The sequence below is a fragment of the Lycorma delicatula genome, chromosome 10, assembly GCF_047948215.1.
Source record: "Lycorma delicatula isolate Av1 chromosome 10, ASM4794821v1, whole genome shotgun sequence".
Lineage (NCBI taxonomy): Eukaryota > Metazoa > Arthropoda > Insecta > Hemiptera > Fulgoridae > Lycorma > Lycorma delicatula.
Genome location: NC_134464.1, coordinates 56,345,972 through 56,634,329, shown reverse-complemented (window position 1 = coordinate 56,634,329; position 288,358 = coordinate 56,345,972). Strand labels below are relative to the sequence as shown.

The following is a 288,358-nucleotide window of genomic DNA, read 5'->3' as shown; positions in this document are numbered from 1 at the left end:
ATACCACAGATCATTGTGGCATGAAATCCCACAGTGATCCCAGAAATGTTGCTAATGCTTTATGTAAGCATTACGCCAATATTAGTCATATAAAAGGAGACAAATTTGTGGCAAAAACACTTTTGAAGCATCAAAAGAGTTTACGTCACGATAGGATAACCATAGAGCATTTCCAAGCTGAGTTTACCATCTAGGAATTGGACAATGCTTTGTCCCTAACCAAGTCAAACAAAGCAGCGGGATCTGACGAAATATTCCCAGAACTTTAGTGGCTCAGGTTTCAGTCCAATACTCTACCGCCTTAAACGGCCTTACGTTGACTTGCCAAGTCACTGTGAACCGAGTTATTGTCGGTTTTCATTTCAGAAAACTCGCGTCTAATTATTTTCTGCGGCGTTTTAGAAATACATTCTGTCGCTTTTCGTTTGCAGTTTACTTGTATGAGGACGCATTTAATCTGTCTGTCCGACTTATTTTCGCGATCATACGCATCACTGTTATTAACTATTTCCGTTACATTTACATTTGTTTTCAATATTGCACAACAACTCCTGACTGTGCACCTTCAGCAGATACTTCCGTTAATCAAAATCCTCTGCTTATTATACTTATTAATTTTATTATTAATCATGACCCGTTGGTATTGATATATATATATATATATATATATATATATATATATATTACTATATTCTATATTACTACTACTAACGAAACCATTAATATAATTAATAATACTTTAATTAAATTAAAAGTAGTTAATAACATTGTATACGAATTAATAAACTTATTAAAATTATGTATTAAATATATCTGTTTCAAATTTAATAATAAGTATTACCAGCAAGAGACAGGTCTAACTATGGGATCTCCACTTTCAGCTATTTTAGATAACATTTTCATGAATGAACTAGAGAACAATAATCAACAACATATATTTAATAAACATAAAATTTTAGTATATAAAAGATATGTGATGATATATTGATCAAATATGATCAAAAATTTACAGATGATGAAGAAGATACATTAATTGAAGAAATGAACTCCTTAAATAATGACATTAATTTCACTTTGTCGATAAACTAATAATGGTATAACATTTTTAGGCATAAAAATTAATACAAACCATAACACTGATAAAATGGATATCGATATATATATATATATATATAGGAAACTCACTAGATAGGACATTGTTATTTTAGTATAATATTTTTCATCCTTGGAATCAAAAAATATCTATGTTTAATTCGTTAATATAACAATTAAGAAATATCTAAGACATAACAATTTTTTTTTTGTCTTCAGTGATTTGATTGGTTTGATGTACTCTCCAAGATTTCCTATCTGGTGCCAGTCGTTTTATTTCAGTGCACCTCCTACATCCTACATCTCAAACAATTTGTTTTACATATTCCATACGTTGCTTGCCTGCACAATTTTTTCCTTCTACCTGTCCCTCCAGTATTAAAGCGACTATTCCAGAATGCCTTAATGTGGTCTATAAGTCTGTCTCTTCTTTTAATATATTTTTTCAAATGGTTCTTTCTTCATCAATTTGCCGCATCACCACTTCGTTTATCCACCCACCTGATTTTTAACATTCTCCTATAGTACGGCATTTCAAAAACTTCTACTCTTTTCTTCTCAGGTACTCCGATCGTCCAGTTTCACTTCCAAATAAAGCTACGCTCTAACATATACTTTCAAAAAATCTTTCCTGTCGTTTAAATTAATTTTTGATGTAAACGAATTATATTGCTGACTGAAGTCTGGTTTCGCCTGTGCTATTTGGCATTTTATATCGCTCCTGCTTCATCCATCTTTAGTAATTCTACTTCCCAAATAACAAAATTCTTCTACTTCTATAATCTGTTCTCTTCCTATTTTTACATTCAGTGGTCCATTTTTGTTATTTCTACTACATTTCATTACTTTCGTTTTGTACTTGTTTATTTTATGCGGTAGTTCTTGCGAAGGACTTCATCCATGCTGTTCATTGTTTCTTCTAAATCTTTTTTACTCTCAGCTAGAATTATTATATCATAAATAGAATTATTATTATATCATCAGCAAATCGTATTATCTTTATCTTTTCAGCTTGTACTGTTACTCCGGATCTAATTGTTCTTTAACATCATTAACTGCTAGTTCTATAAAAATTAAAAAGTAATAGTGATAGGGAACATTCTTGTCGGACTTACATTATAATATAAAATTAAGTAATGAATTAAATAATATCAAACATTTAGCTATAACTAATGGTTACAATGAAAACCTAATAAAAAAATTATATATTAAAATAAAAAAAAAAAAACATTTTTTCAAAGATAATATAAAACTAACAAATAATAACGAACACAAATATGCTAAAACTGAATACAATATAAATTACAAAAAATTCAATAATATATTTAAATCTTTTGAATTAAAAACTGCATGTACAACGAATAATAAAATAATTAACTATATAAATAATAGAGATCCTATTGGAATAACAAACTATGGCAATAAATTTAATTTAGATAAACAGGAAGTACATAGTTTAAAATACGCAAATTGCGATTTGGAATATATCAGGATGATATATTCCAATTTCGATATATTCCTTTGATTGATATATATATTCCTTTTTCGATCAGAATTAATGAACACATTAATTGTATAAATAATGGAAATAATGAACGATGCAATTTTGCTAGATATATCTTAGAAAATAATCATAATTACAACGCAGATAATTTTATTAATATTTTTGAATATTTCAATAACCTATATAAAACAAATATTATTGAAAAATCGTGTACGAACTCTCACCTTATGATTGGTTAAAAAACAACGAATACGATTGGTTGGAATTTTGTGGCCGATAATGATAAGAATTACGCTCACTTTATGATTGGTTAAAAAACAAAGAATACGATTGGTTGGAATTTTGTGGCCGATAATGATAAGAATTACCCGCACATACTTAAATAATAAAAGTTTAATAAATGAACAAACTAAATTTGATAAGGATATATTATTTAAACGAATATTAAACAATAATTTTAATTTTTAGGTTAGTTATACCGATTCGTACTAATAAATATAATAATTGAGGCTTCATACTGACGTGACGGTTAACGTCGACATTATTTTTACCTTTTGACGATCAATTGTTGTATTTATAATTTTTTTTTTTTAATTCAAAATGCATTCAATATATTAATTTGTGATGGAAATAATTATAATGCATAACACATAAATGATTCTGATGATGGATTAATATCCGAAAGCGCTCGGACATAATAATAAAAATAGTTGATAAGTGAAAATTATTATACTTATCTTTTTCAAAAATAATTTATCGGGTTCCTTTGTTCGTAACACTTGTAATAAATTCCATATTAAAACAATATTATTAAATAACGTTCAATTTTTTCTACTCTTTTACATTAAATCGATAAATTAATTCAACCGGTGACAATTTACAGAAAAATTTATAGGGTTTCCAAATTTTTATCACTTTTAATCTTTCTCCTTCATCCCGATTTAAATATGCCCAAAAGCACAAATCATCTGTGCATTTACCCTTTTACGTTCCTGACAGAATTTATGCTTCTGTTTGTCACAAGGTATTGAAACGATAACGTAACACTTTCGAGTACTTGTAAATAATTATCTTCAAATAAAGATTCAGTTTCGTCATCTGCAAAGAAGATAACAGTGAATGAAATGTATATAGGATGATATACCTTCTTTCTTTTCTTTTTCCTGTTTAGCCTCCGGTATTACCGTTCAGATAATACTTCAAAGGTAGAATGAGGATGATATGTATAAATTTAAATGAACTGTAGTCTTGTACAGTCTCAGTTCGACCATTCCTGAGATGTGTGGTTAATTGAAACCCAAGCGCCAAAGAACACCGGTATCCACGATCTAGTATTCAAATCCGTGTAAAAATAACTAGCTTTACTAGAACTTGAACGATGGAACTTCCACTTCCAAATCAGCTGATTTGGGAAGACGCGTTCACCACTAGACCAAGCCGGTGGGTTAACGGTATACCTAATTCCCGTTTATACACACATATTTCAAAAGAAATTTTACAGAAACAAAAATTTTAAGCTGTGTTTACTTCTTTTGATCGATTAAAATAATTGAACTTTTTTTTGAGAAAGGGGAAAAATCAGTCGCGCGAAGTTTTCTTTTATACGAATCTAAAAAAAAAAACAGCTGTAAAATCGATACTGTAAGTCGATAGCGAGATTATACCTGGATAAGGAAACAAAATCGGTATAACACAAAAACTAGATCAATGGACTTAGAAATTCTACCTTTAAGATTTGGAAAAGTTAAAAAATTTATGATAAATCAAAACCTGGAAATATACTAAATAATGTACTTTATCTTACAACAATTTTGTTACAAATAACAAAACAAAGGAAAGTAAGAAAAAACGAATTTTATTTTAATTATATAATATAAAATAGCTTGTATACGAAAAGAAATATTTTTTTATTTTTATTGTATTCTTTTTTTTAATTTATAAAATGCAATTAGTAGTCTAATGTAAAAATAAAACAAACTTCCTTTCCTCATTTTTAATTTACTTCACAATAGATGTCAAAAAGAAGAATTAAGCTCTTCATTTACCTTATAAAACTGGAAGACGAGACAATTTAAAAAATTAAGATGAATTTACTTTTTTTTTTCATTAACATTACTAACGAACTTGAATAATTAACAAATTCCTTACAAGTAAAAATAAAAATAAATAATTAATTAAACGAATTTTTATTACGATTTTTTAAATCTATTTGTTTGTTTATTTATTTCTGTATGTGGATATATATATATATGTATAAAGTCAAAGAATCCGGTCTATGTTCATGGAACTTTGTAATTAGACGAAGTCAGTGTAACAGCCTAAATGACTTTTGTTGTTTAACATGAGAATGCAGCTAAGCAAAGACGTCTTTAATATCGTATCATGTAATATATATATATATATATATATTTATATATATTATTTGCTCTTTGTCTAAAAGCACCAGACACGCACGCTTATAACTTATAAGTATGCTCAAAAAAAGAAAGAAAAAAACAATGGTATTTTCGGCGCTAAACCGGTTTCCTCTGACGGGTTGTACTAATTGAAATATCCCCCACTCCGTCTCTTAAAAGAAAAAGAAAAATGAATAAAAAAACAACCACAAAAGAGATATACCATAGTAAAGAATCAGGCATGTTGAAGTTACACTAACTGAATATAAACCAGTGTATAGGTTTTACAGCCAAATATAATAATCGTTCACACATCGCTTCTCATAAATGGTTATATCACAATTTTATAAAAATATTTTTTTTTTGTATTTTTTTAATAAATTTATCGTAAAGAATTTTTTTTTTAATTTTAATTCGTCAATTAGTTGTTTAATTAATATGCTCTATATTTTATAAAAAATTAAAATTGTTTAATGTTATTAAAAATGAAAGAAAATGACCATGTCTAATATCATTAAAAAGAAGACTACGTCAGCGGTTCCAAAACTTTTCTTAGTCGCGGCACCCTTTTTCAATTAAACTTTCCATGGCACCCTAACCTAAGTAAAAGTATGACTACTTTATAAGTAAGAGATAAAAATAGATAAAATTCTTGTATCTTTATCATTTTTTTACTTTAATAACATTAAATTAATAATTATAAATATCTTGGTTCAATTAATTATGAAGCTTTTACAATATATCGTGGGGGTCCTGTGAAGAGACCGCGGATCCCCGGGGGTCACAGTTTGGGAATCGCTGGACTACATACTTTCTTTACAATAAAACGAGTAGTTTATGTTTAAATAAAAAAAGATAAATCACTCTTAATATTTCGGAATTACTTAAGAAATATTTTTAGTTTTAGAAGATATCATAGTTTTATTTCTTGTGGTAAGTCCATACTACAAATAATTTATTTGTGCAAAGGAAAATTTGAGTAATTAATAATTTATTTTATCCCTTTTCGTCCTTACAATATATATAAGTATACTCTTGATAAAAGTTAGGAGGTAATTAAACTTGGAACCCGTACAGTAACCTGAAAGACCCGATCAAATATGAATTCCATTTAATTTTTACGTTAGCATTTAATTGTAAATATTGAATTAACGTTGAACTATAATATACATTATTAGATGTACATTATGCGTAAAAAAAATGTTGCTAACGATATATGCTCAAATAATCCAAATTTGAGAAAAAGGGTCGAGGAAAAGGGATAGAAACGAATGATGATGTGACAGAAGAAATTGCAGGATGACACAAAGAACAATCCTCTTATAAGGTAGAAGAGCTCAAGACTCCTCTGCGTAACGGAAGCTTGTTCCTTACAATCCCTTTGAGATAGGAATATTTTTTACCTAAAGCAAGAGTACAACGAATACTGATCAACGGTTTTGGGTTTACCAAAATTTAAATAATACTTTAATATTAAATTCCTGTAGGCATAAGATAACAACTATACATTGGCTTACTGTCTCTTTAAATGACAGTCTATTTTAATAAAAATACTTCTATTATTTTTTCGTTATTAATTAAAACTATACAACTACGTAAGTATCATATTTGAAATGAAAAAAAAAAGTGTTTAATGAGAGATAATTTGCTGATTACATACAAATCATTTTATAAACACACACACACACACACGCGCGCGCACGCACACAAATAAACAGTGAATGAAACTGTAGTGATGAAAAAGGTGCAAAAAATGTTGTATAATCTTTACAATAGTAACTAACAGACCCGGCAATGCTTTGCTATTGCTAGATTTGAGTATATATATATATAGATTAAATGAACACAATTGAAAGTTTGATAAAACATTAACAAACTGAACATTTTTGGAACTTCACTAAATTTAACCTCCTTTTACCCTTTCACACATTTTCCCTTTCTCTTTCCTTCCCCCATTTCTCTTTCCTTTATTTCCTTTTCCAATTTCCACTTTCCTCCTCATTTTCTCCTTTCTCCTTTCCATTTCATTTTCCCCGTTTTATTTTTTACATTTTCCCTTCTTCCCTTTCACATTTTTCGATTTTTCCCTTTCTCCTTTTTTCACCACGCGTAAATCGGTCCAGTAGTTTTTTAGTCCATAGTGGACATACTTATCAGAAACATTGAAATGGAATCGTAAAATATTTAGTATAGCGAGTATTACATTTATGTCCAGCAGATAGCGCTGTTTTTAAAAAAAAAAACATGTTTTTACCTGTCATAGTTGTGACATCTTAGGAATATAAATAATAGGTATATAAAACACGCGCGTGTTCGATTGCAATGTTGTGTCAAAATTGCAAAGCAATCGGTGAAGAACTTTCGGAGATTTAAGATTTTGAACAAACAAACATATTTTTATAGATTTTTATATAATTAATAAATTTTTACTTTCCCGGCTATCGCTCTAGCATTGCTGCAGCTGCAGCAGCCTTATAAAGGGAAAACATAGCGATCGGTCAAAATATCCTTAAAAGTAAATATTCACTAGTCAAACAACAAAAAAACGTGATCTCCGATGTACTTATTGTACGTAGAGTGACTTGCATTTTAATTAATATCTGCAGACTGGTTGTAGAGAATTTCTTCGAAAACGGCTCAAAAAATGTTTACATTGATGGCATACAATTTTGGATCAGATAAAAAAAGGGAGGTAAGTAGTTTTTTGCCATTTTTATGTTTTATTATTTTTGTAGAAAATTAAGCTGTTTGTGATGGAGGTATTTATTAAATCATTTAATATTCCAAGTTCGATCGGATTTAGAGGAGAGTGACGTTCAACGTTATTTCTAAACAACTTTCGCCTTGTATCTGCTGTTAGCCAAAGAAGTTAAAATTTGTCAGAAATATTTTTTTACTTATATGCAAAAATTATCTTTTATTCCATCCGGTAAGGTGCCATCTCGATACCACAGTTTTTTTTAAACTATATATTTTTTCTTTTGCTTTGTTGAATCGCATTATTTTGGGCCGATTTACTGAAGTAAATAATTACTTCAATAAATAAACTGTATCTAAAATATTAATTTTTTTTTAAACTTTGATTTTCAAGATTGAAAACCACCCGATTGTATATTGTACATCAATCGGAAGTTTTTTATAAAATAAATCAAGACCCGATGTAAAAATTCCATTTTTTAAAATATTTTATTATTTCTGATACTTTTTCTGCTTTTCAAGCCACGGCTTTCATTAAAAATGTTTTATAGGGTAGTTATCGAACAAAAGAGTCAAATGGGACCAAAAATATTATTTATTTAATTACACCGGTATATAAAATTTATTTTTTATTTTAAGAGATTTTATTTTGAGATTTATTTTTTGCCCCAGAAATGAAAATGGATGAATTTAATGCCTTTTTTCTGCTGAATTTAAATATGGTTTCAAAATTAATCTATTATGTAAGGAAGAGACAACTATTTTAATTTTAGAAAATCTCAATTTAGAATATATTCTTAGTATAATATAATCTTTACCTAAAAAGTTGTAATGTTTTATTTTCTACGATATTTATTGTCATGAATTTTTAGGGTCCAACAATAGTCAGCTAGCATGCTCGGATCCCGCTTGCCCTGGTTCTAAATATCCTGGTGGAACCGTTCACCATTTTCATCGCTGACTGCTCCTTGATTTGGTGGGAGGAAATCGAAGTGTGAGTTCAAAAAGTGAATCTTCAGTGACGTGTTGCATCACATGATTTTATAAGACCTTAAAAGATCATTCCCTATTTCTGTGTAATTTTCAGATTTACAGTTTTCTAAGTAGTTCTAATAAATGCTCTTAAAAGACTTTCTTGCAGCTTTATTCACCTTATTCAATGTACTACCGAAGTTGTCATCATTAAATAAATCTCTAATTTGAGGTCCCACAAAGATTCCTTGTTTGAATTTTGCTTCACTGATCTTTGAAAGCTTATTTTTTAAGTAATCAAATTCAAGCCCGCTTCGATCCATTGTTTTTACGAAGTTTTTCATAAGCCTCAGCTTTGTATGGAGTGTAGATAAATAAACTTTTTTTGAATCAACAATTGGTGAATTAACTATATTATTCTTTACTGGAGTTCATGCTATTCGGACTGGTTACTCTTTCTATACGTAACAATTTTCTCTGTCTTTACTATCCCACTCGCAAAGAAAACAAAGTATTTGGTGAAACAAAGTTGAAGACCTAGCAAGAGAGCAATTACTTTCAAATCACCAAAGATATTACACTGAAGTTTATCAGGCAGAAGTTTCATGTTCACGTAAGTTTCTTTCAGATTCGTAGCGTAAGCTTGTGGCATTTATGGAAACTCGTTCCCAATGTGCAGAAGCACGACTTATTGACTAGCTTTAGTCAAATAAATAAACAAACGCTATTCCTCTGTTTTGTACTCTTGTACTCATGACCAAATTATGTCATTACAGATAAAAATTTATTACGAAAATTAAGTCCATGTTCAAATACAAAGAAATTGTTGAAGCCATTATGCCTATTTCTAAAAACACATACTTCTGTTTCGTGGTGAAGCAGTTTCCAACCTTTTAATCATGAGCCTAAAATTCTGCCTCCTTTTTTGATAAATTGATGTCTCGTACAAAGTTACTGAGGTTCCCACATGCTAGTACATGTGGTTTACCTGACAAACCCGAAGCTTTATAGTTTGGAATGACTCTTACATCATCATTATCCTCTGCCAAATTTTTGTGTTGTTGCTCATCGCTAAGTATGAAATTTTCTGGCGGTTTAGGCACAGGCAGTTCTTCACTGTGAGCTACAGGACTCATAGCAGATGGTAAATTAAGGTAATTAGGAAAGGTAGTGTGCTTTAATTTTAAACTAATGCCCGAAATATTAGTCAGACAAAATTAACTACAGGTGGTATGGTCTTTTGGTTTTTTCTAGATCATTTGAACAGCAAAGTTCATGTGCTGAGAACCCTTTGACCAGCTTGTAAGGAGTTTGACACAACTAGAACAAAAAACGGGAGGAGATCCATATTTGTCTTGGTCACCAACTTTGCAGGAAAAATAAAGCTAATAACCTTTGTTGATGAAAGAAGTGAAACTACGTTTCTGAAATTTAAATGTTATCTCACTACAAATGTTAAAAAAGTTGTCCGGGGGTCTACACAATTTCTACCATTTTTAAAAATCACACAATATACAAACACTACAAAAAATATTCACTACACGTCTTGAATTCAAAAGACGAAATGTAAATTTGGAATACGTCGTAACTGAGAGACGTTTACACTGGACTACATTATATTAGCACATACACACGATAGATGTAACAGATGTCAAAGAGCGAACAATGAACATAGGCTGGGTACAACTTGAACCAGTAAATCAGACATTATAATCAAAACAGATGTTGCTTGTGACATCACTTTGACAAACAGTGATGACTTAGTCTGTAAGAAAGTTATCTTTTTACTTATTTTAGAATTGTATCATCCAGCAGCTACGACTAATTGTGTTGTTATATGCGACAGCAGACCTTCTTTTATAACAAACTAATAATTTTTAAATACTTAATCAATATATATCTTTTTATTCATTTATGCATTATAAATGAGTAATACCATAACGTAATAGGATAATTTCTATATTGTGTATAACACTGAACAGGGAGTAACTTGAAAACTAAGGGTGATGGAAACATTTTAACAGTTTTGAATTCAAGGGAAAATGCATATAGAAACCATTTCTACTTACTCTGGGACAAGGTTTTACATAGCCTACCAGTGCTGTTTTATGTTAAAGTTATGTTCGAATTATTAATTTTGATGATAAATACATTAAACGTCATTTATCAATCGGGATCCATCATTCTATAATAAGAATTTCAATTTTTTTAAATTATACTTTTACTACTGCTTAATTTTTAGGATAAAAACGTCATTCGGTTAGGATGGTTAACTCGAACCCAAATTTTTTTTACTTAACCTTTTTTTACTGAATCTTTTGATATGTTTCGTAATTTTAATCTAAATATTGAATAATTTGGACATTAGAATATAATAATCTTATGGCGAATTTCAAATACAAATCTATCAACGGTAAATTTAAAAAAAAACGTAAAAGGTTGCATGACTTTCCCGGTTTTTACAGCTTAAAAAATATTGCTTACAAAAAAGTTTTCATTAATATGACATAAAATTAAAATATTTTTCATCGGTTGGTTTGTAAGATTTTCAAAGATAAGTTTTTCTTTTGTTCTATATAAATGACATAATCATTCGGTCCATCTACAGTACAAATCATTAATCTCTGATCAATCTATTATTATTGATGATTCTTTTAACTTAGATACGTTACGGCCATTGAAACGGAGCTGTTAAGGCAATAAAATTAATTTATCTTATTCTGTTGATAAAATAATCACACAATATACTGTATCGACACAGTCGGCGCGAGGTACACGCTTTCCGTTTCACATTTTTGTATGGGCAACCGAGTAAAAATGCAGAACGAAAATGTCTCAAGAAGTAAAAGCCAAGAAAAATCACTTAAATGGTGGTATCTTGACCGAGATCTACCCGATAACTGCGATAAGTAATCGATGTTCGAAAATCAGTAACAAGGTAAATCCGTTCACGGATAGGAATCGAGCGAGCGACGCGGCGACCAGAGTCGTCATAAGCCGGTGCCTTACTCTTAAGGCGAGTAAGGCATATCTTGACCTACATCTTAACCTACGAACCTACAACGAACTATATCTTCTATTTGGTAAAGGAATTCATCAGTGTATGTATGAAGAAATATTCTAAAACAATCCAAAATTTCGTATGGAAATAGGCGAACGAATATATATATAATATATATATACTAAAATACGTAACACTGGTTTATACCAACCAAACTACCACCTAAATAATGATGATTTACTTTTTTATAAAAAACACTAGCAGACCCGGCAAAGCTTCGCTATTTGTAGGTTTGAGTATATATATATATATATATATATATATTATTAACACAATTGAAAGTTGGAAACGATAAAAAACCATTAACAAAATGAACATTACGGAACTTAACAAAATTTAACCTTTTATCTTTTTCCTTTTCTCCTTTAGCTTTTCCCCATTTACTTTTTCTCATTTTCCTTTTCCCATTTTCATTTTACCACATTTTCTTCCCCCAATTTCCCTTTCCCATTTCCCCTTTTAATTCCCCTTTCCTTTCCCTATTATATTTTCCTTATTGATCTTTCCCCTTCCTCTTCCCACTTTCCCTTTTTATTTTTTCTCCTTTCCATTTCCTTTTCCCCTTTTATTTTCTTCATTTTTCCCTTTCTCCCTTTATCCCCGCGCGTAAATCGGTCCAGAAGTTTTTTAGTTCACAGCGGACACACGTATCGGAAACATTGAAATGGAATCGTAAAATATTTAATACCGTGTGTGTTGCTCTTACGTCCAACAGATAGCGCTTTTTAAAAAAAAAACAAAACATATTTTTACCTGTCAAAGGTGTGACATCTTAGGTATATAAATAGTAGGTGTATAAAAACAAGCTCGTATTTGAATGCAACGTTCAAAATTTGAAAGCAATCGGTGATGAACTTTTGGAGATTTCAGAATTTTGAATAAACGAACATTTACATTTTTATTTATATAGATTTAATATTTGTTGCCGAAAACGTTATTAATTAATATCGAGACATACGTTTAGGTTACGTGCATTTAATTTACATTTCAATTTGCTATTTTATTTTGATATTACCTTTGACGCAAACAGAATATATATTATATACATCAAAGTAAACAAAACAACATAATTAGGCGCATCGTTTAATCGTAGTTTTATTAACAATAATAAAAATATCCCTATATATAAATGTTTAATTTAATATAAATAAAAAATTAATTAAAATTTTAAAATAGTAGTACAGTATAAATATTGTTATTTATTCGTATAAATGCACGCTTACTTTTTCTACGAAAATCAAGAATGAGACAGTAAGGGGGGAGAATATATATTTGCATCTGTAAGAGATGAAATATGTATGTATGAAAGGGCAAGGAAAGAGCTGGTAGTAATTTACACGTAATAAGCAGTTTACTATTTTAAGTAAGCAAACTTTCTATGGAATACTGCGCAGTGCTTTGCTATGTTGTATATATATATATATATATATATATATACATATATAGGTGAAATACAAACAACAAACAAAATGAATAACCAAACAGAGTCCAACAACAAAATAAACAAACAAATGAAATTCTAATTATTGCATGGTAATATAGACAGAAGGGTTTCCCTATTTCTCCCACTCCTCACACTCTAATATACTCTGTTTCGCTTTATTACATCTCTCTCTCTCTCTGTCTCACATGTACATAAGCTGCAGTCTTTTCATCCATCCATCCATCCATTACTGTACAAATAAACAGCAATATAAAACCCCTAATCAAGTACTAATGAATTAATTTCTCGTTCAGCGTTAATTAAAGAGAGAGACAGAGAGAGAGTGAGAGAGTTAGAACGACAGGGTAAAAGAGTAGTATACGTTATACGCTGATGTTGATCAGCAGCACACGAATTTACGGCTGATTGTGCTTAACCGGGTACACAGTTATTGAACTCAACACCTGCTTTCATCCAAAGCTAACTTCTATCTTTTACCTACTATTTTTATTATTTACCTTTTACATAAAATCTACTTTTTTTTAATCCATTCTTTTATTTAATTATTGAGAATATATAATAATTAAACGTCGGTAATTAAATTCAAAATTAAGCCCTAAAACAATTCGAATCGCAAAGATTTTAAGTAAGTAAAGTTAAATATTTAAAAAAATTGTATTGCATTTCATTTATTTTAAATATTGTTATGCATTTTAATATTCTGGTATATAAAAATCAAAAATGTGCTTTTTTAAGAAAATTAAATTTTTTGATCTAATATGGAATCGTATTTTTGAAAATTCAAATATTTGATCCTTACAGCGGGAAGAAGAAATTTAATTTTAACTAGACGACAATTACCTGGACGTAAAATCACACATCGCTAATCAACACAAAGTTTGTATCAAACATGTTACACAACTTATCTCACTGTAATTTGGGTGCTAATTTCAAATATTCTATTGAAATTGGGTTGCCACGTAAAGGTTTTTTCGTAAATAGTAAATTTGTAACATTTTTTTTTTTTTTAATAAATTAATTTTGATCAACTACTAATTACAGTTGAGAATAGTTTTTTTCATTTTTACTTATAAACAATATGCAGAAGCAAACTTAGGCGGAATAAAGAGAACTGGTAGAAAACCTTGGGTTTCAGACGATATATTGCAGCTGATGGATGAACGTAGAAAATATAAGAATGCTAGTGATGAAGAAAGTAAAAGGAACTATCGGCAATTAAGAAATGCTATAAACAGGAAGTGCAAACTGGCGAAAGAAGAGTGGATTAAAGAAAAGTGTTCAGAAGTGGAAAGAGAAATGAACATTGGTAAAATAGACGGAGCATACAGGAAAGTTAAGGAAAATTTTGGGGTACATAAACTAAAATCTAATAATGTGTTAAACAAAGATGGTACACCTATATATAATACGAAAGGTAAAGTCGATAGATGGGTGGAATATATTGAAGAGTTATACGGAGGAAATGAATTAGAAAATGGTTTTATAGAGGAAGAAGAGGAAGTTGAGGAGGATGAAATGGGAGAAACAATACTGAGATCTGAATTTAAGAGAGCATTAAAAGATTTAAATGGCAGAAAGGCTCCTGGAATAGACGGAATACCTGTAGAATTACTGCGCAGTGCAGGGGAGGAGGCGATTGATAGATTATACAAACTGGTGTGTAATATTTATGAAAAAGGGGAATTTCCGTCAGACTTCAAAAAAAGTGTTATAGTAATGACACCAAAGAAATCAGGGGCAGATAAATGTGAAGAATACAGAACAATTAGTTTAACTAGTCATGCATCAAAAATCTTAACTAGAATTCTATACAGAAGAATTGAGAGGAGAGTGGAGGAAGTGTTAGGAGAAGACCAATTTGGTTTCAGGAAAAGTATAGGGACAAGGGAAGCAATTTTAGGCCTCAGATTAATAGTAGAAGGAAGATTAAAGAAAAACAAACCAACATACTTGGCGTTTATAGACCTAGAAAAGGCTTTCGATAACGTAGATTGGAATAAAATGTTCAGCATTTTAAAAAAATTAGGGTTCAAATACAGAGATAGAAGAACAATTGCTAACATGTACAGGAACCAAACAGCAACAGTAGCAATTGAAGAACATAAGAAAGAAGCCATAATAAGAAAGGGAATCAGACAAGGATGTTCCCTATCACCGTTACTTTTTAATCTTTACATGGAACTAGCAGTTAATGATGTTAAAGAACAATTTAGATTCGGAGTAACAGTACAAGGTGAAAAGATAAAGATGCTACGATTTGCTGATGATATAGTAATTCTAGCCGAGAGTAAAAAGGATTTAGAAGAAACAATGAACGGCATAGATGAAGTCCTACGCAAGAACTATCGCATGAAAATAAACAAGAACAAAACAAAAGTAATGAAATGTAGTAGAAATAACAAAGATGGACCACTGAATGTGAAAATAGGAGGAGAAAAGATTATGGAGGTAGAAGAATTTTGTTATTTGGGAAGTAGAATTACTAAAGATGGACGAAGCAGGAGCGATATAAAATGCCGAATAGCACAAGCTAAACGAGCCTTCAGTAAGAAATATAAGTTGTTTACATCAAAAATTAATTTAAATGTCAGGAAAAGATTTTTGAAAGTGTATGTTTGGAGTGTCGCTTTATATGGAAGTGAAACTTGGACAATCGGAGTATCTGAGAAGAAAAGGTTAGAAGCTTTTGAAATGTGGTGCTATAGGAGAATGTTAAAAATCAGATGGGTGGATAAAGTGACAAATGAGGAGGTATTGCGGCAAATAGATGAAGAAAGAAGCATTTGGAAAAATATACTTAAAAGAAGAGACATACTTATAGGCCACATACTAAGGCATCCTGGAATAGTCGCTTTAATTTTGGAAGGACAGGTAGAAGGGAAAAATTGTGTAGGCAGGCCACGTTTGGAATATGTAAAACTAATTGTTAGGGATGTAGGATGTAGAGGGTATACTGAAATGAAACGACTAGCACTAGATAGGGAATCTTGGAGAGCTGCATCAAACCAGTCAAATGACTGAAGACAAAAAAAAAAAAACAATATGCGTACATGCTTAATAAAGAAAAAATTATATAAGTAGGTATACTGTATCATGAGAAGTAGACACGTACAAACAAAATCCGTATGATGACTTCAAACAGTTGCCTACAACAGAGCTTAAAATCTTATTGTCTTCTCTTTCTTTTTTTTTTCCTGTTCAGCCTCCGGTAACTACCGTTTAGATAATACTTCAGAGGATGAATGAGGATGTATGAGTGTGAATGAAGTGTAGTCTTGTTCTCAGTTCGACCATTCCTGAAATGTGTGGTTAATTGAAACCCAACCACCAAAGAACACCGGTATCCACGATCTAGTATTCAAATCCGTGTAAAAATAGCTGGCTTTACTAGGACTTGAACGCTGGAACTCTCGACTTCCAAATCACCTGATTTGGGAAGACGCGTTCACCACTAGACCAACCCGGTGGCTTAAAATCTTATTGTCTAGCTTCACTTGTCTTCATACTTCATACTGTGTGTTGTGTATCTCAGAATGATTAGTGTTTTGCTACATTTTCATCAATTCTTTATAACAAAAGTGGTTTTTCTCGTTTTTATTTGCTATAACCTGGCTTCTGCAAGACTTGGTGGATGTTTTTTCATCCAGAAAACTTTGTTATGCCTGCGATAAGTTTACCCCTAAATCTCAAAGAAAGACTATTTCTGAATCGATAACAACAGATTATGAATTTGATCTTGATTGCGCACTCCGGGATGAAAATAAAATCTGGCCGCCTCATTTTATTTGCATACCGTGCTCGGTAACTCTAACTGAATGGCTAAAGAGGAAATGTCGAGCCGTGCCGTTTACTTTACCGATGGTTTGACATGAATATAAGGACCCTTCAGCGACTGCTACTTTTGTATAAAAATATATTTGGATTTTAATTCAAAAATAGATAGTTCATAAAATATGCAGATATATCCTCAGCTTTAAAGCCAGAACCGAACGGAGAGGCGTTACCTGCGTTACCCGCTTCTTTTCAGAAAAAAAAATCTGAAAACGAAACGGATGATGTAGAGGATATTGAAGAATTTCTTCTTGTATCTGATGAGAAATCTCCTTATTTAATTCAACAACGTGAACTTAATGGTTTAGTTGGTGATTTAAGTTATCAAAACAGCGAGCGGATCTTCTGAGGTCTAGACTGCAACAGTGGAATCTTTTAACGGAAAGAACAAATGTTACTACGTTTAGAATACGAAATAAAACGCTTTCAACTTATTTCATTACAAAAAAATTCATTGTGCGTTTGTACTGATGACTTGATGAAAGATCTTGGAATTCAGCATATTTCCGAAGAATATCGTCTTTTAATTGATCCTTCTAAATTTAGCATGAAAGCAATAAACAGTTACCGTAACGGTAAGAAACAGCCATCCATTCCGTTACCTCATGCAGTCGACATGAAATTACAATGATTTTCATAGTCGTATGAAACTATGACATCAATATTAGAAGCAATCAAATATAAGGGCTATGTGGCAAGTTTGCAGTGATCTGAAAGTTGTTGCGTTACTTCTTGATTTAAAAGTTGGGTTTAAGAAATAATGTTTTCTTTTTCTTTGGCATGGTCGTGATAAAAAACGTCATTACCAAGTAAAGAACTGGACATCGTAGCAAAACTTTGTGGCCTGTGAAAAAAAAAAGTAAAGCATTTATCATTAATTGATAGTATGAACATACTCCCGTCTCTTCACATAAAACTCAGACCCATGACAAATTTTGTAAAGTCACTATACAAAAATGAAAAAAGGATTTAATCATTTAAAAATAACATATCCTAAACTTAGTGATGATAAACTCAAGGAGAGTATATTTATCGGTTCGCAAATAAAGAAACTGCTTAAGAAATTAACTTTTGATGATAAACTTTGCAAATGTGAACTACTGACAAGGACGTTTTTCAAAGATGTTGGTGGTTTTTAGGCAACAGAAAAGATGAAAACTATGTTTTTTTGGTAAATAAGCTGTTAAAAAACTTCGTACATTTAGTATGAAGAATCTCATTAAAAAATAATTTCCTACACTCCTACTTAGACCTATTTTCCGAAAAACTTGTGATCTGTCAGCGATAAGCAAGGACAGCGTTTCCATCAGATAATTCTGGCCATGGAGCATCGGTATTAAGTAAGATGGGATCCTGTAATGATGCGTGACTGTTGGTATTTGTTTAGAGAAACTGATCAAATATTATACAAGCGAAAAAGTTTGCCAACATATTTTAAAAATTAAAGATAAATTCCAATAATTTAAACGTTTAAAAATTGTTATTTTAAAGACATTTCCAATGATTTAGACTTTTAGAAACTGGTTTTTTTTAAATTGTATTAATGTATTTCAATTTATCTGTTTTAATAAATAAGAATTTGGTTGATTTAATCTAAATGAAGTTTTTTTTGTTGACAAATGTAATTAATTTATGAATTCAACTGCAGCATCAACTATTTCCGCTTGATATTACCAATAAAATTTAATAATGAGTCATTTTTCTTTAATTCTTTGTTTTTACTTGTACAATATATAATCTTTAATATCAGTAGCCATCCCCCATCTTATGAAAAAGATACAAAAATATTTGTATGGAACTGTGAGATTTACAGTTTTAGCGGCGTGGTGTTTGGCTGTTGTGCACATGGGAAGCTGCACGCTAGGATGCGAGGGGGAGAGAACTGCCGCTCCCGCAGTGCCGACCCTGGCGTGCTGGTGGAAGGGTAGTTTTTTAACTCTGCGTGTGTATGGAACGGTTCCTTGTTCGTTCCCTTTACTTGTTTAGTCGGTGAAAGGAATATGAAAGCGGTTTAGTTTTTTTTTCAGTAGTGATCAGAAGGTGGCGGAAAGCAAGGATTTGATGCCAAATCAGTCCAAAACACGTTGGAAGGGCAAAAGAGAAGGTAATTAGTAAAAACTAATTATGTGTTTGTTTCTGTGTACATAGAAATTTAAATTAAGTACAGTTGGACTATAGTGTTTTAAGCGGATATTTTATTAATTTTTTACCTAATAATACAAAAAAATATTATCGCTGTTGATATATTTAATTATTTATTCGGTTAAACCGAATACGGGTTTTAAGCACAATGTACTTAAAAACTGTGTACCATATATTTGAATGTGATAAAGTGTAGAATTAGATTATTATCCTGCTTCCACCTATTCTATCTGATTCAATTTTTTTTGGGGTTCTTTTATTTTATAAAAAAGTTTTAACTATGGCCTTGAGAAGGCCCAGAAAAATATTTTCTGGATCAGCAACCCCATTAATTGTAGCTAGGAGCCGCTCTGTTCAATATTATAAATTATATCTATCGATTAAATACAAAATTATTATCCATACTTCGTATAAATCTTAATGTTTTTCAGAACCGTTATAGTTAACAGTGCATTTTGTTTTATTCTAAGGGCTTATACCATGGTACGAAAATTTTCATTGAGAGAATAAAAAAAAAACATAACCCATCATATAAAAAATGAAAAATAATTGCGGGTTACCAGTTTTTTTTCATAGGTTATAAGTTTTATGAAGGTCAATTTTTTACATAGATTGGTTGTAGATATGTAAAATTTTCAAGATACTAATGCAAAATCTCTCAATTATCATTAAAATGTGGAATAAAAATTTATGGTTTAATATCTAATATATATATATATATATATATATAAAACGTAAAATTATGCATTTATAAGTATTACTGTTTAATATATAATTCGTAAAATACATATACATAAATAATAATATTACTAATGTTGGAAGCAGTATTTAGGGATTGAAATTATCAATATAACTTTGAAACTAATGGAGAAAATACTCATAGGTTTTAATCAGCCAAATATCTTACGCTCATTTTGTGTGCTGAGATCAAATTTCTATGAAATTAAAAAAGGAACGAAATGCGTGAAAAAATTTGTTAATTTAATAATTTTTTTATGAATACAAAAGAAGTCCGAATAAAGAGCAACAATTTTTTTTTCTAATATAATTGCATTTTTTATTTTATATTATGTGTATTGTGTATAAATATTGCTACATTTTCCTTCATTTTTATAATTAGGGATAAAAAATTACCTGAAAAATTTCTCATTAAAAAAAAACAAAATTAAACATCTGGCAAAATAATTTAGTAGATGGATAGTAATTTAATTTTTTTTATAATTAATTATTAATTTTTGTTTTTAGAAATTTTGAAATATTACTGCAATATTTTTAATTAATTGTTAATTTTTTTCTTTTTTCTTTTTAAACAATGGTAAATTAGCGTTTAAAATTAACTCACCAAAATTCTGTTCTAATTAAAATAGCTGAACATGTGATCTAAAATATACGCTATTTTTGTGTCAGTATTTTTATCCACTCTCCATTACACAATCTCTCTCTCTCTCTCTCTCTCTCTCTCTCTCTCTATATATATATATATATATATATATATATATATATAAAATATATGGACAGATTTAGAAATGAGTTTGTTTTATGAATTGTTATAAGTTGTGAGAGGGTAAGCAAGCGTATTTGACCATACGAAAAATTATCAGAGAATATCAATCATAAAGAAGGTTATGTGTATGACAGCTTACAGGTAGACCCTGGCGTAATAATAGTAGTAGTAGCAAAAGCAGAACTAAAACGCGTTCTTAGCAGTGAGAGAGAGCACCTGTTATGTTATGCCTTAATAACTACTTTAGGGTGGAACGGTTGTTTTATTTTATTTTACCATTTTTTTTATACCCCTTTTTTCTTAATACCTAAAGCAATACATTCCACAAAGAGAAAACGCTTAATGACTATTCCATTAGCCACCTGGACTAGACTTCTTGAGTTTGAAACCGTAACCGATTATCATTTAGATTCTCCATTTATAACATCCTATATTTTTAAGTTGCCGGTATTCTATAGAACAATACATAAATGTAACTCAACATTTGTAAAGGATTAAACAATTCTACTCGTAAATTCAGTTCTTTTGTACTGGAACCATGTTTTTTAACACAATACTTTTCTTAACAGATATTTTTTTTTTTTTTTGTTTTTTTGTAGGAATATCATGCAAAATTATATATCTTACGTTAGTGTAGACTTATTCAATAACAAAACGCAACTTCCGATAAATCAGAATATTAGAAGTTCATTTGTTTTTTTATCAACAAAAAAATTTGATTAAAATTAATAATTTGGTTTAATTTTATACTCCTGTTGATTATACAAAAACACGCGCATATACTCCTCCATCTAAAATATATTATGACATAAAAAAAAACATTTCGATTTCATATAAAATCTTAAATAGTAAAATTTTGTCAAAATATGACCATTATTAGTTAAATTTTCGAATAAAATTTCTGAATAAAATAATTTGGTGTCATGTCATCACTAAATTCATAGGAACTTTGTTCTATTTTAGAATTCTGCAGTAGTCTTAATAGTAAACATAAGTGATCTATGGAAAAAGATTTATTAAGAACAGATAAACTCGTAAATGAAAATATATATTATAAATAAAACTAAGCGATAAAAAAATACCATTACACTGTATATATTCAGCGCATCAAAACGAAGAAAAATTAAAAATATCACAGTTTATATCTACGTAGTACTCACTCAGATTCCACTTTCTCAAAAACCCGTCTTCTTTATCGATATGAATCACATATGCCTTTCCCCGACATTTATATTTCGATCCAGTAGTTAGGCACTTCTTAAATGCATCGAATATTTTCATTTATCACAATTTAAGTTTAACATGCTCCATATTAACCCACATTTTTTTTAAAATGTAATAAATTATTCCGTATTTTCAAAACGAAATAACTTTACATCATTTAAATAATCGATTTTATTTGATTAATAATAAATTTATCTTATTATATATCGAAAATAAGCGATTTACTACGAATTGTTTTTTTTTTTTTAAATAAGGAATGTCATCGTCATTACTGTTTTTTATTTATTTCTTTTTCCAATCCATTACCCGTTGGTAGCAGTCTATAAGATGATCTTAATTTTATCTATTGGCTTCCGAATCAGTATTGTAGTCGTTACATTGCATCAGGATCTTCAATTTTGAAACCACAATATCCGTCTTTTTCTAAGTTTTTCAGACTTTGACCTCACTTTGAAGAACGGAATTTTTATTTTCGCTAGGTTTCTGCGTGAATGGTGAAAACAGTCAATTCTTTTCTTAAAGGTAGAAAGATTCTTTGGCTATGATCATTTCTATATCAGGTCGCATAATCCAAGAGATTTTGAAAATAATACCTTATAATCGCATCTCATGAACTTCAAATCTCGTTTTGGTGTGAGTGCATGATTACACACCGTAGAATAAAACACAAGAACATAAGAGTGGATATCCCTTAATTTTGTAGCCGTATTCAAGTCGTGGTTTTTTTTTTAGCCGTGAACCTATTTCGATTAATATACACTCTGGCTTTTTTGTTGTAGTTCCTGATTTCAATCGACCGGTTCAATTTTGCATTTATAGTTAAGCCAAGACAAATATTGAAGAGGTTCGGAAAAAAATTTTTTTAGCGACAAAGTAGGATTTGAGTAAAAGTTTCTTCCGATTACCCTGAATTTTGTCTTCGAACGTTTAATTTTTTTGTAAAATAGTTTCATCTAAAATTATTTGCGAGCCTGCCAAAGAATCTGCAAATAGATCGTGATGTCTAACCGGTCAACAATCGCCAAAATTCCACGTTCAAAATCGGTCAGTTTCCCTAAAAATAGCCACAGAGTAAACAGTAAGCGTCACTACAAAAATCCTATTGACCATCACGTTGAAATTCAACTCTTCTAATTTTTCCCCTCAACTCATAGATTAGATTTCTGGTTCCTTTATAGGTCTGTAATAATTCTTATATTTTTGTCATTTATCTCTGATTTGCAAAAGCTGTATTCTAAGATATGATATTCTATATCGTATAATGTCAAAGTTTACCGCATGCAGGTTTTATTAGCTCATTATTAACAGAACAAATATATTATCTTCTTCCAAAAGAAAATTAGCAAATTCGTTTTTATGGTCAACTTTTAGATAATCATTCGCTTTATTTATTTTTTTTTTAATTTTAGTATTTATTAATTTGGCTAAATTTTTTACCTTTGTAAAAAATGTACAACGACTTCTCTATTGTTACACTTGGTTAGGTTGGGTTATTGTTACACATGGTTGCACGCCTACGTGCAGACCCTGGGTGTGTCTACTGTGGGGAAGTAGATACCCCAGAGCAATAGGGTAAAATGGGTGCCGCTACGGGGAGATTTCGGGGTCCTATAAACTGACAGCAGACAATATGCTGAGGTATATGCTTAGGAGAGATAGAGAGTGGCTTGGAGTAGCAGAACTAGCCACAAAGATTCTTTGTGAGAGAAGGGGCAAGGTGGATACCTGAACAGATAGTGAGAAGAAACGGGATGCAACTATGTCTAGGGTGCTATAGCCGACTCAACTCAAACGAGGAGGCGAGGCTCCCCGATAATAACATGCGGACCGTCCAGCAGAACACAGAAGACCAGCGAAAACCTCAGGAAGAGAGGTGTAAGATACCGGACTGAGAGAGAACGGAGGACAACCAGCCCTCTGCATAGCTGCCGTTCGTTCGTACTCGCATGGATGGGCGACAGTGATGATGCACGAGAACTCTGAACACACTGAACTCGAAGGCACCTCCTGGGGCTGACTAATGCTTAAATGCGGTTTCCGGCCTCGGAAGGGGGGTGGGGTGGTTAGGTGAGATTTAGTCGGTACGGCGCAAGCTACATACGCTGTAACATCTGCGGAACCTGTTAGCGAGTCCGACACTTTGTCCGTAAATGGAATTACTCCCCTAACCAGAGGAAAAAAAATTACATTTAAAAGATATAGAATACCGGTATACAATATTTTATTTTTATTTTTTTTAATTTTATTTACAATATTTTATTTTTTATTCAAACGCTCCGGTTCTGGCTCCAAAAATAAAAACAAAAATATCAAATTAGTGGATTTTTTCCAATACATTTTTAATGTTTTTTCGAAGTTAAAAAATAATCTCATATACTATCATTAACAAAATTTAAAGCAAAACAACATAGAACCCTACAATAATTATATATACTCTTTTAAGAATACGCGACTAATTGCGAACGTTACAGACCGGTGCGCGTAGATTGCAGTAAATAATAAAATTTTATTCAAAAGTTTTTGTAATAAAAACTTTTAAATCGTTCATCAATAATAACGTATTTATCCTTGATCTTTAGCGCTATACGTAAACATGCTTACACACAAAAAAAATCCATGGGCTTCGACGAGGTAAATTATATAAATATTTAATGTGTTTGCCTACAATGCATTATTATTTTTAACAAATTAGGTAACGTGTAAATCAATTAGTACTTAATATAGTCATTCTAATTTATAAATCTAAAAATTCGTTTGTTAGTTTCAATCATGTAAAACGTACTGCACCGATTTCGATGAATCTTTTTTTTAAATAAAAAACTTATTTTTTAAAGGCTGCATTGTTACAAGTACGTTTGTGAAGCCTTGAGTAACCGCTAATTCAATAATGTTGAAGAGGAGTTAGGAAAGAATCAAGGGTTCATTCAATTTCTACAAACTAAAAAGTATCTTCCAAAGAATGATTACGTGTAGTTAATTTTTAAAATCTGCTGCCATTGAATAATAAAATTTATTTGATTGTATCAATGTACGGGAATTTTTTTTTTGTTTTTTTTTTCTTTTTTTATGATATCGCCACATAAGCTTGAAACTTATGCGTCGAACATAGAGATAGAATTTTTTAGCGTATGAAAACTGTCATGCCTGACCGGGATTCAAACCCGATACCTCCGGATAAAAGACCGAAACTCAACCACTACGTACGGAAATCGGCGTAGTAGTAATTTAAACGATTTATCGTTTTTTTATGACCATGTTTTAATTTTTAAATTTGTGATAAGCTATTAAAAAAATCTGTTGTAAATGTTGAAGTGATAAATTAATTTGATAAATTTTATATGAAAAGGATTAACTTTTTTTTTAAATGCGCAAGAATAACAAGGAAGTATAGAAATACTATCAGAGAAGTTTAATTTAACTCTGGAATTAAATTTTACTAACAATTTCCTGTGTGCGTTCTGTTGTGTTTTTTTGCGATCTATTAAACTGGTTTAATGGTTTTTTTATTTTTTATTTTTAGGAATTACTCCTTAACAGACTAGTTTTCGTTTATGTATCAATCTGAAAGAAAAAAAATATTTGTAATGTTATTTGAGCTCAAAATATTTCCGACACTCATAAGCAAAATACTATAAAAAAAAAAAAAAAAAAAATATAAGTAAATCTTTTTCGATAAAGATTATTAGTCTTTTATTAGACACAGACAAAAAGCTTTTTAGATTGACTTCCATTAAGAGGAATTAAGTTCAATAATTATCTAGAATAAAATGGGTTTTAAAACCGGTGAAAATTTGACTAAGTTTTTATTAGCTATATTTTACAAAGAACTTAAAAGTAAAATTAAATCTTACAACCTAATCTCGGTTTTTGTTTACAAATATAAATAAAATTTTACTACTTGATTTTTCTTAGACATAATCATCATTTATATTATTTTACACCGTTAAAAACCTAAATATAAATTACGAGTTATGGTTAATGGTTATTTAAATAATTTGAAAAACAAAAAATTGTTAAGAAAAGCCGTTTAAAAAGTTTTCATTAAATCTAACGCTAGATGACTATTTCAATTATTAAATAATTATCTACGGACACTGAGAAAATATATAATAATCATTTTCATGTGCCACCACTATTAACTCGAAGTCAAAAAAAATCTCAAAAAACGGAAAAATTTAAAAGGGAATTTTTGCTAAATTATTGAGTACTTTAAAAATTCAATATTGACATATTGAAATCGTTTCGCTTTTCAAGCGGTTTAATGGAAATTTCATCTCCATAACATTTTAGGATACTGGCATTTAATTAAAAATAACTTTTATTCTTGGAAATTTTCCCCAAAACGCTACTGCTCGGAGTTATACTTCATCACCGGCTGTACTTATTGACAATGAGTAAGCTATAAGTTGAACCTAAGTCCAAAGTGTTGCAATTTTATTATTTTTTTATTGTTTCAATGGAGAATTACTTTTGTAATACTTACTGTTTTGGTTTACTTTTAAAACTATATACTCTTAACAGTTTTATAACACTTTACATCAGTAGGCGAAATTCTGTACCGATCTCATTACTCTAGTAAATAAATTTAAAAAAAAAAACACAAAATTGAGAAACTTGTTTTATTTCTATTTAAAATTATAAATTAATAATTTAATGAAATTAAAAAATCATTTTTCATTACAACTTACGAAATAAAAATTATTATTACTTTAGATAACACAAAATAACGGTCAAACAATATATTATCACTTTTTAGAAAACTTAATAGTACTACGTTTAAAGAAATTACAAAACTAAAAATAGATTCAATTTAATATCTATATATAAATTATTTGGCAATAATAAATAATAAAATTATATATATATATATAAAATAAAGTTAGGTAATTAATTTTTATTTATTTAACCCGGGACCCAGTCTTTTAACCCGGGGGGCCGTTCCTTCTGGGGTGTTCCCGGTAGAGGTGAAACACAAAAGACCAAGTCCCGGTTGCTGGATGATGGTGGCTGGGAACGACATAGCTGGACCCTGGCATTTCCCTCATCTGGCGGCTAGAGGCGAAGGCACCTCCCAGAACCATGTTCGTGCTTAATTGGGGTTCTGGTTCCGGGAGGCAGGGTTAAATAAAAAAAAATTTCTTAAGTTTAATATATATATATATATATATAATTGTATTATTTATTACTGCCAAATAATTTATTTTCATAATTAAAGTTTATGGAAAATATATCCACAAATCAAGTCTCAAGTCTCGCTTACTATAAGTGATCTGTACACTGTTAACATGTTGTCAGTTGGTACAACTACATAAAAATTTCTCAGAATTATGGATCGTATTTGAAAATATTATAAAATATAACAATATTAAACAATATGTCCTGATCAACTTATAATCGATGCCCGGCAAACCTATTAAAGATAAATCGATAAAAATGTTTATACACGTTCTTCTTATGGTGAAAATGTACATTATGAAAGAAGTTTTTAAAATTATGAGTTTAAATAGAGGGACATTAAATTTTACTATTTTTTGAATTTCTCGGTATCAAGTGAAGACATCAACTTGATTTTTGGCGAGTATAATATTCATATGAATATCTAAAAACTGGTTTCTAGATTTCTCTAAATTCAATCTTTAAAGGGGTCAGAAAGGTAAAAGATTTTGATGAATGTTTCCACATTTCCCCCGTTTCCGATTATATTAAACGAGATATTCACTCGATTTTGACTTGCAAATAATCTTCAGTTAAATATTTAAAAACAGTTTTTCGGTTCTTTTGAATCTCGATTTTGTAAGTGGTGCAACGATATAGGCAGTGGCTCAACAAACTCAGCCACTGCCACTATTATTGTACGTGCAACGGGACTTGCTACACCTGGATTCGGTTACTCGACTAAAAAGACATAATATAATAACATTTTTAAATGAGAAACAAAATACGGTTACCTCCTAGTGGTGTTTGTCGAGTAACAGTAAGAAACGGGTAAAATACATTTTTGCCCGTATGAATGACGGATAACTAGCTATAACTACTATTTTATAAATGGAGGCTGACTATTTTGGAATCCGCATTCTTCAGATCTCTCAAACTTTCGGGTCCTCTACTGATCTTGGTTTACTCTTCTACCAACATTGCTCGGAAGAAATTACAATACAATGATAGTTTTATAAGTTGATCAGGCTTTAATTTTTATTTATCATTATTATTCTCACAAGCACACGAGCTTGGTGAACGAAGACGTGCCCAGGGGACAGAGTCCCTTGGCCGACAACAACTTTCAACTTTTAATTATTAATAAAATAACTTTCACAACCGTCTAATTTCTGTTTATTACATAATATTTTTTTTAAATTCTTTTTTCTCAATAAACTCATTTTGTCACCGATTTGCAGAAATTTCTAAGTATAGCCGCTTTCTAAATTCTTTTGAATATACTATGAACCAAACGATTCTTTATTTTAAATTAAATTTCTTCTTAGTTTTTCCTAATTATCCAAAATTAGAATTATTGTGGTTTATATAATTTTGAACAAAATCTACGTCCATTTGGATTTTTATAAAATGAAAAATGTCCTTGTATGTTTTACTCTAATTTACGAGTAAAAAAATATATGTATTAGAAATATTTGTTTTATGATATTTCGTAAATATAGTTTCTGTCCTACAAAATGCATAAAGCATCTTTCAAAATGAAGTACGTATAATTTTTAAAAACCAAATCATTACATAGCTCATTTTTATTTTTATTTATTTTTATTTTTTTCAGTGTAATAGTGTACGGGAGTTTAAAAAAATATAATATATTTTGTACGATAAATTACAAATTTTAAAGGTTTAAAACTGCGGTAAATTTTGAAAAAAAAAATCGATTTGATTTTTATTTTCGTAAATTAATAAGTATAAAGCGTAAAAAGTAGATCCTTAGCCATTTATTGTATAAAATCCTTACAATGCTTTATAAGAACAATTTGTTTAAATGTACATTATTATAAATGAACGCAATTTTTAATATCTTATTTCTATTTTAAAAGTAAATTTTATTGACAAGGTTTTTCTTCAATTAAAATTTAATAATATTAATAACAATAATAATTAATTTATTATTATTGTTTAATAATATAATGATACATTTATATTTCCTTTATTCATTTATAGATTTGTTTTTTATATATTCTTATTTATGTTATTTTCTGTGTCATCTAATGGTGATTGTTTAATAATTAAAATGATCCCTTAATTTAAGTAGAGGTTTTGTGGTTGCTTTTAGAGGGTTTTATTGTTGTCCATTTCATTAAGACCCTGCATATATTTTACGTGCAGATTTTAAGATATTTTTAAAAACTTTCATTCACCATCGATCCGTAAGCAAATAAAAAATAAATATTTTTCAGTTATCTTTTAAAATATTGCAAATTAAAAACAAAATTATTTATTATCTTTTGTAAGTATAAAATGTTTTATAAAATTGATTGCATAAAAGAAACAATAATACAAAGTATTTGTGTGTGTGTATGTATGCGAGAGAAGGGTGCGTGTGCGTGTGCGTGTAGCTGCGCTTATATACTTAAAATACCGGTTTAAAATTCTTTTTTAGTTTACTTTAGTACTTAAGTGTTGATTACAAAGAAGAAACATTGGTTGGAATCTTGAATAGAACCAATGTTTATTTATAAATATATGTATTACGTATATAAAGAACATCCAACCGTATAAAAAAGACTAAAATAAAAAAAGTAAAAAAAAAAAGAACGCCAAGACAAGGAAGGTAACTTAGCAGGGTGCATGTGCTCTTGTCACCGAGAAGAGGCGTCGCGTCGGATCTCGTGGCGTCACACCTGTAGTGGAATCCCGCAGGGTTTAAGATTTACAACTCGCTCGCTAGTACGACCGTCCTTCTATTCCCTGTATTAAAGCTACGATATTGTGGACGTTACAAACACACACAAACAACAACAGGGACCGACTGACCGTTCAGCATTGTTTATAGTGAACAAACACGACCCCATTACAACAAACAAACATATACACGTAAACATACATTAATACACATAAAGTTATATACATATTTATATAAACGTTGTTAGTAACGCACGCATACCTCGCATTTTTAAAAATTATTTATTAATTCAAAAATTTACTCTTCCACTACACTTCCAGTTTTAGATTCGTGTAATAAAATTGTAATCTTATTTTTTTAAAAAAAAGGAAAAACTATTTAGTATTTATTAGTTCATTTAGTAACTTATAATATCTACATTAGAAATTTATAGCGTTAAATTTAAAAAAAAAAATTATCTTTAGTAACTTTGAAAACAATAAACTTCACTGAATTGAGTATTGAAGAAAAAATCTACCCCGTAGGAAATAAATGAGCCAATAAAAAATTGTTAAATTAATGAAAAATATTAAAATCATAAGACAAAATTGACAACCGAATTCCCTCCCCTCCAGCATAAGTTTCCAGTAACTTATTGTTCAGAAAATTATACCAACGGAATACTTAAACAAAATTACATGCACTATCTATTTAAAAATAAATTGTAGAAGAAAACCGAATGATATTTAACAGCAGGGTTTTCTAAATCATAAAAGGTTTTAGATAATTTTCATATAAAAAATAATCTTAAGTTTCAATATCGTTTAGTTTTTTAAATCGATATTTTCAAAAACATAGGTCAGATTCACGATTCAGATGATTATTATACTATAGTATTCATGAAAATCAAACCGTTTTGAAATTACAGTAGAGGGTCGTTCAATAAAAAAGTCGGCAAAAGTAATAAGATTCTTTTAAAATAGTAACTCGGTAACCCTGTCGTATTTTTGATCAGCCGTTTGAGTAAAATTATTTTGTTTATAACCTCAAGATCTTATTTAATGATGACGAATTTTCTTGAAGATTTCCAATCGGTTGAACACCGTGTACGATCGGTTTTTTGCTTTCCAAAGGTGAAAACAAGTTAACATTTACTCTCGTATGACAAAACAATATGGAGAAAGTTGTACCAATCGAAAAAAGTTTAAGAAGCTGGTAGAAAAATTTAAAGATTGTGTGACGCGCACCGTTTCGGAACGTCCTATTAAAACTTCAACTCCAGCCCTTCAAACTCACAAAGACTTTGTCATCCAAGAAGACCGTGGAGTACAGTTGAGATTATAGCTGAAAATTAAGAGTAAATGTACGTACGGTTCGTAATATTGTCACCGATGATCTCTAATTCCATAAAACAAGCCCGAGATAGGCTCTAAAAGAGTCGACAGATCATCATAAAAAGACAAGAATTCCAATGCGCATGGAGCTGAAACAACCGTATAAACAGGAAGGTGATGCGTTTTGCACAGTATTTTAACCTGTAATGAGACATGAGTTCACGATTATGAACTGGAACCAAAAAGACACATGGAGTGGAAGCCACGAATTCACTTGTCAAGAAAAGATTTCGAACCGGATCATCAGCTTGTAATCGCACAAAACCACGATTACAAGCTTCTGGGTTGCAAAAAATCCGGTTTTTTCCGATTTTCTAGAATATCAGTGGAAAATAAACAGCGCATACAATTGTGATATTCTTATCGAAAAAGTGAAGACAGCAGTGATACAAAAAGTCCAAGATCTCAACGCAAAAGCATAATTTTACTTCACGAAAATTTATGGCCTCACACGGCTCAGGTAATTCGAAAAACTATTGATAAATTTTATCGAAAAGTATAAACTCACCCCATAGAATTCTGACTTGACCACAACCGAATTCCACTTGTTTGGCCACTCAAGGAGACGCTAAGTAGTAAGAAGTTACTATGATGCAGCAAGAACTGCAAAAACGATGTAAAAGAAAGAGTGCTAAAATGGATTCGACATTAAGACAAAGGTTACTTTACAGCAGGCAAAAATAAGCTTAATTAGATACGGGATTATATATTAATGTTGCTGAAGATAATATTGAGAAATCTGATGTGGACCACATGACTTCCTTGCGCGCCTATTAAATTATATATACACATTTTTTGCTGCATTTCATTTAAACGTTTTCATTTGAAAGTGAGATACGATCCTCCAGTTCTTAAAGAATTTTTTTTTCATATTTTTTTATTATTGGATTACCATTATTGTATTTTTTTTTTCAATCACAGGTTAATAATTATTAATAAATAATATTTTTATATTTAAAAAAAAAAGGAAATGAAGTCGAATTCGAACCGATGTGCCTTCCCCTTGGAAGATCCAAATATTTTATTAATTAAATTGTAATTTGGCTATAACTATGACACCAATGAATATAAGTACCACTTATGATATATCGTAGAAAAGATCTCAATGAGGGCTTACTACAGCAGTTAAGAAAAATTCCAAAATCCAAAATATCAACATTCTACGTCTAACCGTTTTTGAGTTATGCGAGATACATACGTACAGAATCACGCCAAACCTAGTCCAAATGGATTCAGGGATGGTCTAAATGAATATTTCTGATGAAATCTGAAATTCGAAATTTTTTGCGATCACAATACATCCTTTACTTTTTAGAAGGAAGTAAAAATGACAAAAAGAATTGTCATATTGATTAAATAAACCGTTTTAGCTCCACAACAATTTGTGTCTATTTATTGAATGACCTAAAATATTATACGTACGCATTCATTTAACAATAAATCCTTGCTTTCTTTTTGTGACGTCTTTAGCAAACAAATGTGTTTTAAGAAATCAATATCAAAGTATATAAGCGAGTTGTTTCGGGAAGTTTCTACTATTAATTTATAGGAATAATTCTCTGATAAAAGTAATGAATAAAGTTCACCTAAACGTAGATTTGGAAACTGCTTGTTTTTAAGTTACGGTTCGCGAATGATTCCTGCTCTAATGGTCAAATAATAGGATAGTAAAACTAACAAATTATTGTACAAGATTAGTAATTTTATACGCTACCTCGTATGAGAAATAGAACACTACGGGTCACTGAATTGTACCTGCAATAGTTTCCGAAAAAATTGCTGTAAAGCTCGAAAAATTTTAGTCGAAAAGTATGCTTATTTAAGAATATAGGAGAAACAGGTTTATAAAATTTGGAAAAAATTAAAAAAAAACCAACTCGATAACCGATGCCGATCGTGTTTGTTGATTAACAATAACACATCGAAAATTACAAAACACTATATTTTACTTGATCATACCATCATTATATTTATATGTCTATCGAAACTGAAAACATTCAGAAAAAAATGCTAGGATATTTTCATACTAAGCCTTATTTTTTTGTTAAAATTTAAACGTAACGTATGTTCTTTAGGTAGCTTTTATAATTAGGCAAGCTCTTATAAACATCAATTCTGCATACCGCACCATCTCTTACGATGCGGCTTGTGTATTATCATCGGTTGCCCCTATCGACCTCTTAGTTAAAGAGCGATCACTTAGGTATCGTGGCATGCCAAAACAAGAAGCCCAAGCCAACATCAGGCGCATATGGCAGAACAGATGGAATCTTTCCACTAAAGCTACCTGGACCAGGAGATTGATACCCGACTTGGGCATGTGGCTTGATAGAGGACACGGGGAGATTGGTTATTATCTTACTCAAATACTTTCTGGGCATGGTAGCTTCCAATATTATTTACATCGATTCGGTAGAAGAACAGCACCTATTTGCATGTTCTGCCAGGATTCAGATACTGCCGAACATACTCTGTTCCACTGTAATAGATGGACTATACATAGACGACGTGCAGGGCTGCAAGTATTAAATCCGGAGAATCTGCTTCTTTTTCTCCTGCGATCCACTGACAATTGGAATAAAATGGAGGAGTTTGCCAAGATAGTGCTAAAGGCTAAAGATGATGTAGCCCTTTTAAGAGGCCATTGAGGCCCCGTGGTAACTTAGTAGTTTAATATGTTCGTTAAGGCAAGCAACTATGAGGAGAAGATCATTCCTTCGTTTGGGGATCATAACAACTGGGTAATGAAAAGACCGAGACCCGGTTCCCTCGGCGGGGGCTAGGAACGGTTTGTTGGACCTGGTTCTCTGTCGGGGGGGCTTGAGGCAGGCACATTAAAACAAAAGATCCAACCGGGGAGGCTGACCTGCTGTGCCGGACGTACAGCCGGCGGGTGGGGAGGCCTCCTTTGAGTTTAAAGGACACTTTCCCGGGCTGCGCATACTTGAATGGATACCCGGCCCGGGGAAGTAGGGAGAAAAAAAAAAGGTAGATTTTATAAACCCACCGGGTTGGACTAGTGGTGAACGCGTCTTCCTAAATCAGATGATTTTGAAGTTGAGAGTTCCAGCGTTCAAGTCCTAGTAAAGCCAGATATTTTTACACGGACTTGAATACTAGATCGTGGGTATCCGTGTTCTTTGGTGGTTGGGTTTCAATTAACCACACATCTCAGGAATGGTCGAACTGAGAATGTACAAGACTACACTTCATTTACACTCATACATATCATCCTCTGAAGAATTATCTTAACGGTAGTTACCGGAGGGTAAACAGGAAAAAGAGGTAGCTTTTATAAGAAAACCACCTATTGTAATGGACACCATGATTCGACTTCCGGAAAATTTCGCCATATCTTCGAGTTTCACATCCCCCAGACTTCAAAACCATCGTCAGTCCAAAAATTTATACACACATACACACACACACACACACACACATATATATATATATATATATATATATATATATTTCACTTTTTTGTGGACACGATAACCGCCATAATTTTGCGCCAATCATTTTCAAATTGATACATAAAATAAATCAATCCAAAATCTCGGTAGATGATGGGCAAAATCATATCATGCGGGTGGGAATGGGGGAGTATTTTTGAAAAAAAATATATCGCTATAACTTTCTTAAGTAAAATATCGAATTCGTTTAAAGTTCCTATTATTCTTTCGAAAAAGGCCTAGGGGTGGAAAAAGTGGGGTTTCAAGGACAAAATAAAATCATATCTCCCTTAGCCACAGGATCAAACCCTTTTAAAGTGGTGGTTAGTTCTATAAATATTACCTAAAAATTTTGTCTGAAACGAATTTTGATAAGACCAACCCTTACGGAAGGGATGACCAAAATATTGTTGGAATTGTAAGAAGAAGAGGCTTCCCACACGCTTAACATATGAAACTTGTTTAAATACGAAACAATTGTCGTGTTGAGTGAATTTGAAATGAACGTATTTAAATTCTCTTGACTTACTACAGTGTATATTTTTATTTTTTCAAGTGACAATATTTTATTGCCAAGAAGTGTGATTTTTCTGTGCGTTATCCTTGCTTAATGAGAAAGTGTGTAAATATGCCTAGACTTAAGAAGAGAAGTTTGTTTTGGTATATTCAAACAAGGTAGGGTATCTAACATAAGTTGTAATACTTAATGCGGGTAATGTATGCTTATTGTACTTTCAAATCATCTTCTCAATATCACTGTTGTTACATTTATACAAGTTTTTTAAATAAAATTTTCTGAAAACATTGTCTTTTTTCATCAATACAAAGAGACAAACCTAGAATCTCCCACTAATCCACTAATCTCACATATGGAAAATAATGTTTGATACGAGCTCGTACAGCCTGAGTTCGCCTACCCCGATTTTGCCCCTGTGAAATCTACCTCCGTCTTCCGACGTGTAGAAAAGAATTTTTTGGATATAAATCGAATCTCTGACACTTTCATTGGTTTTCTTATTGATATTGCGTCAATTATGTTAGAATTAAAATTTCCACACACACACAATATATATATATATTTTTTTTTTAATTTTTACTAGTTTAATAACAGTTTTTAAGAAGGTTAAGAAAGTTGCCAAGCAGTTCAGGAAAAATCGTAAGGAAGTCTTGGTAAATTTAGCAATAGCTTGTAGTCTAATGAGAAAAACGTAGTGTCCGTAAAACATGGAAAGTAATGTTTGATACAAGCTTGTACAATCCGAGTTCGCCTACCCCTACTTTGCCTCGGTGAAATCTACCTTCGCCTTCCGGCGTTCCGAATGAAATATTTTTTTTTTAAATGTATCTGTTTTTTTTTTTTTTAAAGGCGTAATTTTTTTCTTACTTAATGTAGTTGTTGTATCAGGTATATGATATTATTAATGGTGTTCTAAATCCAATAAGATCTTGTTAATACGTACTCAAAAGGATACGATTAATTTACTAGCTACAATTAAAATGTTTCTAAATTCTTTAATGAGATAACCCATAAGAATACAATTTGTATTATTTCGTCATAAAACGCGTTTTTCTACAAATATTTTAAAGTTATTCTACACAAATTACTGTATAACTGGTTTGCTTTTTAACAAGTAAAAGAAAAAAAAATACTCGTTAAGATATTCAATATCAACTTGTACAGGCCGAGGGTTTATATATTGTCAATGAGGATTTTCACGCAAAATTTTTAACTTTAAATATTGGATATTTATGATGTAAAAGTTGTCCCAAATGTAATTGTGGAGCTAACCAAAATCATCACAATCTTGATCAATAAATTACGATTTAATTTGAATTTTAATATTTTCAACATTGAAATTAATAACTGACTGTTAAGTGCTCATTTTCATGTTTCATTGTTGATAACATAATTTTTTTTTATAATTATTGAATTTTTTTTACTTTTTCCAGTAAGAGACAAACGGTTTTAATACATGAAACTCGGATTTTTTTTCTTTTTGTCCAAAATTTGTTTCGTTGTGGTGGTAAGTACACAAAATACATGAAATAAATTTTTCGATTTTCAATAGAACAATTGTGTGGGAAACTTGATCGATAAGTTACGAGAAAATAAATTTGCCAAACACGTTTCAGAATTTGGAAGACCAACGATCCTGACAGATGAAAAATTGAATGAAATTTTTAATCGCAGTCAAATTTAAAAAATATGTCCGAAGATTCGAACAAATAGAAGAAATCTGAAGGATTACTATTAGGAAAACACTGATGACACGTTTAGAACTCATATTACATATCCTTAGAGCTTCGATTACATGATACGGATTTTTCTAAATTATATTAAATATTGGCAATGGTTTTTAGATTTTATAAACGAGAATGAACAAGATATTTTTGATATAATATTTTATTGATTTGTATTTGTTTTTTTCACTTATTTTTACAAGAAAATCGAGTATTAAATAAAATATTAATAACAGCAGTCTATGATAACTTACCTGGGGCAGGTTATTTTGTTTTGTTTTATTTAGCAAGCGATGTCATGGAAATAATCGTCTAATGAATTTCTTTTGGTAAAAACCCATTTAAATTATCTTCCACCATGAATGGATAACAACTAAACATTTTATAAGCTTTTAAAAATGTGATATTTAAAGAAAATATTTCGTTTTCATTGTAAAACATCTTAAAAGGCTATCAAGTGTAGTCCAATAAATAAAATTATTATATATTTATGCGGATTGAATCACGACGATCGAAAAAAAATATAACATTTTGAAAAAAAATATAAATACTTTTAAAAGATTATATATATATTTTACACTGATGTATTATTATTATTACTACTACTATTACTATTATTATTATTCAAAGAAAAGTAACCGTCTGGTGTTTGCAAAAACTTTGATAACTTTTTTTACATAGTAGCTATGATTTATTTTAAATGTTTTTACGTTAAATAAAACTCAATATTACATAAAATATTCTAAAACAATGTTTATTTGAATATTTTCATGTTGTAAAAACATATTACTGAAACGACTTCTCAGATTATTTTTATGTTTTAATCAAAATCAATTCGTACTGAAGTTCCTGTAAAAGATGAAAATCGAAGTGACAAAAATAATAATCCTAATAAGAAAAATTGATGACAATAATGTTACTGAAATTTCTCAACATTTGGATCTAACTTTAAATTTACCTTACTACAACAGTATTACGATTTTCAAAATGTTTTTTTATTTATTTTATAGATTAACTTAATAAAAGGAATGAAAAATTAAAAATTTCACAAACTTAACCCTTTGTAAACATAGAAACATAATATTTTGAGGTATATAGAAATATATATTTAAATTCATCCTCCCACTACACCTGGTGTTTGAAAACCATTTTCTTTATATATATATATATATATATATATATATATATATATATATATGATCTATTTAGAAATTTTTTCAGATCCTTATCTGGGACCGATTTTTTTTAAAATTAAAAACTTTTATAATTTATATTTACAAATATGAAACATCGGCTAAACAGTCATTTATTTCTAAAAGATAATAATATTCACGTGGATCAAACGAGGCAACAAAAATATTTTCACGTTACCCAATAAAATATTTTGCCATGCAATAAAAACCTATTACATTTTAGTATTTATTTATAATAAATTACTTATCGACATAAAAAGATCTTTCTATAATATTATTTCATAATTAATTTAACGATTTCATTTTACAGAAACAACATTATTCTGGTAATGAGTTTTTAAGCGATAATTAATAATCAGTAAACCAAGATATATTGTATACTTCATCTAAAATGCGTCTTAACGAGTAAAAAGATATTTTATAACTAATGCCTTTATAATTATTTTATCATGTAATAATTAACAAATATATATATTTTCTTATTATTCTTGCAGTTACATTTTTTATTTCACAAATAATTATTTTCCAGTAATAGTACGACTTATTTATCCAAACACCTTCCGTTTTACTTTCCTGGTTAAGTAGTTTAGCTTTTTAACTACACATTATAAAACACAGAGTGTTTAAAAAGTGACGCAACCTTGTAGAAGAATGTTTCATTCTTTTGTTGTATGTTTAATTGAGGAAAACTGGGTTAGATAATACACCAAAGAATATTCATTGCCTCCCAATACATTAGATATACCAGTTTTGCCCAGATTCAAAATGCCTTCGCAAAATAGTACGGTAGGGATGCACCAAACAAGTACTGCATCAAGCGGCTGTACAAGTTCTCAGAGGCAGAGAATGCGATAGTCGACCGAAAGTGCTAATACTAGAAAAGTTGATCGACGTGCAAGCTGCATATTTTGTTAGTAGAAGTACCAAACATATTCTATTCCAAGAAATTTGTGTGATTCCTATATAGAAAGTCTGGTCTCTCCGTCTTTAGTACCCGTAAGGAATTAGTGTAGTTCACGAGTTGTTACCTGCAGACATTGGAAAACGTGTAGCTTTCTGTCAGCGGTTCAAGTCATGTGTAACGCCAAATGGGGAAGGACTCGATGACTGGTTTTTGTCTGACGAGGCAAGATGCCACCTTGATGGATGGATATGTGAATGCACAGAATTCACGCATTTGGTGTACAAAAATCCACATCCGCTGCACCGACAAAAAGGGGATGTTTAATGTACAATATCACTTTGGCGAATCTTCATGACATTCTTTTACAACATAGTGAACAGCGAGTGCTGTATACAGATGGTGTAACCGTTTGTAAATAGTATATCTGCACACGCCTAGAGTTCACTCGGTTTCACAGGATCATACTACGGCTCATACAATCAACAACACTGTGACTTTCTTGGATCAGTATTTTCATGGACAAATGATTTCGAAGGGATCGTGGCTCTCCCGGTCTTCTGATTTATCTCCTCCTGACCTTTTGCTTGTGGAAATATATTAAGGATCCCGCTTGCAAAACTCATCCTCACTACGTTCCCGAATCGCAGAGCAAATTTGAAAGATGTGTCGCTGCAATTCCTAAATAAATGTTACAACATGTGTTTAAGAGCACGCAATGTCGTATTCAATTATGCAAATTCCATACAGGAGGCCACTTTCAAGTACTATTGTAAATTATTTTCAATAAGGTTGCGTTCCTTTTTGAACACTCTGTGTAACAGAAGGTACGCTAATCAGGTCAAATTTTCATTCTGTTTTTTATATCTTAACGTTTCATAACCCTGATAACAAAAAAACAATTTTAGCATTGAGAAAATTTGAAAATATACTTCAGTACATTTCCGGCTGAATATATGAAATCAAAACGATAACTGATGAAAAAAAGCAAAACAATTCAAAGTAACATACTAATGTAATGCAGCCATCTAATTAGTACAAGAATGCGTTTGAGTAAAGAATTTAAAAAAAAATTTGTCCCTCCTTGATTCAAGTTTCAATAACACCAATCGTACTGATAAACTGATTGGTATGAAATTTGGCACGATTAATTCTATATATGGGATGTCATTTAATTTTGGTCACAATCTACAATCGTGGCGGGTAGATAAGAAAACCTTATAGATCCTGTATCTCAACATTTTAATCAAAGAATAAATAATTTTTTTAAAATAACCTAAGTCCCTTATGTAACTACGACACATTCTACGGTTATTTCGTCCTATCCAATTTCCCACAAATGTAGGGAGGGGTAAACACCCCCATTTTTGTAGTTTCTGAACTTCAAACTCACATTCATGAAATAATTTGTTGATTCCATCATTTTGTTTAGTCACTTTGATCATGTATTTGGGTAATTTCGGTCAAGATTGGGAAATTTATTTGTTTTTTTGCTTTTTCAACGGGTAGCGTTTTTCTTGATATCGTCAAGGCTGGATTAACAGATTTTTATGAAAATTTTACGTTAGCTTCCGAACAGGGGTTATCAATTACCTCTGACTGCAGTTTATCAAAAGTGGAAATATACGGTCACTGTGGGTTTCGCGTCTCTAAAATTTTATTCAAAGTAATAAAAGAATAGAATAATTTTTTTAAATAGTTCTTTAGTCGCATATTTACATATTTTTATGTTCAGCTTAAATTTCATCTTAAGAAGTAGTCTATCGAGTGTAAAGCAATTGGTAGTTGAATAAATTTCGGAGTGAACCAGGGAAACTGAGTTTTCCTCAATTGCCTGAGGTGATCTCTATAATGAACAATTTTATATTACGGACTAATTAAACTGTTTATTTACTGAACGTTTATATATTGAAACACTTAAACTCTTATAAAACTTCAATTAATTGGGTGCTTGTTTCGAAATTCATATTTTAATTACGGATGTCTTTTTTTGTATAAAATAAAAAAATTGCAATCGTAAAGTTTCTGTTAAGCTCATACTCTCTTTTGATAAAATATCTAATATTTCCTCAAGTATTTATTAAATGTTTAATGAAATTTAAAGGATTCATTTTCTATCAATACTCAAGCTTCTACACTAGATTCATGATTTAATGTTAATCTGTTCTTAACATAATATAATAAATATACATAAATTAATTTGCATAGAATCATAGCTGTTATTGGCAATTCCTTAAAAAGGGTTATTTAAACAATAGTGATCTACTAAAATTTGTTCATTCAAACATTTCTAATTAAGAGAAGAAAACACTTTACTTTCCTTTCGTTTAGACATTAATGAAACGTTTCAGAGAATATTATAAACTAATTAATCTGTTTGAAAACAATGATTCGTGCGATCAGTCTACAATCTACATTTCAAATATATGCACTGTTAATAAAGTATGGGAATGTGTAAATGAATTTTCGGCAATTAAACATGTAAGAAAGAAACATAGCAAATGCTCTTCCTCAAAATGTCCTATTTTCTGTATTAGAACACAACTCAAGCAACCAGGTGTCCTTCATAAGGTATCAACTCAAAATTTTTAATGGAAAAGGGTAGGATTGTCATAAATCATTTAAGAAGTCATTAAAAAACAAAAATTTGGATGTACAAATTATCCGACTATTACAAGTTTAATTAAAATGGCACCAATTTAATATTTTTAACATTAGTTAAAAAACTATATTGCAAGTATTGGATTCTTTTATACGGATTTGAATACTACATCGTGGATACCGGTGTTCTTTGGTAGTTGGGTTTCAGTTAACCACACATTTCAGGAATGGTCGAACTGAGACTGTATATGACTACACTCATACATATCATCCTCATTCCTCCTCTGAAGTAATACCTGAACCGTAATTCCCGGAGGCTAAACAGGAAAAAAAAATGAAAGAAGTATTGGACTCTGGCACCTCGAAGCAGTAATGGCCGAACCCCGGCGGGGGCGGCTTTTTGGGTCGACTCTGATAGAGGCTGGCACTGGAAATACTGAGTCCCGGCGGAGGCGACTTTCGGGGTTGCCTTCGTTTGAGATAGGCTCTAAACAACCGAGACCCGGCTCCTAGGGTGGGGTTGCTGGGCACGACATTGTCGGGCTTCGTGGTCTTACTCTGAAAAATGATGAGATGTGATCAACAAACAACGTTTTTAAAAAACATTTCCCTGGGCTGTGTTAATGCTTAATTACGTCCGGTCCCTGGAGGGGAGTTGGTGAGATAGGAGGTTTAGTCGATAGAGCGCAGGCACACACACGTACCTTCAATAACATCTTACGGAACCTGTTAGCGAGCCCGACACTTTTCCCGTAAATGAGATTCCTCCAACTCACCCAAAAAAAAGAAAAAAATATTGGTCTCATACCAAAAGAAAGTTGCTGGCATTCAGCGACCTAGGCATGGCAGCGAATTGCTGCCTTGACGGAATAAGTTTTATTACGGATGTCGTGTATAGTTTTAGTAGTTATTAGGGTGCGCCTACCCATTTTAGCAAATATATGACAAATATATGAGCCGGTGGTGCATGGCATCGCGCTTAGTCCACTCCCGCTGTTAGGTAAGCTCTAGGAGTTATATTAAGATACTGGTCGCTAAACTGTTCGAGGCTCAGTTGCCGTACGTGGCATAGACATTCGGACTTATGCTTTACGGCGACCGATTGGGGTGGTGGCGGGAGAAATGCCAAGAAAACCAATAATATCATACCAAAAAAAAAGGCGTTTTGAAATCGGAGCTATTGCTACAGATAACTGTTCAACAATGTATCACTCTTGAGGAAACACAACTGTTTCAGTGAAAATAGTACAACTGTTTATAATAATAACAAGTCTCCCGTGCTATATTTATAAAGTTAAAAAAGGAATTAATTTTTTGTTGCCTTATGCAAAGGGCTGTAAATGATTTTGCATGTAAGAGTACCGAAAAAAAAATATACATATGATAAACACTACTGTATCCCGTCAAAATAGCCCTGAAAACAAAAGCACCGACAAAATAGTCTGTTCTAAAATAATCCAAAACTACGTAGTCCCGATAAAATAGCGCCAAAGAAATAGCTTAGCCCATTAAAATTCTAAATATTAATAAAAAAATACACAGCCCCGACAAAACAGCCCTTACCAAATGATAAATTACATTTAGAATAAAATATTAGCTTAATTTTTAAATTTTAATAATTTTAAGTAAAAATTCAACTTGCGCATATGAAAACGCGCGTAATATATTTTCTTATACTTTGGTAAAATAAGATAACTTAGTGGAAAATGATGCAAATACGGAACATATGGACTTTCTTCGAGGCATTTCACATAACCTTGAAATGTAATTTTTGTAAAGACTGCGGGAAGGAACACAAATCTTAAAGACTTGCAAAGAATTACCAGTTCATATTTAAAATTTCTATTTATATATCTATCTGTATACAATTTATAAAATGGGTTTTTCTATAAATATTTTCAGTTTTTAAAATTTATTATTTTATTAATATTTATAATTTAAATAGGCAAGCTAATTAATCTAAAGCTATTAATAATTTAATATTAATAATAATAATTTAATAAGGTTAATAATTTAATCTTAAGCTATTTTTACGGGTCACGAATGTAATACATTTGAAACCTTTACTGTGTTTACTATATAAGTATCAGGGTACGGAACACATTGTAGTAAAGAAAGAGTTATCTGACGTTAACATTATGTACAATTCTGTATAGGACAATTTGAGGAAGTATCTATCAGCCGATTTACATCTTGTATCGGTGATATCTTAATAAAACGTGGACATCCCACAAAATTTATTCTTGATTATTTATTCATTTAAATTACAATTTGTTAAAGTTATACTGCCGCTGGCTGAGTAAAATTTTGTTTCTGATGCCTTCTATTGCATTGATATCAAGCATGTAGAGGTGATAATTTGGAAAATAATGAAGAGGAAAGTGAAAACTGTACATACGGCAATGTCAAGAAGAGATTGTGTAAATACCAACTATATAAAACTCTCAGCGGAACCATATCGCATCAGCACATCATTATCTCTCACCCGGTCAAATTATCACCCTACCGGATCGGCAGTTGTGTCAGGATAACCTTTCAAAGAATACATAATGCTGTTTATGTTGAAAAAAAAATGCATCGCCATTTACTTAATTTAACCAGATTTTGAAAAGGACTGATCCTTCTGGAACTAGTTTCTTTTATTGTACTTTAATATATGCTTTTAGAGAATAACAATACACCAGTCAATTTGCCATAAGGCTGTTTTCATATAGTTAGATAAAAGAATATTCAAAGGTCACCCGACATTACTCACCCCTTTTTTATACACCGGTTTGATGAACAAAACGCACTTCCCAATAATTTTTTTAAAAGTTTTTCGTTTTAACTAAATTTCTCATTATATTTTTCATCCACAGAAATTGGTAAATACAGTTTTTTAATTAATAACAAAATTATACTTCCTTATCTCATCGTATCGATTAACTCGATAGGAATCCTTGAGAATTATTTCTAAGAAGTTTATATATTTTCCCTTTTTAGTTCCTTGTACGAAGTAAAGGTAGTATTGTGATCCCAAAAAATTTCGTGTACCATTTTTACCATCCCTGAATCAAATTTCACTAGTTTCGGCAGGACGTCTGTACGTATATATATCGCAAAACTCAAAAACGTTAAGCCGTAAAATGTAGAAATTTCGGATTTAGGACTATTGTAACATCTATTTATGCGCCTCCCATTTTGATTGCAATCGAATGAACCAAAAGTGTCCAAAAAAACCCAAAATTTGGATTTCGGATTTTCTTAACTGCAATAATAAGCCCTTATTATAACGATATATCATAACTGGTACTTATTTTCATTGGTTCCAGATTTATAACTAAATGATATTTTCATTAATGTAATATTTGGATCTTACAAGGGAAAGGCACATCTGGCCGAATCAGTCTTCATCTCCTTTTTTTTAACTTTTTTATTTTATTTAAATATATAATTATTAACAACTGATTGTAAAAAAAATTACAATAACAAAAAAAAGAAACAATTACAGAAGTTATTAATGAAATAAAATTATATGTACTTTTCATTTTAAAAATATGTGTTTATGTAAATTAATAGGCGTACAAGAAAGTCCACATCAAATTTTTTTTAAATTTGTACTAACAGAATTTTTTCTAAAAAAAAATATTTCGAGAGAATAAAAAATATTTAATTTCGGATGAGAAACATTTTAAATTTCTAAAAAATAAGACGTTATATTTTCTTTAATTTTATCTTATTTTTTGAAACTTTTGTTTAATTCTATCCTTTCCAAGTAAATCATAAATTATTAAAAAAAAATTTTCTTTTACAAAAAATAAATTGAACATGCATACAAAATAAAAGAAAAATCCTAAAAATACGAGGTAAATCTTATTTTCTTTTTATCCTTTGAATATTTTCGCTAAAATACATTTTTAATTTTAAGTAAAAAGTATTTAACACAGCGAATGTATTATTACAAATTAAAAAAAAATATATATTTCTTAAAAAAAAAATACTTTTATTTTTATCATCTAAATCTTTATTTTTGCATATTCTTTCGAATTTATTTTTTATTCTTGAATAGTTTGTTTAGAATACCTTCTTAAAGCGTAAATAAAGAAAGAACTACCAAGAGTTAGAAACCTAATTCTAAAGAAACATATAATTAATGGCAAATACGAAAATGCTTCCTTTAAAAATTTGTAACTATTTATATTCATAATAAATAAAAAAAATATGAAATGTGTATTAAATAAATATTCGTTAAAATTTAATGTATATTAAATAAATAACTTTATTTGAGAAAGTTTTCATTCAATCGATCCGCTGTTCCTATATGATAACCAGGTAAGCAACGCAAGGAAGAAAATCGATGTGTTAATTTCATTCAAATCTCAAATGAAAAACAGTCAAATCTGTTGTAAAAAGCAAAACGTTAATATATAATAAAATAAAATAAAATTACTTATGAGAACCATTCTTCTAGAAATAAAACCTGAATTTTTTAAAAAGTTTATCACGCAGGCACTTGATTTAAACCGTTGGTCATATTTAAAATGGCAATATTTTTTTCTCGGCTCCAGTGTATTTTAAATAATATTTACAAATGTTATCCGTATAACAATTTTTCCCTTCCTCTACTAGTTATTTTAAATAAATTAATCAATAACTTAAAATAAACTTTTTTTAACAAATATACCTGTAATAAGCTAAGCAAGTGGCGTTATTTCTTTGCCGATGAATCTGAAACTTACTAATTGGCTTTAAAGTTCCGGTAAAAATTTAAAGAACTACTTATGTTATTCCTTATTAATTTTTATTAAAACATTTTTTAAAAAATCACTATATTTTCGGCATAAAATTGATAAAAATCTAAGGTTCGAGTCCTTGTAAAGAGAGTTAGTTGCTTTTACATGGATTTGAATGCTAGAATGTGGATACGGTTGTTCTTTGGCGGTCGGGTTTCAAATAACCATACTCAGAAGTGATAATTTCACTCAGAAGTGGTCGATCTGAGTCTATTCCAGACTAAATGTTTACCGGTACATTTTACACTTACATTACACAACATCTGCAGCTACGTCAGGCCTGATAAACCGGTAGCGGTAATTACATTCGCCTATATGCACACCCCCAGGCAGTACCTGAAAAACTGGCTGGAGAAAACAATATATAAGTACAGTCTCATAGCAATTCAACGTATAAGGGTGCAATTTTTTATTATTAATATGTTTACAAATTTTTCACGATATTATTCTAATGTTCAGTTCAATCTGTGTGAATTTGGACGTGTAACTACCGTTTTAAAAATAATATAATTACCTTTTAAATAATAAAATAGTTTCAAATCAAGTCAATAAGCCATCATTTTACTTCGATTTAAAAATGTTATAATCAAATTCGGGTTTCACTAACATTTCCAAATTTATCGTAAAACATCTGTCAGATCTCGGAATGTAATTTTTTTACTAAATAAAAGTCATGGGAATTTGACTCTGTACTCGACCAAATTTGTACACTGCAGAGTGGTATATAGGGTCAGATAAACAACTTTTTAGAGCATAAAATTTTTATCGCTGTCGATTATTTTTTTTGTACGTACGTAAATTACTACTTCCTTTTTCAAGAATTTCCTGAAAAGCCGTGTTTTCCCCCTATATTTTTGCCAATAAAAAGAAAATGGAAAACATTACTCAAGTGTAATTTTACATATTCTTTTCAAAATACATTTTTAATACGACAATATCACCCGCCAAATTAGGTGTGAAAGTATAAATGAAAAGATAAATTAAATTTACACCAATAAATTCTAAACGTTCAAGAAACACTCAAAAAATATATTTTATTGAAACACATTTTCTCATTTTTCTCTCCCAATCTGGAAATTTGTCAACGATTTTCAAGTAATGTGTATTTTAGTGAGGATTTGAATTTAAAAAAAAAATAAATAAAATATGTTTGCTTTGAAAGAAAATGTTTATCACATTTAATAAAAATGAGTGCCGTGATATTTTCAAATGAACTTCTGTTAAAATAACTGTTACTTAAATAAATAGGAAAAAGCTATCATCACGTTTAATGTAGACCATAAATGGCCAAAAGGTAGCTCGCGAAGCGATTTTTGGTCGATCACAGTCGTCAGGGAACTATTTCAACACGCAAAGCAGTCAAATCACGGAAACACCGTCGTGACTCATGGAAACACGGTCGCCTTCCGCGCCAGCCGTGGGAGACTGGGACAACGGTGACCCACGGCATCTCTTGTTTTTTCTTTTTTTTTAACCTCCGGGACTACTGTTAGGCATTGTTTCAGTGGATGAAATTTTTTTAGCGTGTGAAAATGCTATGTCTGATCGGGATTCAAACCCGGGACCTCTGGATGAAAGGCCGAGATTCTACCACTCTCGCCATGGAGGCCGGTGACCTACGTCAATTGTCATCCACTCGATTTCCAACACACCATTTAGCGGGCTCCTCTGTGCGCCCTTATTTAATCATCGGTGGAACAAAACATAGGTTAGCATTCCTGTGTTCCTTGTTCAGTATTTATTATTCACTATAGTAGTAACATTGTATTATCGTTTCTACAAAAAGTGTCAAGTTTTCCTAATACTACTGCTGTGCAAAAATTTGTAAGTAACTTCTTTCTATGTTTTAAATTAAAATTATCAACTTGTATAATTCTTTTGCATTTTAGTACCCATTAAAATGAGTAGTATACAAAAATAGCTGAAGATTTCATTTTCATAAAAAATAAGAACTTGGATCACTTTTTTGTATTGATGAATGATAAATATTATTACTTAATGTGTAGTAGCTAAAAAGATTTTAATATAGAGAGGCAGTTTTTAAACCTTACCTAGCAATTTTCAAACAGATTATCCACAAATATTGACTTGAATAAATAAATAAATAAAATTAGGGATCTTAAGCCTCAATTAACAGCTTAACAAAATGTTTTTAAGAATCTCATGTTGAAATCACGTGCAGTTACCTGTATCGTTCAAAGAAAGCCATATTTTAACAAATCATGTAAATAATTTTCTGACGGGGAAATTATAACAGACATTTTTTAAAATGGCACATTCACTTTTTAATTATTTTATGAATAAGATTGAAATTATTTCTGCAGTTAAAAATCCACATCTGTCTCGAAATTTTGTAATGCGACGGATTGAGAAAATGAGTAAAAATACGAGTATAAGAATTATATAACGACATTAATATATGTTTTTGTTTTACTCTACAATCTGATGAATCGACAGGTCTACGTTACACAGTGCAATTGCACAAAATTCCTATGATTTTTAATGATTATACATCTAAAGAAGAATTGTTGGGTATTATTTTTTTGAAAAAAAAAAGGTGTAGAGGTGTAGATATCTTCAACTCTTTTAAAAACTTTCTCGTTAATTTGAAACGACCATTTTTTAAATTAGCTTCAATAACAACAAATAGAGCAGGAAAATGGATAAATAACTGTATCCCGAAGTGCTGAACAATTCCCAAGTTTTTTTAAGCCACCACTGCATAATTCACCAACAAGCGTTAGCCAGCAAAAGCCTAAATTCAAAAGGCTTTTTTTACACAGCTTTCAAAATTGTGAATTCAAGGAAGATCCCCCCGATCGCAACTTGAAGAAGGACAGCCAAAATTATTATTACATACTGATATAAATAAATTTCTTCAACGATTTCATGATTTATTAACTTAGATGAAAATTTTTCTCGAAGAACCATTTCAAGAAATATATACGTTTAAACGAATACACTTAGCTCAATGATTTAGTACTTCTGTTCTATTTTGCATCAAAATTAAGCAATTTAAATTTAGAATTGCAAGGGAAAGACAAGATAATAATTAAAATGGTCGGTAGAATTAATGTATACAAAACAAAATTTATTATTCTAATCGAAGATATTCAACAAAACAATTTGAATCTCTTTCCAAATATATTAGATCACCAACAAAAACATCAAAATCGATATAACATTGAAAAATATGTTGCAGAAATTAAAAAAGTTATGGAAGACTTTGAGATCAGATTTAATGATTTACCAAAAAAAATTATAGTATTGTGCATGCAGTATCTGTCTTTTCCTATTAAAAGGATTTAAACATAAAACAAATCGTTGCAAAAATTTCTGACACATTTAATATCGAAAAGAAGGCGTTAGAAAATGAAATTATAACTCTAAAAACTGATTTAAGCGTACAAGCCGGTGAATTTGAGAAAGATTTTTGGAAATATGTCAATCGAGAAAAAGTATGCCGATATCACCAAATGTAGCGAATATATGCACTCTTGTTTTTGATCTACAACTTATGTAAATCGGCTTTTTTATATTTAAAGTTCACGAAGACTAAACATGGTTTCCTACTTGCCGATTCCCTTACTGAAGATTTGTTATTACTATCTTTATCTGGATACATACCAAATATAAACCCTTAGATGGAGACGTAAGAAAATAATCTTCCCATTATATTCAATAAAATCGGTTTAAAACCCTCTTCTCCATTTTTAGTTATTCGTACACGAGACATAATTGTGAATGTGTTAAATGTCAAGATTTTAGTAGGTATATTCACAATTTTAAGAAGAAAAAAAATTCGATCATGTAAATACAGAAGTTGGCCATCACTGATATAGACCAAATAGAAGATAATATGAACGCTAATTACAATTGATTAGCATAATCATGATCAAGCTAACCGTAACCGATTAATAAATTTCTTGTGAGTTTCTGTAAATCACCCATCTTGCAACAAATTATGTTATTACATTTTTATTCACAATATCAATTCATCTACGGAGTAACATTTAGACATATTTTATTAATCAGGTTTTCCTTTTGTCCAAAAACTTAGGCGAGGATAATAAGAGAATCATTATTGAACAACTACTAAGATATTTTATTACATTTTTTTTTTGTTTCCTACAGCTATAAACTCAGTAAAATTAAAAAGTAATAAAAAAAGGCATTTTTTTTAAATATCAAATTTAATAACCGTTAGATAAATGAATAGGTAATAAAATACCGTTCCAGATTTTTTTTTTACTGAAATTATAAAGCGAGTTATTTGCGTCAACTACACTGAAAAAAAATAAAACTTGACTGTTGCAGAAAAACAAGATAAAAGTTTTAATTTGACCTTGTCTATAACGGTCGACATTATATGAATTTAAAACGTGAAATTTAAACTTTTTTTTAATGACACAACGAACGAAACCGGGTTTTGTGTTTTACAAAACTTAATCGCTGCCCGGGGACTCTTAGTTTCCACCTACGAGTCCTGCATAATCAATCACCTTCCTAGGGTAACTCCTTCCTTCACGTCCTTCATGGGTTTCCTCAGGCGTAAAGCGCCACGCAGCTTCCCGCAAGGTCGAAGCCAAACTTCGTGTCGCAACGACTATATCATCTGCACATTTTAAAGGTACTTCTAAAGCCAACACCTTGTCTACTCGTTCTCGATAGGATTCCCAGTCTCTTTTATTATTACGTACGATTGACGAACTTTTCTTCCTTGTAATCATAGTACTAAACGTTAAGATAACCGGTGATGGTTGGAGGTGGAATCGTAATTATTCCTCACATCAGTATAAATGAAGAAAACTAATAAGCTAACATAAAAATTTAACAGATTAGGAACATTGGTAGGATTGTAGGTGCCTGACGGAACCGAACTCATGAAAGACGGAAAGGAAGGGATTACCCAAGGAAGGTGATAAATTAGGGCTAACTCGTAAATGGAGACCAAGAACCCTCCGGGCAGCGGTAAGGTTGCAAAGTTGAAGGCCAATAGGTTTTTGTTGTCCAGAGACAATATTGAGTTTCGATAACCTCTTCAAGGAAGGCCCTTCTACGAGTAGTAATGAGACGTGATCCTTAGAGTACATGTATTGAGTTCCTGTCCACTCCTACGATGAACCGGCAACCCTGTGTCTCAAAGTACTCACAAAACATGATATCCGAAATGATATGACGAGAGAGACCCTGATATTCGTAGAGGTCCAAGCCAGTCCAAGTAACTGCGGTTGCTTGGATGTGGGCCGTGCGAATCGTTTTACCAGAATCGCAGTACTCTCACGAGCCATGCCATCTAAATGTTGGTCGTGCAAAACAGCCCGGAATAGGTAAAAAGTTCCAGTCAGTAAAATGAGTTTCTGAGAAGAGGAGATCATCTAAAACTTCGGAAAGGATCAGCGTCTCTAATTCTTCTCTCCTGTTCATAATGTCGTTAATGTTCCACGTCGCGATTTTGATATAGTTCCTTATTAAAAGTTATTAGATATCACTTTTTTTTAAGAAATCTATTAGGTTTCTGATCTTCTGCATCAAGAATTCGATAATACTCGTAAGATTCTCAAACTAATCTGTAGAAACTGATTTACCGTGGTTCCAGTGCATCACAGCTTCAGCAAACGACCGGGTGAACATTGAAAGAACTATCTATATGGTCACTCAAATCATTACGTTTTATTTGGTCCAGAGATTGGAAATCAGTATGGCCCAAATCAAGGGGTTTGTCCTGCGTACTGCAGTCTCTCCGGGACTAGTCTTTAGTCCATGGTTCAGTTTCTGTTTCCCCTTTCTTATGAGAAATTTCTTGATATAACTTACATCCCACATAGTTGGCAGGGTGGTCAAGATGGCATGATGCACATGTAACTGGAGTGTTCCTGTCTGTGTTTAGGCAGTCAGCAGTTGTGTATTCTCCCGCGCATTTTACGCACCGATACGACCGCATACAATTGTTCTTAGTCTGGCCTTATTGCAGACAGTACAAGCATTGCACTATACCAGGAGATTTTTTCGGCATCTCAAACCTGATACAGCAGTTGGCTATATATTCTAATTTATACACCTCGTCTAACGGTCTAACGGTTCTAAATTCTCAAAAAAGGTTTGTTCGATATCCGATAGAGGGCATTAACAATGCTTCTAATCTTATGTCTGTGGTATGCAACTTTATACTGTATCATACTTAACGGGATTGCGATGAAGATCACAACTTGACGTAGATCAGACTTGACGGGATTGCGGGAGAGATGTAGATCTCTCAACACCACTGCTCTTTTCTCACGCCTCGTAAACGTGTTCCTCATAAGGCTATATTCTTTAATCACCTGGATGATATTTTCAATATCCTTCTGGAGCACATGAAGGTGTTTATAACTGATTACGCGCACAATTTAGTCGACTTTGAACACCACAAATTCTAGTAACTCGTAGGGTTTTGTTATAATAGAGATATTGTACAAAACTCTCAGTGGGGGTTTAATTTCCATCTTTTGCTAGACATCGCCGCTGATCTCTTCCATGGGCCGGAAGCCATCCCTGCGACTAGATTGAAACATCTTTGCCGTGGGCAATACTGATAATGCCTGCCAAAGGGAGCGGGGGGGAGATTTGTCGCACTAAAATCCGAAATGTCACTTTCACTTTCTGCACCCGAGAAGTTACTCCTGTTATCGATAATAACGACAAATTACCTTACGTCGCGCCGATTCCGAGGCTCCCTGTCAAAACACTTTAAGAACCCATTTTTTTATTACTTTAGAGGTTATTGTTTATATATAACAGTAGGTTGTGGTTTACATGTAATGTGATTCGTCTTTGCTAGAAGGAACAACTTGTAGCAGGTCCATAGCAACGCGCTAAGGAAAGTTATGCCGCTTATTCAAGAATGACACCGATTAAAAGTATTTCTTCTTGAAATAATACTGGAATAATGATACACAAATAATACAGTCTAAAATATAATACCTGGGTATAACTCGGAAAAAGATATTATTTCACAAATGTAAACTTCCATTAGAATTCACTAAACACGTATTTATCACTATTAGTTAAAAAAGATGTCGTTACAAAACGACATATATGTCGTTACAAAACGTTTAAATTTCAATATAAAATGTTAATAAAAAAAATTACAATAAATACTAGTAAAAAACAGTTCAGTTGCTGCATCATGATGAGGAGTATTATTTACGTTATAAAACGTAAAAAAAAAGTAAAATAATTTTTAATATATTTATTTAAGATAATTTTCATCATTATATTTTTATAGAGTATGTTTTAAAAGGATATATAATTCTAGCATTGATGCTGAAGATAATGTCAAAAAAAGCTAGAACTATTTTATTAATTTTATTTGTTTGTTATAATTTATTTTAAGACTAATTTTATTATTAATATTTTCATAATAAACGTTTTAATATAAAATAACATACTTTCTATAAATTTTATCAAAATTTCTCGTTAAATTTACTTTTATAATAAATTTAATATTCTACTCCGATGATTTTTCAACAGTAGTATTATTATTTTTACACAAAAATAATTTATAAAATTAAGGGTATCGATTCGCCTAGCAAAGTGTAACTTGGAATACAACCTGTGAAGAAATAGTTAGAAAGAATTTCATTTAACTATGTTATTTTATTATAGTAATTTATTATTATTATTATGCATTTAATTAAAACTTTTTATACGATGTATATATAAAAACTTGCTTTGAAACAAGCACACTTTTTGTCTACATTATGTCTCTTTTCTTTAAAGCGCAAAATGAAATTCGTCTGTTAACGGTTAACAGAGTAGAGTAAAAAAAGGGGGGGATGAAAAGAGCTCGGCCCTTAGGGACAAAAAGGGGGTAAAATGTAGGAGGGTAAAAAGGAGGAGAAATCTTTATTGAATTCCTGTTTGATGACTGTGAATTTATGCAAGGTTCAGTAAAGAGGGAAGAATAGTCTTTGAAAATTGTTTCTAGATGAACAGAAGGTCGATTGAACTCTTTAGACAATTCAGATTTCGTTTTAGGAACGTATCTTACTAGTTTTTTCTTTTTTGGAGCATCGAATCTTTTTCCAAGAATTTCTAAATGAAAAAAATGTTAAATATTTTAAAATTATTTTTTATTATTTTTTTTAAATATATAAATTTTAGATTATTTATACAAATAATTCATAAATTTACTGGTTTTTTAATGGCAAATAATACATGATATAAAGTAGGTATATTGTACAGGTAATGAATATTAAAAAAAAATTAAAATTATAACATCCTACTTTTTGTCTAAGTTAAAAAAAAAACCAACAAACACTTTTGATAAAATATATACATATTCCTAATAACAAAGTACAGTTGAAGTAGAGTGTAATTTAATTCAAGTAACAATTTTTCCCACTTAAATCATCAAAAGTAGATAACAAGCTCAACTTAGAAATGTATTAAAAACTCATCAAAACGGATACATCTCTTTACCATGTAGTAAAGTTTCCTCGTCTCTGTCTTAAAGGTACTGTGCTTGAATCCTATTCAGGCCTCATTTGCCCATGCTACATAAAAAAATTTCATCTCTTATACAATAATCGGACGAAAAATTACTTTTAGTCGATTTATTTATTATAATAATTCACCTAAAACAGAGTAGCAGAAACACACAACTTTTACACGCACGTATCATTGTTGTTTACGTTCATCTAAATTAACTGAATATTCTAAAATACTTAATAAAATAAAACAATCACCATTTTTCTGTTAGATACAAATAAATAACTTTAGATATTTTACATAAAATAATCAGGCTGTTCAAATATTTGGGGATATTTAAACAACGCTTTTCAAGCGTTAAATAGAGAAAAATAAAATTTAGCAAACGGTTTTATCTAAAAACTATCTGTTTTTTGGGTATGAAACTAACACACTCTCCACCTAGAAGCGCTTTAGCTTCAAATAGTTTTAAAGCTACCACCGTCACGCATCTCTGTAATTTTGTTTTGATTTCAAATGGTTAAGTCGAATACATGTTGTATTGACGACTGCTAATTGAATTTTCTTCACGATGTAGAAATACGGTAAAATAATCCGCTAAGTTATATCGGGCTTAGTGTAATAAAGATTTCTGTGTAATATCTTCAAACACCGTCATCAGTTCGTTATAATTACTTTACATTTAATGATGGGCAAAGTCTTCATAACCGAAATAATCACCAAAAAAGTCATGAAGGGTACGGTCGGCCAGGAGAGAAATAAAACTTGAGAGTTCTGGCGCAGTGGAGAGACAACTTAACTTTCGATGCAATACTTGTTTCGAGTAAAACAGAGCTTGGGAAGACATTAAGTAATTACTGAAGTTGTACCTTTGATCATCTTCTTTCTTGTACCAAGGAAATAAATGTTTTGGGGTGGTGCAGAAGCCTTATCGTCTCTGAAAGGAAAACGATTATTTAAGGCCCAGCCGAACCTTTTCTCATTCCAGCCGAATCTTTTATCATTAAAATCGGATTCTAATTTATTGAATTTTTTGTTGTAGGTGGTGGAGTTTGATTCTCATCTGCGGCTGAGGTTGCCCAGCGGGTGTCGCATTGTGACTTACGCTGATGATGGGCACCTGCTTGTCAAAGGGTGTTCGCGGAAGGAAGTTTAGTTCCAAGTCACTCAGGCTTACAGGATATTTGAACTCTGGGGTCATCAACATAAGATAACTTTAAATCAATAGAAGACCACTATGATGCTCCTCAAAGGCCGTCTGGCAGTGACGCGGCAGGTTGGTGTTTTGATGGCAGGCCAGCACATAAAACACGTTCAGGCTATAAAGTACCTCGGAGTGATGAGAAATTTTTCTCATCGAGAATCATTTCTTGAAGCACCTTAAATACGTCGTGGAGAAGTCCTGTAGTGCCTTCTTTGGTATTCGGCGTGTGGTCAATTCTGATCTGATTAAGACCATGATTATCCTGTATAAGACCGTTTGCGAGGCAATTATGCTACATGCGGCGCCTGTTTGGGATAAGCTAAAGTTTAAAAGCTATAGGGACATATTTTTGAGGGCTCAACGCTTTGAGGGATCAACGGTAGCGCGTAGTTACCGAATTATTTCAGGTGAGATGATCTTGGTTACTGCGGGCGTGAAACTGATAGACTTGATATCGATAGAGCGGTAACAGCGTTGTCATCAAAATGTTAGGTGGATTAATTTTTGACAAGGGTCGGTACCACATGTGACATTCATATCGATGGCATCCTGACTGAGGGAAAAACAAGGCTGAGAAGTGCTTTTTTCCGAATTTTTGACCTCTGGTAAAGCCCATGCGGAGGGGGTAGCGTGGTGACTGTAACTGTCACATGGTGGATATCTTCCCCTATGGGGCCAGGATGTTTGGATTTAGGTTCTAATTAATTAATGACACTCTGAGATAATGCTTTACATAGCAATGGTTCAACTCAGCAGAGAAAAATAGATATCTTTTTAAACATGAAAATCTATTTTATTTTCTTGTAAAAAAATTAAGTTTGTTTTCTTTTGCATTATTAAAAATGCAAACATAATATCATAACAACGTAACTTATAGTATGATGGAATATAGAAATTTATTACTTAGCTTTCGCATTTTTTTTTTCTTATAAAAATATAATTTGTTTTTAATTTCTTGTATCGGATTAATTTATTAGCTATGTAATCAAGAGTATTCTGTTGAAGCAATTTTTTAAACAAAAAAATGTTTTATTAAAATTAGTTTAAAAAATTAACGACGTAGTTTGTAAATGTATGGAAAAATGTTTCCAGAAAATTCTATTAAGGGCTATGATTTATTAGTTCCTTCCTCAATCGTGTTGTTTAATAATCCTCGTTTTGAAGCGGTTAGGAAACCTATTTATTATTTAGGTCAAACAGTATAATTTATTTGTGATATTTTATTCATTTAGTATGCTGTTTTTGATAAATTTCCCGTGTTAATAAATTTCATTTTGTTAGTCTTCATTTCAAGAATATTTTGAAAATTTTTTTTATTTGATTATCATCGTATTATCAGAATTTCTGATTGATTCTAGGTTAGAATTATCGATGGACTGATCGCTTGATTCTTATGATGATCTAGAAGTCTAAATTGTATCTAGTTCAGCTTTTATGTTTCCGGATCAGGAGGCGATCCCCTTTCTTGTTCCTGCAATTAGTATATCTTCTTTTTCCTGTTTAGCCTCCGGTAATTACCGTTCAGATAATACTTCAGAGGATGAATGAGGATGATATGTATGAGTGTAAATGAAGTGTAGTCTTGTACAATCTCAGTTCGACCATTCCTTAGATTTATGGTTAATTGAAATCCAACCACCAAAGAACACAGGATCCACAATTTAGTATTCAAATTCGTGTAAAAACAACTGACTTTTCTAGGACTTGAACGCTTGAACTCTCGACTTTCAAATCAGCTGATTTGGGAAGACGCGTTCATTCTATGAACATTACATTCATAATATACACGCTGCGGTGTGTGCAGGGTATTTATAGAATTTGGTAAGCTTTAAATAGATTTTAAATGTTAAATTCGAAAAATTAAATTTTTCAAAATGCTCTTCGCTCGAAACTATTTATTTATTTATTTTTTGTATGAGATCACCTACAATACATCCAAGCATCAATGGGGAAGGGAATCGATCAGAAATTTTAAATAAACAAAAGGATTTTAATACATCGGTTTTTAAAGGGCATTGTAAAAAAAAAATTTTACATAAAAAAACTTTTGATTATTTGATATGGAGGCTGTTTAATATTTTTCACATTCAGTTTCAAAATTAGCCTACGGAGCAGCCCAAGTAGTGATCTCATAGCGAAACATAGCTCGTTTTGAGGTGGTACATGCTAAATTTAATTATTTTAATGTATCACTGTTTAGCAGTTATTTAGGAAGCAATATAGGCTATTTGTAAAATAAATTACGAATTTTGCTATTAAAATGCTAAATTAAGATTTCGTATCACAAAATAATTTTCGTTTTTCAATACCCTTTAAGATGATATCACACAACATTACTTTGCCCATCAAATAATTATTCAGTTGCTCTCCCCCCCAAAGGGTATCCCTGAGTGCTTGGAATATGGGAATCTCAAACAAAAAATTAAACTTAGGAGCATTTGTTAAAATTCATATTTCTATATTTAACTTTTGAATAGTTTAATTGTGGTAAAGGAAAAATTACTACACATTTTTTCAACATTTCAATAAATCTGTTAGATTTGTCTGACATTTTACAGATTGATTCTTATAGACCAACAATCGGGAGCGAAATCTTGTGTACAACTTCATATACAATTTTCTATGAAAATAGAAAATTGGAATATAATATATGCATCAGAATATAATCTGAGATTAAAGACGTAAAGATCATACAAAAATAAATTTTAACCGGAAGTTTAATGAATTTTAAATTAATTTTTTCACGTATCCGAAAATCTGGCCCCATTGGGGAGCCCGTTAGAAGCCGGACATCAAAGGACCGAGTACCGGCTACTGGGTTGGGCGGCTGGGAATGGCATAGCCGGGCCTGGCACTTCCCTGTAGTTAGAGGCGATGGCACCTCCCAGGGTCGTGTTTATGTCTAAATGCGGATCCGGCCCTGGGAAGAAGGGGGAAAAAATATCCACCTCAATAATAAAAAAATTCCTTTCAGCACGCCGAAAGGCGGATGAAGATTTTACCGGTGCTAAGAAGGGGATAAAAAGATTTCCACCTTGAACTTAAGAAAAACTTCAAATCTACTCTATATGACATCGTTGCATGTGAAAAAGATTTCACATGCAACGTTACGACAAGCCCCATCTTCTTATAATTCCAGCAATATTTTGGTCATTCCTTGCCGTAAGTGTTGATCATAACAAAAAAATGTTACAGATAAAATTTTTAGGTAATGTTTACAGGACTAACCACCACTTTAAAACGATTCGATAACTGTGCCTATTAAGAGGAGGTATGATTTTTTTGTCTTCGAAACCCCTGGGCACCTGGGATTTTTTTCCACGCCCTGGCCAATGATTGGTGATATCAAAAGCCTTTACTTAGATACGTTTTATGCTCTTATCCAAAGAATAGTAGGAACTTCAAACGAGTTTGATATTTTACTTAATAACACATTTATAGAGATATTTTTTTCGACCCCCCTCCCATTACCATCCACATGGTCCGATTTTACCCATTAACAAAACTCGATTAAGACTTTCAGTCGTTATATTTTATGTATCAATCTGAAAGTTATTGGAGCAAAATTACGGTAGTTATCAAGTTCACAAGAAACTGAAATCCGTATATATATATACACTAGCAGACCCAGCAATGCTTCGCTATTACCAGAACTGAGTGTGTGTGTATATATATATATATATATATATAGAATAAATGATTGATAAAACAATGACAAAATGAACATTACGGAATTTCTCAAAATTTAACCTTTCCCTTTTCCCTTTCCCCTTTTCCTTTTTCCCTTTTTACTTTTACCATTTCCCCTTTTCTCGGTTTCACCTTTCCTATTCCCTCATTTTCACCTTTTCCTTCCCATTTCCTTCCCCCATTTCTCTGTCCATTGTTTACGTTTTCCTCTTTATCTTTCCCTATTTTCCCTTTCCATTTATTTTCCCCCGTTTTCCTTCTTTTATTTTTTTAATTTCCCCCTTCTTCCCTTTTCCGTTTTTTCCCTATTTCCTTTTACCGATTTTCCCATTCCATTCTCCCCTTTTCCCCTCGCGTAAATCGGTCCAGTAGTTTTTTAGTCTATAGCGAACACACATATCGGAAACATTGAAATGGAATCGTAAAATATTTAGTTTAGCGTGTGTTGATTTTACTTTCAGAATATAGCGCTGTTTATAAAAAAAACATCTTTTTAGCTGTCACAGGTGTGATATCTTAGGCATATAAATAGTAGGAATATAAAAACACACGTGTTTCGAATGCAACATTGCGTCATAATTTCAAAACAATCGGTGAAGAACTTTCGGAGATTTTAGATTTTGAACAAATGAACTCTTATATATATATATATTATATATATATATATAAATGTAAGTATAAACTTTTGAATTGACGATGGTTTTGGGGTTTGGGGGATGTGAAACGCGAAGATTTGTCGAAATTTTCCGGAAGTCGAATCATGGTACCCATTAAAATAGGCAGCTTTCTCATGAACTCTGCCTAACTGATAACAGATTTACTTTCGTATATCCAAACACAATACTTCGTCCTTATTATGAGAAAGGGCCTTAATATGCTTACGCTGCCATTTTTAATAGGTTACCGAAGCGTTAAAAAACACCTTCCCGGTATTTATCTAAAATAAAATTAAAAGATTTTCTTTAACAATGCAATAATGTCGTTGAATTTTTATACAATACTAATTTAAAAATATGTTAAAAAACGTTGATTTTTTGCACCCCGTTGGACATGTACATATAATTGTTAAAGTAATTTTTTTTAACATCTTTTAAATTGTGATTTATTTTATAGCTATTTGTTTTATATTTAGTATCTTAACGAATTTACCTTAAATCTTATCTTATGTATTTATATTTTAAATATTTAATATAGACTTTAATCGGATTTTTTAAAATTTATAATATAATTAAATGTTGATTGTGTAAGGCTTCCGTGATCTAGGTTTTTAACATGGTTTGCTATCATCTATCGTATTGAATGCTACGGGCAGTTACTTTTTTTATCCGTGGTGTAACATATCTACCTGATCTATATAATGTATTATTATGTACCTATCAGAAGAAAAGATTTATTTATTTATTTTAACTAAGTTAAACAAACTATAGTCTACAGCCCCGTAAAGATTATCTAATCGGTTGAAATTTTCAGCCTAAAAGCGAAATTTTCATTCTGTTCAATCGATTTTATAATGAAAACAGCTGTATTATCTTGGACGCTTAACTAACGTAAGAAATATTGGAACAGACATGATAAAATAAAAAAAAAAATCACTCGACTTCTGAAAGAAACGTAAAATATTTTCGTATACAGTCTGCAAAATAGAAGAATTTTTTATTCGTTTTAGCCACTGAAGATTACGTTATTTCAACTAATTTACGTTTCATTTTCTTTTCTTTCATATCTCCTTTTATTATTTCCGGGTATATTTCTTTTCTTTTATCTGTCCAGGAATACTTGTTCCGCTGTTTTTATTTTTCCTAGAAAGCTACGATGTTTCACAATTAATTTTTTCAGTGGTTGACCTTTTTTTACGTTATTTTACAGTTCTTTCATGCCTCTTTCACTTTCGCTAATCTATTTGTTATTGGGTTTTACATTTTAACGTGATAAATAATCTGTTACGGTTCAATCTTTTGCCGGTAAAGGTAGAAATGAATTCTTCTTTTTATTACATTAATGTACAGTTCATTATTAGTCTTCTATCTTCTTCTCCGATTTTCATTGACTTTAGGTTCTTTGGAGTATTCTTCGTTCTTTTCTTTGCGGTTTTTCATTTAAGTTTCTTATTAAATAGCAGATAACCAGTTGCATAAACAGTTTCCGAACGAACGACTGTGGATTAGCGTCTTAGTTTTTGCATTTTTTTTTTATAGATTTTTTATTATAAGTGTTCTTAGTTATTCAATATGCTAGTTCGATTAGATTGATTTTTGATCTGATGTCTTCCATTTCTGAGACAGACATTTATCTTTCCATTATATTTTAACCTCTCGGCTTTGTTACTCAAATGCCATTATTAGTTTTTTGGGAGCTAATTTAATATTCATTATAAACTCTGTTTTTTTCTGAGGAGATGCAGATCTCCTTAGGAAAGGTCAAGCAGACCTGCCTTTTCTGTTGGTTGTTTCGTTTCTGTTTGTACTGAATATAATGACAGCCAGATCCAATCATAGCAAAACAGTCTATTTATTGTTAGGTTTTTTTTTGTATCCCAGTCTGATTGTGTTGTTGATTTTGTATTCTTCAAGTTTTTTCTCTATTTTCTAATAAAATTTCTCGGTTTAAAACGGAAAGAGCCCATCACCTTATCTTACTTATGCTTTATCTTTCTTCGTTTGGAGATTTCCTTTCAGAACTTTATTTTTGAGCAAGTATTTGTGAAGTTTGTATGATGAGTTCTTTCGTTGTATTATCTAGAACGAATTTCTCCTAAATTTTAAATAGGGTTTCTCTATCGCTAATTTAAAGTCAACACAGGTGACTACCCAGTTTTTGGCTCTCGATTTGAGCGATGCGATTTTGAAGTTTATACAAATATCTGTTCACGGCAGGAGCGAGCTTTTCTAAAGCCTCATTGGTGGAAATAAGGGGAATTTTTATATATATTTCAAAATACAATTTTTGAGTTTTTATAGTAAAAAATTTATTTTTAATTGTATTTAAATTCGGTACACAGGTCTATTCTATTTATTGGCCGCAACATTAATACGAAAAACAGATCAGGAGTTTCCATAAGTAGCCAAAGGTGTGATGTAAAATTAACATTTTATTCCTTACTCATGAGATTTTGAATACAGATATCATATTTAATAGTAAAATATTGAAATTTTTGTGCTCATTTCAGATTAAAATAAATGATAAAAAAAATATTATTCCAAGTATATATTTTTGAATCTAAAACTTTAATTTTAGATATTTTAAAAAACATCTGATCTTGAAAAATTTAGATGAAAGTTCCGCTCTATATTAAAAAAAAATCTTGATTTATAATACACTTAACTAAAATTTAAATAAATTAATATTATTATTTTACTTTAAATTAACCTATAATTTAATAAAACGGTAAATAATAACAATAATAAAAACTGTGAAAAAATGTACCGTTCTATGAAATTCATAGAACCCCACTAACCAAAAACAAAAAAAAAAAACTATTTCATATAATATCAACAGACTAAAAACCAAAGTAGAATAATTAGTTTTAAAAAGGAAATAATAATAATGCGTGAAAACATAATGTAAAAGGAAAGAAAAAAAAATGTTATCTGAGGTAAGTTATAATAATATTGTATTAAAAATAAAAACAAAATTGAATAGAAGCTGAACAAAATATAAAAAGGAAGCAAGAATACATAAGTACTGTCATTTAAAAATTACAATACGAAGCTAAAAAATATTAAAAATAAAATTAAAATACTGGTTAAAGGTAACTATTAAACGATTATGAAAAATATAGTATTTTTATTTGAGACGGTCAAGTTTTTGGAAGGGATCTAATAATAGGGTGAATTAAATACGTAGACGAACGGGTAAAAGACAGACAGAAAGAGAGAGATTGAGTACGAGTAAGTGAGAGAATACAAAAACAGAGAAAACTGAAAGGCGAAGAAGGGTATGTTAAAAAAATCCTTTCTTTTATATTATTCCTTAACTACTAGTGTAATACCCTAAGGCTATTACTGGATCCTAGATACATATTTCCTTATATTTTACCTTCCACTGCTAACGATGGTTATTTATCGCATATGTTAAAAGAATATAAATACCGATATAGACTGTATTTGTCATAATGTATCGTAACCTACATTTATTTTTAAAACAAATGTAATAAAACAAACGATAATTATATTATTATTTTAATAGTTCTAAAGAAATATTTAAATTTTATTACCGAACCGTATAAAAATATATACTCCACTTTTTTTTGTTTTAAATTTTACCCTGAAATTATTTCTTAAACACCTAATATTTTTGTTTTCTTAATAAATCAAAATTTTTTCAATACGATCCTCAGGATGTAATCTGAATTTTAAAATCAATATGTTATAAAATGTAATTATATAATATTATAATACATATAATAATTTATTATCTTTTCACTTCCTTGTACGACGTAAAGAAAGTATTGTGATCGCGAAAAACTTTGGTTTTCAGATTTCAACGGAAATGTCCATTTTCATCATTCCTGAAACCATTTTGACTAGTTTCGGCTTTATGTCTCTACGGGAATACGTACGTATTCCCGTTAAAGCCCATCAAGCCCATCAAGATCGTGAGGGCAGGGGTGTGGTGACCGGAAGCGTCATAAGGCGGTTGTCCCTACTGGGTTGGAATGTACGTACGTGTTCGTATTTCCATATGTATCTGGCGTAACTCAAAAATGATTAGTCGTAGAACGTTGAAATTTTGGATTTAGAACTGTGGTAAATCTAATTATGCACCTCCTCTTATGATTGCAATCAACTGAACCAAAAGTGCCCATAAAAGTCCAAAATCCAAAAGATTTTGGATTTTGGACTTTTTCTTAACTGCAGTAATAAGCCCTCATTGAAACCTTTTCAACAATGTGTCATAAGTGGTACTTATTTTAGTTGGTTCCAGAGTTATAGCAAACTGAAATTTAAATTAATGAATAATTGGTTCTTCCAAGGAGAAGGCACATCGGTTTGAATCAGACTTCACCTTTTTTTAACCAATTTTTTTTTTTTTTTAATTTAAATATATTGATTTATTAATAATTATTACCTCCGATGTAAAAAAAAAAAAACGTTTTCCAATAAATAATAATTCAATAATAACAATAAAAATAAAATTAAAAAATATCAGAAGTAATCAGTGAAATAAAATTTTTACCGGAAAGAAGTATTTTTACAAATGTGTATATGTAATAATTTAATAGGCGTATAAGGAAGCTATGTGGTATCCACATCAATTTTTTTAATTTTTAAAAAATCTAATGGAATTATATTTTTCTTTTATTTCACCAGTAAACATAATTTTATAAGGTGGTAACATAAAATTACTGTTTTTTTTTTTAAATATCTAGTATTATAGTTTTACGAATTTTTTACACGTTACGAAAAAAAAATGTTGTTACAAAACAAATTATTTAATTTAAAAATTATTAATCTAAGCGAGATGATATACGGATTGATTGATAATTCGATATCGTATAAAGATTTTATCTGTTCAAAAAAATTCAGTTTTAAATATTTTAATTAATAAACTTACTAAGAATAAGTCGTTTGATGAACCAAGAAATCACGGAAAATTCATTATAATTAATTAAATTTCGTTACCCTAATAATAATTGTAAGGATAATATAATGAAATATTAAATTATATAAAAAAACAATTAACAAAAACCTAATTCTTATTTTCATTTCTTTTGTTTGTTATTTAATTTCAATTATTTATACAAGTAACATATAAAAAAAAGTTTAACAACCACTTGCAAAAGGTATTTGTATTATATCAATCGTAATATATTGTGATCTTCTTTATTGTGTAAACAGTTTACTTATTCTGCTTAAAGCCAATTTTTTGGGAACATACTGTTATTCCAAGCTTTGTTAAAAATGTTAAACGGATAACGTTGAAATTAATACAGTTTTAATTTTTTTTTCTATTTAGCCTCCGGAACCACCGTGAACTACTACTTGAGAAGATGAATGAGATGATATGTATGAATATAACTGAATTGTAGTCTTGTACAGTCTCAGGTCGACCGATCCTGAAATGTGTGGTAAATGTGTGGTTGGGTTTTACAACCACCAAATAACACCGGTATCCACGATCTAGTATTCAAATCTGAATAAAAGTGACTGCCTTTACTAGGATTTCATCCTTAGAACACTAGACTTTGAAAATCAGTTGATTTACGATGTCATGTTTACCACCAGACGAACCCGGAAGTTTGAAATTAATACCTTACTGTGTAAAACTTTTAATCATTGTAAATTATTTTTAAATAAGCATAAATTTATTAGAATGTAAATTTTGATGTGATCTTCAGCAACATATATAAATGTCAGATATGAAACACGTAATACACAAACAACAATTTTACATTAAACGGTTTTTTACTATTCATTTATGTAACCGGAACCTTATAGTACAATGTATTAACGGACCAACCCGAATGTAGAACAAGAATTAAAATGCATAAAAATCGATAATAAACTAAACATTTTATAATTGAAGTGATTATTATATTTTCAAGCTTTCCATGTCCAGGATTACGAAGGAAAATGATGAGTGAAGTGGTGTAAAGCCAACGACGGGAATTTGGTTTGTCACAGAAATAAATTTTTATATATTAGCTCTACAAATTATACCTTCATTCTGTTCTTCGTGGGGATTTACTCTATAATTAACATCGCTACTCAGAAAACTGTAACTAATTCTGGTTTCATACCTTCTTTATATGCTTCACAACTATAATAAAAACTTGGGCAGATAATGTAAATTGACAAATTAATCTACTCACTATTATTATGAAAACAACGCTTACATAACACTGATTTAATTCAACAGGGGGAAAATAGATGTGCTTTGAAATATTGAAATATATGAAATCTTTTGCAATAATTTTAGTTTTATTGCGTTTTTGTTTATAATGAAAAACAAAAATCCCTTTCGGCACGCCGGAAGGCGGAGGTAGATTTCACCAGTGCTACGTAGGGGATAAAAAATATTTCCACCTTAAAGTTAAGAAAAGCTTCAAATTTACTCTATACGACAATGGTTACATGTGAAAAAAGTTTCACACATTTAGCATACGACAATCCTCATTTCTTACAACTCCACAAATATTTTAATCATCCCTTGCCGTAAGGGTTGGTAATATCAAAAATTGTTTCACAAATAAGTTTTAGATAATGTTTAGAGGACTAACGACCACTTTAAACTGATTCGATTCTGTGCCCGTTAAGGGAGGTATGATTTTTGTTGTCTTTGAAAGTTCATTTTTTCCACCCCGATGGACCAGTGGTTGGTTATATAAAAAAAAAATTACTTAGAAAGGTTTTAGGATCTTATCCAACGAGTAGTAGAAACATTAAAGGAGTTTGATACTTTACTTAATAAGAAAGTTATAGCGATATTTTGTTTTTCGATAAAGCCTCCCCATTTCCAGTCCCATAGTCTGATTTTTCCCATTAAGGAACTCGATTGAGATTTTATGTCGTTATATTTTATGTATCAATTTGAAAGTGATTAGCGCAAAATTACAGTAGTTATCGTGTCCACAAGAAAGTGAAATATATATATATGTATTTTAGTCTAGAAACGAGTAGCACTAGATAGGGAATCTTGGAGAGCTGCATCAAACCAGTCAAATGACTAATGACTAAAGACAAAAAAAAAAATATATATATATATATAAATGCATATATAAACTTTTGAATTGGTTGTTTTGGGATCTGGGGGATGTGAAACGGGAAGATATGTCGAATTTTTCCGGAAGTAGAATCATGGTACCCATTACAATATATAGCTTTCTTATGAAATATATCTAAAATCTTAAACAAATGCTTATAATATTTACAGAGTCCGCGAAATGCAGGTAAATGCCCAAATTTTTAAATAACAACTTCTTCGTAATCAGAGTATACTGAACATCATTATATTTAGAAAATTTATTTCTTACCGGTGCATCTTGGACCTGAGGTTCTTTATATGTTTTATTACCATATAAAAGTCGATGATAGTGTAAGAAATTAATGTACTTCTTTCTGTTGTAAAATAGTTTATTATGTACATCTGTTTCAATTAAAGAGTGAAAATGTTATTAAAAATAACATTTTTAAAAAATTTAAACAATTTTTCAGCAACTACTTTTTTTTTCTTTTGTGTTTGCAGCGAGTACAAAAGCAGAAGTATCTATTTCTTTCGGATGTATTTTTTTATTTTAATAAATTAATTAATAATATAATCTAATTTAAATATTTTAGGTATGGAAGCTGAGATCTTCGCAAAAAAAATACTCAATAGGCGATAACATTTTTAATTTACTGTTAAACAAATTAATATATTATATAATCGTTTAAAAAATTGATTCTCTTTTCAATCAAAAAAAATAATAAAACTCAAAATCATCTATTACAAAGAAATAGGAATAAGCCCTAAAATTATATTATTTTTTTACGTTTGCGATCAGTTGATTTTATTTTTTGCTTAATTGTTTATTTTTTCTTAAACAATCAATAAACTAAATCAATAAATTAACTATCAATATATGAAATCTAAGTGTAAAATTTAGACTGCACTCAAACTGAAACGAAGAAATACGAAGGCGCTATTGCCACATAAGTGGCAAAAACCCCTTCGAGGTATTTTGATATAAAAGAGTACGCCTACTGTAAAACCAAATGCAGATATTTAAATTTAATAATATAACAGAAGGTGAGCAACTTAAAACCGAACCGCTGCAGACCTAATAATAAAAAAAAATAAAACGTATCTTAAAATGAACCCTGTAGTTACATTAGCAAAAGTTTAAATATACCACATTTTTTAAAAAAATGTTCGAAGTGAACGTCCTGTGCACCGATGCACTTTTCTGCTCGAGTGATTATACCGAAAGTTATCTGATGCTAAACTTTGTACATGCCATCGGTTAATAGTTGAATGTTCGCCTTCAGTTCATCGATAGTGTCGAGGATTCGATTCGAAACTATTCTTCAAACAGTCGGAATAAAAAAATTACTACAAGACAAATCTGGGGAATTCGGAGGCCACCGCCCTCTTCAGACAGTTCGTTCTTCTCTAAAAGCCGCATGAACGCGTGCGTGTTATCGAATAGTCTGTTGTGTAACACGTTGCTCCACCTTGTTGGAAGAAACCGTACTTTTTTAAACGATCTGTTAACCAAGCGTAGATCGAAAATTGTACGGTTCACTTCTGTATTCACAGTCCAGTCAAAAAATATTGGCTACTATGTGCGATTACCAGTAACAGCGCACCATACAACGATTCTCTCATAGCGAAGTGTATGCGAAAACATCCGGTTTCAGTCGTCCGAAACCTGGTGCAGTATGAATTAATGTGCGCGGTTAAATAAAACTGTGCCTCATTATATGAAATACATTGGATCTATTCGACCATTGACAATTTTTTTAAATTGCCCTCGCAATAATAAAGACGTTTCGGTTTGTCTGTTTTCTCAAATTGTTGAACAGTTATTACAGTATACGGTTTCAATTTGAAATGATGAAGAATCTTATATACAGCATGACGTGTATTTTACATCCTTGTTGCGGTAACTTACAAATAGATATTTTCGGACCGGCAGAAATTTTAGCAATCCTTTGATCGATCGAAGAGAAACTATTTTGTACTAAAGCACAACCAGTTTACAACTGACAACAATAGACGACAGCATAACCGATAGTGGCGCTAACAGTAGCAGCATTAAAAGTGACCTTAAATAAGCGTAACTTCAGTTCGAACCGGTACCATTTAATTTTGTTTTGCTCATCCGGTAATAAGGAAAATATAATATATTTTTGAAAAACGTAGATTGATATAATAGTTGATAGATATAATAAATATGATATAATAGATTAATATAAAAAATAATTGTTTGAATAATAGATTGATATAATTCTACTGAATAACTGACTTAAATTTAAAAAATTCTGATAATCTATTTCAGTTATTTAATGACGAGCGTAATTTCTCAGTTTCAAGTAGACGCGTCACTAATAACGGCAAAAGAATACTGTAACGGCACAATCATTGCCACCGTCATAATATTTCCCAAATTTGGTTCTGACATGGAATCTAGAGATTTTAATTTTTTTTAAATTATTTTCTTGTTTTTATTATTCACCGGGATTTTCAAACCTCTTTTATTTTCAATGATCGATAAAAATTTTTAATAGTTCTTTACATACACTTAAACGCCTTTTAATTTAAAAAGATTATTTTTTTCAGTTACAGTTTTTTTAAGATTTTCGATACCTTATCTGCAAGATTAAACTTACATTTACCAGTAAATGTACCTCGTAAATATTTTCCCTGCTTTTATACGGTTTAATATGATATTCTTTTCTTCTTCTTTCTTTTTCGTGTTTAGCCTTCAGGAATTACCGTTCAGGTATTACCTCAGAGGATGATATGTATTAATGTAAATGAAATGTAGTCTTGTACAGTCTCAGTTCGATCATTCCTGAGATATGTGGTTAATTGAGACCCAACCACCAAAGAATACCGGTATCCACGATCTAGTATTCAAATCCGTATAAAGGTAACTGACTTAACTAGGACTTGAACGCTGGAACTCTCGATTTCCAAAACAGTTGATTTGGGAAGACGCGTTCATAACTAGAAACCTAGTAACTAGAAACCCGGTAGGTTTCAATAAGATATCAGTTTTTCTTTTGGTTATTATAGATAAAACGCCGTATTATTCCAACTACGTAACTATTACCGACTTTTCATTTGTTAACCGCAACGAAATGATAAAGTATTATTTTTCTACATAATTAAATTTTAATAATAAAACAAAAACCACTAGTTAAATGTGACAATTCATTTCCCTTTGGTAATCTGTCTACATTTGAATCCGATATTTGAAAAACACACTCTCATTTTGAAATAGTAATAACAAAACTAATTTAATTCCTTCAACAAAAAATATAAAAATAGAGAGTAAATAAGAGTACTGTATAAATGTAATCGATGTGGTTTATTATTTATTCAACTATTTAACTAAATTTTTTTTTCTAAATATTTAATAAATTAATAATTATTTATTTGTTAATTTGATATTTTCATACATTATTTTCACTCTGATTAATTAAAGATTTTATAGTAAAAAAAAAAAAAATTATTAGTGAAAATAAAAAGATGTTCACCCGTTCTATAAATTAAATTACTTTATTATTTAATAATAATCAGTTAATACGGTTGAGCAGTATATTTTATAAAATTCAAATAAAATTTATTGCTAATAAATAAATATTAATTTCATAACATTAAAATAATTTAAGCGTCTATAAAAATATTTAACTGTATATTAGAGACTACAGGTCTTTAATAATAAACTTTTAAATGCGTGTACGTATAGGTGTGCGTTTGTGTGCTTGTATACATCGTGATATTCGATACGAATTTAATTTAATCTGATTAGAATAAATTTTGGAATGCAGTAACGGCTAACTACTATTATTATATTACTATAGGTATCTACGTTGCGCGGTGGTATAAACTTGTCCATGATATGAAATGTGGCAACAAATTAACAATATCCTGTTACAGCTGATTGCATGCGATAAATAATGATTACGGCAAACAATTTTATTAATTTTAAACAGGTTTAATATTAGTAGTCACTCGATCCAGTTATACTCGCTACATTTTAGGCTACTAGGGTAAAATATAATAATATTAATAATAATAATAATAGTTGTAAAATAGTACTAAAAATTGTTGCACTTATAACCTATATGAGGAAGAAACCAGTCACTTAAATTATTATCATTAAATAGATTGGATATTCCATTTCCTTTAATCGTATCGAATGAAATTAATCGTAAAATCAAATAGTCAGTGCGTCTGAATTTAATATTATTTTTTTTTTTTATTTTGGCATAGTAATCAAGTAAAATACGAGTTCACTTATGAGGGACGGCTGAAATTTAATACACTGGAACGTAACGGAAAAACAAAATGTAGCATATAGCGACGGTGCTGCCATCTAGCAGTCTCTTTTACCTATTACTAACATTCCAAAACTCGCCTACCCACGCCTCTCATTTTCTATCAAAATGTGACATTCACAGTCGTCTAAAATCCGTTTACGGTGATCAAATTGTTGATCAATGTACTACGAGTAGTGGGGCGATAAACTTCGCGCGCAGAAGCCGATAAAAATATCGAGGGTGAATCGCAATACTCACAGTTGTCGATTGGTTTCTGCGATTGATGAGAAGCACCGACCATAAGGAAGTGAATACATTCAAGATAAACATCGCATCATACAAGAACGCATCGCCACCCGGTCAGGCGTATCGAAAGAACAAACAGGACACATAATCGCACAATTGGGTTCTCATAAAATCTGTTCGAGGTGTGTGTCACACAAAGTTAGAGAAAATAACAAACATGAACGAAAGAAATGTTATGAACAGCTTCTGAAACGTTATCGTAAAGAGAGAGTTACTTCCTTTTCAATATTGTGACGGAATAAAACCCAGAAAAATAATCAATAGAGCATGCAATACTGATCAATAAAAAAAAATTAATATTGAACTCTTTAAAAAAATTCTTTTAAGAGTGTTCTAAGATTCCAAACTCGTATACGTGACTACCTGTAAGCCGAGTTACTGTAAATTCTGTTCGATAAATAGAGACGTTGAAATAGCTTAGGAAACGAGTATGGTATTTGACAGTCCATAAAGATAATTTTGCAACACGATAATATGTTTGTCTACACATATCTAGTACCGAGGATCTTGTAAAATTTAAAATTGAATCGATTCCACTTCCTTATTATGAAATGAAGGATGTAGTTGATTAAGGGTATTTATATGAACAACGATGATGAACTGAAGAATGCTGTGGAACGTAGATCAAGGAAAGACCACCGGCATTCTTCACTCACCGAATGAAAAAAACTGAATCATCATTAGAAGAAATGAGCAGCAGTAAATAATGATAATGAAGAAAGAAAAATGCAAGTTTTGTAGAAAATGAAATTTAATCTATTCGGTATTCATTTCATTCAATTATCTCCTTTTATTTGTGAGCTGTGACCGACTGTGCATTACATTTTAGCCACTTCTATTAGTTCACTTATAAAAATAGGTAGAATCTTAAAAAATGTTATCTTTCATTTATTTTATAATAAAATATTCCCAAACATTTTTTTCAATTTTAAAATTTTGTAATAAATTTAATAATGAAAATATTTATTCTTGTTGGCATAAATTACAAAAAAAATCTCTTAAAATCGTTTGATAAATAATAATGCCCCGGATAAATCCAACCCCACATCTGTGTAGTAACATCTATGCACACGTTCGAGGTGGGCAATAGCATGATACTGCGGTACCTTCACTTATTTCGGCCAACGGGGAAAAACTTTTGCTGAGGGGCTCCTTGTGGAGTGCGGAATTGGTGGTGCCGATCTGGTTGCGGTTGTTCTTCTTGGTTTCGCTGTTAGCAGCGGGGGCGAAAGGCATGACGACCGTTATCTGTTTTGCTGACGCTGGGCGGAATGTTGACGGGGAATGCTCATCCCTCTTCTCGGTTGTGGAGCCTGGTTTAGGGTGAGCTGCTTTGAGCTTGCTCTGCCAAAGTCTTGTGCCGCCCGGTGTTTGTCAGTCACTTCGGCCCATGGCCAGTATTGTACCATGGATAAGGGTATCGGAGCCCTTACTGCTACGTGCTAGCCCTGCAACGTCGGTATCGTGGGTCAGGGGTGTCGTGGATCAGGTTGTTGGACGTCGCTGGGGGTCAGATACTGGCCTGACCTCCCAGAACGGGTTAAATTTGTGGGAGGCGGCTGACTGGAGAACCCAGGCAGGATCAATGATCCGGAGCACGCCCAACCGTCTCTCCGTCAGCACCTTGTGACATAATGACTAGCGTAAATATAAGTTTATGGACAACTTAACATCCACTTCCGTGACAGAGAGTCTACGCAAAAATTCTCCTCTTGGAGAGCCTTTGTCTTCGCAGGCGAAGAGAAGGAAGAGGGTAGAATTTAGTGGTGAAGAGATTATAGATCCGGACAGGAAGAAGGAATCTTTAGACCGAATAATAGTGGTTCAGTACCAAAATATTTGGTTAAAGAGAAGAATGATAGTGATTTCTCGAAAACTAGCTCTTTCGTGACAACTGTGGCATCACGGAAGCTCCTGGGAAGACAGGTTAAAGATATAACGAGAGCTGCAGTAGGACATTTTGTGGAAACTGTCAATGTTTTGATTACTAAAAGCCCAGAAGATCGGAGTCATGGACATTGAGGTAGCTCTCCATAATACTTTGAATACCTCAACGGACATTATCGTGTGTAGGGATTTGTAAACCTAGGAGATTGTAGATAAACCTCAAGAACAAGGTGTTGTTGCGTTCCGTCAATTAAACACGCGACGCAAGGTAGAAGTTCTGCCCTTTGCATCACTTTCATTAAACCGAAGTGTCCGGAAAAGATAAAAGACGGGATTCACTGGTTAAATGTGCGACCGTTTATCCCAACATCTTTGCGTTGCTTTTGGTGTCAGAGATTTGGACACATGGTGCCTCGTTGCACAAGGAAGCAAATATGTGTGTATGGTGAACCGTTTCGTCCTGATAAACCGTGCAGGGATCCTCCTGTTTGTGTCAACTCTCATGGATACCATTCTTCAATGTCTATAAACTGACCTATTTATAAACAGGATGTAGCTGTCTAAGAGATCAAGACAATACAGACAATCATCTACTTTGGCGCAACGAAAATTGTGCTTGGCAGAACGCAAAGATCGCGTCATACTCATAAGCGGCAGCCGCTCCTGCAGCTTCTTTAAAATCACAAGATATTTTCTCAGAATTGGCCCCAGCTTTGGCTAAGATCGATCATATCATCGACGATAAAATGAATAAAGAACCATCAAGGGAAAATAGTCTAAAGCTGACGCAGAAGAAAGCAGACTTTTCCGTGGAAAAGAGGTTTGTAAAGCCTAAATTTGAGTTTACAACTACTACACACGTAAGTCAAAAGAAGTAATAATTGAGAGAAATACTGAACCAACTACATCTAGTATAAAAGTGCAGGAAGAAAAAATCCTCAAAGAGGGATCCGCGAAACCAGAAGTGAAAATATTGGAAAAGGAAGATTTTTCAACAATGGAGCCTCCGAAAGCATGAAGGCCTTTAAACGAGAGGGCGAGAACTTCGGCCACCCCACATTCTAGCGATGAGTGCATCCATCTCGACTGTGAAGTACTTCTGACCGCACCAGCGGAGCCGGTGTCATCCGATGACGGCAGCAAGAGATCCTCCGAAACATACGGCGGAGTATCTGAAAACTCCATTTTTAAGGCTTCAGATACCTTGAAATTCAACATAGAGCCTTTAGGTACATTGAAGAAAGAAGCCAAAAAGGATAGCCTAGAGGAAACCAAGGCGATAGAATTTAAGAAGATATTGATAATTTTATGCTTCTATGAAAAATTTATTTTAATAAAGGTTGTGTTTTTATTTTTGAATAACATGATAGTTTTAAAATGTGTTTTTTGAACATGTTTTATTATAAGTAATCTTCATGATGTTATGTGACAAGGACCCTTTAAATGCCCTTGTCATTATGTGTTTCTTTTGGGGTTTGAATCCCGTGACAAGTCTGTTTGTTAGATGATCTCTATTAACTACAGACTATTTTGCTCGATATTTTATCAGAGAGGGAAAAGTACGTTTTTCTTTTTTTGAGTTGAAAGGGGCTAATGACTATAGCAGTCAATGCCCCTTAAAAAAAAAAAAAAAGAAATAATAATGTAATAGATTTCCGATATAATATCTAATATTAACCATATTAACAGTAACAATGTATTATTAATGACGTTCAATTAGTCGTAATTAATTATTTAACCGATCAATTAATTAACATTAATCGATCAATTTTAATGCTTAAAAAGATAACGATTACGAAGAGAATGTTGTACAAACCCGTGTACAATTTTTTTGTTTTCCAGTGTCCCTAAAAATGGTGCACCACGATCCTATACTTTCCATATTAAATTTTGGTTTGAATTTTGGGTTGTTTTCCAACAATTGAGGCTCCACGGGTTTTTGAGTACGGTGATTTCATACTGAAAGAAACAGATCGTTTTGATGAGTAGATATATCTGTTAAATTTTATTTTTCCTATTTTAACGGTCGAAATATTATTTAAGTGTTTCCATATTTTATGAACAATTTGTACACTATGTATGTGTTTTTAGAGTATGTGCTTCACTGGAAAATAATAAGAAACTAAATCGTTCAGGGAAATTCAATTAAAGTCATTCAATGGTGATGGGATGCGTAATGATTTTCATACCGAATACCTGTACACATTTATTTTTCCAGGAATTAATTTCACGGGGCAGCAGAAGAGAGGGGCAAGCAGACTGGAAATCTGTAGTTGACCTGAGACGGAGTGACCGAAGCCGCATAGCTGTGGGCGACGACAATCCTTAGTGGGCGGACGGCAGGGGCTCCTCGGAGTCGTCGTTTGCCGATTATCCCCTGAGACGACGCTCTGGCTAGAGGGGGAGGTTTTTTAGCGGGCGAGAGCCCTGCACTTGCCGTCAGAGCTTTTTCCCCTCCCCTACGGAAAAAAAAGGAAAAACGAGGAATTTATTTCATGGAAATTGTATGTAAAACATAAGGAAGAGTATGTACTTTTACATCCTGTGTGTGTGTGTGTGTGTGTGTGGTGTGTGTGTTAACGCGCGCGGAAGTGCTTGTATTTGAAAAGCACGAGTAATTTTTACGTATTTACTAACTCGTTTTACAGCAAAGAATTGACTACAAAAATTAGTTTTGAAGTTATACAATTTTCAATTTCTGTTTTCTGTTCTTTGATTTTGTTTTTTGTTATTTTAATGTTACTTTAAAGTGTCGACAGACAGCTTCAGTAGAGCTTTATATCTTCAACAATTTATTTATTTACTGAAACAATATATATATATAATCAAAGCGACGCGGCAGATCTTACTCTTTGATCTCTTTTAAGTTAATTAGGAGAAAACAACAGCTCGTAAATTAGACACGTGTATTATAAAGTCGATACCTATAAAACAATTTCAAAATGAAAAACGTTTTTTTTTAAAAAAAACTTTCTTCTTACAAAAAACATTACGTATGAAATCGTTTATTACAAAGTAATATTTATTTTTATTTGAAATACGATACTTTTACTATTTTATGTTTACATTTATTAATAGTTTTTTACAAAATACTTCGTATTGAAATTAAAATACTATGACATTATAATAATGTGGATTGACTTTAATATAATTGTCTGCTTTTTTGACTTTATTTTCATATCTGTCAGATATTACGGTTAATTTAATAGTTTTGTGGCAGTTAAAATGTTAAAACAGAACTTTTAACTATATTTTTTAGAAACAACTAAAATTATATTAAAAAATAAAAATAATTCTTTCATATATACGTCGCAATAAATTTACCTTTGTATCTCACGACCTACGGTACAAGTTATAATGCAGAACAAACATCGCATGGGTTTTATTATGTATTACACGAGGCTTGGAAATTATTAAGGGATATCTAAAAAAAAAAAAATATTCAATTTATTTTAGATTATTTAATCTAAAATTAACCGATTAAGTTTAATCGTTATCACACACACACACACACACACACACACACACACACACACACACACACACACACACACACACACACACACACACACACACACACACACACACACACACACACACACACACACACACACATATATATATATATATATATATATATATATATATATATATATATATATATATATGTCGGAGAGGCGAGGAGATTTGTCAGGGATTCAACGTTTTGTGTTTCACTCATTTTTATTATTACAAGTGGAGAATATATAAGATTATAATAGAGTTCAATTAATAAAAATGAGTAGATAACTCGTACAATGAAATAATTACAAATGATAATTATCACTTATCAATAACTCAGTAGTACACGAATTATAATATAAGATTAATTTAATTTAGAATTCAAATAATATTAAAACAACTTGCGATAGACCGAGGCTCAGGGAAATAACGAATTCGCGATCACCAGGACGTTTGTTCGATCTGGGTTCCAAAGCAAGACTACCTTTTCTCAATATTCTCAAATAATATGCCTACTGCATATTTCCTTTTCCTTATTAATTTTATGATACCCCTATCGTCCTGGGATCCCGACTACGTTGACAACCATGTGCCTACCTAGGCCTAAGCCTACCGCAATAAAACAATTTAAACCTTATTTTACAAAATATTACAAGTAATAGTACATTTCTTAAAACTACTAAAAATACAGATATTCTAAAGAATATTCTCATCGTTTTGTCGGAAGATACTCCACTGTACTTTATTCTCCGACATATATATATATATATATATATATATATATATATATATATATATATAATATTCTTTATTCCACAAAATAAACTTATTACAAATGAAAATAAAATATTTCAGATATAAATTCTTAATACATAAGGTTAGTAGACATACAACCAAAAAATAATAATAATAATAATAAAAGTAAACAATTACATAATCTTGTGGAACGAGGCACTCCCTATAGTAATGACTCTATTGGAGGTTACCAACCATCATTTTTCAATGTGAAAAATAATAAACTAATCATTTATTGAATAATGGTCAAAAGTGTGGATTTCCAAGTGGTTATAAAAAATAATTACACGATACAAGTCTTGCAGTACTAAAATTTCAGCTAGTGACAAGATTGTATATTCATACATACAGATTAAATAAATCATAACCATAAGTACAATACAGAATACAGTGATAAAATTGAAAATGAAATTATAAAAATATTTGTCATCAGTTCTACCCAGAATCACAGGCCAAATAAGTAAAAAAAATATATATAAAATAATATCCTTCTGACATCTATTTTATTTATCATCTTTAAAAGATCAATTATCGATATAAATAAATACAGTACACTAATACTACCAAGAAGTCTCATCTGAATTAGGAATACTTTCAATGTCCAAATTTTAACGGATGTTTGTCTTTTTTTTAGAAATACGGGTTTACAGAAGAAACGGATAGATTAATCTTTTGTTTTACACTATCTGTTCCTATCATATCGCTGTGACGTTTGGAAATTATTTGATGTACAAGATGCATAAGTCAAAATTTGTTTTTTGTAAGGTCATAATAATGTCGCTTAATCTACCGCAATTATTCATTTTTAATTTTTTTTCAGTCAAAGTATTGAATTTGTAAAATTAAAAAAAAGAGAGCGTATCAAATTAAAAAACGATTCGTGTCGATCATTTTCTAATCAGACCTTACACCAGAGCGAGAGTATTTTACCTCGTATCTAATTTTGAAACGATTTTATACGGATGCTCTAAAATTTCAGGTGAGTTTATCGATCGATTATTTTACATTTTGTTGATGATTATAAGATTTTTTCCGGTTAGTAATCAGAGATGCAAATAAAAATTTTAAACATAAACAGTTATTATGACGTAACTCATTTTAAAGCTGTAATTAAGGGAGAAAAATTACGTAAAAATAACTTTCTACATCTCGATCCAAATCGGTAAATGAAGAAATTCTGATATTCTTCGTTTCCAAAGTAATCAAAATCCAGTTGAATGTGCATTTTTCTAAGTTTAACACTGATAAATTTGCGGATATTTCGTATAATTTAGGGGTACTACTTATTGTCCTTTGATTGAGGGAGCAGTTTGCCATATTGAATGCAACAAATTTAGTCAATATGAAGTAGGAGATCATGTTATATTGGTTGGTGAGGTGATAAATACTATAGTGAACAGTAACTTAAACCCACTAGTACATTGTTTAAGACAATATAGAGGATTAAAATGACTGTTTGTATAGGTGTATGTGGTGTAACTGGTAAAATGGGGCAGATGATAATTCAAAGAATGAATGGATTTAATGCTTGTACACTTTCTACAACATTTACTAGAAAAAATAGCATAGATGATCTTGCTCTATCCATTTAGAGAGATACGGTGGCTTGGGATACCTGCTTTTTAAATTACCTTAATTATGTTAGGGGAAAAAATATAGAATAACACTATTTTTCATCTTATTTTGATTTAGTGGGTTTTACTAAATTATTAATTTAAAACGGTTGGGAAGGTGAAAGCGCTCGCTTTGTCAGGTCACTTTGAAAAATGTAACTTAATATTAAAAAAAAAATAATTAAAGTTCATTTAATAAACGACTGGTTAACAGTTAATTAATCAGCTGAATAATAATTGATTTAATGTAAATTAAATCTTCAATTCGGTATAATGATATGAGAGTATTATTCAAGTTCATTTGTTTACTTCATCATATAATTCAAGGTGAAACAGGAAGGAGGAGTATAGAGAATGATAGAAGTCTGGAGAAAGATTATTTACAAATCCAAGGCTCATTAACGGCTGTTGGAAAAGTTACTCGATTTAAGAAACGGGAAATTTAATTTATTTTAAAGTTATTTACGATTTTAATTATTCGGTAATTATATGGGATGAATACCTGGTAAATTACTAGGTAATGTCGGTTAGTCGGAATCATTTAATAATAAAATAATTTATTAATTTGTATTTAACCCTTCAATATATTTTGGTAATCGTGAAATGTTTTATCATATATATTTATAAAAATCATCACATCTTTAGTTGAAAATTTTCTAAAATGTTACTACTCACTACTACTAATTTACTGTAAGAGGTAATATTAGACAGAATTCTGTACTTAATTTTAAAGTTAGTTATACAGAGTCATTCACGGGAACCGGATGTTTTTGAAGTGGGTTGTACTCGGGCGTTCGTGGTGGGAGGGGCACGTGGCTGGTGTCTGACGTTTCCTTTGTACATAGCATTTACATTTTAGTCGTTGAGATGGAGCCGTGGACGCTAAGACCAACGCCTGTACGCGTATGACAGTTTTGTGCGAAATAACGAATCCATAACTGCTGTACAGCGAGATTTCCGCCGTCAATTTAATATCCATCGTAATGCAAATGTCCCTTCTCGTAACACAATATTGCGATGGGTAAACAACCTTTGAACAAGCTGTTCAATATTGAAGAAAAAACCACCGGGTCCCGACGAATTGCTAGCACTCCGGAGAACATCAAACGAGTAAGGGAAGCCATTGTCAGAAGCCCACGCCGCTCTATTCAGAGGCATTCAGCAGCGCTTCAAATGAGCACAAGTACGGTAAGACGAATTCTGCATACAGACCTGCATTTCCATTCTTACAAGAAAGCCGTCGTGCAGCAGTTAAATGAGCAAGATTTCACGCAACGATTACAATTTTGTCATAAATGCTTACCATTTTTGAAGAAAATTAACATTTGTTATTGTTAATGAGTGACGAAGCCCATTTTCATCTGATTGGCTTCGTCAACAAGCAGAATTGCCGGTATCGGGCAGAAAGAAACCCACATCAGCTTCACGAGAGACCACTTCATAGCCCAAAGGTGACTGTGTGGTGTGCAATAGGAAAGGTCGATGTTATTGGACCATATTTTTTTGAAGAAAATGACGCTGCCGTAACTATAACAGCTGATCGTTACATTGCGATGTTGAATACGTTTTTCATCCCTGAGATACGAAACCGGGGAATCGATTTTCAAAATGTGTTATTCCAGCAGGATTGGAGCTACAGCGCACACAGCGAGGGCAACGATGGCTGTTCTCCGTAACTTGTTTCCGGGACGGATCGTTTTCAGATTCGGCGACATTCCTTGGCCCCCTCGGTCCCCCGACTTGAGTAGTTGTGATTTTTTTTCTGTGGGGGTTTCTGAAATCGCGTGTGTACGGCAATAAACCGCGTACATTGGAGGACCTAAAGATCGCAATTCGTCATCACGTCACCTAGATTCATGTAGACATGCTGCAAAGAATTGAAGCCATTTACCGTGAAAGGCTACAACAATGTATTGCCCAAAATGGACATCACTTGCCGGACATAATTTTTCGTTCATGAGTAAGTAACAAATGCTTTGATTTAACAAGTGTTTCAGTACCAGTAAAATTTTTTTAAAGTAAATATTCAATTTTTTATGATTATTTTAAAAACATCCGGTTCCCGTGAATGACCCTTTACTTATATAAGCGTGTAATATATTTGTATTTCAGAATCTTTCGAATATTGTCAAAGCGTTAAGTTTGTTATATTTTCAGCTATAATTCTATAAGTTATTTTAATGTCACAAAAGATATTAATATAAATTTGTAAAGTTGAAGTATAAAATGTTTTTTTTCTTTGTGTTATTGTCCGGAGAAAATGAATGAACCAGAGCCGTAATTGTATCTTGCATTTTTTTTATGAAAATATCTTGGATGATTCCTAAAACAGAATGTAAACTTTATGGATGGGCATATACGAATCTTTAATTTTTTTTTTTTAGTAAAATGTCCATTATAAGTAGATTCCTAACCCTCTGATAATAAGGTATTAAATAAATACATTAAGGCGTTAAATTATGCATATATTTTTTAATTTACACTTATAAGTAAAATAATTTCAATTTAATATAATTTATTTATTTAAAGGGTTAATTTCCTCTTAAGATTCTCTTAATGTAACTCTATTTATTACAATAAATAAATATTTAATATAATCACAAAAAAGTATTCATATTGTATTATTTCCTAATATATTTCAGTTAAATATTGTCAGTTGTGGTTTCACAGGTATAAATAAAGAAGAAAAGGAAATAGAAGAGTACATTAACAATAATGTTGAGGTCAATTCTTTCCTTGTTTATTTGGGTAAGAGAGAAAATTAGGGGACCTGTGAAGAATAACCATTTATCTTCGTGTAAGAAGGAAGTGGAAAAGACTATGTAAAAAAAGAAACAAAACAAAAGAGAAAAAAGAAGAAAAATGTTGATGATGATGATGATAATAATAAAAAAGAAGGTAACGACAGAACGGTGAAGAATGAAGTTTGTCTAATGTAATAAAAAAAGAAAAAAAAATGAAGGTAGAAGAGGGGGTGATACAACGGAGTAAGGTAAAAGAGAAAGAAGGATAAATTTGGTGATGAGATGACGCCACCTTTAGATACGTTCACTATGATTAAGGCTTATACCTTTTGTGGTCTTACCGAAAAACCTGACAAACCGACGTAATAATGTATCAAGACGGAAAGAAGAAGCAATACTAATTTTACATCTTGTCTTTATATGAAAAAGGCTTTGTTTTGTCATTGCGAATAAAGTAAGTTTACCTTTAAGGTTTTATATTTGTTCTTTGCCACATCATAATAAGCCTGTGATTACCTCTTTTGACCTTTCTTTCCGCTACCTAATTCTGAAATTCTTTATTAAAAAAATAAGATACAATATATATAAACGAATGTTAGAAATTTTTACTTAATTTAATGTTACAGGCCGTAGACCACAACATAATAAATCACACACATTTCCAGGAAAAACGTGAAATACTACAGAAAAATAATTTTGTTCAGATAAAAAATTATTCTAATTTTTTTTCTACTCAATTTACATAGATTAGCTCAAATAACAATATTTTATATTTATTTTTTTCATCATATAACTCCTTATTATAATTTTTGAACATAGTTCAACATAGAAAACAGTTGAAAATAGTTTGATCCTCATAACAGGAATGGCTGATTACTGTTCCTTTAAATCACTTTCCCAACTTTTGTATGTTTTTCCTTTACGTGAATTCTTATTCAAAGATTAAAATTACAGACAAAATTTGTTAATTTAAAAAAAAAAATTAAATACGATGAAATCTTACGCTAGCTTTGAAGAACGTTCAATTTTATTATTTTTTCATTTTTCTTTCCAATGTTTTATGTTAAAAAATCCTGATAACGACAAAGAAAACTTCTTTATAACAATCAGACAAATAACACAACCATAGAAAGAAAAAAAATACAAAACATCTAATTGAGGAAAGTAAGATGTAAGCTATAATTGTCGTCTAACGTGTCTTTTTTCGTTACTTTCAACTTATAAACCTATATAAAATGAGTAAAAAAACTTTCAGAGGAAATATAACTATCGAATCAGAGAAAAGAAAAATTAAAATTCACTAATAATAATATTGTTCTGATATAAACCAGTGGCTCAGAAATTGTGCGGCTCAACGCCCTGCGGAGCTGCGACTTTCTCCAGGGACTTTCACAATTGTCAGTCCAATGTAAAATTTGTCCAATTACAATTTTTTGTGTTCTAAAATGAGTTTTATTTATTTTTACCTAACCCCTAAAAAGAATATTTGCTATTTTGTAAAGCGTACTTGTTAGAATTTGATATAGGGTGCCTTGGAAAACTATGTATGATACAAAGGAGCCGAAATTAAAAACGTTTGGGATTCACTAATGTAAACCGAGTATTATTTCTTAAAAGAAAAAAGAACTAAATTTTAGAAATTGATTTCTTGGAAACTAGATTTGAGAATAAATAGGAAAAAAATTATTATTGAATATTAAAGGAAGTAGTCAAAAGAGGAATTAAATAAAAATTCCGTTTCTATGAACCGAAAGAGTCAGTCGTATCCAATAGCGACTACTATATAAAAATTGGCAGTACTAAATAGTTATGTGTGATGTCAAAAAGCATAAACATTTACAAAAAAGAAAAAAAAAATTATAATCGAGGTTATAAGGACGATATTGAAGAAAATGTATAAGTATAATTAATGTTCACCACAGCGTGACGAAAGAACGGTTATCAACGTTCTTTGTCAATGTGGAACCGAATGAAAATAAACAGATATTTAATCTAAAATATATTGCCAACTGTGGTGTTAGATTCAAAATACAAAGGAAACTTCCCGGTTTGGTCCAGTGCACGAGATGTCAGCAGTACGGAAACATGAAAAATAATTTCATGCAGCCCTTATCGCTGTGTTAAGTGTGCAGAAGGCACTGGCACACTGTGTTAAGTGTGCAGAAGGCACTGGCACACTGTGTTAAGTGTGCAGAAGGCACTGTGAAATACTGCTAATCCACTACAAAATCGGGAGAAAAGAGCTACGTTAGATTTGGCTACATTAACTTTCCTAGATTAGCTAAAGAAACAACTAGAAATCTGAACAAGAATTCTAACACTCCTCCGAGGAAATATGCTGCGGCTGTTGTGTGCAGTGACTGCTAAGGATAAATTGGAGAAGCTAACATTTTATACAGAGTGCCTTTTACAGCAGAAAGGTAACCTGATAAGCCTACTTAACACAGTAATTGCCAAAATCCGTTGATGACTTGATTCCTCAGGATTGCTGCCAGGGACACGTTTGGTCTACGTCAGGAACTTGAAGCATTGTTGTTTACCCAGTCATTGGATGCTATATTAATCTCCGAAACGCAGTAAAACTAACTGTAATTGTTTCATTCTCCAGTCTGCAGTAACCTCATGAGCCCATGGTAGGGCTCATGAGAGTCATCATCTACTACTGGAGTACAGAACCAACCACATACAGTTGAGATCCTTGACTGCATTGGGCCTTTAAGATTATCCGCAGTCTACTGTCCTCCCAGCCATGAGATCAGGGATTTCTGCTTATTTGAGTTCCTTTCGACGCTGGGTACACGTTATATAGCAGGAGGAATGGAATACGAAGCGTCCTGTCTGGGATTCCTGGTTCAACACTATGGGAGAGTTTTAAGGAATTGCCCTACCAACATGCGCCTGAATGTCATATCTAAGATGAAATCCACATACTGGCCGTCGGATCCGACGAAGGTCCCAGACATATTAGACTTTTTTTTACCTAGGTATTTCGCCGATGTACACTGAAGTTAGAAATAGCTTTGATTCGATGTCTGAACGTTAAGCCGTTCTTCTTACCATTAGGACGGTAATGGTAAAATCGGTCAAACCACCTATCGTACACAATAACAGGACCGACTGGGGATCCTATCAGAGTTGAATTGAGGACAAGCCAAGTGTCCTGTTCAGTGGAACAGTAATGCTTATACAGATAATGTGACGCATTACTTGTTCGCAATCCTGTATGAGGCAGCTTGGCGGTCGACACCAGAAGATACATAGGGAAGACAGGGAGGCACGACCTACCCGAGGGAAGTTATTAATGGATCTTATTTCTATCAAGAGGAGACTTAGAAAGAGGTGGCAATATTACAGAAGGCCTAAGGAAAGAATTCGTAGATTAAACTGCTGCTGAGGTCTGTTAAAGATGAGATGTTTAGAAACTCCCTTGAGAATCTCTCCTCTTTTGAAAAAGGATGATTATTAAGTATGGAAGGCCACGAAGTACTTCAATAGACCACCACCAACTTTCTCACCTTTGAAAACATTAGATGGATGGGTCTCGGGATCGAAGTGTCAGTAAGAAAGCTGACCTATGCCCAAGGCACCTTGAAAAGGTCTTTCAGCCTTCTGATATACGAGAGGCTGGTGAGGAAGCAATAGTCGAATTCCCTGTATTGCTCAATTCTTATGAGTCTTCCTGTAAAATCTTTTTCTTCAGCAGAGGTTCTGTGGGTAATCAGGAGAGAAGTGAATTCAAGGAAAGTTCCCTGGTGCAACTTGATAACTGATAAATGCTTTTTATGCTTTCATTCAAAATCATCCATTAAACGTAATGCATCTCTTTAATGGCATTCTTAGAACTAAGCTTCTCGATGATGGAAGGTATCGCAGATGTAATGATCCCGAAACCGAGTAACTCGATCCATGATGTAGCTTTTAATAGGCCGATATCCCTGTTACCTATTCTATAGAAGGTATTTGAAAGATTACTACTTCAGAAGCTATTTCCGATTTTGGAGGAAGGGCACGTTATACCTGACAACCAGTTCGGCTTCAGACGTGGTTACTCCACAATCGAAAAAACACAGGATTGTCAAAGATGTCAGCAAGTGGCTAGAAGAGAAGATTTATTGCTCGGCTGTTTTTTTTAATATCCAGCAGGCCTTTTATACGGTTCCTGGCATACTTTTTACATTTAAAAGGAGCCTGCCTCAACCGTATTACTTGATACTACACAGCTATCTTGAAGGAACTTTTTCTTAGTGAAGTACAATCACGACTTGTCAGAATTGTTTGATTCTGGGTCCGGTGTTCCTCAGAGATCAGGTCTGGGACCTGTTCTACTCTCAGTCTTCTCTGCGGACCTCCCGACTCTAGAGGCATCATAATTGCATCGTTTGCGGATGACACGGCGATCCTGGGTGGGAATGCTAACCCATCGTAGCTTCTGCTAAACTGCAAACTGAATTAAATCTAATTAATAAATGGTAATTTGCTGTCTAAATGGTAGATGAAGTCTAATTCGCCCAAATCTAAACATGTTAAGTTTGTGGTGAGGCGGGTTGAATGCCTTTGAGTTCAAATTAATGGAGCTTTCATCCGGCAACCAGCGTGCGATACTTAGGACTGCATCTGGATCGACGTTTAACGTAGAGGATTCATGTTAGGGAGAAAAGAACGCAGCTTCACATTTAAGTTCAAGGAAATTTACTGGTTGTTAAGCAGGATGCCGCATCTATCATTAATTTTTTTTTTTTTTTTTTTTTTTTTCACTACTCCCCTGGGCCGGTCCGACTGGTTGGTATTGCGCCACCCAGGGGAGTGTCTGGTAAACTCTAACGAGCCTCTCCGCCTACCGGCTGAACGTCCGGCATGGCAGGTCGGCTTGCCGGTGTCAGCTCTTTTGAGTGATTTTCTGTTTGCCCATTTGGAAACCACAACATACCTCGAATAGCCGTAACATGGCACCGGGTCTTTTCTTACTCTTCTTCTTCATCAGAACCTATCTAAACCCTTGGAGACCTCAGTGGATCATTGAGAACGACACACCTCAGCGTGCGGTCTCTCACACTGAGGCTGTACATCCTACCCTATTCTACAATAGTAACCTAGTCGCCTTTCATCTATATCCTTCTCTGTTAATACTGCTACTATAAATTCCGTAACCTTCTTCCAGTTTATTTTTTATCTATCATTACCTAACAAGCAACTACTGTACTCAGCGGTCCTTCAACCTAGATGGACCTACGGAATTCAACCCTGGAGCACGACAAGTGAGAGTACATCGAAGTCATACAGCGATTTTACTCGATTTTACGAGAACAAACTACTGAAAAATATAACAGAAGCGCCGTAATTTGTGAAAAACACTGAAATACACGATAATATGGTATTATCAACCATTTTAGAAGAGGTGAAATCAACCATCAGCCACCCACAACAAAATGAGGCTAACTCGCGGTTAACTCCGGGTTGAAATTAAGGACGGTAAAAGTAAGGGCGCCTAAAGCGAAAGTATATAATACTTTCGCTTTAGGCACCCTTACAATAAGAGAAATAAATTAATTAAACAGATAAACCGATGAAATATACAGAGTGTATCACAAAGTTCTCCCGGGTTTTTCATAACCTATTCTACTCGTAAAAATAATGAAAAAAGTTCACATAAACATATGTCCTGACATGCTTTTTTTTAGAGTTACGGCTGGTGAAAGATTTCGTTCGGATTTCAGCTACTCCAGTGAAATGAGGTCGTACTGAAATTACGAAAAAGGTTAGATCCGTTATTCTATATGTTCACCGTAATTTGAGGTGAATCAGCTACCCTGGAGTGTTGAGGATCGTCAAAATTCATAATTTCGTCTCGCCACTTACTTTCGTCAGTTCTTTGATTTGTTTCGTTGTTTTTTTTGTTTGAACAGTTTCTCTTTGTATGATTTATACGACTATTTTTTGGTATTTTCTTTGCTTTTTATGTTTTGAACTTTATCATTGTTCCTTGGACTAATCTTTGTATATACTTATTTATGAATAGTTTATATTTATGTTAAAGTTTTTTTTTTTTTAATTTTGTTTGATCTTTTTTTATTTTTTGTTTTCTATTACATATTTATACACTGTATAAGATATGTATGCATATATATGTATACATGTATAGTTCTTTGAGGGAGTTAAATGAAAACCCCTTTCTGCATGACGTTTTTCATTCAATTTTACTTTTCCGGTAAACCGATTGTAAATTAAACACTATAGCAAAAAGAAGAAAAACAGGAATCGGGATAAAAGGAATTAGAGAAAGGTTAAGATAGCTGGTTGATGTCTGCTGATCAACTGGTATCTCATACGTATGACGTAAATGATTTCATTTATACAATGCACAATCATTGTACAGAGATCTGTGATACAATCGATATTATTTGTTTTGAAAATATTGAAAACGCAAAAACAAAGAGAATGTACTTTCATTTACCGACAGCAGCACTTTCATGCGATTGAAATTTTGTGTACCTTATTTTGTCCCTTTTAAATAGAATGGTAATCTTTATATTTTTTTTTTCACTGAAGTAAAACTATATAATATCGTTTATCTGATAAAAATAGATATATTTTAGAGAATTTTTTTAACCTTGTTGGTAGAAGTTTATTATCATCCTTATAATTTTATATTTAAATAATTTTTTACGTATTTTTAAATTAAAAAATCACAAAAAACGCTTTTAATATTATGATTAAAAGTTTAGTTTTAAATAAAATTTTCTTTGTCAATTACAATAAATGATAATAAATCACTGTCATTGTTATTTTAATAGAAAAATAAACACATAGTAATCATATCTACATCAATTTTAAACAAAACCCTAACCTGCAAAAGATATTTTCTCAAGATTTTTTAGTATTTTAGGAACATTCGATTTTATAAAAAAAAAAAACTGTCTTGTGTGTGGAGGAAAAAAGATTTCCTTTTTATATGTGTATGTGTGTGTAGTATGAGTGTGAGTGAGTGTGTGCGCGTGTGTGTGTTTGTGTAAGTATATATATATAAAAACCTACTAGCAGAGTTAGTATTATTAGGTATGCTTAAAGTTTGAAAGAGGGACACTGTAATATAATGGGAGAGGAGAGGGAACTGATGTCAGTATTTCGTGTTTTTTTACACTACAGTTTTCAGATAGTTAGGAAGATTAGGTACCCTTCTCTCGACGTTAGTGACTGACATATATTGTAATACAGAGAACAGCAACTGCACTTAACTTTTTAACTTTAACAATTTTAAACAAAGTTTTTGTCTTTTTCCTTTTTACCTCATTAGTGAACGGAAGCTCTATTTAAATTTAGAAACGAAACAATTTCACCTGTACACATATATTTCTATTACAGCTCATTAGCATATTATATTATTACAGCTTTATGATTAATGTAAAAATTAAAAAAAATAGAATAGGAAATAAGAGAAAAAATGCAAAATTTCGTTTATGTATTCACATTTTATAATAACAAACAATACCTAGAATTCATATACTAAAAATGGAAGTGTGTTCTAACATAGTCAACTAAAAGGTACGCAAAAATAACACTTTTTATGAACTGTAATCTTTTTCCAATTTATAAAGTAATAATTATATAAATCCTTTTTTTAAATAAAATCCAATTTCGATTTAAAAAAAAAGAAGATATTAAATTGTAATTCTTGGAAAACCTACTACAATCACAATCATTAGTTTATTGTTAATATTAAGATCTAAGCCTTTGCCAAATTAATATTTCCCCATTTTATCGTCTATATCTTTCTAATAAATATTTTTGGTGATTAAAATTTTTATATATTTATATATATAAATTAAAAGCGTTATCGTACAAGTTGAAAATAGTACAGAATTTTTTAAATTTAAAACGTCTTCAATTCGTTTTCTAGTGAAATAAGTAGATGTAAAAAAAAAACTAAACCATACCAAACCGCATATCTTATAAAGATTCACGTGTGTCTGTGTGTATGCGCTAGGGCTCTGGAAAATATTAAGTGAATAAAACTAAATATAAAAAAAATCAACGATCGTTAATTATTGACATATAACACTTTTTTTTTTTTGGTCTGTATTACTTTTTATATTATAACAAACATTCTGGAAAAATGAAAACGGGAAAAAATAGATGTTACATGGTGAAAAATTAAATATATTTGCAACTATTACTTTAACAGATTTTTAATAATGTATTATTGAGAGTGTATCACGATGAGAGCCAACAGGATATACGTGAGATTAGCACTAAAGGTGGCTCAGGTGTACGGCATTTTCTCGCTAGAGGCAGTGCTAATCTCTGCCTCTAGCGAGAAAGTGCGGTACCACCAGTGGCATCCCAGGAAATCCTGGGATGCCACTGGTGGATCTCCTGGTAGAGGAGAGATTTGAAAGGTTCCAGGGCACGGACAGATGCCTGGCTCATTAGGGCCTCCCTAATGAGTTGTTGGCAGGAGAGATTAGTATTGTCCTAACGGGCCGATAAACTTTCAGGCTAATACTCTATTGAGAAATGGATCTCTAGAAAGTATAGCAAGATAGATTTTTGTACGGTCCAGTGGGTATCTGGCCACGGATCGTTCAACGCATTCTTGTATACAAGAAGGAGACGGGTGTCGCCGGGGTACCTATATTGTGGTCTTGAAGGCGATGCAGAGCACACCTGTCTACAGTGCCTAAGATGGGCTCCGAATAGACCGTTTGGGGGAGATACCTCCCCGGAGGAAATTATGAGCATTATGCTTAGCTCCAGTTACGGTTGGATTCGTTGTTTTCGCTGGTTCCAGGAACTACTGTTCAAGAAAATGGAAGAAGAGAAACAAAGGTAGGGTGGTGTTTAGTCCGAGAGTAGTGGTTGAGGGTAGCCTTCGGTGAGGGGGGTGTTACAGGATCGTCGCTGCTGGGTGCCCTCGGGGGATGCTTGAAGCCGCAGCTTGAGGGCGACACAGGTAGAACCCGAGACACTTGTGGGGATGATGTGTGCCTGCTTAGGCGATCCCATCCTCATGTTGTGTGAGGGGAGGGTTTTTAGTGGGTCGCTGCTTCGGCAGGAAACCCCAAACACCTAGTAGTACGGGCTGCTGGGCGTCTGGTTGCATATTCTCCCTCCTCCGACGTAAAACAAAAAAAGTCTTTCATAACCTATTCCACTCGTAAAAATAATGGAAAAAGTTCACATATACATATGTCCTGAAATGCTTCGTTTGCGATACGGCTAGTGAAATGTTTTCCTCGGATTTCAGCTGACCCGGTGAAATGAGGTCGTACTGAAATTTTTAGGACGTTAATTAAGGAGCAAATTAGTGATTTCTTATGATTTTTTTACCGTCAAAAATCGAATAAATTAGGGTCTAGAACCATATCTGCAGTAGGTTTTGAGAAATATGGGGTGATAACCAATAAGTTGGGGTAAAACCCTTGTTTTTTATGTTTAACATAAATAACTTTGTTCAATGACACATGAAAATTTTAAACAAAACTTGTGAAGAATTACGTGGTTTTTATTTGCATAAAATAAATACTTTTCTAATAAATGAAATGTATTGTTTCTAAGTAAAATTCGATATTTGTTTTTCTTTTTACTTTTCTTTGTCTTATTCAACTTATCTTAAACCAGTTTGTTCAAAATTAAATTCTTTACTAGTATTGTTTAAAATTGTTAAGTGTTTATTATTCATTTAACAAAGTTATTGTACGTCAAACAAAAAAAAAATAAAATCAGGGATTTTCTTCGCATATTTCTCAGAAACTACTCCATACACGGTTCTGGAACTTACTTTATTTGATTTTTCATATAAAATCATTAACTTTGTCCCTCAATTAACGTCATAAAAATTTCAGTACCACCTCATTCCACCGAGAGCTAAAATCCTAACGAAATCTTCCAGTTAGATAACTCGTAAACGAATCATTTTAGGACACATGTTTATAGAAATTTTTTCATTACTTTCACGAATAGAATAGGTTATAAAAGTCCCGGGAGAACTTTCTGATACATTCTGTATGAATAAAGAAAGATAATTCTAGTCAAAAGAGTGGACGAAATAAAATAATTAAAAGAAATGATCCAGAACAGTTTTAGTGGTTTTTACTCCAATTTATAGGTTTTCTACCTAGATTTCTAAAACCTGCTGCAGATACGGTTATGCGATCTATTTTATTCAATTTTTCAGGTAAAAAACCATAAGAAATCATTCATTTTCCTCCTTAATTAAAGTCCTAAAAATTTCAGTACGACCTCACTTCACCGGAGTAGCTGAAATCCGAGCGAAATCTTTCATCAGCCGTAACTGTAAAAAAAAAAAACAGGACATATGTTTATGTGAACTTTTTTCATTATTTTCACGAGTAGAATAGGTTATGAAAGATCCGGGAGAATATTTTGATACACTTTGTATATTTCATCGGTTTATCTGTTTAATATAGTTAAATGTTGTTGAAACTAAGATTAAATTTCGAATTGAATTTTGAGACAATATATGCAAGTCTCATTTTATTGTTATACTTTTAGATTCATTGGACTATTTCACCCACCTATAATCATCTACCCAAAAATAACCGCACCGTTTATTTGGAGACTTTCTAAATCATAAAAATCAATTAATCCAACAATCTTTAAAAAAAAGAGATAATTAACTTGTATTTTGGAGAAATTTTGGCGTTACCAGATAGTAATTTCATCTACTATTTTTTCGGGGCAGAATCGTAGTGTCTCTGCCTTTCATAGGGATATTTCTTATAGAGATGGCATTTTACACACGATATAAAATCCATTATCTTCCATCTTAATAACTATTATTTGGAGTCAGTCTGCTGTTACTGTTGGAATAAATAAATTATTACGTAGCCAAAGAAGAGGAAGGTCTAAAACGGTCGGTCACTATTTGATTAAATGAAAAAATAATCTTTAGAGATTATTAGCTTCTACGAAGGATCTACCTGCAGTCAAACAGATTAAAGGAGAAAACGTGGATCAAAGATAAGAAATATTACAGGACGGTGAACGGATGATTTACTTACTGACATACTGGGACGTGCGTGAACATTCCTATTCAGAAGATTATTTTGATCCTCTTAAGAATTATACTTTCCGAATTCGCAGATCGGGTATTTTTAACTGTGATAGAATTACAACTTCATATTCAACAATTTACCTTGACCGGGTTAAATGTAACCGCTAAAAAAAAGTTTTTTTTTTCAAAAATTAAAAAGTTACCGGTGGAGAGGACATTCTGGCCAATTCCTGGAATCACATGAAATGTGGAAACAGCTCGATCGATTATAAACCTCTCAGTACTATTAACAGTAGAGAGTAAATGATAAAATTAAGTCAAAATTATCAAAAAACTATCAAACAGAATTTATGAACATATTCTATCTAACCTTATTTATATAAAGTTTCCCACTTACCAACAATTTTTAATATTAATGTTCAAGCGCTTTCGGATTATTAATCCATCCTCAGGAACAATGATGTGTTATACATGGTAATTATTTACTTCACAATCATTAATTATTCTAAACTGAATTATATAAAAATATAAATAAAAGGTCAAAAGTTAAAATAAAGTTAACGTTATCCGTCATGTCAGTATGAAGGTCTCACTCATTGTTATGTTTATTAATATGAGACAGTATTTACCAATCATAGTCATACTTCAACCTTCATTAATTTTTTTTTTAAAAGTAGATCACTAACGATTCAAATTATGTGTCTGGTTTCAATATCCAGTAGTTCCTGACATGTTAAGTAATTTAAATAAAACTGTTTATTTTATTTAATCGTGAAAACCCTTAACAGGTATCAAAAGTTAAACTATAAGAGGATTATAAAGGTCATTTTTATTTTTATTAGATGTTACTCATCACCTGCTGAGAAGGGTCTAAAGATCTTTTTATTGCAATATTTCCCTACCACAAACGGAACATTGGACCTCTTTTATTTCCTCCACAAGAAAACCTACACGTAGCTAAAAATAAAAACATAGTATAGATATGTATACATATGAAATAACTACAAAAAAAAATCACGATTCGGAAAGGGTTAGTGAAATTTTTTTAAATACATACATATGGTCGTTGAGCGACGATGCAGAAAAATGAAAGATTTTTACACTTTTTTTATTAGTAATCATTTAAAAAATTATTAAGAACGTTTCTTTTTCTTCATAAGAAAATATATTAATTGAATTTTGAATAAACTGGTAGAAAAATTTGTTTAAATTATTGATAATGGATTATAAATAGCGATGCAAGCGTATGAAACCCCTTTCTCCCATTGTATTGAGTTACACGAAAACACTTCTTGTTTTGATAGAGGGAGATACTATTTTTTTTAAGAATAAGTGACTATTATCGATAGCAAAGTCGTTCATGCTTTAATATAAATACTTGGATAAATTACATCTTTTAAGTATCAATCAACAAGATTCATATTTATGGTTGCTTAATAATTATTTGTCAGCCAATATTTATACCAAGAAAACTCGTTCTGCCTTTTTCAAGGAGTCCTAAGAGACGAAATTATTGTATTTGAGACGGGAATAAATAGGTACGTATAATAAATAATTGCGATTACAAGATTAGCGTTTTATTAAGGAACTTTAAAGCAAAGCAGTACGGTTTAATTTTCATGCAAACGAAATAAATTTGATCGTGCAAACAAAATTTATATTTAATACATTGGTCAACATGATTTTTGTCTCCAAAAAGTACACCGATAGGGTTTACTTAATGCAAATCTTGTTTTCAAATATGTATTCGAAATTCTTCTATCACCCATAGTTTTTTGTTATTTTAATTTCTTCAAATATTTTAAAAGTTTTTTCGTCCATTTGTCCATTGTCAAGTAAAAGCTCTTACAGCATTGTTAAATATGATGGAACCAAATAGGTTAACTCCAAGGGTAGCGTTGCGATTCAGATGTGTACATGTAAAAACGTGATCTAGTGTAGCGCATATTCATCAGAACGATGCCAGTTGCGAGATAGTAGTGAACCAGTAAACACGTAATTGTGCTTTGTGTGTCTGAATTATTGTATATGACACACATTTATAACTTTACTTATTTTAACTTGTCGTTAGTTACAAATTGCTTGTTTGAATCATTCTAAAAATATTTGTTATGTATGTGGTAAAGTGACGCTCAAGTCCCAAAAGCGAAACCTTACTCCATTAGCAAAAAAGTGTTATGAACTTTATTTTGGGTCTAAAGGTGGGAACCAAACAAAGGCCTGTGCCCCATATATCTGTTGTTTATCGTGTTCTAGGCTTCTCACTGCATGGAAAAATGGCACACACTACATGCCATTTGCTGCCCCTATAATTTGAAGGGATCTCAAATACCACTCTTCTGACTGTTATTTCTGTTTAACAAACATTAAAGGGATTACTTCAAAATCAAAACATATAGTGGTGTACCCTAACTTGCAATCTGCAAAAGACCAGTACCACACTACGAAGAATTGCCCATACCAAAGCCTCCAGAACATGTGACATTAGATAAAGAGAGCTCAGTGTCTGATGGAAGTAAGGAAAAAAGATAAATAGATTCTGATGATACAAAAAAATTTTAACGATCTCATACGAGATTTAAAGTAATCCAAAAAACAGTTTGAAATGCTTGCTTCCCAACTAAAAGGATGGAATCCTCTTCAAAAGAATACAAAAATATGTACTTATCGCAATTATCACTCTGAATTTAAAGACTACTTTTCTGAAGAAAATGGCTTAGTTTTTTGTAATGACATTTTTTTCTCTTATGGAAACACTTTGTAATGAACATAACCGAACAGAACGGCGCTAGTTCATTGATTCCTCTAAAGTTAGTTTAAAAGCTGTGCTTCTGCAAAATGGCAATAAATTCCCATCGGTACCTGTGGCTCACTCTGCTAGTAAGAAAGAAATATCCGAAACTTTTAAATTTATATTGGAAAAGCTCCAATATACAGTGTACGAATGGAATATTTGTGGTGATTTGAAGGTTCAAACCACCAAATACATAGTACTGTTGTTTTTGTAAGACTGGGATAGTAGGAATAGAAATAAAACACTTCATTAAAAAAGAATGGCCTAAACGCGAATCACTTATTCCTAGACAGAAAAATGCGAAACATAACCCATTGTGTAATCCTAAAAATGTGTATCTACCTCCGTTACATATCAAACTAGGATTAATGAAGAATTTCGTGAAGACCATGGACAATACTCCTGGTTTCACGCACTTAAAAAAAAGTTTCCAAAAATTAGTGATGGGAAAATTAAAGAAGGAATATTTTTGGGTTCAGAAATACGATCACTAATGCATGATGAAAATTTTGAGGAACTATTAGATCCATTGGAGAAAGCAGCATGATAAGAATTCAAAAATGTTACTAAGAGTTTTTTGGGAAATCGAAAGGCGGAAAATGACCGTGATGTCAACGATCTTATAATATCTTATAAAAATTTGTGTTGTAATATGTCCTTAAAAGTACACTTCCTGCATTCGCACCAATATTTCTTCCCGGAAAATCTTGGCTCAGTGAGCGATTAGCACTGGGAACGTTTTCATCAGAAGATTTCAGCTATGGAAAAGAGGTATAAAGGCAAATGGATTTAGGAATCCATTTAGCATATTAGGTATGCTAGCCGATTATTGTTGGACGATTAAGAGGGATGCGAAATATAGAAGAAAATCGTCATTTTTTACTTTGTAGGTTAGTCAAATGTATGAATATTGAATAGTTAAAATGCAGAAAGTATTAGAATGTTTGTAATTATAAGTGCCTGTCACTCAGAAATCTTGCGTGATGGAGAAAAACCGATATCATATTTGAATTCAGGAGAAAACATAATATCAGAATCACATATTTTTCTTTCTGAGACAAAATAAATTTCTTTTTTGTTCCCTAGTGTAATAGACTCAGAAATCTTGCTTTATGGACACCAACAATGTTATTATTTTTATTCCATGGAATAAAATTTCGATGCATACAATCAGAAACATATATCTCGACCATGAAGCGAATACCTATTACGACAAATCAAACGTCATCACCGATCAAGAAAAATAGATAACGAAGGAAAACTATAATAGTGTTCTAGATTTAAATTACCTCGCTTAAAAAAGTTTAAATATATAAAAATGAATCATTTTAAAACCTATATTTTGATATTGTTTTGCTCCTTCAAAAACAATATTCAACTGTTTGGGAAAATTTTTTTTTTTTTTTTTTTTTTTTTTTTTTTGTCTTCAGTCATTTGACTGGTTTGATGCAGCTCTCCAAGATTCCCTATCTAGTGCTAGTCGTTTCATTTCAGTATACCCTCTACATCCTACATCCCCAACAATTTGTTTTACATACTCCAAACGTGGCCTGCCTACACAATTTTTCCCTTCTACCTGTCCTTCCAATATTAAAGCGACTATTCCAGGATGCCTTAGTATGTGGCCTATAAGTCTGTCTCTTCTTTTAACTATATTCTTCCAAATGCTTCTTTCTTCATCTATTTGCCGCAATACCTCTTCATTTGTCACTTTATCCACCCATCTGATTTTTAACATTCTCCTATAGCACCACATTTCAAAAGCTTCTAATCTTTTCTTCTCAGATACTCCGATTGTCCAAGTTTCACTTCCATATAAAGCGACACTCCAAACATACACTTTCAAAAATCTTTTCCTGAGATTTAAATTAATTTTTGATGTAAACAAATTATATTTCTTACTGAAGGCTCGTTTAGCTTGTGCTATTCGGCATTTTATATCGCTCCTGCTTCGTCCATCTTTAGTAATTTTACTTCCCAAATAACAAAATTCTTCTACCTCCATAATCTTTTCTCCTCCTATTTTCACATTCAGTGGTCCATCTTTGTTATTTCTACTACATTTCATTACTTTTGTTTTGTTCTTGTTTATTTTCATGCGATAGTTCTTGCGTAGGACTTCATCTATGCCGTTCATTGTTTCTTCTAAATCCTTTTTACTCTCGGCTAGAATTACTATATCATCAGCAAATCGTAGCATCTTTATCTTTTCACCTTGTACTGTTACTCCGAATCTAAATTGTTCTTTAACATCATTAACTGCTAGTTCCATGTAAAGATTAAAAAGTAACGGAGATAGGGAACATCCTTGTCGGACTCCCTTTCTTATTAGGGCTTCTTTCTTATGTTCTTCAATTGTTATTGTTGCTGTTTGGTTCCTGTACATGTTAGCAATTGTTCTTCTATCTCTGTATTTGAACCCTAATTTTTTTAAAATGCTGAACATTTTATTCCAATCTACGTTATCGAAAGCCTTTTCTAGGTCTATAAACGCCAAGTATGTTGGTTTGTTTTTCTTTAATCTTCCTTCTACTATTAATCTGAGGCCTAAAATTGCTTCCCTTGTCCCTATACTTTTCCTGAAACCAAATTGGTCTTCTCCTAACACTTCTTCCACTCTCCTCTCAATTCTTCTGTATAAAATTCTAGTTAAGATTTTTGATGCATGACTAGTTAAACTAATTGTTCTGTATTCTTCACATTTATCTGCCCCTGCTTTCTTTGGTATCATAACTATAACACTTTTTTTGAAGTCTGACGGAAATTCCCCTTTTTCATAAATATTACACACCAGTTTGTATAATCTATCAATCGCTTCCTCACCTGCACTGCGCAGTAATTCTACAGGTATTCCGTCTATTCCAGGAGCCTTTCTGCCATTTAAATCTTTTAATGCTCTCTTAAATTCAGATCTCAGTATTGTTTCTCCCATTTCATCCTCCTCAACTTCCTCTTCTTCCTCTATAACACCATTTTCTAATTCATTTCCTCCGTATAACTCTTCAATATATTCCACCCATCTATCGACTTTACCTTTCGTATTATATATTGGTGTACCATCTTTGTTTAACACATTATTAGATTTTAATTTATGTACCCCAAAATTTTCCTTAACTTTCCTGTATGCTCCGTCAATTTTACCAATGTTCATTTCTCTTTCCACTTCTGAACACTTTTCTTTAATCCACTCTTCTTTCGCCAGTTTGCATTTCCTATTTATAGCATTTCTTAATTGCCGATAGTTCCTTTTACTTTCTTCATCATTAGCATTCTTATATTTTCTACGTTCATCCATCAGCTGCAATATATCGTCTGAAACCCAAGGTTTTCTACCAGTTCTCTTTATTCCGCCTAAGTTTGCTTCTGCTGATTTAAGAATTTCCTTTTTAACATTCTCCCATTCTTCTTCTACATTTTCTACCATATCTTTTTTACTCAGACCTCTTGCGATGTCCTCCTCAAAAATCTTCTTTACCTCCTCTTCCTCAAGCTTCTCTAAATTCCACCGATTCATCTGACAACTTTTCTTCAGGTTTTTAAACCCCAATCTACATTTCATTATCACCAAATTATGGTCGCTATCAATGTCTGCTCCAGGGTAAGTTTTGCAGTCAACGAGTTGATTTCTAAATCTTTGCTTAACCATGATATAATCTATCTGATACCTTCCAGTATCGCCTGGCTTTTTCCAAGTGTATATTCTTCTATTATGATTTTTAAATTGGGTGTTGGCAATTACTAAATTATACTTCGTGCAAAACTCTATAAGTCGGTCCCCTCTTTCATTCCTTTTGCCCAGCCCGTATTCACCCACTATATTTCCTTCCTTGCCTTTTCCAATGCTTGCATTCCAATCTCCAACTATTATTAAATTTTCATCTCCCTTTACGTGTTTAATTGCTTCATCAATCTCTTCGTATACACACTCTACCTCATCATCATCATGGGCGCTTGTAGGCATATAAACGTTAACAATCGTTGTCGGTTTAGGTTTTGATTTTATCCTTATTACAATGATTCTATCGCTATGCGTTTTGAAATACTCCACTCTCCTCCCTATCTTCTTGTTCATCACGAAACCTACTCCTGCCTGCCCATTATTTGACGCTGAGTTAATTACTCTAAAATCACCTGACCAAAAGTCGCCTTCCTCTTCCCACCGAACCTCACTAATTCCTACTATATCCACATTCACCCTATCCATTTCCCTTTTTAAATTTTCTAGCCTACCAACCTTTTTTAAGCTTCTAACATTCCACGCTCCGACTCGTAGAATGTTATTTTTTAATTTTCTGTTGGGAAAATTACGTTTTTTAAAATATATTGGAATAAAATGGAGAAAAACAAGAATTCTGAAAAATTGTTTTCATAAATACAAACTAAACACAAGCTAATTTGAAAATATTATTATTATCATCTACATTAAAGAGAAATAAAAAATGTACGCGTAACATACGAGAAGTTACATCGTTTAGTTCTTTAGTTAGTAAAATTACAAAGAATGGAGAAAGTAATACCAAGAATAAGAGATAACATTAAGAAAATATAAAAAAACGTCGTATCAAAAGCAGGTCGGCTCAAGGAAGAAAACCTTTCATGTAAAAAATGAACCCTGCTAACACCAAATGAGAGTAAAAGAATTAGAAAAAATTTTTTGAAGAAGCGTAAAAGATTATTTGCGGGAAGCGTAATTTTTTATGTGACAGAAACACGAAGAGGAACCATAAAAACGAGAAGTATAAAAGCGTATGAAATGCGGTGTTGATAGAAGGATTTTGAAAATTACGTACATTGAAATGAAGAGATTTTAAGAAAAACAGGGTAGGAGAAAAATTAGTGGAAAATTTTGTAAAACAACGTCTAAGTAGGTCTTCCTGGTTTAATTAATTTGTCGATAGATGGATGTGTAGAAGATAAAAACTATAAAGGAAGACAAAAATTGAATATGCGGAACAAATAATTAACGATAAAAAGCGTGGTAAATACGTAACGATTAAAGGTTTAGAAAAGTACAGTAAGCAATAGAAAATTAGAACGAATCGGCCAGATGACAGCTAAAAAAAAAGAAAGAAAAACTACCGTTACTGATATTTATTTATTAAATATATTTTATTTATTTAAGTTTAATGATATTATAAAAACAGAAAAAGAAAAAGGAGAGAAGACAAAAGGGAAAAGGAAAAAAGAAAAAGAAGTTGATGATAAAGAAAAAGTAGGAAAAGTTTTTAATATATACTGTATAAGAAAAATTTTGGCTCGATGTATTTTCCCCATCGTATATTTTTCAATAGATCAAGGACAATTTATTTTCTAACGAAAGTATCAAACTATAAAACATTTGTATCGTACACTTTATAATAAATTATAATTATAATTTTTTATTATATTATAATAAATTTCCATACGTGATATTACAAAAACAAAATTCTTCTTTAGAGCAAGAGAAATTGAAATGCAATTAAATTAGATATAATAAAATTGTTACATAGATATTTACATTAAAATACCTTAAAAACAATCCCTCCGTATTCTATATTTAAATAAAAAACTAATAATAAAACTATTACAGAGATTTATGTATTCAAGTTATTATATATTTTTCTAACCCGATTAATCTTGCGGGAGAATAATCCTTTTCAGAGATTAATTTATTAGTCGTCTCTATAACTCCAGATCGCCTGAACCGATTTTAACGATATAGACATTAAACGATTCTTTATACTTGTAAAGTACATATGATGGTGATTTACGAGTACGTTTATAAAAGTTATACCAGTCGCATTATATCTTTGCCGATGAGTTTGACGATTAATTTCTCTCTTTACAAAATGATAAAAAATAGGGTGGTCTTATTTTAATCCATATTCTTTTCTCTCAGAATATGAAGTTTCAGTTTCATTACAAAAAGTTTTAAAAAACTTAAGAAAGTATCTTTTACCGATTATTTTTTAATAAAATTCAATTTATTTACGTATAATATATGCTAAAAATGTACCATATCAATTATTCATTAACTTTTGATATTTTGGGGCAAACGTTTTCGAATTATAGGAAAGATTTGTAAAGTTGTAACTATTCTGGTTAAAAAGGACGATGGTACTTACGTATTAACGACACCGCAGCTACAGCTTTATTTAAAATCACAGTAGTCAATCGGATTTCGGTGGAAAATGAACAGTCTCTTTATTAATTTTAATAAATAGTTATTTATATTTATTTATTTTATAAATATAATTTAACCAAACTTAACCTTGACTAATTAACACCGTAATTTTTTGAGTATTTATTTAATAAATTCAGTAATTATTGCAATTATTTATTATTTAAATAATCAAAAAATTACGGTGTTAATTAATTAAGGTTAACGAGCGAAGCGAGCGTAGGTTAAGTTTGGTTAATTTATATTTGTAGAATAAATAAATATAAAATAACCATTTATTAAAATGAATAAAGAGACTGTTTTGAATCTGTGTTAAACTCTATATCAGCCCATTTTCCACCAAAATCCGGTTGACTACTTTGTTTTTAAAGTAGCTGTAGCTGCGGTGGCGTTAATACGTAAGTACCAGGACGATTTTCATTTTATATAGATATATTTTCTTGGAAATAAGTGGAACTTTTTTCTGATTAAAGAGATTAAACGATTTATTGTAGAATAAATATTAATATTCATCGCACGTTCCCGAGTTTGATTTCGGGTAAAATGTTTCATATCTTATCATTTATCGTTTAATCCGCGTCATTATTTTTTATTAAAATAGCTCGTGTTATGTTGAAATAAATTAAAATAGTAAATATTTAACTTAATTTTACGACACAAAACGGTTTTAAAACAGAAATATGTATACATTTAAATCGGTCCGGTTTAATTTGAATGAACTACTTTCAAGGTGAAAGAAAGGGCTTTATTCATGGATTTACCTTAAATTGTAATATAATTGAACGAAAACTGTACCAAAATAATAACATAAAAAACAAACTTTTTTTTTATTATCGGTAATGAGTATAAACGAAATCCAATGCAATAGTTGACGCTCTTTAAAATGTATGTATGGCAACAAAATAAAGCAGAGAAAAAAAAACATTGTGTCGGCCAAATTGCATGTCATTCAATAGGGAGACATTTTATTGGTCTGCAGATAATTGTTCAAGTAGTGGGAGATAGAACCCGGTAGGTATTGCCCCCTGGTGGTAGAAATCGAAATGAACGCTCGGCCCAGGAAGGTCGGGGCTCAGTTCTCTGCCGGTGACAGAGCTCTGAGGTCGGTTGCGGTATAAGCGTCCAGTTCTTTAATTGTACGGTTAAATCATCAGTATCGTTTTGAAGTTTTACAATGTATTTAAATAATTATTTTTTTAATTAATGTTTATACATACGCACATTTATATATTTTAAAAATGACTATGACTTAAATTTAAAATTATTATACTGTTTTTTTTGTTAAAGTCGAAGAAAAAATTATTTGTATTAATGTAATACTTTATTTTCAACAAAAAAACTTATTATTTTTTATAAAGGTTATACAATTTATAAAAATGATTAAAAATCATTTAAAAATTAATAATTATTATATCAACGTTAATTTTAAAACAAAAATTGATTGTTTTTTAATTTTAATTGTGTAGTGATATCAGTCGGACCTGCTTTTAATTACTGTAATTGTAAAAAATTAATAATATAAGACAGCAACTACAAACATTAAAGTGTATTTAATACTACGTAATTAAAAAAAAATAGTACAAATTAGTTTATTATTAAAAAAAAACTGTTAGTAATAAATTAGCAAGTAAAACATAATTTGAAATTTAAAAATAAAAAAAAGAAAATGAATAAAATGATTATTTACACGGTTAAAACATTAATTATGATATTATTGTATTTAAATTATGTACTAGGGGAAGAAATTGGATCTCCTTTGAAAGTGGCACAATGCAGAGCATCGTGCGTATATACTGTAAGTAAAATTTAAGTTTGTATTTGTATATATATAAATATAGTGAATGTAAAATTTATGTTTAATTTATAAATATATATAGTAAGAGAGAGAGAGTGAATATTTAAAAAGATACCACCAGAGCCCTTTTTTAAAGTGTCATGCTTTTTATTTCAAGTCATTAAATTCTGCGGAGTACCCTTATACGTATATATATATATATATACACCAGAATAAATAACAAAATATCTACTGCTATGACACTATATATCATAATAATGCTTTATAACGCACAAAATTCATTTAAATGTAAAAACCATTATAAATTCGTGTTTTTATTTATTACAACATTAACGAATTTTTTTTACAATTTTCTGAAAAAATAAATTATATATACGAACTGTAAAATAAATAAATAAAGGAAACTTTGATTTAGTATCTAAAACGTGAATCGTGTTCCTTTCTAATTATAATTAGCTTTTAATTTTCATTATATTTATTTTAAAATATTAATTTCAGGAAATTATACTTAATGGTGTAATATATAGAAACGTTTATAATTTTAATTTTTTTAATAAAATTAATTTCAGTTTTAAACAGTAATTTAAATTTATTATAAAATTAGTTAAAAATTACTATTATTAATAAAGCGTAAGTAATTTTTTAAATCTTTATGCATATTAATACGGTTATTTAATTATTTGTAAATATAAATATACAATCCATTTCATTCTCTTATTTATTTATTAATTGTTAAAAATAATAAAAATGCTAAACAAATCTAGTTGTGATTTTCACCTAAGTAAAAATATAACGGATAGAATTTTATAATGAAATTTAAATAAAAAGTTACAATAAAAAATATTATTTCATTAAGTTTTAAACTTAATTTTTTTTTTCTAAAAATATATTTTTATTTATTTGTATGTTACTAGTACATTCAATATAAAATATCATATATTTACTTTTAACGTGGAATGCAATGGATTTTTAAATTAAAACTTTGAAATTTTATTTTGCTTAAACTGTTAAATGGTGACTTTTTCTCTTAACACACGATTTAACTTATAATAAATATTTAATTAATATATGAATTGTTAAGCTACTTTACAATAATACGTCATTCATATGTATTTTATTAAAAATTAATAAACTCATCGTTGTACATTTACCTACAAACTACTATGAAATTCAGTAGATTCTGCTGTCAACATTTACTTATGTTGTACAATGTAATTTTAACTGTGGTTTTATTTTAATAAAATTTTAAAAGAAACTTTTTTAAATTTAAAATTTTTAAAATGTATTTATATTAACTTTATTTTACGGATGAAAAAAGGCGTAAATAATTTTAAAAATCCAATATCATCATATATAAATACTTAAATTGTCAGATGTTTTTTATGTCGTAATGAAACTTAAGTTTTAAGCGCTACATATTAAAACTTGAAGTAGCCTAAATGCAGCATTTATAAAACATGCAGTACCATATAAAACTATATAATAAGTTTATTTTCTCAATTTAATCACTTAAAATTGCATTAATTTTATAAAATAGAAAACACACTCAAAAATATATATATATATATATATACACGTGTATAATAAAACCTCTTTCTATAACAGAATAAATCAATACAAAAATGAGTTCAGGGTTTCTTATATTGCATGGGTGCTACTATATACCCTTTATTTTCCTTTCATTTATTTAATTGATTTGATATCATTAAAAAAAAATCTGTCGTAATTATCAGAAAATGGAAAAGTGAAATGTATTCATTAATGAAATTGGTTACGGATCATAGGTTATTCGAGTGACTTTTTTACGACATAAATAAGAAATTAGAATACCATTTTATTTATTAACAAGAAAATTCATCGAAGAATTAATATTAGGTCTAATTATTTTTTTTTTTTTAAATAAAAAACAAAATACTTATTGACTGAAAAAAGAGATCATTAATTAGTAAATAATTAAGGGGAAATATCAAACTATTAATTACATGAGAGATTACCTAACATGTATTTTTACAGATTGTATTTATTATATTTTAATTTATACTGATTAGAATAGATTTTAAACGTTAGATTGTAATTTGTGAAAAAATAAGTGCGTTTTTTACCATTCTTTAGAAATCCGTAAAATTTATTTTCTTCTTTAGATTTTATTATTCATTCATACAAAAAAACCCATTACTGTGTGTACTTATGCGGATAAACGTGTCATTGACATTTACATTATACTGCAATTACACTGTATTTTTCGATATATCGAACGGTAATGATTACTGACAAAATATTTTCCAACTACCATGCGAAATTCTAAATCTAAATTTAATTTTTAATATAATTAAGGAGTTACAAAATCACTATAGGTGTATGTGTGTGCGCACGCGCGCGTTCGTGTGTAATTTTTGCCGAAGTTGAAAGGTGAAATACCGTAATTATTTATAACAAGATTTCTCTTCATATCTTTTCAAGGTTTTTTTTTTAATTAATAAATAAACCACAACAAAAATAGATTAAATTCAGTATTACTAAAATAAATCAATCGTTATTATTACATTAAAATAATTTAATGTAATACATTACGTATACCGCATTAAGAAGAGATAATTATTATTCTATTTGCTTGGAAATATCAAGGGAAACCGTGTTAAAACCTTTTAAAAACAGCATTACAAAATTCAGAATTGATTAAAACATAAAAAAACAACAATTACGATTAAAGTCCATATTAATTATTTAAATATTAAACACTTGCAATAATTTTAGGGTAAGTAAATATAAAAAAATAAATACAAAATAATTCGAACTTCAGAAAGTATTAATGAACATTATTTTTGCAGATATTTATGTAGGCCTCGAATAGAACGTAGATAAGCGTATTTCATTGTTATTCATTACTATTATTAGAATTAGATGTACTAATGCTTATTTGATTATAAAAGAAAAATTTTCTTATATTTGTGAAAAATTCTTAAACAACCATCTAATCGCAATTTCCATTACTGGAAATCCGAGCATATATTTTGTAAAAGATAATAAGAATATAAAACCCTACAGATATTTCTTATTATTGATAAAATTTACATTCACATCTATTTTATTCTCTGTAATAATAAATCCCTCAATCTAAATCAGAATAAAATGTATTTTATTCTGATTTTTTTTTAGTATTTCATACTAAAAAATTATGTATTTATTAAAACAAAAATATTACATGTTATTTGTATCTGTAATTAACAATTGAATTTATTGATTTGTAATTTTCTACGATAACAGTATATAATATATTCCAGAAGTGAAAGAAAGTTCTTATTTAGGTAAAATTAATAATTAAAATGGAAGATTTGATGTAAGAAATATGTCAAAAGCAGATTTACATAAAACAAATAGAAGAGCTTTCTTAGGGGAAGAAATAATAATAATTCCAACGGGTGGTATATTGTGTTAATAGTAATTATTTTTAATTAACGTACATGTTTTTTGTATTGAGATTATATAACAGAATACATTGTTTTTTATAATTTCAAAAAGTAATCGTTCATAACTAAAACAACATTTATTTGTTTATTTACAATAACCAGAATGACCGAAGACAATGATAAGAAAAACATTTTTTTTAAGCAATTTGTAGGATATTGACATCCGTTTCATCTAGGAATAAAGTTAGGTTAAAAAGCAACAGTTTATTTTTGAAACCAAATTTTGATATGAAATATAAATATTTTAATTTAAAAAACAATTAGAAGAATTGTTTTTTAATTATTTAATTTAATAAAGCTTAATAAGCATCAGATCTTCTGTACTGGGACATAAAGATCTACTACGATCTTAAAAATAAAATTAAAAAAAGAAAAAAATTTGATCGCAAGGATTTACAACTGGTTTTTTTTGTCTTCACTCATTTGACTGATTTGATGCAGCTCCAAGATTCCCTATTTAGTGCCAGTCGTATTATTTTGGTATAGCCCTAACATGCTACATCCCTAAAAATTTGTTTTACATATTCCAAATGTTGCCTACCGGCAAAATTTTTCCCATCTACATGTCCCTCCAATAAAGTTATTATTCCAGGATGTCTTAATATATGGTTTATACGTCTGTCTCTCTTTTTTTAACTATATTTCTCCAAATGCGTCTCTTTTTATAAATTTGCCGCAGCACCTCTTCATTTGTCACTTTATCCACCCGTCTGATTTTTAACATTCTATTATACCGCATTTCAAAAGCTTCTAACCTTTTCTTCTCAGGTACTCCGATCGTCCAAGTTTCACTTCCGTATAAAGCTATACTCCAAATATATATTTTCAAAAATGTTTTCCTGACGTCTAAATTAATTATTGATGTAAGTAAATTATATTTTTGACTGAAAACTCGTTTTACCTGTGCTATTCGGCATTTTATACCGCTCCTGCTTCGTCCATCTTTAGTAATTCTATTTGCCAAATAACAAAATTCTTTTACCTCCATAGTCTTTTCTCTTCCTGTTTTAATATTCAGTGGTCCATCTACATTATTTCTACTACATTTCATTACTTTGGTTCTGTTCTTGTTTATTTTCATTTGTAAGATTTCATCCATGCGATTCACTGTTTCTTCTAAATCTTTTTTTTACTCTCAGCCAGAATTACTATATGATCGGCATATATCAGCATCTTTATCATTTCACCTTGCACTTTTATTCCGGTTCTAAATTGTTCTTTAACATCATTAACTGCTAGTACTATGTAAAGATTAAAAAGTAACGCGGATAGGGAACATCCTTGTCGGAATTTTTTTTTCTATTACGGCTTCTTTGCCTTTGTAAATACAGTAGTAAAATGTTTTTTTAAACAAAAATATTTATGTTTGTAGAAATGAATGTAAAATTTTACCAGGTTGATAAAGAGTTCAAACGATTTATGAAGAAAAGAAACAAAATATCGATTTTTTGTTTAAAAAAATATAAATATATACAAAAAATATAAATAATAATTTATTTTTATATTTTATAATTCAGAGATAATTGTACGTAGCAACATCAGTCGCAAACCTAAATAAAATGATGATATAAGAAAACTGATTCAGGCTGATATTTTTCACCCACCGGGTTTGTCTAGTGGTGAACTCGTCATCGCAAATCAGCTGATTTCGAAGTCGAGAGTTCTATGGATCAAATCCTTGTAAAGGAAATTACATTTATGGATATTATTACTAGATGGTTGATAACGGTGTTCTTTGGTGGTTGGGCATCAATTAACCACATATCCCAGGAGCGGTCGGTCGACCGTTCAAGATTTTGTTTCAAGAAATTGTACAAGACTACACTTCATTTACATTCATACACATCATCCTCTGAAGTAAAAAAATACCTTACGGTGGTTCCGGAAGCTAAACAGAAAAAAGAAAAGGCTGATATTATTAGGTAGATCAGTAAACATTTCCACGCATGCGCATTACGTCGGCACACGCCTACTTACCTATATGGTCGAAGTAACTAATCCTTTTGAACTGGCAGTACTACTTAATAATATTTTTATCTCATTTTCGATTGCAGATCGATATTAATGGATAACTAAAAGCCTTTTAGTCAAAATATACCAGTAATATAGGAATTTAAACAGAATTAATAACAATTTTTTTGTTATAAGTAAAATAATTTACAATTAAAAGAATCATTTCATGTACATAGTATCTATATTATTAAAAATATTAAGATTTATTTTTTAACAGAAAAAGAAGAATGATTTTTTTGTTCAAAGTATTCACTTACGAAAAACGTACAAATAGATTTTTAAATGAAAAGAAGAAAACAATTCAATGAATTAAGCATACTGGATTACTGATTAAATAACTTCTCTCTCTTTTTCCTGTTTAGCCTTCGGTAACGACTGTTTAGATAATTCTTCAGAGGATGAATGAGGATGATATGTATGAGAGTAAATGAAGTGTAGTCTTGTACAGTCTCAGTTCGACCGTTCCTGAGATGTGTGGTTAATTGAAACCCAACCACCAAAGAACACCGGTATCCACGATCTAGTATTCAAATCCGTGTAAAATAACTGGCTTTACTAGGACTTGAACGCTGTAACTCTCGATTTTCCAAATCAGCTGATTTGGGAAGACGCGTTAACCACTAGACCAACCCGATGGGTTTTGATTAAATAACTTAAGTTTCCCTAATCAAACGCTACTGTGTAATTTTATTACTTAAATTATAAGATACCTTATACGTGATTAAAAGCGTTCATTTTAATTTACAACGCAATTCGTAAAAGAAATCAATATTTTAGCATATTTGATGAGATATTACAACGAATTATAATTCTGTATAGCTATTTAATTAAATTACATCGGTTTGATACACTGTTTATTCTCTGTCTAACCTTTATTATTTCACAAAATATGTATACTATTTCTTCTTTTGTAAACTTTTTTTTAAATTTTTCTATCAATAGAAGAATTTCTCATTTCAGTGTTGTAGAAAAAAATGATCACTCGCTGAAAATAAAAGAAACATGCTGTCATAGGTTATAAGATGTATTTCTCTCATAAAAAAATGTTCATGGAAATAGTTTATTTTCGACTTACGACAGCGAAAGATATCGTTCGGTGTAGTGGAATTATCTTGTCGTATGTGTTTAACTATTGATAATGTTTTTAAAAAATTATTCTGTTTTTATTTATTAAGTGATATCAATTTTCTATGAGTTCTATTCTCTTTAATTTTTGTCTTAAACGTTTTTTATTTAGCTATCGGTATTTTAACAAAGTAAATTTATGCCAAAACGAAAATTGGAGTTCTTATATTAGATTTTTTTGGGGGTTTACTACAATTATCTCAGAAACTACTGGAAATAACTTTACCGAGATTAATCTTTTACGGAAGACTACATAAAACATTTATTTTGCCTGATAAATTGGATCTGTTGAATTTTAGTTTAATTTTTTATACTTAAGTCAACTTTAGTAAATTTAATTTTAGCTGACCTTTAAAGCAGAAACTGCTTTCAGTTAGCTGTAACTCTTATATAATTCATTTCCACATGTTTTATATATAAATTTTTTTTTTCATTATTTGGATGAGAGGAATTCGCTTATAAAGCAAGCCAGAAACCTTGAATGACTCAGTGTGTATATATATATATATATATATATATATTAACACACACGCGGGCACGAAAGTGAACTGTAGGCAACTTTATATGAGGAATGGGCATATTATATATATAGCTTTATGCATTAAGCATTGTAATAATATTGGGAACAGTAACATTTTTTCTTACAGTAGGTAAAGTTTTCTCATTATTGTAAATACTATTGTACAAAATAACAAAAAAGAAATCTACCGTTTTCATATTAACTTCTTTCTTAATCATTCTAATAATGCAGTATTTTGATCGCAAAACAAACCCTAATATAAAATCTAGTTGTAAAAAAAATTAAATAAATGATTTAAGATTTTATTTTAAAAAATATACTAACTGTTAATAATTGTTTTTCCGAGAATAAATAATTATTTCTTTTGAATTACTTTATAAACAAGCCACCTTGAAATCGATTTTTTTAATGAATAAGTAATCATCAAATATTAGTTAATAACTTAAGCAATAAAATAAATAATCGAAGAAGAGTGAACCGATGAAGAAAACTGAAAAGTTATACTTGAAGGAAAACAAACATAAAATCTGATGTGGACACTACATAACTTTCTTGTATGCCTATTAAACTACATTTTCAGATTTTTTTTTCTTTTTAAATCAAAAGTACATAAAATTTTATTTCATTAATAACTTCTGATATTTTTTTCATATATATATATATATATTTTTTTTTTAATTGCCATTATTGAATTTTTATTTATTGTAAAGACTTTTACAATCAGAGGTTAATAATTATTAATAAATCAGTATATTTAAATTAAAAAAAAAGTTAAAAAAAGGAGATGAAGTTGGATTTGAATCAATGTGCCTTTCCCTTGTAAGATACAATAAATTCATTAATTAAATTCTTATTTGGCTTTAACACTGGAACAAATGAAAATAAGTACCAGTTATCATATATCGTTGATAAACTCTCAATGAGGGTTTATTACTGCAGTTAAGAAAAAATCCAAAATCGAAATATTTTGGGATTTTTTGGACACTTTGGGTTCAGCTGATTGCAATGAAATGGGGAGGTGTACAACCAGATGTTACAACAGTCCTAAATCCAAAATTTCAACATCCTACGGCTAATCGTTTTTCGGTTACGTACGTACGTACAGACATCACGCCGAAACTAGTCAAAATGGATTCAGAGATGGTCAAAATGGATATTTCCATTCAAATCTGAAAACTGAAATTTTTCGCCATCACAATGTTTCCTTTATTTCTAAAAGAAAGTAAAAAGAAAATCCAGTCCCCACAGTAAAAAAAAAAAAAAAAAAAATATTGTATACACTGGGAATTTAAACTCGCATTTCTAGGTTTAAATTGAAAGATTTTCAATTCTAATTTTTTTTTTTCATTTGATTTCCTAAAATTTCTTAAATTTCATCATTTTAAAAATAAATAATTTATTTTAAATCATCTTTGAGATTCACTCTCTCAGTAATAATAATTTTTTTTCCTACTTTAAATCGTCTTAATATTTACAAATACAGTTTGAAAAAAAATGTGTTACTCGTTATTACATCTAATCGTGTTGTGCAAAATTTTCAATACCCCCTCGAAAAAATAATTCAAGTACGATTTATTTAAATAGGTCAAAAAAATACCAGGTAAATGTATTTTTGTAGTGTATACCAAATTACTGAAGATTTTTTATAAACTTTTATGTAATTCTTGTCTACTTGTTTTTTAATTACGATTTTTTATAAAAATTTCAATTTTTATTTGCTCTCACGATTATAAATCGCATTTCTTTTACACCGGTATAAATAGTCGACCTGAAAACTTGTTCTTTTCTACCTAACTCTTAAAACATTCAAAGTAAGGTTTTCAGGCATAATATCTTTTGAGATAATCTAAAGTATGTATCAATTTATTTTTGACATATCAGTTTCTTTTTTAACAGCGGGGTGATAAAGTTATGAAAATTACTCTACACAAGATCAGTTTTGATTCGGTATTCTGAAAAGTTACATATCAACATATATTACTAAAAAAAAAATAATAATAATAATTAGTTTTTAAGTGTTTAATGGCTGAAATTATGATAAAAGGTTTTTTTAACTTTTAGTTTTATAAACCATTTTAATGGAAAATTCAGCAGATTTTAGTGCGTAGGAAAATTGACATTAAAAGGAAACTCAATCGAGCTACTTCGATTTGATCAATTTAATGTACTTAAATTTAGTCCATTATTTTCATCAATAAAATTAAGCCTTGAAAAGTTACAAAAGTCGGTTGGATGTTTACGTTTCAGTCTTCAAACGGTCTCTCAGTTATCTAATAGATTGACTGTTAAATGTTTTTTATGAGATTCAAAATATTTTTTCGTATTTATTGATGAATTTTGAACAGAAGAAATATTTAGATCTGTTTCTGCGAATGATTTTATTTAAAATAATGTAACATGATGATTTAGTAACGGTCACAGAAATTTTGACCGGAAACGATGAATTATTTCTGACCTTACGTTTGAGTCTGATAAAGTACATCGTAATCGGTGCTATACGCCATATCGGCTTTAAAAATTATTTATTTATTAAGATTTTATTGTCTGATAATAAATTACGACAATTTTTTTTTTTGTTTTTGTTTATTATCTAATGATATCGCTGAAATAACCTGACCGGGATTCGAACCAGGAGATTCCAGGTCATGTATGCCATTTTTCACATGCTATAGAATTAATTATCATCCGTTATTGTAATTATTATTGGACGTTAACGATATAATAAATAATACTACATTTTTTTTTAATATTAATTTAAGAAAAAATCTGTAATAAATAATTAGGCTAACGCAAGATTGTTCATGATACAGGTTATTTTTTTAAAATCAAACTAAACTTCTATAATTATGTAAGTAGATAAATGAAGAACCTAACATTTTTAATAAAATCAGAAGAAATTAACTGGAAAGCTGATCTAGTTATAAATGTAAAAAAAGGAGTCCTTGACATGCCTTGATATTTTGATTGCCGTTAAAATATCTTGAAAATATAATATTTCATAAAAACAAAGAAAAATATGTTTTTTTTTATCTAGCGACTAACAAATTATGTCGTTACAGTTATCTGCAACAGTAGGCTATAAACATTTGAATTTTATACTTTAATTATATAATATAAAAAATAAAACTAGCTGTCACTATATTTTATCACGTCTTGTTAAAAATTGTCATTTACGGTGTACTATTATAAATAATTATTTTATTGTAATTTTTTTCTTCCACAAGAGTATATATACAATCGGCTCCATATGATGGAACCATAAGTAAATATTTTGATAATAAGCACATGACATAGGGGGTTCTTAAGGAACTCTCCCGTAATAAGTTAATCCATGACAATAGTTATCAGTAATCTTGAAGTTCATTACAAAAAAAAAATTTGCCAACACTTCACTGCATAAAAACACACAATTAACCAATAAAAATCCAATAAACAAATAAATAATTAATAAAAGAAACAAATATTAAGAGAGAGCTAGTCGAACAAAGAACAAAACAACATGCTTATATAAACAAAAGAATAAATAAAAAAATAAAGCAAACAAAAATAATATTGCTAGGTTTAGCGATAGTAACTGCAAACTGTCATTCACTAGTCCCTTACTCAAGTACATAGAGACGTTTTAACCTTCGGACGTCACACTGTTATCAAGCTCATCGATCGCTAAATGATTGTCGTGATTTTCTAAACGCTGTTGCTGTTTAACACTGCGCTGCCTCACAACTTCACGAAACGTCGGAAGCTCTAGATATTCATGCACCTCATCATTCCGTGTGAACCTTGACGCCACTGCAATTGTTCTCGTTACCTTGTTTTGGAAGCGTTGTATATCTACATTACTATTACTTTCTGTCCTCCACAACTCCATGCCATAAGTCCAGATTGTTCGTAGGATAACTTTGCAAATCAGAACTTTTTGGATAACTTAAGGCGTGACTTTCTGGATAGCAGCCGATATAGTTTCTTATACTTCGCGTTCAGTTGTTTTATAGTCATTCTCACGTGACACTTCCAGGTCAAACGCCGATATGAGAGAAGTCCTAGGTACCGCACATCCTCTGTTTGTTTGGATCAAGACGCCATCCATGTTCACAATGGGATAGTCATGCCTTCTAATGGCGAATGTGATATCTTTATCCTGATTTACCTTAACCTTCCATGTTTTTCTGCATGCGCAGACAAGGTCTGATGCCATTTGCAGTTCTCGCGAGGCTAGTTCAGGGTCTTCGTTAACGGCAATCCATCGGTAAATGTGGTGATGATGCAACCTTCCATGGTTTGAAGGTCCACAGTGAATACTGAATATAACACAGGACCTAGTACAGAGCCCTGAGAGACACCGAAACTAATGTCGATGAATATGAGAGAAACGTCCCTCAACATAATTTCCTAACACAAGTTAATAGGGTTAAGAAAGTTTTAATTACTGGCTACTGAAAAAAGCCGGGCAACCACACCTTGTCAATAATACTGACTCTTGGACCAATGACGAGTTTTCAAGTCGAGTATTCTAAAGTTCGAGTCTTTTTAAAGACAGGTCTTTCATATGGATTTGAATACTAGACTACAGATACCGGTGTTTTTGGTGGTTGGGTTTTAATTAACCACACATTTCAGAGGTGGTCGATCTGTGTCTGTTCCAGACGACATGTTTTTTACCGGTACATTTGCACTTACATTGCACTGCAACTGCAGCTCCGTTAGGCCTGGTAGCCGGTACCAGTCATTTCATTTGCCTATACACATACACACACACACCCAGACCCGGCAGTAGCTGGAAAACTCTTTGGATATATATATCCCGGTTGTCTCAAGAAGTTTTGCCGTACTTTATTCCTCTCATCTAATAATAAAAAAGTTTAGTCTGTAATAAACATAGATCTGGAAATGCTTCTTTTTTTAGTTACGAGTAGCAATAGATTTCTATCAGATTTCTGCTCTAAAGGTCATACTTACCCCTACTATACCAAAATTCTACGGCCATAAATTATTTAGTAAAATTAACAGTTTTTATATGCTATCGTACATGAAAAAATTGAAACATTGGATCAAAGAAGAGTTCTCCCGTAATTACCGAGAAAATCTTTGTAAAACCAAAAATTCTAAGAAACTGATTTTTTTAGGGTTGGCATAAATTTATTTTTTAAATTATAGCCAATAAGCAAATAAAAAATTTCAAGACAAAATTGATAGAAAAATTATTTTTCAAAAAATTAATTAATTAATTAAAAGTAAATGAAAACGAAATAAAAATAAAAATAGAAATGAAAGTGAAAATAGATAAAAATCTATTTTTATTGTAAACGAAGTACAATAACTAAATTCTGAAATCTTGCAAAAACGAGAAAAAATTATTTGCTTCTTATTTCATCAATTTTGTTGGGGTTTGTTAAAAAACATATATTTACTTATCGTTTATTTAGGGGTACGGATAATACCTCCATCCTCATACATAAGAAAAAACTATTTTTGTAACTCATCACTCTTTTAACCAAGTGAATTGAAATTTTTACATTATATATTTTTAAATGCATCTCGATCTGGATAGTAGTTAACATTTATCACAAAAATATAAAGTAAATTTTTAGGTTTTTGAGGAGGTTCATTTAAGATATTTTGAGGAAAAGCCTTAAATGACATCGAATTTCTTATAAAAAGTAAAACTGTAATTTATAAAATTAAATAACTGACTGTCTAGACATACAACACACAAGTACTTCGCCCAGAAATAATTAAAATCTTTTGATCAAAGTAATGATGACACTTTTCAAGTGTCCCTTGATATTTCAGTAACGAAATAATACACAATGACAGTGAAATCCAAATGACAAAGAAAAAAAGAAAAAAACACAGTAAAAAAAAGTGAAATATAGCCCAAAAATACGAAAGAATCAAAACTCGTTAGCGATCAAATTCTTAGAAGACTAAAAAATTCAGAAATTAAGATCTACAAAAATTATCGATTTATAATTTTTTTCTGAAAATAATTCATCATCAGTCAAATCATAAATAAATATGATCGGGTTTAAACGATTAATCATAAATAATACCTGTAATTATGAAGCACTATAACTGAACATCTTCTAAAAGAATTAAACTTTTATAATATTTGATAAACGAGCTTTTTATTTGAAACAAATTTTTCTCTTAATAATAATATTAATTAATAATCAAAAAAGATTGTAAGATATATTGAAGAAAATAATTTTCAATTTTATTTCTGAAATTACTAAAATCTTACCTAGAATACAGAAGCTTTCAAGTTAAACATGGAGAGGTTTTGACAGATTTATTCCATATCCAATAAGGATACCTCAAGGAAGCGTTCTCGGACCCATCTTGTATGTTCTGTTTACGGCTGACTTGCCAATTACAGAAGATACCACAATTACAATGTTTGCTGACGAAACTGCAATTATTGCTGTTCAAGAAAATCCGACTACTTCGTCTCGTTTTATTTAAGATTATACCACTCTCATTGAATTGTGGCTTACATGTTGGAAAATAAAAATGAACGAAATAAAATCAAAGTACGTCACGTTCACCCTTCGTAAGGTTCACTGTCCTCTTCTGTTTCTATCTTCAATGTTCCGATTTCGAGATCACAAGACTGTAAATATTTGGGTTTTCACCTTGATGGATGACTTATTTGGGCGAAACATATCACTTCTAAGCAGAAACAGTTGGATATCAAGTTTAAACACATGTATTGGCTGGTAGGACATAAATCTTTGCTTTCACCAGAAAGTAAATTGTTGATTTACAATTCCGTTTTGAAGCCTGTTTGGACTTACGGGATTGAATTGTGGGGTACAGCGTGCAACTCAAGTATTGACATACTTGAACATTTCCAAACAAAATAACTGCGGAAAATGCTCAATATACCCTGGTACATAAGTAATAGCCTTATATATAATGATCTTAAGTTGTGAACCGTTCGGCAGAAAATCTCCTGGTCAGCCTATGATATCAAAATCGTTTGGATTGGCACCTGAATTATTTGGCGGTCAATTTGTTAGATAATACGATCAGTGATTTTTCAAGATTGCTGTGGAACAATTTTCTTGGGTTGCCTTATCGCTTCAATTGGGTGACTTTATGGTCTGGGCGTACGGAGTACTCATCTATCTATTCCATTATTGTCACAAGCCGCTGGGCTGTGGCAACTCAATATTAATTCAAATACATCTTATTTATATATTGTTCTATGAAGAGATTGTAAAGTCGCTGTGTCGTTATAATAAAAAAAAAAGAATTCTGAAAGAAGAGTTTTAAATTTTATAGCATTCAAATATATTGAAAGTTTGAAAAAATATATATTAAAATAAATTTTTCAAGGTAATTTATATTAAGCAAGACAATTTTTTGTTTTAATATAAAAGTAAATTTATGGTTCATTCCATTATTAATTTTTTTTATTTTTCATATATTCAAACTATTTCACCGAACAGATGCTTCCAAATAATATTTTTATTCATATTAAAGAAGTATTTGATATACTTCTTATCCTTTAAATATTATGGGAAAAAGTTTTGAATAATGATAATACCCTTGTGAAGTCATTCTCATCAGTGTCAAAAGCACTCGTAGAGTTTTTCTTTTTCTTTTTTTATATGATTAATTCACTACCACAAGCTTGTGTGCGTGAATATAGTATGGAAATTTTGTAGCGTATGAAAAGTGCCAAACATTTTTTTTTTAGTGGAGTTAAGTCTTTCAATATGAGCGTTCAAGTAAGTGAAACTTAGCAGTGAACTGAATAATATACGGAATCTAGGTTATAATAATAATTTTAAATTTTATAGTAGATTACTGTATTACATTAAACTGTTGCGAATTGTTGTCAAGCGGGTACAGTAGTGCAAAGGTCTAGTGAAATTATTTATTCCTTAACTGAATACGTCGATAGCTTCTATGTTACGGTACAGTTTTATTAATAGGGATTCGAACTACAGCCGACATTTAATGTAAAGCGTATAAATGGGAGTCGACGTATTTAGAGTTCTATCGACAGCAATATGACATAAAAATATTGCCCTATCACTGATATGCATTTTTATTTTGCGTTAATTTCCTATTAATTAATAAATAATAATATTAATTAAACAAAAAGCAAAATATTCATGTATTTTTCTATTAAATATTTCATGTCTTCTATTAAAACCCTCAATATTAAAAAAAATCTGAAAACTCAGCTGTAGGATTTTCCGTCGCTATAGTGCAATATTTAGACGGGATATTTATAGCGCTATTTAGACGGGAAAGTAATAACAGTTTTTACTTTCCCGTCTAGCGCTATAGGTCTAGAAGGGAAAGTATTGTAATCAGTTCAATTTGAGCATAAGCGGTTTTCACCGGATCTTGACGTTTTGACATCTAAGGAACCCAAAAAACCGGACTGAAATTTTCCTGATGTTCGTATATACGTGTGTCGCCCAGTAAATCACTTTATATCGCCAGAATTACTCGACCGGTTTTGACCAAACATGGTCAGAATACGTTTATATATGGGGCATTGATACCATTAAATTTTCAGCTTAAAAGATTAAGAACAGTCACCCTCAGTTTCTCAAGATTTCGCCTAATTAAGGTCTTATAATACTTAGGCACATTCGTTAATGATTAAAAAATAATATTTCCCTCTAAAAAATTGTAAAATTGCACCCCCTACCCCAAAAATGCTCTAAATAAACAAGCGGTTAAGTGGGTATACTATGTCATTAGTACTCCCTCTTACCACAAGGAGCGCTAGTGTAGCACTGACATGCAGCTAGTGTAGTCGACTGCTATGTTGTGATGTCAAAAGTGAGCAGTAGAATTAAATAAATTATTAGTATTTAAAGTGGCTGCTAGTACCGCCATATCTGCGCGAATGAAATACGGTATGCGACTGCGATTTAGCTAGAAGAATTGAATTAAATATACAAAAAAATATTATATTTAAATAAAATTATACACCTTTAAATTAAGTTGTGTATGTATGCCATGCATCAGAAAAAAACGCGTGATGGAAAAGTCCTACAACGATGTTATCAGCTTTTTTTGTATTATAAAGGGATTCATTAAGTTGCTTCATTATTTTATTTATCTCAGAATTTCTTTCTTTTCATATGTAATGCATTTGATGTGTAAATTGTTTTCTCTGAGTTTTTTTTTTTAGGAAGAAAAACGCTTTCACTTTATCACTGCCCAAAATCCTGAGAGTAATGATGTACATGATGTAGCAAATTCTACGTTCGATAATATAATGAAACTGTCGCATTTACGGTTGGACGCTGTACTAGAAAGGCAGTAGAAAACCACTTCACTCCTTTTTATTTTCCATTATCGATTTGGTTGCGCTATTTTTGTGAGCGACTGTTGCCTCTTCTTCAACCTACTGGGATAAGCATATATAAAGAAAATAATATTTTGATCGTTTTTAGTAACTTACATATCGAAACAGAAACGGGTCAAGAAAGTATACAAATTAGGGCTTTATAACTACTATTTCGATTCGGTAACCAATCGGATCGTTTAAATTTTTATCGGATTTATTCTTAGTAAAACTGATAATAAAAGATATCCGTTTTATTATTATCGTTGTCGAACGAAGTTAAAAACAGTCTCAGGGTGGCCACAATGTCTTCTTATGTATCGTCGGTTACGAGATAAAGTGACTATTCTTTTTACAACGAGCAATCAAATTTGATTCAAGGGACAATTTTATCGTATTATTAACTTATTATTAATTAATCTGAATTAAAAAATTAAATAAACTAAAAGATGTCATTTATTTAATATTTTATCAAATCTTGATTGTGTACAGTCAGCGCTGAATAAAACAGTATTCAACAACAATAGTAATTGATTATAAATAAAAAATAAGAATATAATTGTTTTTTATCAGTATTAGCACGGACTTTTTTTTAAAGTGTGTTTATAAAAAAATAGGCCAACTAATAGCGGTACTGGTATGAAGAAGTAATAAGAAATGAAATGTAGAAAAACGGTAAAAAGGTTACTATTGAACGTGAGCTAAGGTCCACTGGAATACGGGATATGTGTTTAGGGTTTAATTCTAGGTTTTTTTTTTTTTTTTTAAGCAAAAAATTATCTGATGGACTGATTGTATATTATTCGTTTTTGTTTTGTGATAATTTTTTTATTTTTTCATCCTTCGTTCTCATTAACTTGTTTTGTACTATTCCAAAGTATTTATTTCTCTATAATTTTTATCCTGTATCTATACAACCGTGTATGCTTCTTCCAAACACTAGGGCCCCAACGGAATTCCTGTTAGACCGAAAGGCTTTAACACCGAAAGGACTTCAGAGGATGGACTGAAGGGGAATGTTGCCGGAAGTACAAAGCACATACACGCTTAATCTCCCCGTATCAGCCCCAGTCAATTATTTCTGATTGGTATAAACAACCGGAACGCAAATACAAAATTCGTCCATAAATAAAATAATACAAGTAAAATCTATAACCGCCACTAAACAAATAGTAACCCGCCAGATAAAATAGAAAGACATAGCAGCAAGGGACATTTGATCAGGTTCTGCAATTAGTAGGGAAAAAACAAATTTCCCCAATACTTCCGTTCCGTTTCATTCCATACGTGAATGGCTGAATTAATTAAACGTGAAATCTTAATATATGTACAACCGTATACTTTCAAAACAAATTTTGCACTAAAATTTCTAACTCATTTGATCTTCTTAAAACCTCTTCATTCGGACTTTATAAACCTGATTTTTCAAAATCCTCCTAGAAACACCGTTTTGAAGGTGCTACCTTTTACATTTCGCTAACGTAATCTGTCTATTAGAAAAATTAATAAAATTACTATTGATTTGACAGAGTAATTTCCTGTAAAAAAAAATCACAAACTCGGCCCTTATGATGAAGAGAAAGCATTAAATATACGAAGGAAATAAATCGAAACGAATTAACCTCCTTTTTTTATTAAAGCCACACTGATATCAATAATAGATATTTTATAATAACCTGTTATCATTTACTATAATAATAATTGAGATCGTTTCGTAAACTGTAATTTTATTAATGGAATTATTTATATAGATTTTATTGATTGAAATACTGATCGATTTAAGTACAAAATAATTATTTTAATAAGTAAAGAAATTTTCCAGAAGCGATATTCATTTAACCTTAGTCTAATTCATCATTAAAAATAATATATGCATATTGTAGTAAAGAATTACAATTCTTAGAAATATACATTATAGGTTATTGTTTGATTTCATTCGATTACTAGAACGAAGAACAAACTTTAAATAGTTTTTTTATGTAGAATAATGAATGTTTTGCAGAAATTGAAATGCAAATTTAAAATTATTTACTGTATAATTGGGCAAGATTATTTCAGGAATGTTAGCGGCCGAAGAGAATATCCGACCGCGATCGGTTGTACAACAGCTATAGAATAGCAGCATATCATTAGCTAGAGATCCTCTAAGGCTTCTATTTTCGCCGGGTAATCGACCGGTTGCCCTTCCAAACAAAACAGAAACGCTTGCTTTTCAAGTCATTCTATACTGTAGACAAAAACATCGCTTTGGTTTTATTTTTTAAATACAGCCCTATTAAAACTCACAATTTACTAATTTTACGCTGTCGGTATATAAAACCGCTTCTTGTTTTAAGTTCTTTTGTAAAGCGGTTTAATCTGAAATAATACATTTTTAGTGGTGCGGTTAAATTTAGTATTTATTTATTTTCATTGAATTATACACAACTGGGTTTTTTGAATCCAATATTCAAGTAAAAATATGTATTTATTTATACATATTATATATTCTAATCGGTACGTGAAAATAAATTATATAGATCACGACTAGAACGGGTAAGTATGCTACTCCTAAAATAAAATAAGGAACTACCAGGACATTTTCCTTAATGGGTGAAGGGAAACTATTATAAACTTTGATCAGAACGGCAGCATTAAATGCAGATTAAATTATGATCTAAAAGATAGATACGGTTAAAGTCCATATTAATTTTTACTTCCGTATATGAAGAAAGTATTGTGATCGCGAAAAATCTCCGTTTTCAGATTTCAATGGAAATATCCATTTTGACATCCCTGAATTCATTTTGACTAGTTTCGGCGTTAGGTCTGTACGTACGTATGTATCTCGCATAACTCAAAAAACGATTAGCCATAGGATGTTGATATTTTGGATTTAGGACTGTTGTAATATCTAGTTGTGTAACTTCCCTTTTGATTGCAATCAACTGGACTAGAAGTGTCCAAAGTATGCTTAATATAAAAAAAAATTTGATTTTGAACTTTTTCGTAACTGCAGTAATAAGCCCCACGAAGAGCTTTTCACCGATACTTAATACTTATTTCCACTGATTCATTCCAGAGTTATAGCTAAATAAAATTTTAATTAATGAAATATTTGGATCTACAAGGGGAAAATCCGAATTTTGCTGAATCCGACTTCATCTCAATTTTTTAAAGTTAACATATTGATTTATTAGTAATTATTAATCTCTGTTTATAAAAAACAATACAATAAATTATAATTCGATAATAAAAAACATATGAAAAAATATCAGAAGTTATGAATGAAATAAAATTTTATGTACTTTTCATTTAAAAAAAATAGTGTATAAGTAATTCAATATGTGCACAAAGAAGTGTGTTGTGCAAATCAGATTTTTTAAAACTACAAAAAAGGCGGGCTCATGGCCTCCTTCCTTTTTTTCTGTTATCCTCCGGGTATTACCGTCAGGTATTACTTCAGAGGATGAATGAAAATGATATGTATGAGTGTAAATGAAGTGTAATCTTGTACATTCTCATTCGCATTTTACATGGTTTATATTTCGTTACACATGATTTTGAAATGGTTTTGCCAACTGTGAATAAATAAATTTTGTGAATTTACCGTACTAACAACAACAAAAATTTTTAAACAAAAAGCCTCAAAATCCTAAATATTTTTGGCTGCAGCTCTAAACCCGATGTTTTCCTTTTTTACCCCCCAAACACAAATATAATTTTAGATAAACATTTATAAACAAAAGTTAAATAATAAAAACACTACGATACCAAAAAAATTAAAATGAAGAAAAATAAGATGCTCGCATAATCTAGTCTCACACTCAGTCGTAACAGAAGCCCGTTGTTATTAAACAGGAATTTTTTTAATTTATTTTATTTTATATAACGTAAATTTAATTCTCTAATTTCTGTTATATTATCCATTCGATTGATTTGAATTATTCAGTTTAAACCCTAATAAGATAGTGGTAGAGGCTGAAAGTTCACAGTTCATTAATTCAATTCATTAAAGTTTGCACTTCATTAAAAAAAAAATGAAAGCGCGGACAGCAAACAAACCGACACACCAAGCTCCTTGATACGAACGATATAAATGTATTAAACAATGTTAAGTACTTAAAGAATGTAAATATAAAAGATTTCTACAAAATAAATCATAATAAAGAACACGGTAATGAAATTTTTGTTTCCTAATGTGTACGTTGCAATTTAATTTATAATTGAATGATCTCACCTTTAATGGGCATTCTGTATGTTTGTTTAAATAGGTATAAAATATTTGAAAAAAAAATACAAAATTGTCACTCGCCGTTTCTTCAATTATCCTATATTAAAGAGAAAATTTGTACGCAATCTTCTTTTTCGTGTTTTTTAATTTTTAATATTTTTATCTTGCTAAAATTTGTACATGATGTAAGAAAAAATAAATAAAAATTTTGTTAACGTACAGAAAAATCTTAATTTTTCTTAAGTCCAAAAACATTACGGGAAAAATATTTTTCTTTTTTTTTTCGATATTACTAAAATCAACTTTTTTTCTATTTCATGCATGTGATAAAGAAGTTCGTTAGAACTTCGCCGGTAAGAGTCCGCAGAACTGAACGGCACGACGAAGTCAACAAATTATGTTTACAGTTCTAAACATGATTTAACCTAAAAGAAAAATGAAAATGGGATAAAAAATAAAAAAATAAGCATGAAAACATTATATTTCAGTTCAATTAGATTTGTAATAAAGAATACTTTCAAAAAGTACCTCGAATTTTGTTAGATAACGTTTTTTTCTTCCATTTGATGAACCGCGGACTCGAAATATCACTTTTTCCTCATCAAGGTGGGTGTATGAATCACGCCGCTAGGTAGCAGTACTTGACAGTACTAGGTAGCGCACAAAAACTTGATAATGGTCTTGAAATAATAAAATTTTAAATAAAATATACTACAGATTGTTTTAACAGTAAATGCACTTATATAAATGAAAGTACTGAAGATTAATTAATTTATAAGAGATTATAGTTGCACTCAAAAAAGCACGAAGAAAATGCAAATGTGGTACGAATCGCGTAGCTAGGTTGCAGTACTTGATTTCATTTATTAAACAATGAAAACGGGCTGGTCAGAGTTTTGTAACAGATTATTATATGGAACGCTTAAACATTGTTTATTATCTATTGTCTTTTACATAGATTTAACATGTATATTTTGTTAAATTCTCAATTAATAACAAATTTTAATAATAAAAAATATAGTGTCTTACTTTTTTTGATATCAGTATCATTTTGTTAAAAACAGTTTTGTTTATATTACAGAAATTTTTGTTTTTTGAGCGGAAGAAGAAATGATATTTGACTCTTACCATATGGTTTACAATTTCATTGTTTTTTTTTTTGGGGGGGGGATAAACACTAACGATTATATATTTATTGATAAAGTTATCTTCGAGGTTCAGAATACTGCTTTTTTACCGTAGAAAAATTAACGATCTGCTAAGTAGATCTGATGTCACTAGACAAAAGAATCATAAAATTATTCGGCTAATCTAAAGCTTATTTACTTTGGGCTTTATTATTTAAAGTAACCGTTGAACAACTGTAAAATATTTGGTCACACATTAAATTCTCCTCGTAAAGTTGGAATATTGACCTAACCTGAAACTAATTTAAATTACAAAAATACCTTAAAAATTACAAAAATTATCCTGTGATATTCGAATAAAAATGAAATTTTGTTACATATACATACCGTACAAACGTCTGAATCCGTTTCAATGTAAGCCTATAAGAAAAATTGCTATTTAAAATTTCAGACGAAAGTTCTGACCTAAATTTAAATGGAATATTTAACATTTAACATCGATTATTATATTTCCATGAAATAAATGGTTTACGGAGCAATCATTCTTTCCTAATACTATAAAATTAATAAAAGAAAATAATTCAGGAAGAATTAGATTATTTCCTATCATTCATTATTTGTATGATATAAATCAAAAAATTTATTTTTAATTAACAAATTTATATATATTTTTAAATCGTTATCCGAGACAAAATTTTATCACATTATTTGTCAAATTTGATACTTGAGTTGCAATGACGCGACCTACAGTATACAAACTTTTATTTATTTCAAACATATTACCTTACTTTTACAGTCCAGTAAAAAAAAAATAATAATAAAAGAATCCAACATGTATAATAAAACAGAAGTTTAACATTACAACTAAAATAAATAATGTTGTCGAAATGGGATGCAGACCGACATGTGTTGGGTGAAAAGATTTTATCATGGATCACAAAGACGATGACGGCGTTGAGAAAGAAGAAAAATTAAGATGTTTGAACGAAAATAATGACGTCAAAAAGACGTTATTCAGATTAAAACGAGTGTTTTTATGTGATCTTAAGAAACGTGTATGTTTTAACATACAGTATTTTGTACATAAAAATAATAAAAATGGTGCGGCTATGAACGTAGAATGAAATGATACATAAAATTCATATTTTATGCATAAACACTTTTGTATTTTCATTAAAATAAAGACATAGACACTCGCGTTCGCGCACGCGCGTGCATGCACACGAAAGGAGGGAATAAAAATATTCACATATTTAGCTATACAAAGTGTAAGTTGATGTTCTATTTTTATACATGTTCCGATTACACCTGCTGCAATTATCTTTTTTAAGATTTTCATCAATAAAAATTAATTTAAGATCATAAAAATACCTACACATATCTGTAATAAAAAAAGAAACATAAATAATAATAATAAAATTAGCATTACGATTTCATATATATATATATATATATATATATATATATATATATATATATATATATATATTACAAACAAAAAAACAAAAATTACCACGGAAAATTCTGGAAGGATGAATGTTAAATGAATTTATGTATGTTGTATATTTTGGCTTGCGTTTAATAAGTATATCCGAGCTTTTAAAACATTAAAACCTAACTTTTTTTCTCAATAGTTTCTATACATGGGCATTGATGCCATCCAATTTTTAATACAAGGAAAGCATTATTCAAACTTTATGTGGGGGGGGGGACTTATATTGTAGGAATTTTGAAAATTTGTACATTGGTTATACTAATTAATTGTTGGCAGTACTGAAATTTTAAGTCGATCAGACTTACGGATGGACATATAAATTATTTATTTTTTTTTACATTTTTTGTTTTATAATTCTAAAACGGATTAAGAAAGTTGGACAAAAGATCCATCTACACAGATTCTATCTTTTTTTTGTTTTTTGCTTGATGGTATTACCACATAACCTTGAAGCTTGTGCGTGGGCTATGGAAATGGAATTTTGTAGCGTATCAAAAATTCCGTACCTGACTGGTATTCTAAACCCGGATCCTTCAGACGAAACGCCGAGACGCTACCACTTCGCCGCGGAGCTCGGCGGAGTGGGGAGTTCTTAACCATTAAGCACCAAATTAGGCCAAAATATTTCTTTGCGCAAGTTTTGAATCTAATTACATTTTAAGTTCCTACAGACAAAAAAGTAGTTAAGGCTTATCCGATTTCATATTTTATTAGTTTTCTATTAATATCGTTATCATTAAATAGATTTTGTATTAAAGTTAAATGTTTAAAATTTCTCTTCATAAGATAATTGTATAAGGAGATATTAATTTAAGGATTTTGGTGCCCTATCAGGCAAAGGGGAACAAGAGAACCCAGATTTAGAAATACGCTGTCAAAATCGGTTCTAAAGTTCTTTTTAAAATCGTTTAATAAATTCCTTATCTAAAATCAATTTCCGTTTTGTATTTTATAATGTATTTTATTGATATTTAAATAATAATACTGAAGTCGTAATATTTGAAATCTGCACGGTGTATTTGAAAATAAAAATCCGTCAAGGTCAAAACCAGGAAAGTAATACAGTCCTTTGCCTGTTTTTTTTTTATGATTTACATGTTCAGAATTAATTTTATTTAAAAAATTTAAACGACAAAAAATGAAATAAAATATAATTCGAAACAATATCGCATTAAGAATTAAGACAAAAATGTTGAAAACGACTTCGCCAAATCTAACAAAATGAAAAAACAAGAAAAAAAATTTTAACAGAATTTTAATAAGCAGATCATTTTCATAATTAAAAAACTGGGCTCCTTTTCCGGCTCAAAATGAAAAAAAAATATTTTTCTGAAATTGTAATGATGAAGGTTTCCTTCCAAGTAAATAATTAACATTGGTAATTGAAGGAATACGGCTGATGTATCGATCGTAAACAATTTATGAGTTTATCTTGCAAATCTATACTTCTCCTGTGATTTTTTTTAAAGATTTTTTTATTCCATTTGTGATTATATAGAATTACTAACGTGTTAGTTGAACTGTTTCTTGATCAAATTCTGTGTTTCTTTTTTTTTTTAATATAAATAATCGATTAAAAAACATAAATATTATTTTAAAAAGGAATGTTTTATTAATATTACAATTTATATATTTATTTTACATTGAAATTAACTAAATTACATATAAAATGTATTTATTTTTTATATAAAATATATAGCGATAAAATATTTTTAGAAAAAACTAAGCCCATTTTAGTAATAAAATGCAGTATTTTATTTTGACAAAAAGTCATTGCGAAATCTCTTTAATAATATTGTAACAGAATTGTATTAATGTTGCAGACTTCGAATCGCTACGTTGAAATTATTTTGACAAACGATATAAAGAAAATCATTATTCAGATATATTTATTTATTTTATTATCGGATTTACTCTATGGAAGTTCTAGCACATTTATTTTTAGATATGATTATATTTTGATACAAACACATGAAAAAACAAGCTTTCTCTTTATATTCACTAAGAGGTCGTACACCATAATCTCTCCGCTCTACAGAATACACACAGCTGCAATGGGACCACAAATTTAAAGCTTTATGCACAAAAGTAACAAACTGTGTTGCTTATAAGCTTTAGTTTGGTTTTCTTAATTTTTTGTTTAAACTTCTCTCCCGTTAACTTATCTAAGTTGTATGAATTATTTAATGAAAAATACAGATTATTTTATTAATATAATAACAGTTGGAAATTTTAATTTAAAGAATAAATTGTGTATATATTTTTTTTAATGGAAACAGTTAGATAACATTTAATATAATAAAATAACTAATAAAATAAGATAACTATAATACTGAGATTCTAAGGTCATATAGAAAATTAGCTATTGTTATTTTTCTACTAGCAGGCCAGACAATGCTTCGCTGTTGTTAAACTTGAATATATATATATATTAAACGAACACAATTGAAAGTTTGATAAAACATTAACAAAATTAATATTACGGAAATTCTGAAAATTTAACCTTTCCTCATTTCCTTCTGCACTTTCCTCTTCCCTTTCCTCCATTTCCTCTCTCCTATTTGATGTTTTCTATCCATTTACCTTTCCTTTTCCCGTTTATCTTTTCCTTATTTCCCTTTCCCCTTCCTCTTTTCACTTTTCCCCTTTCCATTTTATTTCCCCGTTTATCCTTTTCCCCGTTTTCCCATTTTTTACATTTTCCCCTTCACCCCTTTTACCTTTTTCGATTTTTCCCTTTCTCCCTTTATCCTCGCGCGTAAATCGGTTCAGTCGTTTTTTAGTCCATATCGAAAACATTGAAATGGAATCGTAAAATATTTATTGTAGCGTGTGTTGCTTTGACAACAGATAGCGCTGTTTTTAAAAAAAAACATGTTTTTACTTGTCACAGGTGTGTGTGACATTTTATTTATATAAAAAACGCGCGTATTCGAACGTTGCATTCGAGCAACGTTGTGTCAAAATTTCAGAGCAATCGGTGAAGAAATTTTAGAGATTTAAGATTTTGAACAAACAAATATTTACATTTTTATTTAGATAGATTTGAAACAGCTACCGATATATCGAGCTATTGTAAAAAATTGTAAGGAGTTACCAAAATATCGTATGAACGAGTTTTCGTAAATAGTTATAGATAAATCGTAAGTACATCGACTTATTAAAAGAAAAATCTATTTTATTCGTTATGAAAAATACAGTTGTTTTGGTAACCGTGTATTATTTTCCGACAATTTCTTTGCTTTAAGATCCGCAATACCTTTAAAATCAAAATCGAGTATTTACTGTTATACACACAAAAAACAAATTGGGAGATTATTTAAAGGTCAAACTGTAACCGATTTATCATAACTTTTAGTACAAGGTTCGTTTTGAAAATATAGGATAATATTACAGGAAAACGAAAAAACAGGTTATGTAGATGTCAACAAACAAAAATATTTAAACAGTAGATAGAAGGGGTTTTGTCTTTTGTCTGATTTTTTTTTCTTTTTTTATCATTATTAAATGTTAACAGCAACCATTATTATTCAGATTTTTCATGATAAACTCTGTATTATTGAGAAACAAAAACATCTAACGAACTCCTACATTTAGGCTGATAAGCCGTCTCATTTTTTTACAATTAATCAAGATTACTTGTAAAAGCGATGTTGTCATATTTCCGTACGATTAAGATATAACGCTTTTATTAATTTTATGTAAGTAATAATAAACAGTAACGACGTACGGTTAAAGAATTTTGGAATGGAGCGATGAATATTTCTAATCTGAGAAAAGAGATCTTTTACTTACAGTTTAACGTTTACAATATGGATCTTACTCACGTTTTTACAACCCGATCGTTAATTAAAATCGTATAAAAATTAATTCTCTTAGCGATAACTTGAAAATATATTCCTGAAATATTTCCATTAATCGTTTATGAAATTAAAATACACTGAGTGAAACAAATGTAATATCTTACAAGTTATATAATTGATAATTATAAACTGTTGTAACGGTTGTCTATCGTAAATCAGTTCAGAACCGTCGTAAAGTTTTGCTGTACAAACAAGCTTAAACCGATGCGATGCGTTTCGAGTTCATGCCCGACAATATTAAACAAACATATCTTTCCGTACTTTAAAGTAAAGGGGGATGAACGGAAGGAGTCGCTAGTAAAACACACTTCTATCTACATAAATATTTTATCTCCAACAAATATTTTAACTTGTAATTTTATGCAATTTTATTTTGATTAATAAATTGCTCTTCTCTTTTAATTTCGAATCCTAATCACGTTAAAATGAGCATTGTGTTTCTTCCTCTTTTGTAAAATCTTTCGTAATAATTAATTTAATAATTTTTTTAATTAATTTAATATACTGTCTACAAATTTATTTTTTAACTTTAAAAGATTATATAACGGTTAATTTTTTATTTTCATAATGCAGTTTTTTAAATTTATTTTCTACCTTTTCGACTCTGTTGCTGCTGCAACGGGGTAGTACTAAAGGGAAGGTACAAAAATTTTATATATCGGGCCTACTGAAATATTGACATTTCAAGACCTCTTTTGCCCACCCCCCGAAAAAAAAATTACAGAAATTTCCAGATGATGCGCTGGCCAATATTTTCGATTAATATCTTCGGAATGAATCGACATAAATTCTTCGAAAACGAATCAAATATTTGTATATATGGCCATTGACGGCATAATATGCAGCCCAAAAAGGGGAAGGGTTTTAGCCATTTTTATATTTTCATTTTTTGTATAGTGGTCGTAGATAATTGAGCGATGACTCTAATTTAACATAATAAGTACGATTATTAGTTATTTTAAATTCCATAATTTTAAGAAAATTTAGGATTTAGGGGTAGGAGAATATTCAATATAATTTGTAAACAGTTTTCACCTTATATCTCGAAAGCTCGCTGACTAAAAAAAAAATTGAAATCTGGCTATATATATGCATACCAGTTTTGGCCTGATTTTCGACTTCACCAGGGAAGGAAACATAAAAGTACCCGAATTTAAAATATAAATTTATAGTTTTTTTTTTTTTAATTTTATTTTTCAGGACTGAAAATCAACTATATCTATAATTAATGTAGACGTCATGATACCTTTTTTAAAAAAAAAGTAATGCCCTTTTTTATAAACAAATTTTTTTTTTTTTTTTTAATAATTTATAATGTATCTGTTTTTGAAGTTATAGCTGTTTTTAAAAATGTTTTACGAGTTAGTTGTCGGGAAAAATTCAAAGGGGAACCTTACTTTTTCCTAATAATTTGTATTTTTTTTAAGCAATTATACTTTTTTACAGTAAAATTTTGACTGGAAAATTAATTTTTAAGGTAAAAGCGTAATATTATCAAGAGGGGGATATAAAACCCAAACCCTTTTAGTGAAAATTTTTATTTTTTTCGTAATGATACAAATCCACTACCTTTGCGATTTTATTTTTATTATACGACTGCCCAAAAAGGAATGCAATGTCTTTAGGGTGCAGCTCAACGGCCGAACCGATTTAGATGTATAACCCCGCGTTGGAATCCTTACGTTACGGGGAGTATCATAGGTTCTATAAATATGTATATTTGTATGATTAATTGTAAATTACTGGTTTGTGATTTATGACTGAACTTGAAATTTCATATCTGATTTTAAGTTTGCTTACAACTGGTTATTGTGTATTATTTATTTTGGGGGTTCCTTAAGGACCTTCGTATCACGTGCTTTTTTTAGGAAACTTACTTATGGCTCCGCAGGAGAGTCGATTGTAATTATAATTGTAATTGAGAAAAAAAAAATTGTAAATATAACGTCAAAAAAATCACATATACGATTCTAAACAGATTGCGTTTTCAGTATCGATTTATTTGTATTCAAAATAGTTATGTTTTAAGATCTTCTATGATATTGAATATATGAATTACGGTAGTAAAATTTATTAATTTATTTAAAAAATATTATTACTGTTGTTAATTATTGTTTATAAATATTCAAGAAAAAAATTTATGATTTTTTGACGGACAGTATGTTCGATTATGTAAGTAGCTTATTTATTCTTGCTCTTATTTGTTAGTGTTGCATCATCTTACTTACGTATTACTATCGATCAAAAAAATGCTAAATATATTTGAAAACTTTCCTATAAAATAAATTGTGCGAACCAATAACAGAAGATAATTAATTTATGACGTGATTAAAACGAACTATTACCGGTTGTATAAAATATGTGTGTGTTTGTACGGGTACGTTACAATAATTTGCATTTAAAGAATGCGGGTTTTGGTCGATAAAACATTTTTATAAAATATTTTATTCGTAAAAAAAAAAAATTAAACCGTTGCGGTCAGTGTTTTACTTTATGTGTTATTTATTTATTTAAATAAAGAGTGATTTTAAAATTTATACGGACCATATAGGCATTTTCCATTTATTTATAAAAGTTTGATCGCAAATACCGTGCATACGATACAATAATAATTCCTAAACAAACAGACCGGAATAAATAATAAAACGGTGTGATACAAGAAACTTTAAAAAATTTTTAAATACATATAAAAACAAAAACAAATAAATAAACCGTATTAAAGGAACAAATATTTATAACGATTAAACGCGTAACACCGTTATTTATTTATTTTGGAAATCAAAATAATTAATAAGGATTAGATTGGGTTTAATAGAATTAATTAAAAATATAGAATAACGACAATATAATAATATAAATTGGAAAACAATACGACGGTACATAAATACTGTAAGCCTCTGAAAATAATTGTATACGCTTATTGTTTCGTCAACATCAAAATAAAATATAAATTTTGTAGAAAATTAAGTTAAACAGGACTTGTTTTCTATTTAATCTTTCTGTTTTTCTATTTATACTTTTGTTTCCTTTCAACTGGTTAGTATTAAAATAAAAGTTGTTTTCGAAGTGACCGGTGAATAAATCTTAACAAATATTCTATCAAAATTTAACTGAAAATGGACGATAATAATATAGGATTTAATTAATTTAACGGTAAAATTTTATATATTATGCGATTAGTAATTTATTATCAAGTAGAACGGGGAACAGCATATTTGAAAAACATTTAATATTTTTCCATTTACCTAATATTTTGCTCCCCGGTCTTACGTTTGTCACGAATTGAAAAAATAAATTATTAAATAACGGGTACTCTTTCAGAATCCGAAAACCAATTTTTTTAAAATTATGTTTAACTTAATACTTGTAAAATACCTTGTTTTTGAGTGCTTAATTAAAAATATGTTGGAGTGGAGGTAAAATTATAAATTTAAAAATAATATTTCGGTTTGAAAACAACAAATTTGTTTCAATTCATTTCATGCTTCTTTTTATAATATCTTACGAGTGCAATATTTTTCTTTCTTGCAAATTTTCACTGTTTTTATCACAAATTAAAATCTCTAACGATTGAATCAAAATTGTATGGATCCATTCTATTCAGCGATATAATAACATTCAAATCACAAATAGTCAGAAGAAATTAATACGAAAAATGTGACACATTCAAACGTGAGTCTTCCAAATTTACCTGAGAGAGATCCACTATAAGCATTATTGCTTATAATTATAAATATAATGTAACCAAAATAAACCTTGACTAGCGAGCGTAGGTTACGTTTGGTTGGATTGTATTTATAATTTCCTCTGCAAATACCCACTGAGTTGGAAGAAAAAAAGCAAAAAAAAGCGGTGCCCTGTTATTGAAAAAAGTGGCTGTCAGATTCTGGAAAAGAACAAAATAATGTTGTAAAAATAACTCAAGTTGTTTTCATCCGATATTCGTTAAATTTTATTACAGAGAAGGTAATGTTCACGTAATTTATGTAATATAGAGCATGTCATTATTTATTATCTTCGCATAATTTAATTCGTTATTATTTCATAAAGTTATTATTTTTGAAAACATATAAATTATAATCGCGTACACTTTTTGTTTACAATTTTATATGTTGCAATTATTCGTTTAATAAATATTTATTCGTGATCTTCGGAGTGAATGCAAGAGTAATTCCTTTTTTACTTCCTTGTAAGAAATGAAGGAGTACTATGATCGCGAAAAATTTCGGTTTTTAGATTTCAACGGAAATATACATTTTGACCATCCCTAGAATCCATTTTAGCTAGTTTCGACGTGACGCCTGTATGTACGTATGTATCTTGCATAACTCAAAAACGTTTAGTCGTAGGATGTTGATGTTTTTTATTCAGGACTGCTGTAACATCTAATTGTCCATGTCCTCATTTGATTATAATCGACTAAACCAAAAGTGACCAAAAAACCCCAGAATCACAAAATATTTCAGGAATTGTGTAACTATCCAGTTTATTAAAGAATTGGAGGATCGTATCTCACTTTTAAATGAAATAATTTTAAATAAAGTTCAGCAAAATATGTGCATATGCAATTTAATAGGCGTATAAGGAAGTCCACATTAAATTTGTTAGATTCATAATATTTATTTAATACCATATTTTGTTTATCCAATACATTTTTTTATTTCTGTACAGTCACATCCGCGAATCCTCGTACGAAAGTAAGGTAATCCTTACCACTTAACCCACCGGCTTGACCTAGTGGTGAATGCATCTTCCCAAATCAGCTGATTTCGAAGTCAACAGTTCCAGCGTTCAAGTCCTAGTAAAGTCAGTTATTTTTATACTGATTTGAATACTATATCGTGGATACTGGTGTTCTTTGGTGGTTGGGTTTCAATTAACTACATATCTCAGGAATGGTCGAACTGAGACTGTACACTTCATTTTCACTCTCAGATAACCTCATTCATACTCTGAAGTATTATCTGAAAAGTAATTACTGGAGACTAAACAGGAAAAAGAAAGAATCCTTATCACTTACACGCGATAAGGATTACAAAGCGAAAAGGTAGCGATAATAGAAATCCGATCTTTTCAATTAGCAGACACCGGCCAGTTTTCAATCGAGGTAAGACAAATGTAAGCGTGACATTTAGTTAAAGAATTCTTTACAATCGACCGGCTCAAGCTAATAATTCTCTTTGTTGTTTTTAATTAATTTTTATTTTTTTTACTTTGTCAACATTAATTTTAAAATTAAATTATTTTAATTTCGTGTCTTTTATTTTTAGTTTAGTGTTCATTATTTATATAGTTTACTTATCGTAATAATTAGTTTACTTATTGTTAAATGTACAATACTATTCTATTAGATAAGCGTAAATTCAGCGAGGTTTTAATTAAATGATATTCTTTAATTATTTTACGGAAAAGGTCAGCGTTACTATATTATTGTCACCGCGTAGATTCGACCGGCTAGGAATTGATCTGTTGTCGGTCAGAAACCTGTTGAACTGCAGTATATTCCTGTCTGTCTAGTATATTGTCTTGTCAGTATATTCTTGTCTTGTTTTTTAATTGCGACAAGAGTGGAAGTGAAGATTAATTTACAACAACAGAGTGCAAGGAAAAAGATGGAAAATAACTTTGTACCGGTACTCAAACTGTAGAGTAGGCGTGGTAATGCTTGTTATGCAGCTTTAAAAATTATGCCCGTTTACAAAAACGGATTCCAGCCAGATACGGTTTAGATTGTCGATTTAAAACAGCACAGTAAAAGAAAATTTGAATGTATAGTCCCGTAAATAATTTTTTAGGAAGGAATTTCGATAATAATTATAAGTATTTATAATTTAGTCATAAAGAAAAAAAAAACTAACGCTGTTGTGTCGTTAAAGTTCTCTACCATCTGTAATAAAAACTTTAAACACCACAATAAATATTTTATAAGCTTTACAAATTCTACATTTCCAAATTTTTAAAAATTATTTGAAAAAGAATAATTTTTTATTTAAGGGCAACCAATTTTTAAGTAAACCGGTTTTACTACATTTTTCAGTTAAGCAAATCTCCAATGATTTTCAAGGGGTGAGATTTTTACCGTTTATAGTTAAAAATATTTTCAATTACTACTGAAAATTTTAATTTTACTTCATTTTTACTATCCAGAGTCATAGATAATAAGATTTTTCGATTCTTTTTAAAATCATTTATAATCCAGCGGGCTCTCCAATGCTAGTTATGAATTGCATTATGTTTGTTTTGTCTCTCCCTATAACTTCAACTAATCTGTAATATAAAAAAATAATAATTGAGGGCGCACGCGCTCACACACACACACACACACACACACACACACACACACACACACATACACATTAAATCATATTCATATATATAAATACAAAAACAAATTATAACAAACACCCACACATATACGGGGTAACGCTAATAAGAAATCGAGCAACACGAATATTACATTGTAATAAAAGACCAAAAATGACATTATGTCACCAATTGGTACTTTGAAGAAACTCGATAATTTTCGAAATAATCAAAGGTCAGATAAATTATTTAATAAATCATATATATAAATATGAAAGTCGGGTAATTTGCAACAGCATCACGTGTGAAACTAACCGACCGATCGCTTTTAAATTTTCAGGATACATTTGTGTTATACCAGGAAAGGTTTTAAGCCATAGATCGAGGTCCTAGCCACCTCAGTAGTAAGTTCTGAATTAAAGATATTCATTAAAGAAACAAAAAGTAATCCTTTTTACTTCATTTTATTCCTGTCACCATACCAACAGAAATATAATGAAGTAAAATGACTAATTCTTTCTTCTTTAATGAATATCATCTGTAAAATATTTAATAATCAGATGACTGTGGTTACTACTATACTGTCTTTTGTAATTTTTTTTTCAAATATTTGTAAAGTCTGTATACTTCCTTCTTCGTCGTTTCTTTTACTCTTTTATTTTTTTGTACATAACGTTCCTTTCATTATTCATTTTTCTTTTTCTTCTTTCCATGTGGTTACCAAACGCGTCGGTAGTTCTGGACAGGTTAGTAAAACTATTAAAATGCAATTTTTACGAACAATACTGATTTTCTTGTATATATTTTTTAACGTTAAAATTTACCTGTAAGTGGTTTGTAGCAGTCGTTTTTATTCTTAGCCGGGACCATTCGACTGATTATCTCTGGTTCTTCTACGTTCAATCTCTTTTCCTTCATCGCATACTTACTTTCTTTTTCGTGTTTAGCCTCCGGTAATTAGTTTTCAGATAATACTTCAGAGGATGATATGTATGAGTGTAAATGAAGTGTAGACTTGTACAGTTCTCAGTTCGACCGTTCATGAGATGTGTGGGTAATTGAAACCCAACCACCAAAGAACACCGGTATCCACGATCTATTATTCAAATCCGTGTAAAAATAATTGACTACTAGGATTTGAAAGCTGATACTCTGACTTCCAAATCAGCTGATTTGGGATGACGTGTTCACCACTAGACCAACCCGGTGGGTTCTTCGCATACTTACATTTGTAAAACGTTTTAAATTTTTTTTCTTATCGCTGACCATTCTTAACAGTATAATACAGTACGTTCGGAAATTTACTGGGCATGGAATTATGGAATTGTAATGACGAAACTTTCTTAATTATCTTTATTTCATTATTTTATACAGAAACGTATATTACAACAACCGGAATAGTTTATAAAAAGTACTGAAAATACAACACTGCCTACGTTTCACTTCGTTTTCAACACTTTAACTGGCTGATGTACTAGAATGTCTCGTACATATGCCGTTATAGTGGTTTTATTTCCTCCGCGATCTGTTGGGATACACTGCTTGTTTCGCTGCTCCCCGTAGAAAAAAATAAGGGGGAGTCAAATCGTGCTATCGTGCACGCCACAAACGTCTCGAAATGATTCCCACCAAGGACCTTTCGTAAAAAAAGTCATTGACTTGTTAGCTATGTGCACTGTGGCGCCATCATTTTAGAACCGACCGTGATTGATTTCCATTTCTGTTAACTGACTAATGAATTTGTTGAAACCACAAAATAACGATCACTATTAATTGCATTTTCAAAAAAAGATCGGACACACAATGCGCGTTCTACTCGCACCGACCCAGACTCCAATTTTCACTTCGTGTAATTTATGGGGAGTTAATTGTCAAACATAGTCGTGTATTTTGTAAATTTATATAACTTCCCGGATGAAACCACGCTTCATCAGTAAAAAATATAAGTCGAGGATATCTCGACTTATGGTCTATAAATCGTATAAACCACTGACAATAATTTAATATTTTGGTATGATCTAGAGGTTTCAGTTCGTGAACACACATTATTTTGCAGAGGAAAAGTTTCAGTTCTTTTCTTATATCTTTATGCGGTAGCAAGTCCGATATCTTGTTGTTGTGCTAACTTACTCATCTACCTCGATGGACTTTCACCCATAGCATCCGAAATATCAACTAGCTTCTGTTAGTTTAGTTTAGATGGTCTTCCACCAACCACCGTCTTCATCAGAACCTGTTGCTCAAAATTCTTCGATAAGAGCTAGAACTGCACTGCGGTGAGGAACAGGGGTAATTGGAAACGTTTCAGAAAAAACTCTGTTTCATTAAATCAATATTCTTGTCTACTTCACGAAAGACGTGTTCAACGAGAAAAAATACGTTTCTCTATCGAAAGAACCATTACGTATCTCCCAAATATTGATCCCGGTAAACAAAACAACACGAAACGAAGCGCGTTCAATCACAACTCAACAACTGAGTCTTGGTTTATTACTGAGCAACGCCCAACGAAACCACTGGTCAACCAAATTAACGCCAAAAGAAGAGAATGTGCCACATAATTCTAAAGCATACTGCACAGCAACTTTCCGAACGCTCTGCATAACAATAATTTTTTTTAATGAAATTACTTTTAACAGATTTCAAAAATAGAAGGTTTGAATCCGCACGTATTTAAAAGCCATAATCTTTCCTAAATGGAACGAATCGATCATTCCTTTTCGTTTTATTTTGGCGTATGTTTTTTACTATATAACTTAAGAGGAGGACTTTTTAAATAAAAATTTAATTACCTATACGGGCGATTTGTAGAAATAGTATTTAGTATTATTATTATTTTTTTTAATTTTAACACTCATAATTTAGTATTGAATTGTTAAAGACTCGTTGCCATTTTAATGGGCAGGTATTTACATAAAAATTCAAACAATTTAGTTGTAAAATTTATCAATACTCCAGCAATTAAGAGAATATTATCTAAAGCTCAGTTGTAGTTTTTCTACAACATTTTTCTAAACTAGTTTTTTTTATCAAAACACATTCTTTACAATTTTTGAGAACTTGTAAATGGAATTATTCATACGGGTAGCAATTATCGATAGCTTTCTTGATGTTTTAAATAGAAATAAAATATATAAATAGATTAAAAGATATATAAACCTAATAATAAACTGGACTTAAAAAACCCTTTTTTAATTGTTTTAATTTCGTTTTCCAGAAGCTGGCATCAAATTAAATACGACCACAAATGTATTAAGTCTTAATTTGGCGTCAATTTCAAAAAGTTGAACTTTAATTATAATGTTTTTCTTTCTTTCTTTATCTTTTCGTGCAGGTTTTTTTTAAAAATAGATTTTACATCAGTTTATTATTTAATATTTGTATCTATTTGGATTTCACAATTAATTTTTTTTCTTTTAATTATTTATATTTGTTGAGATAAAGAACTAAAATAAATAAAAAGAAACACCAGAATATGTGTTTCAGTGTACACTAATATAAATAACTATTGTAATTTCTTACTCTTAAAGTCAAGTTCACGGTCAATTAAAAATAAAGTAATATTTTATAATTACATTTTATTTTTTATACCGTGCAAATAAATCATTAATTGGTTTTCTCTTCATTCTTACTATTATTATTATTTCGATCGATTAACCGGTAATTTTAAACGGTTATAAGCGAGTTGAATTTAAACTTTTAGTTGATATCATTGTACAAGAAAAAGGTTGCAGAATAAGTGGTCGGAAGAATATCAATTGTCTACCACCGACCTTCGTTCAAACCGGCTGTCACATAAATTGCAATTTAGCTTTGGACCCCGCCATAAAAGAAAGATAACTGTCTTCACTCTTTCCACGCTTTATCGTACTATCTCTTTTTTATTTTATGTATCTATCTCTTTTCTACTCACGTTTTTACCATCAACCAATCTAGTAGTTACAGTTTATTCTTGTTTATATATATATATATTATTTAGAGCAAAGTTCAATATTTTATGTTTTATAAAATACTGTATTACATAGTACGGTTAGGTTAGGTTAACCACATACAAATTTTATGATTAAAACATACAGTCTGTACGTTTTTACCGGTACATAATTTTAAATTATAGAGAAAGGTTCTGAGAGTATAATTTAATTCGGTAAGAATCAATTTACGTTATTATGAGATATCCTTAAAATGTTATTCATGAAGTTATAAAATAGAGTACTAAAATTGTAGTTTTTATTAAATAACTGGATAAAAGAGGATGTTTTATGATAAAAGGCAGTATTTTCTATCGTTGAAAATATAAGCGCGCCTTTTAATTGAAAAAGTTTTAATTACTCTTCCTAGACTAACAAGTAAGTTCAACAGCGCAACAGTCACTAGAGTTAATATTTATTTACTTTTCTTATTTTGTTTTCCTTTTTTCATTTCTTTTTTTCCCTCTCTTCCACGAATCGGATTCCACAATGAAGCATAACACAATCCGGGGTAGTGTACTTTTATAAGCCGGTCTGGATCAACTATTAATGCCTACCTCTGACTTCCAGAGTAGGGTTACCAGGCCCGATTTTGTCGTTCCTGTTCCCCCACCCTAGGAGCCGGGACTCGGTCTTTATGCCTTGTTTGCCTCAAACGAGAAAACCCAAAGGAACATTCGCCGGGACTACGGTCTTTTCTACAAGAGGGAGTAGTCCCCGTGCCTCATCACTGCTACCCATCTGTGCATTCACAAACGAATAGCAGTTCAGCAGGGAGCTGTCACTCATCCCCGCGTTGCCCTAGAAGCCCTATCCTTCAGTTGAAGGACCCATGTGATAAAATCAGATATAGCACGGAATTGTATCACATTCGCCAACATACGGCCCACGAAACCCTCCACCGTAAATGGCCCACTAATCAGCTCACATCGCAAGCGCTCCCTGTCCCAGGTCAGACAAGCAAACACGACATCCTCCGGAGTGTCGAGCTCCCCGCAGGATAAACAAAAGTGGTCATCATCCCGCTGTCGTGCATTCAAATATACCCGGAACACGCTGCGGCCAGACAGGAACTGGGTCAACCAATAGGAAATCTCACCATACCTACGGCTGACCCGTAGCTTCACCTGCGGAATCAGGGGGTGAGTCCACTGCCAGGTGAAGGAACGATCCTGCCAAGCTTGGAACATCGGATCTTGCATCTCAGCCTTTTTTTCACTTACCTCTTTGTTATTTCACTAATATTTTGTAAATATTTAACAACTATCTTACATTTATTTTATTTGACAATACCTCGGCAATAGTACATAACTAACGATATATTCCGATACGAACAAATTCAATAAGGTGATATAAATTACGAATATTTTGTTTTATATGTTTAAAGAGTCAGCATTACTGTACTGCAATCGCCACATCTGCTTCAAGGAAACTTAGATTTGCGTTTCGTGATCAGGAGATATTAATGTTTTTATATAAATCAATCCTTCTGATTGTCACGGTGTATACTACTATAAATAAATAAACCGTTTATTTCAGATCAGTACGTAATAATACATCGTATAGATCGTTCTACAAGAACGATGTAGAATATCGATATGCGATTCTACGGATAAAACAGATATACTACCTCGACCTGGATGGATCGAGAGAAATTGCGGTAAACCTTGATCTGATATCACAACCTACAATTAATTATAAAGTAAAAAAATATGTTCGATGAAAATTTACTAAAATTATAACACACGAAATATCGTTAAGGTAAATAAACGAATCAAGAAATTGTTCATGAAAATTATTGGAGAACGTAATTACATACACGTAGAACGACACGCAGAAAATTAATTTCGTTTTAAAAATTGGTTAATTTGTATTACCTAAAAATTCATCGACGAACCAGTATGTGTTTCTATAAAATAAAATTTTAATTCCCTTTTAAATAAAACGGTTAAACGATTTTTTTAATACTTTGTAAAAAGCTACAACGGAAGGTTTTTTCGCCAGTCGAAGTATTGCGTTGAGTTACACGAAAACAGTTTAAGTTGTCCAGTTTCAAAAAATAAATATTGTTTTTATATTTAACGAATATATGTAATTTTTTTAGTAAACATTCTAAATTCACAAGTATTAAACGATAACAGTTTTACTTTTCTTATACAGAGTGTCCCATATAAAACGCAACCCAACCTTATATTGTAGGTATTGAAATAATAAAAAGGCATGGGTAAATGTAATGTAATTTTTATTATTACCATCCATTACCTTACATTTAGAGTAAATGTTGGAAGTGGCCGCCACCTTCTTGAATACAAGCTTCAATTATTTTTACAGCGTTTCTTGCATTTTTTTCAAAGTTTGTGGCTGGATATTTTATACAGCTTGTTCAATATTGACTTTCAATCGTTCAAGTGTTCGTGGTTTGTTGCCGTAGGCTTTTCTTTGAGGTAACCCCATAGAAAAAAATCCGCCGCAGTCAAATCTGGAGATCTTGGTGGCCACAAGCCTCGACCGATAACACGATTATCAAAGAATTCCTCAACGAAATCAGAAGTTGAACCTGCGTAGTGCGATGTCGCACCGTCATGTTGTAGCCAGCAGTGTCTGTCTTCCTCTTCCAAGAGTGCAATGAACTGAAATAAAATATCCTGATATCGTTCTGCATTAATGGTGTACTCGAAAAAAATAGGACCGATAATTTTCTTCCGCGATATCGCGCACCACACGTCCAACATCTGCGGGTGTAATTGTTTTTCGTGATAAACGTGGGGATTTTCAGCACTCCAAATTCTACTGTTTTGTCTGTTTACGTAGCCGTCCAAATGAAACCGTCATCTGAGAAAAATACCGAATCCATAACATTAATTCCCTCACGCAGAAATCGACGGAACCGTTGACAATATTGTAGCCGTTTTTCTTTGTCGGGTCAAGAAGTTCATGAAACGTTTGAATGCGATGAGGTCGTAATTATAATTGTTTGGTCGCCCGATGAACAGTTGATTTAGACAAATTAATTTCAGCAGATAAACGTCTGATCGATTTATTTGGCGAGGCGAGTAATCGGTCTTTGATTTCATTGACTGTATTTGTATTCAACACTGACGCAGATCTTTTGTGTTCCTTGTTATTAACAGAACCTGTCTCTCTAAATTTTGCAACTAACCTTAATACTGATGTTTTGTTAGGAGCTGGTTTATCTGGGTACTTATGGCGAAACAAATCTTGCTCTGCAACCACTGATTTCGTACTGAAGTACCACTCAACAATGAAAAAAAAAATTCATCAAAAAAGGTCATCTAACGAAAACACCATCTTGTCACTAGCAATACACTGAACGTTATGATTGCATTGTTGTTACTATCGGTAGTGTTCTACTGCGTCGCTGCGATGTTCAGATGTTGGACGAGTCCATTTCAATAACGAGTAGGGGAGTAAGCTTGACTTTTGAAATTTCATGGATGAGTGATTGATGGGTTGCGTTTTATATGGGACACCCTGTACTTATGAGCGCCATATAATGAATTGGCAGCCCGTAATTCTATACTGAATACTCATTTTTTGATAGCCCCAAGCATAATTAATAACGACAATTATTTTAGCATTTTTCTAAGCGTTTCCAAGAAAACAGTACGGTTTGATTTTGTTGCAATCAAAATTAATTTAATCACGATAAGAGGATTTTGCTAAATAAATAACCAAAAATTTCGCTTTACGGGCAACAGAAATACTATAATTTTTTTAGCCGTATTTAATCCGTATTTAATTGTTGGTGTTCCATCTGATTAAAATTTTTTTTCATTGCTAACGTAAAAATTTTAGGTTCTTTTAAATAATCATCTTTGTTTATAAATACAGCTGTGTTATCGGTGAAGAGAACAATGAACGGTTCGGTTCATTAACCTTATGGCCGGTTCTTATACGAAATCTGTATTTTATTAATTCTCCAAATAAGCTTAAAAGATCTGCAAATTAACTTCCCAGAAAATAATTTGTTTCTCTAAACGTTTGTCACGCTTTTCGGAGAATTTTCCCGTTGACGATTTAACTATTGACTCTTTAATATTTTTTATTTACGGATTATCAGTGATGTATAAACGAGATGTATAAATCTTTGTCTTATAATATATATTTTTAATTCCTCGGTAAAATCATTCCATCTGACTTCTACAATACATTTTTGTGTGCTTAGAAGGTAAAAATAGAGTGTTTATTGTTATGTCGTAAAGTATTACAAGACACTATTTTTATCCACAAAAAATGGTTCTACCATTGTTTAAAATTATTTCAAGGATTTTTTGATTTTTTCAATAATTAAGGTTAATTCATAAAACCAAAATTTTGCCTCTATTCCTGTGTTATGTAGATAAATGTTTTTTTGAATTTTTACTTGAAATCGTTTCAATGTAACCCTTTCATTTATTATATTATTCTTAATTTATTACTACTGGTTTTAGCACATCGGGCTGGTCTAGTAGTTAAACTCGTCGTCACAAAATCAGTTATTTAACAGCTGAATTTTGAAGTTGAAGGTTCTGAGGTACAAATTCTAGTAAAATTTGGTAGTTTTTATACGGATTTGAACGCTAGACAATGGATACGCGTGTACTCCGATGGTCGGGATTCAATTAACCATACTTTTCAGAAACAGTCGGCTTGAGCTTGTACAAAATTACACCACATTTACATGTCATACATATATCCTCACCTCTTTGGTCCTCGGGTGGGGGGGTTGTTTATTGTTTACTTGTTGATCAGATTGCAACGCACACATTAAGAATAATAAAATAATTACTTTTCTTCCTATTTTAATTATTTCAGTTTAATAATTAATGAAAATTTTATTATTGATTATTTCTATTTATAATTTATTTTTACATTTTGTTTGATTTGATATTTATTTTTGGTTTTATTTATAATAAAAAAATTATTAATTCAATTTAAGAAAGCAAGTTTATACTGTCGACCTCCGTGGCTGAGTACGTAGCGTCTCGACATTTCGTGCGGAGGCCCCGGGTTTGAATCCCTGTCAGGCATACCATCTTTTCATATGGTACCGATTTCCAACGGGCTAATGGCCATAGCTGTTAATGCCCTCTCATTCAAAAAAAAAAAGTTTATACTTATATGCTTTCACCGTATGTAAATATAAATAAATAACGAGTACAGAAATCAATCATACGACAAACAGTGTACGTATCATTGCTCTACACTTTACAGATTTTATTTAAAAAAATAAATAAATAATAATTGACTAAAGAGGAGATGTAAAATAAGAATTTATAGCAGCAATGTGTCAAATGTGTAGCAGATTGTTTGAATTGATAGATCGCGTGGTAGAACAGGATCTTTTACAATTTTTTAGGTAGATTTCATAAGAAACCTACCTATTGTAATGAGTACCATGATTCGACTTCCAGAAAATTTCGACATATCTTCATGTTTCACACCCCCCCGACCCCAAAACCACCGTCAGTTCAAAAGATTATTTATATATATATATCACTTCGCGGACACGATTTTCCGCCAATCACTTTCAAAATTATACATAAAATATAATATCGTAAAATATAAATTCGTTGAAAGTTCTTTGGATGAAGGCCTAAAAATTATTTAAGTAAAGTCTTTTGATATCCCCTTGGCCCATGAGGTGGAAAAAATGGGGTTTTGAAGACAAAAAAATCATATCTCCCTTAATAGCCACAGCATCGAACCGGTTTAAAGTGGTCGTTAGTCCTCTAAACATTACCTAAAACCTTTGTCTGAACTAATCTTTGATATGACCAACCCTTACGGCAATGGATGACTAAAATTTTGCTGGAATTATAAGAAGATAGGGCTTGTCGTATGCTAAACATGTGAATCTTATTTTCAGATGCATTGTCGTATTGAGTAAATTTGAAGTTTTTCTTAACTTTAAGGTGGAAATCTTTTTTATCCCCTACATAGCACCGGTGAAATTTACCTCCGCATTCCGGAGTACTAAAGGAATTTATTTTAAAAAAATGTTAAAGAAATTTTGCTTTGCTCATTAATGAAGACGTTCAAAAAAAAAAAATAATAATTTTGATTAACATATACATTCTAATCGATATAACATATTAAAATGAACTAATAAAATTTATATCCGTGTAAAAAAAAACCGTTTTACCTAAATTAGAATTGCACAAACAAAATTTGTTGCCACGTTCAATTAATGTACTGTTAGGCTATACAGTTTATTACTCGAACTGAATGTTGTGCGGCTTAGATTGTTATTATTTTACTAATTCACAATTAATTTCAAACAAAAAGCAGATGATACAGAGTTGAAAATGAAACTTATTATTAGAAAATGTTGAATAATAAACGGGTATACTCATCGGATACGATGAAAAGAGTATGAGGGTAACTGTATGAGGGGTTTTAACCTGAAAGGGTTCAAAAGGTAGCGTGGAACTAGGGGGATTGAATAGGAAATTTATTGAGGCTACACGGAGAGTCGCTTGTGTTTCCTTTAGTCGGCCCGATAGGATCAGAAGCAGAGCTAGTTAAACGAGTACGAGAGAGAAAGATCCGAGACGGTTCACGAATAAAAGAAAGAGATAGAAAGCTTTTAACGAAAGCGAGGAAAAGAGAAAATTAGTTACAGTGTAATACGGTAGTGTTGAGAAAGGGCTGGTTTTTAGGGGTTAGGTGGTCGGTGTGAAATGATAACATCCCCTTGTCTTATCACGTGATGAATCATCCCTTTGTTGAATCAGTTACCATCGTTTTCATACACACACCCATATATATATATATATACAAACACATACACCCACACAGAGTTATAGAACCGTGCGGTAAATGGGCTAATTGCTGTATTTAATTCAACGCTTCACAAACAAGCAAACAAATAATCCAACTACTTAAACTGTTACACGTGTTTACTTCAAACATATTTACACGTGTCTGATCATTCACCATAGGTATGATGAAGTGTTTCTGATCATGAAATTACACGCATCTGCAAATAAACGTAACCTAGTTAATTGAATGAATATAATTACAAGTAAATTTTGTACAAAATATTTATTACATTATGAAAAGCTATTTTTTTTATTTACATTTTCTTTTTTCTCTTTTGTTTCCTCATCTGTTCCCTAAATAAATAAGACCAAATGTTACTTATTGTATATACTACGATAAAATATTCATTAATTAATCGATGAATTCTTCTTTTAGTTTTTTTTTCTAACATCTTTTACAAGATGGGATGGACAAATACATCACCAGACAAAAGGAAATTGTGAATTATTTATTATAATACGTCCAGTGGTGATAGTCCTGATATTCTTTAGCATTATTACCTGAATAATTTCGAAATTTCTCCTTCTGTAATTATTCTGCACTGTATATAAAAAAGTATACAAAATTTTATTCACAAAATGAAAATAAATTTAAAAAAACTATTATCATTTAGCATTTTCTTCTCGTAATTTTCAAAATTTCTAGACATTAACGTCTTTTTATCGTACATTATTGAATTTAAATGCAAAGGTAAAAAGATATTTTTAGTATTTACGTGTATTGCAGGTTTACGCGTTTACATAAAATGTATTACGTGACATGAAATCCGAAATAATTAATTTATTTTATTTGTGCCAATTCGACACTTTAATAATCAAGAAGTTTCAACTGTTCTTTGTCAATATTAATAAAACTTTTAATAACAGGATGTCGGAAATTCCTTTGTATGCATATTCTTTCTTAATAAAATAAAATTAATGTCCATAGATTCGACAATACTATCTGTACAAGATACTTTAAACTACTACTCTTCTTTAAAAAAAAGGGGTTTTTAAAATAAATAAGCAAATGAGGATTCAGGATAGATCTCAAAATAATTATGATTTAATATAAAAAAAATATATTATTTCTGGAAAGTTTTGTACAAATTTTGCGGTTATACAATAAATATAAAGTAAAGAAATAAACAATGTGTATAAATATGTACAATAAAAAAATTATGTGACAAATTAGAGATAACATTTACAGATATAAGGGAAAAGGAAAAAAAATTCCAAAAAAGGGAAAACTGTGATGACCTTCACGAATCGAAGATCCGTGTTGTAATATTGCACTTATTGCTTTGTAAGTGTAACCCTCGATTTTTATCATATCCGCGGACACACTTTTTATATTATTATTAAATTAACTTTTTTTATTACTCCATCAATTAGTTCAAATAATTCTAACTGTAGAATAAAAATTTTACCAGTCAAATTTATTTCTGTTTTATGTAACAAATCTTTCTTGCCACAGTGCAACACTTTCCTACTGTTCGTGGTTTTTGTGTTTTATTAGTAGCTATAATCACTCGTAAACTAATATAGCAGTTATAATATAATAATCTCTTGTAAACTAATGCTTTTATTTTTTATTTATTTTTTTTATTTTTATGAAGTAATGGAAATTAAAAAAAATGTTTCATCGTCAGTACTTTCATTAACATAAGAGCATTTACTATTAAAACAAACTGTAGTATATTTTCTTTTAAATTTTATTATTTCTAGTAAATTATCAAGTTTTAGTACGCTACCTAGTACTATCAAGTACTGCTACCTTGCGGCGTGATTTGTAAACCCACCTTTTGGAGGACAGTGACATATTCGAATCCTACGGTTCATCAAATGGAAGAAAAAAAAGTTTTCTAACAAAATTCGAGGTATTTTTTGAAAGTATTATTATTTATTACAAATCTAACTAAACTGAAATATGTTTTCATTCTTATTGTTTAATTTTCCCCCATTTTCATTTTACTTTTAGGTTATGTCATATTTATAACTGTAAACATAATTCGTTGACTTTGCCGTGCAGTCCAGTTTTATAGACTCTTACCGGCGAAGTTCTGACGAACTTCTTAATTATATTAGTAAATATAAATTAATTAGTTAAAATTATCTTATCTAATAAAGTTATAGTTTAGTAGAATTTTACTCTATAAATTCTCTTGGAATTTTATGAGTACGTAAATCATTGGACGAAAAAATAAACAAATAAAGCCAGGAATTAATTTGTACATCTTTAATTTTTTAATTTTAAAGGAAATGCTTAAAAAAGTCTCTAAACGTCTTGGGTTTTCTCCTGTTTTCCCCCTGTCGTTCGATAGATAATGTTAGGCGGGGAAAATATACACATTTTCCAATAAATAAGTTAACTTTGAAAATTTTCAACATTTTGTTTGTAACAAAGACCACGTTTTGCTTGACTGCTATAAACGGATTTATCAGCAAAATTCAAGCCCATTTTTTAAACGGTTTTAGTATATTTCCAATTCCCGTATTTATAGAAAATAGAAATTATACGTTAGCAGTCAAAAAAAAAAAAAAAAGATGGATTCTTTTATGGATTGTAACCATTTAACTTTAAATATTGGGTAAAACCGTTACGTTATGCTTTACAGGCAGATGTACTATAGCTAATCTCGTAGAAATAATTTCCATTAATGAGAACTCTAAGATCTTTTTTTGTTGTAAAGTAAAAATTCTGACTCGGGTAAATCAGGTAAATTCTATCGGGTTGGATAAACTGATTTCATTTGCGAAAAAATCAAACCGTACAGTTTTCCTTTGAAGAGTTTTAATAAAACGCTAAGCTCGTCATCATTAACAAATACTCATTACGTATACTTCCGTTTAAGTAGAGTACTATCTCATAGGTTTCTTTCAAAAATTCAAAAGTAGTATTTAGGATAAGATACAAAAACGGGTTGTTCGTTCATTGATCGGCATCCTTATGTATGAATTATGTAAACCGATATTTAGAAAATTAAAACTGTTAATTCTTATATCTATATATATGTTTATATTTATAAATGCGGAATCTTAATTAAAAAAAGATTACTTGTTCTTAAAAAAAAAGCAATATTCATTTTTATCAAACAACAGGATAACGGAACTGTTTTCGCGTAATTTTAACGCAATACTTCAGCATACGAGAAAAAAATCTTCCCACCAATTTATTTAAAACATAATTAAAAGCTTTTCTTTTACAGAAAGAATAATACTCTGAAGGATTTTTAATATTCTAAAGTAAGTAATTTAAAAAAAAAAATCTGAATTCCGTTCAGCGTGATTAATGTAACGCCTTCTTCTTTGCGGTTTATTTTATAGTTATTTTTTTTTATTTAGTTTCTTCGTATGTTTACCATAATATTATTTCATGTCATTGTATTTAAAAAAGCTGACAACACAGTTGTAGGACTTACCCGTCACACGGCTTTTCTCTGATGCACGGTTTGCATCAGACATGCACACACAATTTAATTTAAAATATTTAACATTTTATTTAAATAAAATATTTGTTGTTTTTTTTAATTCAATGATTCTGACAAAAGCGCAGCGCGCGCTCATACCGGTATTTCATTACGCTGGTGTGCGTAGTTATTATTCATTATTATTATTATTATTATTATTATTATTATTATTATTGTTACCCTTCTATGCAGCTATAGCTGCTATGTAGACGGGAAAGTAGAAATTTATTAATCTTATTTTGTAATTAATTGTGTGTTTTACGTTTTGCTCTAATCAATGTTTGACCGGTTTCCTTTAATTCATGCTGGCAAATACTGGGCAGGTCTTGTTCTATTCCAGGAGTTACTTATTTACCGATTGCTGAAATGATCTATGTAATGTATCACTATGTATCAATCAGAATAAACTCTATTGATTAATTTACATAATCTAAATAATATACGAGAAAGCATTATTAATGAAATACAAAGAAATTTGGTTCTTATTTATTTAGACCTTATACTAATATATACTTTTTATTTATTATAACTATCAAATAAGAAATACGTATATATATATATATATATATATATATATATATATATTTGTGTGTGTGTTGTGTGTGATTCAGGAAGAAAGGGAATTAATTTGGGAACTCATTCTAGAGCTTGAAATAAAGAAAAAAGTTCATACAAATATAGAAAACGTTTTGTTATAGAGTTTCGGTTAGCAAAAAATTTCGCCCGGATTTCAGTTGTGCCGGTGATGAAATGAAGTCATACTAAAATTTTTAAGGCGTTATACAAGGGCAAATTATAAGCTAAACTTAATGGTTTCTTATCTATACTGACCTGTAAAATCGAATAAAACAGGTTTCAGAACTGTATTTGCCGTGTTTTTTGCGATATCAAACGTAAAACAAAGAAAAATTTACTGACCTAAACCATGTTTTTTAAGATTTGAAGTACAATAATTTTGTTAAATGACTAATAACCGCGTAAAATTAAAAAAAAAAATCAACTTCTATTACTAAAAACAAGACTTAACAGGAAATGTTATGAATTTATAAAACATAAATACACCTTTTTTTAGTATAAAAATTCAGACCTTTGAAAAATTAAAATACTTTTAACTACTTTTAAAAATACACTCATTGTGGTTTATACTGTATTAATTTACTATAAATGTTCAAAAATTCCACCATTGATATCGATGCGCTCGTTTCAACTACATTTTTTGTCGCCAACATAATAATATCTTTGCATTCCTCGATGAGAACAGCAGCTTTGAGAAATCGAGCGATCAGTTCATCACATATGTGTCTACTTTTGCTAATATACCTTGTATTTCATCCATCTCCATAAAGGAGTAAGGCGATCTAGGTGGCTATTTACGGTCCTTTGTATATCCAATCCGTTTTCCGGTAAAAGTTTCATCTAGAATGCTCTAATTTCATTCGTGAATGTGTCGGTGCTCCATCAAGTTGATAGTACATTTTAATTAGTTTTCTCCATGAAAAATTTTCAAGCGTTACAGCGCTTGAAAATGATTGTTTAAAGATTCTAGATAATTTCTCTCCGTGGCACATTGTTATAGTGTAAAAGGACCTAAACTAAGCCCTTATTTAATTTTTGATAGTGTCACACCAATCGTTCACCGACAATCGTTACTGGAAATTTGATTCGACTACAGCATGCCGATTTTCTTCAGATCATCGAAGTGAATTACGTGTTTTGTTTATGCCGTTACGGGTAAAAGTAGCTTCATCCGAAAATAGTATGAATTGAATTAATTATTGTTAACCCGTTGACAAAACTACAGTCGCCTAGCACGGTCACCGGTAGATTTTTCTGAACATGATAAGGACGCAGTCCGTGAGCATGTAACCTCCTCCATGCCATACTATGCGGAATGCCGAGTCGTGTAAAAATTCTTCGCGTGCTCACCACCGAATTTTTCTGTTTTACATGGGATATCATGAAAACTATTAGAGATACAGATCTGGAATTTTATTTGATTTTCAGGTCGAAAACATAAAAAAACCATCAAGTTTACCCCTTTTATAACGCCTTAAAAATTTCAGTTTAATCTCATTTAACCGGGGAACTGAAATTCGAGCGAAAGTTTCAGCTAGACTTAACGCGATAACAAAGCCTTTTCGGACATGCGAGGTCTGCAAATAAAGTAATGAGACTGGGTCAGAAAATCTTTTTATATACAATCCAATTATACATGGACTCTTATCATCTTCGAATAGTTCCCTTGGGAAGCCACGCAACGCTTCTAACGGTTTTCCCACTCTTCATAGTAGTGTTGGAACTCAGATAACGGAATATCCTTCAGATGGTGGTTACATTTTTATAATGTTCTTTACTGTTCCAAAATGGTGTTCTTTAAAGTGTTTTTTTAAAAATAAGGAACAGGAAAAAGTCGCAGTCACTCAAGTCAGGTGAATAAGATGGTTGAGGAACTACAGGAATGTTTTTTTTTTGCCAAAATTTATTAATTGTGAGTGCAGTGTGACAAGATGCATTGTCATGGTGCAGCATCCAGTTGTCTTTGACGGCTGCTCTCACGCAGTCGAACTCTTTTCCGCAGTATTTCAAGAACTTCCCGATTAACATATTGATTTACAGTCTATCCTGTATATAAAACTAGTCTCATTACTTTATTTACAGACCTCATATATTTGTAAGAAGGTTTTTCCTTATTTCAAGCTCTAGAATGAGTTTCCAAACTATTTATTTTCCTGCTGAATCATCCTATATATATATATATGTAGTATGTATAAATATATATATATATATGTGTTTATTGTTTTGTTTACGTGATATGTCACTAACGTGTATGCTAAAAGATAACAAAGTAAATAAGTACAAAATCTGCCAGTTCTGTTTCTACCAGTCGAAGTAAATTTGCATTGGAAATATCTGTAAAGGGATTGATTTATATTCCACTGATAGAACTTTAACACGTATTACTGTACATATAATACATTATCAAATGTCATTTCCAACAAATGTTTTTCTTTATATAAAACCGATGTTTATATTAAAAAGTACTTTAAAATTTATATAAAAAAATAAAAATTAAATTGAGATAAAAGTTTTTAAAGTTTAATATAAAATGTTATATTTAAATAAAAACTTTAAAAAATAAAATTATTTTAAAAACTTAAAGAAAATTATATTAAACTTTTAAATAATAATTTTTTTCATATTTTTTAGTGAAAATATTGATTGTAGTTTAATAAATATCCTGAATTCACATATGAAAATTATGCAGCATAAATTTGTAAACCGTCAAAAAATATAACTAATGCAAATACAATATTGCGTTGCTACCGTTAAACACATTATACAAGAATTAAAACATCACAAAATTAGTTAAGGAATAAGTTTAATTCCGATCTGTATATTACTGACTTTTCATGGCTCAAAAGAAATTGTTTCGCAGTTAATTTTAATTATTTATTAATCAATAATACGTAATGATTCTGACCTCTATCAAATATATTTAACCGCAGGATGAATTATTTATATATCTTAAAGTAATAAAATGACTTTTTTTTCAATCCGGTTTAAAGTGTCGAAGGTAACAAATCTTAAGGGAATAGGGATAGATTTTTTCAAAATTTTCATCCAGGAATAGAGAACGAGTAATACTTTTTCGAAAGAGTTTTTAGAAAAGAAGATTTTGTTTTATCGATTTCAAAACGGTGATCTAAAATGCAAGATTTAACATAAAATCGTATTATTTAAAAATCATTATCAATAAATGAAGCCAGAGAAGAGTAAAAGTTATGCAGATCTGACTACCGATGGCTTCGCTCTCCGTACAATACTATTTTGAAGAAAAGTTAAGTGGAACATTAAAACATGTAAATATGCAAATAAAGAATTCAATAAAAATTTACTACTGTGTAACACTTTTAAGTTAACTCCGTAGCTCCCCATCCGTTGATTGATTGTAACTAAAATTAAATGGAATCAGTGATCTTTTTTACAGAATCATCGAACAAAATTTCATAAAAATCGGTTCATCCGATCTAATCGGAAGGGGGGCTTCTTATTACCCCGTTACCCCTAAAAAGAAAATTAGGCGAATACGTAACCGAAATAACGTTCCTATAATTAAAGAAGGGTTTTTGCATCAACATTTTTTACGAGGGTTTGAGTAAAACCAATCGCAATTGGAAAGTATTTAACTATCTTAGTAGCAATAAAATTATGAGAAAAAATCTACTCTTTGAGTACAATCCTGAGGTACAGGACCCGTTAACTCCTCTAACTGCCCTCCTGACCGATTGTGACCAAAATTAAACGACATCAATACTACGTATACAGAAATCATCATTCTGAATTTCATTTAGATGGACCTTTACAGTCTTTTTTTTGACCATTTTTAACCACAGAGGGGCAACCGGTAATCACCTAGAAGACGCTACTTCGGTCGGCCCGGAGTGACGTGGCTGTAGAATAACCCACCTTAGTGCATACAGCTAAAACCGTTGCCCTGCCCATCGGGATCCCACCTGGATCATTGAGACATTATGACCACTGTACCCAGATGTCCCGATGCCTCTCTTCAGAAGAGCTGCACTTCCCGTCCCTATATTCTAATCAGAGTCCGGGTATTCAGCCCACGCATACCCCCTCCAAATCGCGCGCCCACCTCACATGCCTGGACCTATCCGGTCTGGAAATATCAATAAAACAACTGGCCAACATATATATATATATATATATATATATATGTGTGTGTACTTCTTTTCGGAATTTTTCATTGATAATTTTTTTCTTGTTAGGATGGGTCATGAAAAGTCAAGATTGAAAAAAACCGCGATGTGTATACTTTGGCGATTTGCAAACTTTACTCGTTTACTGATTCCCCTGAACCTTCTGAAAAGGAATGAATATTTAACAATCGGAAATGTAGGTACGGTTTTATAAATAATAAAACATGGTATGATTATTTAATAATAATAATAATCTATTAAAACCACTTACCAACAACTTTTTTATATGTGTTCAAGTACTTTCGGGTACCAAATCCATCTTCAGGAACTCAAAAAACTTTTATATTATTTTTAAAATAAAAAATCTAAAACTCATTCGTTGTATATATGTCGTTATGTAAAATGTAAAAATGTACAACAGTGGTCGTCATGTTTTAAAAAGTTATGTCGACTTAGCGCCTGTCACAAAAGTTTTCACCGTTATGACGTTATTGATAACACCGTTATTGAAACTTTTATTGTGACTGGACGCTAAGTCGACATAATTTTCTAAAACATGACGACCACTGTTGTACATTTTTATACATTATATAACGACTTACATACGATGAATGAGTTTTAGTTTTTTTTTTTTATTTTACGATTACAGATTATTACAGTTAGTTCAAATTTTTATTACTATTATGCTTACTTATTAGTAAGTAAAAGTAGCCTATATAATTTTTAACATATTATCGTGAATACCTCACGTAATTTATATTTCGGTATGGTTATTGAAGGACTTTTTTTTGGGAAAATTCAAAAATTAAAATTTATGAAACTCTCAACGATTATAGCTCAAAGTTATGAATTATGTTGCTATATTTCAGTTATGGTGATAAATATTATCAGATTTACTAGAAACGTTTACACGAAACCTCATCAGTTACTGGTCCTATTGTTTGAAATGCGATTCCTGGTCTGAACCGGTTTGTAATAAGACAATATTTAAAATAATTTCAAATTTTGTTAGCAAAGATCGTTAAAAATCATATTTGACATTTTTGAATCAATCTCTCTCTCTCTCTCACACACACACACACACACACACACTGATAACTAAATATAATTGGCCCGAATATACCTTTTCTTTTGTTTTTTTTTTTTTTTTTTTATTAAAGAAATGAGTTTATCAGCGAATGAAAAAATGCCAAGCCTTTTGTGAATTTGAGCACAGACCCTCAGGATATAAAGGAGCGGCTATACAACTCCGTCACGGTGTTCGACAATTATATAGATTTTAATAATAATATTGAATGAATATAAATGATAATTATTTGAAGATTTAAAAACAAAAAAAAAAAAACCTTAATGCAAACCGCAATTAAATAATATAAAGTAAAACAAAAATGAACTAATAAATAAAATAAAGCAAGTCGCAATAAAAGTCATAAAATTATTAATTTATTTAATTTACTCGAATTTGTAAAATTTAAGCTACTGAATATTATTTAACATACGGTAATATAAATCAAAACATAGCATTAAATTCATTAACAGTTATTTAAATTTCTAAGTGAAGTAAGAACGCAAATGAAAACTATTTAATTTACGTCGCTATTCACAATTTATTCCCAATTTAAAATATGAATACGTATTCATTCATTCATTCACTCATTCATATGTATTATGTTTCATTTCACGGAATTAGAACCAATCAAGCTAATAGCAAGGATATTTTTTTATGAATATATTAAACCTCTGTAAACTGTATGTAATATTAAATGAACAATATATGTATATATATATATATATATATATATATATATATATATATTGTAATTAGTCGATATAAATAAAGAATTTGATTGAATATAAATTGTTTAATTAAAAGTGTAATCAAAACCAGATTAATCTGCATCGCTTACTCTTAATTACCATTCAAAAATAAATAATAACAATAATTAATATACTACTCTTACCGGATAATCTTAATCCCGTATTAATCTTAAATGTACAAAATAATGAGCAAAATGAACATTATTTATTTTAATCTCTTTCTAAAATATTTGTTCTTCATTATTTTTAAAAAAATATGCTATCATTTATGTCGTAACAATGGACTTCTTTGCGAACGACAGAACTTGTACGTAGCCCTATACTTTTTTTAACACTATTTTTCTGTTTCTCACAAGTAGCGGAAAAAAAATTAGTACTGTTTTTCCACACCGCATTTTAGTACGGCAATCCAAACCGCCGGTGAAAGTCCAGTACGCCGACACAATGGTGTTTAGATCGATCTTCAAAAGTTCATTTGATGAATTTTTTCCGAGAGGTTAAACCCGAATGAAAACCAATTCGTAGGGTCCTAAACGACCGGGAACATCATGTTCAGATATGGTGAAATCACCAGCCATCGTGTTAAAACACTATATGTCTCGAGCAGAGTAGAACGCATCTCAGAACATAGTACATACCTTCTTGCTTGTTGTAACAACATTAAAGTCAAGAATTTCTATTCTTGCTGATATCATGATTTTTATTCTTGCATTAAGACCAACTGACAAAAGGCAATCCTCAAGCCGTCGGTACTGTCAACATTTCGACGTTATATTTACATCATTGTGGTACTATAAATTCTAGTTAATATTTCCACAAGTGTCAATTGTCAGTTGTACCGTTGAGTCGCCGACACCAAAGTTAAGTCCTCTGCGTGGAACAGAAGTCCGGCTCGGCTGGTCAATAATTTAATCAGCACAATCAGTCAAACTTTCAAAAATACGATTAAATCATAATTTTTTTTGTAGTTATGTATGAGAAATATATGTTGTATAAAAATAGTATGTGATAAAGAGATTGATAGAATAACTATATAAACTTTTGTTGTTAAATTTTTTATACTTAAATATTAAATTCGTGTTCATTCATATATGTATATTTTAAAATTACTTTTATTTAAAAAAAATTCAATTGGCATTAATTAAATTTCAATAGAAAATTATTATACATAGAAATCCGTCTGGATCAAGCGATTAGGTAGGTCATTTAATCTGCCCTTCTTGTCAATTAAAGGAACCATACTTTGATTAAATCGCTTAACTAAAAAAAAATTCCGTTCAATTCTATTAAAAAATATAATTACAATTAAAAATTTTAGGTACAGTCGTGATTCCTAAAGATAAGTAGATTGTTTTACAGTGGTGGCTTGTAGCTAAAATTAGTGGGGTTGCTGTTCCAGAAACCTTTTTCTGGACCTTTTCAAGGCCATGGTTAAAGTTTTTTGTAAATTAAAAGAACCGAACAAATGAATCAAATAGAAAAGCTAGAAGCAGGACAATAATCTAATACTACACTTTATCACATTCAAGAATATGGTACACAGTTTTTAAACATATTGCGCTTAAAACCCGTATTCTGTTTAACCGAATAAATAATAAAATTTTAATACAGATAATATTTTTTAGTATTATTAGAGATAATAACTTAATAAAATGTCCGCTTAAAAACACTATAGTCCAATGGTGCTTAATTTAAATTTATATATACACAGAAAAAAAAATTAATTTTTGCTAATTATCTTCTCTATCGCCCTTCCTGAGTGTTTTTGGACAGATTTGGCAATCAAAAAGCCCTTGCTTCCCGCCACCTTTTGATCACTCCTGAAAAAACAATTAAACCGCTTTTTTCATATTCCTTCCATCGACTAAACTATAAAAGGGAACGAAAAAGGAACGTTCCATACACACGCGGAGTAAAAAAAAACTACCTTCCACCAGCACGCCAGCCAGAGTTGGCACTGTAGGAGCAACAGTGCTCTCTCTCCCTCGCAGCAGCTTCCTATGTGCGCATGCGCACAACAGCCAAACACCAGGCCACTGGAACTGTGAAGCGCACAGTTACAAAGATTTTTGTATCTTTTTCATAAACTGGGGGATGGCTACTGATTTTAAGCTTAAGGATTATATAAGATGGTACAAGTATAAAGAAAGAATTAAAGAAGAAAGGACTCATTATATTAAATGCTATCGATAATATCAAGTGGAAATAGGGGGTACTGCAGTTCCACAGTAACGCGAGCCGTCACTGCTGTTTAAGATATATTGTGCGGTTGGTAATTTGAAACTTATTTTTTAAAATCGGCTCCAGGTTTTAATCGAATCACGAGAGCACGAGATACGGATTACGAAATTTATTTGGTTTAATCTTCAAGTTAATTTTAAAATTTAGCGGAGACTTCAAAAAATAAGTCTGAAAAATTTTTTAAGGGAACAATAAAAAAATTATTTTGTCTTTTACATTTGAATATGTTTTTTTTGGATCAGGTTCAATCTTGTTTAACAAAAATTTCTCTATTTTAATCTTTTTTTTTGTTTCCTCGATTACATCGCCAGATAACTTTGAAGCTTGTTGGTGGTAATTAGAAATGGAATCGTATAGCGTATGAAAAATGCCATCCCTACTTGGATTTGAATCCGGGCCCTCATTGTACACTCTACCTCAACATCTACATCATCATGGGCACTTGTAGACGTATACACGATAACAATCGTTGACGGCTTAGGTTTTGATTTTATCGTTATTACAATGATTCTATAGCTGAGCTATTTGAAATACTCTACTCTCTTCCCTGTCTTCTTGTTCATTACGAAACCTACTCCTGCCTACCTTTTATTTGAAGTTGAGTTAATTATTCAAAACTTACCTCACCAAAAGTCGCTTTCCTCTTCCCGACGGACCTCGCTAATTCCTACTACATCTACATTTAACCTATCCATTTCCCTCATTAAATTTTTTAATCTACTGATCTTTAGACTTCTACAATTCCACGCTTCGACTCGTAGAATGTTATTTCTTAATTTTCTGGTGGCCCCTTCCTTAGCGGTCTCCACTCGGAGATCCGAACGGGGGGGTAGTTTACCTCCGGAATATTTTACGAAGGAAGGCGCCTCCACCTTTGTTAAATTAAAATTCATAAAACTGGAATAACTTTAGACACTGGAAGAATTATTATTAATATATATATATATATATATATATATATATATATATATATGTGTGTATAATTAGTTTGAACTTACTAATTTATTAAGTAACCTTACAAACACCCAAGTAATACAGTTTTTTGAAAAACAAATAGAATTAGCGAATTTATTAATTATTTGATCGTTATGTCTTAATTTAATTACATGTTTAATAATAATAATATTTACCTTACGTAATTTAATAATAATCACTAATTATATTTTTAATAATTAGAAGCAACCTTATTTGTAAGAGAGATTATTTGTAAGAGGAGGCACCTGTGTGTATCGACATTATATAACAAGTTTACGGAAATAAGGTCATATTACTATTTAAAATTTTAAGAATAATTATCATAGACTAAGGATCTTTTCGTTGTGGTCTCTTTTAAAAGATTTTATTTAATATTAATACTTGTTTGTTTCATTAATCGACTTACGTCGTATCTCTTCCAGTTACTCTGTTCTTTCGAGCTTATAATTCTAACTATTAATTGACATTTTTCACCTTAAGATTATCTACTACCTAATTCAAATTTCATAAACTTGATTGCATAAGTACGAATAAATTTGAAATCGCTGTTAAAAATATCGGTTACAACCTAATGAAAAAAATTTACAATAATATATACCAATTTTTGAGTTGAAATGAGGTTTTCATATTATTTTATCCACAGCAATTACTAATAGTTAAATTTACCAATATTTGATTAATGTTACCTTATTTTTAGTATTTTATAAGCTAATTTATTTTCTTCTTTTTCATTTCAGTTCACTCATAGAAATGAAGCATTTTCTCCTTGTTTAAAGAAGAAAGATTGTTTTTCTGTAAGTATAAAATTATATTATTACTATATATACGAGTAGTATACAGATTAACAGTAGGTATCGCAACAAGAGTCTGTACTATAATAATAACAGGCCTATAACCATTGATATTTTCAATCATCTCTTAATTTACACCTTCGTCAATTGTTTTCAATTCGTTTACAGCAGATCGTTTGTAACTGATCGATGAGTACGCATAGTTAGAAGTAATTCTTGCCAATTTAATTATATTTATGTAAAGGCTAAATCAATTATAATTCATCAGCTTGTGTTTAAACGTTTCTTTTTGTTCGATTTGCTTCTACATATATTTACTTGTTTCAGCTACTTGTTTCATACTTGTACTTGTCTCAGCCGTGTTAAAACATAAATATGCGGGGGGTGGGGGGAGTATAACTATTGCGTGCCAACAGTCCCCAACACTGAATAAATACTGTACTGTTTCGAGACCAGTTCATTTTGATCAACAAGCCGAAAAAGAAATGGTTTTCTCATACTGAATCCAGGCTGTTTTTCTTTACTCATTTAGGATCCACGATTCTATGCATTCCTCGGTAGAAGAATGTATGTAATATTTCCCTTGTATCATATGAAGTGTTATCTATATTTTATATAGTGTAATCTATATTTTTAATTCATTTTTCAAAGTTATTAGCTTTTAACTGCTCTTGATAAACCCCGATTGTTATTTCATCTTTGAAAATCAAGGAAGCGTCTTCAAGAAATCAGTTATTAGAGCCGATTTGTAGAAATATAAACCCACTTGTAGAGCTGTAATCGCTTAAAACTACTTCTACATGTTCATACTGCCGACATCTGTTAAAAGTTAAAATTACGTCAACCCCACGTCTCGTTAATATAGAATAATCGCTTATCCTCACTTGGTAAATTTTTATCTGTATAAAATTACACTATTTACAATTCAAGGTCTTTTCTATACGAGACGTACTTTTTTAGCGGATTTTTTTAAATTATTCAAAATCTTTTAAAAAGGATAATAGTTTCATTATAAGTATAGTTTTTTAAACTACATAATACTCTTCTACAGTCCTCCGAATAACTTCTTTGTCAAATGTGCACATTTTCGTTTTCCATTTGGACATAAATGAAAAAACTTTATTTTTACACTTTTTCTTTAAGTCCGTTTAGATAAACCCGGAAAAATTTTAATATTTCTTTAAATATTACTTTCCTACTTTCGTATATATTTACGTCTTCTCCCATCCTCTTTTTCGTTTGTATGTTTATAATTTTTTGACCTTGTTTTTTATTTCTTTTTACTATACGCATCACAGCACGTTTAATAAATTCAATCTCCTTAATTCGAACGATCCCTTTAGTCTACTTTTACTTTCATTATTTGATCGCAGAATTTTTATAGAGACTACAAATAAAATGATATGCGTCGAAAAAGTTTTATCTCGAGACAAATAAATAAATACAGTCATTATTAGAAAAATAATAATGAAAATTATGAACAGCATTACGTACAAAAAACTACACTTTTTCATAGTTCTGTCCTCGTATAACCAAACTTCGGAAGTACAGTCTAGTCATACTGAAAATGACTCATTTGTATTAAAAGACCACAAGAACCGTAGTCGACTATACCCGTATTATGATAAAGCTGTTAATACGATTAGTTGACGCGACTAAATTTAATTTCATAATATAAAAGTACTGCTCGCACTGTGCACTTTATTCATTCGTTAACCGCTTAATAAGCCTATTAGAAATTACTTTTTGATGACATTTTATTTACATCAGATTTAAACTAATAATATATTAAGTTAAATAAGTATTATTTTTAATTACTTTTAGTACCGGTGTACGAAAAAAAAAATTAAACGGAACAATCTACCAGTCCCGTCAAGCGACAAAAAACAAATTAAAAATGTGCATATAAAGAAGAGCAAGGTTTAAGACGAAAAATACATATATAAAAATAATGTATATGAGTAACTTGCAAAAATATGAAAATCGGACGATTAGTGGTAAATCTGTTTTCAACCCGTTAGACAGGAAATGGAAGAGAAGATATTCCCTTCCACGCGTCGCTCTATATGATACAAATCGAATATTTATCAACATATTGCTTTGTTTTTTCCTTGTACGAAGTAAAGGAAGAATTGTGATCGCGAAGAATTTCAGTTTCTCAGATTTCAATGGAAATATCCATTTTGACTATCGCTGAATCCATTTTGACTAGTTTCGGCGTGATGTATGTATCTCGCATAACTCAAAAACGATTAACCGTAGGATGTTGAAATTTTGGATTTAGGACTCTTGTAATATCTAGTTGCGCCCCTCTCCTTTTGACTGCAATCGACGGGATGAAAAGTGTCCAAAAATCCCAAAATTTTGGATATTGGACTTTATCTTAACTGCAGTAATAAGCCTTCATTGAGAGCTTTTCAACGATATATCAAAAGTGGAACTTATTTTGATTGGTTTCAGAGTTTTACCCAAATAAAAGTTTAATTAATGAAATATTTTCATCTTAGGTGAAGGCATATCGGTTCGAATTATACTTCATTTTCTTTTTTTAACTTTTTTCTTTTTAATTTCAATATATTGATTTATTAATAATAATTATTAACCTCTCATTGTAAAATCGTTTACGATTCATAGTAATTTAATAACAATAAAAAAAATTTTCAGAAGTTATTAATGAAATAGAATTTTATTTAGTTTTCATTTAAAAAAAAAGGCAATTCAATAGGTGTACAAGGAAGTCATGTGATGTCCACATCAGATTTTTTATTACTGTATTTAATTAAAAATTTACGCTAAATTATTCTTTTTGTGTCAAATCTAAATTATAATCATAAAATTTCTCTCTGAAAGTGGAGTATTATTTTCTTTATTTATCTTATTTTCATACAGCGAAGATTATTTTATAATCTCATCTTCTGATTTAATCACTTAAAGATAAAAATTCGGTCGATGTTCATGTATAAAACTACGACTTGATAAATTATTTATAAATGAAAAATCTTTTTATATATAGATTAAAATTTACAATTACTCACAATATTTAGGAATTGTTGAAATAAAACATTGACGATTATGCTGAATGAAATAAGGTTAGGGGTAATAGAAAAAGAAAATTATAACAAATAAATACTCGATTTAAATAGAGTATTATTGGAATAAATTTAGATAATATAACAAAAGAAGAACAGAGAGAAGAAATAAAAATCTAAGATTTCAAGTTCATAATCGTTGTCGACGTCATCCGTATCAATTCAATCTATACCATTATTATTTGACATTATCAGAAAAAAGAAAAATGTAAAATTTTCAGCACAATAGTGTAATAATCGGGGAACGTAATGAAGATAATATTACATTTTAGTGTTAATTATAAACTGTCGTAGTAATTATTATTTCAGTTTTAATATTCCCACGCACAAGCTTCCAATTGATGTGGATAAATTAATCTAAGTAAAAAAAAAAAAAAAAAATTAATATTAATTGCCATATAACTCGCCTCGTTACTCTATCGTCAACAAAAATTGTACAAAGAATTTAATTACACCATTATAATTACGTCTTTTTTACATAAAATAAATAAAGCAATGCTTATTTTTCCGTTTCCTTTTTATTAGCCTGAAAATAAAATAACACGATTTTTCAGAAGATTTTCGGAAAAATATGATTTATACAGTTACAGTAAAATAACAGACGGCGATAAAAATTTGGTATGACGAAATTTTGTTCATCTAACCCTCATTTATAACTTTACCGAATACCAATCGGATTAAATAATTTAAGAAAAATTCAATGACGTTTTTAAGTTCATTCTGGAATCTGACAAGTGTTTTGCAGTAATTTTTTTTTACAATAGGTATCGTCAGTGTAACACGAATTCGACCGTAACAACTCGAAAGCATATAAAATGAAGACGAGGAATGAAATTAGATTTAAAAATATTTTATTAATTAAGAAGGCGTGCTTAGAACGGCAGTTCTCTCGTTCAAGTACAATGGTTGCAATGTTTTACGTAACTGCAATTTGTTGTAATTAACTTGATTACAAATTTTTCACGTCGAAATTTTATTGAATCGCTTAAAATTTCTTCTATTTAATAGTTTGAGTATTTATAGCCTAGAATGTGCGAAAAAATTTCCTGAGTTATTTTAACAATAATTAGCTAGCGTGACTTATTTTAAATTTGATATCGATTAGAGTGGCCGATGTAACCTAGAATAAACCTTATTTATGAATAAATGATAAAAAGCATTACTTTTTTGTTGCCGATATTACATTCATTGACTTATTTACTGATTAAATAAAAAAAAAATTGTGAGTTGTTAAATTTTTGATAAATTTATGCAGTGAAAAGGAGAAATTTACTTATCGCAGCAGGATGTATATTCAGTTGAGACCGAGTGAACTTTAACGATAGAAATGGCGTTCCATACGCGTGTTTTTAATTCATAAAATAAATTCATAAAAGGTTCGTGCGAGGGAGAAGAGAAAGCAGCTTAACGTGAGCTCAAAAAAATATACTTGTTGCCGGGCAGGAAGTCTGAGTTATGTTTGACCGTTAAGCTACTTTTATACTCAGAAATTCTGAAACCGATATTGGCATACGTTTTCAACTATCGGGCACGGCAAAGAAATCAAATGTTGAAAATACAGCGGTTGCAGAACAAACTACAGAGATATAGCCGAGGCGCCGTGGTTTGTTAAAAACAGTGAACTCTACGAATATTTGGGTCTACAGCACGTCAAGGAAAAAACACAACGTTTCGGTTTTAAATATGAACTTCGGGTAAACGACTACGTTAACTAAGGCCGTAAACATCCTAGACGACGGTGAGGATTTTAGAAGACTTAAGCGGTAACACGTACTGGATCTTAATATCTCTAAAGTGTAATTATACCCGCTGAGTGTTTTGCATTAATTAATCGATCCGTAATTCTCTTCTTCACTGTTTCTTTTTCACTTTCATTTTTAATTTTCTCTTTGCTGGTTTATTTTTTATTTTCTAAGTATTCCATCGTTCTGCTATTTCATGATTCTTGTTATTGTTTTCTACTATACTACCGATAGGGAAGTTCTTCAAAAATATCTTGTGTACATACTACGTTCTGCCAATTAGTTCTATGTAGTATTAATATATAATTTTTCAGGAATTTCAACAGGGATTCCTTTTTAATGTGTATTTATATGATGTAAACATCAAATATAAAATTATTATTAATTTATTTCATTTAATTTATTTACATCATTTAAATTATCTTTTGAGTCATTTAATTTATTTAAGGTTCGTAGAAAAATGTAACTAATTGTAAATAAAACTTTTATAGAAAAAAAACATATTTAAATTAGTTTTAAATATTCAAATATTCAGTCACTCAATCAAACTGATACAACGTAGAATAATAAATAAGGTTTAGATTAACAACTTGTTAGAATATCAAATTTTTTCAGCGGTCTGTCAATTTTTTATACCGATCCAAATTTTATTTTTCCGCAAATCTCCTGAAAAATGTAATATTTTGATAATATTTTTATTCCAATAAAAATAAAACCGAAAACGAGGTTTATTTTTTTTTTTAGTTGATTCGGTTTTATTTGTTATAAGTTTACTTTAAATGTTATTAGGAAGTATTTTTTTTTTTTTTTTTTTGGTTTATTTTGTTTAGGTAGCTTAAATTTTAAAACAATATTACATAAATTTTACTTGGAAAATAGTGAAGATTCCGATGGTCTAATTAAATGTAAGGTAGATTTCACAAGAAAGTTACTTATTTTAATGGGTACTATGATTTGACTTCCGGAAAATTTCGACATATCTTTGTGTTTCATATCTCCCAGTCCCAAAAACCATCGTCAGTACAAAATTTAAAAATATATATATATTTCACTTTCTTGTAGACACGATAACTGCCGTAATTTTGCGCCAATCACTTTCAAATTGAAACATAAAATATAACGATCTAAAATCTCGGTTGAGTTCGTTAATGGGCAAAATCGGGAGATGGGAGTGGAAATGGGAGGGGCTTTTTCAAAATAACAAAATATCGCTATCACTTTCTTGTTAAGTAAAATATCGAATTCGTTTAAAGTTCATACTATTTTTTTCGGATGAGGGCCTAAAACTTATTTAAGTAAAGTTTTTTGATATCACCAACCATTGCCCCAAGAGGTTAAAAAAATGGGGTTTGGAAAACAACAAAAAACATACCTCCCTTAATAGGAACAATATCGAATCGGTTTCAAGTGGTCGTTAGTTCTCTAAACATTACCTAAATCTTTTGTCGGAAACAATTTTTGATATGATCAACCCTTACTGCAAGGGATGACCAAATATTGCTGAAAATGTAAGATGAGGCATGTATGCTAGACATGTGAAAGTTTTTTTTAACATGCAACCATTGTCTTATTGAATAAATTTGTAGTTTTTCTTAACTTTAAGGTGGAAATCTTTTGTATCCCCCTATTTAGCACGATGAAATATACCTCCGCCTTCTGGCGAGTTGAGAGGGATTTTTTTTTTTGTAAAATGTTTATTTTCTTGGCATAGCTTAAGAGTTACGCTGCAAGAAGGAAAGTATTATTGTAATCAGTCAAAAAGTGGGGTACGGTTTTTTTGTCATTTCTCGACTTCTCGTGACCCAGGAACCCCCCCCCAAAATAAAATAATAAAAATAAAATTTAGGGGGTAATGTTCGTACGTACGTGTGTTATAGTGTTTGAGCTTAATAACCATTGACTGGATAAACCGATTTTGATTACATTTTGTACAGAAACTCTTGCATACGTGACAATTTATCGGTAAACATTTTGGTTTAATATCTTTAGAGGTGGGATATTTTTAGGGTCAATTTTCTCAAAATTTTGCAAACATAATCCCAGTTTATATTAAGTTCAGTTCATGCGTGCACGCTTATTTAACCCATTAAAAAATTTTCCCCAAAATTCTTCTTCCCAAATTCAAAAAAGCTATTATTTTATTTATAGCAAATTTTTTAACCAAAATTTTTTTTATGTTTTCTTAGGCGTACATGAAATAAAGGATTCAGTTGCATTCTTAGCGCAACTGACCATAAAAAAAAAATTGGGGGCAGTATTAGGGAAGGAAGCCGATTAAAATTTATAAATATCGGTTTTTTGAGTTTTATAAAAACTTTTTTTGGTTTGCTTTTCATGTATCATTTTTTTCCCCAATATATAAGAATAAATAACCGATGCCATGAAAGTATTACAGCTTTGTGGTCAGCTTTTTTAATGACAATAATATGACAAAGTCATCCATCATTTTACGTTGCGCTTAGTATAACAAATTTTTAACGTAAAATTGATTAACTGATGATGAATATACAAACTGAAAATTAATTTTCTTATCACGAAATTTTCTTAAGCATAAATCATTATTTTCTTTTTCTGTCTTTTTAAATGTAATATATACATAAAAATATGCAAAGTATAATATATAATACATTTACATATTAATGCATAAAATCAAATTCATAGAATTATACGTTATTATTCGTAATCGGTCGCTGAAAAAGAAAGAAAAACAGATTAAAGTAGCTGTCATTGTATACGAATCGATCAATAAAAACAAATTAATCATTCATCGTAATATTATATTATCCATGAACTTCGGTTAATGTGTCCTACTTAGTGAGTAAATTGCCCGGAGTTGTCAATTCGAAGTATTATAATATTTAAGTAAATATTATTTAAAGGAAACCTTTCCTTTCCGTTATCGGATCGATTATCAATTTAATTTTCAATATCTTTTATTAAGTAAGCTTTACAAACTTTATATAAAGGACATTGCTTGTCGCTCATTTTTCTTCAAGGAAACATTAAAAAATTATTAATTTTATCGATTTAAGCACAATAAAAAATAAATAAATAAAAAGAAAAATTTAATTAAAAAAAAAAGTAAAATAAAAATTAAACAATAAAAAAAAAAATTAAAAAAAAATGATTGGTGAATTTTAAATTCCATAGTTTTTTTCTTTTGTTTAAAATTATCCGATCGTAAATCTAGGTGTATTATCTACAATATAAAAGCCATCAATTTTCTTCTAAATTTAAATACTTTACAAAACTACGAATAAAAATTTCCATAATATATATTATATTAATATTACGTAGACCGGTGTATCAAATTCTCTCTCCCTTTATTTTTTGAAGTAAATCAAATAAATTTGTTGTCTAAAATTTTGCAAAATGTACGGCAATAAAACGTCATTCGAAAGCTAAAAGGTAGAGACTGTCATATTGTCCAACTTCCTACTGATTTTGAATAATTTTTTCTAAATAAATTGTAATAGTATAAAGCAAAAAATAATAAATGATTAAAAATTAAAACTAAAAATTTCCAATAATTTAATTAGCTATTGAATACAGTGAAATGTGGTGTTAAATTAGTAAAGTTTCATACTCAAATTAGTAAATGTAAAAATTTTGTCCCCTTTTATTCTTATTCTTTTGAATATAAGCACAAAAAGTAATGGAATTTCTCGGATTCAACTCGTACTAGCTTTAAGTTTAATAAAATAATATATTGTAAACAAATTTTAATAAAAAATTTCTGGTGTTTTTTATTAGTAATTATTCAAATAAATCGATAGCTATTGTAAAAGAAATTATTTTCAGCAGTGTTAACGTTTTACAATTAAATAAAAACGCTTTAAAAGAGCACAAATGTGCTCTAAAAATAACTATTTTTTAATGAATTTTACGCACCTCTAGATACAAGCTTCACCACTCTCACATCAAAAAATTGAAAAGCATCAGTCTACCCGATAACAAATTATTATATTAAATTTAAATCTTAAGAAAATAATAAAAGTAGCAAATAAATAGAAGAAAGAATATTTTGTTTAAAAACGGGATTACTTTTTTAGTTTTTTTTTGAAAAATCTTTACAAAAAAAAGATTTGACGAATCTTTCTTTGACGAATATTCAAAATTCGTCAAAGAAAGATATTCAGGAAAACTTTATATGTCGTATGGTATAACACTCTCACAACCCACCAATTGCCACTACTACCATTAGGTATCAGCGCCAAATTTTAATGGCATCAATTTACCACACACAGAAAACAAAAAACCGAGTTTTCTTTTTTTGATACTTCCGGAACTAAAGCAATTTATAGGGTGACAGACAAAAAGTAGACATACAAACGTAAGTTTTACCAAAAATATTAACATATTTCCTAGTATTTGGAGGCTTAAAGATCTCACTTAATGTTAATTTACGAAATGATAATTTGTTTAATTACAATTACTTTTCAAGTAGTAATTTTATAAATATATATATGTAAGTCTTGAATGTATATTTTATGTCTGCTTCTAGTTGATGTAGGAAGATGTTTGACACGCTTCGCAAAGCTCTTCATTACATTATATTTAGAGTGAGCTAATTTTTATAAAATCAATTAAAAATTATAAAAAAAAAAAAAATTAAAAAAACTAGATTGATTTAAAAAACCTTATTAATTTACGAAGAAAACCAGGTATTTTAAATATAATAAATAAATAATTTTTTACCGTTTGTTGAAAACTCTGTACATAAAAGGTAACTTTTACTTAATCATATTAAAATTTTAGGTGTATAATTTTTTAAATTTCGGCGGAGTGAGTTTCTATTATTCATAATGGGGGAACGTCAATTGCTTTCAACAAAACGACGTAATAACATCATGAATTAAAACAATTCCAACTACCTTATTTTAAATAAAATAAAAAAATAACAAATATAATCGAAAAAAATAACGATTGAAATTATAAAAATAATATATAATTACATTTAAAAAAGTAAAAAAAAAATTGTTAATCTTTGGAATTCCTATAACTTTAATGCATTTTCAGCACATTCAGTGTATACATTTAACGAAGCCCGTTTCAACAGCGTGACTGAAACCTTCTTACATACAGTAGAAGACGAGATAAAACATAATACAAGTTTTTAGGAATATATATATTCCTAAAAACTTGTCACGCTGTTTTAGAGCACATTTGTGCTCTTTTGAAAGCGTTTGTATTTAATTGTAAAACGTTAACACTGCTGAAAATAATTTCTTTTACAATAGCTATCGATTTATTTGAATAATTACTAATAAAAAACACCAGAAATTTTTTATTAAAATTTGTTTACAATATATTATTTTATTAAACTTAAAGCTAGTACGAGTTGAATCCGAGAAATTCCATTACTTTTTGTGCTTATATTCAAAAGAATAAGAATAAAAGGGGACAAAATTTTTACATTTACTAATTTGAGTATGAAACTTTACTAATTTAACACCACATTTCACTGTGTTCAATAGCTAATAAAATTATTGGAAATTTTTAGTTTTAATTTTTAATCATTTATTATTTTTTGCTTTACACTATTACAATTTATTTAGAAAAAATTATTCAAAATCAGTAGGAAGTTGGACAATGTGACAGTCTCTACCTTTTAGCTTTCGAATGACGTTTTATTGCCGTACATTTTGCAAAATTTTAGACAACAAATTTATTTGATTTACTTCAAAAAATAAAGGGAGGGAGAATTTGATACACCGGTCTACGTAATATTAATATATATGCTGCTGCTATATATATATATATATATATATATATAGTCGGTCGGGGCTCGTTTCCACGACCTGGACCTGGACTTCGGAGCTCAGGTCCGCCTACGACAACCCTGCAGCCGACCCAAGGGCTCCTCGGGTCCACGGGGCCTACTACAGGACCCCACAACTCGCTTCAGTCGTCATTCCCATCTGGCCAGAGGGCTCCGTCCTCTGACGTTCACACTGTTCGTTACCGTCATAGTTGGTAGAATAATACTGGTAAATAACAATTAAAGTATTCAGGATTTATATAAACCTAAAAAAGAAACTTTATTGCAAGAGAGAATAGTAATAATTACGGGAATTAAAATACACACAACTTTGACGACGAATAATTCGTAATTTATTTCTGTTGCCGTGGTGACTTTCTTTTTTTATTTATTTAAGCTTTTACGTTTTAATTTCAAACTACGTATAAGATCTTATTTTTCATTTTGTACAGAATAATCTTTTATACGAAGTGTGATTTAAAAAAAAATATATATATGTAACATCTTAAATTCTTGTAGTTTATGCGTATATATTTTATAAATGGAAATTACAGATGTAATGTGTCGAAAAATATTATTTTATACATACCTGAGTCAATAGAAATTTTTAAGCTGAAAAAAAATTACTATAGCAAATACACCATTGGGATGGGTTCGGAAAAGAAGGCAGAAAAAAGACTGAACTATAATAATGAAGTAAAAGGATTTATTATTTCTTTTCTTTGATAAATATCTTTAATTCATAACTTCACTCCTAAGTCTGCTAGGACCTCGGTATACGGCTTAAAATCTACCCTGTGATAACACGATTGTATCTTGCTAATGATCTTTTTAATTATTCCTTGAATTGCAGCTATGTGTCTAAAGATTTTAATTCTGTTGGTAGTGTGATAATTATTGTTGCTGAAGTAAAGTATGCTCCTTGTGCCAATGTCTATTCCTACTATAAATATATGGTGTGCTTTGAAAGCAATCCGTCGATTGGTTCTCGCGTGATGCGAGAACAAACAAGCTTATGGGGATTTATATATATATTTTCGTTATGGTCTCTTTGGACCGCGTTGAACTTTATGCACAACAGATGCCTTCATCTGTTTTCCCAGAACAATTTCGTCTCGTTTAACTTGTTTTTGTTCATCAGTCCACTACCTCCCAGTTCTTGTCTTATCTGTAAGTTTCCGGAAAATGTGCTTATTAATTTTATCTCTAAACTCAGTTCAGTTTCACTCATCGCCTTCGTTCAGTTGTAGTTCGCTGATATCCTTCTTATCTTCGACGACCCAATTCGTAGTCGATTTCATATTTGTTAAAAAACTAAAGACGACTTCGTTAACCTATCATCCGTCATCCTGAGTATATGACCGTAGAACTTCACCCTTCGTTTTCTCATCGTCGATGTCAGCGGTTCGTTGTTCCCTTTATAAAGTTCTTCGTTACATCTTAGTCTGTAAGACCCGTCTTCTAGTTTTCTTAGTCCCAATATTTTCCTCAAGATTCTTCTTTCACGTATTTCCATTTCCTTCAGTTCATTCTTTTTCCTCTGTAGTTGTTTGTGTTGGATTTATCACCTTTCTTGTGTAGTGGGTGTATCAGTGTCGTCTTCCACTCATCTGGTAGTGTTTCTGTTATCCAGATTTCTTCAACCTTTTTTGAATTTTCTCAGCCATAATCTGTCCTCCATGTTTTATCATTTCGGACATTATTCCATTTTCTCCTGGTGCTTTGTTGTTCTTTAATTCCTTTATCAGTGTAACTATTTCTTTCAGTGATTGTGGTTTGGAATCTTCTTTTTTCTTCTCGCCATTCTTTAGGAATTGCAGTCTTTCTTTTGGTTTATCACAGTTTAATAATTTTTCAAAGTATCTTGCCAATATCTGGCAGTTCTGTTTATTATCTAGTGCAAGTTTGCCATTTTCATCTCTGAAGCAGAGTCCTGATGGTTGATATCCCCGCAGCTGGTCCGTGAAGATCCTGTAAAAGTCTCTAGTTTTATGTTGTTTGAAGTCGCTGTCAATACCTTCCAGAATCTCTTTATCCTGATTTTTCTTGACTCTTCTAATAATCTTAGTGGTATTCTTCCTCTGGTTTCTAAAATTTGTCCATTTTTCTATAGTCCTATATATATGTATATATATATATATATATATATATACATCTCAGGTCCACCGTTCCTGAAATTGTTTGGTTAATTGAAACCCGACCCCCAAAGAACACTGGTATCCACAATGAAGTTTTCAAATCCGCATAAATGTAACTGCCTTTATTATAATATGAACGTTAGAAATCTCGACTTTGAAATCAGCTGATTTGCGATGACGAGTTTACAACTAGACCAATCCGGTGGGTTATGTTTATTATCCCATTCGTAAATATGACAAATGATAGTAGAGTAGTTTGACTTTTCAGTTGTGAAACCCGGATTATTAAAAGCATTTTTGGCACTTCAAAAAACCTTCAATCACATTTCTTCAATTTTCAACATGCTACAATGTCAAATATTCTAAATGTTTAAGAATCATTAAATTTGATGAAATCAGGTTAATTCTTACTCGTAGATCTATAATTAATTTATCTATAATATATAATTTACTTTTTTTAAATATTAAAAAATATTATTATAAGCGAAAACCAAAAGGGGTGTTTTAATATACAGTAAACACTATAAAAAGAAAAAAAAAACATTGAGGGAAATGCTTAACAAGTAATGTAAATAAACTGTTGTATGTAGGCTTCGAAGTGACAATGGCCGTCACACTATATCAAATATGCGGGACCCTCATACATAATAAATTACTGGTAATTTATCATTTTCCTCGTTCTGTAAAGTTTAATTTACCTGAATTTAGATCTGTTTCTTATCTACCTGAACTGAATTTTATATTTCTTTTCTTATTTAATTTTTTTTTTGCCTATTTACATTTATTCAAATCGATTTATAGCAGTTTTCTTTTACATTTTTAAAACTGTTTTATATTTATATAAATCTTAATATTAGAATCTCATTATTTTTTTTATAGAATACATTAATATAATTTATTTTATTTAAGAAAAAATATATATATAAAGCAAATTACAAAAATAAAAACAAGTTTCTGAAAGCGGTTATCGTATTTTTTTGATAAATTTCTCCATTAACATAGCTGTAATTTTATTAATAACCTCTGGTGTCGTTACTTTCAATTACATCTGAATGCTTGTATAATTAGTTATGTTTTTTCAAGGCTGATTCAATTAACTGCACTCTCTTGTAATTATTACAAATGAACGTTGAAAAAACCAACTACCATGTATTATTTGACGTAGATAATAAACAGATAATAACCAATATATTAAATAAACATATAAATGCGTTTATCTATCGATTGATGTCTGTATGTCTCGATATTTTGTAGCCGATATAAATAATTTATACGATCAATTATATTTTCACATGACACATTTTTTTTATTTATCATTAAACTAATCTATATCGGGATAGGTAAATTAATATACAGCAACATTTGTGTTTAAGAAAACTCTCATTATGTTAACTCTCATTATTACTCGTATTAACCTCAATTTTAATAAACTGACGCATTTAAATTTAGTCAAACGTAGTGTTTCTTCATTGTCTGATAGCGTTTTTAACAAATGATTTCCGTCAGGTTCAAATCTTCTTTTCAAATTATTGTTAAATATTGTATTTTTTACTTTTCCGTCTAGATAGCGCTATAGCAGAGCTATAGCTCTAGAAGTGAAAGTATTGTAATCGGTCCGATTTGGTAATATACGGTTTTCAGTGAATAATGTCGTTTTGTTTTCACCTAAGAAACCCAAAAAACTGGACGAAAATTTTCCGGATATTAATGTTCGTGTGTGTGTTCGGTGTTGGCCTCTACATCACCTTATATCTCCAGAACTACTGGGCTGATTTAGACCAAACTCGGTCAGATTACTTCTATATATGGAGCATTGATTCCATTAAATTTTCAACTGAAAATATCAAGCGGTAAGGCTGTAGAACAAGGTCATCCTTAGTATCTCTAGATTAAGGTCATATTTTTTTTAGACACATTTGTTAGCGATTAAAAAAAAATTTGTAAAACAAAATTTTTGCAAAATCACATCCCCACCCTTGTTAAGAGCAAAAAATGCTCTTAACTACTGGTATGTTGTGACGTCAGAGGTGAGCGGTAGAATTAAATAAATGAGTAATATTTAAAGTGTAAAACAGTAACTCGGTCTGGCCGGATCTCGAACTAGATGGTCGATTTGGTACCTGATGCGCTAAGTCTCGCTTCTACACCAGTTTGCCGACCGTAAAAGCGAAAGTAGTTCTATGTAAGTTGTGAAATTTCATTAGTTTAGTTAGTGCTGACCGTCGCCGTTAGTACCGCTACACCCGCGCAAATTAAATACGGTATGCACGCGCGCTTTAGTTAGAATCATTGAATTAAATAAACGAAAAAATGTTATATTTAAATAAAATTATAAATATTTTTAATTAAGTTGTGTATGTGAGCTGTACATCAGAAACAACCTACATTTGTCAGGCTTATTTTAATTGTTGGTAAAAATGTTTAAATCTGTATGAATGATTTTATTTGTAATGTTCAATGATGCTTGAATAACTTCGTAGAAATTTTTATTGAAGTCGTATAAGTTTTATGCTTGAATTATTGATAAAATCAATAATTTACGCCGAATGCCCAATTGGTTTTAGGAATACGACACATTAAATAGACATATATACAAACTGGATAAGCTTATTCAGACCTAGAAATCTACTGATTTTGTTTTAAATTGTGGAACCCTCTTTCGCGAGATAATAACAAAAGCCATAAATAATTATTTAAACGAAATTATAAACTGGGAATGTGTACTACTATTAATAGTTACTAGAAAACAATTTTTTTAAATAGATAAATATTTTTTTTTTTTAATTAGATGCAGTATTTAAATACTTTAAATAAAAATAATCAGACTAAAAAAGTAAACTGTCATAAACAGATTTAATAGAATTATATATCAGCCTGATCATGTAAAAAAAATTGTGTAAATGTATTAAAACACTCAAATCGTACTTTGATTTAGTATACTAATTCTACCTCCTCCTATCTGATCAAGTACAGGATTTATACTCATCAAAATTAAAGCTATTTTTTATTTGGTACCCATTTTCAAATTATTTAATATATATATATAGTTGGAATATTACTCTATATTGTTAGAGTACCACTACTTTGTCGGACCTGGTGATTTCACACTGGGAGTTGGAGGCAGGCAAGGAAATCAAATTCCTACTGGCGGGCCTGCCTGTCATGCCGGACTTATAGCCGGTAGACGGGTGGGCTCTTTAGAGTAAAGGACACATCCCCGTGCCGTGCTTATGCTTCACGTGAATCCTCAATATCCCCAATATCTGTTTCAGTTCCGCCTGGCAGCTGATGAGCTGTGCTTCTGCGGAGGGGTCCAGTCAAATCAACACCTGATTTTGGACTTCCCTGCTCTTGGGGGAGTCAGAGACCGGGACACCCTGGAACTTAAAGGTCAAGGGGAAAATTGGCCACTCACAAGCGGCGAGTCAATGTGGCTAGAACCGCATTGTCGGACTGTGTGGGAGTTCCTTGATGCGGTTGCTTTGTTCAACCGACATCAGTAGTTTACCTAAGGGAAAAGATTCCTACCGCACTGCTGTTTAAAGCTAACCTAGAGATATATATGTCATATCACCAGCCAGTTAAGGCTCCAATCACTTTAATATTCTGGACAGATACTTGCTGGCATTCAGCGACCTAGGCGTGACAGTGAATTGCTGTCTAGACGAAGTCAATTTTAATTTAAGGATGTCATATATATATATTTAGTAGTTGACGGGGTGCGCCTATTATTTTAGCAAATATATGACAAGTGAGCGGTTGGGACACGTAAGCCGGCGGTGTATGGCACCGCGCTTAGTCCGCTCACGCTGTTAGGTAAGTTGTAGGAGCTATTTAGGACACTGATCGCTAAACTGTTTCGAGGTTGAATAGCCGTTTGTGGCACAGACATTCGGTCTTTTGTTTTAGGGCGACCGAATGAGTTGGTGGCGGGAGAAATGCTACGCAAACCAATTCACGTGGATCCGGCCTGGGGAGAAGGTGAAAAAAAAATAATAAGTTGGGGGTCAGCATGAATGACATCGGTAAATTTTCATTTCTTTGGCTATAATTTCGACAAATTGTGTAAGTTCATAATATCATAAAAAAACACCTTTAAAATTCTTACGAGATAAAATTTTATTTAAATTGATATTTTTAAACTGTTTTATATATTGACATATTAATTGAAAGATGCATTTCTTTGTTTTTTTTTGATAAAAATATATTCTAATTCTTGTTATTTTTAGTACGCTAACCTAACTAGCCTTGAAATTTGTTGCTTTTACTGAACCGACCAAAACAATAAATATGTTAATCTGCAACAAATTCATTGTTACGGCGGAAACTTTAAAATATATATATTTTTTTAAATATACTTCATTAGCTTTATGTAAAAAAAAACAATAACCTAATCACAACTCGCGCAAATGCTTTTCTTTTATTCTCATTAAAATTACGCTTATTTACATAACTTACAATAAACAGATTTTCTTTCGATCGGTCTTACCCAGGATCGCATCAGCAAATTCATTCATATCCATTTAAATTTTTAAACGTCATAAAACGGGTTTGAACTCTTGTCTTACAGCGTAAATAAACGGCTGTATTAACACTGGACTGTACATAATTTATGATATGTTTATAAATTTTAATCGAGTTTTCCCAGTAACCTTAAAGTGAAAGACGGTTGGATTACTTTACAAACAACGCTATATCGATAAAGTATGTAACGTCATCGTGAGTTTAAGCGTAGTAATACCATCAGGAATGAAGGTTTCCATATCCCTTTTTCCTACCGATCACCGATTAACAATTACTATCACATCGTAGAATACAAAGAAAATATTAACGTTTAACGGCGAATGACGATTTATTACAGCGTATTCTATCACCTGCATATTTTCCATTCCAAACTGTAAAAAAAGAGTGGATAACCCTTTAGGATCGCCCGGTAGCCACAATACAAATTTCAAGAGCTATTACAAACATTTTAACTCTAATTTTATTAATTAATAACGTCAACTATTTTCCTAGAATTTAAAAACTCTATAAGTATTAACTAATATTTTGTTAGTGGCAAGCTAGCGTCGAAATTTCATGAACCAAATTTTATGTCATCTTCCGTATAACGTATTCACTCCATAAAAATTATAAATAAAATACTTAAAATTTATAAAAAAAATATTTAATAAAACAAAATAATGTATATATATATATATATATATATATATATATATATATATATATATATATATATATATAAACGTAATGAATTTTAAAAAAAGAAGGGTACTTATTATGTATTAATCCCACCGCAGCTACAGCTTTATTTAAAAACTAAGTAGTCAATCGGATTACGGTGGGAAATGAACAGTCTCTTTATTAATTTTAATAAATGGTTATTTATATTTATTTATTTTATAAATATAATTTAACCAAACTTAACCTATGCTCGCTTCGCTCGCTAACCTTGACTAATTAACACCGTAATTTTTTGAGTATTTATTTAATAAATTCAGTAATTATTGTAATTATTTATTATTTAAATAATCAAAACACTCCTGTTAATTAGTCAAGGTTAGCGAGCGTAGGTTAAGTTTGGTTATATATTTATAAAATGTTAAAATATAAATAACCATTTATTAAAATTAATAAAGAGACTGTTTTGAATCTATGTTAAACTCTATATCGGCCCATTTTCCACCGAAATCCGATTGACTACTTTGTTTTTGAATAAAGCTGTAGCTGCGGTGACGTTAATACGTAAGTACCAAAAAAAATTTTTTAAATTGTGTCGCTTCCTTTGTTAATATATATGAACAATAAATACTCAACTGATATCAGTCGACCGGTTTTAGCTATACCTCCCAAAAAAAGAAACTTTTTCTTGGGAAATGCTCACGTTCTATCTTCTTCTCCAGTTTTTGACTCCTCATTGGATTACAATTTCAATTTTAATTTATTTATTTAACGATATTTGGTCAGTCGATAAACGTAGTTTCATTTTATTAATCTGTCCATAAATTACTTATAGCAAGTTATATTCTTTAATCGACCAATATTTTGACAAAAAGTAAAAAAAATTTAAAAAAACATTTGATGAAAATAAATATTAAAAAAAATAATAATACAATTATTTTGTATTTAAATAAACATTAACGAATGAGAAGGAGCTATCGGTTACCGTTGAACGATAGTGAAGAAGGCAATAACCACGCCTTCTACTCCGCCCGCTTACATAGATATAGCACTTCATTTACTTTCTCCGCCCACTTAAACGCTTTCTTTTTTATTTAGAAGACAAAAAACCGCTTAAAGAAAATATTCTTTAGTTTAATAATCCTCATTTAAAGAAAATAAATTAAAAGTTAAAAAAAAAACTTCCTTAATTTCTTTATTAGTCTTTACATATTTTTAATTAAAAAAAAATTAACTAATAGCACAACCTACTGCTACTTTTTACGCATGATTAAGAACTAATTTTTATTGCCAGGCTTTCAGTATTATTTTACGATGACTGTTTGGATATAGCTACGTAATCGGTAAATCCTGCTGTTATTTTTTTTTTTTTTAATTAAAATATTACCTTGCTTCGTGCTTCTGTTGAAATATATACAAAAGACTGAAGCTTTGTTCTTTGAAGGAGTAATTTAGAAAGAATTTTTATCGGTATAACCTTGACCATTACCTAGAGGAATATCTAATAGTAAAGGTTTTAAACCACTAGTTTTCAAATTCGAGTGTATTCTATTTTATTAAATAAAAGTAAAAAAATTCAATGAACGACAGTACTTACAACAATCTTTCTATTTTTCATTTTTAATCTTTTAATCTATGTATTCGCCAACAATACAAAACTGCAATAATAATGTTTTATACACGTACCAGGAACAAAGAGGTAAAAAAAGCGTACATTTTTATATTTACAACAAAACAAAACCAATGACAATGTATTACACTCGGTGAGAATTCTTTTTCTACAGATTAATGGCTAACGGTAAGTCTTTATAGCTATGATGAACACTACTTAGGGAGTGACCGCTCCATAATTTATTATCAAGCCCGACCCTCTTTTCATTAATATATATACATAAATAAGTTCTGTTCACATGCGGGTCTAAACTCAAAATACGTATAGTTCAATGTGAATCACGAACGCGTTTATTTTAATAAAATATACTATCTTTTTAATAAATTTAATGCATCTTATTTATCAACCTATTAATTTAATTTAAATCACAATAGAAGAATATACGCTTGGATAAAGCCGGGAGATACTGCAAGGTATCAGATAGATTATATCTTGGTTAAGCAAAGATTTAGAAATCAACTCGTCGACTGCAAAGCATATCCAGGAGCAGACATTCATAGCGACCGTAATTTAATGATAATGATTCGGGTTTAAAAACCTAAAAAAGAGATGTCAGATGAATCGGTGGAATTTAGAGAAGCTTTAGGAAGAGGAGGTAAAGAAGATTTTTAAAGAATATAGAAGAAGAATGGAAGAATGTTAAAAAGGAAATTTTTAAATCAGCAGAATCGAACTTAGGCGGAACAAAGAGACATGGTAGAAAACCTTGGATATCGGAGGATATATTGCAGCTGATGGATGATCGAAGAAAGTATAAGAACGCTAGTGATGAAGAAGGTAAAAGGAACTATCGATAATTAAAAAATACTATAAATAGGAAGTGCAAATTAACGAAAGAAGAGTGGATTGAAGAAAAGTGTTCAGAAATGGAAAGAGAAATGATCATTGGTAAGACAGACGGAGCATACAGGAAAATTAAGTGGTACATAAGTTAAAATCTAATACTGTGTTAAATAAAGATGATAATCCAATTAAAAATACGAAAGAAAGTGTTGATAGGTGGGTGGAATATATTGAAGAGTTATACAGAGGAAATAAATTACAAACTGGTGTTATAGAGGAAGAAGAGAAAGTTGAAGAAGATGAAAAGGGAGATACAATATTCGAAGGATCTAAATTTAATAGAGCATTAAAAGATTTGAATGGCAAAAAGTCTCCTGTGTTAAACTGGATACCTGCAGAATTACTGCGCAGTGCCGATGGGGAAGAGATTATACAAACTGGTGTGTAATATTTACGAAAATACGGCGAATACATGGAAATCTGCTTTAGTGATACTTCTACACAAGACTGGAACGTAGGAAGAACTGACATATTTTTCTCCTCTGACTTACCTACAGAATATTACAGTTCTCTTACAGAATATTAGCGACGGATTCCTTGATTGTTTTCTCTTCATTTCAAGTGGCTCTAGTTACCAGGCTACGTTAATTCTCAGAATAAGCGGCACTGGGCCACAAAACCCAAATCATTCGATGATTTGAATATTAGTGTTTGGTGAAGAATTTCTGGAAGCTGGATCATCGGACCAATATTTATTAATACCGCGTCTATTTACAATTTTTGGAAGAATTTACGCATAAATTGACTGCAGAAGAACTTTTTTATGGGTACTTTTAACAAAACAGAATGACTTGCCACACTTCTGGCAAGATTCGAGGTTTATCACGCGAATCCTACTGAGATTTAGGATCCTTAAACGAAGGATAGAGCAATCAGTAAGGATTTGTGGCCTCTCCGACCTCCAGACATATCACCGGGCGATTTTCTCTGGATCTATCTGAAAGGGATAGTCTACAAGAACAACCCGCAGACATTGGAAGAGTTGAAAGACAACATACGACATGAAATTGCCAGGATTCCAGTTGGAAAAATGCAGAAAGTTTTTCTGAATATGATTCGCCGCGCTGAAGTTTGTAAAGCGGCTGGTGGTGAACATTTTGAACAGAAACTTTAAAATTATATTGCAACATCGTAAAAATTTCTTTTTTCAAAAGTACTGCAATCGAAGATCAACTAATTTAATAATTTTTTTCTTTTCATTTTTAAATATTTATTTCCTGGAGTCGGTTTTATTTGGCCCCTCTGCAATACACTTTTTTCCGTAAAAGCTCTCTTTTCTTGTCTGTTTCCTCTGTCGATAAATCCGTGATATTTAGATTTAAACTCATTTTTGGGAACAGTCTCGTGGAAGGATCTAACATTTTCTTTTTCTTCATGGATAATTACACCGCTATGAAATTTATCTTTCGATTGCTGTATCCCATTTTCCATATATATATATATATATATATATATATATATATATATATATATAAACAATGGGAGAATAGAGTACATCCTTATCGCGTTAATTTTTATACGCCTTTATTTTTCTTTCACTCTTATTGTTCTTTCAACACTTCTTGATTTTTGTACAAAATATATTGAACATTTTTTTCCTATATATTTCCAACTTTTATATAGTCCAATTTTTTTTAAATATTAAATTTTATTATAGTTTAAATAGGCACAGAAAATGAAATTGAAATAAATAATAATTTTGTCTTGTAAAAATCATAGAAAATTCATATTATTGTCGTTCACGTCTAATATTACTTTTTTACTGAAAACTAAGAATCTATATCCAACGGGCTTTTTATAAATGAAATACTTAATTCTTACCTTTTCTCGACAAAAATCAACCCAGGGTTTTAACCTACATGATTTTTAAATAAGTAGGATTAAATTAAAAACATACCCTTCCATCATACGCAATTTATTCATAAAAACTGAGCGTGAAAATAATTAAATATAACACGCTTATTATATTTTTGACACGTTATATGTAAGTACATAATGAGGAATTACACGATTTTTTTTTTGCAGTTTATTCATTTTGATACAAATGATGATTTTGAGTGATTCGATGAAATTATGAAAAAAACAATTTATGATTTATGTCTACTAAAATTTGTAAATTTATAAATATAAGATAATTACATTTAATTTTAGTCTTTAAGTTAAATAAAAAGTAGTATATTTTTGTAGATATTCATCGTTTATTCAAAAAAGAAAATTCAGTATGAAATAAATTAATATTTTTAAATTCCGAAAATTAATTACGATTTCATATCTTTTATTGTTTATTACATTTATGACATTTTCTTTTTGTTTTGACCGTCAGAAAAATTGAAATTAACTGCAGAAATACGTCATGAAAATAAAACTATTGTTTACTAAGTTGTTTTAACATATACAGTCCATTCGCCAGGTATACGCATTTAGTGTAAGATTTGCAGCAGCTTAGTTTCTTTTCTTGACACAGAAAGGTAATAAATAAAAACCTTTATGATTTTTACACCGTTTACAACGTGATTGTTTGTGGTATGTATAGCTTATAATTTCTACATTGATGCAACTCGTTCCAGAAACGTGAGTATTAGAAAAAAAATAATGCGTTGTCATTTTTCCGTTTTAACCATTAAATTTCGTTATCACTCTTTTTTTTTTTAAGCAAACAGCATTTTTATACGAACAGTGACTGTCAAGATGGAATGCTTCCAATTAAAAATTAATAAATTAATGAATTATTTTACTTTCGTTAATCAATAATAATTACTAAAATCAGTAACTTTCAACGTAATTCTCTGTACAGATTCTATTTTTTACTACTGGATGAGACTCAGAAATCTGATTTAGCAAAACTAGTAAAAAATTGAATTTTTAAAATTCATTTTATCCCGTTATTCTGAAACAAAAATTGTATATAAGTCGGGCTGGAAAAATATCAGAAAAAATTTGAGACGGATTAAATTTATAAGTTTATAACATCATAAATTTATTTATTTATTTAGTTATAACATCATAAAGATTGAGCGATCGATTATCGAAGTAAAATATCAAATAAAAGCGCTCTAGAGAGATTTTAAAACATACAAATAAAAAACTACAACTCAATGCCACCGTCTGTTATATAAATATCTTTAGAATTTATAAATATTAAAAATAACACAGGCTTATCGAATGTTTTGTAAAATATAACATTTTAAAAGTTTCTGCCACATTTTATAGGCGTATTCCTCTCATCAAAATTGTAGAAAAGATACGAATACCTGGAAACGCTTTCTTTTCGAGTTACTGTTATCGAAAGATGTAGCCGGTATTTTTGTTTTAAGAATCATAAAAATTCTATATCCTAAAACTCGAGAACACAAATTATTGTGCAAAATTAGTGAATTTGTACGCAATCCTACACGAAAAATAAAGAAATAGGTCTCAGAACTGAATTTCTAGTAATTATCCATAAAATTATTGGAAAACCCAAAAATTTGGAATCGAAAATGACCTTTTGTAGGTTTGGCGTAAATTTATTTTATTAAATTATCGATAATCAAACAAAAAACATCAAGATATAATTTCTAGAGCATTTATTTTAAAAAAATCAATCTAATTAAATTCAATAAAAGCAGAATAAATTAAAAAAAAATATCTTTACTGAAAAACAAGGCGACAAACAAATTTTGAAAATCTTACACTACAAATGAATAAAAACTGTCTTTGTGTACGTACGTGCACGCGTGCATATATGCGTTGGAATAATTTTTATTTAATTTCAGAATCGATTCCGGTAAAAATACGTTAGGATATTATTCTGTATACTGGGGGTAGATATAATTAAACGTTTGAAATCTTCACCTACGGGGTGGTGATACGAACATCAGAATTTAAATGAAAGCTGTTTTTTTATTTTATTACAGGTTCTATTGTAATTTAATAGTTAATTATTATTATTAGTGTACGATGAATGCCGTAGGTATGTTTAAGTCTTCGATATATATTTTAAAAAAAGGTGAGGAGAACTTAATTTCAGTTATCGCTTTTCAGTTATCTCAGAATAGCATTCCAATAAAAATTTTGTAAGATGACTTTAATTTTCTAAGATGATAATTTTTAATGAATAACTGTAATATAATAGATAACTTTAAATTATAAGTATATTTTTTTCTTAGCGATTCAACTCGTATTGCTAAAAAGTGGTTAAAATCCACCACTAATTCCAAACCATGAAATGTATGAATTTCAATAACAGAATTATGTTTATACGAACTTTCTCTTTGTTATGATGAGAGGAATACGCTCATCAAGTGTTTTACATAGACAGTTCTATATAAATATGAAATAAATTGAAAATGCAAACAAAAATTCTGGTTTTATGAAGCACTAAAAAAATTCAATCTGCTTCTATTAAATAAGAAAAAAATTGAAAAAAGTAGTGAATTGCGTGTGAACAGTTTAACTGAAAATAAAAGAAGATAGAAAAATATATTCTGTTTTATAAATAGAAAAATAAATTTTTGTAGCGCTTCATAATTGCTTTTGGTTTAAAAAAAAAATATATATATATATATATACACACACACACACACACATTTCTAATATTTTTAGTAATCGGTTTGTAATTGTTTATAGTGATTATTTATCATTGAAAAAAGTATCTGCGTATAGATTTTGTATTTTCAGAAAAAAGGTTTTATATAACTTTGTTTGTTATTCACTCGATAATTAATATATGGTATACTCAAATAGATTTATTAAAATAAAAAAAAAATTGTCATTAAATATACATAAATTCGATTTTATAAATTATTTATTTATTTTGTTCACAGTGCTGGAAAAGCTGTCAGCAACTACAATCAAGTTTCAACAAATTATGTTCGCAAAATGTGAAATGTGTAAGTATTTCAAAAATAATCCATTTAAAAAAATTATAATTTGTCATAAGCAAATTAATTTTTACAGTAATCTATATAAATAAAAATGTAAATGTTCGTTTCTTCGAAATCTTAAATCTACGAAAGTTCTTCACCAATTGCTTTGAAATTTTGATACAACGTTGCATTCGAATACGCGCGTATTTTTATATGCCTACTATTTATTAAAAGCGTTTATTTAACTCGCTTTAGGAATAATGAAATCTTGCAACTGCTATATCTTTTGATCTATCGCATGAAAATCAATGAAATTTGGTACACGTATGTAACTTCGATGAAAATACAGCACTACGGTGTCGGAATTTGATATGAATCACCCCCACGCCACCACGCGCAACCCCTACGCTAAATTCATGTATTTAGTTGAAAATTTTCATTTTTCATGAACTATCATATGAAAATGATTGAAATTTGGTACATGTATGTAACTCCGATGTGTAAAAACAAATATTTTTACTTTTTTTTAGTCTTAAAAAAAAATACAAAAAAAATTACAAAAATATATTTGATTACATACAAAAAATATTTTTAAAAAAAGCTTTTATTTAACTAATATTAATATTAACATTAATAAAAAAAGGAAACAAATTAGAAAAACCCTATAAAAAGTAAAAAATATGAATTAAATCAAATTGAGAATTTTAAACAAAAAAATATAATATATTAACAAACACAAAAATGCAAATATAAAATACTCTTTTCATAACAAACAGTTAAGAGTTTTATTACACGTATTAAAAAGTACGAGGGATATCTCTAACGTAAAGGCCGCTGGGAGATTCCTCTCCTTAAAATTGGCGAACCTATGTCGTATATGGCCACGCTAGTAATGCACACACTGCATTGTCTGTAAATAGTCGCGTTGTAGTATCTTTGATTACGTTATAAAGTGAATAGGAAAATCAATGTTGACCCCGACTGACAAATACGTGGAGTCATACATTTTCTAAACCATCAAAACTTTAAGCCTGCTGAAATTAATAGGCTGGGTTGCTGTGTACGGTGATAATATAATGAATGAAAGAAACGTCCGAAAATGGTGTGAAAGGTTTAGAAATAATAACAGAATTAATGTGCCCGTTGAAAATCGTCCAGGAAGCCCCTTTATAATCATCGAGGACTTGTTGAAACGTGTCGAAGATTAAATCAGAAAAGTAAGTCTCTCAAAGATTTCCAATCTGGCCCTTCTTTTTCTTTATGTTTCAAGAGATGTTATCGTTCGCATTGTTCATGACCATTTAGGCTTCAGAATGGTTTGTGCACGTTGGGTGCCGCACGTCTTATCGGGACAAAAAAATCCGAACGGGATCTACTTTGGAATCTTTGATGCGCTACACAGAAAAAAGATGATGAGTACCTTAATCCAATTGTTACCGGTGATGAAACATGGATTTCGTATAACACGGCAGAGAGAAAACGACAGTCAAGTGAATGAAGTCATCCTCAATCACCAACCAGACCGATAAAGGTCAAGCCACAGCCATTTGGACGCAAACTGATCCCTACAGTCGTTTATGATAGTTTTGTAATGCTGATTGATTTCATGCCATGTGGAACGACTATAAATTCAGAAGCCTACTTCCAAACTCTACTTAAGTTACGGCACGCCATTCAAAATCGGCGAACTGGGCCGCTGATCGACGGCGTCGTCCTGCTGCACGATAATATACGTCCACACGTTGCGGGTTCGACACGTGATTTACTGAAAACATTTGGATGGGAAATTTATGATCCCCACCATATAGTCTGGACTTAACCCCTTCTGATTACCATTTTTTGGGAAAATTGAAAGAATTTTTGAGTTGTAAACAATTCCGGGATGACAATGACGATGAACTTAAAAAGGCTGTTAATCAATAGCTAAATGGACTGGCGGAAGAAGAATTCGACGAGGGTATATTTTGATGCTAATGTATCGCTACGATAAATTTCTTAATTGATGTGGTGATTATATAGAGAAGTAGTATAAGGTATATTGCTTAAGAGAAATAAAAAAATATTTATAAAGTATTCAGAATAAATGTTTTCACAATGAAACGGTCTTTATTTTAGAGATAACCTCTCCTAAATTTAAAAATAATTTTGTTTACATCTTTTATTTAAAACTTAGTTCGATTAGACGGATTATAAACGGATTAAGCGGTTAGCATTATTACTGAATTCAAGGTTCCATAATTACTGCGATTATAAATTAAGAAAAAATCATCCATAAAGTGGAACTTTTGATTTCTACCGATCAGTTGTTTATTTTATATTGCCGAAATAAAACTTTCATTAATAATAAATAATTATATCAAGAAAAGAGTTTAAAAACTACATACGCGTTACATTTCTAAAACTGTTCCTTGTTTCGTAAAGAAGTTCATACTAATGATGTGCTCTGGAAAACAGAAAAACGGGTGTAAGATTTACTGTACTTTTTCTGTAACGACTATTCTTCGTAACGAATAGTCGGTAAAGATATTTGATATGAATATTTCATTGAGGATTACTGTTTACGGCAGGAGTTATCGGTTGATTACGGAAACCGGTTGCTAATGGAAGGAGAGTGGGGGTGATTCTTAACCGATTACTGATGTATAGACCGCCGTAGTTATGTTCCCGCCCGCATACGATGCGTGGAGAGGCTACAGCCGTTCTATCTTGACGATTACTACCGACCGATCACGGGACCGCATTCAACTATTTTTAAGTATATGTTATTTGATCTTATAAATAGAAAAACTACGTTAATAAAATTCTTCTGATTTAGATTAATGGATTTTATCTCTTTCGCAAATTAAATAAGTTCTATTAAATAATCCTTTTAATAATAATTATAATAAATACTTATTACAAAATTAATTATTAACAAGTATCAGATATCATATATCAAGTTTCTTTAATACTTAATACCATCCGTGCATTTTATTATCTTTTGTGCTTATTTTTCAGTCCTGCTGTTGACTTACATAGAGTGTGCAATATTAAGTCTCTGATATTTCCTCGGTATATTACTGCGCGGTACTGCATATGGCTCTTTTACACAGCTGTCAACAATTGACAGCAACAATGTAATAACAGAATCTGTGATATTTATTTGTTTTGCGATGTCCTGTATCGCATAAGGCTCTTTATAACGAACACAATGATATTTGACTAGTTTAAATATACAATGATATTTAAACAAATGGATTCGTTTAAATTATTATTTTATGTGTTTGATGTGTGTGTGCGCGCGCACTCGTAAGTGGGAATATGTATCAGAATAGGAAAGTACAATATTTGAGTTTGCAAATTAAAATCGATTTATAATAGAAACAATTAATTCAAATAAATTAATGACTTCAGTAACCGATGTTATATACAAATAAAAAAATGTAATAAAAATAAATTTACGAATTAAGTAAAATATGTTAAGACTAACACAACTTACATTAACATAATGAGTAAAGACTTTACTGTAATACCATACATATCCCGTCAGAAATGGATATATAACATGCTACTCCATCGATTAAAGAAATACGAGAGGCCGTAACGTTCCTGGATAGATCGAGGAAAAATACAGGAAAGCCTTGATCGTAAAAACATCATAGTATATACAATAAATTGTAAAATATAAGTAGATGTGATTAATGTTCATTAGAAAGTGAAATATAAACCCCACGGGTTTCCCACCGGTTTGGTCTAGTGGTGATCGCGTCTACCCAAATAAGCTGATTTGGAAGTATAGAGTTCCAGCGTTCAAGTCTAGTAAATTCAGTTATTTGTATACTGATTTGAATACTAGATCGTGGATACCGGTGTTCTTTGGTGGTTGGGTTTCAATTAACCACAAATCTCAGGAATAGTCGAACTTTGACAGTACAAGACTACACTTCATTTACACTCGTACATATCATCCTCATTCATCCTCTGAAGTAATACCTGAACGGTAATACCCGGAGGCTAAACAGGAAAAAGAACCCCCCCCCCTGGGTTGGTCTAGTGGTGAACTCGTCATCGTAAATCAGCTGATTTCAAAGTCGAGAATTCTTAGGTTCAAATCTTAGTAAAGGCAGTTACTTTTATACGGATTTGAGTACTAGATCATAGATACCGGTGTTCTTTGGTGGTTGGGTTTCAATTAATTACATATCTTAGAAATGGTCGACCTGAGATTGTACAAGACTATACCTCATTTCATTTAAAAATATCATCCTTATACATCCTCTGAAATAATACTTTACAGTTATTCTTGAGGCTAAACAGAAAAAGAAAAAGAAAACACGTGAAATAAAGATAAGGCAAATACATGAAGATACTACTCGTAAATATAATAAAATTATAATTCAGAAGGCATTAATGAAAATTATTTGAGCATATTTATAAACGAAATATTAACTTTTGTTAAGTTTCTATTAATATTGTTTCAAAATTCAACGACAAATTAATATCATTTACGAGAAAACAATTTGAATTATATTTTAAATAAATTAGCGGAATGATTTTTAAACGGTTCAGTAATCTATTAAAAATAGTAATAAAAGCATAAGCCTTTCTCGTAAGTTAAAATATTGTATCGAGACAAAGTTTTAATAAAGATTACAAATTTATAAATATAAGAATAAGTTAACCTTTTTAAGATTTTAATACTGTATTATATTTCTGAGATAAATTGTGATTTACATAAAAACTGAAATCTTTTGAAAAGTCTACGTCAGTAAAACCTGCACTGGAACGTGCTGTGTAGGTTGAATTGTAAGATGAAACGGGTAATCTGTACACCATTGTCCTTTGGGAGAACAGTTTTAGAAATTATCTTTGTATTAGTTTTCGTGGAAACCTGAAGTCCACTCGTATCAAAACTTGTCTATTATAATTTAGCGTATAGAAATTAATATATAAATTATTTATTTTTTTATTATTTTCGGTGATTATGGAATTGATTTTATTTTATTTATTTATTTTTGTATAAAAATGAATACAGTATTATATATTTTTTTAAAAATAATTTCACGGATAAATAACTTTAGAGAGAAATACATTTTCCGTAAGTAAGATATTTGTAATTCATACGCTCGTTTATTTACGTGTAATAAGTCGGTCGGATATATAAATATCTTTAATATTGAAAGTTAGCGTACTTTCATATAACTGTGTTTCTATTTACATAAAAGCAAAAGATGGAAGGGTTGCGACCGGTCTTCTCTTATGCAAATCTTGTTTATTGATCTATCGAATAGGACCGAGAGACTTGCCGGTAGGATATGAAGCTCGAGTAAATACGGCCTGAGAACCCTTACGGAGCGACTTGATTGACTGAAGTAGGATATGAGATAGGTATCGGTAGCGAATGCGTTACGGGAGTCCCTACACAATTTACTAAAGCCGTCTCGACTCGACGCCATTTCTAGCGTCACTTCATTATATAGATACACCTCGGAAGTAAATTCATTATAATAATAATCTACTCCTCCTTTTCAAAATTAATTACTATACGCGCTTTAAGTCCACATATGCGCATGCAAATGCACACAGAATCACAATACAAACTAATACATTCTTAACGAAAATCTTACTGTAATAAATAACAATGAAAACAATTATGTATATATTTTTTTTGTGACAAAATACTACTGTATAAATTACATGTCATCACCCTTTCTTTTTCTATTTATATAAGATGTGATATTTTACATGACATTCCTGATGTAGACAAAAACTCATAGCCGTGATGCTTCCTTTGAAGTACTAGTGAAAAAGAAAAAAAAAAAATTAAATGATTTGAATTTCAGTTAGGTATACATCTAGTTTCTGGACCTCCTATCGGACGCAAAAGCTTCCGTAGATTCTACTTCATAATTCGCGCAGAAAATAATTAAAACGGTTGTCGTTGTAGGTATAAAATAATTTAAATAAATAATTATAATTTCTTTTCTTTCTTACAATGTATAGGAGATTGAAAAAAAGTTTTGTTGGAAAAGTTTTTTTTTTACAGATTGCTTTGCGGTTGCGAAAACAGATGAATATTTTAAATCAAATTTTGAAATTAATTTTATTTAAAAAATCAAATCCCTTATTTACTTTTATTATAAATTATTTTTTTAATACCAAAGAAGAAATAAAGAAAATACAATAATTTTGGTATTAGTAGGATATAGGTATGAACCCACCGGGCTAGTCTAGTGGTAAAGGCGTCTTCCCAAATCAGTTGATTTGGAAGTCCAGAGTTCCATCATTCAAGTTATAGTAAAGCCAGTGACTTTTATACGAATTTGAATACTAGATCGTGGATACTAGTGTTCTTTGGTAGTTGGGTTTCAATTAACTACACATCTCAAGAATGATCGAACTGAGACTGTACAAGATTACACTTCATTTACACTCATACATATCATCCTCTGAAGTAATACCTGAACGATAATTCACGGAGGCAAAACAGGAAAAAAAGGATATAGATATGTATTACACGCCTATATGATATATCCTTTACGTATTACATGTTTTACTAGACTCAAAACAGAGTGGGTTTCGTAATTAAATTATTTTTATTACATATTTAAGTGGAAGCTATAAAAACATTATTTTTACTTCCTTGTATAAAGTAAAGGAAGTACTGTGATCGCGAAAAACTTCGGGTTCTAGAGTTCAACGGAAACATCTGTTTTGACCAATCCTGAATCCGCGCTGACTAGTTCCGGCGTGACGTCTGTACGTACATATGTATGTATATCACATAACTAAAAAACGATTAGCCGCAGGATGTTAATAAAACTTTGCATTTAAGACTGTTGTAACATCTAGTTGTGCACCTCCTCTTTTGATTAGAATCGACTGAACTAAAGGTGTTCAAAAAAGCCCAAAATTCAAGAAAATTTTGATTTTGGAATTTTTCTTTACTGCATTAATAAGTCCTTATTGACTTTTCAACGATATATCTATCATAATTGGTACTTATTTTCATTGATTCTAGAGTTATAGCCAAATACAACTTTTATTAATGAATTATCTGACCTTAGGAGAAGGCACATCGGTTCCAATCAGACTTCATCTCCTTTTTTTAAAACTATTTTTGTTTTTAATTTAAATATAGTGATTTATTAATAATTATTAACCTCTCATTGAAAAAAATGTATTACGATAAATAATAATAAAAAAAGAAAGGAAGATATTAGAATTTTTTAATAAAATAAAATTTTGTTATTTTCATTAAAAAAAAAAAAAGTGTAAATATAATTTAATAGGGTCACAAGGAAGTTATGTGTTGCCCAAATCAGATTTTTTTTTTTTTACAGAAAAATTGTATCGTTTGTAATTTGAGAGTATGAAAAAATTTTTTGTCGATCATCGTGCATGGAAAAGCTTTCCTTCGATACATTATAAATACGAGATACACCAGTATACTTATCGATTGCCAATAATAATGCATCATCGTAATCGACAAAATGCCTTCGGTTACGTCCAACTTTGATGATGTAAATTAACATTTCATTTATCATGTTTTACAACTTCCGGCTACAATCGATCGGTGAAAACGTTATTCGCAGACGCGTTTGATAATTTCTCGTGTATTAAATTGAGCGCCCGTAGGAATGTTGATAGACGATCGCATCGGATCGTCCATAAATTAAACGCTAGAGGAAATATCCTCTAGCGTTTAATTTCCATTCCCCGTCCTGATACATTAGCGTTTTATTAAACGCTAATGTATCAGGGCGGGGAAACTGTTCTGTTATGAACATCTCTCTAATTTGTCTGGGTTTATATATCGCGAATTACAGGTAGCCTTAACTCAATCTCTATGGTAGTTTCATTACATAATTTTTTTCAATCTTTTTTTTAATCCTACAAGAAATAATTAAAAAATGCATTTCTTTTGAGCATAACTAATCTTATAAGAAGAATACTTGTAGGCTTAACGTTTTTTCTATAAATATAAAACTAAAAGTTTATAATTTTTAATATTAATTATTAACTTATTTTTACTCGATTTATTTAGTAATCCGATTAATTAGTAATTTAATCATTAAATTAAATTAAGCTCTTTACCGACTACGAATAAGAAAAATTAATAATATGGACTTTAATCACTACTAATTTTTTTAATTTTGTAACTAATTGTAATGCTGCACATTCTGTTTTCTTACTATTACAGGAATTTCTTTTTATTAGAACTTGAGTAGCGTATCTAAACGTTCCTAGTGTATCTATGCAGTCTACTATTATGTACCGATTAGCATAAAAAATAAATTTATTTATTTAATAAAATAAAAAAATTCATAATCTTATTCATCACACTGAGAACCAAGAACTACTAGTCACTTTAGTCGACTTTAAAAGAGCGTATGACTGAGAAACCCTATTTAAAATCTAGGAGAAATTCGCTTTAGATAATAAAACGAAAGAACTCATCACACAAAAACCTTCAACAAATACTCGCTCAAAACTAAAATTTAAAGGAAAATCTCAAAACGAGGAAAAACAAAGATCGGGGTAAGGTATGATGATAGTCTCTCGTCTCTTAAAAAATTAAAAAGCAATTTTAAAAGATATTTTAAAAATTACATTTAATATTTTTATTAATATAGTACATAGTTGTTTGAACGGAAGGAAATAAAAAGTTAAATAAAAATAGAAAACGATTTATATAACGTTGAGCAAATAGTAATTAAATTTCTAATCTAAATTTTATTAAAGGTTTTAATAAAAATTAAAATATCAGTAACCTCCATTCTTGTAATTTAAAAAAAAAATTATCTTTTTAAGTAAAAAAATTATTCTTACTACATTAAATCTAGTCAGGAATATAATAATGAAAAACGTAAACTAAGATTTTCCATGAGTTTCAAAAGAAAACAGCATAGAAATTTAATTAACTTCGTTAAATTTTAATCTTTATTCATAATTTTATAATTCTTTGTAATGAATTTTCTTTAAAAATATTTTACAACTACATGAAAAAATATTTCGTTTTTATTTAACAGTATTCTGTATAGGATTACTGTAAAATAGAAAAATTTAATCGAAATAAAGCTCGATGTCTGCGTTTAGTTCAGAAATTTACTTAACAAAGAATAAGTATCGGGAATAAATTGACTAAAAAACCTAGAAGGCTGTGGTTTTACAGTAGTTCGTTTGGTGATTTAAATCAAGGTCTCTTACGCTCCGATAGCCAGGATAATCCGGTGCACCTGTATGTAAGGCCTACTTGTATTCCTTTCTTCTGATCTCCTTTTTTTTCTTTTCATTAATTATATTTCTGTCCTTAAACGCGAAACGGTTTACGATTTTACCTAAAACTGTTCTGCATGATTTCAATTCGGTTAAAAGCCGTTATTTACGTTTCTTTTATTTAAAATATTTAATATGCTTTAAAAAAAAAAATCAGAAAAGAATATTCTTCCTGAATAAATTTCAATGAAATTTTTATCCTGCTTAATGAAATGAAATACAAAGAGAACTGTAATTTCTAAATGCAGTCTTTACTCTTTTATTTTTTCTCTTTTATTCACTAAATCCGTCCAGCACACAATTACTCATGCATAAACATTAAATATATATATATGTGTGTGTGTGATATGCATATTACATACTTATCTTTTATATTCTACCTTAATATTTTAATTCACAAAAAAAAATTATTTATATAATATAAATTCTTTTTATAAACATCTTTTAATTTATATATGTATTTAATAAAAGTATTTTCTTTCTTTGCATTAACAAAATATTAATATCCACGCGTCCGTGTGGTATATTGCTCCTCGAAGAGGTTTACGTCATGGATCGGCAGTAACTTATTTTTTTAACCACTGAGATAATTGAAATATTACGTTGTTAAAAAAATGTTCGTAAATTATTTTATAAATAAGAAATAATGATTTTTTTTTTTTAATAACAGCAGTTTTTAATAGATTTTTTTGCAAAACTACCATTACTGATAAAAACAAACTGTAATCGAATTGAGGTTTATATTAGTATCTTCCTTTAGATCTCATCTGTTAAATTATTTGAATTACAGGATAAAAGTGTATCTTCAATCAGCTTCCCTACGCTCAAACAAAATCGTATTGTGAACGATTGAATTTTTCTCAACAGTGATTTTGTTGAATATTTCAATTTACAACCCCCGTCAAATCCAACGACAAAGACGTAAATCATTTAAAAGGAATTTTAAAATCCAGTTGACACACCGACTTGTTGAAAAAACACGGGCACGTCTCCAAATCAGTAAAGTGCTGAATAAAGTGATTTAAAATTAAATTAAACCCTTCTTTATTTAAAGCTAATTTTTTAACAAAAATACAAAGGTTGTATCATACTTTCGATACATTAACTAATACTTAATTTACTTTTTCCAATATTAACACAAATATTCGATTAATATCTTAGGATACTTAACGTATATTTTATACTCCGCAGTACGCTTATAAAAACAAATTTAAATATAAATTTGGTCTGGTCATCATTATATAGAATGTTAACAAAGTACGGGAACCCTTAAATAACTTTTTAATTGTTAAATATATAAAAATTAAATTAAGCAAATGCATTTAAAAACAATTTATTTTTCGGTATGAAACTAGTACATCTCAAAGCCATGGAGAGGTAACTAAAACGTTTTAAACAGAAAGAGAAGGTTTGCGAATCATTATTTTAAAGAACCATTTGAAAAGTGGTTTTTATTACCTCTTAAATAATTGCTTGATTGTTAAAGACTTAAAAATAAAGATTTAACTAAACTGTCTACCTAAAACCGATCTATTTTTTGTTACCAGACCAAGCGATAAATGACCAAAATTTGGTTTAAGGTATATCATAGCCAGAAATTTTTATAGTCATGATCCTGTTACTCAATGTCTTTTAAGATGACGCGCTCGCAAATTTAGTCTTTCTAGTTAACAGTTTTAAGTTATTCATAAATAACACCAGTATTATACTACATCAAAAAATTTCGGTATGATATACTAAAAAAATATTGGTTTAAAGAAGTTGCATCTGAAATTTCACGGTTCTACGTTTAACTATCGAATATTATTTAAGTGCTGCATTAATTTGTTAATACATTTATATTTATTTTATGTAACAGTTTTACGGGTATCGTAGGTAATAGATCTATTCATATTAACAATTAAATGGCAACAACGATAATATACAATAAAACGACTAATATAACTTATCATCTATCTATATAAATAACAATGTAAATGTTTGTTCATAATCATAAATATCCGAAAGTTCTTCAGCGATTGCTTTGAAATTTTGACACAACGTTGCATTCAAATACGCGCGTGTTTTTATATATCTATTATATATATACCTAAGATGTCACACCTGTGACAGGTAAAAACATGTTTTTTTTTAACAGCGCTATCTGTTGGACGTAAAAGCAACACACGCTATAATAAATATGTTATGATTCCATTTCAATGTTTCCGATCTGTGTGCCCGCTACAGACTATAAAACTACTAGATCGATTTACGTGCGCGGAAAAAGGGAGAAAGGGAAAATCGGAAAAGGAAAAGAGGGAAAAATCTAAAAAGGGATGAAGAAAAAGAAAAAGAAAAGGGAAGAAGGGGAAAATGGAAAAAATAAAAAGGGGAAAACGGAAAAAAGGAGGAAGGGTGACAGGGAAATAAGGGAAAGAGAAATGGGGAAGGAAATGAAAATGGGGAGGAAAAGGGAAAGGGAATGTTGTAAAAATTAAAATGGGAAAAAAGGAAAATTGGGAAAAAATGAAGGAAAAGGTTAAATTTGGTGAACTTTCGTAGTGTTCATTTTGTTAATTTTTTATCAAACGTTCAATTGTCTTCATTTAATCTCTCTCTCACTCTCTCTCTCTCTCTCTCTCTCTATATATATATATATATATATATATACTCAAATCTAGCAATAGCGAAGCATTGCCGGGTCTGCTAGTTGATAAATAAAATTTGACTATATCGTCTTCTCATAAGCCTATATCTATTAATTAAAAAATACATGTATTGCAATACAAATACTTACTAGTTTTTTATAATACCATGATCAATTCTACCGAAATAAGTGGTTTATTCGGAAAGTAATATAAACTATTGTACGAGTATATTATAAATAAAAACTTTAAAAATTCACAAAGTAATGTTATCTACTTCGATATATGTTCCTTGAGAACGCGCACAGTACTTCTATTTTGTAGCACGCTTGCAGCAAGTTTTCCAATGTGGCAAACAGCGATCTTTCGATTGAGAGTGATTAAAGTGATTGAAAGTCCATTTAAATGATTTGATAGAATGACAGGATCCAAAAGATAGACATTAAAAATATGTTCATATTATATATGCCCGTATGTTCATGCAAAATCTTTGTTGATGGCTACTTGAAGGTACCATGAGGATTCTTGTCGCTCCAGATACACTGGTTATGATAGTTTTGAACCCCATTTCTGTTGAAAAAAGCTTTATTTTTACATTATTAACATGATCTGCAGTAATAGTCGCTGAGTAAAATTATTCAAAAGTAAAAAGTTAACATCAATTTTTTTTTTATTATTTAATATTAAATTTGTTTGTGAGAAAATTATTACTTAATTTGATACTAATTTACAATAATAGAATTAACAACTAATAAAGTCAAATAATATTTAATGGAATTGAACAATTCCATTAAATATTCAAATGGTATTGAATAATATTTAATGGATTAGAGTGGAGGACATGAAAACAGACACAAAATTACAACATAAATTTTAGCCATAACTCGGCTATTTGTTAATCGATTTTCAAAACTAAAATGTTCTTTTTGTTCTAAATAGAAGGCTTAATATTTTAGCAAAAACATAGATTTTGATAAACTTTATATTTGTAGAGATATAACGGATTAAAAAAAATAAATATGGCAGCCATTTTGTAATTTGTGAAGGTATTTAAGTCCTGATTTTTTTTTCTAATTCTAAAATCTTATTAACAAGACGCTTGCCAAATATTAATGTGATTTCTCTATCTGAACTTGAGATATAAATTTTTATATAAAAATAATAAAATGGCTGACAGGAGGAGAACAAAGGTGAAATCACTATTTTTATTAAGGATATTTTACGTTTAGTTTTACAAGTAGAATCCGGAAAAGTATAACCAGCTCACCATTTTAGAAACACTCTGTATAATTATTTCGAATTTTTTTAAATAGGAAAACTTCTTTTCACATTGCACATTATTAAAAATAAACGTTTGCGATTTTACATTAATAAAATGTATAAGTTTACTTAACTTACATATTCCAATGCATTCACTTTAACGAAGTAACTTGATAACTTACTTAATTTTTCCGCATTGAATACAGGATTGATCTAATATAATCATTTATTGATTAATATAAAATTTATTAATACGTATAACCGTTTGTTATTGTCACGATGTTATCGTGATTATCATACGATAAAATACCATTAGTATAAACTGTAATTTGTGTTTTTTAAATTAATCGTTTAAAAAAGTATATAATGTCTTCCTTTCCATAAAGGCCGGTTGTACATTTCTCTTCAACAACTCTTTCAAACTCTAATATTGTCAAATTTGCAATTGATTTTATAATAGAAAGGTCAATAATTTAAAAATTCCTTATTTTCCTGAAAAATGTCAAACGCTAATTTTTTTTTTGTCTTCAGTCATTTGACTGGGTTAATTTATCTCTCCAAGATTCCCTATCTAGTGCTAGTCGTCTCATTCCGGTCCCCTACATTCCTAACAATTTGTTTTACATATTCCAAACATTGCCTGCCTGTACAATTTTTTTCCTTCTACCTGTCCTTCCAATATTAAAGTGACTATTCCAGGATTCTTTAATACGTGGCTATAAGTCTGTCTCTTCTTTTAACTATATTTATCCAAATGTTTCTTTCTTCATCAATTTGCCACATCACCTCTTCATTTGTTTCTTTATCCACGCATCTGATTTTTAACATTTTCCTGTAGCACACCATATCAAAAATTCTAATCATTTCTTCTCAGGTACTCCGATCGTCCAAGTTTCATTTTCATATAAAGTTACGCTCCAAACATATACTTTAAAAACTGTTTTTCTGACGTTTCAATTAATCTTTGATGTAAACAAATTATATAAACGCTAATAGCCAGAGCGAATCACTTTAATTGCTTTTATTTGATACGCAGGAGTCGTTATAGATGATATTAAAAATAAATAGATGATTCTAGCGGATAAAATTGTTTGAAGGTAGAATTTATTTTGAAAATTTGCAGTTTTGTTTTTACGTAACAAACAAAAGAAGACTAAAACTTTACGGTAAATTAAATTTGTTTATTGACTTTATTTGTTTTACATACGAAATTTCCACAATTTTGGTCGGGGAATAAATTATTTACAGTCAATTAAACCTAGTAAACCTCTTGATAGGACGCATTTAACAATATCATATTATTTGTAGGCACTGAAGCCTATGTAATGTTAAAATTATAAATTTTTTCAAATAAAATTTTATTTTATTGTAAATTAATTACCTTATAATAAAATTTTAGATAGTTAACTATAATCTAAATATGAGTTACGGTTTTGTACAGTAATTCTTTAATTATAGATATTACAATGTAAAGGATTTAATGATTCAAAAAAAGGGGATGTTATTTTAATATAAATTACGAATTTGTGATGTAAAACGTTGACACATACAATTTTATAACAAAAGGTATTTTAAGATCAAAGGTAAACGAAAAAAAAATATCCCATATTATAATTATTTTCAACGGACCCCCGTGTTGTATATTTATTCTATTTTAATGTTATTATATTTTAATATACGAATGTGTAATTCAATTTTATTTGTAATACATAAAAACGTGTAATATTCCTTTTAATACTGTATGCAGAAAAATAAGGCAGGAAATTAAAAATATTAATGGAAAGAGAAAAGGTCTGTAATTAGGTATTTACTTTGTATAAAACTTTCCTTTAAACCTTTTTAATTAAAATTTTTAATTATACTGTAATTAAATAAAATTATGTTTGAACAGAATAACAGAGACGAAAAGCTCACATAGAGGGTAATAACATGTTTAACTTATCTAATTCAGCTTTCCCATCGCTTTAATAACGCATAAAAAATAATAATAATAACAATAGTAATAAAAATATTACTTCTTTTATTTTTTTTATTATAATAATTAGAGTATAATTTTGTTACTTTTCCTCATAAATGAGTGTAAAGACATAAAAGCTGTTTAAATATTTAATATGTATAATTAATTTCTATATTAATATTTTACACAACAAAAAAGCTATTTTGCATAATTAATTAAAATATTTAAGTAACTTTTATTTAAAAAAAAATTTAATTACTCCGTTTGTAATATTCTCAGTTTCGTTTTATTTTTTATTGCAGTCATTATATGTCTGGGTAGCATATATATGTATATATATATATATATATATATGTGTGTGTGTGTGTGTATAAGTGTTTTTTTAAACCCAAAATTGAGTTCATAATAATGTAATATACTTGTAAAAAAAATTGAGTTAAAGAGTTTTAATTACTTTAAATTACACTTAATAAAATTAAAAAAAAAAAAATTAAAATAAAATTAGTGAAGTAAATTTGTTACGTAATTAAAATTTGTATGTTACCTATAGGGAGTTTTGTAAGAGGAATAACTAATATATATAAATACAACATACTTGTGTTAATAAAATATCTGAGCTCTTATCAAATACTTTTCTTCTATTAAACATAAAAAATAGAATTTAATTAATTAATGTTCCTTCCTGACGAAGAACTATATTTTTTTGTATGAACCACTATACCCTTCGCACCTACAGATCCCCAGGGGGAGCTAATAAATTTTAAATGAAAAGACTATGTTTGTGACATCATTTTAACGGTGATAGAAGAATGTAAAAAATAGTCAGGGTACGATAACTATAAACAAACTGATGGCAATTTGTTATTATTCTGTGCTAGTTTCAAATGAGTCTTTACTTTACAACAAGTGATGTTTTCATACTGAAAAACAGATAGTTTAGAAGTAGAGCATTTGCTAAATTTTTTTTATGATTCACTACTGAGCTAAAGAGGTATTGTAAACCACTTTTGAACTAGGTAGAAAAAAGAATACATTTAATGGTCGCCAGTTTGCATAAAGATTTTGTACCCTAAAGTATTTTTATGTTGATATTTTTTTCAGTAACTTTTTTGGCAGTTATTACACAGCCCAGTGGAATGTCCTTTACTCTAACGGGCCTCCACGTCTCGGCCCGCCGGTCGGATCTCACTTTGCGCCCGCCTCAAACCCCCAGAGTAGGATCCACTAGGCCCGGCTATACCGTCCCTGGGTCCCCACTCCAGGAGCCGAGACTCGGTCTTTATGCCAATGCCTCTAACGGGAACACCCCGAGTGTGGCATCCTCACCGTGACTCGGTCTTTTTCGCTCGGGAGTGCGCAAGTCCCCGTGCCGCACTCGTTACCGCCCACTCGTACAAGCACGTGCTAACGGCATCTCCGCAGAGGGCTGTCCCTCATCCCCGAGCCCCCGATCCTTCTTCTGAAGAACCCTCGCCACGAACCCTGCAATGTTATCAAAACCTTTCGGGCTCCGCAACATGGTGGCGATGATGTTCTTCACGCTGAGCGGTCCGGTAATCGGCGAGCAAGCTAGGCGGTGGCTTTTAAAATTATATAACATAACCCTAACCTTTTCATTTAGAATTTTTTTAGTTCCCCATGGGGATCCCTTGGTGCGTAGTATATGGTGATCTCATACAAAAATAGATCGTTGTGAAGTACAAGCATTCGGTAAATTTAAAATTTTATTTTTCTACATTTAACTGTTAAAATTTTACTTTAGTGTTATACTTATTCTGTATAATGTGCATCTGTGTGTGTATGTGTGTGTTGTGTGAAGGTGCGCACGTTTACTTGAGTTGGCCTCTACTTACTTTAAAATAAATCGAAAAATAGGTGATGTTATTAAAATTTCCTACATATTCAAAACAGATTCATATCAAAACAGATTGGATTATACAAAAATTTCACTTCCTTAAAGTTTTTAGCTTATCAAATAACAAATCCTTATCATAATTAACCCTGGATAATATTAAACAAAAATCTATAATCTTTTCTTCTCTCTTTCAATCTAAAACCTAGAAAACTCTACAGAACCTTTATAATTTTATTGTGTTATAACACACAAGGGTTTTATTTGTTGAAGGTAAGATATAATTTGGTTCACAATGAAACGTTTAAATAATTATTACTTTCTGTACTATTTCTCTATGTATATTGGAGTGAAAAATCAAGATGTCCTCCATTTTTAAATGTGCAATTCAGATTTTCTTATTTATTTATTCATTTCGTAGATCGTATAAGTTAAAAATCATATACTAGATTTTGTTAAAATAAACCTCAACCCATTTTTGAGATTATAAATTTTTATTAGAAAAAAATACACAAAATACAGGTAAAAGAAAAATAGGTATTAAAGATACAGATAAAATGCCATCTCCAAACCTTCATTATGGAATTTTGTTTTGTACTGTTAGGAACACACTACTGAAATATTGGACCATCCTTTTAAAAGCTTATATAGATAAACTGACCAGTGGAATATGTTGTAAAAAAATCTGCAATATTTTGGAAATTTACGGGTTAGCCCAAAGAAGGATTTTACAAAAAAGAAAAAACTTTTTCCGTTAAAAATTATTTTCAATTATGAAATGAAACAAAATATTTAAACTTTTTCAGAATAAAGCAAAAAATTAAACCCCTTCTACTGTAGTCCGACAGGTGGCAAGAACACAGACTTTTCCGTACTTAGTATAATATTTTTTGTATAATTTTTTGGCAAGAAATATACAAAACACAAATTAAATGTGAAAACTAAAAGAGGTATAATCTTTTTTTTTAAATTTAATATTAAAATACATTTTCTGTCTATAAGAAAATTAAATTATTATAACCGTATTTTGATGAAATTATTAAAAATAAGTAGTTGATCCTTTTTTTTCCTGTTTAGCCTCCGGTAACTACCGTTCAAGATAATACTTCAGAGGATGAATGAGGATGATATGTATGAGTGTAGTCTTGAACATTCTCAGTTCGACCATTCCTGAGATGTGTGGTTAATTGAAACCCAACCACCAAAGAATTCTAGATCCACGATCTAGAATTCAAATCCGTGTAAAAATAACTGGCTTTTCTAGGACTTTAACACTGGAACTCTCGACTTCCAAATCAGTTGATTTGGGAAGACGCGTTGACCGCTAGACCAACCCGGTGGGTTAACTAGTTGACCCTCTCTCTTTTCCTGTTTACCCTTTTCTCTTTTCCTTTACCCTAAAAAGAAAGAGAGAAAGGTTGACACCTTTCTCTCTTTCTTTTTCCTGTTTAGCCTCCGGTAATTACCGTTAAGATAATTCTTCAGAGGATGAATAAGGATGATATGTATGAGTGTAAATGAAGTGTAGTCTTGTACATTCTCAGTTCGACTATTCCTGAGATGTGTGGTTAATTGAAACCCAACCACCAAAGAACACCGGTATCCACGATCTAGTATTCAAATCCGTGTAAAAATATCTGACTTTACTAGGACTTGAAAGCTGGAACTCTCGACTTCTAAATCAGCTGATTTGGGAAGACGCGTTCACCACTAGACCAACCCGGTGGGTTAACTATAACTAGTTGACCCTACTACACCAAAGCTGCACGTATTAGCTCACTCACCACTTTGACTCGAAAAAAAAAGAGCGTATGAAAAATAAGAAAGATCAAAATAACCTAAAAATGAGGTAACTCAAGAATGACCCAACCAGTCTTTATCAAATTTTCACATGCAAATGAAATTTTAATTAATGAAATGCGAGTATTTGGATCTTACAAGGGGAAGGTACATCAGTTCGAATCAGACTTCATTTCCTTTTTTTTATTTAAATAATTGATTTATTACTAATTATCAACATCTGGTTGTAAAAAAAATTTACAATAACTTTTTTGTATATGTAAAATGTGTATATTTTACAATAAAATGTGTATATGTAATTTAATAGACGTACAAGCAAGTCATGTGATGCCCACATCATATATTTATATTTGTTTTAGTCTTGGATCGACTCTATTTTTCTCGTGACCTGCTTAAAGAGTGTTCATTATATATTTTAAAATATTACAAAACAAACATATTTATTTCAACATATTAAATTATAACTTTACGTCGCATCATTATAATTATGTTAATCTTAATATTTATAGTCAAAATTAATTTTTTTACAGGGACCAGGTTGTGCAGCGGCATGTCGATTTATGGACAGCGGAAGAGGAGCACAAAGGGCACCGGTACTTGTACGAAGAGGTGAAGAAGTTCTGATGATTAAAGAACAAGTGACGAGGTGGCCCGCACCTGCACCCGAATTAGAAGGACCTTGGGTATATTTAGTTATGAGACGATTAAATAACGCTTGGAGACAAATAACACAGACTTTGGATTTATCGGCTAAAATACCACAAGGCGGTATGGTTCGCGTACTCGTTGTGGGTAGAGATGGACTCGTGACGATTTACGGTCCAGCAGAAGAGATCGGATTAGGTGAAGATAAAGGTTGGCGTCTTCGTGAAGTTTCTGTTATACATCAGGAAGCGGTCGTTATCGCCGAAGTAGCTTGGGAAGCGAGACATCCTCGCGCCCTTTATTTAGTTACTTGGGAAGTGGCCGGAGGTGGATTAAGAGGAAATCTTCTGACGTCTTCAACATGTGTCGCACTGTCACTTTGGCCGGACACGCTCTTCCATGTACAGGTATGATTGTGTGAATCGTATGGGAGTGCATTGTCTGTTCTTTTTTAACTAGATTTCATAAGAAAGCTTCCTATTGTAATGGGTACCAGGTTCCGACTTCCTGAAATTTTAGACATATCTTTGCGTTTCACATTCCCCCAGAACACAAAACCATCGTCAGTTCAAAAGTTTGTATATATATATAATTTCACTTTCTTGTGGACACAATAACTGCCGTAATTTTGGGCCAATCACTTTCAAATTGATACATAAAATATAACAACCCAAAATCTCAGTCGAGTTCGTTAATGGGAAAAGTCGGACCAAGGGGTTGGAAAGGGGGACTTTTTCGAAAAACTAAAATATCGCTATAACATTCTTATTAGGTAAAATACTGAATTCTTTTAAAGTTCCTAAAATTTTCTGGATGAGGCTCTAAAACTTATCTAAGTAAAGGTTTTGATATCCCCAACCATTGGTCCAGGAGGTGGAAGAAAATTGGGTTTCGAAACAAAAAAAAAATACTTTTCTTAGTAAACGCAGTATCGATTCGGTTTATAGTGGTCGTTAGTCCTGTAATTATTAACTAAACCTTTTCTCTGAAACAATTTTTGATATGACCAACCTCTTCGAAAATGGATGACCTGGAATTCCAGGAATTGCAAATGATTCCTGGAATTGCAGGAAAATCGGGTTTGTCGTACGCTTAACATGTGAAACTTTTTCACATGAACCATTGTCGTATTGAGTAAATTTGAAGTTTTTTTTAACTTTAAGGTGGAAATCTTTTTTATCCCTTACTTAGCACCGGTGAAATCTACCTTCACCCTCCGGCATTCTGAAAGTGATTTTTTTTTATATTAGAATCGATTTAAACTAAAATAATTACAATTAATGCCGCTACAACATTGATCGCCATAGTGGAATAGTACTGTCTTTGCTTTTTATGTGCAAGTTTAGGGTTCGAGTTCCAGTGAAGCGTGACGTTTATTACGAGCTACAAAATTCTATATAATCCATTAATAATTGTTATCGGGAATCGGTCTGTTGTTTGTAAATAGATAAACGAAAAAATATGCTTGGGAAAAAAATAATTTCTTTGTTATTCATCGTAAGAAATCGATCATAGTTTATTATTTTGCATAAATAAAAAAAGAATCCTTTGATAGGCGGGTTCGAAAGGAGTAAATTTTAGTTCAAATTTTATTTTTTTGTATTTTAAAATACAGCAGATCTCTGTAGTAATTTTGGACTAATTTTTCGTTTTGGTAACTAAAATAATGTATTTACATTTCCGATAAACGTAAACGAGTGTATCCTTTGATTTCCAGGTTCATGAAATTTATTTCTCTCCTCTTTGTTCTTTCACCGTATTCGACTGTTGACTATCACACTGTTACTTTCTAAGGCTATCTATCTGGCTGTTTAACGGAGAGGATTCCTGTTGTCTTTTGCACTCTAATGATAAACTATACGGTTCTTCCGCCTTTAGGAGTAATTTATTAGCCGAAGGGGTAGAAGAACGCTCTGACCTCTACCCACCCATCAGCTCTCACACGAGACAATGGACATTTTAGTAAAGGGAGATCGTTTATCCGGGGAGTCAGTCGACCGAGTGGTTGTAGTCTCAAAGACGCTAGACGATAGGGGTACTCCTACGACTCAGTTATAACTTTCAATTTATCTAAAAATTCGGTTATATAATACTTTTTAACAGCCGATTTCTTAAAAGTTTTTAAATGTATCCTTCTGTGTAATAGTTACCACATTAAATTAAGGCTTTATTTATCACGTACATGTCGATGACCAATTTTACCATTAATAATTATTTTACAAATTAAATAGTAATACAACTAATTAACTAGTAGATCTGCTGGGCCTACCGACCGACGTTTAAGAAAATTGAAATGATCTCGAATAACAGTATCATATATATATTCTTTTAAGTAAATTAATTGTGGAGTACTTTTGGCACAGATTGATCTCTTCAAAACATTTAAATTTGCACTTTTAATTGTTCGTTATCGGTTCGGAAAATTGTTCTACAAAAAGAAAAATGCAAATAATATTATAAAAGTTCAAATATATAATTAATTACATAATTAAATTATAATTGAGGTTTAAATAATCGTTCGTAAACAATTTTATTGTTCTGAGACTTTCTCGAGATACATTTTAAAATTATTTTTATATAAATTAGATATTTATTTAAATAATCCAGAAGATTGTTATTTCAAGCATTTTAAATTAAATTTTATGATTACTTGCTAATTAATAAATAATTGAATTACAAGTATGGAATTTCGTTTTTTGTATAGTCAAATACGGACCACGTTTAACACTTTTCTTAGCGACCACCTTTGTTTCCTTACCTGCCAGTTACTTTTCAAGTTTTTCACTCACCGCTTTCCTGAATTCTTCTGTTACAACACTTTTTTTGTTTTAGAGCTTCTTTTTCGTAGAAAACTCTTCTTTGAAATTTCTTTTAATTTTTTCAAGATTAATGTTACAATTTTTAAGTCCGTAATTTTTATCGCTTTAAATTTTTCTTAACTTTATCACAGTTTATTTCTAGGTGAAAAGGTAGAATTTTTTGGGGAATTTTTTATTACCCTTAAGTTTAAAATACAGCCTTTGAAAACCGAGCTCCTTTTTTATATATTTTTCTAAATTTCTCGTATAGTATTCTGTTGGAAGGGAGTTTATACGCCGCGTATATATATATATATATATATATGTGAGCGTGTCGTCTTTTACAGGAGCAAATATTTATCGTTTAAAAATATTTTATTTCTTTGGATTCGCTTAAATGTTTCCATGTTTAATACTGTCAAAAATTGTACCTACAAACCATCCTATTTTTGAACAAATGCCTTAATTTTGAATTTATTGATTTATTTTTGTTGAACAAGTTTTACGGTAGACGACAGCCGTTTCTATTTATTTCTCACGATTTCTTCGGATTATATTTTTTGCGCATTCCATTGCGTAGATTTTTTTTCTAGGTATTTAAATCGTTTTAGTTTTTTCAATTTTTTCGTACCTGGTTTTTAAAAATTTCGGGCGTACTTTATATTTATTGTCTTTTTTTTCTAGATATTTGAAGGCCTGTTCTTATTGAAGTTTTTTTATTTTTCTGATATTTTCCGAAAGTCCGACAATGAAATCTATTTATTAAACTTTCTACATTAGAAAGTTTAATTAATAAACCTACCTGAAAAATAATTCAGAAGATTTATTGTATACCTACAGTAAACCTACTGGATTATTTTTATAATACATCTATATAAAAATAAATTTTATAAATATTTTGTACAACACACCTTAACAAAAGTTGTTATGCGAGTACAGATTTAAACTTAAGTTAACTTATATTGTACGCATTTATGAAGGTGTAATAAAGTAAGAATATACCTATTAAAAATGTAATAAGTTACAACAAAGAAATATATACGTAGTCAAAATTCTATTTTTCTTTTATTCAACAAATGACACGCTAAGGATTAAAGACTGTAAAGAAGAAACGTTAAGGAACAAGAAGTGTACATGCTAAGGATCTGTTATGCTTAGTGATCTCGACTTGTTATCAGAATTTGTGTCAAAACTTTAAGCGATTTCTCTTCGTCGTCTGTCTTCTTGACTTTCTGTTTATCCCATGACATTAATATAAATTTACGACTGCAATAAGATGTGTCGTTATCTTTAGACATGAATGATGGTTAAACTTTATGGTTTGATGCGTTTCCGATCTTATCTTTCACTCCTTTAAAATATCTAATATATGTATAAACACAAATATATAAACTAAAGCGTATACCGGTAAGAAATTAACTTTTCTTATATCGAGCTGTTCAGTTACTTTCTAATATATACATATTAGGCTCTATATATAATTTGATTTCCTAGGTAAATTAACATCTAATCAACCGATCAGAAAATTTTTTTAAAAATCTTAAAACTAGCTAAAACACCGTTCTTTAATATATATAAAATATGTACATTGAAATCTGTTCAACTAGAGAACAATAAGCAAACCCCACAGAGATGAGTATGATAAATGTGATGAGCAAATGGAGGTGTAGTCTTGTACACTCAAGCCGGCCATTCCTTTTGTGTAGTTAATTGAACCCCAACCACAAGAGTACACCAGTATCTACTGTACAATATTGAAATCCGTATAAAAGCAACTAACTTCTATTAGGATTCGATAAACTTAAACCGATTCGATACTGTGCCTAATAAGGGAGATTTGATGTTTTTCGTCTTCGAAACTCCATTTTTTCTTCCCCCCTGGGCCAATGGTTGGAGATATCAAAAAATTTTACTTAGATAAGTTTTAAGCCCTTATCCAAAGAATAGTACACGAACTTTAAACGAATTCGAATTTTACTTAATATGAAAGTTATAGCGATAATTTTTTTTTTTTAAGTTCACCATCACCATCTGCATGGTTCGATTTTGCCCATTAACGAACTCGACCGAGATTTGGATCGTTACATTTTATGTATCAATTTGAAAGGGATTGGCAAAAATTACGGCAGTTATCGTGTCAAAAAAGTGAAATATAGAAATTTTCCGGCAGTTGAATCATGGAACCCATTACAATACTTAGCTTTCTTATGAAATCTACCTAATGAAAGGCTAAGCTATGTAATAAGTATAAATAGGATTACATGGTAACTATAAATGTACTACATAATATTACAAAAATTAATTTTAACTTATATTAAATGAACGAAACTTTAAGGAATAGATTGAGTTTAATCAAAATTAACGGTACAGAATAAACTAAGGTTACAATTTCAATATGATACGGTTGTAGTGAGTGGCTACCATACTAAAATTTTGGAAAATTAAATCGGATATACTGATCCGGCCTCCGTGGCGCATGGTAGCGTCTCAGCCTTTCATCCGGAGGTGCCGGGTTCGAATCCCGGTCAGGCATGGCATTTTCATACACGCTACAATACATTCATCTCATCCTCTGAAGCAATACATAATGGTGGTTCCGGAGGTTAAACAAAAAAAAAAAAAAAATTGGATATACTGAATTAAATATAAATAATCCAATATTCGAGTTTTGACTAATACAGTATTTATTATTTGTACTGTAAAAAGGGAGAAATAATAAAATCATACGGTTTCTTATACTAGAAACCTTAAATGTTACATGGTCTTTTTAAATGTTAAATAATATTCTCATACGTTCTCCCACATTTCAGTACGAACGTATGATTGTAGGTGTCCATTGAAATTTAAAAAAAAATATATATATACATATATATATAAATATATATATACATATATATATAAATATATATATATATATATAAATTTAAAAAAAATCAGTAATCAAACCAAATTTTTTGCATTTGCCTTACATCATGATATGATCATTTATTTTCCAGTTCTAATATCAAAATTTTATTAATTATAAAGGGTGATTCAAAGAAATAGGAAATTTTGAAAGTTGTGTTGGTAGCCGTGGGCGATTGGTACCACTTCATAAGTGGCGCCAGCTTCTGTAACCTAACCTGCCATTTAGTTGGCATGGATCCTTGGAGTGGTGCGCAACGTGCATTTGCGTTTTACAAAAAACAATGACAGTGTGGAAGGAGCGCGTAGAGAATTTCGCCGTCATTTTAATCTGGGACGGCACGACTGTGTTCCATCAGCACATGCAATTAAAACATGGATATCTAATTTTGAGGAAACTGGTTCGGCAATGAAAAAAAAACCTCCAGGCCGTGAGCGAACCGTCCGTACACCACAGAATGTTCAAGCTTTACAAGATGCTGTCACACGAAGTTCACATCAGTCAATCCGTCGTCTCTCAGCATCTTTGCAATTGCATAGTTCAAGTGTTCGAAGAATGTTAGTGAAGGACTTGCAATACCATCCATACAAGTTGCAGATCGTCCAGGAACTGAAACCGAACGATGCAGTTGTGCTAGCACAATTCGGTAATGTAATGCTTCAGAAGATAAATGATAACGAAGAGTTTGTTCACGAACTGTGGATGTCGGACGAAGCGCATTTCCACCTCAGTGGATTTATTAACAAGCAAAATTTCAGATACTGGGCACAAGAAAATCCTACGCACCTACACCAGCGTCCGTTGCACAGCCAGAAAGTGGCCGTGTGGTGTGCTATGTCATCTTACGGTGTTATAGGCCCTTATTTTTTTGAGGATGACAACGGCCTTGCGATTACAGTGACGTCGGCTCATTACGTAGCCGTGCTTGAAACCTTTTTTGTGGAACAACAAAAGAGATTTCCACCGATTCTTAACACAGCCTGGTTTCAAAAAGCCGGAGCAACTTCACATACTGCATAAATATCGATGGCAGCTGTACGCCGATTGTTTGGACAACGTGTCATTTCACGAAATGGTGACATTAGATGGCCTCCCAGATCGCCTGATCTCTCAGCTTGCGATTACTTTTTGTGGGGTCACTTTAAAAGCAAAGTGTTCCACAGTAGACCTGCTACAACGGAAGACTGAAGGCAGAGATCCGAGAAGCAATTGCGGAAATTCCAGTTGAGATGTTACGTCAAACCATGAACAATTTAACGAAGAGACTTCGTGAGTGTTTACGTAGAAGAGGAGGTCACCTGCAAGATGTCATCTTTAAAACATAAATAAAAAGTATGTATCCTAAAATGGCAACATTTGTACAATTACATGAAATAAAATTCATTTTCATTAACAATATTTAATTTTTAAATTTCCCGTTTCTTTGAATCACTCTGTATAAGTAAAGGTAATGTAATCAACAATTTATTTGTTGTACAGAGAAAACAAACATAAATTTTGAAATAGTTCGGAGTACCCTATTTTAGTTAACATTAATTCAGAACATGTAAAATTTCCCGCAATTTACAGTTAATACAATCTTTAATGTAAAATACGTACCGACTATTTGTTTTAATCGGTTCATTAATTCATCCATTAGTTCGAAGCTTGCGAGAGGAAATGTGGAACGGATGTTTTTAGCCTATGAAAAATACCATGCTCGACTAATATTCAGGGCTTTTCTGATATAAGGTTGAAAGCGCTACAATTCCCGGACGTCAGCATTAATTACTGTCAATAATACAGCCATTACTTTCGATATTACGTTATATATGTTTATTCGTAATTATTACAGCATACTCGTATTATCACTAAAATATATGTTCCCGGATCGATTTCCTTTCCAGCGGGTAATCAAACATTGACATTTTAATAATTAGTTAACAAATGCTATAAGCTAAAATCAAATAAATTATTAACTAACTATATGATAATATTGGTAAAAAAAAAAAAAAAATACAGACTTATTATAAATTAATTTAAACAATTTTTACTTCCTTGTACGAAGTACAAAAAAAAAGTATTGTAATCGCGAAAAATTATGGTTTTCAGATTTCAACGGAAATATCCATTTTGACCATCCTTGAATCCATTTTGACTAGTTTCAGCGTGACATCTGTATGTACGTACATATGTATCTCGCATAACTAAAAAATTAGCCGTAAGATATTTAAATTTTGGATTTAGGACTGTTGTAACATCTAGTTATACACGTCACATTTTGATTGTATTCGTCTGAACCAAAAGTGTCCAAAAAATATAAATTCAAAAAATTTTGATTTTGGTCTTTTTCTTAACTGCAGTCCTTACTGAAGGTAAGCCCTTACTGAAGGTTTTCAACGATATATCATAGGTGGTACTTACTTTCATTGGTTCCAAAGTTACAGCCAAATAAAATTTTAATTAATGAAATATTTGGATCTTAGAAGAGAAAAGGCATATCGGTTCAAATCAGACTTCATCTCCTTTTTTTAAATTTAAATATATAGATTTATTAATAATTATTAATCTCTAATTGTAAAAAACGAAATGAATAACAAAAAAATAAATAAATAAATAAAATACGAAAAAATATCAGAAGTTATTAATGAAATAAAATTTTATGTACTTTTCATTTTAATTCAAAACATTTTACAGAGGTTAATAATTAATTATTAATATATTTATTTAATAATTTAATCAATATATTTAAATTTAAAAAAATAAAGTTAAAAAAAATATATGTATATGAAGTCAGATTCTAACCAATGTGTGCATGGTTACAGATCCAACACGTTGTCACACCAGATATCTACTTGAGCGACGTGAAACAGAATTAATATATAAATTAAAATGAAACAGTTACGGAAAGGTTTAGGGCTATTTTTCTGTGTAACTGTCCACTTTATTAAAGAATTGGTTAATCGTATCTCACTTTCAAACGAAAGTGAACTTTTAAATGAAGTGCATCAAAAAATTTGTATATGTAGTTCAATAATCTTACAAGGAAGTCATGTGGTGACATCACATCAGATTTTTATAAACATTTTTACATTCCCGGCAACAGCTTTAATGTTTCGGCAACTGGTATAGCTACCAAGAGAAAGTATAGTGATCAGGAAAGATTTTAGATATCAGGGATTATTTACAAATGTAGACCTTTCAAGATCCCGTTAGTCCAAAAAACACAAAAAAAAGTTATAGAAATTTCAGGAAGATCTAGGTATGTACGTAAATGTGTAAATAAATTTACTACTTTCTCCAATTAACTGTTTCAATATAAATTTTTCAAATAGAGTTCAAAACTTTCAATATTTTGATAATCTATTATAGTTCGACAAAATTAATAAAAGGGTAAGAGTAGTTGTCACCTATTTCAGTGTTGACGTTTTTATACTGGTAATAGAAAATTAAATTTTAGTACAATGAAAGCTTTTTCTTTACTATTTTTTTTCTTTTTTTTAAGTTTATGACAAAAATCCACCCTTGGGTTGGTCAAGTGGTGAACCCTTCTTCCCAAATCAGCTGATTTGGAAGTCGAAATTTCCAGTTTCAAGTCTTAGTAAAGGCACTTTTATACTGATTTGAATACTAGATCGTGAATACCGGTGTTCTTTGGTGGTTGGGTTTCAATTAACCACACATCTCAGAAATGATCGAAGATAGACTGTACAAGACTACATACACTTCATTTACAATCATATATATCATCCTCTGAAGTAATACCTGAACGGTAATTCCTGGAGGCTAAACAGGAAAAAAAGGGTTTCTGAAATAACTGCATCAAACCGGGCCGACTTATTGAAGTAAATAGTTATTCCGATAAACAACTTTTAAACCACAAAAAACAAAAGAAAAGAATGGATCCCGTACTTATAATATTTTTTTTTTTTAAATTTTAATTTTCAAAACTGAAAATCAAACTGAATCTAGTATTAATGTAAGTGACATATGAACTTTTTTTTAAAAAAAAAGGTGCTCGCATGAAATCCAATAAGAATTTATAAAATTTGTTGAATGTTTTCTAATTTCCGATATTTTATCTGTTTTGCAATTTTGGCTGTAATTAAGATGTTGTATGAGTTAGCTGTCAAGCAAGGGGCTCAACAGACCCCAAATTTTCTCATCAAAAATTATCTTTTCTTCTCAGTTATATTTTTACACCGTGTAATTTTTAATTCTCCATTTGATGAAGATCGGTAAAGCAGATGCAAAGAAAGCAGATTTTATTTATAAAAAACAAATGTAAAAAATCTGCTTTTATAAAAGCAGATTTATTTTATGTAAAGCAGATTTTATTTATCTTTTCAGCGATTGTCCTCCAAATAATGCATAATTAAGCCATTAATATATAAAGACCCTGCGGCGTACATTTCTTAATATTTATTTATTAATTTGTATAAATATGTTTTGCTTAAAAATATTAAAATTTATGATACAATTGACTTTCGTCATTATTTCTTTTTTTATTTATAGATTTCGTGATTTTATGTGATAATTAGAGGTAATCAAATCATAATAAAAAAAATCAAATAATTACAATATTAACAAAACCGTATTAATTTTTTTTTTTTTTTTTTTTTTAATGCTCATTCCTGGCATCCAGTACAATATTTTTAAAAAATGTTTATTAACATATTTCAACTTTCCAAATACTTGAAAAGTATTTGGAAAGTACTTTTCAAAGTAATTTCGTTCACAACCATTTTTTATCATTAAAACCGTTTCCTTGTCGATCATTCTTGTAATAGAATCTATTATTCCAACAAAATATCTATTAAATTAAATTCTTCAAAATGTTCCATTTTTTTTTTTTGTAACGAAATTTTAAATATTTCAGAAAGAAATTATTCGTATAAAAATGCTTATCTTAGATTTTGAACCTATATTTAGTAAATGTTCTGATACAATTCTTATTTCACTTTTAAAATAAAATAAATAATTTCCTTCCAAAAATCTAATAAAATTTCGAGTATTATTGTCGTAAAACATACATCGAACCCGATATTCGGAGATCACTACATTTTAATTTTAATTTTTAAATTTCTTATTATATAGTTTGTATTATTCACCGTTATCATAGATTTGAAAAAAACACTTAAAGATATTTCGTATAGTAAAAATAAATAATTTAATAAAGCGATTAACTTCGGTCAGCAATGAAAAAATGTACAAGATCCCCCTCAACCTTTTCGATTCCGATTTTATTTTGAAATTTACATTATAAAAGGACATCGACACAATTGGAGCAGAAATTTATTTTTATAACTTCTTTTTTTCTTCCCGGCGGTTAATAATAATAAATAAAATAACAGACCAGAAAATCTTTCATAACATTAAAATGTTCTTTTAAATGCTTACAGATAACATTTAATTTTTATTTAGACTTACTGTTAAATTTTTATTTTATTGAATTTAAGAAAGTAGAAAGACAATTTAAACTTTAATTTCAATTTAATAACAATAAGATTTAAGCAAATTGAAAACATTTAAATATTCGATTTCCAGTACAAAAATAAAGAGTTTATTTATTTCTTATTTTTCACTCTTGTATTATTATACTTAAAACTTACCGATAACTTATAAGGCAAGATTCAATATAATGTATCAATTGTCAGGTTGAAAAGTCAGCCGCACGCTTTCTTCACAAATCTAATTTGATCCAATCAAGTAACTTCAACAGCTTACCTTTCTACAAGTCGTATCTTTTTTTTCACGTCGAATAACACAAAACATTTCTTGTACTTTTGAAATGCAACAATCTATAGACAGAGTGAAAAAAAGAAAACTGAACCCTTTGGGAAACCACAATTTCTTATTTTGACATGACATACCTTATTTTTTGAATAGTTGGAAAAATAACAAATATTATATATACACTCGAGTTTAAGAGTAACTAAATGTTTACATGATTTCGCTAAAAGTTATACGAATGAGATTTGTTTTACTGAATAAAAAATATTAATGTTCTTAAAGTAAATACGTATTCTGTACTAATATAGATAAAATAGTTTGATTAATTAGTCATTCAATTCCTTACCCTTACTTTATCTTTATAATGAAATACCTCTCTTATTCACTTGCTCTTGTTGGAATCAATTTCAACATTCCCTCCTTGTATTAATTACAATAATTAAAAATTTAGCATATAATCCTAATTTATAATCTAATAGTTTCTAAATACTACGCTGGGTGAGGGAAATTTCTGAATTATCCTACATCGTTTTTATTTTAACATCAAGCGATTATGTATAAACAGTTTGCTTAATTTAGGCTTATTTACTTCGGTAACGACAATTCTTCACGTTATTTTCAATAAGCTACAAGTCTTGTCGTGTGTTACAGCAACATTAAATTTGCTATTTTACATCTGATAGTCGATTGGTTTGATGCACTTCAGTTTTGGCTTTCCTCAGGTTTATTTAGTTGCAATTTTCTTCTTCTGGTTTAATTTAAGATCAAATATCGATTTAACTGAAATCGATGAAACAAACAACCTTTTGCGTTAGGCTACTCAAAATTATTACTTGAGCGCTAAAGTACATGACTCTACAGAACGCTTACTTCCGAGTATTTTTTGTAAAAATTTGGTCTTTTACTAATGTAAATTCATTAATTTATTTACGTTCTCATTTCATTCATAAGATGTTACATGTCGCTAAAATCTTACTGCATTTAGTCTGTAGCGGTTTGATTTTAAGTCGTTCATCTGGTAAATGTTCAGTTTGTGTACGCTCTAATATCGAAAATTATGTTTGCTTATGCATCCTGACACGTAAAAATGAGCTTCATCAGACACGATTAATTTTCAAAAGAGTTAGATCATCGTTTAAAATATCACGTACCGTGTTATAAAAGTGTAGGTGAGTTAGGTTAACGTTTGATTTTAATTTCTACACTATTTGAATTTTGCGTGGATGGAGATGTATGTCGATATGTAATATACAGAAAAGACTTTCCCGAGAGATATTCAACACAAGAAACTATCGCAGGGCAGAGCGTGTAGGATTCACAGCCGACTCCTATCTCGTTCGCTCTTCTATTTCTGTTGTACGTACGGTGCGCTTAATTCCAACGAACCGATCATTAATATTCCCGATAGCATTAAACTTTTTAATCCACTTTAATACGGTATTCCTTGATGGGATGGAATCACGTCGAACAATCTGAAAATGTAACTACGTTTTCAGATGTCCCTCTCCACACTTCCAATTTTACACTCGGTAGACGTACGCACGATAAAGCTGCGATACCCCAACGAACAATTCGCCATATTGACTATAGAACGCTGACGTAACAATGTACTTCCCATGATGCGCTTCTTCCTTCCCCCTTTCCACCGACTAACATTGTACATTCTCAAATATCACGCGATGTCAAATCCGTTATAACCTACTGATTCATCCGTTATTAATAAAATACAAAATAATTTTTTGGCTACTCGTTGTACGCTTATTTAAATACAAACTCAAATATTTTGTCGGTCAACATTTTCCTATTTTATTTAATTATTATTATCATTTAATTTTATAATTAATATAATAACTAATTTTCTCCATTAACATGGTCTATAATTTGTTTGTTTTTTCCTGTTAGTTTTATATTTTTATTTTGCTCTAATCATGGTATTTTTACATGAGTTTCTTTATTTTTTGAGACCCCAAAAGAAATAGTTACATTTTTCTTTTTTAATCTGCGGTAGAAAAAATCTACCATTCTTTATATGATCTATATAAACTTAACCTTTCTTTTTCCTGTTTAGCCTCCGGTAATTACCTTTCAGATAATACTTCAGAGGATGAAATATATGAGTGTAAATAAAGTATACTCTTGTACAGTCTCAAGTTTGACCACTCCTGAGATGTGTTGTTAATTGAAACCCAACCACCAAAGAACACCGGTATCCACGATCTAGTTTTTAAATCTTTAAAAATAACAGACTTTACTAGGACTTGAACGCTGGAACTCTCGACTTCCAAATCAGATGATTTGGGAAGACGTGTTCACCACTAGAATAAACCGGTTGATGAACTATATATATACTATAATGCGAGAACTTTACTCGTTTTACGATTTCGTAATATTATAATTTGAATAATATATTTATTTATTTATATATTTATTGAACTTTTTAACGTACAATTAATTTTATTGATTTCTTCTTTATATTATAAATACTTTTATTCTAATTTTTTTTTTTTATTTTTTTAATGTATAGGTTGAATTGATGAATCCAGGTACATCACATCCAGAAAAGAGTGAAGAATTAGTAATAGATACACATAAAGGTAAAGAAGAAGGAATTATTTTACCAGAAGAGAGTCAATTAAAAGAAGACGAAATAACAACTGTAACGTCAATAATAATAGAACGAATAACAAATAAAACTTTAAATATCGAAAACGATAAAAATAAAAATAATACAAATAATATTTCTGACGTAAAAGGAAATGAAACTGATAGAGTTGAAGAGCAACAAGATGGATCAGTACAAGACGGAGACATACTTAAACGATCAGCATTACCGACACGACATCAAGTCGAAGCGATCGCTGGTATCAGTGCAGCTTTTGCTGTCTTTATTGTTTTATTAGTATGGAAATGGAGAAATAGATGTGTAACATCACCTCATGTAAAGCTGGTAGAAGATGAATTTTTAACTTCAGATTTATTTAAAGGTAAGCCGAGTGAAATTTTATTTTAAGAATTAAAATTAATAAACTCTAAACATGTAAATTTATAAATGAAAAACTCAAAAGATTTTAAAAGTTAGAAATTAAGCGGTTACGAAAAATAATTGATGGGATTGTAAAAATTAAAGAAAAACATAATTTAATTGTTTAGTTATCTTATAAGAATGATATATCTCGATTTGTTCCGTGAAGATATATAAAGGATTTCTGTGGTGATGTTTCATCGTTTATTACATTTAAAAGCAATAATTATATATAGTTAGCCGAATAGTTACATAAACTCTCCCCGGAATGATTTATTTATTAAAATGTGATTTAATCTGATTGAATATTCAAGTAAAGATAATATGAAAAGAACATATCGGGCAGATATTGGTGATCTATATGAATAAAAATGAACATGTTGGTTTGTTCAAAATCTTAAATCTCCGAAAGTTCTTTGCCGATAGCTTTGAAATTCTGACACACCTTTGCATTCTAATATACGCGTGTTTTTATATACCTACTATTTATATACCTAAGATGTCACACTTGTGACTAGTAAAAACATGCTTTTTTTGAAAAACAACACACTTGGGCGTAAAAACAACACACGCTATACTAAATATTTTACTATTCCATTTCAATGTTTCCGATATGTGTGTTTGCTATAGACTAAAAAACTACTAGACCTATTTACGCGCGGGAAAAAGGGAGAAAGGGAATTAGGAAAAAATCGAAAAAAGTAAAAGGAAAGAAGGGGAAAATAGAAAAAAGGAAAACGGGGAAAAGGTAAAACGGGAAAAGAAACAGAAAGGGGAAAGGAGAATAAGAGAAAGAGGGATGGCGGAAATGTAAAGAGGAAGTGGGGCGGAAGGGAAAGGAAATATGATAGTATGAAAAGGGGAAAAGTTAAAGGGAAACGAGGAAAGGGGGAAGGGAAAGGTTAAATTTTGTGAAGTTCTCTAATGTTCATTTTGTTAATGTTTTATCAAACTTTCAATTGTGTTCATTCAATCTATATATATATATATATATATACAGCGAACCATTGCCGGGTCTGCTAGTATTTTTATAAAATAAATTTTATAAATGAATCTGACCCGGAATAATTCAAAAATAAATATTTTACTCTTAATCGAATATAATATTAATAATAACATATTAGTAAATAAAACATCATAGGTAGGTAGATACAGTAACCCGCAGATAAAAAAAGAAACTGTCCCCGCATTTGATCGGATTGATTGCGGCAAAATGTGGTTTCCCATTGTTAATTTTCCATTCGTAATCGTGACCACAGCACAAACGCAAAACTTACAATTAATTATAAAACAAGCGATCTACGTAATTAAAGACCATATTGTTTATTTAAAATATAAACACATGAATAACATTTAAGACAAATACTTAAAAATAATATATATAAAAACTAACTGCAAAATAATCCACAGTTCAGAAAACGTTAATGAAACTTATTTCAGTATATATTTACGTACACGTCGAACGGGTTGAAGGAAGTTCACGGTTTTTCTACTTTTAATTACAATAATCAAACATTTTTTTCGACAGAGTACTATTGTTTCTGTAAATAAAGTTATTAATTGCATTTTATATAAACAAGTGGGAACATTTTTTTTTTTTTAAAGTGGATCGGTAATTTATTAAAAATGCAAAGGAAACATAATAAAGTTATTTTTTTCGTAAACTAAAATACTGTGTTTGTTAAAAAAAATATTTCTATCGTCAAACAGTTGTACTTTTTAAGAATACGTGGGAAAAAATTCCGCCTTCATAAATATAAATACAAAAATAAGTTCACGTGTTTAATTTTCTAAATATTGGTTAATTTGATTCATATTTATCGGTTCCAAAAATGATCTGACAGCCAATTTATGCATTTTAAAGATACAATCTGACTTTTTGATGTACCATCAAGAGACGATAATCAATCTGATCATTTCGGAAATAATGTAAAATTCAGAAATTTCACAATACGAGTGAATAAATATTATCTTTCTCATTAATGGGAACTCTTATCAACACGATCGGCAGTGTTATTTTGTCTAACCGAAGAATCAAAATGCAATGGTTTTAGTCATAAATAATGTTGGATAACTTACTACCTAAATATACGAATGACGTAATGATGACTTTATGACTTTGAAATACGTCCTTTCATAAAATAAATTAAAATATAATAATAATGAAAAGATCGATCTAAATACTAATTTTTTTACGTTTTTAAAAATATAAACGATTTGTATTTTTTTTAAATTCTTATTTTAAGAATTTCAAACAAGAAATCATTAGAGTGTATTATGATAATTTCTCTAACGATAATTTATTCTACCTCCTATTTTTATTGTAATTCCAAGACAAATTATATTACACGAAAATTAGTGTATTTAATTAAATCTCGACAGAATGTTGGTCCGATCATTTTTTTAGCTTTTTTTAACACCATGTGGTAAAAACGTATAGCCTAAAGTAATAAAAAGAAAACATTTTAATATAAAATAAGAAAAATAAAATCATTGCTTCAACGACGCTTAATTCTAGTAATTATTAAAATAAACTTCACAGATTTCACGGTGTTTAAAAGAAAATTAAGTTTTATTGGTAATTCTATTTTTTTTCTTCTTTCTCAGCAATTTTATATATTAAAGTAATAATTTTTAAACCTTTTTATTTATAATGGAATTTTTAATCTCGAATAAAACAAAAATTAATCAAATATTTGTATATATTACATAATATATTTGTATATATTAATAAAAAATCTTTTTTTTAATGCATTTTACATGGCAAAAGTGAAATTAATGTAAAAGATTATAAACATCCGCCTTTCTTCGTTAGTATTGTTGAACGTGAATTAAAAATTCAATTAATTTTATAATTAATTTAAGGTTGTGCTAGTTTTGGTAAGAAATACTTCAAAAAATAGTAAGAGACAAGTGTATTATATTTTACTTTCATAAGATATTACCTATGTTCCTTAAAAATACAAAATTCTCAAACGAAATGAGTATTCTTAAACAAAAAAAAAAAAAATCTAAAAAAATGAACAAATAGATATACCCTTAAAAAAAAAAAAATATATATATATATATATATTTTTAAAACTTAATAAACGTCCATATTTTTGAAAAATAATAATAAATTATAATAATAAACCAAAACTTATAACATCGTAAATTAACAAAAAATTAATATTAAGAATAAATAATGGCTTTTGTTCTTGATTTAGTACTTTTAGCAAAAACCGAAGCTGAAGCACCCACGGTCGATCTCATCGTAAAATCGTCGTCGTAAATCAACTTTCGAAGGGAGTTCTCAGGTTCAAATCCTAATAAAATAGTTGCTTTTATTCGGATAGATCCTGAATATCCTGAATTGGCGATCGGGTTTCAATAAGCTACACGTCTCAGGAACGGTCAGCCTGAGTTTGTTCAAGACTACACGTCTACGGATACAGTTACAGTACACCTGATAAGTCGATAATGACTTTAATTATCGATTCGAATAAAAATGAAACTTTAAACAAACGAGCAAAAGAAGCTGAAGCGAAACAACCCCAAATCTTAGAAAAACTCGAATATATAATAGGTTTACAAATTTCATATGAAAAAATAAAATGGCTGTCCAACACTCAGATTAAAAAACAAAGAAATTAGAGTACCAGAGAATAACAAGATAAAAATGGTAAATATATTCATATATTTAGGGGAAAATAATAATCCTAACAGTACTAGGTAAAAGGAATGAAAGCTAGAAACATAAAATGTAAATATCGTATCATTTAAACTGAAACCCGTAGGATAAAAAATACTTATTAAGAAAAGCTAAATTAAGTCGCTATATAACTTCTATAATCTCTTACTATTTAGAAATACTACAAATATTTTCTTAACAAAAAAATAAGTAGAGTTGACAAAGGAATCCTCAGAAAAAATTGCGGCCTGAAATATAAAGATGGAATGTACAGACTAAGGAAAGCGGAAGAGTAATATAATCAAGAAATAGGAAATATTGAAACAGCAATTAGGAGAACACGAACTTAATTTTACAGGCATTTATATAGAATGAACGATAACAGCCTGAAAAGACAATTATTATTTTTTTTAATATAAAGTGCATCGACTGCTTTGATCAATTTGCCCTATGAGAATGGAAATTTTTAGCGTACGAAAAATGCCATGCCTGACTGAGATTTAAACCTCGAATTTCCGGATGAAAGGCTGATAAATATAAAAACAAATCGGTACAAACAATTCGGAAAAGACATCGAGGAACTGAAGTTAAGCAAAAATTTTATATGTTAATGATTGAAATAGGTTAATGAATCTAGGTTTCAAGAAAAAATAAAACCTAAAAGAAATCTGAAGTGGAGATTTGAAAGAAGAATAAAAAAAAACGAGAAAATTTTGGAAAAAGTAAAAAGCCAAATTATATCAAATATGGTTCAACGTTGTCTTGAACAAAACATAAATTAAAAAAAACATTTTCAAGATAAATAAATAAGCAAATATAACAACAGAGAAAAGCTAGCGAAACATTTGTGTAGACAAAAAAAAACTATTAAAAAGAATATTATCTCATAAGAAAAAACAAAACTACTATTTAAGAGGAAAACTAAAATAATTAGAAAAAAAATATTAGGTCCCGTAAAGGATAGAAAAATTAATCTTAAAAGCAACAATGAAATATATATACAAATATAGAAAAATAACGTAGAAAATGATAAAGCTAAGAAATTGTTATTCTTCGGTCACCAGAATGACTTTAAAAAAAGGTTAACTATATTTATGTCCATCTATAAAATTACTAAATCATAATATCATTAAATCTATATTAAATCATTGTTTTTTCCATAAAAGGAAAAAAAGAAATAAACCTGATTAATGAAGTTTAAACAAGAATTAAAATTTAAAAATATAACAGGAAAAGATGTTAAAGATAGAAAAAAAATTATGATGTTGCGAAGATTTACTGGAAAGAGAAAAAGACAGCAAAAAAAAAGGAGTAAGGAAATACCTGATCCTAAACCGGGAAATATCAAAAAGGGATATCAAAAAGTGAAAAATATTTGAATGTATTCTCGTACATTTATTAATGTAAAACCACAAATTTTATTCAACCATTTGGGTAAACAAATTATAATAATTTTATTTTTTATCATCCAAAGCATTCGTCTTTGCTTCTACTTTTCCTATAAAGAGGCAGCAAATGAAAAGTGTTCGTTAGATGGTAAAAAAAAATAATTAAGTTGTATGAAGGAAAGATAGTCTTTTCTTAAAAATATCTTTTTTTTAAGATAAAACTGATGGTAACATGCATTTTTTTTAAAAAATATTTGAACTTTCCTTATTTTTTAATAAACTAATTTTGTTTCTTTTTTGTGTTACAGTTGTGACTCATCGTGGAAAAGACAGACAAAAAACGCTTTTACCGCTCCCACAGGATGCTGTCACGTGACAAACTAACTCAGGATATGGACATCCTGTTCCTATTTCTGTCTAAAAAAAAAATAATTACGATAGAAAAGTAAAAAAAAAAAATAAAATAAAATATTATGTACTTGAAAAAAAAACAAGAAGAAGAAGAAAAAGAAAGTCATCTTTACTGTAAATAGTATTAACGATGTTCCTAAGTATTAATTAATATTATTATTATCGTATTACTGTAGTTATTTTAGATTAATTCATTTTAATTTAATTAAGTTATTGTATAAAAAATAAAATTGTATAAACGGCTTAAAAGAACATAAAAATGCAGGATTAATGTTTCCTTTTTCAAATAACAATAATAAAAATAATAGTAGATTTTGATATAAAATTAATGAATGTACTGTACTAAAATATACATTCAAGAAAAGTATTCATTAAACACGTAAAACTCTCACCTTAATTGATTCACAAATGTAATATTCCTAAAGGAAGTAAAAAAAAAAAAACAACAGAATAATGAAATATTTTGATGTTTATTTAGTTTAAGACTTATAAAAATCCTTCTTAAATACATGTATAAAAAATATGATTAATAAAAATGATCATAATTTTTTATAATATTTATTTTATATAGAAAGATAACGTTATATTAATGGTGTTTTTTTAGAGCAGCACAATTAAAACTGTAAACAACGTCAACATGAATAAACCTCAATTATTATCAATACTTTTATAATCCAAATGTAAAATGACATATTAACTCAAGAGTTTATTTTGTGTGACTTAAGACTGTTCTAAAATAATTTTATAACTAGTTTCATACTATTACTACAGATACATGCTTGACTTTTATAATTTGTTTTTTATATAAAATAAAACTATAAGCTTTTATTTCAATAGAGTCTGTGTTGATGTTGGCCTTTCATCTTAGAAATATCATAATTACATTTAAAATTTTCAGATAAAAAAAAAAACAGAAATTGAAAATTCTTTGGAATTCTGTTATATAGCAATATGTTTATTAATTTAATTATATTATTCATAGACAAAGTTTAAGATAATAGTCGAATTTCTATTTAATGAAATTGAAAATTCTTTGGAATTCTGTTATATAGCGATATGTTTATTAATTTTAATTATATTATTCATAGACAAAGTTTAAGATAATAGTCAAATTTCTATTTAATGAACAAAAGAATTTTATTGCGTTTTAATAAATTTGATTTTTGTGTATATTCTGCAGTTAATTTTCAATTAAAAATTACTCAAAAACTATTAAATTAAAAATTACGCAATTAAAATTTGCTTTTTATATTTTTGAGTAATTTTTAATTACTTAGTAATAGTTCAGTATTGTAAATCTGTATGTGTATTTTTTTAATATAATTTAATAAAACAAGTATATAAATCCATTTAATATAAGAAATATTATCTAGGGTAAAAAATTTACATCCGAATGAAAAAAAAATATATATATATATTGTACACATATGATACATTTTTTTGATTTTGTTCTCCTAAGGAGAATAAAAGAAAAAATTATGATACTTAAAAAGAAATGATTCGAAGCAAAAGTAAATGATCTAATAGGTTAGGTCATACCGGTAAGGGCGTGGCTATAAAAGATTAAAAGGATTATGATTGGTTAAATCCCCCACCGAAATTCAACTCTCATCCAATAATTCTTTCAAATTTATACCCTAATGCATTGTATAGAGTTAAATATGAATATTATGTATTATTGTGCAAATTAATGAAATCATATAATCATTTAATATTAAATACTGTGTAAATAATTAATAAACTAATATAATTCAAAAAAATTCAATTGATTTATAAAAAATCAAGGAAAAAAAATTAAAGAGTTACTTAATAAATATATATATATATATATACAGAAGTATAACCAATAACTACTTCTAATCGATATTAAAATATTAAGTACAAAAATTCATCAGAATAATCGTTTAATTAAACATTACTTCTGATTATTGATGATTATTATTATGTCATTAATTTGACCTAATCTTTTTATTTAGGTAAATCGATAATCAGCAACGATAAACCTACAGCCTATATTATAATTATAATCTAAGCAAATGTAATTAATGTAAAAACTAGATATAAAGCTTCAATTAATTGTACGTATTTCCTTACGAAATATATTAAATACAATTGAGGAAAAAAGTTAAATTATATTTATTAATAATTAATAGTAAATATTACTATATATTTAACGTATTATGTATAAATAATATTAATAATTTATAGTCTAGTCTGCAACTGTATTTTATTGTAATGTACTATTTGTATTGTACTGTTGTATTGTATTTATCTACGTAAATATTGCTGTTTCACTGTGATATTCATTTTATTTGGCTTTCCTCTTTTAACAGTGTCATTTTGTAATAAAAAATTCAAAACCAAAATTAAATTTTTAGTGTTTTAATTTTATCCTGTGAAAGATTACATAGTAATAAATGTAAAAGCCCTCACTTCGTCTTAATCGATTGATCCCGTTTTCTGAATAGTTAAATAGTTGCAGATTGGCAAACTTATCAAAAAAGACAGTTTTCGGAAAAATATCCCCAAAAAAGTATTTAGATTATCAAATTTACAAAAAGTTTATTTTTAAAAGGATAAAAAACCGGTAGAGCTGAAAATATGCAACTACCAGGGTCTGCTTAGAAAATCAGTAGCTTATTATCAGTAGTTAATAAATTATTTTACTTCATTTACTCGTAAAGAGGTGTGAAGGAATACAACGCAATCTTTTTTAAACTAGCTTATCTAGTTACAATTGTCTAATTGTTACAATATTAAAATTATTCACGAATATTTACTCCAAACGATGCCCGCTTAATCTGCATTTCGAAATTTTCCTAAATATTTTGTAAAAAAACGGGTTGTATGGTACTAAATATTATGTTCCGTCATAACTTCACAACTTCCGAATTTGATGTGGTAGAGACCTAACTTTGGGCTAGTCCTTAAGAGCTAATCCCATTTTTATACGACTGTACAAAAAGGATTGTAATATATTTAGGGTGTGTGTATGTATGTATATATAGTTATTCTACTTTGATAGATCAACGGCTGAACCGATTTATATGTATGAACCGCACTGGAATCCTTACGTTACCGGTTGTGTCATAAGATACATAAATATGCATTTATATTCGTACAAGTTTTTTTGAAAACATTTCGTCATTCGACCATCACCAGGAAACGTTTTATTTCAATTTAAAAGTATTAAAATTAACATTAAAATAACAATTGTTCGTTGAATTGCTGGTAAGTTTGAATTTTAATTTATTTTATTTAAATATAAATAATCTTATATACCAATGGTGCCATGATTGAAAAATAGAAAATGTATTTATATGTTTAAATAAATTAAAAGAATTTCAAAAAAAATTAAACTATATACAAAACTGTACCCGCACGCTGTTTAATTATTCCATATTAGTAATTATCCCAGTGATATTTAAGCATGGAAACAGCTTTATACTGCATATCTGAGAGGTATTTGCAGGCAGAAAGTGATAGGTTTCTACTAGTTAAAAAAAATTCTGCTATACGGTGGGTTTTTTATTTTTGTCTGCCATTTTAGATCCGCATTATTGAATCAAATCCAACATAATTTTTTCATTCTTTTACGAAGTAATGGAAGTATTATGATCGCGAAAAATTTTGGTTTTCAGATTTAAACGAAAATATCCATTTTAACTATCCCTGAATCCATAGTTTCGGCGTGACAACTGTACGTACGTACGAATGTATCTCGCATAATTCAAAAACGATTAGCCGTAGAATGATAACATTTTATATTCAGGACTGCTGTAACATCTAGTTTGCATTCTTTCTATTGATTGCAATCGACTGAACGAAAAATGACCAAAATCCAAAAAATTTGGTTTTTGGATGCAGAAATAAGCCCTCATTAAGAACTTTTCAACGATATATCATAAGTGGTACTTACTTTCATTGGTTCCAGATTTATAGCCAAATGAAATTTTAATTAATGAAATATCTTATAGGGGGAAGGCATATCGGTTCGAATCCGCCTTCATATATATATATATATATATATTTTTTAATTTAAACATATTGATTTATTAATAATTATTATCCTCTGATTGTAAAAAAAAATTAACGATAAATAATAATTCAATAATAACAATAAAAAAAATCCTGAATTTATAAGTGAAATAAAATTTTATGTATTTTTCATTTTAATTCAATTTTTTTTTACAGAGGTTAATAATTATTAATAAATCAATATATTTAAATTTAAAAAAAAAAAAATATATATATATACATATTAAATCGGATTCGAACCGATGTGTCCATAGTTACGGATTCCGACACGCTCTCACTAACACCAGATAACTACTTGAGCAACGTGAAACAAAATTAATATAAAAACTAATATAAAATGATGATACGGACGCCACAAAAAAAAGTGATGCACTGTGGTGGCCACCACAATGAAATTGTGTAACTGTCCACTTTATTAAAGAATTGAAGGATCGCATCTCACTTTCAAATGAAATAAGTTTAAATGAAGTGCAGCAAAAAATTTGTACATGTAATTTAATACGCGTACAAGGATGTCATGCGGTGTCAACATCAGATTTTTTAAAATAAGAAGTCGACATAAGACACATGATTTCGCTTTAAAATTTTACAAGAAAAAAAATGGTGTAACCCGATTCTGTTAATGCCATCATTATCGAGTTATCTTCAAATTTGCGATGATGGAAAAATCGTGTTAAAAATAAAACGAGGTAAACGCGCTGCATGAACAATTTTATTCCATTTTACATACATAATGCATAGAATATTAAATTTAAACAGTGCCACAATATTGATAGTAATAAACAACACAACAACAAATAAAACGGATATATCAACTGATAATATTTACTTTGAGTATTAAAATATTCATTTTAAAATTTTAAATAAATGTTTTCGGTCGTAAATTACAAATGAAATGCATTTTGAAAGCCTACCATTCTACAATACATCTTCAAAATATTTACTCTCTAAAGCTTGGCAGTGTGCTCAACTCAAGTAATATTCGTTTCTAACTTGTATCATGTCTGGTGGTAGACGTGCAGATTCGTCAATTATTCTTCTTTTCAATTCGTCAACGACTGCAGGTTTTGTTTTGTAAATATTATGTTTCAAGTACTCCAAAAAAAGTAATCCAGAGGAGACAGGTCTGTGTACCTGGCAGGCCATTCTATGGCTCCTCTACGACCTATCAACGATTTGGAAATTGTTCATTTTTAATTTTTCGTGCTCTTAGATAATAATGACGTGGTGGTCCATCTTGCTGAAACCATAACTTATTATTTAATTCTTCTCCAAAATTTTCCCGGATATTTGGTAAAATCCTATCGGCTAACAAGTTGCAGTAAGCATCTCCTGTGAGATTGTCATTTGAAATAAAAGGCCCTACAATACAATGATCCGAACTTCAAATCAATCTTTGAGAACATGCTGCAGAAGTACAAAAATTTAGGCTGTTCTATGAGCTTGAAGGTTTACTTCCTAAATTCACATCCGGACTATTTTCCTAAAAATCTGAGAGCGTTAGCGAAGAGACGGGTGAGAGATTTCATCAGGACATCAAAGAAACGGAAAGGAGTTATCAAGGAAAATGGACCTCTACGATGAAGTCAGGCTATTGCTGGATGTTACACCCAGATGTGTAGAGAACATAAAAGGAAAAAATACGAAGCAGAGTATAAGCCGTCCAAAAAAAACTTCGACACATGAAATAAATTTGTATTTTACAAACTTCGGCATTAAAGGTGGGTGAAGAAAGGGAGTGGTTTCAAAAGGCATAACGTACCTCATATAAAAATTAATTTAAAAAAATGTATTTTAAAATGCAGTATAACTTAGGCGTATTAGATTAAGCTTATTGTATGGCAATTTTCATTAGAAATTAAGGGATCAATGACCTCTCCGTCCTCCTCTTCAGACTATTCAACTGTTTAGCTATAATGCATAGTACAAGCCAAAAAGTGAATATATTGTATTACTTTATTATAAAAAAAAAAGTTTTACATTTATTTTAATCTATCACACTTTCTCAATTTTTCAACTATTTATAAATTTTGAAATTTTCGATTTGCGAAAAACTCTGACGTGAAGGAATAAATAAGATTATTTTCGAATTCAGCGCTAAAAATACATAAGAATTAATTATCAAATATTAAAAACACAACCATTTCAGGCTTGTGTAATGTTAATCAAACAATTACTTAATGTAATTGTTATATTATTTTCAATAAAAGGTAATGTTAAATTTATTGAAAAAAAAATTAAATAATAGATTAATAAAAATAAAATAAATATTTGTTCCAAATATTCAAAATTATCCGTAAACTTCTTTAACAATGTTACCGATTAGTACTATCAAAGTAACTTAATAGATTGATTAAAGTTAAACCACTATTTAGAAAGTTTACACCTGATTAAGGATTTTCGTATTGCTAGTTTACGGCTCAAAAACATTTAATAACGCTTTTATATGAATCTACTGATTTTCAGACATTTTCTTGAAATCAAAAGAAAATGATGTAGAATTTAAGACAAAGATGTTAAAATTTCTTCAGTATTTGACAGTAAAAAGACCGGGTATTTTTTCTAATTTATAATAAAATATATCTGCTCGTCTATATTAGCGTGCACATTACGGAAAATATATAAAATCGCTCAGTTCTCAATTAACGTTAATATTAATAAGTAACATATATTTGATTGTAGGGAAAATAGTAAATTTTTTTAACAAAAAGAAGAAAAATCATTCCATCATATCTATAATACCAAAAAATTGCTTGCGTTTAAATGCGTAATTCCAACGTTATTATCTCACACGGAAACCAAAAACTTTCATGGAACCCATAGACTTATGGTAATTTTTTAGTTTAGTGATTGTTCTTTAATGAAAAAACAATTACTTAGTCAAGTTAATAATGATAATCCTAAGCATACAAATTCTTAAAATATCATTTTTTTTTAACTGGTAAATTTTTTAATGTCTAAGAAACTGCTTTGAGTTTTTTCTTATCAAATACGTTAGTGTCTGTAGTCGCTAAAAATAATCATCAACACACGAGTAGCCTATTTACGGGCCCAAAGCTAACCGGCCATGTTGACGAAACACCTACAATTTACTATACAAGAGATAGAAAAAAAAAAGTTGTTAGACGGCAATTAATCTAATTAATAATAGTTAATATACTATTTTTTTTTTAATATTAATATTGCATTGTTAATTATTAAAATTTCATGTGAAAATATCATTAAATTTCATTAAAAAAGAAAGAACGTAAATATTCTTTAACATTTTTTTGCATTAGAACTTTACGTAAAACCAATATCAGTATTTAAAATACATATTTTTATTTTAAATTAATTTTAAAAAAAAGTTAAAGACAAGTTTATTTCAAATTGTAAAAATTTTTAAATGTTCAATATCCATAAAAGGATTTATTATATTCACCTCAAAAATATTAACCAAAATGTTTCTTTTTCGGAATCCTAGAGTTACTTTTTCGATATTTTTTTTCAAATCAGTGGATATTTGGAGGTATTTTTAGAGAAATTATGAACATAATTTCATCAAACTTAAACTGCGCTCGGGCTTCGCTCACTAACCTACTTTTTTATTTTTACTTGACGAATCTATTGAAACCTGAGTCTTTCAAATTTACCTAAGAAAGGTCTAATATAAGTATTATGCTTATAATTATAGATATACATTATAAATATAATGTAATCAAACTTAGCCTATGCACGCTTTGCTCGCTAACCTGGACAGTTTAGGTTAAGTTTGGTTAGATTATATTTATAATTTCTCTGAAAATACCACTAAATACCCACTGATTTGGGAGGAAAGAATTGAAAAAAGTGGCTGTCTGATTCCGAAAAAGTAGCACCAAAATATTTATCAATGTTTTTAATTATTTGAATAGCATTAGAAAAAAATTGAAATATTTCCATCTTAATTATTTTTTGTTCTGTAATGTTGTCACTCGCCCCAACAATCGTTCTTTTCAAACACAGCTCATGTTGTGAAGTCGAATACGCAAGGTTAAGTACGACTAAAACCGAGTTAATTTGATGATAATTTAATTTATTAAAACTTATTATCAGTCCAATGTACTATACGAAATTCAGGGTTCTTTTAGAGGTAGAGTTCATAAGAAAGCTATCTATTGTAATGGTTACCATGATTCGACTTCCGGAAAATTTCGATATATCTTCGCGTTTCACATCTTCCAGACCCCAAAACCAGCACCGTCACTCAAAAGTTTATATATATATATATATATATATATATATATATATAATCACTTTCTTGTGGACACAATAACTGCCGTAATTTTGCGTCGTCGATCTCGGTCGAGTTCGTTAACGACCAAAGTTGGACCACAGGGGTGGAAATGGGGTGGCTTTTTCGAAAAAACAAAATATTGCTATAACTTTCTTATTAAGTAAAATATTGAATTTGTTTAAAGCTCTTACTATTCTATGGATAAATGATTAAAATTTATCAAAGTAAAGTTTTTTGATATCACCAAACATTGGCACAGGAGATAGAAAAAATTGGGTTTCGAAGACAAAAAAAATCATACTTCCCTTACCATGGAAGTATCTTCTTTTCATCCCTTACTTAGCACCGGTGAAATCTACCTCCGTCTTCCGGCGTGTCGAAAGGGATTTTTTTTTAGAAAGGACTTAATTCTATGACGTTATGTACGAAGCCTCTTATTGTGAATTTATTTTTATTTTATTACAATAAAAAAAAAGAAGCTATCAACTACCTTTCTATGTTTACAAGCAATAAAGCGTATTGGTAAAGAAAAAAATAAAACTAAAAGAGTCAAGAAAATAGTTGTTTTTTTTTTCATTAAAAAAAAATTATGAACGTATTTTAAGCTGATAATTCTCTCTCCTCTCAGGAAAAGGATAGTGGATCTTGTTTCCCACCTCTAGTTTTTGTTTTAATGCGTAATTTTTGGCTTTTTACGTTTTTTTTATGTACTAAGGTTTAAGTCATTTTATTGAGGTAGTTGTAAATAACTGTTTCCTATGTTAACTGTTTCGTTTAATATTCTTATAAAGAAAAATAATAAATTGAAGCTCTGAGAAGAACTGAATCTTTTTTTTAATACAGTGTTACTTCAATAAAAATAAATCAACAAACTGCTGTACAGCAAAATTCAAGTTTGTCTATTGGCAAGCTCTGTGTCTTGTTTGGAATGTAAACTGCGGATAAAATAAGGTAACTGATTAATGTAGGTAGAATTAGATAGATAAACTTACGAAGGATGTTTAATTTTGGAATAGAAACAGTAAATTTCTTAAAAACGTCTACGATAACTATAGGGATTTTATAATTGTCGGTCGGTATTATATGGAATCGATTAAACAAAGATTTTGGTTCAATAATTTCAACGTTTAAAGAAGAGAAACTGTATTTTACTAATTCTAAAAAATTAATTCAAGAAGTTGTTTGGAACAACAAAAAAATTGTCAAAATTGTCGTTGAACTCTAGAAATAAATACGTTTTCATTTGGAAATAATCTTTGCCTTTATACAATTAGATAAAATCAATGAATAATGAACTAGCCCATCGGATTGGTCTAGTGGGAAACGCGTTATCGCAAATTAGCTGACTTCTCAAAATTCTAAGTGGTGAACCCTTCTTCCCAAATCAGCTGATTTGGAAGTCGAAATTTCCAGTTTCAAGTCTTAGTAAAGGCATTTTTATACGGATTTTAATACTAGATCGTGAATACCGGTGTTCTTTGGTGGTTGGGTTTCAATTAACCACACATTTCTGGAATGGTCGACCTGAGACTGTAAAAGACTACACTTATACATATTATCCTCATTCATCCTCTAAAGTAATACCATAGTGTGGTTCCGGAGGCTACACAAATAAAAAGAGAGCGAATAATAAACTAGCAATAAATTAATTTTGATGTTTAAAAATAAATTGCACTTACATTTAAAAAATATATTAACATTATTATTTAATTTTTTATTTATTTATATATACATTTAAAAATTAAATAACGATTTGTTTAATAATTCTGATCAAATAATGGAATTCATTGTAAGAAAAACAAAAACATTTTATCAAAAGTATACTATTTTTTCCTTTCGTAATAAAGAAAAAAATCATTTTCAATTAACTTTTAGCATTTATCTATATTTTAATTAACATAACTACTCTTTCTTATTTTTTACTTTTAATTAATTTCTGTTATCAATTAACTGAAAAGAAAAAAATAAAAGATCAATAAAGAAGACAACTGGTAATTTGAAAATACTTCGATTTATATAAATGGATACTTTTTATTATGGAAAACCAATATCTTTTTTTTGTTTTTAATAAAAAAGAAAAAAAAACTGTCGCTAAAATTTAGTTGTTTGTGTGTTGGTGTACGCGCACGAACGTAGTTTTAACAAATAAATAAATTGTTTGTTTTTTTTATACCTGTGCTTATATCAGAGGTGTTAAATTTTTTTTGCCGATGAGTTTAAAACTTCATACTTATAGAAAAAAAGTTTTCTTCTATTCTCATACAACTTTCTTGTTAATTAATATTTATAAAAAAATTAATAAATAAAAATTAAAAAAAAAAATTGAAGATAAACTTTTGCGGTTCTCATTTTTATTTTTAAATTTTTCACCAACTACTTTACGTTCATCTTTATTTCTCTAATATCAATTTATCCCAGCAATAAAAAAATTTATTTTTTATTTATATTCCTAATGTGCACGTAGCAATGCAATGTTCAATTAGTGAACATTAAGCAACTCCCGTCGTGGCCCGATGAGATGAAATATGTATAACATGTAAATGAGATGTAGTCTTGTACGAACTCAGACCAACCGTTCTTAAGGTGTGCGGTTAACTGAACCCTAATCACCAAAATACACCGGTATCCATTGTCTAGAATTCAAATCCGTCAAAAAGTAACTAATTATTGTTAGGATTTGAACGTCAGAATTGTCAACATCGAAAATGTTCTGTTAAACAAGTGACTTGGAACGACGAGTATATATTACATAAACAGGCCGGCTTACCACTACACCGGGATGTACCGGCTTCTTGGTAGACAGTCTTATTTGTCCTTCACGAATAAATTATTACTGTATTAAGGTTTTCCTGAAACCAATACAGAGATATGGTGCACAAATACGGGACGTTATTTGATATTTTTTGTTTAGTTTTAGAAGTAGAATCCGAAAAAGTATAGCCAGCCCACCATTTTAGAAACACTGTATATTGTAGAAAATTTAAATATTTTATTTTCTATTCCTAATGTGTACTTGAAATCAGTTCAATTAGTAAACAATAGGCAACCCCCTCTCACGACCTGATGAGATGAGAGTGCATGACATATAAATCAGTCTTGTAAAGACTAAGACCGATATTCCTGAGACGCGTGGTTAATTGAATCCCAACCTCCAAAGCACACCGGTATCCATTGTGTAGTCTTAATGAAATGTAAACGAGAATTAGTCTTGTACAGACTAAGGCCGACCATTCCTGAGACGTGTGGTTAATTGGACCCCAACTACCAAGGTACATACATTTGTTTGCTTGGCATTTCACCCGCCACCCCCCATTCCGTCGCTCTAAAGCATAAGACCGAATGTCTGTGCCACAAACGGCTACTAAGCCTCGAAACAGTTTAGCGTATCCTGACCGGCTCCTAGAGCTGACCTATAATCGTGAGCGGAATAAGCGTAATACCATCCACCATTCGCTGGTGTGTCCCACCGCCCACTTGTCTTATATCACTAAAATGGGTAGTTGCACCCCGTAAACTACTGAAACATACACGACTATCAATAATTAAATTTATTTCGTCAAAGACAGCAATTCGCTACCACGCCTAGGCCGCTGAATGCCAGCTAGTACCTGTCCACCATTAAAGCGATTGGAGCATTTAACCATCTCGTAAAAGGTACACCCATATCCATTGTCTAGTATTCAAATCCGTATAAAAGCAACAAACCTTTACTAGGATTTGTACTTCAGAACCTTCGACTTCGAAAATCAGCTGTTAAGCAACTGATTTGTAATGAGTTAAGCACTAAACCAGCCCATCGGGGTGAATTATTAAAATACAATTTATTTTTTTAAACAGTAACCTAAAAGGTTCATAGTAAAAATAATAAAACAAGAAAATTTGTAACGTATTCAGTAAAAATTGATTAAACTTATCAACCGATTATTCAATTTTAATAAAAGATAATTTTTTTTTTACTTAGCATTTATATTTTATACCGTAAAAAAACAAGGTTTTAGAAAACTTAATGCTCTTCAATAAAAATTATTTTTATTGTACTATAGCTTATTTCTCTGTTTTTTTATGAATAACAAGAATAAAATGACAGGAAATCCACTTCAAGTTATCTATAATTAATATTCATAATTTACCTAGTTATTGGGAATATACATCAACTTATTCCAATATTAGATCAAAGAATTGAAAAAGAAACGGAAGAAGTTTAAAAAAAGGAAAAAAATTAAGCCCAGGGTTCTTTTGTACTATTATTTCAACTAGTAATAACCGATTACATGATCTGGAACTAAATCTGTAATATATTAATTTTCAATTTAAAATAAAAAATTTCTATAAATGCATAATTAATTTATTCTGAATATCGATAATTTTACAAATAAAATTAGTAAAAGAAAAATGTTATGTGAGTAAAATTAAATCGTTTATTGCGGTTTCATTTAATTTCCAGTATTATATTATTTATTAGTAGTATTTATTCAATAAAGTTTTATAATCATTCTATAAATTAATTACCTCTATAAAACATTTTAATTGAACAAATACTAAGTGCAGAGTGTGGGTATAACTGCATATATCTAATAAATATATTAATTTATTAGATAAAACCCGCAGGATATAATAAAGTGTATTTTATTCTCTTTAATTGAAATAAAATATATAACGAACAATTATTAAATTCTTATTGGAAATTATTAAACACTGTTTCTATTATAATTTAACAATTAATATAATTCACCTTACCAGCACGTTGATATGTTCTCTACATATTTCGGCTAACTTAGAAGCCATCATCAGTGGTTAAAATTAATGAATAATGTCAAAGTTTAAAAATAATAGTTAAAATTTAAAAAATGTCATGACTGTCCTCGTCCTATTATACTCGGTGAGTATTAGTGTACTCAGTGAGTATACTAGTATGACCGGGACAGTCACGACTGTTTTTAAATTTAAAGTATGATTTATAAAATTTGACTTTAATACATTAATTTAAACTCCTGATGATGGCTTCCAAGTAAGCCGAACGATTTAGAGAACGTATCAACGTGCTGGTAAGGTTGATTGTATAATTATTAATTTATTTATTAAACATAGCGGTAACATGGTTGAGAAATTGTTTTTATTATATTTAAACATAGTGTAATTTAGTTTTTCTACAGTTTTTTATGTAATGGAATTCCTTACAGATATTCAGACTAAGAATTTATACACTATTAATAAAGAAAGACAACTGCATTCCAAGCATCAGAGGCTCCCCATTACGGAATGGGGAGTAAATAAAAAATGTTAAATTGAAACGGTAAAACTGTTAAATCGTTTTTCGGCACCGGAATAAAAAATTACTTAAAAAAGCTTCGACCTACAACAACCCTAACCAAAATTACAATAATTTTATATTTTTCACAGCTAATTTCAAAAGCGATTGTACAGTTCACTCCAACTAGCGGTCTCATACCGAAAAATGGATCATTTTGAGATAGCTGTCGAGTAAGGGGGTCAATTAGGATCCAAATTTTTTTTTACTAAACATCTAGATTATTTTTTCATCAGTTATAAATATTATATAATTTGGATAACCTCATTCAGTCAAGGTAGTCGATCGACTGGTAAAAAATGTTGACTCCAAATTAGGAGTTAACATTTTTTTACTAGTAATTTTTTTCTCAGTTAATCTTTAATGTTTTATAAAGTTTAAGGTGAAAAGATTACATCAAGAGGTTTAAACCCAAATTTTTTTACTGAACATTTTGATCTCTTGTGTAATTGAACCTAAAATATTGCGTAATTAATTGAATAACAAAGTAAAAAACCGGACGGTGTATTTGTAATTTAGTACGATCACACTTATTATTGATTTTAATAAAAAATATGTCATCGGAAAAGATGGAAAAATTATGCAACTCTGTGGGTCATTTAATAATACGTTTTCAGATAATGAATATTTAGTTATTCTATATTTTTTTAACAAAAAATACTTAATTAGGAAACGTCAAAATATTATCGTATTTGAAAACTTAAATAATAATAATAAGTTCAATGTTATATAATAAATTATATTATTCGATTTTACAATTTTTTTTTTTTTAAATACTCGATTAGAAATCTTATTCAAGGTGAGAAAAAACTTTCCTCTAACGAGTTTTTGTTATTATTTTTATATTATTATTAAGATAAAAAAAAATCCATTATTCGATTCATTGTTTGATTTATTTACATCCAGTATATTTTCTTTTGGTTTCGAAGCAAAACAATCATTTCTAAATTGCCGAGTCATCAGCCAAACATACCCTTAGGCTGTGAAGTACCTCATTCGTTTGTTTCATTTTTTCCACCACCACTACCCTTTTGTATCGCTTACAATAAACGAAAGCAAGGTTAAAAAGCAAACTTTTTCCCCTTTATAGCCCGAATAAAAAGTATAGAAAAAATGTAATTTAAAAAGAAAAAGAATAAAAGTAACAAAAATTTATTTTATTAAAGAAACACAGGTTCATTTTTTCACTCGTTTGAAAGGTTTCATTATTGAAGCGATAATTTATTTGAAAATAAGACACGTTTTCGATTAAAACAACTATTGGAAAATATACTCGTAAATGAAAATTCGTTTGTAAGAGATTATTTAATAGTTATAGTAGATTTATTATAATAATTATACTTTTTTCGTTAATCTATTGATTTACCTAAATATATCGAATTCAATATCTTCCTGAATATTATACAATAAAAAATAACTTACCAAACAAACTTATTTAATTACTTAGTAACTTATAAAATTACTTAAAAATATCCGATTTATATTTAAAGATATACAGGAAAGATTTATAGGAAACGGTTTCAGATGTCTTCAATAAGAATGCTGAGCGCTAACTTAATATGTAAATATAGTAAACAAAATTCTATACGAAACATTATAAAAAAAGGATTTTTTTTACAATGATTTTATTTTATTATCTTTTATATTATTACCCTTGACTTGAACTACTTTGTTAATCGACGGCTAACTTTCTTATCTTTGAATACTTGTAGATTGTTAGGCATTATGAAAACAATTTTAAGTAAAATTGTATTCTCCTCAATTTAAAAAAAAAAAACAAAAAAAAACATTATTAATCCAGCTTTTAATCTAAAGCATCATGATAACTACTAAAATATTAGGTAATTTTTTTTCTATAAGCGAGTGAACCGTTCGTCGAGCGGTTAAGATATCCATCTAGCAATTAAAGAAAGGCTTTTGTCTCCATCTAACTTATACGGAGACAAAAAGTCCCCGAATAGTTTTCATTTGTAAGTTTTTGCCTTACTTATCCCTACATGCCTTACTATTGCCTACATGCAATGTAAGCTATAATTACAAAATTAATAAATAAAATGTTGCAGTTAGTTTCCTACTCCACAAGAATCAAAGTTAAGGAAAATAGGAATTTCTTAATTAATTAATTAATTTTTAATTATGATTCAAAACATCCAGAATTCATCTCGCAGCCGAGTTTATTTATAATAGATTTCAACAAAAAAAATAGATATTTTTAGGATATAAATTATAAATATTTTAATAATTATGAATATTATTAATAATAAGAAAGATATTTATTATAAATATGTTATAAATATTTATAAGATATTAATAAGTAATAGATATTTATATTTAAAAAAAATCGATTACTTTCATAGTAAACCTAAATATTCATAGTAATCAACTTGTACTTTAATTTCAACATTTAACCTTGAATTATGTTACATATACAGAGTGTTTCATAATGTTCTTCGGAGTTTCGAAAATTCATTAACAAAAAACTATTTCACTCATAAGAATAAAGCAAGTACTGTACGAAAATTACTTCAAATAGTTTTTCCATATATACTAGGCCGTTAGTAAACCATTAGCTCGCTAGGCGTCGACAGTAGAGAAAATGGCTGCCACGGGAAGCGAGAAGTCGTTTTGTTAGAATTTCACTTGTCAAAATCAGTAATTTCTGTGCAACGTGCGTTTCGGTTGAAATTTCATAAGAAACCAACAAGTGACAATTCAATTCGTGCATGGTATAAACAATTCAGTGAAACTGGTTGCTTGTGCAAGCGAAAATCAACTGGTCGTCCATCAACCTCAGAAGTCAATGTCAAACGTGTCGAGGCACGTCACATTTGCCATACGGAGAGGTGACTGTCCCGGTGTGTACTTCGATGGTGTTTTGATCCTGCAAACGGAGACTATGCGGTATCTGGGACTTCACCTGGATCGGCGTTTGACCTGGAAGTGTCACGTGAGGATGAAGAGGAAACAGCTAAATCCGAGGTACAGGGAACTTCATTGGCTGCTACGGAGGGACTCAGGCCTAACGTTATCAAACGAGATCTTAATTTACAAGACTATCCTGCGCCCAATCTGGAAATACGGAGTGGAATTGTGGGAAACGGCTAGTAATAGTACGATTTCAGAACAAAGCAGCGAGGGTAATTGCCGAAGCTCCGTCGTTCACGCCAAATGATGAGATTCAGGATTATCTGGAGCTCCCATCGGTTCGTGAGATTGCATGATAGCGCAATGTCAAATACCTGGAGAGGCTTGAGAATCATGTAAACCACTTTGCAATTAATCTTTTCGACAACAGCAGAGACGTTCGACGGTTGAAACGAGCCCATATACTCGACTTAGGGTAGAGTAAAAAAAAAAAAATTGCAACACATAACCTTGAATTAAGTTATATATATATATATATATATATATATATATATATATATATATATATATTCGTACCCTTCAGTTATTCTCTTACTACGACAGATTAGATCAAGGCTAAATATCTTCTCGAGGTGGGTAGCTACATTTTTCAGCTGAAGAAGACGAAAAAATAAGAAAACATTAGAGATAAATAATACAGACTTTTACGGTTAGGGATGAATTGGGAACCGTTTAACAGTAATTTTACCGCCACTTCTTCCACCTAGGTCATCCGACGGCATCGAATCAGCGGCTGTACCCAGTAACACTTACTATCTACAATATTAATTAGGGATCACTTAACTATTGAAATTAAATTTTAAATTTATTTTACGTTTAAATATAAAGTAGATCAAGGGAGTATACGGCCTATTAGGCCGTATACTTGTTACTCATTCGTCTTTATCTCCATAACTCTTATCTCCTTTATCTAATTAGCTGTAATTGGCTTTATAGTAAGTAAAATAAAATAAATTATAGTTGAAATTTTAATAAGTTAGAAGATTAATTTTTAATCTCAGGCGAGTAGGTTTATAATTGCCGAACCTTCTTTAAGCCGCACGATCGCTTATGCCGGTTAGCGAATATACACCGTTAAGATCGTCTGTATAACTGTATAGCCATCTAAAATCAAGGTTTCTAAACTTTATCGATGACAACTGAATGAAGGATCGGGTTACTCCCACAAATTCGGCAGTAAGGTTTAAACCACGAAAATCTTACCGTTAAAAAGGAGGTCAGTTTTCTCTTCAGCCATTAAATTTCAGATTGATACTGTCTTTAGCCCTTGCACTCAACAGTAGGACAGTGAATCATGTTAAATGATAGGACTTTCGTTACGTAACCTTAAGATTCATCTGCCGAAATCTTTTAAAGCTTCAATAAAATTTTATCATGATCAAGCAAAATCCGAGCGATTAGCCTTCATACATAGATTTTAGAGGAGTAATATCCTCCAAAACCGGTAATTATTTATAATCCAATCTTTCTTTAAATGAAGTCTTCTACGGATTCTGGAATCTTTCTAAAATTAAAATTTGAAGCCTCTTCTTTAGGACAGTAGAGGCAAGTGAATGAAATTTGTAACCGCCGAGGTTTGGCATCAACCACAAACCGTTCCTCATAGATCCGTAATCGATCACAGAACGGATCTTCTTCTTAACCGTTCATAATTTCCATAAAGCAGCTTGCATCTTCAGTATCCGTTGCGTTTAGAAAGCGATTCCCTAACGGTAGTAGCCTTGAAGGAATATCTTTAAAATACGCTGATGCTAATAATAAGAAATCTGCTTAGAGAACTCGAAAAGTTTAGACAGAGGTTTCTGTTTTATAATTTCACCTGTAAGTCTATACCTCGATCGCTAAGGTACTTGATACAGCACCTACTTTTAAAACCCTCTTTATAACTTGCAAAATCTTTTTATAACTTGTCAATAGCTTTATTCCGGTATCTTCAGGCTACCGGAAGAAACCTCTTGACAGGTTATTCTGTTCAGTATGTATATTACCATGGCAGAGTAAACACTACCTGCTGACACGATTAACTGAATATATTCCTAGTGTTGAACAGTGTACTTGTATCATTATTTGTCTCTGATCTACTTATTATAATATATTTATATTTAACGCGGAAATTTTGATGAAAAGTTAATTTTAGAATATATTTCAGACATATGTACATACTTCACTTACACAAGAATATATTAAAATTTTGCTAGTTATTTGAAAAACATTTGCGAAAAAATATTGAATGTAAAGGAAGACTTGTAAGTCATTAAATTAACCAAAATGAATTTTATCCGAAATAGAAATATAGAAAGCATACATGTGGTAAAATAATAAATATAAAAGAGGTTTAGAATTAATAAAAATATTTCACCATTTGATTTCAGCTATAATCACTCTTCTATCATCTTTCATCAATAGAAATTTCATTTTTGAAACATAAAATTCAGTTCATTCGATTAAAAAGGCCTGTAAATTAAAACGTGGTGAGAAAAACACTTAAAACGAAGTAAATAATGTACATGGGATTCTTCAAAACTGAATTCATTTTAACATATATGAAAAGAAAACGAAACAAATAATAATGTATATGAACTTATGAATTCATAAAGAAGCTTATAATAATGATTCTAAACAAAATACAACGAAAAACGAATAATGGAATATTTGAAACGAACATGAGAAAAACCCTATTAGTTGAAGAAAAATGTAATTTAAAGTTGAAATGAATATGTTAAAACTGACATCTCTTTTTAAAACAAAAAATGAAACTTGTCAGAGAAAAAAAACGTAGGAAATGCCTTTAAGCATGACATGGTAATTGAGAAGTAGGATATTAAAGGAATGTATAGGGAAAGGTGGTTTATTACAAAAAAGTAATAAATTGGCCTGTGCTCCAGCTAGTTTACGATATGTTAGTACGAGGATAACTTAAAGTAATTAAAGAGAAACTTGTTATATAACTTGGTGAAAAAAGAATGATTTTTTATAAAAAAAGAAGAAATAAATAAAAACCTTGTTTGTCACTCTTGTCGTAAAAGTAACGTAAAAACCAAACAAAAAATGACCTGAAGCACTTCCGCGTTCTCAATGATGTTTCATATGTTATTTTGTCAAAACAATTTTTCAGTTGAGCTATTAGTTAAATGGATCAGTTCGAATACGCAAGATAAATTTTTCAAAGTAAAGAAAGTTATATTTTCGGTTAAATTATTTTGAAATATCGATAGTTATGAAAAAAATAAATAAATAAATAAAACAGATTTTTCAGACAATAAAAGTAAATTAAAGCAATCCTAAAAATAAATAATAAGTATAAAATCTTCTCCCTGCCTAGCAAACCAGTTCATCTCCTTGAACTTAATGTAATTTGCGTCCTTTTCTCCCTGAAACGTCAAATAGTGTTCCAGATGCAGTCCTACGTATCGCACGTTGTTAGCAAGCGGAATGAAAACTCCAATGAGTTGAACTCGCGAGCAGTCACACTTCCTCATCGCAAACGTAACATGCTTAGAAATAACCGAATTAACCTTCATTTGCCATTTAGTTAGCCACTCGTTAATTAGATCCAATACAGTTTGCAGTTTAGCAGAAACTACGATAAGGTCAGCATTCACATCGCCGTGTCATTCGCAAACGATGCAACTGGAGTCGGGAGGTCCGCAGTGAAGACCGAGTATATAACCGGCCCCAGAACCGATCTCGATTCCAGAGCGATTCCAGAACAAACTACTGAAAAATATACAGTGTTTCAAAATTATCTTACCACTTAATTGGGATGAATTATTATCTATCTATTAACCATCCGCCAAAAATGTACGATATTAAACTTAACCCTCAATTAGGACTAGTGTTTATGTCTGCGTATGTTTATTATTTGTTATCTGTGATTGCTTACCTCTTCGACAACCAAAATTTAAACGATATATATATATATATATATATATAGGAACTTAATTCCCTGTTTAGCCAGGAATCACCATCTGGTGTTACTTTAGAGGATGAATGAGGATGTTATATATGAGTGTAAATGAAGTGTAGCCTTCTTGTACATTCTCAGGTCGACCATTTCTGAGATGTATCATTAATTCAAACCCAACCTTCAAAAAAGAGCAGTATACACGATCTAGTATTCAAATCCGTATATAGGATTTTGAACTTATATAGGATATAGGATTTGAACGTTGGAAATCTCAACTTCGAAATCAACTGATTTGGTTCACCAATAGACCACCCGGTGGTTTAGGAATTTTCATTTAAATATACATTTCTTTAACAGGAACATATCTGCCATTTGAATGGTAATATAATTTCGAAACACGCTGTATAACAGAAGCGCCGTGGTTTGCGAAAATTACTGAAATACATCATTATCTGTGACTGCCAAATGTTCGAGAGCAGATACGGCGATTCATTACAAGATACAAAATTAAACTGAAGAAACCTGTTAACTGGGTCGATTTTATAAGAAAGCTACGTATTGTAATGGTTACCATGATTCGACTTCCGGGAAATTTCAACATATCTCCGCGTTTCACATCACCCAGACCCCAAAATCACCGTCCGTTCAAAAGTTTTTATATATATTTCACTTCCTTGTGGACACGATAACTGCCGTAATTTTGTGCCAGTCATTTTTAAATTGATACATAAAATGTAACGACCCAAAATCTCGGTTGAGTTCGTTATTGGGCAAACTCAGACCACGGGAATGGAAATGGGGGGGGGGGGGCTTTTTCGAAAAAACAAAATATCGCTATAACATTTTTATTAAGTAAAATATCGAACTCGTTTAAAGTTCCTACTATTCTTTGGATAAGGACCTATCTACGTAAAGTCTTTTGATATCACAAACCATTGGCCCAGGAAGTGGAAAAAATTGGATTTCGAAGACAAAAAAAAATCATACCTCCTTTAATAGGCACAGTATCGAATCGGTTTAAAGTGGTCGTTAGTCCTCTAAATATTACCTAAAAATTTGACTGAAACAATTTTTAATATGACCAATCCTTACAGTAAGAGATGACAAACATTTTGCTGGAATTTTAACAAGATGTGGATTGTCATATACTAAACATTTAAAACTTTTTTCACATGTAACCATTGTCGTATTGAATAAGTTTGAAGTTTTTCTTAAATTTAAGATGGAAATATTTTTTATCTCCTACTTAGCACCGGTGAAATCTAACTCCGCCTTCCGACGTGCCGAAAGGGATTTTTTTATTTTTAACTTGTATATCAAAATGTTTTATCTGAGTATCAATAATTATGATTATAATAAAAGGAGATATTGGTGTTTTTATTCTATCGCTAGATGAATTTTATTTCATTAAAAGAAACAAAAAAATAAACCAAATAACTAGTAAAAACGCAATGGGTTTTAATATCGTCCAATCTAATATCAAATTTGTTTTTATTTTTTGTGTGCTGATAACAAAACTGGTAGTCCAAAAGTAAGATGACATAAATCTTGAAATATAATTTTCGATAGCCAGCGTACGTCAGGATATTATTGTTTTCATTGGTAATACCGATTTTTCTTTAAACATAGTTAAATTTCTATCGTGTAAAGATATACGCGAAATTATATATCGTGAAATTCATACGCGCAAAAGTAATATTCGTAACAGAATACTTTTCCTATCATTCGTGTATCAAAAAAAATCCGATATAAAATTTTTTTTTCGCTTTCGTAAGAATGTTGGGAATAATAATGCACTCTAACCTTCGTTCAGTGCCAACGGTCGATGTCGTCATTAAAACAGACGTCTGGAATTTTCTGGAAAATTATATGTCATTTATTTTTAACAGTATTCTAAATAATTTTAACCGAAAATCTATAATTAAATCTATTGCTGGTTTACAGGGAAGTCAGGTTTTGTTAGTAAAAATATAAATCTGCTTGTATTGACGTTAAAATAAATGATGTACGCAGATGGTGACAAAGTATAAGCGTCGAGAGAAACTACGAATATTTTAAAAGTTTTTTTGATAAGCACATAATCTCGAAAAGATTATAGGATCCCAGGTCTCATGTATCCCTAGAACTCCGTACAGGGAAGTTTTGACAAATACTGCTTAAAATAATGAATCTTATACCGCTGAAGAAGGAATGATCGACCTAAAAAAATAGAAAAATAAATTTAAAAAATTCCAAAACATTATCCATAAATATGATTAAAAAATATTAAAGCTTATCTATAGATAGGTAGATGATGTTTTTCACAATTACAAAATTCTGTTTAAATACTTTTAAAAATCTATTTTGAATTAAATAAAATCTGTTAAATACTTGTTTTATTTTTTGGTTTATATGATTATTATTTTTTTTTTTTTTAATTCTACAGAAGTAACAAAAGATGTAACATATTAAAATTTAGGTACAAGTAGAAAATTTGCCTTCTAATTTCTGAAAGTAAGTATTTTTTGAAAAAAATCCAGTGAATTGTACGTATAACGTCCTTCATATCTCTTCAGAAAATTAATGGTAGTTTCTGAAAATTTGAGTATATAAAACATCCACCGGCTTAGAAATTATTTTCGACCAGTTAAGTTTTTAAAATGAATTTTATCATAAGAACTGAAATATGCATTAATATGAAAGTCGGTTAAAGAAATGCTTTCTGAAAGAACAGGCGACATTATTCGAAGTGGTTTTTAAAATAAACTAAACATTTATTTTCTTATTTAAAAGTACATAAGGTTTTGTTCACAATCAATTTTTTTTTTCTGAACAATTTGGCTTTAATTTTTTTTTATATGACGTAAGCGAACATCTTGAACGATTAATAATATTTTAATTCGGCCTAAGCTGACATAAAGAATTATACATTTATTGATAAGTTACATTTATCTTTTGTGTAGACTTCAAAAGCGGTCGACCGTGTTCAAGATACACGTCCTCTAAATTGCATGATCTCAAACAATACCGCCATTGGAATTGAAATGTAAACAGCGTCGATACATAAAAGCCAACCGTTCGTAATTTGATATATATTTTAACTACAGCCAAAAAATGCTATGTTTGTAAAAATAAAAAAAACATAAACAATTTGTATGAAACACCATTATATGATTTAAGATAAATTTTCGTGGATTATAAACTATTTCAATTCAAAGTATTAATAAGTAAATCAGACCGATCGAAATAACTCATTTAGTGAGAAAAAAATTGTTTCCTGAAATTTTATAAGTGGCAATGGTAAAAGGGCTTATAATAAACGTAAAAAAAAAAGTTATTGCGTTAGCGGGGTTAGTGGAGGGTTGATTTGGGGGGTTAAAAAGGGGTAAAAGAGGTATTATTGCGATTTCCACTGAAAGTTGACGTCAAAAAAATTTGTGTTTATTTAAGACACAGAAAGGTATACTTTCACCAAGTTTCGTCAAAATTAAATTATTTTTTCGGAAATTAAAAATAAAAACCAAAAAATACGTTTTTTCGCATTGTCTCAGAAATTTTGAAGTTATGTTATAAATTGACCTTTACAAAAGTTGTAGATTTTTGTATGAACTACAAATTTTGTGTTAGAAATTTTTTTTTTCAACCCACAATCCCCCAAATTAACCTTCTATCACCTCCGCTCAGGCATTTATTTTTTTTTACATAATAAAATTTTGTTACATATCCAGGTAACAATTTTTTTTTTCTCTAAGTGCAATTTTGTTGGACTAAATGGTTACAGTCACAGAAAAATCTCGTAGTATTATTTATTAATATAGATCTTTTTAGTTTATAAATTAGAAAAATTAAATAAAGTCAACAGAAGATTTTTTTCTTAAAAAAAGAAGATTACGTAGAGATTTAGAATCATAATATAAAGTGATTTTATTTCTTTCACGCTAACTTATCATTCACAAGGGGAGTACATACAACTACTCAGGGGTAGTCCCACTAACAGAGGGTAAAACCCTTCGAATTTTCAGCTGGATAAGTAAATTCCCAATTCTTACTGTAAGCTCTCGTCCACCCTCATCCGTAGTCATAATCCAGTCTAAAATCCCACCTACATCAAATGTTTTCTATTCACCCGTACCAAATCCCTACTGTCTCTAACCTTCTTGGGTCAAAACGAGTTTGTCTTTCGGATGGACACTGTTTCCAGCGACTTATGTCATTCTCTCAATGGTTCGTTGCTGGTCAGTTGTTTTTTTTAACTTCTAAGTTCAATACTGTTAGAATATTTGTGAGCTAGTCGTGTTAACAACCTTCTTTGTTAATTTCTTCTTCCCTCTTGGATACTATTTTTTTTTATTATTTTTATCCCACAAAATGGGATGTAATGCTCCTTGAGAGATTTTCTGTTTTCTATCATTGTCATTATCTCTTTCGTATTTCTTCCGTCAGTTGAAAAGGCCACTTCAAAATCCTTAAAAACATCACTGCAACGTATTATTATCCTTGCAGTAAATACGTAAGATATTACGGGCTGGAAATCCAAGCCCGCATTTTATTTTGTTTACCTCCAAATCCCATAGCCAGTATTCATTTATAACTTCTAGCATATATACAACATCATCTCTGTTATCGACCGTTATCTGTTCATAAGCAAAGAGCTTACCGGACCACCGTTAGGTATTGCTTCAGAAAATGAGATGAATGACAAGCAGCGGGTGAAAATGCCGTCCCTGAATCAAAATTTGCACCCCATCCATTCAAAGTGTGTTGTAAATATATTTTAAAAAGCTTAGGAGAAAGTCAACAGCATTGTATTAAATTTTATTATTTTGCATATTATTAAATTGGATTACTATTGCAATTTTGATTTACACTACTGCTTTTTAAAATCTCCCGCCATACTAACATGTTGCACCGAGTCATAACACAAAAAAGCCATACAAAAAATCAATGTACTTCAAGGACTACACTGAGGGGACTTGCCCTGACACAAAAACTAAGGTTGATTTTAATGAACTACTGTAAAGTTGTAAAAAACTTTATTTCCTGTTTTCCACCACTAGTTACGGAACCTTAAAAAGTTCAATAAAACAATTTTAGTCATTTATATCTAAGCCAATTACTTACTGTTTAAGTTAAGATTATATTTGAAAATATCTTAAACAGATCTTTTAATTTTTATAGAATGAATTTTGAAAATTGAGTACATCCGAAACGCAACAACGTACTATTTAATCACGACGAAGCTAAGAACGGTAGATAATTGTACAGAAGTATCACCTCAACTTTCAATTCAGAAGTTAATACTGATTATAATGTTATAGGAAGTTTAAGTTTTTTCTACTGAGGGAATGATCAGCAAGATTAGATCTAAAAACTGCATTCTTTGCCGCATTTTAAGTTTATTAATAACATTTTATTATGGAGCTCAATCCGTTAAATTAAAACAAAAAAATCGAATGAGGTCTGTAGTTCAAAGTATGTAATACTATTCGAATAAATTTTCATACTTAGTTTTTTAAACGTTTCTTTCAAAATATTTACAATTATAAAACGTTATTTGAAGTCCTTTAATAAACATTTATCTTTTTACTTAAAAATTATTATACCCTTTTATATTTTATTGCTTTAACCCCAAAATATTAGCTGTATCTCTAACAGAAAGCGGTTCACCTACATACAATTACAGCTGTATAACGAAGGTATGATTGATTACTCGACAATAAAACCATTATAATTTTCTTCGTTCTACAATTAAACTAATAAAATTTTCTGCATTTTTTTGAAATTTTAATTAATAAAAAAAAAATATATCTTATCGGTTAAAAATTTATCGGCCATCTGTTTAATAAAATAAAGAAATAATTCAAATAATACTAACAGGTTAGAAAAAAAGACAGTTAATGTTCAACAGTTAAAAGGAGAGTTTTATATTCATTAAATCAAGTCTGAATTGCTATGTTAGGTTATTTAACGGTAAATTCAATACATACACTGACATAAAAAATAAAAAGGTAAAGGTTAAAAATGTCACTTAAATATAAATACTTCTTTCGACGTACTTCACACTTACATAGATGAACAAATAGCTAGACCTACATATAATGATCGGACAAAACAAGGTTGTCTAGTACATATATACCAGAAGAAAATACACAAAATAAAATATTAAACAAGAGTTTTAAAGAATGAAGAAAACAGGAAGAATAAATACGAGTGAAAAAACGTTCTCTCTCTTTCTATATATATAAATAACGAAGCAGTTCAAAGAAAATAAAATAAAGTATTTGAAAATAACTACTACACAGTTTTGAACTTACTTCATACATCTAACTGTAAGAAAATTTACTCCATTTATGAAACGTCAGCAACAGTCACGTACTATACAAACGTTATTAGATCGAGAACAGTGACATGAAGGTTTTATATAGTATTATATAAGAGAAATGGGAAAATCGTAAAACCAACAGCTTTTAAACTAGTTTCGTATATACGAGTATCTAAAAAAAATATAATTGACGTTTATAATACAAACTCAAGTTTTGTAAGAGAAAATTTCTATGCCTACACAATAAAATATAACATCTGTATATCAAAATGAGGAAATAAAAGAAAAAAAACGCACACAATAAAATTGTATAATAAATATAATGGAAAACACTTATTGTACGTACTTAAATGGAATACTTAAAATACTTGAACATATTAAGCGTATGTTAAAATAATGTTTATACTTTTTACTTCCTTCAGGATACGAAGTAAAGGAAGTATTGTAATCACAAAAAAATCAGATTTCAACGGAAATCAATTTTAACTTATTCGGCGTGACGTCGGTCCCCACGTATTTATCTCGCATAACTCAAAAATGATCTGCCGTAGGATGTTGAAATTTTGGATTTAAGACTGTTGTTAACATCTAGTTGTGCACCTTCCTTTGTGATTCCAATGGACTGAACCAAAAGTGTGCAAATAAGCCCAAAATCCAAAAGAAAATTGGATTTTGGAATTTTTATTAGCAGTAATAAGCTCTAATTGAGTGCTTTTCAATGATATATCATAAGTGGTTACATTGGTCCCAGAGTTATAACCAAATCAAATTTTAATTAATGAATTATTTGGATCTTATAAGGGGAAGGCACATCGGTTCGAATCTGACTGCTTTTTTTCCTTTAATTTCAATATATTGATTTATTAATTATTAATAATTAACCTCTGATTGTAGAAAAATCTTTACAATAAACAATAATTCAATAAAAAAAATAAAAAAATATGCGTTATTAATAAAATAAAATTTTATGTACTTTTCATTTAAAAAAAAATGTTTATATATAATTTAATAGGCGTACAAGGAAGTGATGTGATGTCCACATCAGATTTTTTGTTAAAATACTTCTTGTGATATGTTTATTAAACAAAGAAATCGGATATAAATTACTTTAAACAGAGTTTGATTATGATTTTTTATCCTAATGAGAAGAAATCCGGGACGATAGTTAATAATAAAATATGGTAGTACTTAAATAGTATTTGAACCGTTAACAAACGAAAAGTGAAATTTAGAAAATGTTGCTATCTCCCAAACGATATATTTTTCTATATTACACCGTTATTTAGGTTATATTATAATAAAAAATGTACTTTAATGTGAAATTTAATTAAAATTAACAAAACCGAAACGACAGTTGAAACTGATGATCGTTTATTTTCACGTAAGAAAACAAGTAGGCCGAATTTTATTTCCGCGTTGGATCTTCGGGAAAATGTGACGATAATTTCGAGATCGTTTTCTGGTCGCCATCGCCTAGAAATCACCGATCACGTGTATATTAACGGCAAATATCTTCATATTAAAAAATGATAGTAAGGTTATTACCACCGACCAGTAAATCGCACTATCATTTTGTCATCCAACACACGGACGCACATATTCAAGATTATCAAGTGTAGTTGACACTCGGTAAAACAACGAAATAAAGCTCCGTTAAAAATCCGCATAGGACTAATGCTTGTGTGAATTCATATTGGGCTGTGATACGACGCAAAGGATTTGTTTGAGAAAATACTTCACGACATCGGAGAGTACGCCGTCCTTTATAAAAGATATAAAAATTACTTTTTTTTCTGTTATATTCGAATTCATTCATTTTTAGTAGTTTGTTATCACAATTTAACGTGGTAGCAGGATACGGGAAAATATCCAAACCGATTTCTAAAGTTCTTTATTAAATCTGGTATGAAATACTGCTTAATCTTGGGAACGCTTATAATATTTTTTTTTTTTGAAATCAATTTGTATTAATTTCAGATTGTCCTTAATCATTACGGACTTGAAACCAACCTTAAAGAATAAAATAAATAATGGGGAAACGTCATTAAATTTTTATTTTAGATAAAATATTTTTAATTTTTTTATTTTACTCGTATTCGAGTAAACCTCGTATTCGAGAGAACCTCTACGATTCAATAATCGTAGAGGTTCAAGTTCTGTGTTCGCAACGAAATTGCACTTTTCTAAGATAAATTCTGAGAACGTGGAAATTCCTATTATCCCCTCGAATTATACCTTGTGAACAAACTAAAAACTTAGTCGAATGAAATCTAATTATCCGTTCATATAAAAGTAATATTATTAATACAACATTATTTTTACGCCTGTCTAGTTACATCCGTTTTATGTACGTCGTAAATAAAATAACAATATTATTTTAAAAGTATCACGATACTGAATCAATAGTTTGTATAGCGTTGTTGCAACAGTTTGATTCAATAAGATCCGACATCGATGAGTTTGTAAAGAGCAAGCGAGGGAGGTCCGATAAACGTTTCACTTGTGCAACTCGAAAGGTGCCCGTCCTTTGTCTTCAAACTAAAAGAGGGATCAAGAGTTAGGAGGGTAGCAGAAAGGAGGGGGCACCGGAGTAGCAGGAGACGGACGACTGAGAAAAGAAAGCGGAGGGAGTAAAGAGGGGTTAGTTTAACCCCGTATAAAATAAAGGGAGAGCGATCGAGTAACCTAATACTCTGGCCAGCAAAAACGTCGGAGCACAATAAACTAGGTGAGCACAAAGGGACCGACAGCTACAGAGGATGCTAATTGTGCGTAGCCCCCTCAAATTACTACAAACAAGAATAGTACGACTACCTCCTCACCGTTCTCCTCCCGCTAACCCTGTTCTTCTATCCGCCTGTTTATTCCTGATATAAATTCCCTCTTACCCTTTACTACAACGGTCTGATGTTTTCCCCTCTTTCGATACAGACGACGGGACGGATGGTCGCAAAAATAATACCGATTTAACATTTTAAATTCGATGAAAACAATCTGCTTGATATTCAATATAGAATTTTCTCTCCCCACCAAATTAAACAATTTCAATATCCGTTCTTTATTTGCACATTAAATTAAATAATTTAATAGAAAAAATACCTTACCGCTACGTACTTTACTGAATAATAGAAAGACGATTAAGCCCTAATAGTCAACAATATTTACTACTCGGTAGAGAATAAAAGTAAAGCCAAGCAATATACTCTCTGAGATTTGTAGAACAACCCGATTAAATTAGAATTGAACACAAAAAACAACTCATTGAAGGTAATTGAATTACCACTGTCTCAACGCTTATTAGTAAATGTTTCTTTTCACGTATTATGTTGGATTTATTGTATAATAACCGATTGTTACTTATAAAAAGTAAAACTTGTTTATAATAAAAATATTATTTATTTTGTTTTCAGGAAAAAAAAGCCAATTTATTCGATCGGATCACTACTATATTCCAATAAAAATTAATCGAAATTTAAACAAATTAGAGCCGATAAGAGCAGCCTTTTGTTTCAATTTTTTTTAATCATTGGATCCAGTACAAAGTGGCAGATTTTCCTTTTTTTTTAAATGGAAAAATAAATAAAACTTTTATTCCGGTGGGTACATAATAAATTATTGAAAACATCACGCCAGGAACGGGTAAATATATTAAATGTATATTTATATTAAAAGGAACTGCCACAGCATTTTCCTAGACAGATCAAGGCAAAAACAATGGTAAAACCTTGATCCTTGTGGCATCATAAAATGCACGATTAATTAATTGTACGATTAAATTACAATTATTTTTTTATTATTCATTTAATGCAAGATTAAAATTCATAACTAATATTTAAAATATAAACATATGAAATAATAATATAAAAATAAGATACATAAAGATACTAAATATAAAAAAAAAATTATTCGCAATTCAGAAGGCTTTAATAAAAATTATTTGAGCCTATAACTATGAGAGCACGTTGAACGGGATGTAGAAAATTCAAAATTATTTAAATTTTTTAATATTGTTTAAATATTCGTTGTCATGTAGTAGTGTTTCGTAAGAGAAAATCATTTAATTGTACTTTAAATAAATCGGTGGGAACATTTTTTAAAAATTCAGCAATTTATTAAAAATTACTGTAAGAATACAAGGTCATCTTTGTAAGCTGAAATACCCTGTTGAGTTACACAGCAGTTCTGTCGTCTGGTTTGATAAATAACGGGTATTGTGTTTTTTTATGAACACATGACTATTCGTACCAAAGATCGTATAGAAATTAAATACAGAAAACGTACAGCCTCCGACAATCGTACTACATTCAATTTATTAACACTGAAAACAGTCCAATTGAATTCTTCTATTCCCAGCTATCAAAATTTGTACTTTGATAAAATATTAACCGCGCACGTTGCCTACAATATAAGTTTTACTCGAAGATTCTCACCCATTTTTTAAACTGTTTCAGCAGATTACGTAATTTTCTTTCATAATTTTTTTTTTTAGTTTATAATAAAAGCTTTTTTTTAAAATAATTTTTCTAACTGAAATACCAATCTCTCCCCGACTTAAATACATATACATTATAAATAGACTGTCTATATAGCATCCTTTTATCAACTTCACAAATGGCTGATATCTAAAAAAAAAAAATGGTGTAAAATGCCGAAATTGGGCAAGAACGCTCAATAAATTGATAAAGCCTATTTCTAGAATAATTTTTACCAGTTAATACAAATGTTCATACGAAAAAAAACCCTTTCGGCACGCCGGAAGGTTGATTTCACCGGTGCTAAGTAGGGGATAAAAAAGATTTCCACCTTAAAGTTAAGAAAAGTTTCAAATTGACTCAATAAGAAAAAAGTTTCACGTGTTTAGTGTACGGCAAGCCCCATCTTCTTACAATTCCAGCAATATTTTGGTCATCCCTTACTGCAAGGATTTGTTTAATCAAAAATTATTTCAAAAAAAAGGTTTTAGGTAATGTTTAGAGGACTAACAACCACTTTAAACCGATTCGATACTGTGCCTATTAAGGGAGGTATGATTTTTTTGGTCTTCAAAACCCCATTTTTTTCACTCCCTGGTTTTCGCCAGTGGTTGGTGATATCAAAAAACTTTACTTTGTATAAGTTTTAGGTCTTTTAAAGTTCTTACTATTCTTTGGATAGAGTTCGATATTTTACTTAATATGAATGTTATAGCGATTTTTTCTCGAAAAATTCCTATTTCAACCCCCATGGTCCGATTTTGGCCGTTAACGTCCTTGACTGAGATTTTGGGAAGAGTTATTTTTAAGGAACAATTTGAAAGTGATTGGCGCAAAATTACGGCAGTTATCGTGTCCACAACTAAGTGAAATATATATATACTTTTGAACTGACGGTGGTTTTGGGGTCTGGAGGATGTGAAACGCAAAGATATATCGAAATTTTCCGGAGGTCGAATCATGTTACCCATTACAGTAGATAGCTTTCTTATGCAATCTATCTAATAAGTTAAAAAGTATAATTTTTTATATTTTCCAATAAGAAGTATTTCAATAATGAAATTATATTTCATAATTTAAGGGAAATAACAAATAATTACTCTGTTTCTTTATCATAATTAAGAGACTAGCCATGATAATTTAACTCATCGACAAAGTCATATAGTACATTCTAATAATCAGCCCATTAGTTTCACATATAGAGTGTCTCACTTTAATCGCCCTCATGCGATTCTCTCGTAAAATACGCGTAATACAAAAAAATGATCGACACAGAAGTTACTCAAATTGGAGGGGGGCACACCTCATGGTGACCTTGAATTTAGCCATGAACGTGACTGTTATTTCAAGATTAACAAGATTTTTTAAATGAAATGACCTATTTTTGACTCCACCAATGAAAAGAGCTGAAAAAGTTACATTGAAATATGTGGCACAGTATGACCTTGAACCTTTTTCCAAGATGTTTCATTTTAATCTCCCCAGGCGATTTTCTTGTAGTATACGCTCAATACAAAAAATTACATAAAAAAATTACTTAGATTGGATATGGACACCTCACGATGACCTTGGATTTAACCTTGACGTTATTACTAGGTTACCACGATTTTTTCAAATTGTTATCCTATTTGATAACAATTGAGAACTTCATACTTACATTACGTACTTACATTACGAATAATATTGACATTAATTTACCTTTTGACCATCAATTATTATAATTATAATTTTTGTTTTTAATTTTTTTTAAATTCAAGTTAGTATAATGATATGTAAAGTAAATAATTATAATTATAACATATCAATGTTGCTGAGGATGGATTACTAATCCGAAAGCGCTCGAACATACTATTACAGATTGTTGGTAAGTGGAAACTATTATATAAATAAATTATATACCAATACCAATGAACCATGATTAATAAAATTAATAATTATTATGACAGTTTAATATGTATTAATATATATATATATATATATGTATATATAAGAAATATAATTTGTTTACATCAAAAATTAATTTAAATGTCAGGAAAAGATTTTTGAAAGTGTATGTTTGGAGCGACGCTTTATATGGAAGTGAAACTTGGACAATCGGAGTATCTGAGAAGAAAAGATTAGAAGCTTTTGAAATGTGGTGCTATAGGAGAATGTTAAAAATCAGATGGGTGGATAAAGTGACAAATGAAGAGGTATTGCGGCAAATAGATGAAGAAAGAAGCATTTGGAAAAATATAGTTAAAAGAAGAGACAGACTTATAGGCCACATACTAAGGCATCCTGGAATAGTCGCTTTAATATTGGAAGGACAGGTAGAAGGGAAAAATTGTGTAGGCAGGCCACGTTTGGAGTATGTAAAACAAATTGTTGGGGATGTAGGATGTAGAGGGTATACTGAAATGAAACGACTGGCACTAGATAGGGAATCTTGGAGAGCTGCATCAAACCAGTCAAAAGACTGAAGACAAAAAATATATATATTTACAAATATTTAATACGGAAAAATTGTAATCTAATATTGTAGAGAAAAAAATACGACTAAACCTTTTTAAAAGTGATGTTTTAATTTGCTGATGCATTTTTGATGTTTAAATAGCAAGTACGATTAATTAATTTTACTTATCGATCAGTGTAATAATGCAAATAAAAAATAACTGAAAAAACTAAGTTATAATAACATTTTAAAAGGTTTTTATAACTCTGTAAAGATATTAGAATTGAACGTAATAGGACATCTTATACAGAGCAAAGAGAAGGAATCACACACATAATACAGGAGAGATATGAGATCCATAAAGACTGAATGAGTGTAGTGCACCTGGCCCCCGTCAAATGGCTGGGACGACTGAAAAGGAACAAACAATAACAGAAAAGAAAAACGTGAGGCAGAATGCTACGTTATTTGTCAGGCTTGTCATGAGTAAAGGCGGTCAATGCCTATTTAGGCTTGCTGCTATCCGACCCCGACCATCACTGCAAACGACTTCCTTTCGGTCCATCTTTTTTCTCTTTTGTGAGTAAAAGATATTTCTTAGCGATTCTCTTTGAATTCTTAGTAATAGCGGGTGGGTAGTAGTAATTTTTCGAAATACTTATTCCATTAAAAATCTACGCTTTCTTGGCGTTTGCTATCAAATAGTCGTTAGGCTAAATCACAAATAATTTTTTAAACTATGCAGTCATTTAATCATAATTTATTTTTAATTCTTAACCGGAATTTAAATGTTATTTGATTATTTTTAACCTTAAAAAAAAAAAATACACATCACGAATGGCAAATTAAGAAAAAAAATTTCAAACTTGTAACAATTAGCTATTTATTCTATTTTTTTTTTTTTTTTTTTTAATAAAGTGGACAAACTTCCTAATTTCTTCTGATTTTCTCAAAATTGAAACAGAAATTTGAAACATTTTTTTCGATTAACTTTTACGATAAATTTCTGCGGATTCGCGTCAATTTCAGGCTTTTTTTCCTGTTTAGCCTCCAGGAATCACCGTCAGGTATTACTTCAAAGAATGATATGTATGAGTGTAAGTGAAGTGTAGTGTTTTACAGTCTCAGGTCGACTATTTCTGAGATGTGTGGTTAATTGATACCCAACCACGAAAGAACACCGGTATCCACGATCTAGTATTCAAATCCGTATTAAAGTAACTGCCTTTACTAGAATTTAAACGTTGGAACTCTCGACTTCGAAATCAGCTGATTTGAAAAGATGTGTTCACTACTACTAGACCAACCCGGCAGCTCCATTTCAGGCTTACCTTCACAAAAACGAACTTTCGTTATCGAAAAAATGAATTGAGCTGTCAGGTGACAGCGGACTTAAAAAGTGATTCCGTGATCTTGATTCGGTCAGATTTTGAAATTCATCTTCCGTGAGAGGTGAATTTACCGAGTTATCTAAAGAAATATTGAAAATCATCATGCGGTTATTCAACAACCTATCTTTTTTTTTTGCGAAAGGATTTGCAACTCTCCTTCAGACAAAATCAAAATACAAAATTCGTCTTAATATAAATGTACATAGATAAAAAAAATTAGGTCTACATAACTTAGCGGTCTGTAGAATTTTTGAGACATTTTACAGGTCCTTGGGTTTTAAAACGGTTGAGAAATGCTGCCGTAGAAGTTCAAGTTATCTTTACTCAGATGAGAGCAGCACAACCGATCGAAGAATTTGCATTATTGTGCTTAATAATATACTGCAACAGATGTTTATTTTATCTAAAAGAATTAAACAGCCGATTAAGAACAAGTAATTGGTTCCTAGAGGAAGAACTTTCGCCGTCTGGGAATAACGTGGCAAAAGGAAGCATCCACCAACATCCTACTGGAGTAGGATGTTCAAGCCAACATCCTACTGTGTATTTGCTAACACGATCAATTTTCAATGGAATTTAACTTCAAAATTTGAATTCCTTTGACAATTTTTTTTTACAAATAATTATAAGAAGTAAAAAGTTACTGTAATGCATTAATTGTCTTAATAACACGTATTGATGAGATCATGTACTTAAGGGCCTTAACTTATCTTAAATTTGTTTTATTCAGTGCCCTTAATATAATGCGTTACATCATTTTATTTCCCTATTCCATTTAAAATTTGTAAATTTTTTTTATTAGTAAATTTTTTTTTGATTTCATGCCGACAAATAGATCTTTTTGAGGTAAAAACAAAGCTAACTTTCATTTCTCTATATTTAATTTTTGAAACGTTTTCTCATACGTTATTAACACTCTTTATAAGGATATTAAAAAAAAAAAATCAAATCATTCCAAAATAAAACTGCAACATAGATTTTCATCCAGACGTATTATACCTCGTTTATTAATCCTGAGTATAGAAAAAGAACGATTTCGAACAAAAAATATATTTTATTCTTTAAGTATTTTATGATTTTAATAACATAAAAAATTACACCGCGGTGCACCGATATAATGCCGGTAATCTCCTAAAAATCATGAATATAACGTTTTAGATAAATTCATTATTAATATTAAGTCCTCTAATATTTTAAAATCAGTACCGCTATTTTATTAAAAAGTAGTGGTTATTGAGAAATAGTAAAAAAAATAAAAATAATTTGAATCGTTTATACCTTGAATCATACCAGTACTACCGATGTAATTATTCAGAACGGCATGCTTCCCACAAATCAACTACTAAAGTATAACTGAATTTAGACACGTAATGTGATCTCGTATAATTTTAACATAAATAAAAATAATTTTTAATGTATATTATTTATTTGTAAATAAATGTAATAAAAAAATTAAAAAAAAAAAAAGAATTAATTGGTTTTTTTTCATACTACTTCTTGCTATTCTGAGGAAACCGTAATTCAAAATTCAATAAAATGTTTTATATGATAATCGTTTCATATTTTATTTTAATCGTAATTTTGATTTTTGAAGTTTTTTCTAAAACATACTTGACGAATAAACCACAAAAACTTCCCGAAAGGTAAAAGAAGAATCTCTATTAAAACTTTCAAAATATTTTTTCATAAGCTGTTTAAAATGTTATTTTAATTTTTACATACATACTGCACGTATAAATTTTAAAAAAATGTTTCAAAGAGGCATGCGTTTAATTGCTTCTTTTTTTATTTTTTTTTTTAACTTTCCGGTCAATCGTTAGATATTGCTTTAGAGAATGAGATGAATGATGCGTTTAATTTATTGCTTATTATGTATTTTTTCTTAGAAGCTTAGTCCTAAGAATATAAATACCGAATTAATGTTTAACCTAGAGGGTACGGCACACTCATAAGTAGTAAATAGCGGAGATAAGCATGTCTCCATTATGTCTCCTATGTGCAGTAGGCCATAGGTAAGATTTTAAGCGTGAGAATCGATATTTCTGATTAAAATAAGTTCTCTCTTTAAGTTTTGTTAAAACAGGTTTTTCCTATTAATGTATAATTTTTTATAAAGAGGAAAAGCACAAACCGAGGTAATGCGCTAATATGACGACGAGAACAAAAAGTCAAAACGATCAGCTTTCGCTTAAACAAAATAATATTCAATTTTATCAATTTAGTTAAATAAAAGTTATTTATTTGTACCGTACTTAAGGACGGAAAGAAAATTATATTTAACTCCTAGTTACGAAAATTGAAAAAAAAAAATCCATAAAAAATTTCAAAAAATAATAAATCGACTTTTCGGGTTTTCTCATATCAATATCGCTCCAGTAGCGATCTTTTGTGGAATTCCCCCCCCCCCAAAAAAAAACAATTAATTTTTAAATCAATCGGCCAAAACTCGATGTATTTTTAATATCCAATAAGAATTAGGTGCGAGTATGAACGTTTCAAAATAAAAAGATCAAAATTCAACGTAAACAAAATAACTCCGCCCTCAAAAGTTTGCAAGTTTTTCACCTGAGATAACAGAAAATAGCAGGATATATTGATATTAATAATAACCAGATTGGAGAAAACCCAATAACCAGTTATAACCGTCTATATTTATTTTATAAATATAATCTAACCAAACTTAACCTGCCCCCCTTTCGCTGGCTAACCTTACTAATTAACAGTAATGTTTTGAATATTTAAATAATAAATTCAGTAATTATTACAATTACTTCTTATTTAAATAATCAAAACATTACTGATAATTACTCAAGGTTAGCGATCAAAGCGATCGTAGGTTAAGTTTGGTTAGATTAATATATATTTAAACCTTCTTAATTAACTCAATTCTTCTTTATGGCGTGACAGTGTGGAAGAGAGCAATGGCGGTAGGGCGTAACAGAAGACTGCTGGAGGAAGTACAGCACCGTATGGCTCTTAAAATGGCGACGGCATACGCTTCTGTCTCGACTGAGGCGGTGCCGGTGGTGACTGGAATGTCGCCACTTCAGCAGCTGGTGGTGGCTCGTGCGCAAGTTTATCAGGGTGTGTCTACTAAGAACGATGCTAACACAGCTGTCTACAGGGATTGGCAAGCCAGGTGGGATCCATCCACGAAAGGGAGGTGGACGCATCGTTTGATCGCGCACATTGAGCCGTGGGCCGAGAGGAAGTTTGGCGAAATAGGATCCTAGCTGATAAAATTCCTGATCGGCCATAGCGTCTTTTGTTCAAACCTGTGTGGACGAAGAAGAGCTGAAGATCCCTTCTGCCCCTACTGTCGGAAGTTAGACACGCTGGAACACGTGATATTCCAGTGCCCGTAGTGGGACGAGGAACGCCGTGACTATACTGGCGTAACTGGGCACCTCGAGGTGGGGACCAACATTAGAACGATTTTACGCAGTTCGGAGGATTTCGATACTGTGTCGGGGTTTGTTTCGGGATTACTGCAATTGAAATATCGGGAAGCGAGGGGGTGATGGACAGCTCCGTACGGACTTGCCGTTCCTCCGTACTTGCACGAGTATTCGGTGGCCATGAAGTGCGGGAACTCTCGAGCCCCTGAGCTAAAAGATTGAGTCCCGGCGGGGCCGTCGTTCCGAGGGTGTCCCCGTTAGAGACGAAGCACAAAGGACCGACTGCCGGTTGCTGGGTGATGGAGGCCGGGAACGGCATAGCCGGACCTGGTATTTCCCTCGTCTGGAATCGACTAGAGGCAAAGGCCCCTCCCGGAATCGTGTTCATGCTTAATTGGGGGTCTGGTTCCGGAAGGCTTGGGAAAAAAATTTAATAAATTCAGTAATTATTGCAATTATTTAAATAATCAAAACATTACTGTTAATTACTCGAGGTTAGCGAGCGTAGATTAAGCAATGTAATAAAGTACTATAAAAAATATAAGCAATAATGATTACATTTTTAATATGTAAAATATGTTAATATGGATAATTTTTAAAAGGACCGGTATAAAACAACATGTTAGCATGTTATTGGGTTATTCATCCAACCTGGTTATTGTTAATATCAATATTTCCTGCTATTTTAAAACATGCATATTCCCACCTAATTTTTATTGGATATTAAAAATACATTGATTTTTGGCCCATTGGTTAAAAAATTAAGTGGTTTTTTTTGGGGGGGGGGGGGGATTCCTAGAAAGATCCCAGTAGCTGGTAGCTGAATGATACGGATAAATGCAAGACAGAAAACTTCTTAAATGTTCAAGAAAAATAATGGGAAAGAAATTATTTAAATTGATTCTTTAGATAAAATTGACTGCTTTATCCTTTTTAAAATAAATAATTTACTCGTTTAATTAATTTTTTTATTAAATTATTAATTTTCTAAGTTTGACCAAAAAAAAAAGAAAGAAGACTCATTTATTATTCTCCTGTCACGAATATAACTGAAAACTTGTCTGTTATGTTTTAATTAAATTAAAATAGTGTTTTAACTTGATGAACAAAAACAAAATGACCAAAACTCTACTACATTTTTTGTGTACCTAAACAATAATAAACCTCTAGGCAAGGTAAAAAAGAAATAAAAAACAAAACATTATTGTTGATCGCTATAAAACAATGCAAATACATGGACCGGTGTAGTACAAATAATGTTGTATTGTTGCTATAACAAATAAAAAACAAACTAAAAAAACAAATCGCTTCGCTAATATACGTTGATAAAAACCTTTTATTTTCCAAAGTGAATGAAAAAAGTATTTTTATGCAAAGGAGAGGAATAAGTTAAAGAAGGATGGAACGAGATAATTCTTTAGGCAACAGAAAATTTTACTTATATTTAATATTAATAAAGGTTAAGAAAAAATAATATACTGTTTTTGTTTTAATGATAAATTATGAAAATTATTCGTCGGGAAAACACAGCTGGGAAAACGTGGTATAAAATAAATAATTTAAAATTATGTGACAATTATATAACGAAATACCAACTAATTTACTATTCATATGGGTATGTGTAGGTGTATGTATGGACGCATGCGTGTTTTCATTTAAAAATACAAACATACAGTATATCCGGCTTTCATATGTACGGGTTGTACATATTAAAATTTGTACGGTTTCCCGTAGGGAAAATATAAAAAATAAAATTTCATAAAGTTTATTAGTGTGCACTTTTACTAAAGAATTCTAGTGATAGTTAGCAGACTACAGCTTAAAAATAATCCATTAGTTGCAAAATGTTTAAATTAAAATAACCATAAACAAAAATAAAAATTCTCAAACGAATAAACTATATTTAATTAAATGAATTCATTACGTTTCAGGTAGAGTTACGATTTACTGAACTTTTCTTTTTCCTGTTTAGCCTCCGGTAACTACCGTTTAGATAATTCTTCAGAGGATGATATGTATGAGTGTAAATGAAGTGTTAGTCTTGTACATTCTCAGTTCGACCATTCCTGAGATGTGTGGTTAATTGAAACCCAACCACCAAAGAACACCGGTATCCACGATCTAGTATTCAAATCTGTGTAAAAATATCTGGCTTTACTAGGGCTTGAACGCTGTAACTCTCGACTTCCAAATCAGCTGATTTGGGAAGACGCGTTAACCACTAGACCAACCCGGTGGGTTACGATTTACTGAACTGGTTAAAAAAATAATTCACCTACAATAAACCATTAAATAAGACTTTTTAAAAATTGCTGTCAGTCAGCTGTTTCAAACTTCTGGAAAAATAAATCCTGCTTGAAATGATTCAACTTATTTTTACACGTAATTTGTTCTAAGTCGATGCCGAATTAAAAAAAGCTATCACCGACCATTAACTAAAGTTTAAAGGATAATGCCGACCTCCGTCGACATCAGCTCTTCAACCAGGTCCCAGGCTCGAATCTCAGTCAGGCATAGAATTTTTCATACGCTAAAAAATTCTATTCCGCATTCCCAAACACAAACTTCAAGATTACGAGGTGAGTTAATGATTAAAGGAACAAAAATGGAATGACCAGCATTTTAATATTTTAATGAAATTTTTAATAATAATTTAAAAATATTATTATACATACAAAAGACTTTTTTCATAAAAAAGTTACTTTGCAAGATGAAAAACAAGTGTCTCAATAAAAAGAAAAAAAGTGTGCGAAGAATGTCTTAAAGAGACGATTATTGAGCGTGTTAGGAATGCTTTGAATATAAGATTATATTTTATTTTTTAATCTAAAGGTTTCCAATTAATTTTCTAGTAGTTTCTCGAAGAAAAAGAAAACTTTTACTTCCATAAATGATTACTATAAAAACTGTACTATTTTTTATTTAATTTTTACTAAAATGCAAGGAATTTTTGTATTGAAAAGAACAAAAAATCAAAAGAATAAGTAAAAACGACATTAAATAACCGCTAGCGATTGTGAGATAAAAGAGACTGAAATGCAGGGAAGTGTATTTTTCCCCCTTGTGTTTCTAAATTATTTACTTAAAATTGCGCGAGAAAACTCTATGTGTTAAAAAAATATAAAACAACTGTATTAGTAAAAACATAACTTCTCGTTTAAAAAATTATCCACTGCCGTATTATATGAAAGAATCTTAATTCTTGAACAATCAAAATGTACTTTCTGAACAAAAATTGAATCAACCTTTTTCCAAATTACAGTAACATTAAAAAACGTTCCGTTTCCCGGTTTGAGATTATCAGAAGGGGATAATTTGAACAATGATAACAAATTTTTAATAAGTAATTTATCAACATTTTTCATTGTTTTTATATCACGCAAACAATAGAACATAAAAAAATTAATAGATACGTGAAATCGGATAAAATAAAAAAAAGTCAGTGAATCACATAACTTTCCTGGCTCCGCCGGTTAAGGTATGTAATTATTTCATTTTCATTTTTGAAAAACAGAAAAAATTAAGCATTATATTAACTAGAAGATATTATTGGGTTTAACAATAGAACGGACATAGTGTTTGAAGAAATACAAAGATAGCAAAAATTTAAAATCCACATTTTTACACTAATTGTACTGTTATATCAATATTTTAATAAAGGTCTTCTCTTCTTTCTTTTTCCTGTTTAGCCTCCGGTAACTACCGTTTAGATAATTCTTCAGAGGATGAATGAGGATGATATGTATGAGTGTAAATGAAGTGTAGTCTTTTACATTCTCAGTTCAACCATTCCTGAGATGTTTGGTTAATTGAAACCCAACCACCAAAGAACACCGGTATCCACGATCTAGTATTCAAATCCGTGTAAAAATAACTGGCTTTACTAGGACTTTTTAAACAGGTCTACAAAGTTTGAACCACACGAAACATATTATATTCCGTTTCCTTATCATTTAAAATCAGTGTCCACTAAAAATGTCTAAATCGTGTTGCATTTTGATAGCATAAGAACTTAGAAAACAGTTTACAGCAGAATAGGACAAGTATGTATTTTGATGGTGAAATACTTCGTGTATATGACGGTTTGAATCGATCATATCTTAAAAAATGGATTCCTAATTTTTATCCAAAATGTACGGCAGAAATTTAAGTACAATATTTCGCAAAGTTCGAAGCCAAACCGAAGCTTACGATTGTGGATTCTTTGCTACGTCCTTTATGTCGTCCGTATGTTCCAAAAAAAAACCGCAAGATGAAAATTATGATGACGAATTGAAAATATGACAGCTTTCGTATAAAATATTAAACTAGAAAAAGCTTTATGATTAAAGACTAAAAAAGTAACTTCAACGAATGGGAGAAAGAAAAAAATACCAAATATTTAATAAGAAGATCATAAATAATTTTGTGTTACAAAATAAGCAAAAATGTCAATTTAGCCAGATACAGTTATTTCTTCGTCGACGTATATAAAAAAAAAACAAAAAAAAACATGTATCACAATAAAATCTAATGTTAATGGTTTTTAATTTTTTAAATTTATTTATTAAACGAGCAGACCGGCAATGCTTTGCTATTGCTAGATTTGATTACACACACACACACACACACACACACACACACACACACACATATATATATATATATATATAAGATTAAATAAACACAATTGAAAGTTTGATAGAAGATTAAGAAAATGAACATTAAGGAACTTAAAAATTTTAACTTTTCCTTTTCCTTTTGCCTTTTTCCCCCATTTGCTTTTCCAAATTTTCATATTTGCTATATTCCCTTTCCTCCAATTTTCCTTTCCTTTCCCCCTGTCACCCTTTCCTTCCCCATTTCTCTTTACCTTATTTCCCCTTTGCCCTTCCTCTTTCCTCCTAATATTTTTTCTTCTTTTCCCCTTTCCATTTATTTTCCCGTTTTTACTTTTCCCCGATTTCTCTTTCTTCCCTTTTTACCTTCTTTACTTTCCATTTTCCCATTTTCCCATTTCCGATTTTTCCCTTTTTTCCCCGCGCGTAAATCGGTCCAGTAGTTTTGTAGTCTACAGTGGACACACATTTCGGAAACAATGAAATGGAATGGTAAAATATTTCGTGTAGCGTGTGTTACTTTTACGTCCAACAGATAGCGCTGTTTTTTTAAAAAAAAAAAAATGTTTTTACCTGTAAAAGTGTGACATCTTAGGTATATAAATAGTAGGTACATAAAAACACCCGCGTATTCGAATTCAACATTGTGTCAAAATTTCAAAGTAATCGGTGATTAAAGATTTTGAACAAACGATCATTTACATTTTTGTTTATATAGATTTAAAAGTGTTTGATTATATTTAAATCTTTTAATTTTAATTCTTGAAGTCAAAATGTTCAACAAAATAAAGTAATAACCAAAATTTTTAATATCCTATTAGTATCAGAATTTTGAAAAATATTTTTTCTAGTTTTTAAAAATTTGGAGCTCGTGCATCAAGGGGCTTTTTTAATCATTAAAAACCCCTCTTTTAAATATTTAAAAGAATAATATAATTACATAGTATTAAATAATGATTAAAATAATCAGTAAAATTGATTTTAAATAAATTAAAATCGGAATTAATAAAAAAACATTTTTTTTAATTTTCTATTTTTATGACTTTAATGTTTGAAAAATATGTTTTGAGCACTAAAAATCTGAAATCGGGAAACAATTTTTATTTTTATTTTGGAGAATCAAAAGATAGCATTCCGGTAAAATGAAAATGGTATTTTATTTATTTTTATTACTGTATTTTACTTATATTTTAAAAATACTCAAATATTTACTGTATTTCAGTTCTATAGTCGGTATATATGAATAGCACACTGCAAACCGTAAGAGAATTGTGTAGATCATCAGAGAGGCGCACACACCCTATCTTTAGATTCGATATGGGCGTCAATAAAACGAAGGAATAAGCATAATTCTGGTACATAAATACATCTTAATTGGGATAACTTAAACACATAATAAGGTAATTAAATAAAATTAAGGACTCACTTTTGATTTTAATGAAATTTAAAATGCGTCTTATTTAGGATCTAAGTTATTCGTTACAATTGAAATAAGTCGTCGGAAACGACTTTCCCCTCGAGTTAAATTCCTTATAACTCTGTTATATTACACAGAAAGTTTATGTTAAGTTACACAGTACCCTAAAAAAAATTTCGTAACTCAGCACCCTTCAAGCCTCTTCAAATGAAATATGCGTTGTAATTTGGTTTCAGTGAAATTAAGTAAGAATGATATTAGATTCACTTAAGACTAAATTAAGTTAGAGTAAGCTTAAGTGTAAGTTATGTTGAGTGCAATGTACATTATATACGGAGTAAACAACTCCAGTTAAATGAAACTTAATTAAGTTTAGTTAGTTTTAGGTCAAGGTTAGTTTAGGGTAGGTTAGGTAATTTAAATCAGCCGGCCTCCGTGGCGCGAGTGGTAGCGTCACGGCCTTTCACCCGGAGGTCCTGGATTCGAATCCCGGTCAGGCATGGCATTTTTCACACGCGCTACAAAGCATTCATCTCATCCTCTGCGGAAAAAAATGCTTAACTGCGGACCCGGAGGTTAACAAAAAAAAAAGGTAACTGATTTCAGTAAAGATTAAAAAAGGTGTGGAAGATTGCGTCTAATAAACATAATAATAATAGATAACTTATATCAACTAACCTCTCTTTTTGCTTTCCATTTAGCCTCCGGAACTACCATTACTTCAGAGGATGAATGAGGATGATATATATGAATGCAAATGAAGTGTAGCCTTCTTGTACGGTGTCAGGTCGACCGCTCCTGAGATGTGTGGTTAATTGAAACCCGTCCGCCAAAGAACACCGATATCCACGATCTAGTATTCAAATTCGTATAACTGCCTTTACTATTATTTGAACCTTAAAACTTTCGTCTTCGAAATCAGCACGACATAACCCCTAGATCAACCCACCTTGGTTAGGTTAATCAAGATGTGTTAATATCAACATAACCTTTTTTTTTCTGTTTAACCTCCGCGGCCACTGTTAGGTATTGCTTCAGAGGTTGAGATAAATGATTTGTATGGTGGTGTGAAAATGCCATATGTGACCGGAATTCGAACCCGGGACCTCCAGATGAAAGGCCGAGACGCTACTATTCGCGCTACGGAGGTAGGCACCTCCGAGACGCCGGCCACGGAATTTCATAATTGTATACAATTACCATAATAAAAGTAACAAATTAAAATAAATGTTTATTTTTTGGTTTATTTTAAAATAAAAATATAATCCGTCTTGAAATAACTAAGAATAAAGTTAAGAATTACGCCACACCTTTCTAAAGTTATTAAAAAAAAGAAAAAATAAGATAATAGTGTATATTTATTTTGTTTAATTTTTTTTTTTGCATTCGATAGTTCAATTCTTTTTCTTAAAAAAAAAAGTAAGTTTTGGAAGCAAAAGCAATATATAAATAATCGATACGTCAGAATTCGGGAATGCAATATCCCATCGAACGTTAAAGAACAACTTTGCTGCTACGTAAATAAAGACGTACTTTTCTTATAACAATGAACGCATACAAGCAACAGAACAGATAATCAATAAATTAAAATATTTATTTTACAACTGTACTAAAATTTTGTTTTGTCTTTTCTTTAATTCAGAGGAGAATTGTAAATAAGCGATGCGTAACATATACTAACAGTGTTAAATTTTCTGTCTTTAATTCATTTGTTTCTCAGTAAACAAAAACCATCGCCTTACTACAAAGGGAGAGTCGACTGCCTAACGGTACAGATACTGCACGTGTCATCGAACACTCGAACATGGCGTAGAAGCGTCACATTTTATAATCACATATCTACCTAATTCATTACATAAATTACGTCGCTGCATGTGTTTTTTTTTAATGTACCCAGTATTATTTATTCATTAGAAGGTTAGGTTTTTACAAAGTAAAAACCTAACCTTTTATATACACACGTTATAAAAAAAAATGGTCATTATAAATGTACATATATTGTACAATTAAAAGATTAGCGTTAAACTAGTAATACGGTAAAACATTTTTAAAAAGAACCGATCTAATTTTCAACGTTTAACTAGTTATATTTCATTTAACATGACCATCTTTACAATTAAACCAGAACATTTATATCTGTGTAAGTGAACAAAACAAATCGAAAGAGAAGTCAGTCGCAGCATGAAGGACAGTCAGAGTTCAAGTTCTTAGCGAGTATAATCATTAATTGTATTTTGTTACGGTCGGTGGTTCTACAAAAAATGGAAAAAATATAACTACTTCAGCTAATTATAAACAAAAAATTTTATTATTAATACTATGTAATTTATTAAAATATTAATTACCTTTTACATATCTAACTTCTGCTTAACACATTTTGTATTGAAACATATTCATTTTTTAACGTTAACTACGCACAAGTATATAAACACTGCTGTACTTGTCTGTTACAAGATGTCAACTGTATGTAATCGGATTTTTCCGCGTGTAATCGCTTCATTTCGGCGCCCTCAGTTAAGCAAAACTATACCTTACTGATACATGTAAGACGTCACTCGAACTAGATGTGTCGCATACGAGCATAAGGCTGTTGAAAAGTAGACCGCATTACATACATAATTAAAATATACGGTGTAGAAATATTTTTATAACAAAATCTTTCTTTTCATTATTTACATAAATATTTGTATTTAAATATCTGTTACGACGTCTAGAAAGTTTAAAATTACTATGTCCTTCTGTTTATATTAATTTATGAATGTGCAGTCTTTTCTAAAAATAATAGCCACTTAATCTTAAATTATAATAATATTAACTATCTTAATTAGAATAAACAAAAAACTGTTTTCATGTAACTCAACACATTATTTCGGCTTGCGAGAAAAAAAAATCTTCCAACGCGCCATTTTATGTAAAATAGAATTCAAAGATTTTCTTTTACAATAACAATATATTATCCTGTCGTTGAATGTTTAAAAAATACTAGTAACATTAAAAAAAAAAAAAAGGTGAATTTTTGCAGCCCGATCAACGTTTCATAAATATGAGCTCAAATAATTATTAATAACGCCTTCTGATCGTGAATTATTTATTATATTTAATTAATATCTTCGTGTATTTTACCGTAACACTATTATTTCATGCGTTTATATTTTAAAAAACTAATATGAGATTTTCACAATATTTCATATTTCCCCTAGGAATTAATATCATCATTTTTTTTTATTTCGTAATTAGTTGTGTATTTGCTTAGTAATTCATTCTGTTCAAGATTTTACCATTGATTTCTTTGATCTATCCAAGTACAGCTTATTTTTTTATGCGTGGAATAACATATCTAATAATTACTACATACTGCATTATAGATCAGAAACAAAGATTTATTTACTGTAATCTGAAATCAAATAATTCCATTTTTACATGTTGTTAAATTCAAAATGATAAATAGGCAAATATTTATTTTGTGATTTTTTCTTTTTTATCATTGTCAATAAAATTTATGTTGTATCACAGTTGAAAATTTTCTCAACTAAATGGAGAAATGTTGTACATGTGTTATTTTTAACTCACTGCTTTTGTTAAATCTCTCAAGTTTTTATTATAACTATGGTACACTAAAAGCTTCTTAGATATAAGCGGCGCTAATTATAGTGCTCTCCTTGAAAGGAATGATGTTCATTATTCAGACTGTCTTCTGAGGAAAGTTTCACATGTAGGACTGAATATTATCTTCATTTTAGAGGACTTAGCATGCTAAAATGCAATGCGTTTGGCTCATCGTGTAAGGATGTTGAAACCACTTCATTCCTCATTCTTCTTCTTAGTAAGTCTGGTACGAGATGTTTGTTATTTTTAAAACTAAATAAATATAAATATAAACATATAAATCTATACTACTTTTTGGAATGACTTTGTCTTGTATCAGGATCACCTATATCCGAAACGGTAACAATACATTTAAACTCAAGAAAAAGATAATTTATTTAAGAGAGATATTATTTGAACGGTTGAACGACCGCATTAAAAAGTACAGGTCCTAACTTTACCTCTACAAAATTTTCTAAAAATTCTGTTTGTATACATTTTATTGCAAAAATATTTATTATAAAAATATAATTAATTAAACTGATACTTTCAAAAAAGTAAATTTTAATATTTCCTATATACTTCAAGTGATTACGTATTTAGAAATTAATATTAATTAATTTTTCCAAAAATTCGTTATATATTGTAGATTTTTTTATCGTAAATAATACTTTATTACCATAAAAACACAACTATATTTAACTAAATACATAGTTAAAATATTTAAAATTAATTTTTTATTTGAATAGTTATAAAAAATACTTTTTTATTAAGGATGATACAATATCTATTAAATGAAGTTTTTTCACTTAATGAAAATTATTTCGTTTCATCAATACAAAACTAACGTTTTATCGCCTACTTCTCGACTTCATATACGATGTGCTGCTATAGAAGAACTGCGCATGCGCCAAATTCGTACGACCGACAGCTGTGTAGAGAAGCCTTCTCTTTTGATTGTTGTTACTCCAATTTCTGTAGACATATTAGTCTAGCTGTGGCCTTCGTTTGGATAACTTTTTTTATTGTTTTGCCGAAAAAATGATAAGTGAGCAAAGCCGTGAAATTTCACATGAAACTTGGAAAACCGCTACTGAAACTTATCTTTTATTAAAAAAAGTATATGTCTATGAATATTTATCATGTGCGCGGGTTTATGAGTGTTTTAAACGTTTTAAGATGGCCAAAAAGACATTGAAGATGATGTTCAGACCGTTGAAGTTGTGAAAGAAAAAGCAGTATACGTAATTAAAAAGCTCACAGAAGAAGACTTCCAGCACTGTTTTGGACACTGGAATATTTGTATGGAATGTTATAGGGATAGAGGAGGTGTGATTAAAGGGGATAATAACTAGATATGTATAAATTTAAAATAAAATATTTTACACCATTATTCTCGTTATTTAATAGTCACACCTCGTACACGGTTTCATAACGGTCAAAAATTTGTAGTATAAAAAAATACGGTTTTTTAAAAATTTCAAACATTTATGCGAAGCGAGGAAAGAATTACAAAATAAATTATAAAAATTAAGCTTTTTATTTATTTTTTTTTCTACTTCATTACAAAGGTAAATTATCAAACCAATGTTTTTGTAAAAACTCTTTAGTCTTATCATTCTTTGACAAAAAACTGTTGAAGGTTTTTAACGTTTTTTTTTTTAATTTTATTTCATAAATTCAAATATATAATGAAAAAATTAACAAAAATATGTTGTTTTTAAATATGTTTGTTATTATTATTATTTTTATTATTATTATATTCCCTTTCTGAATTCGTTTTATAAAATTAATTATTTACATTAAAATTAATATAAATAATTATTTATTGACGCTTACAACAAGTTGCCCGATTACAGTTTCTGAATGAGATATGTTGAATTCAGTAGCGCGTGAAAAATTCCACTTCTACCGGGATTCAAACCCAGAACCGTTCAGATGAAAGGGAGAAACATTACAACTTTGCCGCAGAGGTCGGCAGATCGTTAGTTCTACTGCAAATATGATGATATGCCTAGTTGTAATTAAATCATTTTTAATAACTTCATGGTTCATATTTTCATTCATTTAGAAATCATGACAAAATTCGATAAATCCTGTAATATAATTATTGGAGATATAAACCTGAATGGAAACTAAAAAGATGCGACGGTATACGGAGCAGTGGCTCAACCAATACAGCCACTGCCACTGTTAATGTGTGTGCGAGGCGACTGGCTGCATATGCCTCTAACAAAAAAACAAAAAAAAAAAAAAAAAAACATAAATAAATAAATAAAAAACAAACAAAAAAATAGAAATAAAATATTAGAAAGGAAGTACGATCACCTGCTTGTGGTGTTTGTCGAGTCACACTAAGAAAAATTCAAAATACTTTTATACCCGTAAAAAAAAAAGGAAACAAAATATATGTACTATTTTTAAGATAGACGCCGACATTCTGAAACCCGCATACCCAAAGTTTCGAGTCCTGTGTTAACCAAAATGTCGCTTTGAAGAAGTTACGCTGATAAATTTCATAAATTTAACGGGCTTTAATTATTCTCACAAGCATGAGAATAATGAAAAAACTGGGGGTTCAGGGAGCAGATCTCAATGGCTAAGCGAAAAGGACAAGCGAAGCGAACCCTTACTGGTTAGTAATAAATATTATTAATTGTTTAATTAATATACTGTTAAGTTTAAATGCGATTTTTTATTTACACTAATACTTCTCTCGATTATTTGATAAATATGAAATAAAAGTTAAATGCGTAAATAATTTATATACTATAATATGATTATTTTATTATTATAATACAATATTTTGAGATACATTTTTTTTTTTAAATTACATTTACTTTATCCTGTAACTAAAGAACCTTTAGGTGAAATTGAAAACGAGATGATATCAACGTACCTAAGTCGTTTTATATAACAAATATAAAAGAAGGTAAAGGCTAAGTCTAAGATGATTTTCTGCCTGGGAGATATACGCTTATATACGACTTACTACTATACAAAAAGATCTATTGTAGACGAAAATGAATGGGGGAAAATGAAAGACATTCAGCATAGAGAACAGAATAGTGTATCAAAAGTTCTTAGTAGTAAACCTACCTTCCAAAAACTGTACCTTCAGTATTACTTAGCCTATATATATATATATATATAAACTGGATACCTGTCTACTCCTCTATTTATATGGTAATCCGTATATGAGGGATGAAAGACAGTTTTGGGGTGTTATAATCCTCTATATTATACCTGGATGTTTTTTATATAGGTATACATCCTCATCAAACGCCAAGTAAATGTATGGAATAAAAAAAGACTATAAAATAACAGATTATCCTTCTATAATTTTTTTCATTCTTTCTATTCAATAAAGTTTTAAATAAATGTTTTTTTTCTCTATAAGCGTGTTCACACCTTCCTATTATAAAGTAGTGACAATTTATTTTAAATTCAATTTTTTTTTTTTTACTAAAATTTTATTTGTTAAAGTTAATATACAAAAAACCGTTTTCAAACAATTGAATTCGAAGCGTTCAAGCGCTTTTGGAAATAAATTCCATCTTCAGGAACTCTCATATTCGTCCTATTTGTAATATTAATTAAAACTTCAATGTAAATTATATAATCGTGACTACAACACTCTAAAGCCCACAACTTGAAGCAACTCAAATATTTAATCCGGAAAAAGCCTTTTTCAAAATTTTTGTGACATTTTAAAAACAATTGGAAAATATTTTTCAAAGTTATTTTAAAATATGGCCTAGTATAAACCCCAAGTTATCGTCTTATACCGAAAATAGATCGTTTTGAAATCGGAACGTTTGTAAAATTTAATTTTTTAACGTATAACTTTTGAAAAGTCATTTAAAGGTTGTTATATTTTGTTAACAACTTATACGAATTATAATATCAGCTTATAGCAGCAGATTATATACGAGGATTGTACATAAACTATCATGTGGAAAGTTTAATCGCTGACGTAATTTTAATAATTCTTTTTAATCGTTTTATTTTTTTTCTTTAAAAGAATTGTTTTTATTATTATCTAAACTATACTCTTGCATCGTTACATCTATAACTATGAGTATAAAGAGTAAAAACTAAGAAACTTATAGCTATGAGTATAAACTTTCTTCGTCAACCCAATAAAAAAATTATAGTTAGTCTTATTTACTTTCCTAACACTAAATTGTACGGTTTCGTTACAGAAATTTACATTCAGAATACTAGAAAAAAATTACTTTAACGGTCTTATTTTAAGCTAATCGATTTTACGCTGGTATAAGCGCTGAGGAAAAATTAAAATATGTCCTGTTAACCATTAATAATTACCTTTTACCGGTACATTTACACTTACATTACACTACGCTGGAGCTACGTCAGATCTGCAAGCTGGTAGCGGTAATTGCATTTTCCTATACACACGCACTTAGACCCGACAGTAGTTGGAAAACCGGTTGGAGAAAACAAATGAACTGTCAAGTAAATAAATTATATTTATTCCATTTCCCCATCCGATTTATTTATTTTGGACTGATCATTTTTCGGACTTTTTTTATCCAATAATAACTACAGTATTAATTTTTTTTGTTTGAAATTATTATTTTAAAAAAGGAGAAATGTTATACATTTGTTTTGATAAACTGAGTAAAATAAAATAGTATTTAAAAGAAGAAATATCTTTTCGGTGATAAACGTTAATAAAAATGCGATTAAATATTTCTTACCGGTATTGTGAAGTAATACTTGAAATTATGTTCCGAGAAATTTATACATTGTTTTAAGAGATCATTATGCCTGTAAAAAAGTAAATAATAATTTATAATCATAACTTAGAACTACGTAAAAAAATTCTTTAAAAAAATTCCCTTTCGGCACGCCGGAAGGCGAAGGTAGATTTCACGTGTGCTAAGTAGGAGATTAAAAATAAGAAAAAAATACAAATTTATTCAATACGACAACGGTTGCATATGAAAAAAAAATTTCACATGTTTACCATAAGACAAACCCCATTTTCTTACAATTCCAGCAATATTTTGGTCATCCCTTGCCGTAAGGGTTGGTCATATCAAAACTTGTTTCAGATAAAAGTTTTAGGTAATGTTTAGAGGACTAACGATCACTTTAAACCGATGCGATACTGTGCCTATTAAGGAAGATATGATTTTTTTTTCTTCAAACCCCCATTTTTTCACTCCCTGGGCCAATGGTTGGTTATATCAAAAAACTTTACTTAGATACGTTCTAGGCCTTTATCCAAAGAATATTAGGAACTTTAAACGAATTCGATATTTTACTTAATATGAAAGTTATCGCGATTTTTTTCTCGAAAAATCTTCATTTCCACTCCCATAGTCCGATTTTGGCCGTTAAATACCTCGACTGAGATTTTGGGATGAATTATTTTAAGGGAACAATTGTGAAACGCGAAAATATGTCGAAATTTTCCGGAAGTCGAATCCTGGTACCTTTAAAATAGTAGCTTTTTCATAAAATCTACCTAAAATAAAGGGTTGGATACGGCCTAGTAACTTCCAGTCAAATCAATGTCCACCACGCGCATAAAATTATGTCTCATATACATTAAAATTAGATTTTATTAAAAGTAATTGGGTGAAATAATCTAGGCTCGGCTTGAGTTAGACCTACTTGATCCATCATCCATGATCGCTACGCCAGTAAATTCCTGTACAAAATTGCAGTTATCAAAATAATTTTACTTAGTGACCGGATGCATTTGCAAAAGATTCGTCTTCCCATTTTATCGAATTACGCTTCGATCTCATCTCAGAAATATCACATGGTCTAACGATAAGGTATACGTCACAAAATCTCATCGTTAATAAGTTGTTAATATTGCCTCGATCTTGAAGTTCCAGTCTGATAAGTCCCTAACTCAGCCTTATGAACCAACCGGAAGATCAAACAACAAATTTTTACTCGATTGGGCCATTCTTTCTTAAGGATAAACCTAATAAGTCAAAACCTCTTCATTTTATAGGATAAAATACCATAATCGGTCAGTTCCTGAAAATATTTCGTTGATATACAGATATAAACGGCATATCGATATCGCAAGTCCCGTATGAATCCATATTCATACGGGATAGGGAATATCCATATATTCCCTAAGACGAACCTATCCCAGATCGGCTGTTGGTTATAAGAATCATATTTTGAATACATCACACGCCAGGCACTAAGTACATTTTTAATAAAGCCTCTCTTGATCCAGAAATATGGCCTCACAGGGCTGCAAACTGTAATTTCAAAACCTTTTCTTCTGCACTATATTAAGGCTATCTGAATTTTAAGCTGACATAAATTATCATTTTAAATTAACTCAACCCACTATTGACAAATTTAATAGCACATACTTTTATTACTGTTTTACCCAGTTCAACACAGGTCAAATTACTTACAGTTATAAAGAAGGACTTTTATTTACTCTTTGTAAAATGTTTTTAACTTAAATTTTACTTATGAAATAAAATGTATGTTTAGAGAAAAAAATAATGGGGAATAAAATAAGCCTACCCTCAATTTTTTTATTATTATTATGAAGCTGTTAACTGAAAGGCCAATCAGATATTATTATTTACATTAAAATGTAAGTTCTCTTTATAATAATAGATATATAAATACAATACGCCAGCGAGACTCTTTTCGGACCATACAAAATTGGAGAACTAGAAAGGATCGAAAAGATAGAAAGGAAGATAGTCAGAAAATGCATAAACAAGAAAAACATAGGACAGTGGAGGGTAATCCCAAATGAAGAAGTATATGAAATTATAACTCCACCAACAAATTTCTTCAGGAAAAAAATAATTTCATTCTTGGGGCACCTACTTAGAGCACCAGAAAACACCAGACTTGCAAACCAAATAATTAACTTATACTGGGAAAGAACAACAAAACCGAAATGGATAAAGGAATTCCAAAAAGATATGGAAGAGTTGAGAATCTCCAAAGAAGATCTTATAACAAAATCTGAAAAATACGACAAACTAATTAAGACTAATATGATAAAATTTGAACCTAAAATGAAAAAGAAATCCAACAGGGTGTATTCAGACGAGAACAGGCGTCAAAGAACAGAACGCCTCAAAAAGATGTGGGCAAAAAGAAAAGAAGCAAGAATAAAACAACTCACACGATTCGAAAATAAGAAGAACCGATTACAAAATGGATTGGCCTAAAAATTGAACTAAAATGATCCTATGTGGTCGTAAAAGCACCAAAAATAAGAAAAAAGCGAGTTATTACGTTCCAAACTCATCGGCAATAATAAAATGTGAACATAAGGAAGCTATTTAGCATTAAATTACGTACAATTTTTATTGTAATTGTAGCTGTTAACTGAAAGGTCATAGAAATATTATTTAGATTAAACTTCTCTTTATTACTTCTCTTTATAATAATACATATATAAATATAGAGTTTATGATCCGTTTTTGTGTATCACACGGCTTTTAATAAAAATTATAAGACATATTTCATATTACTATTTATTAAACGTAAAATTTGTACTTGTAATTAACTGATTACAATAATACTTAACCTGAAAAGTGATTTTATTGAAATACTTAAAAATAAACATAAATACAATACGATATTTATGTTAGTTTAAGTAAACAAAACTAAAAGTGTTGCCTGATATCTAAGTAAATGTTATAGCAGGTAAACATTATGTTAAAACTCAACGTTATAAATTGAATCGTAGATTACCGAACAGAATATGAAGAGGTCCTTTATAAAAGCAATCGAGCGTAATAGAACAAAAGTGATTTCATTTTCCTTTGTGTCTTTTTTTTTAAGGTTAAAAATTTCATAGGATTTGGGCGGGTCGAGAAGTAACTGCTGTTACTGTCGACAGAAGAGTAGGCAGTCATATAATTTTACAGCCGCTATTAAAGGGTATTAAAGGCAATAAGTGTCAGAAACATGAAATGAAAAAGGTTTAGATATACATATATTGTTGTCTACAACGCAACACAGGTGTCAGTTCTAGTTCGAATGGTGAAAACCGAACGGTGTAAAACGTCAGTCGGTATTCATATTATAAAGTATTAGCCGACACTACTTTCGATTTATATTTTTTCTTTTTAATTTTAATTTTTTTTATAGCCCTTCTGGTAAAATATCAGTAGCCTTTCTTAGAACACATGTACGTAACACGAATTACAGTGTAGAGTTCATCTCCTCCTCCGCAATTGATACAAAACGTTTTCTTTGAATGACTTTAGATGTTCTAATTATTGAAAGTTATTTAACGCTCTATTATTACTATTATAGAAGCACAGTAGTTCCCAGTAGCTGAAATAGATGACTATTTAATGCGATAAGTTTAGCGAAACTTTTCACTCGTCCGATAAACGTAATCGCAAACCTCACAATAACTATAAAAATTCAAAGATTACCTTGTTTCATTCCCCACCCGATTGTTCGGTAACCTATCAGATTTCACATTCTTTTCTTTTTCCTGTTTAGCCTCCGGTAATTACCGTTCAGATAATACTTCAGAGGATGATATGTATGAGTGTAAATGAAGTGTTGTCTTGTATAGTCTCAATTCGACCATTCATGAGAATGTGGTTAATTCAAACCACTAGACTTTACCAGGACTTAAACGCTGGAACTTCGACTTCCAAATCAGCTAATATCCGATTTCACATTACTCAAATTTATCTTTTTGACTACATTTTAATGTAACTTCACCTAAAACTCACCACAGATTCTAAAAGTGTGTTGTGTTAACTAATTATATATTACATGATTTTGTATTAATTAATAACTAGCCTCTAGACGGTTATTAGATAATGATTATTTTTACAAATAATAGATATTTATTAAAAAAAGTTGCATCATTTTTATAGACAAATGAAGAAAAATTGTATATTAATTAAAAATCAGCTGTATTAAGACAAGAATGATGCGGTATCAGAAAAATAAATCACTTTTAAAATTATTTTCACGAATGGAAACGAATTATAGCCAATAATTATGTAATAAGATTTTTAAATACTAGAGCAGCTGCTTACTATCGATTAAACTTGTAATCTTACCAACCGTAGTTAGACGGTGAAATTTCATCTTTTATAGGAGTTCGCATGTTTCCCGCAATTGTTCGCAATTGTAGATTCCCGCTTAAAATGTGGAACGTGGTGTGCTGCAGAAATATCCTCAGTCCCATGCTTTTCTTATTGTTTTTTAATCATCGCCTAAAATTCTCGAACCACCCATAATTAATGATGATAATAATTTAAAGGACTTGCGAATTTTACGTTAGCAGTACAAAAATATTACTCCTGGATGGATTTTAACCCTTTTCTTTTTCCTGTTTAGCCTCTGGGAATTACCATTCAGGTATTACTTCAGAGGATGAATGAGGATGATATATATAAGTGTAACTGAAGTTAGTCTTGTACAGTCTCAGTTCTATCATTCTTGAGATGTGTGATTAACAGAAACCCAACCACCAAAGAACACCGGTATCCATGATCTAGTATTCAAATCCGTATAAAAGTAACTGCCTTTATTAGGATTTGAATGGTGGAACTCTGGACTTTCAAATCAGCTTGGGAAGACGCGTTCACCACTAGATCAACCCGGTAATCGTCTAGCTCTAAATACGGATACCGTTGTGCGTTCCAAGTAAACGTAATTTTGTTAACCCCATGGATAGAAATGCCATTAATGATAACTAGTATTTTCAGGGTGTTTATTAGATAACAAATTCTTTTTAGGTGATCAAACTGATTTGGTTTTTTTAATGAAATCCAACTGTACTATTTTGATTTAGATCGCCTCAGTAAAACGTTAAACTTGTCATCTTTATTAATTATTTATCTGAAATCAAATTTTTAACTCTTCGAACTTCCTTAAAAAGTAAAAAAAAAAAGTTTTAAAAATTAAAACCGGGCCAACTATGATCCATATAGACCTATATTTAAAAAATGTTAAACGTTCATATACATGAACGTGCAATATTTACTAATAAAGATGGTCACTTTTCGAAAAAAAAAATAATAATATTTACCTTTAACAGACTAGACAACTGAATTTTTTTCTTGTAACTCAACACAATATTTTGGTTTACAAGAAAGTCCGTACCGTGATTTTAGGCTATTTTCAATAAATTGCCAAACTTTGAAATTTTTTCCATAGATATATTTAAAATATAATTAAAATATTTTCTTTTACAAAAAAGCATTTTTCTATCTATTAATTTTTATATAGTAATAATAATAATAAATAAAATATTTTTTAAAATCCAGAATTTTCTGTTACCGTACAATTATTTTTTACGTGTAACACGTACAAAATAATATGCTCAAATAAATTTCATTAATGTCTTTTAAATTTTGGATTATTTTGTTGTTTTTATTTACATAATTTTTTTTTATGTTTTACCTTCACGTATTTACCATTTCTTTACAAAAGAAAGAGTAAATTTAAATTTTATTTAGATAATAAAAAAATGAATTTCTAGTCAAGATTAAGTAATAATTATAGTTTTTAAAAAAATTTCCACAAAATTATATTAAATCGTTATACTGATGAATTTTTCTACTTTAACGTACCGTAAAATGAAAAAAAATTCAGAATAAAATCGGCCTATCTGGAGCTGCTACAGTATAAAAATAATTATAGGACTACTGAGAAAATTGAATTCAGAAATCATTAAACCGAGCAGAAATCCATTGTAAAATGTTAGAAACGTGAAAATTTTATTACAATTTTGCGGATGAGATGTCAGAAACCTTGTTTACGGTGAATTGAAGAGAATTCCCTTTTTTTGTAATGCGGTGAATTTAGGATTGAAACGAAAAAAGCTTTAGTTACAGTAAATCTTTTACAGCGTAACAGGGGAATAAAAGACTAGACGGACCGGATAAGCAGAGGCAGGAGAATTTGCGCTAGTAACATAGTAAGAGAGAGAGAGAGAGCGAGAATGAAAGAGAAACAGAATGATTGTACATCAGGGGTAGGCCCACCTGGTATACAACTAGAAATGGTCAATAGGTTTCGCAAACGACCCAGAAAATGAACGTATAAACGACCAGGACGTATTTCACCCTTACCTACAATGTTGCCAGCCAGGTGTTTGCTAATGAATGGAGGGGACCCAGTGATTTGTCGTCTCTTCACTGTTGTTATAAATACCTACTTACAAACACCTACACACGATCACGCACAATATACATAAATAAATGGACACAAATAACTTTGCCGGTTCACAAAATACTAAACTATTGTAAAATACAATACAAAATATGTACAATTAGACGATACCGGAGATACGGAAAGTTAACCCAACTATTTGTCCCGAAGTGACTAATTCTTTAAAGAGATAATAAAGAGAAATTGACTTTTTTGTAGGTAGGTAAGTTACTCCAAGAATAATACTGTGTTCTTTATTTACTACTAAATTTAGTACATTGAGATTTATATTGAAATCATATCTAACAATGCACACTCCATATAATTCTGTAAACGCAATACAGTTTTAGACCTATCTGCACAAAGGGTTTTAGTTATTATAATTATCTACATTAACCAAAAAAAAAAAAAACGAGAAAAAAATGAATAATAATTAGAAATTAAAAATGTTATAAATGAAATAGAAATTTTATTTAAAGAAATTTAGTAAAATTTCAAAAGATTAGAAAAACGACTTAATTCATCCATTACTCAAAGAAATGTGATAAAATAGAAAAATTATAGAGAAATTTTGTATTTGTCCCTCTCATACAATATTTTATCGTAAGTACTATTAAACAGAATTCAATCGACAGTCGAAAGAAAATTATGAGAATATCAAAATGGCTGCCCACACAGCAGCTAGAAATTGCCTAGAACAGATTTTCAATCTAAAATTTATTTTAAGATACCAAAAAATTAGAAATCCCTGAGTTAATAATATTTTTGTGGACTTCAAAAAGGCATGTGAATCAATAGACAGAGAATATTGTTAAAATCTATTCTTTTATCATACAATTCGTTTATTTACAATTTCGATTCCAAGAAGAAACCGTAAGTAAATAGAATTACAAAAAGCGCTAGATGAGGCGTTTTCAATGAATCTCCTTAATAAAACATATATATAAGAAAATATGTATAATTTATTAAATATTATTACAAAGTATAAATCCACCTTACCAGCAATTAATTTTGAAATTCTTAAGATCTTTCAGTACTTAGACCATCGTCAGGAGATTAAAATATAATAATAAAATAAAGTTAAAAAACTAAAATATTAACCGATCATTACTGATTACGAGTTATCAGGTAGAGTATACTAATAACTAGCAATCAGTCATGACCGGTTAATATTTTAATCTCCTGACGATGGTCTATGGACTGAAAGATCTTGAGAAGTTCAAAATGAATTACTGGTAAGGTGGATTTGTACTTTTTAATAATATTTAGTCTTTTATAAATATATTAGCAGAACCATGTTTGAGAAATTTATATGATATAATATAAGATATTAAATAAAACAGTAGTTCATTTGTATAAATGAACTTGCACAGATTCACTTCATAAAAAGAACAAAAGTTCGTAAAATCCAAATAAAAAATCAAATAATATTAAAGGACAAAGGAAAATAGAAACTAAACAGTAACATAATTTGGTTATGAAAGAAATTTAGGCCCTTCATCAGGCATAGATAAGATGCTCATCACTTAAGGGATGTCGTACCAGCCCGAGTCACTCAGACTCCTCCAGGTCCAGCACATGAAGGCATTTGAGTAGCCGGAAATGCTCACGGCTGTCTAGGAGATGCAACGCTAGTTCATATGATTACCTAGCCGTTGTTTGTAATGTGAACCAAATCGCTTGATTTCCTCCGGGAAATAAGACGATTACATATAGTTATGAATTTCTTCGCTCCATGGAAATGACGGCGTCTCTGTAATGATTCTCGCCAACGTATTCTGGATGCGTTGTATAACCTCAATTCCTCGTCGTATTCCATATCTGCATACCGTACGTCCAAACGGGTTTCAGAATGACCTTGTATATTACAAATTTGTTGGACAGAAAAAACTGGAGTTCCTGTTTAGTAAACCAATAAAGCTCATTAACCCTGATCAAAACGATCAAGTTAAAGAACCTGATCAAGATAAAGCAAAGCTCAAGGTGGAGCCGAGGTACATACTAGGACAGACTGCGGGACGAGAACGCCGTCTAAGTCGATCTGGGAACAAACACCTCTCCTTAATTCAAACGTGACACGACTCTATTTATTGTGATTTACTTTTATTCTCCACCTTGCTAACCAATCGCCAATCAAGTCTAACGTCGATTGAAGCTTCCCTGAGGCCAGACGAGGTTCTTCAA

General features: G+C 30.2%; 1 protein-coding gene across 1 annotated transcript; it reads left to right on the top strand.

The window, feature by feature from the left end:
- The first annotated feature begins 103,933 nt into the window (after nt 1-103,933).
- Nucleotides 103,934-227,433, top strand: LOC142331542 (uncharacterized). The gene is made up of 6 exons (XM_075377530.1): nt 103,934-104,181; nt 162,354-162,410; nt 187,639-187,704; nt 206,962-207,483; nt 221,016-221,475; nt 226,880-227,433. Exons 1-6 carry the CDS (start codon nt 104,053-104,055, stop codon nt 226,945-226,947), a joined length of 1,302 nt encoding a protein of 433 aa, XP_075233645.1. The 5' UTR covers nt 103,934-104,052; the 3' UTR covers nt 226,948-227,433.
- The last annotated feature ends 60,925 nt before the right edge of the window (nt 227,434-288,358 follow it).

What these genes read in the sequence shown, in the direction of transcription:
- LOC142331542 (XM_075377530.1), top strand. Translation starts at nt 104,053, where the DNA reads ATGAATAAAATGATTATTTACACGGTTAAAACATTAATTATGATATTA. An exon ending in AGAAGAAAGATTGTTTTTCT is followed by an intron (nt 162,411 to 187,638) that starts GTAAGTATAAAA and finishes TTTTGTTCACAG; the next exon opens with TGCTGGAAAAGCTGTCAGCA. An exon ending in GTTCGCAAAATGTGAAATGT is followed by an intron (nt 187,705 to 206,961) that starts GTAAGTATTTCA and finishes ATTTTTTTACAG; the next exon opens with GGACCAGGTTGTGCAGCGGC.